The following is a 243,793-nucleotide window of genomic DNA, read 5'->3' on the forward strand; positions in this document are numbered from 1 at the left end:
TCAGTAATTGATAAAACAAATAGACAAAATCAGTAAGGATACAGAAGATTCAAAAACTGCCATCAGTCCCATAACTAATTGACATTTTAGAACAATATTCACTAACTGTAATACCCAATTAGCACATTCTTTTCAAATGTACATGGAGCATTCATCAAGATAGATGTACAAAGTATGTTCTCTGGCCACAATAATATTAAGTTAGTAATTGAGTATAATAAAAAAAATCAGGAAATCTTTAAATATTTGTAAAGTAAGCTCCACACATCTAAATAACCCATGGGTCAAAAAAGAAATCATAAAGGAAATTAGAAATTATTTTGAACCAAACGGTAATGCAAATACAACATATAAAAATTTGTGAGATACAGCTAAAGCAATCTTACCCAAAACTGACCCCGGTGAGTCAATTCCAACTTGTAGCAGCCCTATAGGACAGAGTACAACTGCCCCATTGGGTTTTCAAGGCTGTAGTCTTTATGGAAGCAGACTGCCATATCTTCCTTGTGTGGAGCAGATAGTGGGTTCAAACTTTCAACCTTTTGGTTAGCAGCCAAGCACTTAACCACTGTGCTACTGGGGCTTCTTAAGGCAATTAATTACTTTAAATGCCTGTATTAATCCTAACCTAACTCTGCCATCCAGTCGATTCTGACTCATAGCGACCCTATAGGACAGAGTAGAACTGCCCCACAGGGTTTCCAAGGTGTGCCTGGTGGATTCAGACTGTTGATCCCTTGGCCAACAGCCATAGCTCTTAACCACTATGCCACCAGCGTTGCCAATTAGAAAAGAAAAATGGTGTGAAAAATATCAATGAGCTACATTTCCTCTCAAAAAACTGGAAAAAGAAAAGTAAACTCAAAGTAAGCCCAAGAAAGGAAATAATATATATCAGAGATGACATTAAAAAAGAGAGACAAAAATAGAAAAAATCAATGAAATCAAAAGATGTCATTTAAAAAATTAATAAAATTGATAAATTCCTAGCAAGACCAATCGAAAGACAGAGAGGAAGAAGGAGAGGGGAAGAGAGAGGGAGAAGGAGAAGAAAAGGGAGGGAGAGAGGAGAGAGGGAAAACACAAATAAGAAGAACAGGAACAAAACAGGCAGTTTCCTGACATTCAAAAAAGATAATAAAGGATATTATAAACAACTTATGCCAATATTTGAGAATTGTGAGGGGTCTGAGATTTTTACACCCTTTATAAGCTAATGAGGTAGCCTGCCAGTGTCATGTACTCTGGCAGAAGACACAAGATTTCTGGGTCAGAGACAAAGGATTTTATTACTCATGTAACAGCAAGCAGTATGCCTTCAGGTTGAAGTCAGTTCCCCTTATTCCCCAAGTTCCACCAGGGTGATGTAAGCAGTTTAGTTGGATGCTGCATACACAATTGACTTGTGTCATAGCTGAGGATTCCCAAGGTTAGGAAACCCCAGATTTTGATAAGGAGCTGCAAGCAAACTTGTCTGACCTTTCCCTAGAGAGAGGCATTATCTTTATTATACAGTACTGGACAGCAAATAAATCTGCCCTCTGCTCCAGAGAGAGAAGTTATCTCTATCTTTCATCACACAAATAGTTTTGAAAAGATAATCTGGAGCAAAAGCTATCAATGCAGAAATTCACAAGATATGCAGAAATGCAAGAGACCCATGGAGAATTATCTCCCAACACCAATTAGATGAAACGGATAAATTCTTTGAAAAATACAGCTTATCAAAACTGATACAAAAAGACATTAAAAAATTAACTCCATTTGGCAGAGTTTCAGGTTACAAGAAAAACATACAAATATCACTTGCATTCCTCTACATCAACAAAAAGAACATCAAAGAGGAAATCACCAAATCAATACCATTCACAGTAGCCACCAAAAAGATAAAATACTTAGGAATAAATCTTACCGAAGATGTAAAAGACCTATACAAAGAAAACTACGAAGTACTAGTGCAAGAAACTAAAAGGGACCTACATAAGTGGAAAAACATACCTTGCTCGTGGATAGGAAGACTTAACATAATAAAAATGTCTATTCTACCAAAAGCCATCTATACGTACAATGCACTTCCGATCCAAAATCCAATGACATTTTTTAATGTGATGGAGAAACAAATCACCAACTTCATATGGAAGGGAAAGAAACCCCGGATAAGTAAAGCATTACTGAAAAAGAAGAAGAAAGTGGGAGGCCTCAATCTACCTGATTTTAGAACATATTATACAGCCACAGTAGTCAAAACAGCCTGGTATTGGTACAACAACAGGCACATAGACCAATGAAACAGAATTGAGAACCCAGATATAAATCCATCCACATATCAGCAGCTGATATTTGACAAAGGCCCAGTGTCAGTTAATTGGGGAAAAGATAGTCTTTTCAACAAATGGTGCTGGCATAACTGCATATCCATTTGCAAAAGAATGAAACAGGACCCATACCTCACACCATGCACAAAAACTAACTCCAAGTGGATCAAAGACCTAAACATAAAGACTAAAACGATAAAGATATGGAAGAAAAAATAGGGACAACCTTAGGAGCCCTAATACAAGGCATAAACAGAATACAAAACATTACTAAAAATGACAAAGAGAAACCAGTTAACTGGGAGCTCCTAAAAATCAAACACCTATGCTCATCTAAAGACTTCACCAAAAGAGTAAAAAGACCACCTACAGATTGGGGAAAAATTTTCAGCTATGACATACCCGACTAGCACCTGATCTCTAAAATTTATATGATTCTGTTAAAACTCAACCACAAAAAGACAAACAACCCAATTAAAAATTGGGCAAAGGATATGAACACACACTTCACTAAAGAAGATATTCAAGCGGCTAACAGATACATAAGAAAGTGCTCTTGATCATTAGCCATTGGAGAAGTGCAAATTAAAACTACGATGAGATTCCATCTCACTCCAACAAGGCTGGTATTAATCCAAAAAATACAAAATAATAAATGTTGGAGAGGCTGCGGAGAGATTGGAACTCTTATAACACTGCTGGTGGGAATGTAAAATGGTACAACCTCTTTGGAAATCTATCTGGCGTTTTCTTAAAAAGTTAGAAATAGAACTACCATACAACCCAGAAATCCCACTCTTCGGAATATATACTAGAGAAATAAGAGCCTGTACACGAAAAGATATATGCACACCCATGTTTATTGCAGCTCTGTTTACAATAGCAAAAAGCTGGAAGCAACCAAGGTGTCCATCAATGGATGAATAAGATAAATAAATTATGGTACATTCACACAGTGGAATACTACGCATCGATAAAGAACAGTGACGAATCTGTGAAACATTTCATAACGTGGAGGAACCTGGAAGGCATTACGCTGAGTGAAATTAGTCAGATGCAAAAGGACAAAAATTGTATAAGACCACTATTATAAGATCTTGAGAAATAGCATAAACTGAGAAGAACACATTCTTTAGCGGTTACGAGAGGGGGGAGGGAGGGAGGGTGGGAGAGGGTTATTTACTGATTAGTTAGTAGATAAGAACTACTTTAGGTGAAGGGAAGGACAATACTCAATACACGGAAGGTCGGCCCAACTGGACTGGACCAAAAGCAAAGAAATCTCCTGGATAAACTGAATGCTTCGAAGGTCAGTGGAGCAAGGGCGGGGTTTTGGGGACTATGGCTTAAGGGGACTTCTAAGTCAATTGGCAAAATAAATTCTATTAAGAAAACATTCTGCATCCCACTTTGAAATGTGGCTTCTGGGGTCTTAAATGCTAACAAGCAGCCATCTAAGATGCATCAATTGGTCTCAACCCACCTGGATCAAAGGAAAATGAAGAACACCAAGGTCACAAGGTAATTATAAACCCAAGAGTCAGAAAGGGCCATGTGAACTAGAGACTTACATCATCCTGAGACCAGAAGAACTAGATGGTGCCCGGCCACAACCAATGACTGTCCTGACAGGGAGCACAACAGAGAACCCCTGAGGGAGCTGAACAGTGGGACACAGATCCAAAACTCTCATAAAAAGACCAGACTTAATGGTCTGACTGAGACTAGAAGAATCCTGGTGGTCATGGTTCCCAAACCTTCTGTTGGCCGAGGATAGAAACCATTCCCGAAGACAACTCATTAGACATGGAAGGGACTGGACAGTGGGTAGAAGAGAGATGCTGATGAGGAGTGAGCTACTTGTACCAGGTGGACACTTGAGACTGTGTTGGCATCTCCTGTCTGGAGGGGAGATGGGAAGGTAGAGAGGGTTAGAAACTGGCAAAACAGTCACAAAAGGAGAGACTGGAAGGAGGGAGCGGGCTGACTCATTAGGGGGAGAGTAAATGGGAGTACGTAGTAAGGTGTATATAAGTTTATATGTGAGAGACTGACTGGATTTGTAAACTTTCACTTAAAGCACAATAAAAATTATTAAAACAAATTAACTCCATATCTAGTAAATAAATTGAATTTGCAATCAAAACATTCCCATAAAGAAATTCCAGGTTTTATCAGTTTATTCAATCAAAAATTTAAGAAGAAAACTCTTTTAGAAAACAGAAGAGGCGTGCACATTTTCCAGCTTTTTACGGTGCTAGCTTAACACCAATAACAATACTTGACAAAAATAGTTTTAAAAGTTATGGACCAATATGATGCGGGAACATAGATGCAAATAAGGCTAACAAAATATCAGCAAATTGAATTCAGCAATGCATAAATATCATGACCAAGTGGGTTTTATCCCAGGAATAAAAAGTTATTTATTTTTTAAAGCATCAATCAATAATTGACATTTATAGAATAAAGGATAAAAAAATATATGATTATCTTAACAAATGTAAAAAAAAATTTTTTTGACAAAATTTGATGTCTGCTCATGATAAAATTTCTCAGCAAACTTGGAATAGAATTTTTTCAATGTAATAAGGGTCATATATGAAAAACCTATAGGGAGTATATAACATTGAATACTTTTCCTCTGTGATCCAGAACAGGACAAGGATATACAGCACAGAGATTGAAGAGGAAAAGGTAAAACTGTCACTGTTTTCAGATAATATTACATACATGATTATGTATGTAAAGCACTTTATGGAATATATCCATAAAGAGCAATCTCTGAAATCCACAGTCAATATATACAAATTCATTGCATTTTTATATACAATCATAAATAAATTTCACTTCTGGCCAGTTCCCCAAAGTACTCACTCTTTCCCAATTTTAATTCTCACTTCCCCACATCTTTGCCTTTGCCCATGTTATTCCTTCTGCCTGGAATACTCTTCTCTTTTAAGTCTGTCTAGGTAACTCCCATTATCCTTATGAGGCTTCGGGCACGTTAGCTCCTGTTTGTAAATTTTTTTTTTCACCATCATCACCATTCTCAGAATTACTTAATTTCTTCTTTGGGTTGTATTGAAAATATTTATGGCCTATCTCTTCTGACAAAACTTGATCTTTATATCGCCAGCATCTAATAGTAATATGGTATGTGCTCAACAAATATTTCTTGAATTGCATGAAAATTTAATTGTTGTCCATGTTAACAACATTTATTTTTATCTACTTCCAATTCTACCTTGTATCTCTTTTTTTTTTTTTTTCTTGGCATCCTGTTATAGTGAATCATGATTTGGCACCAACATTACCGCCATACCTTCACTTTTTCTCTCCCAGTTCTCATGATATTACATCACAACATTTTATACGGTGAATAGTCATTGATGGTTTACTTTATAATAACTATGTAAGTGTATTACATATCTTTTCCTTTTCTACTTTTTACTATCAAATAAAAATTCTATTGAACAAGGCATGCCATGCTCATCAAAAATTGTGTTTCAACAAAGGCTGGTAAACCCTTCCTCACTATAAATTTTGACTTCCTCAAAATCTGCAATGATCATTTGTTGAAGGAAGAAATTCTCAATCACATATATGTGACAAAGAAGCTAAATTTATTGTTTATTAAGCAATGGTGAACTCTTCGTATAAAGCTCAGTCTCTCTGAACAAAGGAAAACCTGATCTCACATTGGGTTTTAGTAGCCATGGATTTCAGGGATTGGCAGACTTTCTGAAGCAGGCGTGTTTAGGGACTTTCAGCTGTGAGTTTAGGGGTAACTTGACTTTCAAAAGTGATCCTGTTGCTAATTGGCTGACCTTCAGAAGAATGAGGCTGTCACTAATTGATTAGAATGGGCTTCATATTTGTTCTGTGGTTGTTTACTACTTTGGACTAAGGCCAAAAAAGTCTTTTGATCCTCATTTTCAAACTAGGAGGCAAGATATTTTGAGTTAGGGCATACATCAGAATCACCTGAAGGGCCTGTTGAAACACAGATTTCTGGCACCACCCCAGGGTTTCTGATTCAGTAGGTCTAGGGTTCCACCCTAGAAAGTGCATTTCTAACAACTTCCTAGGTGATGCTGATGCTGTTTTTGCAGGTGCAAGAACCACATTTTGAGAACCACTCTGTTAAAGAATGGGGATGTTGCAAGGGAAAACAGCAGTTAGGAATGTCTGGGTTTAAAGAACTTTTCGCTGGTGCTGGAGTCCATGGGTGGTGTAAACAGCTCAGCTACTAAATGAAAGGTTGGAGGTTCGAGCCTACCCAGAGACACCTTGGAAGAAAGACCTAGCAACGTACTTCAGAAAAATCAGCCATTGGAAGCCCTATGGAGTAGAGTTCTACTTTGACACAAATGGGGTCGTCCTGAATTGGAGTTGACTGAACAGCAACCAGTTCTTTGAGTTTTTGTTTGTTCGTATTCTTTTGGTGGTGGTAACCAAAAGATAAACTGGACTGTGGTTGGATAGAGGAATATTAAGAGTCATGGGCAAGGTCAAGGACTAGCCATGAGAGCTTTCTCAGGGGCTCGTGGATGGCAGGATTTAAGAACTATTGGTGTGATATCTGACAGAGAGCCATAAAAAAAAGCAAGAGGGAATAAACAGGTTTTGCTCTCCTCCTACTACATAATACATGCATGCCTTTAATTTCTAAATTGTCATGTAGACAAGGAAGTCTACTTTAACTTTTTTTGTTCCTTCTTGTAAACATAAAATACCTAAATGAAATAAGATTTAATCTCCTCTTTCTTCTCAATGTAGTGTACATAAATTTTGCCACTGCTAATTAGCACATTCATTCAAGTTGGTAGATGCTCTATACATCTGAGCCAATAATTTAATGCCTTAAGAAAAGGAAGATCCCCAGGGAAAAAATGTGCATCATCAGTTTCTAACACATGAAAGATGTATGTTGAAAAATCAAGGTCCTTGCCCAAATGTGCAATATATTTTTTGTTTCAAATCCATTCCAGCACAAGAAATACGGTTCCAACTAGCTTGAAGATTTTTCTTCTCTTAAGAAATGTGATAGTTGCCAACTAGTGATGGAGTTTCCAGAATTCTTCTCCCAATGCTTAACAGATGAATTTATTGGATGGAAAAGTAGGAGCAAATCTGAGCTTCTCTGGAAATATGCCCAAACTCAGCCACAGCGATATCAATAAGTGTCACGTGGAGGCTTGTATAAAAGACGGGAATAGAGTGAAATAAACTCAAAACCACCAAAAAGGCAGAAAAGTAAAGCATATCTAACCTTGATGGAGTACTGGAGTCAGGGTACAAGCCTTACCCATCCATCAGCACTGGTTAGTGGCTCATCGGGGTAAGCATAAGGGATGAGAGTGTCCTAGCTGAAATAATGAACGCTCAAAACACAGCATGCTGGCCTTTCTGCTCTCTACAAGGATCATGACAGCTCTCACCCTCCACAATGTGAGTCCTCTCTACAGGGCTGTAGACCACCCATTTTTGGAAGCACCAATTGCTTCAAGAGGACTTCCAAAAAGTCAGAGCCTGTAAATCTTTTAATTTCAACATGACAGAATCTTTCTTAATGATGGGAAAATGCAAAAACTTGGGCCTGGAATTTCACACTTCTCCCTATTTTTTAATTCCAACCAGCTGACAATTGATGACTTCTCTAAAATGAATTCTCTAGGCTTACTCCTGCCTGTCTAATAAAGTGAATCATTTACCAAATGGGCAAATTTCCAGCCAGGGTAGCATTAATTTTAATAATATTTTAGTTTCAATTTTTTTCAGGATTAGTACAGCACTCTGTAGGTAGGAGGAAATACAGCCACAATGCTCTGCACAAGTGAAGATGGCAAGTTAGGGATTTGCCTCTATGCAACACGGCTGGGGCACCTAACATAGTTTAGGAAGAGCTGTCAGGGAAGACAAGTAAGAGTCAGCCAGGAGGAAGGGGTTTAAGGTTGAGAGTGGAGATATCACTTGAATCAGAGGCAATAACGCCGATGAAGATCTGGAGGTAAGAACGGGCCATACCTTAACCCATCCAGTATACAAGTACTTTGTACATGGCGCCATGTTTAGAACTTGATGATCGTAATTGGACCCACTTTGCAAAAATGTTACTTACCTTGTAATGCTGAGGTCTCAAAGAAGAAAATAAAAAAGCACTTTTTTTTTTTTTAAATATTAGAAGGGAAGCTGTTAACTCTTTCTCTCTAACCAGCAGGACTTTCCAGTATCTTTCTGGGCATCTGTCTTAGTCATCTAGTGCTGCCATAGCAGAAATACCACATGTGGATGGCTTTAACAAAGAGAAATTTATTTTCTCACAGTCTAGTAGGTTACAAGTTCAAATTCAGGGCATCAGCTCCGGGGAAGGCTCTCTCTCTGTCAGCCTTCTCATCAATATTCCTACGGATGAAGAGCTTCTTTATGCAGGGACCCCAGGTCTAAAGGACATGCTCTGCTCCTGGTGCTTCTTTCTTGGTGGTATGAGGTCCCCAACTCTCTGCTTGCTTCCCTTTCCTTTTATCTCATGAGAGATAAATTGTGGTGCAGGCCACAGCCCAGGGAAACCCCCTTTACCTTGGATCAGGGAGGTGACCTGAGTAAGGGTGGTGTTACAATCCCACCTTAATCCTCTCAACATAAAATTACAATCACAAAATGGAGGACAACCACATAATACTGGGAATCATGGCCTAACCACGTTGATACACACATTTTGGGGGGAGCATAATTCAATCCATGACAACATCCAAAAGATCCTCAGCTTTTCTAACTGGAATGTAATCTGTATGTATGAAGCACTATAATAAAAACCTAGCTGAGTTCTGCCAGCCTGGCTTCAACCATGGAATGTCCTCCCCTCCTAGTTTCACCTCCTTCCTGGCATTGTTTGCTTTCCCTAAAGATGAAAACCTGTGGCTGTCAAGTCGATCGCATGTCATAGCGACCTTACAGGTAAAAGTACAGTGTACTAAACAAAGTTTCTCCTGGTATCAGTCAGAGTCCAGTTAGGAGGCAGCAATCTCACCAGTTGTTTTAAAAGAGGGCGTTTATTATTAATTTATTATTAAGAATTATTAATTAAATATAAAGAATTGTTAAGTGAAAAGAGAACAAGAGAAGCCTAAGGTGACATGAAGTAACAACTACAAGAAGGCACTTCCACCCCTAAAATCAAAGAGAAGGAACAAAAGATTGGAATTATTAAAACTTAGGTGCTTAGAGGAAGGTCTCTTCTCAGGTGGGGGTACTACTCAGCTAGTGTTAGGATCTCTGAGCTCAGGTGGGACCCAGACCTCTGAGGAGGAGCTCTAGGCATCTGGTGTTGGTGTGCCTGAGGGGGAGCAGTGAGGCTGGTTCTGTGAGTGTTGGAAACTCTGCAAACTGGATTCAACTGCTGCTACTGAAATGAACTGCCAGTGCTGAGATGGCACTCACAGGAACAGGGAGCAGAAAAGAAGCCCACAAGAAAGAAATACCTATTTCCTGCTCATAGTGACCCTATAGGACAAAGTAGAACTGCCCCACAGGGCTTCCAAGGAGTGGCTGTTGAATTCAAACCGCTGACATTTTGGTTACCAGCCGAGCTCTTACCACTGAGCCACCAGGGCTCCAAGAAACAAATAACCAAACCAAATCCATTGCTGTCGAGTCAATTGCAACTCATAGCAACCCTGTAGGACAGAGTAGAACTGCCCCATAGTTTCCAAGGAGCACCTGGTAGATTTGAACTGCTGACCTTGTGATTAGCAGCCATAGCTCTTAACCAGTACACCACCAGGGTTTCCAGCAAGAAACAGGAAGTAGAAATTCCATTCTCACTACCCCAGCCTTGCAGTCCCCTCTAGCACCCTCTGTTGTCAAAGCCAAACATGGATTCAGCAGGCAAAGCAGAAATGTGATCTGCAGATTCCCAATCCCAGCATCAGAAAGGAACAGATAGAAGCGTAGGTTCAAAGTTAATAGATAATAGCTGACCTCCTTCTATTCCTCAAGCCTATTTTGAGAAAAGCAGGTCCTCAGTAAAAATGCACTGTAACTTCTGAATTTCAAGTCAACATCAATATCCAAAAACACAGAACAAATAAAACATCAACTGTAAGTTTTATTTGTTCTGTATTTTTATGAGTTAGCTACCACTTGTGCAAAAGGCAATAAATGATAATAATAGATCAATTTTCTCAAAGACAGTAAATCTTACCTGCCCCTAGGCTGGAGGGACAAAGGGAGAAAGAAGGTGGGCAACACCCAGTAGAAATTATAATCTTGGTAGGCCTACCTGGTGGGAACTGGAGCCACAAAAGATCTGGCCACTGCAAGAGACACCACTTGAGGCTCAGATGGAGGGGGGAAATATCCTGGTTTCTCCCTTGCTCTTACCCTCCAATCTCTTGCCAGCACCTGTCGTTGGCCAAACCAGTTACAGCCAGTTGATACAGAAGTCTGGGAAAGAGACTGCATGTCACATGGAGCTGAACAAGGGAAGGGCAAGCAATGGAGCTAAGGAATATTCTCTAACCAACATTAAAAATCCCACATAAATTGACCACCAAAATTGATTGGCCACAAAGCCAGTCTTAGAGAGTTCCCTTCATCAAGAAATGCCCTTGCCCCCAGAGTGCTTACTTGCATTCATTAATTAGGCCTAACCATTGTCACTGGTGTGGCTGTCCAACAGGAGCCAAAACCCATTGCCATCGAGTCAATTTCAACTCATAGCGACCCTATAGGACAGAGTAGAACTTCCCCATAGAGTTTCCAAGGAGTACCTGGTGGATTCAAACTGCTGACCTTTAAGTTAGCAGCTGTAGCACTTAACCACTACACCACCAGGGTTTCCCAACAGAAACCAGAAGCCAACAATTTCACAGTGATTCCACTTTAAGCTATAATTCTGTTTCCGAGGCCATCACTGCTGTGCCACCATGTTCCTGGAGATGGAGCTCTGCCATACCCAAATGCTGATAGAATAAGAACTCAGTGGAGCTCTAATACCAGCAGAGCTGGAATAGTACCACCTCTCTTTTAGGACTACATGACTTTTGTTTTTAACTTAGGAAAGAAAGAGGAGGTCCCACAGCTAGGCTGGGTGGGTCCCAAAGAATTATAGCACAGTGATAAAGATTCATCCATTCTCACATTATTGTTTTCTCTCAGGGCGTACACCTGATGCTAAGGGTGGCTGGGTCTAAAGGAACTCTACTATCAGCCACCAAACCAGTAAGGAGACTATGACTCTCCTTTAATGTTTAGGGCCTTTACACTTCCTCACATTTTCTTCACTTACGGTGAGCTCCCTTAGGGTCCCTGGTGACCTTTTCTATACATGGTCTAACTCAGAACTCCTCAACTTATTAGATGTGTTTTTATGTGAGTAAACCTCACAAATTAAAACCTTGGTAGGGTTTACGTATTTTCCCAAGAGGCTTCTTAATCCTTTTGTACATCAGTGGAAGCAATGGGCAATGCAGGAGGGACGACCACCTGTACTAGCCAAAGTACCTGGATCCCAGCTCCCGCCCAAATGAGTTGTACTGCTCAGCCCACATTTTGCAATAAAGGGAATCTCCGAGAGAAAATAATTTAATGGTTTCATTTTAAATTTGAAAAAACTATAGTAGAGAAAAGTAAAATGACTTGCCCAAGGCACAAGGTTGCCTAGATAGACACGAACTAAGGGACAGACAATGGCAGGTAGAAGGAGATGAATGGAATGTTGGAGAAAAGAAAAATAAGACCATGGAGAAAGTAGTTTAATTTAAGGATATAGAACAAAGAGAGTTAAAAAAAAATCTGTATGTCTCTATATATCTACCCACCTATGTATCTATATATCTATATCTGTCTTCCAACTATGATGAAAGAGCTCTATTCTCTCCAAGAGTCATTACATGTCTCCTTTTAATTCCTCTCTTCTTGGCTGTAGAATTATTCAGCTCACCTCTTCCCCAAACTAAATAAAATCCTCTCAACATATATTGAGACAATAATATTGACTTAGAGTTTACTGTGTTTAGTAGAGCAGAACACCAGGCCCAAGAGACAGGCAGGCCTTTTGCACCAGAAGTGAGACTAGGGTTATCACATTGGTTCCTCTACCATGTAGATATATGACTGGTTTTGGGCAAGTAGTCTTGCCTCCTTGTGTCTCTTTCCCATCTACGGAACATGGCTAACTCCATGAGCCCCCACTCCTTTCACAGAACTGTTGCTAGACTCACAGTGGGCATGAAGTGGCTAACGCTTCAGTTTCTTAGAGTGAAGGGAAAATACCTAAGGAAAAGAAGGTGTGAGTTGTGGGAATCTGGGTGATTATTGTTTTCTTTACTGTATGTATGCTTGATTTTAATAATCAGAACATAAAGAGAAATAGGCAGTCTGGTCTTATCAGAGTTTGAGGTGATAACTATTCTCCCTCACTGAGGCCAGCATCAGTTCATAGACCAAACCCAGGCCAAACCCATTCCCACTGAGTCGATTCCAACTCATAGTGACCCTATAAGTAGGACAGAGTAGAACTACCCCCATAGGTTTTTCAAAGCTGTAATCTTTATGGAAGCAGATTGACACATCATTCTTCCACGGAGCAACTGGTGGGTTCAAACGACCACTCATTCAGTTAGCAGCCGAGTGCTTCACCAGTGTGCCACCAGAGATCCTCAGTTAATTGACTTGGGGTAAAAAAAAAAAAAAATCTGGCAACTGCTAGTAAAGCTATATTGAAGAACACAGCTTGGACTTGAAGTCAACATGTGCTTCCTAATACAAGCCCTTCCCAGCCCCCAAACACCCAATGACCACTAGGTGTGCAAAGCGGACACTTACCTCACCAGCTAGCTTCATGGAAGTGACTGGCTTTGTTCCCTTTAAGTGGAAACCAAAAACCAAAGTTGTTGCAACAATTCAAACTCATAGCAACTCTATAGGACAGGGTAGAACTGTCCCATAGGGTTTCCAAGGAGCAGCTGGTGGATTCGAACTGTCGAACTTTTTGTTAGCAGCTGTAGCTCTTACCCACTGTGGCACCAGGGCTCACTTTGAGTGAATAGGGCTCTATTAACACAGACAAAGAGAATGGGGTCCCAAATACATGCGACTTTTCACACAGTAACTCCATTCAGCAGCAGACCACTGGATGCCTCTATGGGCTTTCTAGGGCTGCCATGACAAAGAACCACAAACTGGGTGGCTTATAAGTACAGAAACTTAATATCTTACAGTTCTAAAGTCTAGGATTCTGAATTAAGGGTAGCAGTAGCAAGGATTGGTTCTGGTGGCTCTGAGGGAGAAGAAATCTGTTCAATGCTTCTCTCCTAGCTTCTGGTGACAACCTGCAATTTTGGGTGTTCCTTGGCTTGTCTATTATTCCAATCTCTGCCTCCATCTTCACATGGCTGTCCTCCCTGTGTGTGTCTCTTCTTTCAGAGTGGATTAAGGCCCACCCTACTCCAGCATGACCTCGTGTTATTTAACTAATGACATCTGCAAAGACCCTATTTCCATACAAGTTCACGTTTACAAATACTGGGAGTTAGGACTTCAGCATATTTTTTTTTGTGTGGGTGGAGGAGGGCGACACAAAAACCTTGACCATCACCATGCAATAAACAGATAAATACTGCTCCTACCTTAGTGGGGAGGGACTGGGAAAAAAAGCAAAGCCCTTTCCTCATACCTCAGATAGGCTGGAAATTTCTATTTAATTGGCCAAGAAGAATAAACAGTAAGGGACAGAAAGTTTTCCCCACAGTTTCCCACCCTCCAAGCAGGTTCTCCTAGTGACCCTGGCAACATGAAGGACATGGCTGCTGGCCGGTGGTGGGCAGCTTCTAGCTGTCAGTCCCCGTAACAGCCTGTGCCCGCTGCAGCTGCCTGGGCGAGGCAACCAGTGGAGTGAAGGCCGTGGAAACTGAGGGCATCTGCCTGAGCCTAGGTTGACAAAGCTGAGGGAAGTTGGGGGTGTAAAAGTCAACAGACAAAACCCCCCAAGATGTCTAGGAATTAACTACATCGTTAACTGGAATTTGGAATGTTTAAACAAAATGGCTTTTTTATTTTTCTGATAGATAAGAAGGCTGAATCTTCACAATGTTGAGGAGGAAGCAGCTGCATATTTTGGCAACCATTTAGGGGAAAAGAATGAATATGTGGACTATTATTGCAAAAATTTAAACAAAGAATTTGATTAGACAGCCAAGGAAAGAACGAAGAGTGGAGAATAGTACATTTAGGAGGTCTCCATATGATATGGAGTCCCTGGGTGGTACAAACAGTTAACTGGCTCAGCTGTTAACCTAAGGGTTAGAAGTTCGAGTCTACTCTGAGATGCCTCAGAAGAAGGACCTGGTGATCTACTTCCAAAAATTAGCCACTGAGAACCCTATGGAGCAACAGTTCTATTTCGACAGACACGTGGTTGCCATGAGTCAGGGTTGGCTCAGTGACAGTCTCCCCCTCCCCCCCTTAGGATATAGATTCTCAAAGATGGTGAATAAAGAAATAAACAGTCTGCGAACAAGGAGAAAGTGTGGTAAAGGGTGAAGAGTAGCAAAGGGCTTGGAACAGCGAGTACCAAATTGAGGAAAAACTTTCCTGAGAGACACTGAAAACATAATCAGAGAAACAGGCTCAAGACCCAGAAAGGACAGTTTTTCTGAAGCTAAAGATGGAAAGAATCACCAGGAGACACCACCTACTATATCAAACTCTTAATGGACTAAGAAATCTGCTGTGCTAATAGCTCAGAACCAATTGTTTTACATGAGATTCTAGGCTAGTCCAAATGACTTTGTCAAACTTCAATCTCCCATTTTTAACACAGAACAAATAATAAATTCAAGGTGTGTAGAGCATTAACGCCATCAGGTTGACTGACTGGAAAGAAGCCAAGTAAGTTTATACACTCAAGAGTTTTCTCACATGATTCTGAGACAGGCCTGATTAGTGACTTCCGTAGCACACCTTTCCTTCTTTGCCCTTCTCACCTTCAGAGTATGCTTTGGCTGCCTCTCCTAGTTCATCCCTGGAGAATGCTGTGTCACCATTTCTCTGTTCTTCTCCCACATCTAGAGTACACACAAATAGATATGACATGGCCACAGAGAATTAATTGTTGATATAAATTTCAAAGTTTCTGTGACTTTAGATAGCTCTGTGTCCTAGTCTTAAACTGACCACTTATCTTACTTGGATAAAAGATATGTCATTCGTAGATAATCAAGTGGTAGATTGTGCTGAAAGCAACTGTAAAAGCTGTCACTGCAATCCAAAATTCAAATCAAATCAAATCCCAGCTGATAAAAGCAGCAACCATTAAAGGCACTGACATTGAACTATCACTGAGTGAGGAGCTGTCTAAGCCTTACGTATCTGAATTTCTAAATGACACCATTTGAAATAGACCCTCCTCAGTGAGTTTTCTGGGTGGAGGTGGGAGGAAGGTTGGTTTTTGTGGAAAGCCTGTTGGAAGGAACGGAAGGAAACTAAAATTCAACGGGAATCTCCTAAATGCCATAAACTTTGCTGACTCATTTTGTGTGCTTTATCTCATTGTGACATTGATTTTAAAGACACATAAACCAAAAATCAAAGAGTTTATCACTTGTTCAAGTTCATACAACTATAATTGCCAAATCCAGAATTCATGCTCCAATTTGTTTAATTCTAAATTCACTTCCTCTTCATTTTTTAGGAGTTAGTCTTTCAAAGTCACCCTGATGTATTTTTCCCTCTCTTTGGGCCACATCTCTTGGTCTCATTTCATTGGACCTCCAAGAAAGAAGTCATCACCAGTTGAAAGAAGAGACCCCTTCGTGAGCCTGGAAGAGCTCAACCGTGGTAGGTGCTGGGGGAGTGCAGAGAAATGGAAAAAAAAAAAAAGCAAATGTAAGTAAGACATGGCTCCCAACCTTGGTAATCATTTTTCTTCCTAGGAAGTCTTTTCCGTTCCATCCCTTTTTGGAACTGACTTCTACCTGTTTGAGGTCCTCAGTGTACCAGGGACATCTTGTGCCATAGCACCTATAACGTTTCATCATACTTTGAACCAACTTAACAAAGGGGAATTCAGCAGTTGGTTTGCCTTAGAAGGCTGGAGGAGAGGAAAAATTTACAAAGTAACTTTTTTTTGTCTACCTCGATTTGGCTGTTTAGAGCCCTAGTGGCACAGTGGTTAAGACAATGACTGCTAAGCTAACCAAAAGGTCGGCAGTTCAAATCCACCAGTAGCTCCTTAGAAACACTATGGGGCAGTTCTACTCTGTCCTGTAGGGTCACTATGAGTTGGAATTGACTCGACAATGGGTTTGTTTATTGTTTTTGTATTTGGCTGTTGGAGTTCCTGGGTGGTACAAACTGTTAGCACACTGAGTTGCTAACCTAAAGCTTGGAAGTTCAAGTCCACCCAAAAGCCTCTAGAAAGAAAAGCCTGGTGCGCTACTTCCAAATATCAGTCACTGAAAACCCTACGAAGGAAGTACGGTTCTTCTCAGACACACGTGAGGCTGCCATGAGTTGGAGTCAACTTGATGGCAACTGCTTGTTTGGCTGTCAGCCCCTCGAGGGCAGAAAATGCGTTTGTACCCAGTATCTAGCAGAGTGCCTGGAGCGTGGTAAGGGTTCAACGATGCTTGTAGAATAAATTATTAAATAAATGAGTAAATTAATTAAGTCAAATCTAGTAGTGGAGAGAATTAAAAAAAAAAAAAAAACTGGTTGAACTAAGGGTCTGATAAAATTTTTCCAAATGGTGGTTTGCAGCTGAAAGAAAAGAATGTTAAAACAAACAAAAAAGCTAAAACATCAAAGAGAAAAAGCCATAAAACATGCAGTATAACATTATGTTTTTACCTTTCACAGATTGTTTTCTAATGGCATCCTGTGGACTCCCCCATTTGTCCTGCCCAGTGTTCCGCAATAGCAAATCACGGGTAAAGTATATAACATTCACTCTAACAACTTTTTTTTCTCCAATCTGTTCCCCACAACTAATCTTCTATTATCCTGCTTCACATTCTTTGGTAGTATATACGGGAAATGCCTCATAAAGGGGATTAAATACCTTGTTTTATTCATAGTAATGCTAACCAAAAAAAAAAACCCATTGCCATTGAATTGATTCCAACTCATAGATGGCAGCCATATAAGACACAGTAGAACTGCCCCATAGTGTTTCTGTCTTAGTCATCTAGTGCTGCTGTAACAGAAATACCACAAGTGGATGGCTTTAACAAAGAGAAATTTATTCTCTTACAGGCTAGAAAGCTAGAAGTCTGAATTCAGGGTGCCAGCCCCAAGGGAAGGCTTTCTCTGTCCTTTGGTTTTAGAGTTCCCTAAATGGGAACCTAAACTCAGGTGTCTTAAGAGTTGTTTTTCAAAAGGAACAGGAATATAAAACACAACTCAAGTTCTTCTTTCCCAAAGAAAGAACCCTTCCTAATAGTGGCTCCTGCAGCTCTAAGCTCCTATCATGGAGCAAAGCTGCAACTCTGATATGCAATCCCAACCCAGCTCATTGCCTTCAGGTAGGACTACTGTCCACAGAAAGCTGGAAAGAAAAATGGAGCTGAAATGAAGCCACACTGTATTTTGGGGGCCATTTTCTATGTCAGAGAAATGGGGCTTAACACATTTTCCACCAGCAACATAATAGGAGATGTTGAATTCACAATAATCTCAGGAGAAAGCTTTCCCCTTCTCACAGTTGCAAATCCTTTACCAAAATGCAGTCATGTAAATAACTAGAATAACTAGAATCAAACTCAGAGCCTCCAGGGAAGGAATTCATAAACACTGTGCAAAGTGGTTTATAAATGTCATGTTATTATTTCTCAAAAATGGGTTAGACAGGTGTTTATCCATGCTTTTTTATAGACCAAAATGATTTTGCATTCTTGAATCCTTCTCCTGTAGGTGGGAAATGGTTACAGGCTGTCTCCAAAGAAGAAAATGAATGCACAGGAGTGCACATCGTGTTAGAGCTGGAAGGAGCCTCCCCGTCAGCTCACCCAGCCGCCTCATCGTGCTGAGGCCAGGAAAGCCAAAGCAACTTGCCTCGAGTCACATCCTGGATACATTAATAGATGAACTCTGCCTGAAACCCAGGTCTGTCTGCTCTCAAGCGAGGGTGATTTTTATAACACCCCAGGGGAAGAAATGTTAATTCAGGGAAGCAAGAGTCAGAGTATAAGGTAATGCTTTGGACCACTAATACAAAGTCAATAATACCACAATATTTTTTTAAATTAAATATAAAGGCCATTACATAAACAATGCGATTGATTTTAGAAAACTAAAAAATACAGTTAAGAAAAACATGAATAAACGAAAAAACAAACACAAAAGCAATCATCTTACCACCCGGAGATAGTCACTGATTGAACCTTGTTGTCTGTGCCTCTGGATGTTTCTATGATCACGTATGCTTCCAAATTGATTCTCGTACCCATGTGGGATCACACTTCAAATACTGTTTCCTAAGCAGCTTCTACCACTTAGCAGTATCTTTCAAACATTTTTCCAAGTGGATATATCTTCATCTATGTTATTTTGGGGATGCAGTAGTAGTTCAGTGGTTGAATTCTTACCTTACATGCAAGAGACCCAAATTCAGTTCCCAGTCAATGAACCCTCTGCAGCCACCACCCATCTGCCTGTGGAGGCTTGTATGTTGCCATGATGCTGAGCAAGTTTCAGTGGAACTTCCAGACTAAGAGGAACTAGGAAGAAAGGCCTGGCCATTTACTTCTGAAAATCAGCCAGTGAAAACCCTAAGGGTCACAATGGTCCAATCTGCAATCCATCATAGAGATGGCACAAGAATGGCAGTATTTTGTTCCATTGTGCATGGGGTCACCATGAGTCGGAGGTCAACTGGACAGCAGCTAATAACAACAACCTGTTGTTTTAATGGCTGACTAGCAGGGGCGGATTAACCAGTAAGCATGACATGAGCCAGTTTACAGTGAGCAAGGTAGCACCTTGTGAAACCCAGGTGAAATTGTGCACTACAGATTAGTAAGTAAGCACAACTAAGCCCATGCATACCTTGTTTATTGGGTAATCTGAGCCTGCGAGACTAGCATTCCATGGCATGAATGTTCCATAATTTTTAAAGCAAGTGTCCTAATGAGGGAATTCTACATTGTTTTCAATTTTTCACTACTACAGGCAACAGAAACATGATGCACTAGCTAAAAGCATGAGCTCGCTCTCCATTACAGTTGTGTTTCCTCAGAACTGTGTCAGCTAAGCAAGTCACTTTAGCTCTTCCTCAACCAGCGGTTGTGCCTCTCTCAAAAGGGTCGTTTTGTGTCTTTGGGGAGGGACACGGGCAAAGCACGGCTTGGCATGTAGAAAGAGCTGAGCAGCCATTAGTTGCTTTTGTTGCTATTGTTTTAATCGTTATAAATAACATCTCTTCCATAAAATCCTGACAGCTAAATTTTGGTGCACGTTCATAATTATTCCCTTAGGATAAAATCTTATAAATTGTATTACTATATCAAAAATTGTTCATAGATTTTCATAGTCATTGGCAAGCTCGCCCTCTTAAAAGACTGCCAAGTTACTTTTCCATCAAAAGAAAGAAAAGTGCTCATTGCCTCACATATTCTCCACAATGGACATTATGACTCTCTTTTCTTATTTTGCCAATCTGAGTCGTTAAAAGATATGTCATTACTGTTTTAATTTTATTTCTCTGAGTGCTGGAGAAGGTAAATAGTTTTCATTTATGTTTTGATCATTTATTTTATTTTTTGTGAGTTGTCTCTGCAACAAATTGATGTCCCTGAAATTAGGCATCAAGTCCATTTAGTAGCTGTTTCATCTTTTTCGGTCAAGAAACAATAGTTCACTAGACTACAAGCACCATGAGTGTAGACATGCTGACTATTTTCCTCATCGTTATCACTCTCCATAATGCCTGGTTGTGATACATACTCAGTAAATGTTGGTTGAGTGCATAAATGAATGAAGAGTGGGTGGGATGCGAGGAACCATAAGAATGCTTTCCTAGAGCAGCCTTGCAGCCACTGCCATGGCCCAAGCCCCCGGGTTTGCCCACAGTCCTCACTTCACTGATCTAAAGAAAGTTGCCTGGGCTCTGGCCACACCTCTAGGGGAACTGTTGCTATCAGCAACGCCTTCCCAACAAGAGCGAAGCATGTCACCAAGCATGCAGGCAACTCAGCTTCTCAGAAAAACTGTTAGAGGAGGAGAGCCTTGGTAGGCAGTAAGCGTTCATCAAAGAGACATTATTACCTTGGATTTTCATCAATAAACCTACCAGGCAAAGAGGTCCCTAGGTGACCCGAACAGTTTGTGCTTGACTGCTAACCTAAAGGTTGGTGATTTGAGTGTACCCAGTGGTACCTTGGAAGAAAAGGCCTAGCCATCTGCTTCCACTAAGATTACAGCCAAGAAAACCCTCTGCAGCACTTTTACTCTGTAACACACGGGGTTGCCATGAGTTGGAATCAACTTGACGATAACTAGCAACAACAACAACAAGCAAAGGAAATAAGCTGTGATGGAAACAAATATGTAAGGAATACAGAGGGAGGAACACTATTTGATGTTTTCCCTATCCTCAAGGACAGAAGTCCTTTCAGTCCTCTCAAGTGTTACAGGAGCCAGAGGGGTACGTAATTGCGGTAATGCAGCCAGGTGAGGGAACATGACCTTGATCTAAAGGGGCTGGTTACTCCACAGCTCTGGCCAGTTGCTGCTATGCAGGAATGTGGGCCTAGAGTTTCCAGAATTCCAAATGGTATGTGACATCTTCCAATTGATTGTTGGTCCAGTTATTTAAACACTGTGTAGGTTAAATGAAAGATTAGATCTGGTCCACATGGGTTGTTTATGACCTCTGCCCAAGAAGCTGACAGCTCATAGAAAATAAAATAGCCATGGTGCTACATGAGGGCTGCAGGTGGAGAAGTGCAGGGGACCCTGGGGAGAAGCTGTGATTGTGGGGTGAAGCACTTGCAGAAGTAAGACATGAACCTCTTTGTCTAAGGTTCAGATAGGCTGAAAAAGGACCACGGAAAACCTGAACGAATGCCTCAGTCTTTTAAAACCTGTGACCAACAAAGATTTGGTGTTCAGGGCGTGGAAAAAGAGTCAAGGCAGAGAGTGTTAAGCCAAGTGGATATATTGTTGTTGTTGTTATTAGTTGCCATGGAGGGATTCTGACTCATGGCTACCCCGTGTGTTCAGAGTAGAACTGTGCTCCATAGGATTTTCAAGTGTGTGACCTTTGGAAGCAGATGGCTAGGTCTGTCTTCCAAGGACCTTCTGGGTGGATTTGAACCATCAACTTTTTCCACTTAACCATTTGTGCATCCAGGAACCCCAAAGTGGATATAGAGTCCGTTGAAAATATTAGGACCTGGTGAACCCAGGAAGACACTGGAAAACTAAGATTTGGGAAAAATAGCAAGCCAAACTCAGCATAACAGAGTCCCCTCCAACCCCCACAGTGTTACAGATGCAGCTCTTGCCCATATTTCCCCTAAAAGTTACTCAGGATATCAGCAAATTTGGACACCCATAAGTAGGTATGGCATGGCAGCCCCAAAAGACTCACGAACCTGACATGGCAGAATTTGTGCTGGCAGACTCTAACGCTACCATTTTCCAAGCTGCTGCCCATCCCCTTTCTCTTTAAGCAGCGAACTCATGTATGATGTTCTATTTTTCCGTTTGAAAACCTTGCAGCCGAACACTAGCATAGTTACCATGGCAACTATCAGGTAGCATCATCTTGTGTCTGAAGCTGAGACTGCCAGCAAGAACGCCAATACAGTAGTATATTGTTTCTTCCTGAGCTAATCTTTTAAACTGTATCCTATAGTGTTCCCATAATATACTCAATCAGAAGCTCTAGTGTTTTATTGAATTTAATGTGCTATGGCTCTCTTTGACTAAGCAATCCATCCAGTGGTAGGCCTTTATTTTGGATTTTCTCATTTGCAGTGAAAATTTTGGGGCCTTCTAAGGTGCACGTTCTGTGATTTCTAAGAGTCTAAAAAGAAAATGGGTTTGCACACACAAACAGACTCTGTCTGTTGAGGAATTATTCACCTTATTTTGACTGGACCCAGGTGGGCTGTTTGCCAGACATCTGATTTCTAGGTCCTGTATATATCACCAGAGGAGAGCTAAGACGTTACTGTGATTGGTGAACACTACAAGGAGAGTAGAAGTGAAAGCCAGCTGGGTCAGTCAAACAGTGGCTATCAATTCCAAGGCACCCCCTCCACCTACCTCCTAATAGACTTTTGGTGCCTACCTAGCCCTGTGAGTGGGGCATAAGGTAAGCGGAAAATGGGGGCGCATTTACTGCAGAAGGGGGCAACACAGAGGGACACCATGTATGAGAGTGCTCTTTAGGGTCAATAAAATGACAGGCTCAATTGTTTCAGAAAGTTTCAGAGTAGATAAGAGATTAGAGAGAGCAGGTAATTTTAATAAGAATTGTGTACTTGTCTTTGGACCTTTAAATGTTTGAGAAAAAAATTAGGGATAAATATTGAAATCTCTCTAAGGGCTAGGCTTCTTAAACGGTAGAGCCACTCAGGACAGAACTGAACTCCATGAGTCATAGCTTGAGAGGCATTACAATTTTTTTTTTTAATAGAAAGTTTAACTTTTTCTCATAACTTAGTTGATTGTCTTATCAAAATAATGACTAACTTTAGAATATTTAATATTAGGCTTTTCATTCAATGGATGATAGCTAGGTACCTCCTCTGTTTTGATTTTTTTAAAGAATCATACCTTAGATGCACATTCTGTGTAAACTTTCATTTATAAACTATTCAGGACATACTCTCAGCATTGGTCCAAGTGTGGACCTCTTTGATAATTTATCTGTGTATTTATTTACCTATTAATTATTAATTTCTCAATGAATACCCATGAACCCATCACTCTTTATTCAAAGTTCTAGATATTGTGGGAGGCGCAAAGAAAAAGGAAATGTAATCACTGCTTTCAAGACGCTTACAATTTGGCATGATAGTAAGGTATGCCTTTGAGCAGCTGGAATGGCAGGAACTATGTAATACATAGTACTTACTGGACGCCTTCTCTATACTAAGCTTCATTAAGAGAAAAGTACATTATCTCTTTTAATTCTCATAATACTACTATTAAATAAGTACTATTTTATTATCACTTCCATTTTATAAATAAAGTAATAAAGTCTCGGTATGTGTTTTTTTTTTTTTTATGTGAGAAAGCTTTCCTAAAGTCCTATATTAATTAGTGACATTCAAGAGATTCAAGTTTAACTTTTTCTTGGACCAAGTTAAGACCTTTAAGAGCCCTAAGTACTGAAAACATCATGGTTCACCCTATTCTTCACTTATCTACACATCCCATATATAATCACACACACACATGCACACAAACCAAACTCTAAAGTACAAAACATTTGTGTGTGTTGAAATTAAAATAGCTTCTTTCTAGATTTTCTAATAGAAAAGTTCTGGACAATTCAACTGAAGCTTCACTTTTCTCTATCCTTGGGGCCTCTACTGAAACTCTAAACCATACTTCGTCTGCCTAATAAGTTAACTGCTCCATCTGCCTGACACAGAATGCGTAAAACACCTTCAGGAAAGAGGAGTAGGCCAGCTTTGCTGAAGCATAGCTGTTTGATCAGACAGTCAGGGAGAAGGAAAACAGGCCTTTGATTTTCTGTGGAGAGCAGGAAAACCCCAATCTAAGGGGGTCTGCAGTTGATCTTGTAACTGGATGTTGGTGCAGATAATTAAGTAAAGATAATTAGACTAGTAACTCAGAGATCACTGGTGACCTTTGAACTTACAGCGTTTGGGTTGGGGATAATGTCAGATTGCAGGGGCGAACTGGGCAGGGTGAGAATGGAAACAGATGGAATCAGCTCCTCTTTGGAGGTGTCTGGCAGTAGAAAAAAGGAAACAAGCGGGGTGATAGTTGGGGGTGGGCAGGTGGGTGGGTGAGCTGGCAGCAGCTCAAGCGAAGCACTTCCCCTGTGGGAGAGACTCGTGTGTGAGTCTGAAGCAGGAGGAGACTGGAAAGGAAAGGAGTGATTTCTTACAGCTCCAGAGTGAAAGCAGAGGCTTTTCCTAGATTGGGAATCAAATGGATTAAACTCAGGTCAGTAATTTTCAGAGTGTTCCAGGAGGCTCTGGAGTATGCGAGAGGCCTTTGGGGAAGTCTAAAGCCTAATTCAGAGGCACTAATGCTTTGACATTGTCTTAAAAAAAAAAAAAAAAAAAAAATCTACTCTTTAATATTTGTTTAAGTCGATACCTTCATTCAAAATATATTTTACTAATATTTAAAGTATCTGAGAATAGGAATTAGGTGTTTCCTTCTCACCCTGGCCAACTCTGGCTCCTATGATGCCCAGTACAGAGGTTGTGTTTAATAAATGTGAGCTAAAGAAATGAATGGTGTCTAATAGCAGGAGCCACCACCTATGGGTTCCATGAGCTTGGGAGAGTTACCCAGGGCTGTTTCCTGATTTGTGAAATGCAGATAAGAATACTCAACTCATAGGATTGTCATGAGGATTAACTGAGATAAAGGATGTTAAGCACAGTAGCTAACACACAGTACATTAAGGGACGATCAAGAGACTATATTTTGAGAAGCCGTGTAGCAGAGTGGTCAGGGCAGAAACTGGGAGTCAGACACACTTGGCTTTCAATACAGTTCAGCTGCTTACTATCTGCATGGTCTTGGGCAATTTATTTCAGCTCCCTAAATTTAGTACTGTGAGAGCTGGAACTCTTCGGGACTGCCTTGTTTCTCCAGGTCTCATATGTTTCCACCTTTAATAGGGTGCAGTCTTACCACTTTTCTATTGCTCTCTATTAGTGGAAAATATTTGAGTTTTTCTTCTCTGACGGGTTTCCACCTTACACAGGTTCTGGCTTTCACATGTTTTACTGTATGTTCATCTATAAATGTGGATAAAACGATTTACTTCTCTTCCTCCTTTTATAGTAGTATGCAAATTTTAAAATGATAATGCACTTTCAATGGGAAAATAAAATTAAAATCTCCAGTGAAAACTGCTTGAATGTGTTCTCTCCCTCTTTCTAATTAAGATTGCTCTGATTTCTCCTCTGCTTTCTGTAGTTAAAAAAAATAAATAGCTCTGCATTGATAAATTTAATACTACCCTTTCTCTAGATTAAAAAGACTCCCTTCCTCTCTACAGACTAAAGAGTTCCATTCTTAAATCTGTCTTTACATTGAATTTGTAAGTAAGTCTGAACGGGTGCTACAGTTCATATCTAACGTCAGTTAGTCAAATGCTTGTCTCAGTATATAGTATATGGTGTACCTTTCTATGCATGAAAAACATTAAGGAAACACTTCCAGGTACACTAAAACATATTTAACACCATAATACAGCGATAATAAAGTTTGGATGTGCGTCACAAAGCAACACCTGTTCGTTGTTACAGACTGTTACAGATTGAATTGTATCCCCCGCCAAAATCCGTCAGCTTAGCTGGGCCATGATTCTCAATATTGTGTGATCGTCCACCATTTTATATGATTTTCCTATATGTGTAAATCCTATCACTATGATGTAATAAAATGGATTAGCAGCAGTTATATTGACGAGATCTACAAGATTAGGTAGTGTCTTGAGCCAGTCTCTTTTGAGATATAAAAGAGAGAAGCGAGCAGAGAGGCATGGGGACCTCATACAGAAAGCAGCGCCAGGAGCAGAGAGCATCCTTTGGGCCTGAGGTTTCTGCACTGAGAAGCTCCCAGACCAAGGGAAAACTGATGACAGGGACCTTCCTTCAGAGCCGACAGAGACAGCCTTCTCCTGGAGCCAGCACCCTGAATCTGAACTTCTAGCCTACTGGACTGTGAGAGAATAAACTTCCCTTTGTTAAAGCCATCCACATGTGGTATTTCTGTTATAGCAGCACTAGATGACTAAGACACAGACCATTGTGTGTACCTCGAATTTTTAATATAATAGGCTTTATGGGGTACGTAAATTAGATGTTCATAACCAGAGGATGGCCTGTATTCTGAGTAGGGTAGAACTTTACATATTTGTGTGTAAATATAAAACCCCCATAACGTTCCTTACTCAAGCCTCTCTCTGGTTGGTTTCAATTCTTCTAGGTATACAAAACTAAAAAGTTTCACACTTGTTATACCCTAGATGATGTGAGACAAATGGGAGGAGTAGCAAATAAGATTTGAGAACGTCGATTCTCACAACTCAAGCTGCCTCTGAGTGCCAGTCCATAATATCACTTCTAGATGATTACTGAAGACATGAACATGAGGATATAACAATTAGATATGGCACCTCTGGGTCTAAGATCCCATAAGATTCTGCTTGATGAAAAATGGTCCATGTGGAAACTTTCAAAGCCTGAAATTGGTTTGAATATATTAGAAACTCTTCTCACACATACTAACAGCAGACAAATGAACTTGCTACAGACTGTAGAAATAGTCAAAGGGAGTATTTTGGTTGGATGCACTAAGTAATAAATTGAGAATAGCCATGTGTTCTAATCTCCAGTCCATACACGTATAGAGTGCACAGTGATTGAGTGCTCGTGAGATTCAGAGATGACTAAACAAGGTGGTCTCTGACTTGCAGGACCTCAAGTTCCAATAGGGGAGACAGATATGTAAGCAAATAATTAACTAGTTGCCATTGAGTTGATTCCAACTCATGGTGACTTACTCCATATGTGTCAAAGTAGAACTCTCTGTCCTTAGGGTTTTCAATGGCTGATTTTTTGGAGGTAGATTGTCAGGACTTTCTTCCCAGGAACCTCTAAGTGAACACGAACTTCCAACCTTTCAGTTAGTAGAACAGTGCATTAACCATTTGCATTATCCAGGGACAGCAAGCAAATAATTACTAGTCAATATAATAGAGAGATGGACAAGGGTTACAGGAGTACACAGTCTATGAAGACTGAAGTTCTTAAGCTGACTGACAGATTTATCCAAACGTTTGATTTTTTGGCTCTTAATTCACTAGCTACAGATTGGGAAAGATAGCCCATGGGGCCCATTTGAGGACAATTACCAAAATTATATAAAAAGAAAAATGTGATCGTTTAGCTAAATATTCAGCTCTAATTTCACCTTCTTCCTTTTTCAGATCTCCATCTCTTCCGCCTCTGATCAGAAGTTGAGGTCTTGACTATAATGCAACAATCTATTGAAAACATTAAAAATCGTATAACCTGGTGGTTATTTGATCTGCATTGTACCTAAATACTAATTTGAGTAATGGCTCACTGGTATGTTTGTTTCTCATTAACTACAAAATGTGTGAAGAAGTGACAACAAAGGGCTGCAAGGAAAAGAAATAGATCATGAATTATACGAGTATTTGCTGTTACTGGAATGGAGGCAAGAGTCAGCAAAATGGAAATTTCAAAGATGACAGGATCTTTACTTTAAAAAGGTGAAGGTTTACATGTATCCCCGAAAGTCTTTGAACTGGAAAGCCCAGTAGCTGGTTCTAGTCTTGCTTCTAACTCTAGGTTTAGATAAGTCATCACCATTCACCTCAGTTTCCTAAGCCTATAAAATGAGGGGCTTGTATTAATTAGAACTCTTTTGGATGCAACTGAAAGGAATTCAGCTCAATCTGGTTGAATCATCAGTTTCATTATTGATTTATGTAACTTAAAGGCCCAAATGTATCCAACTTCCAGTATAACTGGCTCTAGGAGTTTAAATGATGTCACCAGGACACCATCTCTCTCTATTTATTAGCTCTGCTTCTTATTTTATTGACTTCATCCTTACTCATGTTCTCCTCCTGTGATGACAAAGTTTCCCCTTGCATCTCTAGGCTTACACCCCAAAATCTTCAAGTCCAGCTGGAAAAAATGGATATCCTTCACTATAATTCCAAAAAAGTCCCAGAATTAAGTCTCATTGGATTTGACTGGCTTCAGTTACATTCCTAAGAATCCCTGAGTGGTACAGAGAGTTAAGGGCTCATCTACTAACCAAAAGGTTGGCAGTTCAAACCCACCCAGAAGCACCTCAGAAAAAAAGTCCTAGTGATCTGCTTCTGAAAGGTCACAGCCTTGAAAACCCTATGGAGCAGTTCTACCCTGCACACATGAGGTCACTATGAATCAGAATCGGCTTGATGACAACTGGTTTGATTTTTTTTTTTTTAAATTACATCCCTAAACCACTCACTTTGTGAGTGGGGAAGAATGATATTTCAAGTGGTCACAACTAAATCAGTATCATCCTCCGAAGTTAGATGTGGAGTCAGAACATAGACTGAGAGTGATGGAAGATTGATTTTCGAAGGAAAACCAAGAGCCAGTTAAAGAATAGAGAGTAAATGGATTTCGGAAGTCCAAAACAACTGATTCCCACAATAGGGCTGCCTTGGTTATCTAGTGCTGCTATAACAGAAATACCACAAGTGGATGGCTTTAACAAAGAGAAATTTATTCTCTCACAGCCTAGTAGGCTACAAGTCCAAATTCAGATAAAAAGGATTTCTCTCTCTACCGTCTCTGGAGGAAGGTCCTTGGTCTAGGAGCTTCTCCACGTAGGAATGTCAGGTCCAAAGGATGCGCTCTGCTCCCAGCACTGTTTCTCGGTGGTTTGAAGTCCCTCTGTCTCTCTGTTTGTTTCTCTCTTTTTATATCTCAGAAAGAGACTGGCTTAAGACACAATCTAATCTTGTAGATCTCACCAACACAAGGGCCACCAATCCATCTTATTAACATCACAGTGATAGGATTTACAACACATAGAAAAATCACATCAGATGACAAAATGGTAGACAATCATACAATACTGGGAATCATGACCTAGCCAAGTTGACAAATATTTTGAGGGGACACAATTCAATCCAGGACTAGGGCTAAATACGTCTAAGACCCCTTCCAACAATTATATGCCTAAAATTATCTCTAGAAATCTTTCCTTTATTAGATAAGGAAATTGTCTTCAAGAAAGGTCCAGTCACTTGCCCAGGTCTCAAGGCTAGTTAATAACAGAAACAGAAACCTGGTCTTGTAACTTGCAATCCAGTGTTCCACATCTTTTCAAGGCTTCTAATCCCAGGGATCACAATGGATGCAACAGAAAATGGTTTACAAAGAGTGAACTCTACCACTTCAGGTAAGTACCATAATGAAGGTCATTTCCTATATTTCCTCTGAAGATGCTATTAAAAAAATTCCCCTGAAAACCTAAAGTTCGTCTAGCAGAAAGCTTCTGCATTGCCTAATTTGTTTCACTGACCCTACTTTGAATATGCTACACATGGTACCTGTTTCTAGTCCAACTGAAGATGCTTTGAGTTCTCATTTTTAATGTCTGAGAAGATCAGTCTCATGGTTACCATAGCAACTGCCTAGGGGTGACTCCATATGTGTGGAGATGAGGATGCCAACAACAATGTTGTTTCTTTTTCTTGATCTAGACTAGCCCTGAGGGTGGGACCCAGGCCAGAGTGATTTTCTCTTTCAAGTTTTTCAGATGATAATACGCAGCTCCTGGTAGAGTCCTTTATATTTTTTTTTTAAATAGCTCTGACTGGGAGTTCAAATAGTTCATTCAATGCCATCTCTCTTGTTACACTTCAGGCCTTCCCATAGCGCATACCTGGTGACTTATTTAAATTGCTTTTTTTTCCTCTCTCTCTTCTCAAAGGAAAAGATCTTGTCCACTCTGGCACATTATGTGATTTCTGACTTTACAAGGTGCAAACTCATGAATATTCTTAATTAGAACTGTGCTTCCTCGAGCTCTTTCAAATTGGGCTGGGTTGGAACTTAATTGCAGCAAGGGACTGGGAACATCTGGCAGGTCTAACAGCCATGATCTGTGGTTCTGAATGTGCCGTGTGAATTACTGGCAGAATGATGCGTCACTGTGATTGCTGCTACACTGTGGACCTGTGGAGGCAGGAGGAAGCAAAGCAAACAACGACCTCTCAGTTAAGTTTTCCAAAAGGCTCAGATGATTAACTGGCTACAGGCAAAGTTTACCCCTCTTTCTAAAACATAAGACAGGCACACCTGCCATCCCAATAATTTGGGGATAATGAAAAGAAACATCACGTTTTTTTACATTAGCAGGCTGTCCAGTGTTTGGCAGCTCTTTTGCAAATGACTTTATTTTCCTTCCTTCATTAGTGTGAAGCACAAAATAAGTTCTATTCAATTTCATGTTATTGACTTGATTTATGTCAAAACATTGTGCTGGTTATGACCTAGGCAGTGATAGACATCTTCAAGGGAAAGTTGCTTGATATTTAAAATGTGGTCCTTGAAAATGGAGTGAGAAATATTTAGTAGGGAAATTCAGCCTCATTTTTGTCACTTTATTGGAACAGTTTCAAGTTTAAATGTTTATAACTGAAAATCATGTGTTTTGGTAAACAATAATGGAAAATTCATTCAGTCAGTATATACAGACCACACACTATTTGCAAACTCTTTTGCTAGATGCTATAGAGGATATAAAGATGAGTGTTCTTGGGATATTTATAATCTACTAAAGGAGATGAGAGAGCCATTAATAACTAGAACGTTAGGCAATATGTGATAGAGTGTGATAGAAGTTCAGAGGAGGCTTTGGACTTTGAAGACCTTGAACTTGTCGTGGAAAAGCGATGCAAGTATAAGGAAGAATGGAAGCAAAATTTCTTAAGCAACAGGAAAGTAGGGTGGGAGATGAGACTCATGGAGGATCTACCACGTTAGAGGCAGGGTACAGATTTTTTTTTACAGTTGTTATTACTTTTAACTCTTGAAGCAGCTTTATGAGATGATTTTCAATTTACAGATGAAAAATTGAAATTCAGAGATGCTAAGTCATTTCCCCAAGATCACTCAGGCAATAACTGGTGGCACTGGAATTTAATATTCATGTTCAGAGAGAAGTGACCAGCACAGTCTGGCTACATTGTAAGAAGTTATGGGAAAGGATGTAGTCAATCAAGGCAAGACCACATAGGGCTGGAACGTCAGGCTGATGAGTTCAAAGTCAACTCCATAGGTAATGGGGTTCATTCATGGTCTAGCCCAAAAGTCAGCCAGGCCATATACAGCCCTGAGAGTTTTGACTGAATCCTAATGGCACAGCCTGTGACTGTTATAAGCCCTCTCCACACTTTCCCTGCATTCTTGTATTTATTTCCTCTAATCTCCTAACATCTCCATGCTCAAGTGCTATACATATCTATGTAGCTATAACACACAGTTCCATCCTGGTTTCCAGAAAAATCCATTAACTCCAAATATTTTGAGTTTGACAAGTTTTCTGAAGATGAATGAGAGTAATGCAGAAAGATTACATTAGTGAGTAAGATGTCTTCTACCATCACCTGGGCCCATTCCCTCTTTCCCCTCTTTTTTTTTCTACGCCTTCTCTTCTGACATGGAGTCCTTGAGTGGCGCAAATAGTTAATGTGCTCAGCTGCTAACTGAAAGATTGGAGGTTTGAGTCCACCCAGAAGAAGAAAGGTCTGGTGATCTATTTCTGAAAAATTGACCATTGAAAACCCTGTGGAGCACAGTTCTACTCTGACACACATGGGGTCGCCATGAATCAGAATAGACTCATTACCGTTCCACTCATGTCCTTAGGTGATCCTTTGGGCTTTGTTTTTTTCTCTGTCAAACAGCTTCTTGAGGTATTTCTTCTACATAAACACAGGAGTTGTAGTGGGATAGGTGAATTGGATTGGTGAGAGTCTGGAAACCGGGAGATGGATGTGGGAGGCCATTGCCCTAGTGTAACCCTGTAGCCAACAGGGACTTTACTCAGCATGTCGGCAGTAAGAATGGAAAAGTAAAGGGTGAAATGAGACATCAGGAAGGATAAGCTCTTTTGTGAAGGTTAGGAAAGAGACCTTTTCTACTTTGCAAATTCCTTTGCACCATGAAAACTACCTAAGCTGTCAATGAGGTTTACGGTTTTTTTGGTTTTGTTTTTGTTTTTCCTTCCTGGTCAAACAGCTTTAGTTCTGTATAAGCTTTGGGCATAAGGCAAGTATTCTCCCAGGTTACAAAATAGAATATCAGCAGGTGGCCGGAGAAAAGAATTTGCCTAACATGCTCTACGCTTTTATCAGGGAGATATTTTCATGTAATTAGATTTTTTTTTTTTAAAGTAATGATTTAGTTTCCAGGTACTTAAACCTTTGTTTCCATTTAGTTGGCTTTGAAAAGCAGCAGATTAGCTAGAGCACAAGATTGTCTATGATCAGCTGAGCAGCAGAGAGAGATCATTGACACAGTGAGAGAGCAGGGAATGTGAGTCATTTGTCTTTTCAGCAGGCACACACAACTGATCCTTTACTGCCGTATGTTCCAGAGAGTTCTTTTATTTCCCTTCAGGTATTTGACCCCTTATTGAATAGAGGCATTGATCAAAGTTGAAGCTATAGAGTGACTGATAAAATAGCTTCAGTTTTCGGTAAATCAAACATTAAAAAAGGATCAAAAGTGAAATTCTTGATATTTAATTCCTATTCCTGATTCTCCGGTTTAAGGGAACAAGAGGAAGTTGCTTAACTATCTCATACTTCTGGTTTCTTTCTTTCTTTCTTTCTTTTTAAATATACACAGCCAAGAAATTCTACAATGAGAAAAAGAAATTTTTTTTTTTTTGACTTGTACTAACCCTAGAGATGGAACTGTTTAAATAAAGGATGGTAATTTGAAATAAAGCTCCTTGGGTCTCTTTCCAAAAAATTATGACTTGAAGGTTCATGTGAGGTGAAGGAGAACAAGAAGAAATAGACATCAAGTTGAGATGCCGTGCCAAACATCTGGAGGAGAGAATGAGAGCATTATGGGAAAACAGATGGAGAGAAGCTTGGCCAGATAAAAATAAAGGCAACTCCACTCAGCATCTCATTAGCTAAGAGAATTCTATTTAAAAGGAAAGTATCTATAAAACCTGTACTTTAAATAATCTCTTGACATGAGAACACTTTAAAAAATTAGAGTGTGTATCAAGCCTTGAGGTTTACTTTGAAGGTTTTAATTTATTAATCACTGGGTGTATCATTGCTTCTTTTTTTTCTTTTTATTAGAAACAAGACTGTAATTGATAACCAAAGATAAACACCTACACTAAAAATTATTTCTATGCTATTACATTCCATTTGAAAAATAAATGTCTATTCACTTAAATCACAATTTAAAAAAAAAGAAAGCTTCCAGCCATTTTGTGGCCTTAAGAATAAAAGCCATATGCTAACATAATAGAACAAAAAGAAAGATAAACATGAAGTGTCATACCAGTTCTGGACTGAATTATGTCCCACAAAAATATGTGTTGTAAATCCTAGCCTCCATGCCTGTGGTTATAATCTCATTTGCAATGGATTGTCTTTGTCATGTTAATGAACTAGGATTAATGAAGTTTGTGTTTTTAGTTAATCTCTTTTGACTATGTTGTTGGTGTTGTTGTTAGGTACCATCTAGTGGTTTCAACTCATAGTGATCCTGTGTAGAACAGAACGAAACACTGCCCTGTCCTGCGCCATCCTCACAATTGTTGTTATGCCTGAGCCCATTGTTGTAGCTACTGTGTCAATCCATCTCATTGAGGGACTTCCTTTCTTTCGCTGACCCTCTACTTTACCAAGCATGATGTCCTTCTCCAGGGACTGATCCCTCCTGACAACATGTCCAAAGTATGTGAGACGTATCCTCGCCATTCTTGCATCTAAGGAGCATTCTGGTTGTACTTCTTCCAAGACAGATTTGTTCATTCTTTCAGCAGTCCATGGTATATTCAATATTCTTCTCTAACACCACAATTCAAAAGCATCAATTCTTCTTCGGTCTTCCTTGTTCATCTTCCAGCTTTCGCATGCATGAGGCAATTGAAAACACCATGGCTTGGATTCGGCACACCTTTAGTCTTCAAGGTGAAGTCTTTGCTTTTTACCACTTTAAAGAGGTCTTTTGCATCAGATCTTTTGACATATAAGAGAGATTAAAAAAGCAAGTGAACAAGCAGAGATGGGGGAAGATAGATGTCAAGCCACGTGGAGATCTCCAAGGAACTAAGAAACTGAAGCTTAAGAGACCAGGACCTTTTCCCAGAGCCGACAGAGAGAGCAAGAAAGCCGTCACCTAAAGCTGACACCCTGAATTCAGACATCTAGCCTCCTAAACTGTGACAGAATAAATTTCTGTTTGTTAAAGCCATGCACTTGTGATATTTCTGTTATAGCAGCATTAGATAACTAAAGCACCACCACTTCTGAAATTTTTTGCATGATAAATAAATTTTAAGTAGTTTAAAAAGAAAAAGAAGTGTCTAAGTCAAGCATTTGTAAGTTGAGTTAAATATCTGTGTTTATCGAGGGGAGGTTATAAGCCCTCTTTGGAAGTTGAGTTTACCATTGCAAGAAAGAGCTTGCTTTTTCGTACATAAACATTTTATCCATTAGGTATACTGAACACAGTGCATAAAGCTCACAAGCTTTGCAAGCATACATGAAAATGTTTGAGATCTGATTTTTTTTAATGTATTGGGTCCAAAATAAAGCACTAAACTCTCAAATGAAAATTAATAACAATGCTAAGAATATGTAATATCAAAAGCAACATTACAAAGGTGTTTTCACATTGTTACAGAAAAATATCATGCCATATTTAGTGTGACATGAGCCCTCCAAAGTTAATATGCCCAGATCCTACCAAAAAAAAAAAAAAAAAACAACTCCTTTGTAGTCAAGCCAATTCCAACTCACAATGACCCTACAGGACAGAGTAGAACTGCCCCATAGTTTCCAGGGAGCACCTGGTAGATTCCAACTGCTGACCTTTCAGTTAGCAGCTGTAGCTCCTATATTAGCCCTGCTGGTGTGAGGAGAAGCGTCCTTCTGAAAGTGTGCACACGTTCTTCTGCTGTACGTTCCTTTTGTAGCTCACATGGGCCAAGGCTCCAGACTTCTGGGATCACCCTTTCCTGTAATATCCATATAAAATGGTTTGAGTCTCCAATTCATGCACTGAGAGATACATAGCACGCTCCTCCTCTTTCCTTGCTTTGTCAGCCACCATTTATCCCCATTTCTCTAGGAATTCGCCAGCAACAAAAAGCCATTGTGCATGACAGACTGTTGGAAGCACTGGGAATAATGAAGGACTAATGTCTCATGAAATAATAAACAACTGAAAATTGAATACAAAAGAACACTGTGCTTATAGTTCCTTAACCATCCCTGCCCTACCCTCCACCCCAAGGAAATTTCTTACTAGTGCTTTCTTGCCTTGGGTCCTGGCCTGCCACCATATTCCAAGGGCACACTGTCCCTGTCAAGATTCCTATTTTTCAATTTTCCTTTTCTCCCAGCTTCCAGAACCCCCTGCCTGTAGGAGAAAAAGTAAGCATTCCTGCTACAGATCACCTAGGTTACCATACCTACTGTTCTTCTATTGATACCTATTATTGGATTCTCCTAACAGAGACCTCTTTATACTTAATTAATTCTGCCACATCCTTAAATATAGAAGTAGCTATGTAATTGTCCTTTTTTGGAATAGTGATCTTTCTCTTCCTATAACATTTCCAGTTCAGAATAACAAATGGCCTATGTTTCAGCAAGTTTTCCCCTATCCCCAAGTAGATTTTTGCTAGATTTGAAAAAAAGCCCTTAGGGATTCAAGACCTTTGTTTCTTAAGTGAGGAGGCAGAGTACAAAGCTACTGGGACCCAGCTATTGCTTCCATGGATCAACATATTTCAACTCAAATACTCATGGAGTCCAGGGTAGGGAATTCAGAAATTGTAAGGCTGAATCTCTGTTCTTGAAAAGCTTCCTCTGGCACAGACAGCAAGATAGACACTCTGGAAATAAAGGACAGTGAATAGCTGGATTATACAGTAAAGGCAATCATTGCAATTAGAGTTAAAGAAAGAGAGACAAATGTGGGGCTGAGACGCCAACAAAAGCTCCAGGGAAAAAGTAATATGTGTGTGAGCTGGGCCTTGAAGGATGAGTAGGACCATCTCCCAGACATGCTAAGAAGCTTCATTTCTTCAGTTTCATCTGCCTCTGGACTTCTTGACTGAAAACATACCTGAGAAAGTCCATGTTGTGTCCATGATGTAGTTTAAAGGACAAAATCACAGTGTTTGTTTACTTCACAGGGAATGAAAGAAAAAAAAAGAAAAATTGACTTATTTTCACCAAATTTGCTAAACTATGAATGATCTCAAGATGTTCTATGATTCTGACTTGGGCTCAGCATACTATTCCCCCCCCCATTTAATGAATACAACCCTGGTGGCGCAGAGGTTAAGAGCTCAGTTGCGAACCAAAAAGATCAGCAGTTTGAATCCACTGGCTGCTCCCTGGAAACCCTGGGGAGACAGCTCTACTCTGTCCTATAGGGCCTCTATGAATGGGAATCAACTTGGCGGCAACAGGTTTGGTTGGCTTTTACCTACTATGTGACAAGCACTGTGCTAGGGGATAGAGGTGGATGTGAGGGAACACAAACACAGTGCGATGTGGTTTCTCAGTCCACAAGGCTCTGGTAGCTGGTGAGGGATGATACGGATGCACATAAAGAAATGCAAATGAATGGAGTAAATGGTATAGTAGAGATGGGCGATGCCAGCCACGCACACAGAGGATGACCTATTCTGCCTAGATATGTTAGGATGGCTTCTTAGAGGAGGGGACTTCTGAGCTTCTTCTCAAAGGGTGAGTAGGAGATCACTGAGTGGAGAAGAGGAGAAGAGCATTCCAGGGAGGATAGGATGTGCAAAGACAGGGAGGACAATAAGACATGTAGAGTTTAAGCAGTGCTGAAGGTGACTCTGGAGAAATGAGACCACTGCTTTATGATCCTTATTCTCAAAACATGTTCTAAGGGGTCCTATGGATGCCTCAGACAGGTGAGGGGCTGATCAAGGTCAAGGAGGCAGGGGTAGAAGCTGTGGGGAGACAGGGGCTCTGTTTCCAACCCCCACTTCTAAAAAGTAGGGCTGCTGTGATAGCTTTTACGTACTGGCATTTCATATTAAATTTCACTTGGGGAAAAAAAGGAAACTGAGGCTTAAAACAAAAAAACAGGGTGCTATGAAAAGCAGGAAGGTGACGACTGAAGATCTGGAATTAGAAAGACAACTGCCAAAGCAGTTAGAAAGTGGATTAGAAGGTATGGAGACCAATACCGAGTTTATGGCAATGGCTCAGGCAAGAGATGGAGAGAACTTCAACGAAGACATGACATGGGCCATTAGAAACAAAATGCAGCCATTATAAAACGTTCGAATGCTGTTATTTTTTGTCACACTAGATATACTTTGGGGAGTTTTGTAAGGTAGGAAAAGATTCCAGAGATATATGATTGGGCTGGGAGAAGAGGGCAAAGTAAAAAGATACTTCATTTTACTTAGACCCCATGCCCCTTATCATGGCAGGAGGTAAGGCATGGTTAGTAACAAAATGATCTTACTTCAGCAGATTAAATGGATCCATTTAGGATTATCTTCATGTCCCATTTTCCTTACTGATGGAATTCAGTTGACTGCTGGTAATGGAGTCCCTGGGTGGCGCAAACTGTTAAGTGCCCAGCTACTACAGTTTGCACCTCTGGTTGGCAGTTGGAGCCCACCCAGAGGTGCTTTGAAAGACAGGCCTGACAATCTGCTTCCAAATGGTCACAGCCTTGAAAATCTATAGAGCACAGTTCTACTCCGCACACGTGGAGTTGCCATGAGTCAGAATCGACTTGACAGCAACTAAGTAACAAATGGGGTTAACTGAAGATGTCAAACACAATTTACCTATCACCATTGAATTCATTCCAATTCATTGTCCCTCTTTTTCCTTAACTTTGAGAAGATCCTGGTTCCCCCTGGAAGAGTAAGGGTGCCATCTATCCTGTGGCATTAACAAATACTGTTTTTAACTTAAATAAAATATTTACATAGTTAAGGGCTAAAATATTAGAGTTTCTTTCTTAAAGTCACTTACGCATTAGTAAGTAAAACCTGAGGAGAGGAAAAACACAGAATCCAGAGTCCTGCAATAGGGGATTTATGGAGGAGCAGGGAGCATTTTTTGACCTCCAGCATCCTCAGTGATGGCTATAACAACTGTCACGTCTTTTCATTTCTTCATAATCAGAAGATGAGTCTGGCTAGCAGAAAAAATAAATAAATAAATCCCGAGGTCTTAGTTGGGTAAAGGACGGCATTACGGTAACTCTAGGGACTCTTTCTACATGGATGCATAGAGTCCTCATTTCTTTTTCAATAAATTCTACTCCAGCCTTCAAATCCTCTCACATTCTCTGAAAATCATCCCCCTTTTTACACTAATCCATAACAATTTACTACTCTCTAAACTACCATTGGAAACCCTGGTGGCATGGTGGTTAAGTGCTACGGCTGCTAACCAAAAGGCTGGCAGTTCGAATCCACCAGGCGCTCCTTGGAAACTGTATGGGGCTGTTCTACTCTGTCCTATAGGGTCGCTCTGAGTTGGAATTGACTTGACAGCAATGGATTTGGTTTGGTTATTTGTTTTTTGGGGCCCTGGTGGCTCAGTGGCGAAGAACTCAGCTGCTAACCAAAAGGTCAGCAGTTCGAATCAACTCAGAGGCAAGGGTTTGGCTCCCCTCCCCCGCCCCCTTTGGTTAAACTACCATTATGGTGAAGTGGTTCAGATCTTAGTGCTTTGGGATCAGTCAGCTTTGGGTTTGAATTCTTCTTCTAGTATAAATTTATTGAGTGAAAGCTAGCATGTTATTTAACCTCTCAGAGCCTCAGGGTCAAAAAACCTAATATTTGTAGACCATTGACTCTATGTCAGGCACTGTTTCAAACACTATGCTTAGATTACCTCATTTAATATCAACTCTATAAGGTAAGTTCCGTTATTGCCTTTATTTTATGGATATGGAAGAAAATGGAAGCAAGGAGAAGTTCGTCAGCACTCAAAGGGCCACATGGCTGGTAGAGGAGGTGGAATACACCAAGTGAAGATCTGGGAAGGAGTGTTCTTTCTCTGCAGAAGAGAAAGGCCAGGCTGCAGCTGGGGCCAGGACCTTGTGGTCTGACTTCAGAGACACATCCCTAACAACTGCACTCCACTACCTCCTCCACACCTGTGTTCTGAGCTTGTGAGTTATAGGTAGAATTAAAAAGAGAGAAGTATGAAAAGTCCTTAGCATCATGCCTGGAAGATACCAAACGCTACACAATTGGGAACAATTATTATTAAGAGTGTCTATTTTTTTTTTATTTAGATTTTACTGTTACCCATTTAACACTTAGATGTTCCCTTGTTTTATTAGCTCTGCATCTGTCCTATCTTCTCACTGTAGTGAAGAGTCCCTGAGAGAAGGAATCAGGCCTCCTATCTAACTCCTCATAGCTCAAGAATGGGAACATATGTGCCAGTGTATATGAATTAAAGATAATTTGAATTGAGGCAGTGTTTTTCCCCAGTTTAATCCAAAAGAATCAGCATTATGAAAATATATGTATATATACACAGTTTTGTCTTGTGTCTTCATAATGCTCCCTGGCTTGAAAACACATATGAGTCACTGAGCCTGCCATAAGCCAGAAATATCAAGAAAGAGGGAGGGAGAATGAGAGCAAGAAAAAAGGAGGGAGAGAGAGGGAGGAGAAGAAGGGGAGAGGAAAAGGGGAGAGAGAAAGGAAAGAAATTCTGTCTCCTTTTCAAGCATCCTTGAGTATCTGGTCTTGGACTGAATTACGGTCCCCAAAAATATATGTTGGAGTACTAGAGAACTATACCTGTGGATGTGGGGTTTTCTTTGTTATGTTAATGAGTCATATTAGGGTGGAGGCATGTCCTAAACCTAATCAGTGCTGAGAGATATAAAGTGTAGCATAAACAAGAAAGCACAAGCCGCGGTAGACAGCAGCACATGTGAGGATCGCCAAGGAACCAAGGAATATCGGAGCCCCAGAAGCTGATTTTTTTTTTTTAAGAAGCTGAAGCAGGCAAAGGACCTCCCCCTAAAGCCACACTCTGAATTTTGACTTCTCACCTCTTGAACTGTGAGAAAATAAACTTCTGTTCTTCAAAGCCACCTCAACCAAAGAAACGAAACCTATTGTTGTCAAGTGGATTCCAACTCATAGTGACCCCAAAGCACGGAGTAGAACTGCCCCATAGGGTTTCCAAGGCTGTAAACTTTATGGAAGCAGACTACCACATCTTTCTCCCACAAAGTAGCTGATGGAACAGCCACCCTTTCAGTTAGCAGCCAAGTGCCTTAACCACTGCACCACCAGGGTTCCTTTCAAAGCCACCCACTTGTGTGGTATTTCTGTTACAGTTGTTGTTAGGTGCTGTCCAGTCAGTTCTGACTCATAGCAACCTTATGTATAACAGAAGGAAACATTGCTCTGTCCTGAGCTGTCCTCACAATCGTTGCTATGTTTGAGCCCATTGTTGCAGCCACCGAGTCAATCCAAGACACCTCTTTTAAGACAAGTGGGGCCATTCCTGCATTGGATGACCTTCCTCTACTTGTCCCAAACACCAGTTTCAAGGGGTGATTGCAGTTTGTCTCAATCACCATGTGGGAGAACTATTATCCCTTTTAAAAATCAGTCAAAGACGAGTAGGTGGCAGGTCATAAAACTCCTGTTCTGCTCTAGCAGAATCAGTGTTGCTACCTTAGGAATCAGCGAGTGAGTGCTCTGTGAAGTTGTCAAGGAGATTTCTGTTTTTGGCCCCCAGTCTGTTTCGGCAGCGATGAGAAGAAACTGGCCAGAAGGACACGAAGAAGAGCTGTGGGCATCTGTAATATCCATGAAAGGGACACTGACCAGCACTTGCATATGTCAGATGTAAGAGAAAATTGGAAACAAAAGGGAAATCCGAAGGCAGATTATTTAACATTCATTTATGCATTCATTCAACAAATATTTGCTGAGTGCCTGCTTGGTGCAAAGCACTGTGCAAGGCGATCTTACGGGGATATAAATATTAAACAGGCTCAGCGCCTGCCCTTATCTTACGGTAAAGTGGGGAAGAAAAGACAAGCGTGTATTTATTATTTAGCAGTGTCATGTAAACATTCGAGGTGGAAACTGTGGACTAAAAGCCTCTATTAGTCATTCTACTGAGAGTGAAGAAACAAAATCAACCTGACCCACAGTGTCATTAGCAAGCACCCAGCATCGGCCTTCTGGCCTTACCAGAAACCAGTGACTTGAGAGCTGTGGACCAGACTCTGAGGAAAGGCCCTCTCTCCTACAGGGGTAACAGTGGCTATATACACACATTGTACTGAAAACCTTTTACTCAACGGTAGAGAATTTTCAAAGCAGCCTTGGTGGCTCAACCCAGGGGCTCTGCAGGAGAAAGACCTGGTGAGCTGCTTCTATAGAGATTACAGTTTAGGAAACCCTGTGGGGCAGTTCTACTCTGTCACATGGAGCCACTATGAGTTGGAATCGACTCAATGGCACCCAGAAACAACAACAGCAAAGAGGATTTTCCACATCCTAGTCAAATTCAGAATTTCAGGGAGGTGGTGTGGCGAGGTTGGCTTAGCACAAAGGCTTTGGAGACAGTCACAGGTTTGCGTTGCACCTTGGCCTGTTGATTCCTTAACAAGATAACCTCTCTGGGCTTTGGTTTCCTCCTGTTAAATGTCAACTGAGTCTGTCGCAAAAGGACAAATACTGCGTGATTTCACTTATATGAAATAAGCAAATACATTGAAACCAAAGATTATTAATGGCTACCAGCACTGGAAGCCTTCACTAGTCTATGTGAAGAAATTTGGAAGACAGCTACTTGGCCAACCGACTGGAAGAGATCCAGATTTATGTCTATTCCCAGGAAAGGTAATCAAACCAGATGTGGAAATTATCGAACAATATCATTAATGTTACATGCAAGCAAACTTTTGCTGAAGATCATTCAAAAGCGGCTGCAGCAGTATATCAACAGAAAACTGTCAGGAATTCAAGGTGGATTCAGAAAAAGATGTGGAACCAGGGATATCAATGCTGATGTCGGATGCATCCTGGCTGAAAGCAGAGAATATCAGAAGGACGTTTTCCCTGTGTTTTATTGACTGTGCAAAGGCATTCGACTGTGTGGATCATAACAAATTAAGGATAACATTGTGAAGAATGGGAATTCTAGAATACTTAGTTGTGCTCATGAGGAACATGTACGTAGATCAAGAGACAGTCGTTCAGACAGAACAAGGGGATACTGTGTGGTTTAAAGTCAGGAAAGTGTGCGTCAGGGTTGTATTCTTTCACCATACCTATTCAATCTCTGTATGCTGAGCAAATAATCCAAGAAGCTGGACTCTATGAAGAAGAACAGGGCATCAGGACTGGAGGAAGACTCATTAACAACATGCATTATGCAGACGACACAATCGTGCTTGCTGAAGGTGAGGAGGACTTGAAGCACTTACTGATGAAGATCATAGATCATACCCTTCAGTATGGATTAAACCTCAATATAAAGAAAACAAAAATCCTCACAACTGGACCAATGAGCAACATCATGATAAATAGAGAAAAGATTGAAGTTGTCAAGAATTTCATTTTACTTGGATCCACAATCAACACCCATGGAAGCGGCACTCAAAAAATCAAAAAACACATTGCATTGAGCAAATCTGCTGCAAAGGGCCTCTTTAAAGTGTTGAAAAGCAAAGATAACACCTGGAAGACTAAGGTATGCCTTACCCAAACCATGGGTATTTTCAATCACATCATATGCTTGTGAAACTGGACAATGAATAAGGAAGACCAAAGAAGAATTAATGCCTTTAAATTGTGGTGTTGGTGAAGAACATTGGGTATATCATGGACTGCCAAAAGGACAAATCTGTCTTGGAAGGGGTACAACCAGAATGCTTCTTAGAAGCAAGGATGGTGAGACTGCATCTTACATACTTTGGACATGTTGTCGGGGGGAGCAGTTCCTGGAGAAGGACATCATGCTTGGTAAAGTAGAATGTCAGAGAAAAAGAGGAAGACCCTCAAGGAGATGGATTGACACAATGGCTGCAACAACGGGATCAAGCATAACAATGATTGTGGGCATGGCGCAGGACTGCACAGTGTTTTGTTCTGTGGTACATGGGGCCGCTGTGAGTTGGAACCGACTCAACGACGCCTAAAAACAACAACAAAGGGGTGGGATGGAGGAGGAGAGGAGGAGTTTTTGTATGGAGGCATTGAGTTTATGTTAAAGGTGGTGGGATATTTTGGATGGGGATAGTGATAATGGTGGCACGACATGAAAGATGTAATCAATGTCATTGAGTTGTAAATGTGGAAGTTGTTGTGTTTGTTGGCAGATGTTTTGGTGTGTATGTTTTCACCACGATTAAAAAAAAAAAGAGAGAGAGAGATGTCAACTGAGAGGATTCTATGAATTAATATTGTAAAGTGATTAGCACAGAGACTGGCACATAGTAAACCCATTGCTGTCGAGTCAATTGCTACTCAAAGCGATCCCATAGGAGAGAGTAGAACTGTCCCACAGGGTTTCCAAGCCTGTAATCTTTACAAAAGCAAACTGTCACATCTTTCTCCTACTGAGCAGCTGGTGGGTTCCAACTGTTAACCTTTTGGTTAGCAACCAAGTGCTTAACTACTGCACCACTAGGGCTCCTTTAGCACATAGTAGGTGCTCAAAACAGAGATGTTGAGGTTGCTGTGATTATTTTGTGTGCAAAGAGTTCTGTACTACCACACTAAGTCCTAGTCCTGCCACATAATAGCTCTTTAAAAATAGGAATGTTGTATTTTAAAAAGTATTCTCTTATCCCTCTGAGTGACAATGTAAGCATGGATGAAGTAATTTGCCTTTGAATTATTCTATGGTCATGGTGGGGGTATCACGAACATTATATTATTTTGGTCCTATACAGCGTTGTTTAACAAATGGCTATCATCATAAAACAAGCATCCTTATAACCAGCATAGTTTTATCAGTAGAAGTTGGCAATGTTTAAAAATAAATTAATAAATGTAAAAAAAAAATTTTGGAAATTATGCTATTGTTGAACTTAAAAATTTCTAGTTGGTAAAGAGGACATACAGAAACCTTACATTTTGAAGAAACCATAGAGATCAAGGATCAGCCCACAGGCCAAATCCAGACCGTGCCTGATATTGTAATGGCTTGCAAACTAAGAATGGGTTTTACACTTTTTTGAATGGTTGAAAAAAATTATAAGAAATATTTCATGACACCTGAAAACTATATGAAATTCAAGTTTCAGTGGTCATAAATAATGTTTTATTGGAATACCAAAAAAAAAAAAAAAAAAACATTGCCATCAAGTCGATTCTGATTCATAGCGACCCTATAGAACAGAGTAGAACTGCCCCACAGGGTTTACAAGGCTGTAATCTTTATGAAAGCATACTGCCATATCTTTCTCCTGCAGAATGGTTGGTGGGTTTGCAGCTGAGTGTTTAATCACTGTACCATCAGGCCTCCTTGACAGAGATCATATGGCCCTCAAATCCTATGTATTTGCCATCTGACCCTTTATAGGAAAAATTTGTCAACTGCTGGTATAAATCACTGATCTAGTCTCACTTCCTCATTTACAGATGGGAAAACTAAGGCTCAGGGAAGCCTCACATTAGACTAAACATGATGAGCTAACAGTGGCTAAAAGAAATCCAGCTGTCCCAACTCCCCATATGAGTTTTAAACCACGCCCTAATGCTTTCTTGAGTTACAGCATGGTGGCTTACCTTACAGCTGCAGATCATGGACTAAAACCATCATTACCTCACGTTAATAATGAAAGAATATCCGTCTCTGTTCTTAATTTCCTCTGCTGACTTCTGGGAATAAAGAGATGTATGCTTACTTATGAACTGCTTTGCAAGGGTCAAATTGGTTCACATCTTTATATGTTGAACTTTGTCTTTAATTTCTTATGCACTATTTCATATGATGAAATACTTCCCAATTGCTTTCAGGATAAAGGCTAAATGACTTAATATGGCATAAAACTTTTCTTGACCTGGCTTCAACTTACCTTCCCATTCTTATTTCCCCTTCCTTCCCAACCTCCTTTCTCCCTTTGTCCTCCATGCTCACAGTGATCCCACAAACTCTCTCACCTCGAGTCTGCTTCTAAGTCAAATGAAATCACTGACAAATTCAATCCTTTCTCTGTTTATCGTGATGTTGCTTATTGGTCCAGTTGTGAGGATTTTTCTTTTCTTTATATTGAGGTGTAATCCATACCAAAGGCTGTGATCTTTGATCTTCCTCAATAAGTGCTTCATGTCCTCTTCATTTCCAGCAAGGAGGTTGAGTAACCTGCATAATGCAGGTTGTTAATGAGCCTTCCTCCAATCCTGATGCCCTGTTCTTCTTCATATAGTCCAGCTTCTCAGATTATTTGCTTAGCATAGAGATTGAATAAGTATGGTGAAAGGATACAACCCTGATGCACACCTTTCCTGACTTTAAAACATGCAGTATCCCCTTGTTCTGTTGGAACAACTGCCTCTTAATCTATATACACGTTCCTCCTGAGCACAATTAAGTATTTTAGAATTCCCATTCTTCACAATGTTATCCATAATTTGTTATGATACACACAGTCAAATGCCTTTGCACAGTCAAGAAAACTCAGGTAAACACCTTTCTGGTATTCTCTGCTTTCAGGCAGTATTCTTCTGACATCAGCAATAATATTCCTCCTTCCATGTCCTTTTCTGAATCTGGCTTGAATTTATGGCAGTTCTCTGTTGATATGCAACCTGGAGTATATCCTACCTGAATTTAGAGACCATCTCAAGAATAGATTTGATGCATTGAACACTAATGACCAAAGACCAGATGAGTTGTGGAATGACATCAAGAACATTATACATGAAGAAAGGAAGAGGTCATTAAAAAGACAAGGAAGAAAGAAAAGACCAAAATGAATGTCAGAAGAGACTCTGAAGCTTGCTCTTGAACATTGAGTAGCTAAATCAACCAGAAGAAATGATGAAGTAAAAGAGCTGAAAAGAAGATTTCAAAGGATGGCTCAAGAAGACAAAATAAAGTATTATGATGACATGTGCAAAGAGCTGGAGTTAGAAAACCAAAAGGGTAGAACACAGTAGGTATTCCTCAAGCTGAAAGAACTGAAGAAAAAATTAAAGCCTCGAGTAGACATATTGAAGGATTCTACGGGGAAAATATTAAATGACGCAGGAAATACCAAAGGAAGATGGAAGGAATACATAGCGTCATTATATCAGAAAGAATTGGTTGATGTTCACCCATTCCAGGAGGCAGCATATAATCAGGAACTGATTGTACTAAAGGAAGAAGTCCAAGCTGCACTGAAGGCATTGGTGAAAAACAAGGCTGCAGGAGCTGACAGAATATCAGTTGAGATGTTTCAACAAATGAATGCAGCGCTGAAAGTGCTCACTTCTCTATGCCAAAAAATTTGGAAGACACTACCTGGCCAACCTACTGAAAGAGATCCATATTTATGCCTATTCCCAAGGAAGGTGATCCAACTGAATGTACAAATTATAGAACAATGTCATTAATATCACAGCCAAGTAAAATCTCGCTGAAGATCATTCAAAAGGGGCTGCAGCAGTATATCAACAGAGAACAGCCAGAAATTTAAGCCAGATTCAGAAGAGGACATGGAAGGAGGGATATCACTGCTGATGTCAGATGGGTCCTGGCTGAAAGCAGAGAATGCCAGAAAGATGTCTACCTGTGTCTTATTGACTATGCAAAGGCATTCGACTGTGTGGATCATAACAAACTATGGATAACACTGGGAAGAATGGGAATTCCGAAACAGTTTATTGTGCTCATGAGGAAGAGTACACAGATCAAGAGGCAGTTGTTGGAACAGAACAAGGGGATACTGCATGTTTTAAAGTCAGGAAAGGTGTGCATCAGGGTTGTATCCTTTCACCATATCTATTCAATCTGTATGCTGAGCAAATAATCTGGGAAGCTGGACTATATAAAGAAGAATGGGGCATCAGGATAGGAGGAAGGCCCATTAACAACCTGTAATATGCAGATGATACAACCTTGCTTGCTGAAAATGAAGAGGACTTGAAGCACTTACTGATGAAGATCAAAGACCATAGCCTTCAGTATGAATTACAGCTCAACATAAAGGAAAAAAAAGTCCTCACAACTGGACCAATAAGCAACATCGTGATAAACAGAGAAAGGATTGAAGTTGTCATGGGTTTCATTTTACTTGGATCCACAATCAATACCCATGGAAGCAGCAGTCAAGAAATCAGAAGATGCATTGCACTGGGTGAATCTGCTGCAAAAAACTTCTTTAAAGTGTTGAAAAGCAAAGATTTCACCTTGAGGACTAAGTTGTGCCTGACCCACACCATGGTGCTTTCAATCACCTCATATGAATGCAAAAGCTGAACAATGAGTAAAGAAAACCACAGAAGAATTGATGCCTTTGAATTGTGGTGTTGGTGAAGAGTATTGAATATACCATGGACTGCCAAAAGAATGAACAAATCTCCATTAGAAGAAGAACAGCTAGCAGCAGAGAATGCCAAGAAATGCCCAGGGCTAAAAAAACCTGAAAGAGATGATGCCACTAAGTTGTACACAAGAAAAAGAATGAATTGATAAATGCTATTTTTTTTTTATGTAATTTTGAAACAACAACAACAACAAAAATATATGTAAAAACAAATGGGGCTACAGATGCTGATACTTCTTAGATGTAACTAAGAACATCACGGAATTAGTTTTCTTGATTTGAATATTTAGGACCATGGTCTCACGGAATAATTCAGTCAATTGGCATGATAAGTTCTTAAAGTTTATGTTCTACCTCCTAGTTTGGTGAGTAGTGTCTGGGATCTTAAAAGGTTGCAAGCAGCCATCTATGATACAACTATTGTTCCCTATCCATCTGGAGTAAAAGAAAAAGAAGGAAACTCAAGAATCAGAGTAGAAGCTGGACTATGAACCACTGCTGCCACTACCTTGAGACCAGAAAAACTAGATGGTTTCTAGCAACAACTACTGAATGTTTTAATCAGGGGTACAATAGATGTATCATGATAAAAAGGGAGAAAAATGTGAAAGAGAACTTCAAATTAAAGAATCCAGCCTTATTGGACTCATTGAGACGGGAGGAATCTCCAAGACATTGCCTATAGATACTCTTTAAACCTTGAAGCGTAGCTATCCCTTCAAGACACCTTTTAACTAAACAGCAGTTTAGCTCAAAAAGTAAATAATGTCAACCAAAGACCCCACCAGCCTGAGACCAGAAGAACTAGATGGTGCCTGGCTACCACCAATGACAGCTCTGACAGGGATCACAACAGAGTCCTGGACAGAATGGGAGAAAAATGTAGAACAGAATTCAAATTCAATAAAAAAGACCAGACAGAGACTGAAGGAACACCCAAGGCTATGGCCCCCAGACTCTGTTAACCCGGAACTGAAACCATTCCTGCAGCCCACTTTTCAGACAAAGATTAAACAGGCCTATAAAATAAAAAATAATACACGCAAGGAATGTGTTTCTTGGTTCAATTAAATATAGGAGACTAAATGGGCAACTCCTGTCCAAAAGCAAGATGACAAAGCAGGAAGGGACAGGAGCTGGATGAATGGACACAGGGAATCTGGAGTGGAAAGGGGGAACGTACTGTCACATTGTGGGGATTGCAACCAATGTCACAAAACAATATGTGTATAAATTATTTAATAAGAAATTAACTTGAGCTGTAAACTTTCACCTAAAGCACAATAAAATTTCAAAAATGAACAGCCAAAATGGTCCTTAGAAGTAAAGATCGTGAGATTTTGGTCTCATATACTTTGGACATATTATCAGGAGGGATCAGTCCCTGGAGAAGGACATCAGGCTTGGTAAAGTAGAGGGTCAGTGAAAAAGAGAAAGACCTTAATGAGATGGATTGACACAGTGGCTGCAACATGAGCTCAAGCATAGCAATGATTGTGAGAATGGCACAGGACCCAGCAGTGTTTCGTTCTGTTGTACATAGGGTCACTATAAGTCGGAACTGACTTGATGGCACCTAACAACAACATCTTCACTGAGGAATGTGGTCAAATCATTTGAAAAACATTGTACTAAAACACATGAATTTAGTATAAGAACAGAGAAGAAATTATTGTTTACATGTTTTAAATCAAAGGAGGCTGTCCATAGATATTTTCTCAGTTCTTAATTCATAGAAACCTGGATCAATGCCATTTGCATAATTTTAAAAATATGGCCACAAATTCTTTGACATTGCTTCCATTGACAGGTGGAATTTATGTCCCCTGTCCTTAAATCTGGGTGGGCTCTGTGACTGCTTAGACCAATGGAGATTGATGGAAATAGCACAATGAGATTTCTGAGACTAGATCATAAAAGGCACAAAGGTCCCACCTTATTTAGAAGAACCCAGATGCCATGTAGGAATTTCAGCTGCCCTCAGGCTGTCATTCTGGAACAGTCACTGCAGGCTTTCTGAAGGACAGCCTCACCTGAGCCAAGCCTTCCAGCCATCCCACCACAGCCACAGACATGTGAGTGAAGCCATCTCGGACCCTTCATACCAGTCACCCGCCAGCCAAACCATCAAGTGGCCTTGAAATGCCACCATCTGAAACACAAGAATCACCTAGCTGAACCCTGCCCAAATTTCTGACCCATAAAATTATGAGCTATAATAAAAATGGTTGTTGTTTTAAGCCATAAAGTAGCAGTAGTGGGTTACAAAGCGATAAATATCCAGAACACTCACTGAAGAACATTTTTTTAATCTTAGAGGCACAACCCATTAAATAGGACATGAAACCAATTCAGTAATGACCACCTTTAAAAAAAAAAAAAAAACTAATGGAATAAAATAGCAAATATCAGAACACATGGTGCAGGGTAAAACTATTGTTTCCAGACATTTTCGGTTAGATGTATATGTTTGCGTATAGTGGATTCCAACGCATTTCTCACTGTGGATTGTGTTAAAATTATGTGAGGAACACTGTGGTAAAACATCTGAATTCAGTATGAGATCAGACAAGAAATTACTCAAATAGATTAGCCGAAAATATGACATCACAGGAGAAAGTCCATAGACATTTCCCAGGCTGTTAATTCACAGAGACATGAACAGTGCATTTGTTTATCATAACTCACAGAAGCGTGTAGTAGCTCCATGTGTTCTTACAGAGCTGTTGCCATAATGTTTAGATATTGCAGCTATGATTTCTGAGTCATGGTGCTTTACACTAATATATATGAAACATTGTGTTTTGAAAATGAAACATTTTCTAGTGTTTATTCTGATGAGGTAGTCTAGAAACTAAACTAATGAACTCAGAGTCTCGGTTTGATTGGTTCCCTCCCAATAATAAAGTCTTGACTAAACTGAGCTCTGCATTTGAGTTATTTTCACTCTTTTTGAACTGCTACTAATTCGGTGTCCACCCTTTATCAACTCAGATATAAAAACTTTTCTAAAGATGAGACAGCGCACCAGCAAGACTATGGGCAGTTTATTTTTTCATGTGAGTTATAGATTTATGTCTTAATGATTTACTAAATTAGGTTACTGAAGTGACTTGAAGGAAAACATAAGACAACTTGGATCATGTCTACAGGCTCATTGCCGTTCTGTTGAATCTCTTCCTCTTCCCTAGTCTGTACCGATCAAAGCAGAGACAATAGCATTTCAACTGGGGTGAACTTCTAAACAGCGATTCACATTTCAGGACTCCTGAAATTTTCTCTAAAGACAATTATAAAAAAAAGCCATTATACAGGGGGAAAAAATGTACTTCCTGTCAGAAAACCTAGGTTCAAAACTTTATTCCTATTACCAGTTATTTTCAAGTCAATCTCTCTTTGAGCTTACTATGTCCTTATTCGTAAAATGGTAATAGAAATTTCTTACCTCCTGGTTTGTTTTTTGAGAATTAAATTATATGCCTTTTATCAAAGCTGGGGTTCAAGTTAGTAGCATGACACTAATTCAGAGGGTAAGTCAACCCAAACACATCTCACCAAATGCTTATTGTTGTTGCTGTTATTAGATGCCATGGAGTCCTTTCTGACTCCTAGTGACCCTATGCACAAGAGAACGAAACACTACCCGGTTCTGCGCCATCCTTACCATCTTTGTTGTGCTTGAGCTCATTGTTACAGCCACTGTGTCAATCCACCTTGTTGAGGGTCTTCCTCTTTTCTGCTGATCCTGTACTTTGCCAAGCATGATATCCTTCTCCAGAGACTGATCTCTTCTGACAACATGTCCAAAGTATGTAAGATGCTGTCTCGCCATCCTTGCTTCTAAGGAGCATTCTAGTTGGACTTCTTCTAAACAGATTTGTTCATTCTTCTGACAGTCCATGGTATATTCAATATTCTTCTCCAACACCACAATTTAAAGGCATCAATTCTTCTTCGGTCTTCCTTATTCATTGTCCAGCTTTCACATGCATATGATGCAATTGAAAATACCATGGCTTGGGTCAGGCGCACCTTAGTCTTCAAGGTGACATCTTTGCTTTTCAACACTTTATAGAGGTCCTTTGCAGCAGATTTACCCAGTGCAATGCGTCTTTTGATTTCTTGACTGCTGTCTCCATGGGTGTTGATTGTGGATCCAAGTAAAATAAAATACTTGAAAACTTCAATCTTTTCTCCACTTATCATGATGTTGCTCATTGGTCCAGTTGTGAGGATTTTTGTTTTCTTTATGTTGAGGTGCAATCCGTACTGAAGGCTGTGGTCTTTGATCTTCGTTAGTAAGTGCTTCAAGTCCTCTTCACTTTCTGCAAGCAAGGCCATGTCATCTGCATTAAAAAAAAAAAAAAAAAAGCACAAAGCAGGTTGTTAATGAGTCTTCCTCCAATCCTGATGCCCCGTTCTTCTTCATATAGCCCAACTTCTCGGATTATTTGCTCAGCATACAAATTGAATAAAAATTGAATAGGTATGGTGAAAGAATACAACCCTGGCGCACACCTTTCCTGACTTTAAACCATGCAGCATCCCCTTGTTCTGCCTGAACAACTGCCTCTTGATCTATGTAAAGGTTCCTCATGAGCACAATTAAGTGTTCTGGAATTCCCATTCTTCCCAGTGTTATCCATAGTTTGTTATGATCCACAGAATCGAATGCCTTTGCATAGTCAATAAAACACAGGTAAACATCCTTCTGGTATTCTCTGCTTTCAGCCAGGATCCATCAGACATTAGCAATGGTATCCCTGATTCCACGTCCTCTTCTGAAACCAGCCTGAATTTCTGGCAGTTCCCTGTCGATATACTGCTGCAGTTGTTTTTGAATGATCTTCAGCAAAATTTTGCTTGTGTGTGATATTAATGATATTGTTCTATAATTTCCACATTCGGTTGGATCACCTTACTTGGGAACAGGCATAAATATGGATCTCTTCCAGTCAGTTGGCCATATATCTTGGCATAGATGAGTGAGCACTTCCAGCACTGCATCTGTTTGTTGAAACATCTCAATTGATATTCCATCAATTCCTGGAGTTTTGTTTTTCTCCAATGCCTTCAGAGCAGCTTGGACTTCCTCTTTCAGTACCGTCAGTTCCTGATCATATGCTACCTCTTGAAATGGTTGAACATCAACTAATTCTTTTTGGTTTAATGACTCTGTGTGTTCCTTCCATCTTCTTTTGATGCTTCCTGCATCATTTAATATTTTCCCCATAGAATTCTTCACTATTGCAACATGAGGCTTGAATTTTTTCTTCAGTTCTTTCAGCATGAGTAACACCAACTGTGTTCTTCCCTTTTGGTTTTCTATCTCCAGCTCTTTGCACATGTCATTATAATACTTTACTTTGTCTTCTTAAGAGGCCCTTTGAAATCTTCTGTTCAGTTCTTTTACTTCATCAATTCTTCCTTTTGCTTTAGCTGCTTGACTTTCAAGAGCAAGTTTTAGAGTCTCCTCTGACATCCATCTTGGTCTTTTCTTTCTTTCCTGTCTTTTCAGTGACCTCTTGCTTTCTTCATGTATGATGTCCTTGATGTCATTCCACAACTCGTCCTGTCTTTGGTCACCAGTGTTCAACGCGTCAAATCTATTCTTCAGATGGTCTGTAAATTCAGGTGGGATATACTCAAGGTCATATTTTGGCTCTCGTGGACTTGCTCTTATTTTCTTCAGTTTCATCTTGAACTTGCATATATGAGCAATTGTTGGTCTATTCCACAGTTGGCCCCTGGCCTTCTTCTATAGGGTCACTATAAGTAGGAATTGACTTCATGGCAATGAGTCAAAAATGCTCATTAGGTGCTTACAAAGTGCCACACTGCACTGGGTGCTAGGCATGCAGTAGTGGCTAGCATGGACAGTGGCTTTGCCCTTTGTGGTGCTCACTCACTATCCACCTGGAAAGGAAAGTACAAAAGAATAAGTAGGAATTGTGCTGAGTGCTACGAAGGCAAGGGACAAGCTACCCTGAGAGGGAGAAAACTTCTCCAAGGAGGTGACATTAAGGTTTAGGTCTCACAGGTTGCGCAGGCATCAGTCATGGGAAAAGGGTGGGCAGAGAGGGCCTGAGAATCTGCTCCAAGCAAATGATTAAAAAACAACCAAAGCTGGATTACAGTGATACCAGAAAGACACTGTGCTCCCTGGGACGAGAGGTATTTGGTCGCTTTATCTATTCCACATAGAGGAAGGACTTGCACAACTCACTTGTCCTTTCTAGGTGAAACCCCAGAGAGAAGAAGTTGTTTGAAATTCTAGGACTTCATGGAGCAGGGTACCCATGTACAACCTTTTTAGCAATAATGTGGGAAGAAGGGTCTTATGTATTTCATGCAATAAAAATATTAAGAGTACCAAAGCTGTCTTCTTGAGGCAATTCCAAGCTAGACCTCTGTATCAGACACCAACACAATATGTCATAGAATCATTCATTCATTCAGTAAACATTATTTTGGGCCTTGAAATATACAAGCCTTGTTCTGTTCTAGACACTGGGGAAATAAAAATACACAGTCCCTGCTTTCTGAAAACTTAGAACCTAGTCAAGAACAGAAAAGAAAGTTGAAGATTTCAATGGAACATAACACAACATGAAGGAGGAAATGAGTTCAGTGTGTCCTAGAGGCACAGAGGAGAAAATTCACTCAAACTAGATGGAAGGGAGGTCAGAGAAAGGCTTTGCAGAGCAGGGATGAGCCTGGAATATGTAATAATAGTACAAGGCATGAGACAACACACCCAGTTGGGATATTACAGGTGGTTTCACAAAGATGGAGCAGAACTTTTGTGTTTTAGGTGGCAAAGGTGAAGAAGGACAGTCAAGGAGAAGAGGCAGAAGACCTGAGCCTCATATGCCATTCTAAGGATTTGGGATTATTTCCTAAAGATTATAGTTTTAGAGAGAAGCCCTGGTGGTGCAGTGGTTAAGAGCTCCACTGCTAAGTGAAAAGTAGGTGGTTCAAATCCACCAGCTGCTCTGCACTAGAAAGACGTGCAGTCTGCTTCTGTAAAGATTTACAGCCTTGGAAAGGAGAGTGAAGAAAACCAAAAACTCAAGGAAATGATTACCCCAAAGGACTAACAGACCACTGGAACCACAGCCTCCACTAGCCTGAGACCAGGAGAACTAGAGAACTAGATGGTGCCCAGCTACCACCACCAACTGCTCTGACGAGGATCACAGTAGAAGATTACAGTTAGAATAGGAAAAAAGTGTAGGACATAATTAAAATTCATTAAAAAAGATCAGATTTACTGGTCAGAGGGAGCCTGGAGGAACCCCCGAGACTACGACCCTTAGATACCCTTCTAACTTGTAACAGAAGCCATTCTTGGAGGTGAACTTTCAGTCAAATAATAAACAATAACACCCATGAGGAAAGTGTGCTTTAGAAAAATCATCTGAGACTAAAAGGGCAACTTCTTCCCAAAAGCAAAATTAGAAGGCAGGAGGTAGCAGGAAAACCAGACAAATGGAAATTGGAAAGTCAGAGTGGTAATAGGGAGAGTGTTGACACATTGTAGGAATTGCAACCAATGTCACAGAACAGTTCGTATATAAACTATTGCATGGGAAACGAATTTGCTCTGTAAACTTCCACCTAAAGTACAGTTAAAAAAAAAAAAACAATTCTAAACTTTGATTTAAGCATTAACCTTTCTCATAAATATTCTGTCTTTTGCATCTTTAGATTTCTGGCCCCTCTTTCAGAGACAGTATCTGAACTGATAATTAGTTTACATATGCTCCTTTGGAAAATTTAGCTCTTAGAATTGTTTTCATTTTGTGCAAGTTGCAAAGGCTAAAGCAACAAAGTCACATATGTATAAACCAGTTTCCATTGAGTTGACCCCAACTCATGGTGACCCCATGTGTGTCAGAGTAGAACTGTGCTCATAGGATTTTCCATGACTGATTTTTTTGGAAGATTTTTCTTCCAGGGAAACTCTGGGTGGATTCAAATTCTGTAACCTTTTGGTGGGCAGGCAAGCATGTTAACCATTTGACCTCCCAGGGACTCCTATATATTATATATATATATATATAACTGTATATAATATTAAATTAAAGAAAAGAAAAATAAGCACAGTACACTTTACTACATAAGATACACTTTGCTATGCTACAATAGACTAACTACAGCTACATCTCTCCTTTCTCTGACCTTATTGTCTCTATCATTTGCTATTTGCTTACATGCAACCTCTAATTGTTAGCTACTGCTTATGCTTTATCTCTCAAACAAAGGGCAGGAACCACGTCTTACTGCATCTCTATATTCCCCACCAGCCCACTGTTGGGAAAATACTAGACTTTGGCTAGTGACAGGTGCAATGTCATAGAAAGAGCTCTGGGCTTTGAGTCAAAACACCTGCATTCATTTCCTGGAGCTCTGCCAATTACCTCTGTGACCTTGGTTACCTAGCCTCTTCAAACCCCTTTCCTGATCTATAGAATAGGATCGTAATACCACAGTTAGAGGTCATAGGGAGTACTAACAACAGGATTCATATAGAAAAGCAACACATTGTCAAGTTGTGAGATATATTGTCATTCCAATAAATACTAAATTGGATATGTTATTTACTTCTGTCATGAGAATCAAGAAAGATTTAAAAATTATATATTTCAGGGTTATTCATATTTGAAACTAACAGAATGTCCTCTATTCAAGACTTTACAGAACAAGTTGGCTTGGTCTGTGAGAGGTTATTACCTCAATGTTATAATGTTAACTCATTCAGTGTTAGCAAGGCTATTTCAAGTCTATCATATTTTATGGTACCGTATGATTATTCCTATTTTTATTAAAAATTCCAGCCTAAAAATACAGTTTGCATTATAATACTACATTAAGAATAAAATCGTTGATGCATTAGAGTTGTGTCAAAACAAGTTAACCACAGATTGTGCCAGATACATGCTTCTGAAGCTTTAATTAACATAAATAAACACTGTAACTCTCATTAAGTAAGTGCATCTCAGGAGGCAGTATCTTTGTGTATGTAATTGGGTTTTAATAACAGCAAACAAAAGAGCATGAACTTGAAAAATAAGAAAAGAAATTTTACGTTATGTAAAGAGTTCTGTAGGCATAAACGGGGTAACTTTGAGACACTGTTACTCTGGAATTAAATGTACAATAAAAATAAGAATGCGTTATATTAGCATAAGAATAAAAAGCTATTCTGAAAGGTCAAAAAGAAAAAAAAGAGATTTACAGCCTTGGAAACACTATGGGACATTTCTACTCTGTCCTATAGTCTTATGACTTGGAATTGACTCGAGAGCAATAGGTTTTATAGTTTTAGAATGAAAATTCATGCATCTTTTTTATATTCATGAGAAAATGCTAATATATTCTAGGTATGACTTAAATTTTTATATAGTAAAGTATATAAATTGTAAGTGTAAAGCTCAATGATTCAGAAATTATGTTTTCGGAGAGGATTTTGTTATTCTATAATTTACAGTCATTTGGCTACTATCTCATATTCTGGTACTAGAAGTATTTTCTTCTTTCTGCAAAGATAAATTGATACTAAAGTTTCAACTGAAAATGAAAATATTATTTTCCTGGCTTAAACAAATGTCGTTGTTAGCTGCCATTGAGTTCGTTCTCAACACACGGGGACCCCATGCACAACCAAATGAAAGGCTGCCCGGCCCTGCACTGTCCCCATGACCGTTATGGATAGGATCACTGTGATCCATATGGTTTTCATTGGCTGGTTTTCAGAAGTACATTTTCAGGCCTTTCTTCCTAGTCCATCTTAGTCTGGAAGCTCCCTCAGCATTATAGTAACATGCAATCCACCAACGAAAGACGTGTGGTGACTGCATATGAAGTGCATTGACCAGAAGGTGAGCCCAGGTCTCCCCATAAAGGTGAGAATTCTGTCACTGAGCCATCAATGCTCCATAAACTATGATAGAACAGTGTTAAATTATTCCGGGAGGTACATCTGAAGGATGTAAAGGAAGTCCAGTAAACAAGTACATTCCTAAGTGGGGTGCATTTATCATGTTTCTGTTTTGGCAAAGAACTTGGTTTCTCCTATGCAATGGGGTAGGTGGAAGAGGTATTTTCAGGACACACCACACAGAGGTGAGATCATCAAGGAGGAGACCCAGGGAAGAGGCCTGTAGCCAGGCCTGGCTCCCACAGCCTGTAAGAGATCACTCTGGAGAGCTCAACATTCCTCTAGAGACCATGGTTCCTTTTGCTTCCCCTCATTGCACTCCCAGCAGCAACTCTTTGCCTTGACTTCTACCTCCTCTGCCACAACCAACGTTCTCTCCTCTGCCGTTTATGCTTAGCAATACTTTCTGCTCGCTTTTAGCTCTTCTTCAAAACTCTGCCTGCGTGGCCGCTGCTGCCTCATGATGATTCCCTGTGTCTCTTTTAAGCTTCTAGACCTGCTACTGTTGTCTGCTGGTGCTGTTATAAAAGACAGAGTCTTTTTGAAGTGATTTGTTCACTCTTATTAACATTACTGAGCAGAGCCTGTGCTGGGTCTCTTTATAAGCTGCTGGCCAGCCTGGGTTCTGGATACCCTGGAGTCTCTCCTGGTCCAGTCAGCAGGGCCAGGGCAATAGGACAGGAGAGGCAGAATGTGGAATCCTCTAGATTACTCAGGCTGTTCACTAAGCTGAGACTATGAGCTTAAAAATTTCCTTCCAAATTTGGGATTGAGGCAGACAGTATATTGATCTTCCTGCTATGATGGCAACAAAGCACCTTAAAGTCATTCCACAGCAGCTTTGGAGTCAGAAAGTACAGCACAGGACAGGTGTAGAACAGACAATAGCATCAGAGGAAGGGGTAGGACGAATCTTATGACTGCCATTTTTGTCCTCTTACAAGGCTCCCTCCATACGGCAGCCTGGGTGATCATTTTTAAAAATGCGAACCAGATCAGGTTTCTCCCCTGCTTAAAGCCTCCCAATGTCTTCTCACTGCACTCAGAGGCAATCTACCCTCCTCACCACAGCTCACCAGGTACTACCTGATCTGACCCCTGCCTCCTCTTCATTGTCAACCTGGGATTCTTCCCCACTTCAAGCTCCAGTCGTACCAGCCTCCCTTCTATTACTCAAATATGGCAACTCGCTCCTCAACTCAGAGTCTTTGTACCTACTGTTCCCTCTGCCTGGAACTCTCTTCCTTCAGCTCCTGTGTCCCTGGTGTCCTACTCACCCTTTAGGTCCCAGCTTGAATGTCATGTCCCCAAAGAGATCTTCCCTGACCTACTGAATCAGAAACTGTGGGGGTAGACTGGCACATGTTGAAGCTTGAGAACCACTGGCTAGGAGACCATCAGAAAATGATGATAGTTTGCCATTAACCCTGAAGTTCACAGAAATGTATTCATTTATTCATTAAATGGGGCAGTGGCAATGGCCAAGTGTAACTTAGCCTAGTCAGGGAAGGCTCCTGTGGTCCTCAATCTACCTTCAGTTGAGATATGAGTGAGGAGGTGCCTGAAGGCTGGGAGAAGGGGATTCCAGGCAAAGGCCTTAAAGCAGAAAAGAGCTTGGTATGTTTGAGAAACAGAAGAGAACAGAGTATCTGGAGCACACGAGCCAGACGGAGTAGATGAGTGACTCCCTGGATGGAGAAAAGACCTAAGTGCTTGGCTACTAACTGAAAGTCTGGAGGCTGAAAGGTTGACAGTTCACGGTTAGCAGTTCAAATCCACCCAGAGTCACCTCTGAAGAAAGGCCTGCTGATCTACTTCCAAAAGATCAGAGCCATTGAAAACCCTACGGAGTGCAGTTCTCCCCTGGAACACATGGGGTTGTGATGAATTGGAACCGACTCAATGGCAACAGGTTAGACTACACATGACCATGGCAAACAGTTTGAATTTCATTTCCTTTGCAATTGGCAATCCCCAGAGCATTTTAAGCTGCTGGATGACATAAGCAGACTCTCAGTTTTAAAGGATCATTCTGGAAGCTCTGTGGAAAATTGTGGGAGCAGAAGCGCCATTGAGAATATTACCAGCTTACACTTACTGAGGCTTGCTGTGCACCCAGCACTGCCTTAAACTCTTTACAATCGACAACACCTCGTGAGTGATGGTAATCTACTATCACTTGCCCTACTTTATGAATGAGACAACTGAGGCACAGGTAAATTACTTGAGGTCACAAAGCTAGTAAGTGGCAGGGCCAGTATACTCAAAGCCAAGCTGCATGATTTCAGAGTCTGAGCTCTTAACTACTATGCTAAACTAGGCATACTATTTCTGCCTTCCCTCTGACAAAGGACTGCCTTTCAGCTTAAAATAGTATGCTGTAATAAAGAGCTTTGAATATTAAAGAGAGTACTATGTGAATTTAACAATGCTATTATAGTGGATAAATATAACTCATTAAACAAAATGTAATGAATTGGCTCCTAATCTTCTGTATATTGTGGTTAAAAGCAGCACTAATATTTGCAGCAAGAAAAACAATTAGCACACTCATTAAGTAGAGTCCTGCTTACATTTCACTCATTAACTTTAATCATCTATGAAATGCTTGAACTAAACTAACCTGTCAGCACGAGAGTCGTTAGTGCCTATCAGCAAATGATGATGGTTTAATTTTTACAGTATGTTTAAATCTTACAGATTCACCAAGAACCCAACTTAGTCACTATTTTCTCCTAATGGTACTTATAATCAAGATAGTGAACATTGTTTAAGCTAAGAAATTATGATCCTTCACAATACCACCATAAACTGAATCCTAATTAGCAGTTGCATTCTTTTTCCTTCACTTTCTCAACACAGTCAAACTCCTATTTGGCCATTAATCAGCAATATACATTTTAAGCAGAACATGCCAATATTTCCAATGTGATTATAGTTCTTCCATCTGAGTTAGCACAGAGAAGTCCGTATGTTGCACCGTATACCCAGGACAATTTAGAAGAATAGTTCTTAATCTTTTGGGTGTATTGTACACACCTTTGGGAATCTGAGTAGACTATAGACCTCCTCCACATATACACCATTTTGTGTACAATTTTAGGAGAGTCACAAAACTCCTGAAGAGTATCCTTGGATCACTAGGAATCCCAAATTCAGAATCTTTGATTTAATTTAACCTGACTGTCTAGGAATAACTAAAGGTTACAGAGAAAGCACAGCCAGAAAGCTCCTTACAAGCAAGGATGATGAGACTTCATCTCACATACTTTGGATATGTTATCAGGAGAGAGCAGTCCCTGGAGAAGGACATCATGCTTGGTAAAGGAGAGGGCCAGCGAAACAGAGAAGACCGTCAATGAGATGGATTGACACAGTGGCTGCAACAATGGGCTCAAGCATAACAATGATTGTGAAGATGGTGCAGGACCGGGCAGTGTTTCGTTCTGTTGTCCACAGGGTCGCTATGAGTTGGAATCAACGCGATGGCACCTAACAACAACAACAATTCCTAGTTGATGATAAAAGCTGTTCTTTAAATAAGAGTGCTGACTAATGAATGTAGAAGGAACGGTAGAATTTTTTTTTTTTTAAATACCCATTTTCCCACCTCAAATGAAATAGTTAATTGGGCATGGATCATCAGTTCAAGGTAAAATTATTATTAGGTGAAATGTTGTTAGGGGAACAGGATATTTCCACAGTATCAAAGAATCATCCCAAGATTACTTGTTAATGACAGAGTAGAAAATGAAGCTTTATACTGGAGATATCTGGAGATAATAGCTTAGATAATACCCAGTATCTTGATTGCTAGTGCCATATCTGAACATCGAGGGGTCAAACTTATCACCAATAATAGTGAGACAAGCTGACATTACATGCCTCCTGATGTGACGCAGTGTGAAATACACAACACCTGTGTATTTTGGCCAACCATGTTAACCTGAATCTAAACAAGTCTTATAAACCAACGTACAGTTTACTGGAAATTACATGAGGTAAAGGAACAAGTTAAATATCACCACAAGGCAACAAGCTGATAAAGTTAGAATTTGAATTATTCTACAAAACAACTCGTCTGGTTTCTTCAAAAAGTCAAGATCTTAAAAAAAAAAAAAAAAAAAAAGACTGGTTAGCTAGTCTAGATTAAAAGAGACTACGAAGACATTAAACCAGTAGCTACCTAGTCACCTCCAGTTTACAGCAACCTCGTGTGTGTCAGAGTAGAAGTGAGCTCAATAGGGTTTTCAGTGGCTGATTTTTCAAAAGTAGATAGCCAGGGTTTTCTCCTAAGGCACCTCTGGGTGGACTTGAACCCCCAGCCTTTTGCTTAGTAGCCGAATAGGTTAATCATTTCTACCACCCAGGGAGTCCAAAAACAGAGAATTAGTACCCAGAAAATTTAGAAGCTCCAAAAAAATGAAAAAGACAAACAACAGGCACAAGTCATGATCAAGCATTTTACTAAAAGACCCATTGCTGTCAAGTTGATTCCGACTCAAAGAGACCCTACAGGACCGAGTATAACTGTCCCATTGGGTTTCCAAGGAGCGGCTGGTGGATTCAGTCTTTTGGTTAGCAGCAAAACACTTAACCTCTGCACCACCAGGCCTCCATTTTACTGAAAGAGAACCACAAAGAGCCAATAGACAAATGAAAAGATGTCCCCTTATTAGAAATGGAGGAAAGGCAATTGAAGCCGAAATACAATACCACTTATATTCACCAGATCGACAGAAATTGTAAAGTCGTACAATCCCATGTTGGTGAGGATGCGGAACATCAGAAACACATACAGCTGGTGGACATGTACATTGGTTCAACCACTTTGACATTTTATAGCACAGTTAAAAAAAAAAATGCACGTACTCCGTAACTCGGCAAATTCATTCAAAACAGATACCATAGAGAAAAAATTTTACATGTGTACCAAAAGACATGTGCGAGAATGTACATAACAATGTTGTTCATAGTAGCAGAAAACTGCAAACAACCTAAATGATTGTTTGACAATGGAATGGGATGGCAATGGAAAATTATACAGCAGTGGAAAATGAATGAACTAAACGAACTTCATATTTCAACATGGATGGGGCATAGAAATGTAAAACGAAAAAGCAAAATACAGCAAGGTTCCATCTATATAAAGTTTTAAACTGCAAAACAATATAATTTTAGGGATGCATGAGTATGGGGGTAAAATTATAAAGAAAAGCAAAATTCAGCATAGTGGCGGCTTCTGTGGTAAACAGAAGTTTTTATTTCATTTCTTAAACCAGATGATGAGACGCAGTATTTATTTTGTTGTTATTCTTTATTACCTTGTATCAGGGTTCTCAACCTCAGGACTGTTGTTGTCAGGCACTGTCAAGTCGGTTCCGACTCATAGCGACCCTATGTACAACAGAACAAAACACTGCCCAGTCCTGAGCCATCCTTACAATTGTTGCTGTGCTTGAGCTCATTGCGGCAGCCACTGTGTCAATCCACCTCATTGAGGGCCTTCCTCTTTTCCGCTGACCCTGTACTCTGCCAAGCATGATGTCCTTCTCCAGGGACTTACCCCTCCTGACAACATGTCCAAAGTATGTAAGACGCAGTTTCGCCATCCTTGCTTCTAAGGAGCATTCTGGTTGTACTTCTTCTAAGACAGATTTGTTCATTCTTTTGGCAGTCCATGGTATATTTTAACTTCAGGACTACTGACATTTTAAACAAGATAATTCTTCTTGTGGGGGGCTGTCCTGGACATTATTGGATGTCTAGCAGCATCTCTGCCCTGTAACCACTAGATGTCAGAGGCATCCCTGTCCCAGTTATGACAGCCATAAATGTCTCCCTCCAGATACTGCCAAAGTCTCCTAGTGGACAAAAAATCACCCCCAATTGAGAGCCACTGTCCTACATATGGGGTCCGTGGGTAGCGCAAATGGTTAAGCACTGGACTAGAACAGAAAAGTTTGGTTGTTCAAACCCACCTGGAGGTGCCTCAAAAGACAAGCCTGGCATTCTATATCTGAAAGGTCACCTCTCTGAAAACCCTATAGAGCAGTCTACTCAGCACATACAGGGTCGCCATGAGTCAGAATTGACTTGATGGCATTTAACAACAATAACAGCCCTACATATATATTTTGTGTATATTCTTTTGCTGTGTATGAAATATTACATTTTCAAAATTATTAATAAAGATAAAATTATTTCATAGCTGTCTTAGCTATCTAGAGCTGCTATAACAGAAATAACACAAGTGTATGGCTTTAATAAACAGAAATTTACTCTCTTAGAGCTTAGGAGGTTAGAAGTCTGAATTCAGGGCTCCAGCTCTAAGGGAAGGCTTTCTCTCTCTGTTAGCTTTGGGAGAAGGTCCTTGTCATCACTCTTCCCCTGGTCTAGGAGCTTCTCAGCACAGGGACCCCAGATCCAAAGGACACACTCTGCTTGGCACTTCTTTCTTTGTAGTATTAGGTCCCTGTCCTTTCTGCTTGCTTTTTTTTATATCTTGAAAGAGTTTGACTCAAGATACAACCTAATCCTGTAGACTGAGTCCTGCCTCATAAACATCACTGCCTCTAATACTGCCTCATTAACATCATAGAGGTTAGGATTTACAACACATAGGATAATCACATCAAATTATAAAATAGTGGACAACTACACAGTACTGGGAATTAGGGCCTAGCCAAGCTGACACACATTTTGAGGGGACACAGTTCAATCCATAACAATGTACAAACTCATATAACTAGTTTATTGACTAGATTCAATAGGGCAAGCAGGGTATTTTATTCTTTCTCCACTGTTTCTTCAAATTCACTCTGTGAATTTTTTCTTTTCTTGTCCCTGGGTGATACCTCAGGCAAGTCCTATGGCTCTTCCAGTCACACTTCACAATAGACAAATAGTCATTTTGATTCTGTATAGTGTTTATGCATACGCCTGTATATAATCATACAGAAAACCATGGACAGGAAGGATACACATCAACTTCAAGGCAAGGATTGCCCCTGAGGAGGGAGGGGAATGGACTTGGAAAAGTTCTTCCCAACTCAATCTATACTGCTTTGTTCTTCCCACCACCTCCCCTAGTAGAGATCTGAAGCAAATATGGAAAACCATCAGCATTTGTTAAATCTTGGTAGTTTTACTAATGGTGTTACGTTATTGTTCTTTATACTATTCTATATGTTACAAATATTTGCTAATAATAACGAAAAATCAAAGAAAGCAGAAATCACAGGAAGACCTTATTTGTTAAAATGCATTATCTACTATTTGATGAAATCAGAGCTCCCTAATTAGTCGGGACTAATGCACAGACAAGGAGCCCTGGTGGTGCAATGGTTAAGCGTTTGGTTGGTAACTGAAAGGTCGACATTTGGAACCCACCAGCAACTCTGCAGGAGAAAAGATCTGATGGTCTGCTTCCATAAAGATTGCAGTCTAGGAAACCCTATGGAGCAGTAGATCATATCACCCACGAAGGTGGCACAAACAACAACAATACACAGATACCACTGTTGTTGTTTTTGCTGTTAGTTGCCAGTGAGTGAACTCCAGCTCATGGTGGCTCCACATGTGCAGAATAGAACTACTTCGTTGAGTTCTCAAGGCTGTGACCTTTCAGAAGCAGATTGCAGGCCTTTCTTCCCAGGCACCTCTGGATGGGTTCGAACCGCCAACCTTTCATTTAGCATCTGAGGGCTTAACCGTTTGTGCCACCTTCGTGCATAACGTGTTCTATCAGAGACCAAACTGAACTGGGTGTTCACAAGTCTAACCTTGTCCCTCTTTGGCCAGGTTTTAGTTTTCTCATGTCTTCCTTATTTTTCCCCACTTGAAATTTTATTTATTTTGTTGTTGTTGAGAATCTACACAGCAAAACATACACCAATTCAACAGTTTCTACATGTCCGATTTAGTGACATTAATTACATTCTTTGAGCTGTGTAACCATTCTCATCCTCCTTTTCTGAGTTGTTCCTCCTTCATTAAGCTCAACTCTCTGCCCGATAAGGTTCCCATCCAATTTTTCAAGTTGCTGTTGTCAATTTAATACTATATAGATAGTTCTTAACAAAGCATAACGTTCAAGGCAAATGTTGTTTTACTAGTTGAGCTAAACTATTATTTGGTTTTAAGAAGACTTCAGGGGATATTTTTGGTTCAGGGTTCAAAGATTATCTCAGGGAATAGTTTCATTCATCATCTGTGGCTCCAGAAAGTCTAGAGTCCATGAGAATTTGAAATTCTGTTCTAAGTTTTCCCCCTTTTGATCAGGGTTCTTCCATGGAATCTTTGATCAAAATGTTCAGTAATCATAGCAGGTTACCATCCAGTTCTTCTAGTCTCATGGCAAAGGAGACAGTTGTTCACACCCACTGACTTCCTTTTAAGGATACAGCAGAGGATGCAATGTTTGTAAGAACTTATCCTGCCTGGGCACTGGAAACCTTCAGGGTGCATTTACGTTTGCAGGTCATAAGGATACAATTCAGTTCACAAAAATAATAATTTAAACAGTGGAACCCCAATGACCTACATAGAGTAAGCAATCTCCCAAAAAACCCTATTTTATGGCTACTAAAAAAAAAAAGTTTTTTTTTTTTTAATATGCATAGGTCATGTTACTGAAGATGCTTTGAATTCCTGTGGGGGGAAATGATCATAAAATATTCTTTAACGTAGTTCTTTTTTTTCTACTTTTGGACATCAATGGCATTTTTAACAGCTGCCATAATTTTGGCTACGGTGTAAAGTCACTCACATATTATTTCTGTTTATGAGGCTCCCTGGACATCTGTTTCTTGCATTAGGTAATTAGACCAAGTTATGGTGAATCACGTATATTCAGTTGACCATCTGCCTCCACAACATAGCTTACTTTTAGGACATGGCTGTTGTTCTTTATCACACCATCAGTGTTCACTGTATAGGCATATCACCTGAAATTCCACTCTCATTCACTGATAATTTGTATCTTAATTCTTTCCAATAAGATTTGCAGAGCAGACCCACAACAAACAACAAAGGAGATTTAGTTTTAGAGAGATTTAGTAGACACAATCAAATCCCTTTAAAGAGAGACTTACCAAATGGTTATAAATGGATGTTTTTATATATAATATGGTTGTCCTAAATCAACAAATCTTAATTTTACATTATACATCACCATAGCAATGATACCTAAGAGAGCTGCTCTCAAACACCTCTGAAGAAGGGCTTTCAACAGGTTTGAACCCCTGCTGAGAATTTGCACTTCCACCCAAGATATACTTAATCAGAATACACATTTTAACAAGATTCCCAGGTGATTCTTATGTATAATGAATTTTGAGAACCACTCCTCTACTAGTAAGGAGCCCTGGTGGCACAGTGGTTAAAGTAATCGACTGCTAACCCAAAGGTCAGTGGTTCGAAACCACCAGCAGCTCTGTGGCCGAAAGATGTGGCTATCTGTTTCCACTGAGATTTACAGCCTTGGAAACCCTACAGGGTCACTATGGGTAAGAATCTATTCGATGGCAGTGGGTTAGGTTTGGGCTTTACTAGTGGTTCTCAGAATTGATCCCTAAGCAGCAGCATTAGCATTGCCTGGGAGCTTGTTAGAAATGCAACATCTCAACAGGGGTTCAAATCAGAACGAACCTGTTTGAAGCCCTGGTCTGAAGTTTCACAGCCAATGTCTGGCCTTTCTTCTTGAGAAGAGCAATAGTTCTCAGAAGACCACTGGATTTCCTGTCATGTTCAAAACTGCATCACACGTGCAAGAGCCGCAGCCTTTCTGACTCCTTCTTTTATAAGCCCTGTAAAGTAGATTTTCACGTTATTCACAAGGAGCTGGTTTATTAGAAAAGACCAAGACAGAAAGAAGGAAGGTGAAAGGGTGTGAGGGAGGGAAGGAGAAAGAGACGTGTGGAATGAGGGAGGGAGGAAAGAAGGCAGTCTTCCTATTATTTTTTAGAAGATTTGATCTATTGAATGCATTGGGTTTTTTTTTTTTTAAGATAGGATCTTTTATAGGTTTATTGGTCCATACTTTAAGTTAATTGAGGTAAGCTTTTTAAAATTTATAAGCTAACGGTTTATCAAGCAATACAAATTCATTTTTTCTTACCCCAAAGTGTAATCCCATAGTAAACAACAGTTTTTTTTTTTTTAACACACAGATATCTGAAAAAAGGTGGACAAAAACCTTGTGCCAGAGAATGCACTGAATTTTGTTTATTTATTTTTGTTTCTAATCTGAGACTTAGTTTTGCATCGGAATATTAAAAAGTCATTTCGTGGTGGGATTATTCTCATTTTCAGTTGCCATATTGATGTTCCTAACTTACCAAGAATTATGGATAAATAATTCATCCTAATTCTCATTTGTCAGTATTTTCTTTTTTTTTTCTTTTTTACAATGAGCACATATTAAAGAATTAAAGAAGAGGCACGTAAATTAAAAAATGTTTTAGGATTTGCCAAAATAATGTAATTTGCTCATATAATCTTATTTCCTGCTTATCTGGTCCTACTACTTCACAGATGTGAAATGGAAAAGTAAATAAAATGACTTTATTTTCATGGCTTTGCAGCAAATTTGAGGTAAATAGGGTCACTATGGGTCGGAATTAACTTGACAGCAACCAGTTTTTGTTTTGTTTTTTTATGTCACAATAGCTACAAGTTTATTTTTTTGTCCCTGTTGTTTCCAGCAGACTACAACATCAACTGGCAAATGTTAACAAGTAGCAAAGTAAATGTAAACACTGTTTGCTCTACTGATATTTTAATAGGCTTCCTTTGCTGTGAGGTCTCTTGGCACCATAAGATGATATATATGCAAATATTGTTTAAATGGTTAAATAACAATATAATGTAAGTAGATCAATAACTAGATCCCCACAAATTTAATGCACTATGAGACTCAGCTAAAACAAAGAATGTAACAGTAAAATGTGATTTTATCTACCAGATTATACCAGCCTGAATAAATAAGTATACACATTGTAAAGGTCAATAGCCATAGAACGTATGCATAGTTGAGTATTTTTTTTTCTTCAAGACCCTGTTCAAATTTCACTTCCCCCATGAGGCTTCTCCTCTTCTTTCTAGAATTATCTCTCCTTCCCTGGCTCTTTCCAGAATTTGTGGCTTTTTATTATAGCACGCTCACCACTGCTTCACTTACTGAGAAACGTAATTAGGCACATTTTAACATTTCTGAAAACAAGACGCATCCTACAATGTATATGTATGTTTAATAAGGTACTGTTTTTACTCCCTCTCCCTTCTCCGCACCCCCTAATCAGCTCTCATTAAATCAGAGGTGGGGTTTACAGCTGATCAAGCCTGGAAACAGCCTGGTAACCTACCTACCAGGAGAACATGTAGCACACCTGTTGATGCTTGTATTCTCTACGAATATAGACCATATGGTAGGTACAGGATAAAGATCTTGGTGAATTGAAATTAATAACCTCAGGTTCTCTTAGCATGAGTGAAGAAAAAATTTTAAAGAGGGGACCACAGCCAAGAGGAATTTTGGGATTTATGTAATTGGGGTATCATTGCATGATTTCTCCTTCGTCTCCCCAAATTTACATTAGTACCCTAAGCCTTAATCTCAGATGACTCTATGATATTGTGTTTGTCCACATACCAGCAAACAAATTAGACTTAAATATTTTAAGTAAGTGGCTTCCCTAATTGCTCTTCTCTCTATAGTAGATGCTGTATTATGCCATCCAGATGCCTCATCCCTTTCAGGACTGAAACACGTACTTCCCCAGCTGCTGAAAATGTTGGTGGCTGGCAGCTCACAACTCAGTCCTCCTTCAGAAAGTGTCCTCTGCTAAAAAGAACTGCCTCATCTGAGTTCATATCCTCTTCCTGGGAACAGTCTACATCCAATGGCTGGCCAGGGACATCAAGGCCTGGTCCTCTGCCCCAATTTGGAATGGCTATACAGAGCCATCCCAACTCCAGAGCAAACCATGGGATTGGCTAAAGTCTTTGTAGGGACTGCATCACAACCCAGTTTCTTCCTCTGTCCACTCCTGCTTCTTTTACTTTCCCACAGGGGTTAATCCAGAAATTATTCCTTAATAAACCTCCTGCAGGCAAATTTCTGCCTTACCATCTACCTCCCGTGGAACCTGAATTGAGACAACTGATGTGTTAGGAATGCCAAATAAATTATTTTAAAATGGAGTTTCGGAGCTGGATCACCCACCAGCCAGCTAACCATAATGACCCTCTATCACTGATGGTAAGTGAAGCATGAATAAACCCTAATCCATTGAAAAAAACCTGTTGCTGTTGAGTCAATTCCAACTCATAGAGACCCTAGCATGTGGCAAAACTTTCACTGATGGTAAATTAGATGAACTAGAACAGTGTTCCAGCGAAATGAAATGTTTAGCAGGTCTGATGTTTGAGGCATTTGAGAAATAAGGGAAAATAGAAACGAAAGGGTATTTCATCACCAATTAAAAGCTAAGTTTGAAAGCCAAAGCCTACTTTGCAGCATATCAAGAGACTCATCTCCTTCCACTGGAGGGCACACAAGGTTGAGAATCGAGTCCAAGAACTTATGATAATAAGAACCCACTGCCATCAAGTCAATTCTGACTCATACCAACCTTACAGGACACAGTAGAACTGCACCACAGGGTTTCCAGGGAGCAGCTGGTGGATTTGAAAAGGTCACATTTTGGTTAGCAGCCGAGCTTTTAACCACTGCACCACCAGAGTTCCATAATAATAAGAATAGCATCCAAAAACCAAAAATTAACCCCTTTGTCATTGAATCAACTCCAACTCATAAAAAAAAAAGACTCATAGCAACCCTAAAAGACAGAGTAGAACTGCCCCATAGGGTTTCCAAGGAACAGTTGGTGGATTCAAACTGCCAACATTTTGGTTAGCAGCCAAGTCCTTAACCAATAATTTTGAATTCTCATCCCTGCCATGTTTGTTAGATCAGGGTCAAGTGACCTATAGACATTTACTTAAGTAACCAAACACTGAAGAAAAGGGAAGACACAAACATTTGAGAACTGTTGAACACAGGGTCCAAGTTGACTGATATCCCTGGACTTGAAGAGTCACCACGGCCCGGGGTTAAAGTGAAGATATATAACATGAAGTAATACATGAAGTTTGGGCCAATCCAGCTAACAGTGGGTCCACTGGGTCCACTGACCCATTACATAATCGTCTCCCTGTACCACAAATGGGTAATTGGAATGGACATGCTTGGTAGTTGCTAAAACCCAACAATTTTTTTTTTTTTTTTTGTCTATGATGTAGAAGGTATTGTGATGGAGAAGATCAGTGGAAGCTTCTGAAAGTGTCTCTCTGCCCCGTGACAAAGACAATACATTAAAAATATGTCATCCTAGGGGGAATGGCAAAGATTAGTGCTATACTGGGGTAGTAGTTCCTGTATTTCCATTTACTTTACCATTTGCCCCTGCTTAAGCCAGACAGATACTGGAGGATGACGACAGACAACAACTGAGGATGACAGTAGTCAACCAGAAACTCAACTAAGTAGGAACCCCAGTTGCAGCTGTGATACCCCAGCCTCAGGTATCTGGTATGAAGCCATCAATCTGGTAAACGTATTCTTTTTCATCCCTATCAGAAATAAGAATCAGAAATAGTTTGCATTCATGGGGGACAGACAACAGTATACATTTATGGTCTTGCTCTGGGTCATATTAAAAACCCCACCCTCTGTCACAATATAGTAAGAAGTGACCTTGACCATATGGGAAGACCTCAGAACATCACATTATTGCTCATATTCTACACTTGTGAACAGTTCTCTGAGCCATATGCCAGCTTCCACAAAAGGCTTCCAACTTTTTTTTTTGTGGCAATATACACAACCAAGTATATATCCATACGCAACCAAATATATACCCATTCACAATTTCTACTGGTACAGTTCAATGACTTTGGTTACATACTTCATAATGTGTCACCATTCTCACTAACTCTGTCCATATTACTTCATTACCATTAATTTAGACTCTGTGCCCCTTAAAGTTCTCACTGTGTTTTAGATTAACTATTGTCAATTTGAAATCATATAGATACTTCTTTATAAGAGCACAATGCTCAAGAAAAACTTCTTTACTAATTGAGTTAAACTGTTGTTTATTTTAATGATGGTTTCATGGGATAGTTTTGGTTCAAGGCTTACAGATTATTTCCAGGCAATAGATTCAGAGGTTCCCTCCAGTTTTAATGGATTCAGTAAGTCTGATTTCCATATGAATTTTGAAATTCTGTTTGACGATTTTCTTCCTTTTTATCAGGATCCATCTATTGGGTCCTTGTTCAAAACATTCAGTAATGGTAGCCAGCTACCATCCATTTCTTCTGGTTTCATGGCAAGGAAGATAGCCACTCATGGAGGAAGTTGGACCTGCAGTCCATTTCCTTCTCGGATTCCTGGTTCTTCTTCTTCCTCTGTTGCTCCAGGCAAGCAGACACCAATTGTATCTTGGGTAGCTGCCCGTAAATTTTAAGACTTCAAACACTACTCACCAACTTGGGGGGTAGAAAACCAAACCCGTTGCTGTCAAACTGATTCCAACACATAGCAACCCTATAGGACAGAATAGAACTGCCCCATAGGGTTTCCAAGGAACAGCTGGTGGATTTGAACTGCTAACCTTCTGGTTAGTAGTCTCAGCTCTTAACCACTGTGCCACCAGGGCTCTTAGGTAGAAGAGACATTCTATAAATCATGTTAGGCCAATTGACTGACTCGACCCATGAAGAACGGCTTCCAGCTTTGAGTTGAGCTTATAGCAGGAAAGGGATCTGCAAAAGGACCAGGAAGCAGTGCAAGCAGCCTGGCCCAAAGGCCCAGCACATTCTGTTGTATCAAAGACATCTGTAGTGGGAAAACATGCCATGATTTTATGACAAGCCCCAATAAGAGAATCACAACATAGACTTTTTCGGTTCCAGACAAAGGTCATACAACCAGCCTCTGGAGCTTCATAAAGATGGAGAATTTGACTGTGCGATATCAAATGTTCATGTGGCCAGAAATACCCATCTTAAGCTGGGTTTTATTAGGTCCACTGACCCTCTAAGTCATGGAGTTCGGCAAACCCAACAGTACTCCATTATTACGTGGAAGTGGCATATCCAGAATCAAGAATGAACAGGGTTGGAGGGCATATTATGCTACTAGAGCCAGTGGACCACACCCCCATATTATTCATTGCTGTGTGTCAGCACCTCTCCCTCAGCTCATATGTATGAGTGCATGGAGGGTCCTTTTTGACCAGCTATCAGAGTAAAAAAGCCAGAGGAAGTCAGTCTGCCTCTGTCCTGGAACTAACCAATAAATTCATGAACAAAGTGGCCAGAGTTTTGAGCTCTGATTCACCAAGGCTAATCCAGCTACTGTTGCTATTGGATAGCCAAATTATCAGCAAGAGAGACCAACACTGAGTTCCCAATGTGGTACCATTCCTTGAGATCAACCAGTCACTTGGTAGGTGATTGACTACTTTGTAACATTTTTGCCCTGGGTAGATGCTAGGATGCATTTTGACTGGAATTAACACATACTCCAGGTATGGATTTGCCTTTTCTGCATTCAGAGCTTCAGCCAGTACCACAATTCAAGGAATCACAGTGTTTGATCCACCAACACAGGATCCCACATAACATCACATCAGACCAAAGGAGCCACTTTACAACAAAGGAGGTATGGCTGTGGACGTATGACTGTGGGATCCACTGGTCCTATCAAGTACTGCACCAGCATGATACAGCCTATCGAAAGTGCTGCTGAGGCACTATCCTGAAGATAATACACTACAAAAATGGTGTGCCATTATACGGTGATGTGGGAGTAGGTAAGATCATTCTCGGATCCAATGATAGAAACAGGAGTAGCTCCAGTTGGGGGAAAATCTGGGCACCATATGTTTAATGGCCTTTGTTCCCAAAGAGTGAATTCTTCTACCAGAGGGCCCAGCAAGCATATCATAAGTCTGAACTGTGTCTCCCCTAGTTATGCCAGGATCCTCATTCTGAGAGACCAGCAGGCAAGGAGGTAATCCTCATCCGGGCAGGTGTAACTGACCCTGATCATTAGGAAGAGATAGGGCTACTGTTACCTAATGGGGACATGGATGGATATGCCTGTCACCCAGGAGATCCATTTGAGCATCTTTGGTAAAATCTTGTTCACCTTTATTTATAAATGGACAGGCAGCAGCTACAGCCTGAGACTACAGGGGTGAGGGTTTGGGTTATGCAGTCAAATAAGCCACCTAAACCAGAAGTAGCTGAGGGTGAGGGGAATTTAAATGAATAGTGGGGGACAGAGACAGGATCAGTTGCAGTCTCAAAATAAGCTGAAGCAGTAGGGCTGTAGTTCACCCCACTAAATGTCCACTTAAAAGTTTCCCTTAGCAAAAGAAGGCCACCAGGATCTCAAATGAGCTTCTCCCAGGACATATATGAAGCAAGTAGAATTGAATGGCTTAATGGGTGGACTGTGGTAGATGCTATGTTGTGCCACCCAGATCACCCCTTTTCAGGACTGAAGCACTTCATTTCCCCAGGTGTTAAGAGTGTTAGCAACTGACAGGTCATAGCTGAGTCCCTCTATGGAGATTTTCCTCCACTAGAGACACACCTCACCTAAGACCATGCCTCCCTCCTGGGAGTAGCACATGTCCAATGACCAGTCAATGAGAACGGATAAAGGCCCATTTCCTTTACCCTAATTCAAACAAATATTCAACCATTCCAGATTCAAAGCTATCCCTGGAATCATCAGAGTCCTTTTTTGTAATTGCTGCTCTGCCCAACTTGTCCCTCTGCCATATTCTTCCTCCTTCACTTCTTAAGGTCTTTCTCCCAAGAACACTCCCCAGTAAACTTTCTGCATTCAAGTCTCTGTCTCAACATCTATGTCATGGGGAACCTGAGCGGCAACCCTCCCCTGTCATCACATCCTACACCAGCAGTTTCTAAGTATACACCTGTGGACATGCTGTAGCAGAAACATCTGGAGAAAAAAACATATATTTTTCATATGCCACCGCATATCTACAAATCATTATCTTCATGGATGGGTCCCAAAGATGGGTATGGTTGGAAGCTCCCCCAAATGATTCTGGTGAGAAGCTTGACATGGAATTACTGCTATATCAAGAACTCAGACTAGAATCAGCCTACAACTTTTTTGCCCCATATTCTTGCCCCAGCTTATTACAGAATGGAGAAGCAGTAAATTGGTCAGAAGCTTGGCACTAGGTAAACAAAATGTGGAGAACTACTATACAAATTTCTCCTGAGTAATGGTATATTTTTTGGCTTTTGAAAACTGTGACTATTGCAACTAATCCCATTTCCTTCTTTACTGAAGACACTCAGACAGGGTTTGTGGTCAACCTCTAGCTTTCAAATAGGACCTCATCATTTGTGCAGCTGAACATTTGTCTCACCCCTAGCTGTCTCTCATTTTTGCAAACTAATTTCCTTTTTGGCCCCAATTTCCTCATCTATTTCTTGGTATGTTTTATATTTACGTATTTCTATAAGCAATCTCAAACCCGTTTTTTGTTATGGTAGGGAGCAAGGTGAAAAGTCATTAAATGAAAAAGGAGGAAGAGGAAGGAAATGGAAAGATAAAAGAGGACCATACTAGTGCCAATAGAAGTGGAAGCAGTAGTGGGCATGCAGCTCTTGTATATTATCATGAATTGCTTCTATAATACCAATATTTAAGAATGAGAACTCACCAGTAAGCATTTTTCTTAATATTTGACAGTCCAGTTTACAATATGCACACTAAGGTAAAAGGGTGAGAAGGAGTAGGGGGTGACTAAATTTGGCCATGGGAGGTCTGGGACCTGTTGCCCTGACTAAAGGTTCAGGTCGCACTGTTGGGCCTTTGGTATTACCAGGTCTCTCTGTCTGGCATTGACCCTTAAGAGTTTAGACTCAGGATATTCACAACATCTGTACTAAAAGCATCCCCTGGGATTGGGGAGGTATGGGGGTGGAATTAAGGGGTATATTTAGAAATCATTCTCACCTTGTCCATGGAATAATATCTATTGTAATTATAGACGTGCAGATTCTCTGCTTATTTTGTCCCTTTTCTTCCCAGTAGCCCCTGTGTGTTTTATATTAAGATTCTGTGTCATGTGAGCAAAAGTAAAAAGCTTTCTCTGGAACAAATCTGGAATGGAAACCTAATAATACTTTTTTTTCAGGTTGGATAAATGTCCTAAATAAAAGTGCCAAAATGTCTGACGTTATGTCCCTGATTACAAGCTTTTTCTCTCCTTCTGTAGTAGGTAAACTTGGAAGAATAAAACTATAGTTTCCAAATCTATCAGAAATTTAGAAATACTGCTTGCACATGTTGAACTTTATTTTTTCCTCTCTGGAAGGTAAATGATCATGATTAATAGCAATTCCACTTGAGGGACTCCTGGGCCACTTAGCCCCCTAAGGAAAAATGAGAAAATAAAATCAAACTAAAATGCATTTGTCTTCATTTCAAGGGTGTGTGTTATTTGCCTCTATTTATTTAGTAGTGTATTCTGTCAGTATTTGGCTGGGGTTGCTTAACATTCTAGTGCCTCCTAGAGAATTTGTGATGGCCTTGCCACTTTCCAGGACTCGCCTCTGAACTATTGTCACTCAGCCTGGCTTTCTACCCTCAGGTTCCCTCTGGTCCTTTAAAAACATCTGCCCTACAGGCAGAAACAGGTATGGGCTTGCTGGTCCATATTAAAATGTTGGCTTGGGTGAACCCCAAGCGCTTTTGCTTAATACCAGGAAAGCTCTTGAGTTTGTGGAAGTGTTTCCTTAGTCTACTGCTGGAACTTCATAAATGTTTATAGAAATCTGAACTCAGAGGAGTGTTCGGACAGGGAATAAGCTCCTCCCTTCAGTTCAAGAAGATTTTTGAGAAAGTTGTCCAATACTTACCTGGCTTGTCTGGAAACAGAAATACAGCCTCACATTTGTAGGGGAATTTATTGTTTATCATAAACTTTTAGAAATATTACTCAAGGGAGTCTAATGATAAAACTGTGGTGTAGACAGAACTGGTGTTACCATATTCTTTACACAATCACCTTCTTTGCCTCATCCCCTTCTCCCCCTTATGTCTCCCGGTCCATGATATTTATGGATTTATATTTAGGGTATAGAAAATAATTAGTTCCATCGGTCAGCCTAGTTGTTGTTGTTAGGTGCCATCAAGTCAGTTCCGACTCCTAGTGACCCTGTGTACAACAGAATGAAACCCTGCCCAGTCCTGTGCCGTCCTCACAATCATTGCTGTGTTTGAGCCCATTGTTGCAGCCACTGTGTCAATCCATCTCATTGGAGGTCTTCCTCTTTTTCTCTGACACACTACTTTACCAAGGATGATGTCCTTCTCCAGGAACTGGTTCCTCCTGATAACATGCCCAAAGTACATGAGACAAAGTCTCATCGCCCTCGCTTCTAAGAAGTATTCTGGCTGTACTACTTCCAAGATAGATTTGTTCATTCTTCTGGCAGTCCATGGTATATGCAATATTCTTCACCAACACCATACCATAATTCAAATGCATCAATTCTTCTTCGATCTTCCTTACTCATTGTTCAACTTTCAAATGCATATGAGGCAATTGAAAATATGGTGGCTTGGGTCAGTCACACCTTAGTCCTCAAAGTGACATCTTTGCTTTTTAACACTTTAAAGAGGTCTTTTGCAGCAGCTTTTCTCAATGCAATTAATTCATTCCATTGGCCAGCCTAGGAAAGTTGCTAAGATAACATCACTACAATTTTTTGGGCCTCAGCCTCCTCATCTTAAAAATAAGGAGTTGAGACTGTAGGATTACTGAGCTTCCATCTAGCCCTAATACTCTATTGACCTATAAAAACACCAAACCAGAGCACAGGCCTGAAGCAGTCAGCTGTGGTAAGCACACGACCACAACAGGCAGAAGTTATGAGGAATTTCCCCATAAACACAGAAGAACAGTGTTAACTGGACAGGTTATAGCCTGTAAAGAAAATGAGCACCCTGGAGAAGTGAGACGGTGTGCGGCATAGATGGTTAGTGATTCCATACAGAACATCTCGTTTGGGTGATCAGTCCATAAAACTTGTAATAGTGATAGATTAAATTGTGTATATTAGGGTATGTGGGGAAGGCTCAAAAAAAAATAACAATAATTTTTTATTTTTAGGGAGGGCTCAAGTGAATCCAACTGTAGGATGACTAAACAGATTATGCATTTCAAGATTGAACAGACACTCATACAAGAGAAGATCTGTTACTGATAATAAGACCTGGCTTCTGTGACAAGGGTGGAAAAGTCAGTTTTTTCATTTACCTCTCTGGCCTCCCTTCTCAGTCTCTTTTACTGGCTCCTTTTCCCCTATTACTACTTCTGTCTTAGGCTGGGTTCTTTAGAGAAGCAAAACCAGTAAAGTGTATAAATATATAGAGAGATTTATATCAAGGAAATGGCTTACACTATTGTAAAGCCTGGAACATCCCAAGTCCGTCGGTCAGGACAGAGGCTTCTCCTAATGCACATAGCCGCAGGCTGGCAAACCTAAGATCAGACAGCAGGGCTCTTGCTCACAGGCTGAAAAGACAGGCAAACCCCAAGATAGGCAAGCAAGATGGCAGGTAAGCTGCTGACTCAGGTCCCAAGAACTGGAGGTCCAACAAACAGGAGCCAGCTGCAGGATCCAGAGCAAGCAAAAGTCTACAAGTCTTGCCAGGAAGTCCATTTACATATCTGATGCAAGCCACACGCCCAAGAAAACTCCCTTTCAACTAATTGGCTACTAACAGCAGATTCCATCATGGAGGTGATCGCATTATACCAAATCTTATCACGGAAGTGATCACATCATCATAGGACTGCCAAACTACATCATAACTGCCAAACCACTGAGAATCAAGACCCAGCCAAGTTGACACATAACCTTAACGGTCACAATCCCTAAGTACATTTGCACCCCAGGACTCAGTCCCAAGGCCTTTACCGTTCTATATCTTCAATCATTTGTAGGTTAATCTCTTCCAGACTTATAACTTTAAATAGGATGTATATGATGAAGACTATCATATTTATGTCTCCAAATCTGACTGCTCCATTGAGCTCAAGGTTCATATCCACAGGCTGATTAAGCATTTTAAACATAATATGGTCAAAATAGAGCTCATGATCTCCTGTCTGCCCTCAAACCCCACCAGCCTGAATCTCCCTCTCCCTCTTAGTCTTCCAATCTCAGCAAATAGTACTAACCTCCATTATAACTTTAGCCCAAAATCTAGGTGTCAGCCATGATTCATTTTTCCTGTTGCACTCCACCTTGACAACCACTTCCCTCCACAGGTCCTGTCAGTCTTCCTATATCCTAGCCCATCTTTTCCTCCTTTTATTCAGATTTACTGAAAGAGGCATTCCAACTCCCATTTAGGGATTTTGCCCCCACTTCCACTCTCCCTCATCCATTCACACATTCATTCACTCATCATTTCAAACAGCCCCTACTTTGCACCAGATGCCACTATGCTTTGGAAACAAAAAGTTGGAGAAGACATTGTCCTTCCCCTGAAGGAGTTAGAGTCTGTTGTGGAACAAAGACAGGTGGCACACTATAAAATGGATAATTGCAATAAAATATTGTTAGTGCTGTGATGAAATTATAAGAGAGTCCTGAATGATTCCAAAGAGCTGCTTTGTGCTCTCAGATAGGAAATCCTGGGTGTCTTCTGAACTTCCAAGAACAAAATCTCATTTAAGTCCATCAAGGAACACCATGGTAGTCCTAAGGGAAACCACCATTTTAACATTGCAGAACAGAACAAAAATTTGAACTCTCTGAGGCACATTTGACTTAACAGAAGCAAAACTTTCTATTCTGAAATACAAATGTACTCCTAATATATTTTCTTTCATTGTTATATAAACAAAACACCTTTAATTTTGAATGTTGTCATTATTTACTGCTTGGTAGTAAATCTTACTCGCCATGTTCAAGTGACAGGGTTGTGGAATAATAATACAGGAAAATCCTCAACATACTCTAGGCTTCCCTTAAATACAGTTTGGGGCAGGATGGTAAATGTGATGGGCAATGCAATTATCACCATATTGAGTTTGCTACATTGAAATGTATGAGATATTCAAATTGTATCAGTTTAAAAGTGACATTTGAAATATGTAGTTTCCAGTGGCTTCTCTCTCAGCAATGGGCAGTCACCATTTGGGAGTGATCAATAAGATATAGGGGCCCCTCTCAAAACATTTTATAAAATTAGATTCTCATTCTAGAAAAAAAGAGCAGTCACTGAAGCAGATTAAAGGCAGAGACTATTACATGTTCCCCTGGTATCATTTTTCCTATCTTTCTTTTAGTTCTAGAAAACTCTTGAGTTTCAGCTGGGCACTTGGCCATCCAATTAAAGACTACTTTCCAGCTTCCCTTGCAGGTAGGTGTGGCCACGTGACGATATTCCTGCCAATGGGATGAATAACTTCCAGGTTACATCCTTCAAGAGGAAGCTGGTTGCCTTCCAATCCCTTTTTCCCTCTTGCCTTGGGCTGGAAAGAAGACATGATGCTTGTGACCTAGATTTGACCATGCAACTGAGGATAATAACCTAAGGCAAAGGAAAGCCACAGGATAGAAGAAACCCGAAACTCTGGATGGGTGATGGAACAGAACCATCTATCTACCCTGGACATTTCCTCATACCTTGCCCCCACCTTTGAACTAATATATGAAAGAGAAGTAAACTTTTAGCTTATTTGAGCAATTGTATATTTGGGTTTTTTTGTTACAGCAGCTTAGTCTGACACTAGTGCACACTGGTTCTAGATAATTGTCTCTAGCAAGAGGAACACCTGCTAGTATCTACTCACAGCCATTTGAGGATAATCACATGTCCCATTTGAACCCAGTGACTACTGTGACCTATAGAAGAACATCAATCCCACAGAAATGGTCACCTCTCTCTTGCTTCCCTACTTACACTCCTTATCCAAGCCGAGCCTAAAGAAAGCATCTGAGGCAAGGACAGCAATAAAATGTGACATATTCATTTATACTCTGGTCTTGTGGGTTTCTGTTACCTCCATTGTCAGAGGAGCAGTTAATTATTTTTCATTGTTTACGAGAGAAATAGAACCAGATAGTTAAGATAAAGGCATACTTCCTGTGCTTCACCTCTTGCCGCCACATTGTAGCAGCTGACCAATAAGGACAGCAGTCTAGCAGTAAAGAATTCTGTAAGCAAAGATTACACAGACAATTATAAAAAACAGCCTTTTGTGTACAATGAGTGGTCAGCAATATGCTATTATTTGTTCCGAAAGCTATTAACACTGCACTACCACACATGGTAACTATTTAGTATTTTTCCCAGTGGCAGCTTCTACATTTTTTTCTATTATCCACTGAATGTTACACTAAATATATATTAATTTTTTTTTTTTCCTGAAGCAGAAACTTTTAAATTGTTAAACTGGTACACCAAAACATTTTCATTTTTCATAAGAGTTAGGGTTCATTGTTGATTATAAAACCCGTAAACAAACATCCTTTGATTGTCTCATTGACAATTGCATAATGTCTCTACCCTCTCACCTGCTGAGTTTTATGGGAACTATTTCAACAGAGTAGACATTTATCATTGCAGGAGAAACTCCCATTTAGACCTTAACTACCTTGGCTTTATTAGAAACTCATTTTCCACAGGTGTCCAGGCATGATTTGCTCCTTTTTATCAGGAAATAAATAATATCAGGTAATAGCTTCCTGTGGCAAAGGTTATATCTTTATTACACTCAGGGAAATAGATATCAACCAGTCAGGGAACAGCAGATGGCCTACCCTTCTTATCAATAAAATTTAATTTTCACTAAGCCAGTTGCTATGAAGCTGATTTTTAAATAAGACATACACATTTCAGGTTCTCAAAAGAGGCAGCAAGTATGCCATCTATGAGAGTTTAAAATTTGTACTACCCCAGTGCCAGTTATTCAGCCTGCTTCTCCTTCTGTCCAGTCACCCAAGCCAGAAACCTGGGCATCTTCCTTGTTTCTAAGCCAGTCAGTCACCAAGTCCAATTGGTTCTACTCCCAAATTCTCTTTTGAATCTGTCTGCTCTTTGTATTGTCAATACCACACCCTTAGTGTTCTCACCATCATCTTGCACCTGGCTTACTGCACCAACCAACTCATACCCACCCCATCATTTCTCCACCTTACCATCACAATGGTCTTAAAAATGGAATGGATTCCTTTTAGTATAGAATGAAAAGTCTAAATGTGGTTTCAAAAGCCTGCATAGTCCGTTTCCCTGCCTAGTTCTCTAACCTCATTTGTTACCACTCTCTACTCCCTGTTTCTTACCTCTGACGCTATGATCCGTTCATACATTAAACACTTAAAATTCCTTCAAATAGATCAAGTTGACTTTTATCTCTATGCCTTTGCCAACACTGTTCCTTTTGCCTGTAAAACACTTTTCTCTCCCCTCCCCTCTTTCTTCCACCTCTACCTTAGCCTGCTAACTGCTGCTTTCCTTTAGTTTACAGCATGTACTTCCCTTTCCTAATGAGGACTTCCCTGGATCTTCAAGACTAGGCTAGGTAGCCTTCCTATATTCTTCTCCCAGCATCTAAATGAAGGCTTGACAAACTTTACTGACAAGTAGCAGCATTGCCAACATTAATTGGCTAGCCTTGTGGGATCTCGCACAAATGATTAGTTTATGGGATGTGCTCAGGCATGATTATTTCTCTGATTTCCAATTCTGACACTCCCAGCCCACTGAACTGGACAGTGTCATGTATATAGTTGAGTGCATCAGTTAAGAACTGCAATAAGCCATTGGTATCAGAGAACAGGTATAACAGAGGTTTAATCAAAAAAGAAGTTTATGAATACTTCAAAGGTCAGCGGAGCAAGGGCGGGGGTTTGGGAACCATGGTTTAAGGGAATTTCTAAGTCAATTGGCAAAATAATTCTATTATGAAAACATTCTGCATCCCACTTTGAAATGTGGCGTCTGGGGTCTTAAATGCTAACAAGCAGCCATCTAAGATGCATCAATTGGTCTCAACCCACCTGGAGCAAAGGAGAATGAAGAACACCAAGGTCACATGACAACTAAGAGCCCAAGAGACAGAAAGGGCCACATGAACCAGAGACCTATATTATCCTGAGACCAGAAGAACTAGTTGGTGCCCGGCCACAATTGATGACTGCCCTCACAGGGAGCACAATAGAGAACCCCTGAGGGAGCAGGAGATCAGTGGGATGCAGACCCCAAATTCTCATAAAAAGACCATACTTAATGGTCTGGCTGTCACTAGAGGAATCCCGGCGGTCATGGTCCCCAAACCTTCTGTTGGCACAGGACGGGAACCATCCCCGAAGACAATTCATCAGACATGAAAGGGACTGGACAGTGGGTGGGAGAGAGATGCTGATGAAGAGTGAGCTAATTATATCAGGTGGACACTTGAGACTGTGTTGGCATCTCCTGTCTGGAGGGGGGGATGGGAGGATAGAGAGAGTTGGAGGCTGGCAAAGTTTTCACAAAAGGAGAGACTGGAAGGGCTGACTCATTAGGGGGAGAGCAAGTGGGAGTAAGGAGTAAGATGTATATTAACTTATATGTGACAGACTGACTGGATTTGTAAACGTTCACTTGACGCTCAATAAAAGTTAATAATAATAAAAAAAAAGAAGTTTATTGCTCTGTCACAGAAAGTCTAGAGATGGACAGTCCAGGGCTGGCACAGCAGCACCACAGAACCATCAGGGATTCTAGCTCCTTCTGTCTTACTGCTCCACCATCTTTAGTGTATGACATACATTCTCAAAGTCACAAATTGTCTCTGGGTCTTCAAACATCCATCCTTCATTCCAGACAAGAAAAGGTAGAGAAAATAAGGGTTAAAAGAAGAGTCTTCTTGATGCCTTTCCTATTGCCTTCTCTTCATATCACACTGACCACTCCTACTGAAAGAAACATCTTTCAGTTCACACACTGCTGATCCAAATAAATTCTGGGTAAGAAAGAAGGGGAGAGAGAACACGGGTAGAGAACAAGCAATTTATACCACACTCAGCCTTGTTTTATAATCTACCCTTTAAGATAAAAATTAACTTGTTTTATAAAATCAAATTCTGTGTAATCTAAGAAATATTGTTTAGCAAGAAGGGTCACAACAGAGATTAAAACAGCACACTTGACATATAAAGGAGGTATAAAAAATTCAAATCACATATGATCATTCAGGAACACAGCTTTTGTGTACAGAGAGGGATACCCTCACACCAAGATCTCACCTATTCACTCATACATCACCCACAATGAACTATTAATGGGTAACTTTGCTTGAGCACCTCACTTCCTGGCATAGTACAAATGAACCACTTTATTTGATCCTCGCCTTTTTTAGGAAGCAGGATTATTATTCCACTTTTCAGATAAGGCATAGAGAAGTTAAGTGACTCATGAAGAATCACATCGCTGGTGACAGTGTCAGCAGCTGAGCCCAGGTAAGTCTGATGTTCTCTCCACTTTCTAAAACAACCTTTCCACAAAGCTCTTCCCCAGAGAGTAATGACTCTGGGATTCCAGGAACAGAATTTCCACAGTGATACCCAGTTACCGAGCATCACCCAGTAACTGCTGGTCTGTCTTTAATGGGAATAAAAAAGTGTTGACCATGTCATTGCTCTTAAGCACATAACAAATAATTTAATTAGGTTACTCAAGATCTTAAATCTATATCAATCATCTAGAATCACTCTACTCATTACTGAGGTGAGAAAATTCACCAGCTAAATGAATTGGCCAGAGTCACAACCAATGAGTTGTACTGCAAGGAGAGAACCCAGGCCTCTGAGCTCTCATTATTTCTAGGTTCTCTTCCTCTGCAGCATTCAGCAGCCTCTTCTTTCCCAAATCGTAGAGCCAGCGGTCTAAACCTTCTGCTACACCCTGAACCCCTTGGTTTTGTAGAACTATTTTTATTTGGTAGATATAAATGAAGAGTTTTTCAAAGTCCAGCTTAAACTGTATTTCTTCCTTGAGCACTTCATGATTTTCCTAATGTGAATTAATTGTTCCTTGTTCTCAGCTTCAATTACATTTTGAACCTCTGTTTTAGTACTTAATTCCTTCTGCTTTATATTAATTTTGTATGCCATCAGCCTCTTATAGATTATGAATTCTTTAAGGGCTTATTTTTTATGGCTTCCAAGCATAGTTCACTACTTAGTATTTACCAAATGTTCAACATATATTTATTGAGTAAATGTATAATCTAATTAAGTATCTTAGTATTTTTTTAATCAAGTGTTTCCATTGGAAGGTGTTTCTCTCTAGACCTGAATATAAACACAAATATGTGCTCCTAACACAGAAAGTATAGTATTTCCCACATTGTGTTTTATTTGTTCATTTATTCATTTAGAGTATCCTCCACTATTATATGAACTCTACACAAATAGGCTTTCCATCCAACCATCCATTCATCCATCCAGACACTCATAAGATTGTTCACTTTCAATTTTTCAGAAGCATGAACACAAATACCGCAAAACAGCCATTGCGTTCTTCCAAAGAAATTGTTAGAACATCAGGTAAGCAGACACACAAAATGTTTTGGAAAAAATAGGGTGTGGCTCTCCAGGAGAAAAGACATGAGAAAAAGAGTCTTTGGAGGCTGTACCATTAACTGTTCTCAAAATAATGCTGATCAGCAACCAGTCACAACACTTCAATGCCATATAAAACCTGTTTCTGTCAAGTACATTCCAACTCACAGTGACCCTACAGGAAAGCGTAGAACTGTCCCATAGGGTTTCCAAGGACTGGCTGGTGGATTCAAACTGCCAACCTTTTAGTTAGCAGCAGAGCTTTTAACCACTGCGCCACCGGGGATCTTTAATGACATATAAACCCATAGCCATCAAGTCAGTTCCGACTCATTGCAACCTTATAAGAGAGAGTGGGACCACTGGTGGATTTGAACTATGACTTATGAGGGTTACTGGCTTTCAGCTGATTTTGGAAGTCTTAGCTGGGATGATTGGGCTAACTCATCTCTGTTCCACATATCTCTAATCATCCTATAGGACAGCACGAGCATTTTTATGATGACAGAGTAACAGTGAGAATGAGCCTGATTGCAAGGAGTGCTTTCAAGCCTTTACTTATGTCATGCTTGCCAACAGCTTATGGCCAAAGCAAGTCAAATGGCTGAGACCACGGTCAAAATGGAAGATAACCACAAAGTTATGTAGCATAGAGGAACAAGTGAAAAATTGGAGCCATTTTTACAAGTCTACCACAAGGGCAAAGGCTGAATATCACTTGCTTAAATCTTTTCACTCTAGCACATAACAACAGTGGGCTCAAAAAATATTTGTTGAAAAGATAGGTCAATGAATGGATAGAAGAATGCATAAATTAATGAAGCCACTTTATGGAGCCCTTACAAGAGACTAATCATCAATAATTCAACTACTAGTTCTATGATGCCATCAATAAAATAATTGTCCACAGATTTTCACAAGACCCAATGTGTTTTAGTCATCTAATGCTGCCATAACAGAAATACAACAAGTGTATGGCTTTAACAAAGAGAAATTTATTTTCTCACAGTCTAACAGGTTACAAGTCCAAATTCAGGACAACAGCTCCAGGGGAAGGCTTTCTTTCTCTGTTGGCCCTGGAGGAAGGTCCTTGTCCTCAAACTTCCCATGGTCAAGGAGCTTCTCAGATGCAGGTACCCCATGTCCAAAGGACATACTCTGCTCCTGGTGCTGCTTTCTTGGTGGTATGAGGTCCCCAACTCCCTGCTTGCTTCCCTTTCCTTTTGTCTCTTAAGAGGTAAAAGGTGGTGCAGGCCCACCCCAGGGAAACTCCCTTTACCTTGGATCAGGGAGGTGACCTGAGTGAGGGTGCTGTTACAATCCCACCCTAATTCTCTCAACATAAAATTACAATTACAAAATGGAGGACAACCATACAATACTGGGAATCATGGCCTAACCAAGTTGATACACACATTTTTGAGGGGACATAATTCAATCCATGACACAATGCAATATCGTACAAAACCAAAATTAAGCACAAATGGACTGATTCCACTAAGAAGCTCTGAGGGATGTTCTTCAGAATCCTCTGGTGAACACAAAGTGCTTCTAAGGCCTCCACTCTTCTTTAGTTATCACAAACCTTCCCATTCAACCAAGCTGAGATTTTATCCCAGTTGTAGTAAAAACATTCTAATATCTCCAACTTTTTTTTCCTTACTAAAACTAGGTTATGACACCAGAGAATTACCATTGATGTCTCAAATTAAAAACAAGTTCTTCTATTGCAAGAGCAACAATTTAAAAGCCCCTTGAGCCATAGCAAACCACTGACAAAGCCATGCAAAATTTTCTGGAGTTGTTAGGCAGATCTCAACTCAGGGACCTTTAGTGGAGGAGAAAATTCTCCACTGGCGATTAGATTGCAACAGAAAATTCTAAACTGAAACTTGGAACTTCTATAGCCTCCTCTACACAGCTTTTCTCTAATCCCAAGCACAGGAAGTAGCAGTCTAGTGAAATAGATTTAATAAAAAAATTAATTTTCCCAGGTCAAGGGGTGAGGGTGATGAGACTGCTATATTATGCTTAAACAGAGGAAGACAGCACACATTCTAAGGAATAAGCCCAAGATCCTTCATTACGTTCTGTATGACAAGCAAACAATAGGGTATTCATTATGAACGCTATTTAACATTCTAGACTGCCCTGAGAGATATGAAACTTTGCATGTATATCCATAATAATAGCTAACATTTATTGACTCCTAGTATGTGCCAGAATCTGTGTTAAGCACTCTTTATACATTATCTCATTTAATCCGTCCAAAACCCTATACAAGGGGTATTTTTCAAATTTTTAAATTTTTCCTAAAAAATTTTACAGAGTAGGAAATAGTTTATACTGGTAAGAGTAGGGCGACTATGTACCCTAGTTTGGCCCAGGCTGTCCTGACTGACACCCCTTGTCCTGGTATAATTACTGGTAGCATCTGCTTTCACTCTCCAAAGTGTAGTGGATTGGATGGTTGTTATGGTCACTCTGATTAAGAAACTTGCCTACACAGTTAGTAATGGGCAGAACCAGGACTAGAGGCTCAGTCAGTCTGATGAGAGCGATAGCAATTTCGCAACTCTAAAATCGGTGTTGTCTTTCAGCTTCAACCATAATGATGACTGATATGAGTCATTCTCCTAGTAGCTGCCAGGTTAAGTCCAGGAACTGAGAATGTAGAGATGTTGAAGTGTAACAAAACTAGGAAGTTCAACTTTAGTAAAGTCCATGAGTCGGAATTGACTTGATGGCAACAGGGTTTTTGTTTTGTTTTGTTTTCCTGTTTTTTTTTTTTTTTTTTAAGTCATATTTCAAAAAGACTAGAAAAAGTTAAATTCCCCAGACGGTTAGAAAAAGGGGAGGAATAGACACTATCCAAAACAAAGTCCCTGAAATTAATCTTTTGGGTAGAAAAGACAATATAATTGTTTTATTTACATAAATATCAACTTGTTTCTTAAGCTGTTACTGCGTTGATTGAATGTGCACATTGTGGAGAGCAAGACTCTGTCCCTGCTCTCAAGTAAAAGGGAGGGCACCTTTACAGTGGGTTGTTTTTCTTCTTTCCCGTTGTTCTTGCTGCCAGCTAAAGGCAACACTTACCTCCTTTTCTGCAACAGAAAAGTTAGCTTGTTTTTCCAAGAGGGTCAATTTGGGTAAAATGGAAATCTGCAAGATCATTGTCTGTCTCTCCCGGCCTCCCCCACAGATAGCTTCATACATTAGCTTCATAGATGTGTAAAGAACCTCCGGAAGGAAAATTTCAGGGAAAATGCAAATATATGGATTTCTTTTATTTACCCATTGTGAGTAGATTTCTTGAGAAAAGAGACAACTACTCCAATTCTTTAAAACATATTGACCGTTCTTTGCTAATGCATGAGACTAGGAGTGTAAGCACATTCTCCTTATGCAAATCAAATTAGAAAAAATAATTGCCCTTATAAAATAATCACCATTGAGTTCTTCAGAGAAAACATATTGCCTAAACGAAAGGAAGAGAAAATAACTAGCCCAGAAAAACGAAAACAGTAAAACGAAAATAGTAGAAGTCAGTCTAAACTCTCAGAGACCAAAAACAGCAGGAAAAAAAAAAAAAGGAATAAGCACGTATAGATGTAAAAGGAAAGGAGAAACAGATACAAAGCCTTCTTCTTATTTTTTTTTTTTTCTTATAGAACACTTAAAAAGAGTGGTAGTGACATTAAGAAATTGCTCCCCCGAACTACAATACACTGAGTTAAGCCAGAGCACCTCTAACTTACAGGAGATAAATCCATGTTAGATGGTGAAAATAGGTGTTTTCAGTTGCTCAGTCGCCCTGGAGAGAAGTGTGGAAGCAAAAATGCAAACGCTACCTAGGAGACAACTCTACTGAGTTCAAGGAGAGATTAAAGAGAGAGCGAGAGAGAGGAAATTCACTGACTCAAAAGGAAAGAAAGGAACTGGATGGCCATTCACCTATCTGCCTGCATTACCCACAAAAACTAAACCTGGTGCCGTTGAGTCGATTCCAACTCATAGCGACCCTATAGGACAGGGTAGAGCTGCCCCATAGAGTTTCCAAGGAGCGCCTGGTGGATTCGAACTGCCGACCCTTTGGTTAGCAGCCGTAGCACTTAGCTACTATGCCACCAGGGTTTCCGCATTACCCACAGCCATACCAAAACCACCGCAAGCAGATGAGACCTTCAGAGAAGTAGCCCCCACACTATCATTGGTCACAATGTTCCAAGGTGGAACAATGGTCAGAATATTTTCCCTCTTACGAATCAACACCTTGAAGCCCTGGTGGCGAAGTAGTTAAGAGCTCAGGCTGCTAACCAAAAGGTGGGCAATTTGAATCCACCAGCCATACCTTGGAAACCCTATGGGGCAGCTCTTCTCTGTCCTATAGGGTCATTATGAGTCAGAATCTGAACAAGACAGCGCAACAACGATCAACACCTCTATACATAAGATTATTCTCTTTCATTCTATTTTGCCTGGGAGCTAGAGAGTGGCCAAGCCCCCACCACGCTTTCTTATAAAACCCCTTGCTGTCAAGTCAATTCCAATTCATAGCAGCAACTGGTAGGGTTTTCCACGTCTGTAATCTTTATGGGAGCAGACTGCCACACCTTTCACCGGCAGAGCGGCTGGCAGGTTCCAGCTCCCCACCTTTTGTTTAGCAGCCAAGTGATTAACCACTGTACCACCAGGGCTCTTATGCTTTCTTATAGGGCTGACAAATACTGGTCTTACTCTGTAGTGTGGAGACACCAACTCCTTGAGGAGTATATAAAGAACTCCCTCAGTCATCTCCACACTCATTTACCTAGATCCTTTAAGCTTCTCCTCTTGAGAGGGGATTCTCTACGCCTTAGGAATTAGTGCATTTTGAGAAAACAATTTTAAAAAATAATGCTAATGAAATAAAACACTTCATAATTAAAACCATAATAAAGCAAGACATTTGGGAAATGAAACGGTGTCCCAATGGTGGCTCTACAGATATGGGTTCCAACAATAAGGACCCACCCAAATCCAATTCTCAGACAACAGAGAACTCTATTCAGGTAGACTAACATTTGATTAAGGCAGCTCTCTTTTTTCTATCAACTCCAGATGGGTTCCTCTTCAGGGCAGCTGGGTAAGTACTACTATTACTAATACTAAAAATAATAATGATAGAAAACTATATCATTACCATTTATCTGTGCTTTCTGTGTATGGTAGGCAGCATAACACCCCCCAAAGATGTGTTTATCCTAATCCTCAGAGTTTATGAATAGGTTATGTTACACAGCAAGAGGGGATTACGGTTGCAGACAGAGTTGAGGTTGCTAATCAGCTGATAGGGAGATTATCCTGGCTTATCCAGATGGACCAATGTAATTACAAGGATCCTAAAAAGTGGAAGAGGGAAGAAGGAGATTCAGCGTTAGAGTGACAAGATGTGAGAAAGACTCAACTGGTCATTGCTAGTTTGAAGATGGAGGAACAGGGCCATGAGTTAAGGAATTCTGGAGGCCTCTAGAAGCTGAAAAATGAAAACCAAACAAAACAAAACTGATTCTCTTCTAGAGCCTCCAGAAATGAACGCAGCCCTGCCAACGTCCTGATTTTAGCCCATAGAGATCCATTTTTTACTTTTAATCTCCAAAACTATACTGTCTCCAAAACTATACTGTCATAAATTTGTGGTGTTTTAAGCCACTAAGTTTATGGTGGCATCCGTGGTGGCAGAAACTGTTACGCGCTCAGCTGCTAACCCAAAGTTTGGCAGTTCAAACCCACCTGAGGTGCCTCGGAAGAAAGGCCTGGTGATCTGCTTCTAAAAGTTCACAGCCATGAAGACCCGATGGATCGTAATTCTTTGCTGCAACATAGGGAGTCACCAAGAGTTAAATCAACTTTTTTAAATTTGTGGTAACTCATTAGAGCAGCAATAAGAAACTAAAACACTGTGTGCAAGACTTTGGGCTAAGTGTTTCACTTCCAGTTAACTCTAACCTGGCACATACTGCAAGAGAGGCTGATCATCCATTTTCTACAAATGAAGAAACTGATGTTAAGTGATATTGGCCAAAACCAAAAAAAACAAACCTGTTGCCATCAAGTCAATTTCGAATCATAGCAAACCTACAGGAGAGCATAGAACTGCCCCACAGGGTTTTCAAGGCCGTAATCTTTTTTTTATTTTTTTGTGCCTTAGGTAAAACAGGATCGCTATGAGTCAGAATCGTTGGTAAAAGTTTACAGTGCAAATTAGTTTTTCCTTAAAAAATTTACACAGAAATTGTTCTGTGATATCAGTTGCAATCTCTGCATTATGTCAGCACTCTCCCTCTTTCCCTCTTCACTTGGGACCCCCAAGTCCATTTGTCCAGTTTTCCTGTCCCTTCCTGCCTTCTCATCTTTGATTTTGAACAGGTGTTTCCCATTCGGTGTCATATACTTGATTAAACTAAGAAGCATGTTCCTCACGTGTGTTATTATGCGCTTTATAGGCCTGTCTAATCTTTGGCTGAAAGGTGGACTTCGGGAGTGGCTTCAGTTCTGACTTAGCAGGGTGTCCAGGGCCATAGTCTCAGGAGTTTCTCCAGTCTCTGCCAAACCAATAAGTCCGGTCTTTTTTTGTGTGAATTTGAATTTTGTTTTACATTTTTCTCCCACTCTGTCCAGGACCCTCTACTGTGATCCTTGTCAGAGTGGTCAGTGGGTGTAGTCGGGCACCATGTGGTTCTTTTGGGCTCAGGCTGGTGGAGGCTGGGGTTGGACTAATATTTTCCTTGTGTCTTTGGTTTTCTTCATACGCCTTTGCTCTGGACAGGATGGGACCTACAGATGTATCTTAGATGGTGGTGTGCAAGCTTTTAAGACACCAGATGCTATTTACCAAAATGGGATGTAGAACATTTTCTTTATGAACTATGTTATGCCAATTGACCTAGGTTTCCCCTGAGACAATGGTGCCAGCCCTCAGCCCCAGTAAATTGGTCCCTCAAAGTGTCTGGATTTGTCTAGCAAGCTTCTATAACTTTGCCTTGATCTAGTTGTGCTGACTTCCTGTATATTGTGTGTTGTCTTTCCCTTCACCAAAGTTAACACTTGTCTACTATCTAGTGATTTTCCTTCTTCATTCCTCCCCTCCCTCGAAACCATCAAAGATTGCTTTCCTTCTGTGTATAAACATTTTCTTGGGTTTTTATAACATTGGTCTCATACAATATTTATCTGTTTGCAATTGACTTACTTCACTCAGCATAATGCTCTCCAGATTCATCCATATTGTGAGATGGTTCCCAGATTCATCATTGTTCTTTATCATTGCATAGTATTCCATTTTGTGTATGTACCATAATTTGTTTATACATTCATCTGCTGATGGGAACTTAAGTTGTTGCTATCTTTTTGCTATTATGAATAATGCTGCAATGAACATGGATATGCATATGTTTATTTGTGTGATGGCTCTTATTTCTCTGGGATTATATTCCCAGGAGTGGGATTCTTGGATCATATGGTATTTCTATTTCTAGCTTTTTAAGGAGTTTCCATATCGTTTTCCATAGCGGTTGTATCACTTTACACTTCCACCAGCAGTGCATAAGAGTTCCAATCTCCCCGTAACCTCTCCAGCATTTGTTATTTCCTGTTGTTTTGATTAGTGCCAGTAATATCGGGATGAGATGCTATCTCATTGTAGTTTTGATTTGTATTTCTCTAATGCCTAATGATTGCAAGCATTTCCTCATGTGTCTGTTAGCTTTCTGAATGTCTTCTTTGGTGAAGTGTCTGTTCATATCCCAAGGCTGTAATTGTACAGAAGTAGATTGCCACATCTTTCGCCCACGGAGCGGCGGGTGGGTTTAAACCACTGACCGTCCAGTTAGTAACCAAGTGCTTAACCGCTGCACCACCAGAACTCTCTCCTTCCAAGGCTGCAGCTAGGAAAATGCAGCACTGGAGTGCAAATGGAGTTCTGTCTGCCTCCCAAACCCAGATCTCTTCTCAAAACTAATCCATGTAGGATCAAACCCTAAATGACCTTAGCTCCATGTCGAGATAAGCATGGCTCAGCTTCAGCTGTTAGACTGGCTCCAGAGAAGCTTAATAAAGAAGAAAAAAAGAGTCGATTACCATTTAAAAATAGCTTCCCATCTAACTGGGCCAATGAAAGTATTATTTTGGTCTAATTGGTCCACATAACCTGCTCTGTTTGATACTTCATTTATTCACTATATAAGACTCTTCTGAGGAAAAGGACAGAGGGGGCAAGAGGTAACCTGTGAATGTCGCCTAAAAGCTTAGCTGAAAGTGCTTTGAATCAATAAGCAAGTCAGTGCTTTGGTCTCGTAAATTTACTGCAGTCAGGTTTGAAATGCTTTTTTGTTTTCACTTCTGTAATTAATTACTGTTGATAGTGCTTTTTGTTATTTTCATAATTAATTACCAAGTGTTGATAGTAGTCAGCAACTTTTCATACGTTGCTTTAACATACAAAGATAAGAAATCAGAATCATAACTAGCGTGCACATTCATGTATTACTAAAATGCTCACACTAATTCAACTACAATAAAAAAATGTTACACTTGAAGAGCTTATTATATACCATCCCTTCCCCTTCTGAGAAACGTTTCAGCAGAAGCCTAGCCTGGTTACCATGGCAACTATAATGCAAAATTGGCAGCAACTTTATGAATTCCAAATTCCTCTAAGGGTGTTAGAGATTTTTTTTTTTCTACTTTCGTTTTTAACCATCTCATATACGTTATTCCAGCAATATGTTAAACAAGATTTTTGGGAACTCATGCATAATTTCAAAACAAGCAATGTTTTAAACCCTCAAATTCCATTATTCTAACAAGAGCAGGCAATGCAAGGGAACACCCAATTTCCTGAATTTAAAATTGTCCGCTGGCTTTTAGCTGAACTCTAAACACGTTTACCATCCTCACCTTTTCTGAAGAGAACCTAGGTAGTCAAATAAATGGAATCGCTATATTTTTACCACTGTCTGCTCTTGCATCTCTCTGAGAATAGAGAAATAGAACAGTCTGGGTAAAAGAAATTACAATTCCAAAATCTGTTTCTGTCCCACGTAGATTTTATTTCATTCTGCACCAAATGTTTAATCAAATGAGTGGTCAATTGTCATTGTTTTCCTTTCTCAATCCCATATTCTCTCATAGATGCTAATGGACATGAAAACGACCCAGAGAAGTTCCCTGAATAACAGGGAAATATACAGTTTCCAAGATGGATTATTTGCTTTGGGAAGCTAGAAATTTTCAAAGATAGCCAAAAATAGTGTGCTACAATGTACGTGGAGTGGTGTGAACAGTTCATGTGCTCGACTCCAAAAGATTGGAGGTTTGAGACCAACCAGAGGCACCTCAGAAGAAAGGCCTGGCAATCTATTTTCAAAAAGTAATCCATTGAAAATCCTATGGTGCACAGTTCCACTCTGACGTACATGGGGCTGCCATGAGTCAGAGGCCACTTGATGGCAACTGGTTAGTTAATAACGTATGTGCCTCTTCATTTATAAATACTTGTAATTGAGAAGTGGAGGTAACCCTGAATAAATACTCTAATGATAACTGATTCAGGCCCTAGTGTTGCCATTTCCTAGCTATGTGACTTTGGGGAAGTCACTTACACTCTATGAGCTTCAGTTTACTCATCTGCAAAAGAAGAGTTTTAATTTTTGCCCAATCCATTTAATAAGCCTGTTACAAGGATCACATAAGATAATGTATTTGGAAACTACCATGCCCACTAAAATATTACTACCAATTCTTTTGGATTGTTCTTTCAGATCACCAAACCCGCCAAAACCAAACCCACTGCCGTTGAGTTGATTCCAACTTATAGAGACCCTATAGGACAGAGTAGAACTGCCCCATAGAGTTTCCAAGGAGCGCCTGGCAGTTTCGAACTGCCGACCTCTTGGTTAGCAGCCATAGCACTGTAACCACCACACCATCTTCAGATCACCAGTACTGTCTAAAACCAAAAACCAAACCAAACCCATTGCAGTCAAGTTGATTCTGACTCATACCAACCCTACAGAACAGAGTAGAACTGCCCCACAGGGTTTCCAAGGAGCAGCTGGTGGATTTGAACTGCCAACCTTTTGGTTAGCAGCCAAGCTCTTAAATACTGTGCCACCAGGGCTGTCTAAGAATCCACCGAATCTAAATATTCTTCATTTTCTAAATTTGATATCAAGGAGGTAAGTGTTGATACATGATTGTGTCTTTTAAGGTTTGGGAAATAAATTGAAATAGACGTAAGAACAAAAAGACCAGAATTAAGTCCTCATTCTACAAAGGAAGAGCTTAATTATTGCCTCTGTTCAGTTTACAATTTGCAAGACCCATTTGCTTGCAAAATGGCACACAGAAAATGACTGCATTCAAAGCACACCGCTAAGACAAGAGTCCATCCACGTGCTTAATGAGTTCAGGGAGCAACAGCATTTTATGAAGACAACAACGTCCACAAGTTTGTGCCTTTCTTTGCTGTTTCATAGCAACTTCCTGAGGTCAGCAGAATGTTTATTTATTTATTTATTTATTTTTCGTACCTTTGAACAGAAGTCTTCAGAAAGGATGTAAGCATAGCATAAAACCTTGATGGACATAAATTATGATATTTGAGATAATCAGAGGAATACGATGGAGAAACTCCAAAATACTCAGACCCTACTGGCTTTAGAGGACTTTCTATTCATTCATTCATTTGTTCACTCAACATACATTTGTTGAGAACAACTTCTCCAGTAAATAAAAGGATGAATCAGGTACATTTTCACTCATGAAGACCTCCCACCTCCTTTTAGCCCTGACTGCATCTAAGGGTTATAGGAACACAGAAATGGCAAAGACTAACTATAAACTGGGCAGGAACAAATCAGGAGAGACATCCCAGGAAAGGTAGTGTCCCATTTGCATTGATATGGGAGGTTTTCAGGTCAACAGGAGGTGGTAGGGACTCTGCAGAGTACAAAGCATGTGGAAAGTCTCTGATCGAAGAGTCTGGAATGCTGATTAAGGATTCCAAATGGCTAGAACACAGAATGCCAGGAACAGGGAATAATGGCCAATATGGGGACTAAATCTCAAGAGGCCATTCAGACCCAACTTTAGATATGCAGTATATACATGAGCAATGGGGAGTCCTGATTTTTTTAAATAAGGGAGTAGAATGGCATTGTCAGATCTGGGTTTTAGGCAGAACCCTTTAGGATGGCAGAGCAGATCAAAATACATACAAGTGGCCCACCAAGTCACCGGCATGTCCGTCAGGAGATCTTACTTTCAACAGAGGAGACCTAAACCTAATGAGCACATGGGTACGAGAAGGCTATGAGAGCAGCAGGAAGGAAGTCAGAATCTGCTGACTCCACAACCTCCCGATGAGTGACAGAAAGTTTGAAAAACTGTAAGCATTATCTCAGAAGGTGAGCACATAGATTACACAGTATTTCTACCTTCCCAGGCTTGGCAATAATACAAGAATGTGGTTGATTCCCTTCACTCCCAGTAACTCACACCAGATGCTAATGCCCTCAGACTCTTCCACAGCTCTACTTCCCAAAATCATTTCTTTGCAGAGGTCAGGCATATGGAGCTCATTAAATCTCATAAGCCAACATTTTAACCGTTTAAAGCTTTTTTTTTTTTTTTTGCAGTACATTTTAATGGTGAGTTTGATTTAGGAAGCACCGTGTATTCTTAATCCTGGTAACACAGCCAGCTCTTCTCTGAGCTTAAACCATGGTTTGGGGCTATGGGTAGGACCTTTGACCAAAAGTTGGAAAGGAAAATCTAGGTTTATGTTAAGTATCAGTAAAGAAGGGAGAGCTGAAAAGGTATTAGTGAAGGTCTAACCCAACTGCCTGGTTATATAGCCAAGGAAGCCAAGGCCCAGAGAATTTTTTTTCTTTTTTAATTTGTTGTGCTTTAAGTGAAAGTTTACAAATCAAGTCAGTCTCTCAGACAAAAACTTATACACACCTTGCTATGTAACCCTCGCTGCTCTCCCCCTGATGTGACAGCACACTCCTCTCCACCCTGTATTCTCCTTGTCCATTCAACCGGCTCCTGTCCCCTTCTGCCTTCTCATCTCACCTCCAGACAGGAGCTGCCCACGTAGTCTCATGTGTCTACTTGAACCAAGAAGCTCACTCCTCACCAGTATCATTTTCTGTCTTATACTCCAGTCCAATCCCTGTCTGAAGAGTTGGCTTCGGGAATGGTTCCAGTCTTGAGCTAACAGCGGGTCCTGGGGCCATGACCTCTAGGCCCAGAGAATTTAAATAACGGAGTTAGTGGCTGAAATCTGAATCACCTGGTCCTCAGCCCAATGGCCTTTGTTTTCTCTCCGTTGCCTCCCTGCAGTTCAAAAATATAAAAAAAGAATAAAGGGGCCTTTTTTCCATAATGAAATTCATTCAAAACTTAAAAAAAAAAAATGCCCATGTGTAATATATTGGTATCATCATATCCTAGTACAAAAATGAGTGAGAATTGATAAGACAGTTGCTTAAAAACGACTTGTCTTCTGTTTGATTGGTACAAAGTTATGTAATACATGACATATGACTCTGGAATCTAATCTAAAAGATTAACTCGCTCAAAGGCCTGTGGCTGGTGAATCTAAGTCAGAGTTTCTTCGTCTGTAAAATTGGCATAATAATAAATACCTCATATAAAGTTGAGTTATTTTATTTAATTAACCTTTGAGAAAAATGTTTTTAAAACAGCAACTATTATTATATTTATATATGTGGAATTGGGCTTCAGACAGTTTCCTTAGGAGACTCACTGTATACTTTTTCTCATGACTTGATGCTGTTTTCTTTTAGAATTGCTTTCAGAGCTTGTTTATGCATCTTAAGAGAAAATTATCACTTTAAGCTTACATTTTGACCAAAAATAGTCTAATTCAGTTATAGCAACTTCATTCCCCAAAGCTAGCTGTGAGATACTTTTAACCATTTATGAAAGCCAAAGCCAAAACAAAAGATGAAGATTTGCCAAGACTATGGATACTCCAAAAAAGTCTCTCCATCAAGCAAGGAGGATGTATTTTCTATTTGCTGGACCAGGCCCAGAAACCTTGGAAAGTCATAAGCCAAGTACCAAACCCTGTTCTGGACTGAGAAGGTGGGAACAGGGGTGTTCACCCCTCAAGATCAGCACTTGGGGAGCTAGAATTTTCTGGAACTCTGAGAGGGAAATACTCCCTCTCAGAAACAAGTATATGTGGATTTTCGCAAGCAGGGAAGATTATTGTTGCTCTGGTAATGATTCTCATTGTGTGGAGAGATAAAAGGAAGAAGGCTTGTCAAAGCCCTAGATACTCCTCTGACCTTGAATGCAAAGCCAGTTGTGGAAGGAAGAGGAGAAGCACCTGGGCCACTCTAGTTGTTGTTGTTAGTTGCCACGGAGTTGGTTCGAACTCTTGGCAGCGATGTTATATAACATCATACATACTGTTGCCTGGTCCTGGGCCATCTTCTGGATCATTGGTATGTTTGAGTCCACTGTTGTGCTATTGCGTCAATCCTTCTCATTTAGCTTTTCCCTCATTTTCCCTGGCCCTCTCGGCTTTACCAAACATGATGTCCTTTTCTAGTGATTGGTCTTTCCTAGTGATGTACCCAAAGTAAGCAAGTGAAAGTCTCACTATCCTTGCTTCTGGTCGTATTTCTTCTAAGACTGGTTTGTTCATTCTTCTGGCAGTCCGTGGCATGTTCAGTATTCTTCACCAATACCACAGAATTTGAATGCATTAATTCTTCTTTTGTCTTCCTTTTCCATTATCCAGCTTTCACATGCATATGAGGTGATAGAAGAGACCATGGCTCTATCGGTCCTTACTTGGCATAAATTTATCTCCCATCCCTCCCCCCGCACCACCACCACACACACATACACATACACGATTAAAGAACAGACTTCTTCCCTGCCTCTCTGCTCTACCAGAAACTTCAGTCTAGGGTTAGCGTCAGAGCTTTATGCAAATTGCCTGCAACTTGCACCTCAAACATTTTAATTCTTCATGTTATCATTATAACCCTATAATTAGACTGCTGCCTAATCATAAATAAAGCAATAAACAAAAGAAAAAAAAAATCCCTTCTCTGGTGAGCATAAATAATTGCAGATGAATACATCTTGTTTGGGCCCCGGCAGCACATAACGTTACAGGCTATTATAGACAGTATTACAGGATGTTTTATCGCAAGAAATAATTTTTTCTAATTGTAATGCTTGCTCCCTTAAGCTTCCAGCTTCATCCTGAAGGCCCATTAAAGTCACCTAGAGGGAGCTAGTGGCTGTTGCTAGCAATTCATGGAGAAAGTATCCTCTGTCGTTGGTAATAGCCTTACAGTAAAAATGCAAAGCCAAACAAAAGGGACAGGGGCTGTTTCTTCAGCCAGACGTTCAAAGAAAAACACTCATAGAAGTGGATTCTAGAGTTAGCCTAGCCATCTGGGTACAAAAGAGCAAAGAGAGAAAATTAAGTGGTCCCTTTGCACTTGGAAGACTCTTCTACAAGGTGAAACCAATCGTATGATTGATTGTATGGACTGGATCAGTAGTTAGGCTGGAAATAGCTCAATTTTTCTCTACCCCCTGCCCATGGCTTGACTCTGTCAGCTCTCCTTCCCACTCCAGCAAGGATACCTCATGCATATACCAGAGCAATTTCCATCACACTTGGGTATAAGAGTGGCCTTATCTTCAGATATTAAAAAGTCCCTCTACTAATCTACTCTCAGAATATTCCTCTTTCACCCAATTTAAGGTTTCTTTCTTTTTTTTTTTTTCCTTTACCTTCCCCTGGCTCAGTAATGAGCAGTAGGGTGGGTATGGGGACGTGGTCTCTTGCTGCTTGTCCACCTTGTTCTTTCTTTCACTCCTCGTGCCCCATGTACTGTGTTTCCTCTGGCTTCTCCAGGGCCAGGATGGGGAAGAAGGATAAGCGATAAAGGGGCAAGGTCTATTAACCTGTGACCTTGTATTCTTCCTTACATGGGGAATTTTTTTGGGTTCTCTCTACCCACCATCACCATCCAACCCCCTTTCCACTGGCTGTGGCTCTCTGACCCCGTTAGTGTTTCTTGACCTGCCCCACATTGCACTCTCAGGCTGACTGTGGGGATCCCATGCAGTCTTTTTTGCTGGGGCTGCTGGTTCTGGCAGGAAGTCCTCTAAGACAGGTACCTTTCAAGATGACTCAAGCCTACTAGCTTCCTTTCATCGTTTAATTCACAGGAAACATTATGAATCCATGTCATCACCCCTCCCCAGCAAAATCTGGAGGCTTAAAGTCCTCTCACGGCTGCTGCTTGCTTTTGCTCTGTCATCAGAAACAGCTCCAGGCATCCTGCTGCCATTGGACTTTTCCAGGCTTCTCTTTGTAGGCCCCTCAATGTTCAAAGGGCCCGTATCACACTCTCAGAGGAATTCTGAGCCCAGGCTTCTGAGTGTCACTTCAGGAGTCCTGACTCTAACCCACTGAGTAAACCATCAGACAGCCCACCCAGGATGGGGTCCTGTCTTCTCCATGTGGTCTTTCACTAGGCCCCCTGTCTCAGCAGTCGGCTCTGCTTTAGGATTACAGATCATTTTTCTCTTGAGGCTATTTCTTCCCTCCATTTTATTAAAAGTCTTAAGCTAACACCGTTCTCTGTCATCGTCTTAGGGAATTTACAAAGATAAACTTATGATTTCATATCTATAGTATATAAATATGGATTTTTTTAGATTCATTAACATACACATACATAATTCTCACATATAAGAGTTTATACTCATAAACAGTGTTTCCACAACACACAAATCAAAGGTGGTCCTGTCGTTTAGATAGTAAAATATGATTGGTAAAATTCATCTCTGATGAATTAAAGTTGATCCTGAAGACCTTGTCAAGCACACATAATATATTGTACCTAATGGTTTGTGCTCCATGGCTAACCTAAAGTGTGGTGAATCGAACCCACCCAGAGGTACCTCAGAAGACAGGCCTGACGATCTGCTTTTATTAATATTACAGCCAAGAAAACCCTATGAGGCCACTCCACTCTGTAACACGTGGGGTCAACTTGATGACAATTAAAAACAACAACAACAACAATATATTCATAAATGCTTATGAAATGAATGAATAGGTAGCTGGATGGATGGACTGATAGACGGATGGACGGATGGACGGGTGGACGGGTGGATGGGTGGAAGGGTGGGTGGATGGACTGTTGGACGGACGGGTGGGCGGGTGGGTGGACGGGTGGACGGATGGGTGGATGGACGGATAGATGGATGGACAGGTGGGTGGGTGGAATATTTTAAAGCACTACATTTAGGAAAGGAGCCCTGATGGTGCAGTGGTTAAGTGCTTGGCTACTAACCAAAAGGTCAACAGTTCAAACCCACCAAGCAGCTCCCTGAGAGAAAGATGTGACAGTCTGCTTCCATAAAAATTTGCAGCCTTGGAAACCCTTTAGGGCCACTATGAGTCAGAGTCAACTCAATGGTGATGAGGTTTGGGGACATTTAAGAAAGCAGCATAGAATTAGAGACCTGGATTTGATGTCTTATCCCTCAATATAATAGTTAGTGGCCTTGACAAAGACACTTAACCTTCCAACAGTGTCTCAATATCTTCATCAGTATTTGATATAATAATCACAAAGACCCACTGTGAGCATCAAATTAGACGATCCTGGGAGTTTTAAAGCTACATACAACAGAAAGGGATTAGTGGGATGGGCAGAGGTTCTATAGCTTTGCTACTGCCTTGAACAATTTCTATATTTCTGCAACTCACTTTTGCTACTACTAAATGGACATCAGAGCCCTGGTGCCATAGTGGTTAGGAGTTCAGCTGCTAACCAAAAGGTCAGCAGTTTGAATCCACCAGCTGCTCCCTGGAAACCCTATGGAGCAGTTCTATTCTGTCCCATGGGGTCTTATGAGTTGGAATTGGCTCGACAACAATGGTTTTGGTTTTTTTTGGGGGGGCAGGGGGTGGTTTAAATGGAGATTGCAAGATTTCTCTTCAATTTTTCTTAGAAGACAGTGCATAAAGGAGAAAGAACTTTGACTTGAGGGCTCACCAGATCTAACTAGCTATGCAACCATGGACCAGTCATCAAAATCTCTGTGCAACTCTTTTCTCAGCTGTTAAAGGGGATAATAAGGACTATTTTTATACGGTTGTCATGAGAATCAAATGTCTAGCACAAAGATAAGAGTACCTAGCCTGTACTATTATTAGACACAATGCTGTCCTGTGGGGTTCAAACGAAAATTACCACGGGTTACCTCCCCCTTTACTGCCTAGATTCAGTTGTTTCTGAATAAGCTTAGTCGCTATGGTTACCTTCCAAAGACGCCACGTTTAAAATGTGAGGGGAAATGGCGATGGACGGCAGAAGGCTTTAGTGGACGACACATAGCAACCTCAGCAACTAAGACATTTTAATACATGTGAAGTCTTTTCCTTGGAAACCAAAGTCACATCTTGCCAAAATGGAAATGAACTCAGGAAGTGGAGTTTCAGAAGTTCCGCATTTGGCAGGCCTCCTTCACTCATCAACAGGAGGGACCTCAAGGACAGGTATATCTGGCCCTGAACCAACTCCTGAGCATCTCAGTTTCCTTCCCCAGGATCTGGCAGTCTGAAGGACGTTGGTTGCCAGACAGAATTCATCAGATTTACTTCCCAGATGCTATCACTTGTGATGCCGAAAGAAAAATAGGTTGCCCAGCAATTGAAGTTGGGAAGGACGGATATAGCTGAGGAAATGCACAGTGTTACACACAAAACAATAATGAGCTGTGCTTGTTAAAATTCATTAGCACCCATATTTAAATAGTCCAGGGGCCCTGCCATCCCTCAAACCCTGTACTTAGTCCCTGGAGTGGCTAGAGCTAACATCCCAGGCTAACCTCTTCCCCACAGCAGTGTTATAAATGGTTTTTGATATGTCAAAATCAGTCAGGGCTCTAACAGCTCTCAGCAAATGAATAAAAGCTGGCCTTGTCCTGCTTCCTGCTTCCAGCTAAAGCAAACCCAAGACCTGACGGGGCCTCATGGGCAAGAGCGTTGTGCACTCAGTCTTACTAAAAGGAATCTTTCTGCCCGGTTATTTTTTCCCAGACATCCCAGGAAGCCATCCTTCCCTTATTTGAAATTCAAACCAGAAGGAAGTCAACCTCTAGAAATACCAAGTTTCTCACTTGCATTTTCATGATGATTCAGCACCACCTAGGGGACATTTTAATTCATTTTTTGCTATTTCCACTCTTAAAATTCCATTTACAGTATTGCAGTCCCCCTATATCCACATGAGAAAAGTATAGAAGCTTCTCTGCACACTTTTCAAGATTCAGCTCTAGACTTAGCTGGAAACCCTCCTCAACTAGTTTATTATACAGTGATCCCTGCTGGTTGTTGTGCTTTACATTTACCATTCACCGTGGGAAATGTGCTTTGCTATTGTAAGAATTACCAACTATTAAGCATCTACTCTATGCCAAGGTATACATATGTATTCTAATATATACGGTAGTCCTTCAAATGGGGTAGTAGCATCTCGTTTTACAGATGAAGAATGAAGGCCCTGAGAAGTTGAGACTTGCCGGAGATCCTAAATCAGAGTTATCTTCCTCTTTCCACTATAAGACGCTGTTTCTCTTTATTCTCTTGTGAATTGTGTGTTCATAGTAATGATGCTGCTCATTTTAATGACTACAAAACAGAATATTCAAATGCTACTGTCCTTCAACGAAGTCACCGAAACCTATGCTCTCATTCCAATGAATAATCTGCATACAGTTCTGAGTCTGTTTTGAGAACTGCCTTCAGACTATCTGTGAACTGCACACGTCATCTCGTGACCTTAGATACATGTTTTACTGTTAACCAAAACATGGTGGAGATGCCAGTGTGTCCTGCAGTGTAATCTTTCAGGAACACTCCTCTGTAGATTTTGATATTTAAGGAGTCCTGATGGCGCAGTGATTAAAGCGCTTGGCTGCTGACGGAAAGGTCAGCGTTGGAACTCGCCAGTTGCTCTGCAGGACAAAGATGTGGCAGTCTGTTTCCGTACAGATTTACAGCCTTGGAAACCCTGTGCGGCAGTCCTACTCTGTCCTATGGGGTTAGAATGAGTCAGAATTGACTCAACGGTGGTGGGTTTGGTTTTTTGGTATATCTGGGATGAGACCCACGAATATGTATTTTTATCAAGTATGCAAATGATTTTAATCAACAGGGAAGTTTGAAAAATACTGGTGTAATGATACAAGCTTGAGCTTTGGAGTCAAAAGGACTTTGCTCCCAACCCTGGCTCTGCCTTTTTCTAATTGTGTATTGCAGGGAAGTAGGAAAAGCACTTGAATCCCCTGTGTATCAGTTTCTTCATCTACAAAAGAAAGATTAATCTATATCAATAACAACTAAAGAGAGTTGTGGGAAGGACTGAATGAGACAATGGGTGTGAAATGGTTAGGACAGTGCCTGGCACATAGTTGTTGTTAATTGCCATTAAGTCGGCTCTGACTCACGGTGCCTTTACATATAACAGATCGAAACATTGCTCAGTCCAATGCCACCTTCATGATCTTTGGCATGTTTGAGTCCATTTTTGTGACTATTGTGTTAACCCATCTCATCGAGGGTTTCCCTTGTTTTCACTGACCCTCTACTTTACCAAACATAATGTCCTTTTCTAGCAATTGACCTTTTCTGATGATGTGTCCAAAGTAAAAGAGTTGAAGTCCCAGCATCCTTGCTTTTAAGGAACAATCAGTAAATGGTATTACCATTGTTACTTAGCTTCATCAACTACTTAGTTCATCAGATTTGCCCTATGTGACTTTTTGTTATTTCCAAAACTTAAATCCAGCATGAAAGTATATGAGGATACATAGAATATACTATAGTAACATATATTGAACTTCACTAAAGTTTTATATATATATAAAACGTATCCTACATATAAAACTTTAGGATAAGAAATTTTTCTAGAAATAAGAAGCCAAACAATTGAAACAGTTTGACCCTGAGGAGAATAACAAGTTTCTTATTATTATTCTCTTTGATAACAATATCAAAACATGTTGATAGCAAAGCCACAGTTAAATGTGATTTCAGGATATATCTTGCTTGGTTTGTATCTCTAGGACAAAACACCATGTGAGATGCTGTGGCTTAGAAGTACCTATGGTACATCATTTTTTAAAACGAGCAGATAAATATATAATTTTACATCCACATTCTCAGAAATGTGGCCGGCACAGCCTTAGTTCCTCCTGTTTTTCCTTCAGTCTACATGTTTACCCAAGATCACCCAAAAAATACGAGGTGCAGATGGGGGAAAAGAGAAATTCTCAAAGACAGAGAAAAATGATTTATTTGAAAACTCATCTCTGAAAATTTTGTTTTGTTTTGATGAGAAAAATAATCAGAACTCCGTAAACAACTAATAGAAAGGAAAATTTAAAGAGGGTACGTATAATAAATATATGTGGGAAGCTGAACAAGCAACATACTCTTGAGTCTGTCAGTTCAGCAAGCATTTGGTCTCTGGACACCAATCCCATGAAATATCCATCTCTCTGAGCAACATGGACACTCATACGTGTGGTGCCCACATCATATACTCACGTCACACATGCTGGGTGGGGCTCACAACCCCTGTCTGCAGCACCCAATGCAGGAAAGAACATTCGCTCTAAGGCAGCTCCTGGGAGAAGCTGACTGGTGACCAAGTAACAAATCTCCATCTACAACATCTATTTAACAATTAAATCTATATCTGTTGCTCTTTTAGCTGCTGTTGGGTTCCCTCTTACTCATAGTGACCCCATACACAACAGAAAGAAACACTGCTCAGTCCCACACCATTGGTATGATGGGGTGGGAATCAGACTGCAGCGATCCATAGGGTTTTCACTGGTTGATTTTTGGAAGTAGATTGCAACACCTTTACTCCTAGTCTGTCTTAGTCTGGAACCTCCACTGAAACCTGTTCAGCATCCTAGCAACATGCAAGCCTTTACTGATAGATGGGTGGTGACTGCACATGAGGTACTTTGGTCAGGAGTCGAACCCAGATCTCCCACACAGAAGGTGAGAATTCTACCACTGAACCACCACTGCCCCAAAATCTATACCTATACCATCCAAGTTTCACTATCAACTTCTCTGGACTCATTCCATTTGGGGTTTTGCCTGATATAATATGATCTTAGTTAACTTGGTATGCTTCCTGTGCCATAAATGCTTTACATTCAACATATGTAAGGCTTATTTTTTTTTTAATCTATAGAAATTCCAAATCAAGGGAATACAGTGTGCTCAACTTACAAATGAGTATTTCAAGATATTACTTGGATATCAGTTGTTTTGAAATCCAAAGAATTTGGGGGGAGATGGAGAAGGGGATGGAAAATGTTGCAAAGATAGTGAACAACTTTTCAGACCATGTAGGAAAAGATATCTAATTCATGATTTAATTGGGATGTTGTATATTTGCAAGAAATAAAAATTTTTTTTTAAAACACACGTTTTGCTTTAGTTTCCATAGTGTTACAATGCTGGAAATATTGTTAACCAGGAATGCTTGATTATGCAGGACTTTAATGACTGATTCTCTCACTAAATTCAAAGATATTTAAACTAGGCAAGTTGTCTCAGAGCACATCAATTTTGTCTGGCAAGTCTCTCTGAGTGACCTTAAATTAGGTACCTACTGACCACCGAGACAAAGCTCATCGAAGGCAACCACTCCCAGAATCCCTTGGTGTGCACAGTCCTGGGGTCACTGGGGAGGAGGTGGGCAAATTTAAATGGGGACTGAGGAGACCCCTTGGGGAAAAGAGTTGAAGAAGCTTTCCATTTTGTTGTTCAAAGATTAGAGCCTGAGGTTCAGGAACAGAAAAACACAAAAGGGCCAGACCCTAGAGTGAAGAAGAGGGAGAATGGGCTGGGGAGGTGGGATCAAAGTCATGGCTACGCTGCCAAAGGGTAAAGGCTGGTTTGGGCACAGGGGCCAAACTTGGAAAATTTACCCAACTTAACCACCTTGGTCGTAAGGGTGCTTTGAGGAGAATGGCTGAGGGAGTGGTAGCTTCCTCACAAAGTGCTGTGCAGAGTTCTGCACTGAGGCAGCTAGATACAGAGTGGGTACATGCCTGGCCTGTGGGTGGGATGGTGTGGGTCCACTGGTTCAACAGACAGCCTGTAACTGAAGCAGGAGCAATAGTGGTGGGTGTAAGCTTATTTGGACCTCTGTTTTATTGATCTTTAATTCAACTGGCTTTTTTCAAGGCCAGCATTTAATAAGATGTTATTATTAAAAAAAAAAATGTTCTGACTCAGAGCAACCCTATGCACAACAAAATGATACACTGCCTGGTCCTGTGCCATCCTCACAATTGTTATGCTTGAGTCCACTGTTGCAGCCATTGGGTCAATCCATTTCATTGAGGGCTCCCTCTTTTTCTCTATCGACTTTACCAAGCATGATGTCCTTCTCCATGGACTAATCTCTCCTGATAACATGTCCAAAGTATGTGAGACGTAGTCTCACCATCCTTGCTTCTAAGGAGCATTCTGGTTATACTCCTTCCAAGACAGATTTGTTTGTCCTTGGGGCAGTCCAACACCACAATTCAAATGTGTCAGTTCTTCAGTCTTCCTTATTCACCATCCAGCTTTCACATCCGTATGAGGCAATTGAAAACACCATGGCTTGAGTCAGGCACACATTAGTTTTCAAGATGACATCTTTTCTTTTCAACACTTTAAAGAGGTCTTTTGCAGCAGATTTGCCCAATGCAACACGTTGTCTGATTTCTTGACTTCCATGGGTGTTGATTGTGGATCCAAGTAAAATGAAATCCTTGACAACCTCAGTCTTTTTTCCATTTATCATGATGTTGCTTATTGGTCCAGTTGTGAGGATTTTTGTTTTCTTTATGTTGAGGCGTAATCCGTACTGAAGGCTGTGGTCTTTGATCTTCATCAGTAAGTGCTTCAAGTCCTCTTCACTTTCAGCAAGCAAGGTTGTGTCATCTGCATAACACAGGTTGTTAATGAGTCTTCCTCCAGTCCTGGCACTCCGTTCTTCATATAGTACAGCTTCTTGGATTAGTTGCTCCACATATACATTGAATAAGTGTGGTGAAAGGATACAACCCTGATGCACACTTTTCCTGATTTTAAACCACACAGTATCCCCTTGTTCTGTTAGAACAACTACCTCTTGATCTACATACAGGTTCCTCATGAGCATAATTAAGTGTTCTGGAACTCCCGTTCTTTGCAATGTTATATTTATTGCTTTGTAACACACTACTACTACTTTATGGCTTAAAATAACCTTTTTTTTTTTTATATATAGCTCATAATTTTATGGGTCAGGAATTTGAGGCAGAGTTCAGCTGGGCGATTCTCATGTTCCAGGTGGTAGCATCACAAGGCCATTTGATGGTTTGGCTGGAGGATGACTGGTATGAAAGGTTCAAGATGGATTCACTCACATGTCTGTGGCCCTGGTGGGATGGCTGGAAGGCTTGGCTCAGGTGAGACTGTCCTTCAGAGAGCCTGCAGTGACTGTTCCAGAATGACAGCCTGAGGGCAGCTGAACTTCCTACATGGCACCTGGGCTCTGCTAAATAAGGGGGAACCTCTGTGGCCTTTTATGATCTAGTCCCAGAAATCTCATTATAGCATTTCCATCATTCTCCATTGGTCTAAGCAGTCACAGAGCCCACCCAGGCTTAAGGACAGGGGACATAGATTCCACCTATCAATGGAAGCAATGTCAAAGAATTCGTGGCCATATTTTTAAAACTATACAAATGGCATTGATTCAGGGGTCTATGAATTAAGAACTGAGGGAACATCTATGGATAGTCTCCTTTGATTTAAAACATGTAAACAATAATTTCTTCTCTGTTTGTATACTAAGTTCATGTGTTTTAGTACAACTTTTCTTCAAATGATTTGACCACACTCCTCAGTGAGGAATGTTGTTACTGTTGTTAGTTGCTGTCAGGTTGGTTCCAACTCATACTGACCCTGTGTACAAGAGATGGAAACACTGCCCGGTCCTGCACCATTGTCATAATCATTGCTATGCTTTAGCCCATTGTTGCAGCCACTGTGTCAGTCCATCTCATTGAGGGTCTTCCTTTTTTTCTCTGACCCTCTACTTTACCAAGAATGATGTCCTTCTCCAGGGACTGATACCTCTTGATATCATGTCCAAAGTATGCGAGATGTAGTCTCAACATCCTTGCTTCTAAGGAGCATCCTGGTTGTACTTCTTCCAAGACAGATTTATCTTTTTGGCAGTCCATGGCATATTCAATATTTTTTGCCAACACCACAGTTCAAAGGTGTCAATTCTTCTTCCGTCTCCCTTATTCATTGTTTAGCTTTCACATGCCTATGAGGTGATTGAAAACACCATGGCTTGGGTCAGGAGCACCCTAGTCTTGGAGGTGACATCTTTGATTTTCAACACTTTAAAGAGGTCTTTTGCAGCAGATTTGCCCAATGCAAGGCATTATCTGATTTCCTGACTGCTGCTTCCATGGGTGTTGATTGTGGATCTATTTAAAATGAAATCCTTGATAACTTCAATCTTTTCTCAGTTTATCATGATGTTGCTTACTGGTCCAGTAGTGAGGATTTTTGTTTTCTTTATGTTGAGGTTTAATACCTAATGAAGGCTGTGATCTTTGTTATCAGTAAGTGCTTCAAGTCCTCTTCACTTTCAGAAAGCAAAGTTGTGTCATTTGCACATCACAGGTTGCTAATGGGCCTTTCTCCAAACCTGATGCCCTATTCTTATTCATATAGTCCAGCATCTTGGATTATTTGCTCAGCATACAGATTGAATAGGTATGGTGAAAGGATACAACCCTGATGTACACCTTCCCTGACTTTAAACCACTCGGTATCCCCTTGTTCTGTTCAAACAACTGCCTCCTGATCTGTGTACAGGTTCCTCATGAGCACAATTACGTGTTCTGGAATTCCCATTCTTCACAATGTTATCCATAATTTGTTATGATCCACACAGTGAAATGCCTTTGCATAGTCCATAAAACACAGGTAAACATTTTTCTGGTATTTTCTGCTTTCAGCCATGATCTGATATCAGCAATGATACCCCTCATTCCAGCATCACAGCAACATGCAAGCCCCCGCAGTACGACAAACCGACACATGCATGGGGTTAATAAGATGGGCGGGGTATTTTCTGAGGCACCTAAGCAACCTCCAGTTCCTCCAAGGTTTCAAAATATGGGTGTTGGTTCTTTGTCTAATTTAATTTAAAAATGATGACAAGATGAAAATATTATGTATGTAATAAATTCCACATATTTCTGTCTTCATTGCTTTTTTTTTTTTTTTGGCATAAATAAGGAATGGATTTCCTGAGAGAAATGAGCAAAAGTTTGATGGTATCTTCCTTTCTCTCTTCCAGGATAATGTGGGTCCTAGTGTAAAAAATTGCCAGAGGTGGAATTGTAGAGTATGACAAGTGCAGAAGTACGGAGAAAGTTGGGTGCAAGGAGAACAAGCAGAAAACAAAGGCAGGTAGGTTGGCTTTTCCCTTCACCTGCCAGGGACGCCTCATCACTGTCTGGAGAACCCCTGTCTGGAGGGTAAGGTCACATGTAAAACCAGCTGGTATTGTACATGAGTGTTCCCCTCCCCCCCCAAAAAAACCATTGCCATCGTGTTGCTTCCAACTCATGGAGACCTTATAAGAGAGAGTAGAACTGCACCATAGGGTTTCCAAGGAGCAACTGGTGGTTTCTAACTGCCAGCCTTTTGGTTGGTTAACAACTAAATTCTTAACCACTGCACCACTAGGTCTCCATGGGATGTTCCTAGTGGGTCTTAAAAACCAAAGCCAGTTGCCATTGAGTCAATACCAACCCATGTGTGCATTAACCATTTGCACCTGCCAGGAACGCCTATTGGGTCTAAGTAACATGATATGTGTCTCTAACCTTGAGTGAAAGTCTTTAAAACAAAACTCAAAAACTTTTAAAGAAAGGTATTATGTGTTTTGGCTCTACAACATACATATATGCCTATATTATAATGTCTGTATCAATCAGGATTAGACACTGATAACAGAAACCACTTTAGTTTAAACAGAAAATGCTTGGATGTTAACTTCAGGACGTTCAGGTAAGACTCCCCATGCTTACAAGATGATTGGAATATCCAAAGGCTTTAGTATGGCTTTCTGGAATGACTTCCAGAATACCACCAGAGAACAGGCTGTCCAGAAGAGCTGCTATTCTTGCTGAAAACCCAGAAGCTGGAGAATCAGGAAGATGCTGCCTAACTGCTGGTTCTAGAGATATATTACCTTAGCCACAATTCCTATCAACAAAATGGATGTTCCATATTCTGGCACACCACACCCTGGGACCTCTGCTACTGCTATTGCAGAAAAAATCAAATGCTCCATGACTGTTTGCTGGCAGAGAGAGCAGAAGCATGGCCTCCATCTCACTCAGTCTTACTAATTTCAAGCAGGCACATCTGTTTGGAGGAAGCAAGTTACATATGAAATTCCATCTGTAAGGGAGTCTGGGAAATGTAGACTGGTTTCCCAGGCTCACTCATAGCACATCCAAATAACACACACAAATGAGTTGCATGCATGCCAAGAAACACCTATATCCTCTGCCTTCTAGGTAGCCACAAAGGGGCTGGGGAAGCCAGGGCTCATTAGCTGGTCACTTGCGGCTGCAAGCAGCCACATCTAGGGAACCTCTGAAGGCAGCCCAGGAAGTGAGGTCTGACAGTGCACACCCTAAGGACAAAGAGTACCAGAGGTATCTGGTCCTCACTGCTTTGCTGTGATGTGTTGTTGCCATGTGTCTGAGCTGAGAATGCCCTTGACAGCTGGAACATCTACGTAAGCAGCCTGATGCAGAGTGTGCCACTGACCATCGTGGATAAGGAACCGTCTAAAACCAAAACCGAACCCAGTGCCATCAAGTCGATTCTGACTCATAGCGACCTTACAGGACAGAGTAGAATTGCCCCATAGAGTTTCCAAGGAGCGCCTGGCAGATCTGAACTGCCGACCCATTGGTTAGTAGCTGTAGCACTTAACCACTATGCCACCAGGGTTTCCAAGGAACCCTCTAGTTGCTGGATAATTTCATGTTCCAGGGGGTAAGGAGCAGCCAGCTGGGAACGGGGGTTGCTGAAGCCCAGGTGCCCATAGGTACAGCTCCAGATGGATGCAAATAATTCTGTTTTACAGATGCTTATGTCTATTTGGGAGCTCTGGCAGCGTAGTGGTTAAGGGCTACGGCTGCTAACCAAAAGGTCGGCAGTTTGAATCCACCAGGCGCAACCTGGAAACTCTATGGGGGCAGTTTTATTCTGTCCTATAGGGTCACTATGAGTCAGAATCGACTCGACCACAACAGGGTTCGCTTGGTTTTTTTTTGGTGTCTATTTGCATAGAGACATCCAAGCTAGTTGCAAGGTTCACACATGTGCTCTAACACGTGCACATTCTATACATCAGAACTTCATCATTACTTTAAAATACTTCACTATGAAAAATTCAATTGCTTTTGCGATCCATTTGTACTATTGCAAAAAATATCAACATTACATGAGTCAATGACAGAAAACGAGGTGCTGTTAGGCTCTAGATATAAATTTTCAATTTTTCAAGTTTTTCAAATGGTTTTAAATTGCATCATAAGCTACTTTTATAAATAAAGTTTCTTGTCAATATTGACTATCAAGAATTTGAAGAGCTTGTCATTAAAATGCCTTGATCAAGTATTGCATGTAGTCATTTCAAGCATACAGCTTGGCATTTAATAGTTATTTCTAGACAGCAAGATCTACCTTCTTATTAAAAAATCTAACAAAATACATGAAAATTTTATGCAAAATCAATATTTAATCTCTTCCTTAATATTAATATTTGGATTTTTCTGATTTTATTTTTTCTAATATAAAGACAATTTTTTCTACCAATCCCCAAATAGACACCCCAAACGCTCTCTAGCTTAATGTTATGGAAATACTATCATTTTCTATGTGCACCATGATGTGAAAAAGGTAGAGGAGTTGAAGTGGAGTAGATGAGCCAATTTGCTATCTATGTCACAGTACCACATATACAATGTTACATAGTCAATCTAAGAAAATTATTTACTTTCTGTAATACTAACATTCTAGGCAGAGGATAATACTCTTGGCTCCTTTACTTTTTAAAATCTAGTTATCAGAATTTACCACTTGAACCTCTACCACTGTTCCATCCCATAAACACCTGGAAAGAAATAATTCTTAGACCACAGTCTCCTTTTGTACATTGCCAAATCTGAAAACCCAACTCAGTGACCTCTTTCCTCTCTAACTGCCTCTTATCTTCGGGTTTGAGCCTTGCCATATGCCAGGCTATCTTTTAGCATGCAATCAATGCCATCTTCTCTCTCCAACAAGACTGTAAGTTCCTTGAGAAGGCCTCTGTCTTCACTTCTTTACGTTTTGCCAGAGTTCTTGGTACATATTAAGCTCATAGTGGTTATCATTGATTGCTAAAATGCTATTTGGGGAATCAAACATTAGAAATTGATTGGGATAAACTAATAATTTGTTTTTTTATTGTAAAAGTAATACATATTCATTTCTGAAATATGAAAAAAGTATAAAGAAAATTGAAATCACTCTCAATTCAGAAATACCAGAATTTACTCAAATACCACTTTCCACCTTTTTATGACTTTACTTCCTATCTTTTCATGCCTTTCTGTGCATCATTTAAATGGTACTGTTTTTAAAAAACTAAACTTGAATCCCAGTATATATAGCTGATATTGATTTTCTCATTTAATATGAGATCTTCCTGTTGCTAGGTGTATTATGGCTCATTCACATATTTTAAAAATATTAAAATGTCTTAGAACAGTGCTCTCAAACTTTAATAAGCATAGAAAACACCTGGGAATACTGTTAAAATACAAGTTCTGGTTCAGCAAGTCTGAAATGGGTCTCAAGACTGTGTATTTCTGACAAGCTTCTGAGTAGCAAGGTCTTAGAAAATAACGATGTAATTAGCTATTCTATTAACGACAAACGCTTTAGTTTCCGTTTGGCTTTTATGACATGAAAATATCATATTAACAAGGTGATGAGCATCCTTGCACATATGTAGGAATAATGGAAATACTTATCAAATGTATACTATGTAACAGGCACACACATTATTAAAAATCTAACTCCTGGGTCAATGTCGACAGGTAGCATTTTCTAGACTCTGGATATATACAGCCAAAGGGCATTCCATAGCGACAGAAAGCAAACCAGTGGTTTCTCGGGGATGGAGGAAGAAAGGGCTTCTTATTAACAAGATTAAAAAAAAAATGTATCTGTAAATTTTATACAAAATCAATATTTAATATCTTCCTTAATACTTTGGGTTTTACTGATTTAATTTTTTGTTATAATAAACTTTTATAGGGCAGAAACTTTTAAGGGTGATGAATATGTTGATTGTAGTGGTGGCTTTATGGCTATATAAACACATCAGGGAAACCCTGGTGGGGTAGTGGTTAAGAGCTACTACTACTAACCGAAATGTCGGCAGTTCAAATCTACCAGGCACTCCTTGGAAACTCTGTGGGGCAGTTCTACTCTGTTCTATAGGGTTGCCATGAGTCGGAATCGACGTGACGGCAGTGGGTTTGGTTATACATGTCAAAACTTATCAAATTATACACTTTAAATATATGCATTTATTGTACGTCAATTATACCTCAGTAAAACCAAACTCATTGCCGTCGATTTTGACTCACAGCAACCCTATACCCTATTTTTAAAAATACAGGGGAAGGGGAAGAGCCACAAAGTACATTCCAAAAAGGTTGTGTTAATTTACATTCTACCAGCAGCAAACGCAAATGCCTGTTTCACTGCACCTTTGTCAGTACTGTAGGTCTTAAAGGAAAAAAAGAAAAGCTCTGTAAGTTTGAAAGGCAAAAATAACTCCTTTTGAATGCACATGTCTTTACTAGTTGAATTTCTTTCATGTTGATAAGCTCATGTTCTTTGTCCACTTATTTTTTTTTTGTAATGTTCATATGTTTCTTATCAAATTGTAGGAGCTTTATAGGTACATATTTGTCATAAATGGGCTACTTTTTCCCCTTGGGTTTGATCTTTACCTTTATATATTGATATATATCCAAGTATATTTTTTGATGTACTTATAACTTGAATACCGCATTTTTACGCAAATAACATGCACATTACATGTTTTTTGCCAACTGTGCAACCTCCTAGCTATTTTTCTAAGTGAGTTATGCTACACATTATATGTGTGGGCACATTATTTGCAAAATATACAGTAGACATTTTGAAGAAGTTCAAGAATCCGAAATAAACTATATCTTAGCATTGCTCCAAACATGTACAAACAAAAAAAGCCCAAAGTCAGAACACAGAACTAGACATAAAAATCACTGAAGTCTTTCACAATCACCTAATTTCTTTCACGAGTTGGCTGACTTACTACCATTAAGACTATATCACAAGCAAGCTATAGACATAAACATGTCAACTTATACTTTTCATATTCACTCTTTTAGTTACTTATGCAGTAAAATAAGTTAATTTCATCCTTTTTAAAATAGAGATAGTGGTACTAAGACATAAAATATTTTGGGATTTGCAGATTTGTGATTTATAAACTCCCAATTTTTGCTTATTTATCATTCCTTTCTCATTGTGTGAGATGGGGACATGAGTTTTTGTTGTTGAGCATTGAATACAAGAATATGTTTACATACTTTCCTGGAGTGGGAAGTAAAGGTTTATATTCATAATCCTGAGAAGACTTATATATTATCACTTAAAACAAACTGCTTCCCACCACACTACACCCTGAATCTCAAAGCAATGAAGAAAGCTAACACTAGTGATATGGTCAAACAGGAAGGTCTTTATCTGCCATGTCAACTGGTACAAACTCAAGAAAATTATTACCCCAAAAGTTGGTTTTAAGTATTCATAAATGTGACTAAACCATCCAGTCCTTTGAATACGGATCCTAATTAGCCACTAGAAGAAGCTGATACACACTTAACATTTAAAGCATGTACCTTACTTTTTATAATGGAATATTTTCATCTCATGTTCTAAAATTCGTAAAGGTTAAATCACTTGGCCAAGTACACCAAACGAGATGATGCCCAATCTGGAACCAGAATCCAGATGTCCTGGAACACAAGCTGAAGAGCTGCAGAAGATGAAACAATGTGGAAATCAGTGATGTAGCTGACACTTCAGAAAAATCAGATTCTTCAAGCCTTAACTTCCTTGTCCATAAAATGAGGTAGATGTATACTGAAGGATCACTAAATGTCCTTCCAGCTCTTTTTCTAAATGTAGGTGGGATAAAACCTAAAACCTCTAACGGCTGCGATTATATTGCTGGAGCTCTTTTTTGCCAATGTGGAGGTCCTCAACTTTCTCTTAAGCTCAGCTTCAAACTCAGCCCTATCATCTTACTATCTGTGTAGCCTTGGGCAAATAACTTAATCCTATCAGAGATGAAGTTAGGTAAGGTGTGCGTCAGGGTTGTATTCTTTCACCATACTTATTTAATCTGTATGCTGAACAAATAATACGAGAAGCTGGGCTATATGAAAAAGAATGGGGCATCAAGATTGGAGGAAGACTCATTAACAACCTGCATTAGGCAGATGACACAACCTTGCTTGCTGAAATTGAGGAGGACTTGAAGCACTTACTAATGAAGATCAAAGACCACAGCCTTCAGTATGGATTACACCTCAACATAAAGAAAACAAAAATTCTCACAACTGGACCAATAAGCAACATCATGATAAACGGAGAAAAGACTGAAGTTGTCAAGGATTTCATTTTTCTTGGATCCACAATCAACAGCCATGGAAGCAGCAGTCAAGAAATCAAGAGGCATTGCATTGGGCAAATCTGCTGCAAAGGACCTCATCAAAGTGTTGAAGAGCAAAGACGTCACCCTGAAGATTAAGGTGTGCCTGACCCAAGCCATGGCATTTTCAATTGCATCATATGCATGTGAAAGCTGGACAATGAATAGGGAAGACCGAAGAAGAGCTGACACCTTTGAATTGTGGTGTTGGCGAAGAATATCGAATACGCTGTGGACTGCCTAAAGAATGAGCAAACCTGTCTTAGAAGTACAACCAGAATGCTCCTTAGAAGCAAGGATGGCGAGACTGCATCTTACATACTTTGGACACGTTGTCGGGAGGGATCAGTCCCTGGAGAAGGGCATCAGGCTTGGCAGAGTACAGGGTCAGCGGAAAAGAGGAAGACCTTCAATGAGGTGGAATGATACAGTGGCTGCAACAATGAGCTCAAGCATAACGATTGCGAGGATGGCGCACGACCGGGCAGTGTTTCGTTCTGTTGTGCATAGGGTCACTATGAGTCGGAACCGACCTGAGGGCACCTAACGACAACAACACTAGAGATGAGGAAATGAAGGCCCAGAGAGAATCCTATTAGTAGCTACACCTCAAAGAGTTGTTAAGATCATGAGAAGAGATAACCCATGTGAATACTTAGCAGCGCCTGGCACACAGTAAGGTGCTGGATAACTGCAGACCTGGTACTTGGGGGTAGATGAGTTATCAGTTTACATGGCACCCATACTGAAGGTTTTATAAGGGACCATGCCTATTTGTTAGTGTATCCTCAGAGGCTGAACTAATAGGTAGGTAGGTATATAGCAAACAATTATTTGAACAAAACAATAAACAACATAATTGAAAAACTGTTTTGAGGCCTGACTCACAACACAGTTGAGCTATGTATTTAATTGAAAAGACTTCATGAAATAGTGGGAAGGGTAAAGGGGAAGAAAGTTAAGAAAAAGGAATGACCTCAACAACTGCAAGAGTTACAACAGTAGCAACCAACAGCCTATCAGTTGTAATAAACTTAGATTCCTTGCCATCTATGTGTTGTCTCATCTGTGTTTCTGAAATGATGGCCCAGGAACAACCTTCAACAGCATCACTTACAGGTACTTGCTACAAACGCAGTGCCAGATCCTCACCCTAAACCCAGGATTCTACATTTTCGACCTGCTACCCAGCAACTCGACGGCACTGGGTGGTTCTGGGTACCCAGCTAATGGAAACCCTGGTGGCATAGTGGTTAAGTGCTACCGCTGCTAACCAAAAGGTCAGTGGTTCGAATCCACCAGGCGCTCCTCGGAAACTATGGGACAGTTCTACTCTGGCCTACAGGGTTGCCATGAGTCAGAATCGACTCGACGGCAATGGGTTTGGTTTGGTTTGGTTTTTTACCCAGCTAATTCTTACACACTCCACAATTTGAGAATCTGGGACAACTGCTATCTGGCTAAGGCTTGAAAGCGATTTGGAGGTATGGCCCTTAAGTTATCTTAAACTAGCTCATAAAGGAGTGTAAAAATGCAGATACCAAACACGAGGACTTCCCTGGTGACCCATGGCAACTAAGAAACCATTTTCAGTGTATCAAAGCTAACGAGAAAAAGTAAAACGAACAGCTCACTGATTCATCAAATATGCAGGCACCAGATGGAATATATGTGGTTCTGAAAATTTTTTTTTGCATATTCTAAAATGCCAGCAGCAACATTTCTTCATTCTTAAAGCGACGTTAACAGTGAACTGAAGGAACACTTTATTATGGTGAGCAGTCAGGTGGATTCCATGGAAAACTAGTCTTCACTTTAATGTGCGCTTTGCGAAATTACATCAGCAGTAGGAAGGGCTTCAGTTGAATAGATTTTAGTCTTCAAAAATGTGACTGCATCCTTCATCTCCAGTTTTGCAATCTCCCAAGTATTGACCTTGCCAAAGAAAGAGGAAAACAATCAGTTTGCAAGAACATAATGACACATAAAATAAAACCTAGTTTAGAGATCCAAGCATAGTAAAGTGACACAAGTCGACTGCTTTTTAAAAGCAAACATTACCTTATAATTACTCATATTTTAATGGCCTAATTATACCACATGCCAGGGTTCCAGAAAGCTCTAAGACTGTAACGTTATAAAGACCTTAAAAGTCCTCTAAATGGCGCAAAAATTTCTTCTTTCTTGGGAGAAGCTAGCCAATGTCTTAAACAGTAGTCCATTAAGAGAAAGGGGCCATCTTAACCTCAGTAATCCATGTGTAATCCACTTTCAGACACTGAAGTACCACGATGGGAGACTGGAATGTTTATATTTCACATTAAGTGCAGGAGCAAATGAGTGGCATCCCTCCAGATTCCAATACTAGCATAAAGATAAATTTATTTGTAAGGTTCTTGCTACATACATAGACATCTGGAGAGGCTATTCAAGGAAAGCTGTAGTGGTCAGAGTGAAAATAAAGCACAAGGAATAGGAAGAATCACCCTCTTAGAGTATCAAGCTTTTCTGGGTAACAAACATCCTAGAACAGCCTCACACTGGCCCATGAAAGCAAAGCTTTAATTAAACATCTTTTCTTTCCTTTCTCAAGGTAACCTGGAAATAGATATGGTTTCGTGAGTCTTAAGTTAAGCAAAAAAAAAAAAAAAGTATGATTTACTTTCTTCCTCTAAGCAAAAAAGACTAAAAAATGACAAAATATAAATTCCTTACCTAGTAAATGACAGCAATCATTTTAGTGGAAAGCAAACTATGTACCATGAATGTTCTTTTTCAGAAAAAAATCTGCTAAAACACGTATTCCAAAACTGCTGACAATTCCTCACAACTCCTAGTAACCGATTCAGCTGCAACATTTCTGGGAACTAAATGCCAAGGAGCCCTGGAGGAGCAGTGGGTAAGAAGTCACCTACTGACCTAAAGGTCGGCTGTTCAAACCTACCAGCCATTCTGAGGGAGAAAGATGTGGCAATCTGCTTCCATAAAGATTACGGCCTTGGAAACCCTACGGGACAGTTCAGCTCTGTCCTATAAGGTTGCTATGAATCAGGATCAACTCGATGGCATAGGGGTTTGCTTTTTTTCTTTATTATTAATATATTAGTAACTAAACGATATTTCACTTGCATTTGTTTCTTACCAAGATCACATGAAAGCCCATTGTATTTAAATGCCGCATTTTCATGGCAAGTAATCCTCTTGGGTGGGTTGAATTCAAACAATAACTAGATCTACGAACGCACAGTATAGCTACTCTGAAAATGAAATTGAACAATACAAGAAAAGTCACTAATGAGATTACCATTTACAATCAAGCAGCATTCCTATTCTTCCGTTTCAAAATTGACCTCTCCACTGACTGCATTCCTTACCATTCCTCACAACCGTATTCTTTCACTTCCATATAAAGCCTACTTCATAAACCAAAAGCCTATCACAATGCTTTACACACAATAGTTATCCCTCACCCATCTTTAAGGATGGCCACGGTTTTGATGACAAAAATTTTCAGATATGAATGCACACATCTTTAGGCTTTCTTTTGCAGCGCTGATCAATGATCTGAATATGGTTACTTAAACTATTGGTACAAGTACTGGTGTAGATAATACCCAATAGTAAATGCTTGTCTTGTACATATTGTCTCATGTACAGGGAACAGCATTTAAACACCAGAAAACTTGGAAATACCAGAATAGAGAGACCAAATACAAGAAGAAAGCCCTTACAGAAACAGCAAGACTGCTAAAAAGATAAAATCCATATCTGTAACAAAGATGTGGATGGCATCATTTGTTTTTACATTGTTCCTGTCCTTCTGGAAATTTTAAGTTCATTGAGAGGAAAAAAACCCAAAACAAACATTAGTATCTTTACTGTCTTCCTCTATACTCTGTTATCTTAGATAACATAAGAGAAATTTTATATTTTTAAAGGAATGCTCCGATTCATCACTTTTTCTCAGTCCTTTATGTTGAGAACTACTATGTTATTTTATTATGCCAGAAAAGTGGAGTATCTGCAAAAGAAAAGCGATCTTCAAAAGGAGTCAGAGAGAAAGCCTTTACTGACGGGAAAAGAGTAACATGGGTAGAGAAGACAGTAGTTGAAAAAGATGGTTAAGGAACAAGCTAGGTAGATTCAGAAAGGGGTAAAAATTACAGAACTCTATGTGAACAGGAAGGAACAGGCAGATAAGAATCTGAACTCCTACAGAACTTTTTCAATACTTCTTGCTATCCTATTTATGTGCATGTCTTTTGTGCAATGGAGATATAAATCCCTTCAGGTCAGGTCCCATGACTGATTCACCTTTGTATGCCCCACAGAGCTGAGCAGTCTTTCCACAAAGGCTGACTGAACAGGAAGTATGGGCAATAATTACATGATCTTATGCATCTACTTAAAGAACAGGCCATTCACGCATGTTATAACATCACATTTTTCCAGAGATACTCTATGTGTAGTGTGTGAGTCAATGATACAGTTTAAGATCCACACACGGTAGAGGTTAACTAAAAAGCTAAATTTGCTCTATCTTTGGAAAGGTCCTGGTGGTAAAACAAAAGATTTATTGGGTATCCAGTTATTGTAAAAGCCTCAAGTCTGCATGATCACTATTATATTATCTTGTCAAACTTTACCCTGCACGGATAGTTTCCATTATGTTAACACTGCTTTATTGAACTGTTTAGCTTCAAAACCTAATAGAAAAAACAATGCCCATTTCATTTAATGACCCAATTCCTGTCTAATGCTTTCAGCCACAGAGCCCACATTTACTCCTAAGAAATAAAAAAAGTGGAAGAGAAATCTCATGGTGTATTATAAGCTCCATACAAACATAAGGTCTTACTATTATTACTGCTATTTAATACAGAGTCTTTTAGAATTAAGGTTTAACTTCAGAAAGCCCACAAATGAGTATATTTAGGCAACCTTTGCATATTTGCAGCAGATACCCCATCCACGTCAGAAGATGGAAGCACTTGACTCCTATTAGCATCCATTTTAATTTCAAAATCTGAAAGAAGAGAGTTAATATTAATTTTCCAAGCATTGCTCAAAGTGATTTCTTTTTCAAAACATACAATGGTATAATACTACCACCAATAATAATAATGGCAGCAGTTAAAATACACTGATGGCTTGCTATGTGCCAGACAATAGTCTATGGGTTTTACCTGTAGGCTTTCATTAATTCATCACAAAAACCCTATGAGGTGGGTACTATTATTATTGCCATTTGACAGATAAGGAAGCTGAGGCTGGTTAAGTGTCTAAGGTCTCAGTACTGGTAAGTAGTAGAGTGAGAATCCAAACCCAGGCAGTCCAGCTCTAGGATGGATGCTCTTAACCACTACTCTAAACTCTTCTAATATTTTGTCCGGAAATAAATAAATAAAATAAAATCATATAAAGTCGCATACCGATATGATAATTATGTGGCAACTGTACATCTTTTGAGAAGCATCCTTCCCCTCCCAGGAGGCTACTTAGCACCTCCTCAACCTTTGCATCTGGACGCACTGGTGCTGCCAGCCCTTGTGGCAGTGATAGGTCCATGGGCTTGTGGTAAGGAGTATCATCAAGTTCCAGGCAAGTATCCAAAAGATGAAGCTTGGAAACATTTCCCTCCACATCACCTAAAAAGGAAAAAACAAAGTATATTTATATTACCTTTCCTTAATTACTTAAGGAACCTATCGTCACATTTTACAAATTGTATTAATACACCTATACTTCTAGTTACATGTTTCTTATCAGGAGGAATCTCTATATAACTCCCTAGTCCCCAGTATTTAGATCAATGCCTTGCACTTGGTAACTGTTTAAAGGTTTAAGATATCTTTAGAGATGATTCAGTCTAAACCCCTCATTGTAGAGATGAGGAAATGTCCAGAAATGTTAAAAGGTCTCTTGATTAGTTAATGGCAAAGTTGGGACTAGAAACCAGGTCTCCTGACTCATGGTTCAAGGCTGCTGCCCCACACTGCACTGCTTGAAAAATCAGCACATGGTATTGATTCTGTACATAAGTAAAAAAAAAAAGTTAACTACTTTATTCTCAGAACATCAAATTTTGTATATCTACCCTGAAATTGTTTTTTCCTTATTAAAGACCCAAGCTCAACAATTAATTTGGTTCAACAAGTAAATAAATTCATTAATTTGAATTAAGAAACTATTTGGTTTCTTTGATCTAACAGGCTGTGAGCCCTCATTCCAGGCCATGAGTGACCAAGTATTTACAGCTGCAAAAGTTGGCTGAAAGTGGCTTCCAAATGTGACATGAAAGGATTAGGAAATGCAAACACCTCTGATACAGGCATAAAGAACAACTTCTAACACTGAGCTTCTGTCACTAAATAAAAGAAATGATGTTCATATGTTCCTTATTCTTTCCTTCTGTGTGTATAATGTCATTAAGGGAGGCTCCATAGATTAGGTAGCTCCAGGCACTGAACAATAACTTCACCATGATTGGTCCCTTCATTGTAACATCTACTCTGCACTTTGTAGCTAACACTGCTCTGGCAAAAACCTCATTCAGATGCACAAGGTAGCTACTGGTAGTGGTTTGTTTTGGTCATGGAAATTGACATCTTACCTGTCATCAGCAGCTCATTGATGACGTCCTTTTGGAGAAGCTGATCAACAGCTGCCAGGGGAAAATGGTTCATCAAGCAAAACGAGCGCACACCATACAACAGATCTTCAGAAGAGATCTGGGGAAGATAACCAGTCAGAGCACCAGCCATAACATCTAGGAACCTTCAGGGGAACAAACGAAAGCCAGTTTTCAAACATAAATAGAAGATAAGGTCATGGTAGAGCTGGTAAGGTGCCATAGACCTAATGACTATAAGGAGTTCAAAGAAAAGAGATTTAAAAAAATCAGGCTTGCAAATAAGTATCCGCATATTGTTCCAGACAGGTGGGTTAAGTGTATGTGCTCAATAAATGCTGGCTATTGGTATGTGTGTTGGAGCCCTGGTGGCACGGTTGTTAAGGACTTGCCTGCTAACCAAAAGGCTGGCAGTTCGAATCCACCAGTCACTCCACAGGAGAAAGATGTGGCAGTGTTTTCATAAAGACAACAAGCTTGGAAACCCTATGGGGCAATTCTACTGTCCTATAGGGTCACTAGGAGTCAGAATCGACTTTATGGCAACAGTTTTGGTTTTGGGTTTACTGCCGTATGTCTTGATCAGAGCAAATGCTTTAAAAGCTTTAACTCTTTAGTTCCCATTACAATTCTACGGAGTAGGCATTATTATCCTCAGAATAAAGATACGTAAACAGGTTCAGAGAGGACACAGAGCCAGGAAGTAGCAGAGACAACACTGGAACCCAAGTCATCAAGCTCCAGAGACCACCCTTTGAACCATTATTTTAGATTTGTATCACGATATGTCTATACGGCCTGGAACACCACTGCTGTTGTATAACCAATTAAAATTCTTTAGCCATCAATACTCTGGGTTAAAAGAACTGCAAGACTGGTCTTACCACACAGAGCTGGTACTATGAGGATAAAAAGTAGTGAAACATAGATGAAGAGGGGGAAGCTCAAAATTAAGTGAGGTCACCTGCCCTGATTGGTACCACCAATTAATGGCACAGATATCCTTTCAATCCAAGTTGGTCTGACTGCCAGGGTATATGTTATATATCATTACATGAAGAAAAAATGAAGTATACGCAAAGTGGTCACTGGGTGCTAAAAATAGTAATGCACTTCACTACCAGCCGAAAGATCAGCGGTGCAAACCCAACCAGAGGTGCTGCAGAAGACAGGCCTGGCGATCTGATGCCGCAAGGTCACAGCCTTGAAAATCATATGGAGCAGCTCTCTCTGCACACATGGGGGTTGCCATGAGTCAGGAGTGACTCAACGGCAACTAATAACAACAACAAATGTGCAAAGTACTGTGATAGCAACGAGGATGGAAAGTGGACAAAGTAGCTTTTAGAATGAGTAGAATTTCAGTAGGTGGGAAATATGAGAGAGAGGAACATCACCTGAAACTGAGCAAAGAAATGGAGGCTGAAAGTACATGGTATTCGCACGACGGTGAGTAACTATTAAGGCTGAGGAACAGGGCAGTGATTTTCAGGCAAGCGGCAGATATGCTCTGAGGGTAAGTCCTTATTGCTGATGAGACTGTAAAAGGGAATGTTTAACTGGCAGCTGCCATGGGCAGGGGCAAGTGGCTGTGTGGGGGCGAGGAGGGGTGGTAAGCCAAATACAACAGGTGGAGTTACATGGGAATGGAAAAAATATAACAGAGCCTAGAGATAATAGTAAGGCAGCCCTTATTAAGCTGATAACTGACTACCTCTGGGGTCAGCAGCCAGAAAGGGCATGGCTGCAGGTGACTAAGTCTGGAGCCTGGGTGGGGATCGCCTCTCCTGTGTTCCCCTGCCCCACGCCTTCTGCTGTCCCTTGTGCTTCAGCAACTCCAAACTGCTTGTAGTTCCCTGCACACGCTCTGCTGTTAATTTTCTCCACGCCTCGCATATAGAATCCATTTTGCTCAGAATGTTCTTCCCTGCTCATCTTCTCCTGGTTAACTCCTATCTGTCCATCTTTTAAGGTCAGCTCAGGCACCATCTCTTCCAGGCAGCACTCCCTGACTCTCCACTTCATCAGGTTAAGTCCTTCCCGTTTCCGTATCCTGTACAAAATTCTATCGCTCCAGTTTTCATGCTATATTTAATCACCAATTTATGTGTCTACCTTTCCCATTACACAGAATCTTCTCGCATGAAGCACTGTGTCTTATTCATTTTCGTCCTAAGCGCCCAGGTAGTTTGGTAGATGTTTGCTAAGTGTTAGATGAGGAAGACAGGAGGAGGAGACTGTTAGTGAAAAAGGATGAGTCAAGAACAAGGAGCTGACAACATGATGGACATAATTAATGTCACTGAACTGCACATGTAAATAAAGGTTTTTGAAAGTGGCAAATATTTTGTTACCTATATTTTACCACAATTAAGAAAAAAAAAAAAAGGACAATGAGCTGAGTTCTAGAATTATTGAACTTGAGACACTTGTGGGATGTCCAGGGACTATACGTAATCCACGGTGAGGTCTGGGTTCAGGAGCACACTGATGACCAGGGATGCAAATCTGGGAGTTATCCATAGGATGGGAAGTACAGGTCAGGACAAGAAGACCCAAGGACTGAAATGACACAGGTTAAATGTTAAATGTTTTCTTCCTTGGATTTCAAACCCAGGAAGATACTCTGGATTTAGCACTCCTCCCACCCCCCTGCAACAGGCCATCACATGAAGTGGAATCTAATTAATGTACAGTATGTGGATATACAATGTGCTAAGCCAAATTTTCTACCACTTTGCTACCTAATTCACCTTTTCTAGTCAATTTTCTTTCCAAACCAAAACAAACAAACAAACCAACCCATTGCCGTCGAGTTGATTCTGACTCAAAGCAACCCTACAGGACAGAGTAGAGCTGCCCCATAGGGTTTCCAAGGACCAGGTGGTATATTTGAACTGCCGACCTTTTGGTTAGCAGTAGAGCTCTAGAGTCACTAGAGTCCAGATGCTTTGAATTAACCTGCTTCCAAAACCTTTGCCATTCCAGCCCAAGAGGCCATCTTCCTTCTCTATAAAGCACTGATTTGGTACTTGCCACTTACTGCCTTCCTCTGGACATACACTACTTGCCTCCTTACCTGGTCTAGAAAAGATAAGGGAACACAAACTCCTTTTTTTATAGTTCTTGGAGTAACAAATTCAGGCCACCACACATCTGTCAGCATTCAGGAGAGTCTCACTGATTAGTCGTGATCTACAATCACACTCTCATTGCTCTGTTTCTCCAAAGGAGAAATGCTGAGGTGAAGGGTTAAGGGTTATATCAAAGTTTCTCAACTTCACCACTATTAGCATTTTGGCCTGGATTGTTCTTTGTTGCAGGGGGCTGTCCTGTGCATTGCAGGGTGTTTAGCAGCATCCCTGGTTCTACCCACTAAATGCCAATATCAGCTATAATCCCTACCCCTAGTCATGCCCCTGGGAGGCAAAAACACCCCCGTTGAGAACCACTGGGTTAAATGAAAGCAGAGAAGAGAGACAAAAAGACAGGGTTCATGATTCTCCTCCTGCGCTGGTTCTGCTGCTGATGTGTCTGACTGAATCTTCCAACCTTATGTGGCTACGTTAAAATATAACAAGGTTAAAATTGTTAAATTGTTCAAATATAACAATTTTATCAGACCAAGTTATCTCTCAGACTGCCTGGTGTTAGGTTAAAAACTCCCTAACCAACCAGTGTTTGTTCTCCTACTCGTATGAAATCTGTCTGGCTGTTTTCCAGAGCTGTAGTAACCACTCGGGTTGACAGTATTGGTCTAGTAAGTACAGGAGATACATAGAAGCCAGCTCCGTAGGAAAACCAAGCCAAAGGAGTAGGGAAGGCTTTATGTTGGGGACATTTTTCAATCTTTGTTAAATACCTACTCTGTGCCAGGCCCTGTGCTAAGTTCTAGTGATAATGAGAATCTGGGTCTGATTCTGGAGAACTTTCCCACTGCCTGGCAGAGACACTTGTTGGCAAATAATTACAGTTATGCAGTTGAGGCTACGTCAGAGGTTTGTATGCATCATGACAAGCACAGGGGCTCTGATGGAGACAATTTGGGAAGGTACAGAAAACATGGTATGAGCTGAGTTTTACAGATGGCGTATTGGTTCAAAGGAGAGGAAAGTGAGCTGCTGCTTTTTAAAGTCTGCCCACCACCACTTCTTTGATTAATTGCCTCAAAGGTTGGGCATGTGACCCAAAACTCAGCCAGAGTGTCTCTTTTGGAAGTCGGAATCTTGAGTGACTACCACAGGGACAGAAGGCAGTTGGAGTCGAGTCATTTGAAGGCTTGTGAATTCTTACCACTGAAACCCTCAGAGCTGCCCTAGTCTGTCCCTCCAAGACCTTTGTGACCCACACTTTAGTTTTTTCTACTCTAGTCTATACTGCAAACAGTTCTATAGTGTTTTCTGTGTGCCAGACATTGTTTCAAGAACTTAGCACAGGCTAACTCATTTAATCCACACAACAACCCAATGTGACTCACCTGCTACACACCCATTGCCATCAAGTCGATTCCGACTCATAGCAACCCTATAGGACAGAGTAGAACTACCTGAGTTTTCAATGAGCACCTAGTGAATTCGAACTGCTGATCTTTTGATTAGCGGATGTAGGTACTACACCACCAGGGTTTCCCCAGTGTGACTAGAAATAATTGATATCCCTGTTTAATAGATGAAGAAACTGAGGCACAGGGATGATAAGTAACTTGCCAAAAGTCAAGCAGCTAATGAATGGCAGAGCTGGGATTCAAACCTAAGCAAGCTGTCCCAGATTCTGTGCTTTTAATTATTCTTCTAACAAGTGACATTTTGTATGTGTTTCTGTTTTTCAATGAACCCTAACTGTTAGAGAAAGAGAGGAAAGATGTTCTAGGTGGAAGGCAGGGGTGTGAAAGCACATGGCATGCATGACAAATAAAACCCAAAACCGAACCCACTGCCGTCGAGTTGATTCCGACTCACAGCGACCCTACAGAACAGGGTAGAACTGCCCCATAGAGTTTCCAAGGAAAGCTAGTAAAAATGCATGGTTGTGGTTAAAACAAAAAGATTAGAAAGCAGGAGCCTGGACCCAAATGAATAGTTAGGGCCCAAACTGAGCTGTCAACTCTGGAGCTACAGGAGTTAAGTTTAGACTGTTTGAAATGAAAACTCTTACAGTGAATTAACAAATATCTCATAAACCCATAGCAAGACCAGGAAAAGCCAAAGGAAAATAAAATAAAATTCTGTTTACCTTCAGGAGTGAGTAGGAATACTATGTTTTATTTCTTGACATGGAGGATGGCTACGGATGTATTCACTGGTGATAGCTCATTGTGCTTATGATTTGTAATCTTTTCTATACACTATGTGATGCAGCCAGAAAAAGTACAAAAGAACAAGTACATACTCTTTGTTCGGGCATTTGTCAAAGTGATTGAGTGAAGAATACACATGGAGAATAGCGAGAGTGCTTTTCATGTTTAAGAATTCGGGTTCGTTTACTACTTTCTTCATAAACAAGTCCATCAAATCAACAGGTCGAAAGCCAAAAGTTTCAAATAAAATGAGGAGTAAGAGAACCTTGAAAAAAGAGAGAATTGAGGGGAAAAACTCTTTAAAAATTATAGCATGCTAATAGTAATTTTTTTTAAATCTCAAAAAATTCAAATACCAATGGAACTATCCTGATCAACAAAATATTCCTTAAAAAGGAACAATTTTTTCTCACAAAATCTGTTCCATTAATTCTTGAACCATTATCAAGTTAATAAGCAACCTCTTTTTATAAGCTAGGAACCAAAATATATAAAGGTTTCCATACTCTATTTCATTTAAAAATAAATCCTTTCCTACCCGCTTTTCCTACACCAGATCAGAAATTTGCCTTTAAACAGACCTTTTCCAAAGTTTTTCACAATGACTGACTCAATCTTGAACTGCTGCCTCCCCAAACCTAGATACTTTCTAGATTCAAATATATAAGAGATAACTCAAAAATTCTATATTAATTTCTACAAATGAGAAGGAGTTAAAATATTGTAAGAAAAAGAAACTTTCCAGTTCACCTTCTATTTCCCTCTTGGTCCCTCTCACTAACATGATTATTTCTTCTTCCAAAATCAATTGCCATGGTAAACTAAATAGTCAGCTTCCTCGCCATAGTACATTGAACCTAGAAATCTACAATTTTTGCCACTTACTTCATAGCAAACCATTTTTACCAGATGTTTCCTTTGGATGTTCGTGCTGCTAACACAGACCTGAATATAAAGACTTTTAGTCTAGAGGAAACAGGCCAACGTTCCATGAAATGAAACTAGAAATGATCATTAAGTAGTAGCATTTTATTTTTCAAAAAGAAAAAGTCTGTCACATCGCCCGTTTTTATTGTTCTAAATCTAACTGGAAAAAAGTGGAAATACAAAAATAATGCTAAATACATAACCAAATGCCATACAACCTTCTGAAAAAGAAATAGAAGAACCAACTTTTCACGATGAAATTCTTTTTTTTCAGATAGAAAGATGGTCAGAAGATTAAACAGTATAGTAACAAGTATCCCCAGACAGAAATAAGGAGCTAGTTTTAAAGTCAATTTAGCAGTAGAATATTTTTGGTATCTTAGCTTCTATAAAGCAAAAGGGGAAATAAGTAGAATGCTAAGTGAATCAGTATGCTTCATGAAAGTTTCTGAGGCTCACTCTAAACTGTTAACACACTCACTTGTTTCAGCTTCCAGATGTCAAAAGTTGAAGCCACATAATCTGCTATTCCCTTTAAGAGATCTAAATTACGGTATTGGAGGTCTTTGCAGGACCGCAGTATGCTGAACAGTATCTTAAAAGGGCATCCATGGATATTATCTTTAAAAATGAGTTAAATAAACAAAAATTACTAGGCGGTTTTGAATGTAAGACTCAAGGTGCTCAATATTTTTTGTTTCTTTAGAAAAAATAGCATTACATTTTATTTAAAAAAAAGCCACAGGCAAAAATAAAATTTAGATGTAACCATATCATCAGATATTTTCATACCAAAACTTTTAAAATAAATACAGTCCAAACCCATAGGTCACATGTTATAAATCATAAAAGAAAAATCCCCTTACCTATGACCATCTTACTGCATTCATTCAAGAGTATAATAGAGCGGTGATTCATGGCAGCTAGTACCTCAAACATGTGCTGGCTATTCAAAATAGAAAATCTGTCTAATTCTCTCAAGGCTTTCATCTAAAGAAAAACAAACAAATTTATCATTTGTGGCAAAATAAACTTTGATTTTTAAATAAAAAAGGATAAAGGTTGAGCAAAATGAGTCTGACGAATAGATACACACACAGATAAATATATTTATATACACAGATAAACACAAATCTATTATTTCACTTTAGCAAAACTAAACCTAAAAGCACAGCAATGTCCTCATAAAAATCGACTTTAGGAAGTGATAGCAGGTCACAAGAAATATCTTCTCAAATCTCACCCACTGGAGAAAATTCAGGAGGCATTTACCTCCAGTTTCTTCTTAAGAGCAGTTGGTGCATCTTTTCCAATACATCTCATCACAGTTTGTAACGTGAAGACATGTTCTATTTTCCAAACTTGCTGATCAACTAGCAGCCTGTCATCAAACACAATAAACATTCCAATTCTAGAATCTTAGAACCAGAAATCTTAAAAGTTCAGCTCCTACTTCTTATAGGCAAGTAACATGAAGCCCATAGAAATGAAGCAATCTGCCTGCCCAAGGGGGTATTAAGCAGTTAAAGATCCAGAACCAGTCTAGCACTGCTTCCTCCTGTATTATTCTGTTGTCTTTATCAATGAACAAATGATACAAAAAAAAAAAAAAAAAACCAGTGCTGTCAAGTCAATTCTGACTCATAACAAATGATATCAGGTGATTATAGTAAGATACCCTAATGCGGAGGCAATAAAAAAAGAATTATTATTCTCACTGACCTATATTAGATCAGTTGCATCAATTTTATAAATTATAAAATTCAAATTACTTTTCAAGCCCACCCAGTGTCATGTGCCCAGATAACCTTTATGAATGGAATGTACATGCCAATTCTCCTTCCACCCCACACCAGTAATATGTTTTAAGATAAATTTAGATCTCAATTTTACCCAAACCTTTTTAATTTTTTTTTTTAAATGGTGGACCCTGAAAGAAGTATTGTTTTCAGCTTTACATAATTTTGAGTCAAGTTTTTAAGTTTAATAAGGTATTAGGTTAAAGAGTATAACTACTAACAAAGCCCCCTACCCGTCCCCCCGCAAAAAAGCAGTTCAGTTTTCATCTCAGTTCTTTACTCTGGATATGAGGGGAACAGAGAAAAACAGATGAAGTCTAAGAGAGTTCTTACCGCAATCCTGCTCGAAGAATGTCCACATTCTTACACGGCTCCATTACCTCTAAAACAGCTGACAAAGCTGAAAAGCACTTCTCATCACACTCATTGATACGTTCCTAATAAAATATAATTACGAGCATCACAGGTGATGAGCCCACAGTAGACTATCTCAGCCAAGGCAAAACTACTGAACTGATGCTTTCAATTAAAGCATTAAGTATCAAGCCAATAATTCATATAGAGTCAGTCCACAATAAACAGCATCTTTGGGAAATGGGATGTAACACCTAAGTGAATTTTCCAAATAACAGATGCCTATCCTTACATGGAAACGCTTACATGCATCAACACTTTCTTACACTCCTCATTATCACTGAAGATCCATTTGATATTGATCATATTACTCTGCTTCTGAAATAACTTTCATCAAACATTATTTTTACTTCTTAGAACTTGAAAACAAGCATAAATGCAGTAATATCGAGTATAATGAGACAGAGTTATTTGCCCTTTCCTAAAGACTCTTAGATGGCTATGCCCTTACAATCTCCCTATATCCTTTCCTGAGTACAAGGTTCTAACCTCCGTTGTGATTCTTCTGAGTCACATCTGCTTCCATGTTTTACCACCACTATCTGTATCTCAAGGAGCGCTGGTGGCACAGTGATTAACTATATGGCTACTAACCAAAAGGTCAGCAATTTGAACCCATCAGTCACTCCATGGGAGAAAGATGTAGCAGTCTGCTTCCATAAAGATTATAGCGTCGGAAACCCTGTGGGGCAGTTCCATTCTGTCCTATGGAGTCGCTATGAGTCAAAATGACGATGACAAGTTTGGTTTTAGTTTTTTGGGTCTGGATCTCAAGAGCTCCAAGCACCACAGTGCCTTGGATCAAGATCTAATTTACCCACCGCCATTGAGTCAATTTCGACTCATAGCAACCCTACAGGACAAAGTAGAACTGCCCCATAGAGTTTCCAAGGAGCGTCTGGTGGATTCAAATTGCCAACCTCTTGGTTAGCAGCCATAGCACTTAACCACTACGCCACCAGGGTTTCCAAGATCTAATTTAGACTCCAGAAATGGCAATAGGCATAATTTAGAAAGTAAATGCACCCACTCCTCACTTATCCACATGGTTAGGTTCCAAAGACCAGGCAGTTACATGAAAATTGGCATTATGTAAAAATGGAGGATAACCCATCAGATCACAAAATGGAAGATGACTACATCATTGCATAACTGCCAGATTACATAATTACAAAACTGCCAAACCACTGAGAAGCACGACTCAGCCAAACTGACACATAACCTTAACCATCACAGCCAGCATTACTCTCGCCTTTCACCTTGCTTTTGTTACTGCCAGTAGTACATCATTAAAGTGCAAATTAGTTGGATAGTGGATTTTTATTACTGCCATAAATGCAAAATGTTGGATAACAAGATAATCAATAAGGAAGTAGTAGGTTAGTAGCGAAACAGCTTACCTAGTACTCTACAATTTAACTATAGTTACTCTATATACGTCACCAGAGTAGTTGTGATTATATCCGAAGAAACTTAGGCTGAAAGAGGTATGCTATTTTGCTAAAATTACATGACTAACAAGTCATAAAACTCTGAGTCAGAAATAGGTAATAAAAAATGGATAAGGTTAGAAGAGGGAAAAAAAAGTCTCATTCCCATGGGAGTGTTTCCATAACAATTTATAGCGTTCCATCAATATCTGCTGTGAAAGAAGACTACTTGGCTATGCGAAGAACATATTCATTGACAGTACACTGTCCTTTCATCTCTAGCTAAATTGTCTTCATGATACTCCAACAGCTTACTGAGACACAAGTGTAAATACAGATATTCTTACTCTACTGTCCACTACTCATACTTCACTAATGCAGATGCTATGCTGACATCTGTCCAAAATCTAGTAAGAGCATCATTGACCAGGTAAAGTAACTTACCATAATTACTTTTAAATAACTACATATGGAACTAATACTCAGTCTACCAAATAAATACTAATTCTTGGTTGAGGAGGGTAATGTTATAAAGCTGAGAATACTCATACAGCTATAAATTCAATCCATGAATTCTCTGCCTGGATACAATATATGTCAGATCATGCTCAGGAAATTCCTGTTTTAAAAAATTATTTAATTATGATCATTGAGCTGAGGTGTCTGAGCTGTCCACTCTTAAATCATAAGTGATTATTTTAATAAAATAATGCTTTCTTCATCACATCTGGGGCCATTTCAAGGATATCAAATGGGCCTTATCTGAAACCAAAAGTACCTCCCCTCCATTCAATTTCACCCTTCCTCCAATTCATTTTTCTTTCGTTCAGTGATCAAAAATACAAATTTAGCATGCCGATCCTTTGATTAAAAATCTTTCAATGGGTCTCCACTGCCTACAGGATAAATCCAAACTCCTTAGTCAGGCATAAGAGGCTCCTTTAATTCAGTCCCTATTTTTCCAGCCTCATGTCTTGCCAATAGTCCCTCATGCCTGTCTCCTGAGCACCACACAAACATCCTCCCTTCCCTCACCTCTCAATATACACAACCCCATCATTCTGTACTTCAGCCACACTGAGCTACTTTCACCTCCCCAAACTTGCCAAACTTTTTCATCGCCTTGAAACACCATCCTCTTCACTATCAATCCTTTCACAAACTGCTGGTCACCGTTGGACTCCACTTAGACATCATCTCTCACTGGGCTTGAATCCCAGTTCTATCCTGTACTATATGGTTGTTCACTCACTCAACAAATATTTATCAAGCATCTACAAATAATGACACTAACAGGTATGTGACCTTGTGAAAGTCACTAACTTTCTAAGCCTCAGTTTCTTAGTAAGATAAGAGTGATAATGCCTACTTTAAAAGGCTATACCAGTAAAAGACCAAAATACAAAAATCAGCTGTGTTTCTATACACCAGCAATGAACAACTTGAAGCACTGGTAGAAGCACTTCGCCAATTCCCTATATACCTAACAGTACATGAAAAGTAGGATAAAGACATTGGCAGACAATCTGAATCTCAGCTCTGCCACTTACTGTGCGACCTCAGCCAAGTTGCTTAACATCACTAAGTCTCAGTTTCCTTGTCTGCAAAATAAAGTAACATCAACCTTGAAAGACTGTGGAGAGGATCAAGTAAGATTATATGAGTAGAGGGCCTAGATACTCAGCAAATATTAGTTCCCTTCCCTTCTCTCTTTTCTTCAACTACCTAACCTTTCCTTACATAATTTGCATCTTTCCTGATTTCAGCCTCTTCACTACCACACAATCTTCGAAAAGGAAAATAAATGTAAATAAAAAATATATTTCCACAGTAAAAAGGAAGGAAAAATCTAGCTAACTTAAGGTTCCTGAATCATACAACACACATGCAGAAATAAATATAAAAGGAACTACAATTCCATTGACAGTCTCTTTCAAGGAGGCGAAATCTCTTTCCACTCCCGCCCCCCCCATTCTTTGAAGATACACCAAACAGAGTAATCAAAAAAACCAACCCCGTTTCCATCTGAGTTGACTCTGACTCATAGCGACCCTAGAGGACAAACTACAGGTAGAACTGCCCCACAGGGTTTCCAAAGCTGTAATCTTTACAGGGTCAGCAAAAAAGAGGAAGACCCTCAACGAGATGGATTGACGTAATGGCTGCAACGATGGGCTCAAGCACAATAATGACAGGACCTGGCAGTGTTTCGTTCTGTTGTACACAGGGTGGCTATGAGTCAGAACCACCTTGACTGGACCTAAAAACAACGACAACAATCTTTACGGAAGCAGACTACCACATCTTTCTCCCTGGAGTGACTGGTGGGTTCAAACCACTGACCTTTCAGTTAGCACCGGGCACTTAACCACTGCACTACCAGGGTTCCTTAAACAGAGTAAAAGGAAGTTGAATTCTCCTTTTGATTTTACCTGGACCACCCTCAGTGAAGTCTGTACCAGCAGAGTATTCTGAGGGATTCCAAGTTTCACCATAGCTCGAAGACTGAACAGGAGGCTGTCATAGTGCATGATCTTGGCTTCTCTCAACATGTGTTCACACAGCTGGTTAAATGCAGGGTGGTTAAACATCAGTTGTTTTTCAAAGCGTCTCTGGTCTTCCGATATCCTTTTGGCAATTGTCCACATTGCTGTGAAATACTTACTACTAGGAAAGGTAGGCGCTTTTGAAAATGCATCTAATACATCACTCAGGGAATTACACTCCTGAGACAGTTTCCTAAAGGTTATAGGGGTTGGTTTTGCTTCCTTGATGAGAACATCTTCATTGGAGACCTCATGATGAAAGTTTATTTTCTTCAATCCATCATCAGATGTACCAACAGAGGCAAAAAAGTGTTTTGAGTCAAAGGACAGTCTTCTAGGACAAAGTAATCTGTCAACTGTAGGGACTGTTACAGTGCATATGCCGTTTGTTTGAAAGCCATCATCTCCTGATTTAAAAATCAGTACATTCTGAAAGAGACATCTAACAGATGAATGCATTCTATTATCAAAGTCATTTAAAAAAAGGCTTCTTCGGTTCCAGTTTGCATGAACAATTTTTGGTCTGCAAAATCCCAAAAGATCTACTAGCCTCACAGTTCTTCTGCTTGCTGGAACTAAAGTGCTGAATTGCCTGAACTTCCATAAAAAGCAACCTGTTTTGTTATTCATTTTGCTATCCAATGAAATACTTTCAAAGCACTTCTCCCAGTGAGAGAGAACACAAGCAGTCGTTTTCCTGTAGAGAAAGGAGTAAAAAATTAAAGCAAAACTTTTGCTTAAAGAAATGAGATGCATTTAACAGAGACTAATACGGGAACCTATCGAGCCATTAAAGATTTAGATTAAAATGGTAAAACCATTTTACCACTACGGGCTTCCTCCCCTTCTACCACAATGTGCACACCGTTTTAAAGCAGACAGGTTACTATGGAAGTAGCCGATCTTTAAAAAAAAAGTTTATTTCCGGTGGAAAAGTTTTCCAAAAAGCTTCCTCTGCAAGAGGGATATTATTTTAGCACTACCTTGGAGATGTCTTCAATGAAAATAAAGGGCTTAACATTGATGGATACTTTTTAACATGAGGATTTAGCAACGGCCGAACCCTCACTATTAAATACAGAGATTTGGTCAAGCAGGATGGCTCAGAAGAGAAAACAGAAAACGAATGCGATGTTGGCAGGTGGTCTGCGTTTGAGCGGGAGGTTAAGACCAGCCAGCCTCACCAGCGCCCAAAGACAGTTCAAGAGCCCCGTCCTACGGAAACTGTGCCGCCAGCACTAACCCACCTAAACTTAGTGTCAGACGACTTCTGAGACCTTTCTCTGCAGGGCAAGATATTTAGAGTGGGGGGTACTGACAACTGCCCCGCCTATGCTCGTCCTTCACTCACTCACGTTAGGTCAGAGCCCCAGTCTCTCTGCAGGCGCAGTCATGACGGCGCCCCAGCAAACTGCGCGTATCGCGAGATTTTACGGATCCCTTCATAGGTCAAAACTGTGTACTCGCAACTGTTGAAGAACTTACCCAAAGGAGTGAAAGTCTAACCGAAAAAATAACGGTAGTTTTCTTGAATGCAGAAATAGGGAAAGGGTAAACCATCAAGCTCATGAAGGGAATGTATGTCTGTGCATGTACCCCAACGTAACCCCATCAAGTCATAACTCTCCACACCTAACTCCTGCTAGGCTTCAGATCCCGCGGTCAGTTTCAGAGTGCGACTGCGCCCTGCCGTGGTGGTATGGTTGCCTGGAAACCCTGACGCCTCAGTCCCTGCGTCTGAGTCTTGGCGATGGCTAAATTCGTGCTTGCTGGTGAGTGATCCCGGCTTCCGCCCACAGATAGCTCCAAACGCCGACAGCAGCTCACCTCTCATGACCACTTCGCAATGATTTTAACTGGCTTCTACTCTACCACTCCAGTCTCTCTACTAACGGCCGTATGCATTCTTATGCATTTATTTATCCGGCGGTGACTGTGTGCCAAGCGCTGTTAGGCACTGGGGATAAGATGGGGGAGAGGACATAGGCCCTGCCTTCGAGGAGTTTTCAGTCTCATGGGATTCAGAATCATGTAAACAAGTAATTTTGATACAATGTGATTAATGCTGATGGGGATGTGCACCGTCCTCTGGGAGCGTAGATGAAAAAACCCGTTGCCAATGAAGTTGATTCCGACTCCCAGTGACCCTACAGGACAGATTAGAACTGTTCGCATTGGGTTTCCAAGGCTGTATTCTTTTTTTTTTTATTATTCTTTAGGGAAGCAGACTGCCACATCTTTCTCCCACGGAGCGGCTAGTGGGTTCCAATCGTCTATCTTTAGGTTAGCAGCCCAACACTTAGCCACTGGGTCACCAGAGCTCCTCGGAGCATAGGTGAGAGATCGCTAATCTGCGTGTGAGTGTAAGGAGTGGACACAGGAATGCTCGCTGGAAAAGGTGTTTCAGGAGCTTAGTTGTGAAGGTCTGGGATTGGGGAGGCCATTCCAGACAATGACACAGGCTGGAACGCCATAGCCTAATGGATGATCTGGATACGGGGAGAGTAACAGGGCCTGGGCTATAAGAGTAGCAGGAGGCAGATCATTACACCTCACGGTGCACTAAGCAGTGAAGTGTGAGCTGTATTTTGAAAGCAATGAGGAGTCATTGAATTTTTTAAGCAGAAAAGTAGCCTTAATGGGTTTGCATTTTAGGAAGCCCAATTTGGCAGCAATGGGGAGGATGGATTGGAAGTGCCAACTGGCAGCCAGGGAACTAGTGAGGAGACTGTTTCTACAACAGGCTATTGTACCTACTTCCTTCTCTTCTCAGGAGGTTTCTTAAGAGTATACTGTTCTCCTATCTCCACTTCAGGCTGGCTTCCACTTCTGCCTCCTTACAAAAATTTACCTCAACAAAGCTATCAATAACTTCTACAGACGCTGGTTAGTCCTTATCGTATTTGATGCATTGAGCACAACTGAGATCTCCCACCTGCCTGAAATTCTATTTCTTTTACTTTTTTTTTTTTTTTTATGGATTCAGGAGAGCACTGTCATGGATTGAATTGTGTCCACCAAATATGCGTGTCAACTAGGCTAGTCCATGATTCCCAGTATTGTGATTGTCCACCATTTTGTCATCTGATGTGATTTTCCTATGTATTTTAAATCCTGCCTCTATGATATTAATGAGGTGGAATTAGCAGCAGTTATGTTAGTGATGCAGGACTCAATCTATAAGATTAGGTTTTGTCTAAAGCTAATCTTTTTTGAGATATAAAGAAGAGAAGTGAGCAGAGAGACAGGGGGACCTCATAGCACCAAGAAACCAGAGCCAGGAGAATAGCATGTCCTTTGGACCCAGAATTCCTGCACTGAGAAGCTCCTAGACCTGGGGAAGATTAATGACTAGGACCTTCCTCCAGAGCCAACAGAGAAAGAAAGTCTTCCCTTGGAGCTGGCACCCTGAATTTTGACTTCTAGCCTCCTAAACTGTGAGAGAATAAGTTTCTCTTTGGTAAACCATTCACTTGTGGTATTTCTGTTATAGCAGCACTAGATAACTAAGACTAACACTGACTGTGTGCTGGGAATTCAGTGGTAAACAAACTTAGAAACAATGCTGTGTGCATGACAGTACAAGGACAGGGCTCTATGGGCACAGCCATAGAGGACCTTATTTTGTCAGTTAAGGGCTTCAGAGAGGGCGTAATTCTTAAGCAGAGACCTGAAATATGAGAAAGAGAAGTTGGGGAGGATGAGAACAACTTAGGCATGGTGGCAGACAGTAGGGTTGTAGTGAGTGAGGAGAGTTGGTTTAGGGACTATTGAGAGCACACAGTAAGTGGGAAATTGTTATAAATATAGGACTGGAGCAAAGAATACAAGGAAGAAAGTATCACAGCTGAGACCATAGTTAAATAATGTAAATTCTTGTAAGTGATGTTCAATAGTGTAGACTTTATCCAAAGTACATGGGAGACTTTTGAAAGGGGAGAACATAATCAAATTTGCATTGTATCAGAATGTTATAGCTACAGCATGGGAGAAAAATGCTGGATGCAAAGAGACCAGTAAGGAGACTGTTGGCATAGTCCAGGAAGGAGCTAATAGTGGCCTGGCCTAAGGTGTCAGGCAGTAGAAAGGGAGATAAGTGGGTGGATTAAAAAAACATTAGGGAGGCAGAATAGGACTAGATGTCCAACTGGGTGGAGAATAGCATGCAAAGAAAAATAAGTAGTTAAAAATTACTCCCAAATGGTGGTTTGGATAACTGGGTAGGTAGTGGTGTCATCCATGGACATAAAGAATGGAGGAGAAGGAGCAGATTTCGTGGGGGAGTGCTGATAAAATCCATCATAGACGTGCTGAGTGCCTATGAGACATTTAGAATTCCCACCATCGAGTTGAATCCAGCTCATGGCAACCCCATGTATGTCAGAGCAGAACTATGTTCCATAGGATTTTCAATGGCTGATTTTTTGAAAGTAGATTGCAGGCCTTTCTTCTGAAGCACCTTTGGGTCGACTCATACCTCCAACCTTTTGGTTAGCAGCTGAGCATGTTAACTGTTTGTACTACCTAGGGACTCCTGCAACATTTAGAAGGAGATGGAAAATATAGGAGAGTGTAAGCATCTACATGAGGAGATAGGTTTGAGTTGAAAATATAGATTGATACTTGAAACCAAGGGAGTAGAGGAGATTGGCCAAAAAGAATGTGTAAGGTATGAAGATAAGATGCCTTGTGGAATCTAGTCTTTTAATGCATGGGTAAAAGAATAGGAAAACTACAAAATATAATGAGGAGTGGCCAGAGAGGTAGGAGGAGAACCTGGAGAATGCTCCACCATAGAGTGTGTTTCAAGAGGTTAGAGGGGGCAACTGTGACAAATACTGCACTGCCAAGGGTTAACAAGAAAAAGATTGCAAAATGTGTCTATTGGGTTTAGTGACAAGGAGGTCCTTGGTGGCTTTCTAGAGAATTTTGGAAGAAGCCAGATTGCAGTGGGAAAAGAAATAAGGAGAAGTAAAAAACTGAGGATAACAAGTATACAGAACTTTTCCATGAAGTTTGACTAGAAAAGGGAGGATGAAAGATAGTAGCTAGAAGAGAACATTTTTTAATTAATTTGTTTGTTTGTTCTTTTAGGACAGGAGAAACTTAAGTATAACTTGAATATGTTTAAATATAATGGAAAGGAGCCATTGGAGAGAGAGATTAGATTCAAGACAAGGGGATAATCAATTGGGCAAGTTTCCTGGAAAAATGTGAGAGGGTGGGATTCAGGTAGGACCCCTCTTCTATTGAAGGTGAAAAAAGAAGGAAAGGACACAGAGGCAGAGTTGAGGGTCCAGTTGAGGCTGGTGACCATGAGTTTATAGTGGTGCCTCTCTCCTTGGTTCTACCATGTCTCCCCAGTGGTACCTAGCAACTGGGACCCAGGCAGAGAAAAGCCCAATTATTGGATTCAGGGTGAGAGGGTTTTATCAGGCTGATTATATTGGGGAAAGATGATTTAAGAAACAAGCAGGAGAGTGGTTTGAAGTGATTAACCATGGAGTTGAACTAGACAGGGAGGGGACTGAGGGACAGGCGGAGGTTGAGAGGGTTTGATGGTTTGGAAGTCTAAATGAGGTTGAAGAACGGGTAATTGGGAGTAACTGAGGAAATAGGCTGCAGAGAGGGTTCTGCTCTTGGCCCCTGCCTCTCCTGCCCTACAGACACTCAGTTCTACCCACTGTGGTGGTTTGAACTTCCTGTATGTAGATAGCTGCAGAATCTGTGTCCTATGCCCTTACATGGCCCTGCACTTCAGTCTTATATACCCAGCTACCTGCTGGTCATGTCTGCTTAAATATGCTGCAGATACTTCCAACTGCAGTTATCTAAAATTAAACTTCTCACCCATGATTTCTTTCTGGTAAGAGCAAGACCATCTACCCAAGTCAGAAAATAGGAGTTACCCTGGATTTCTTCCTCTCCCCCGAAGCTTTCCACCACACATGTGAAATCCAAAGGGGAGTTTACCACCACTCTTTACTTGTTGAAGGAGCCCTCGTGGTGCAGTGGTTAAAGTGCTTGACTGCTAACCAAAAGGTCAGCAATTCAAACCCACCAGCCACTCCATGGGAAAAAGATGTGGCAGTCTGCTTGCGTAAAGATTTACAGCCTTGGAAAACTACCTGTGAAGCAGTTCTACTCTGTCCTGTAGAATCTACTAGGCAGCAGTGGGTTTGGTTTTTGGTTTGGTCTTGTCACTTTATCTTTGAGTGACCCCTAATAAGTAGTTCATAGTTAATTGTTGATGTTTAATTAGTAGTAGTTGGCAGCCTCTTAGAAGAAGTGAGGTCTAGCATAGTACTGGAAAAGAGTAAATATTCTTTTTTCCTGTCTACATTTTATTACCTAAGATTCTGGGGTACCTATGAAATTTATTTTATCAGTGTAATAAAAATGAGACATTTATAACATGATTATACTATTACTTTATGTTAGAAAATTATATCCTAACTGCATGTTGTTTCTATAATTGTATGGCAACTTCATGATAATTTCTGTGTGATGGGAGAAAGCATTGCTAATTTGAACTCTTTTAGGTAGAGCAGATTGTCCATATTATGCTAAAGCAGAACTTCTGGCAGACTATTTACAGAAGAATCTTCCTGATTTTAGGATACATAAAATTACACAACATCCTGATATTTGGGAGGTAAGAAGTCTATTGAGTTTGTTACACACACATACACACACACACACAGAGGTGTTCTAATTTAATGAAATTTTTTTTTTATATGTTTTAGAGGAGCTGTTGTGGCACAGTGGCTAAGATCTTGGCTGCTAACCAAAACGTTGGCAGTTCGAGTCCACCAGCCACTCCTTGGAAACCCTGTGGGGCAGTTCTACTCTGTCCTATAGGGTCACTATGAGTCAGAATACACTCAACAACAGCAAGTTTGGTGTTTGTTTTTTTATGTTGTAGATTGGCTTCCAGTAATGAATGTTCATGTAGTATGTAGTATTGATATTTGAATACTAAAAAAGTAAGTTCTTTTCTTACTACTTTCAAAATATTATTTATATGGTTATTTTTTCCCCCCAAGAATCCAAATCACTTACATTGTACTTATTATCCATTCTCCTTAATATTGATCTCTGATGACATTAGGGACTTGTTTATTTGCAGCTCCCTTCTTTGGGACTGGTGTTTCTCCAGAAACAGAATCTGAGATAGAGATTTGGGTGAAGGGGCCTTAATGGGGAGTGCCCTTGGGGACATATCCGGAGAGGGAATGAGGGAAGCAGGATTGGCCAGAGGGAGAAGTTGACCAGAGGCCTCAGTGGATCCCACAGGAAGCTCTGGAGCTGGGATGGCCCTTCAGAGATGCCCCATATTGAGGCAGGGGGTCTGGTCCATATCAACCAGTCATGGATACAGGCTACTTCTAGGGATGGGACTTAACGTTGGGTAAGAGAAGTCCCTCTGACTGAAATCAGTTTCTGGGAGGGACTCAGCACGGAGCCATGAGCAGCCAGTATACCCTGTAGCTAAAGGAATGAGTGCCTCAGTTATGCAGGGGGGTTCTGGACACGTGACAGCACCTATAGTCCACCCGTTGGACCTTTTGGATCCACAGGCTCCATAGAATAAGTTCACATGATCTGAGAACAGCTCCTCCATGATTCTGGTTGGCATTTTTTCTTGGGGAAATTTTACAAGAGGAAAGTTAATCGAATGAACTACAGTCCCACTGCAGATAGTTTCAGAGCTATGCTGACACTCATCACCTTCTAGATTCCCCTCATTCTCTGCTGGTCTGGGTGACTTATTAGACCTCCATCTATAAGGGGGCTGAGCCCTACTCTCCATTCCCTTTTCACAATGTGACTGATGCACTTGTCCATTTACTGTCTAAATTGGGCAAGAGACACTCAATGCATCACCTAGATGTCAAATATTGTTCCCTGCCTGCGTTAGGTAATGGCACCTGATCATAAAGGCCAATTATCCCTGCCAGGATGGTAACTCCTTTCCTTGAACAGACGCTCAAAGTGACTGAGTGACAGACAGCCAGAGCTTACAGCTTAATGGGGCTCATCCTGTGTTCCCTGGTAGAGACATTCCCCCTCTAGGAATTAGGATCTCCAGACCCACAGAGTCTAGAGTTCTGGGTTTGGAGTTCAAATTCCCCCAAGTTAGTTGCTGGGAGTGATGGTAAGCAGAGTCACTCTTAATTCCATCCCTTGATTCCTGGATCCATGTATTCTACCTATTGGCACAAAGCACCATATTGATTTATGGTGTCAATTGCATCCTGAAAGATGGTGCCCAACTTGTCAGTCTTTGAGCTGGTGCCTCAGGTGCACCTTGAGTAAATTGTCCATTCCTCAATCAGGCTGACAGCCCATGAGTGGTACGATATATGTTAAGGCCAGTGTATCCCATGGTTATGTGCCCGCTGTTGCGCCTCTATTTCTGTGGGTCCCTTGGTACCAAGTGGGTCCCTTGGTACAAAGTGACATTATATGGGAACTCATGTTGGTGGTCTATACAAACTAGATAATGATAATTTACACTTTTTCTAGTAAATATTATCATAAAGCCCCAGATAACTTTTAGCTCATTAATTCAGTCTGAACTTTATAAACCTAACCCAAGGATGTGAAAAGCAATATCAAAATTTTTATGGCTTTAAGACTGAAAATATCTCATACATAAGAACAAAGGGAAAATTACTTTTTGAAATCAGTCAGATTGAAACACTTAGCCTCTCTTTAAGCAAACACTTGCACTCTAGCTTTCCTCAGCAAAGAGAGCAACTTGCAGTTGATTCGGCCAATGAATATCAAGAATATTCTTTCTTATTTGATTAATTCATCATTTTTATTTTTAGATTTTACTTTTTAAAGATAACTAAATTTTATTATGTAAACACAGTGGAAGTAAAAAAAAAACAAGCTTGTATTTTACTGTCTGAATTCTAAAGTTGAGGCAGATTTCCTATATATCTTCCCTGGAATACCCTTCAATAGGAGTGGCTGGAAGATGTGTGTGAAAAGAATAAGTGGAGCCACAAGAAGTCTCCCATCATCTGGAGAGAGCTGTTGGATCGTGGTGGAAAGGCTATGCTTTTGGGAGGCTATAATGAGTTCCTGGAACATGCCCAGGTAATATAAATTATTTTATCTGTTCAAAATATTTCACTCTCCCACATTATTTTATTTTCCAAATGTCTCCCTTTTCCAAGTATTCTCTCAGTTCTCTTTTTACTCTATTTTGATTTTTAAATAAAAAACTTTCTAGTATAGCCATTGTGAGTAACTCATTATCTCTCATATTGGCTTTTTCCTTCCCAACATTTAGCTTTATTATGGGGTCACCTCTAGCATGACAAGTGAGCTGATGATGGTAGTTGCTAAAGAAAACCTGGGGACACATATAGAAAAAGAACTTGAGGAAGAATCCCTCAAAGGACTCATCAACCCCTTGCAGGTCTGGATCACCAGGTGGGATGGTCAAGCCCCTGGATTCGTGAGACTGGCTTTTTGTATTTAAAAATCACACTGGAGTGGAATGAATTCTATGATGGAAGAATACCTGAATGTCAAGTTTTTGCCTTGCCCCAGTGCTCTGTCCTTCCCTTTCCCAGCCCCTCACTGCCTGATGCTTTCTCCCCCTTTCCCACTTACTGGAGCTTTCCTTGGCTCTTGTGCACTCCCCTTCTGTAACTCCCCCTTGTTCTGGCTCCTTCTTAAGTTTTCTCCTTTCTCACTTTGCGCCCCATGCCATCAGTCTTGGACACATTCGGTTGTCATTTTTTCTCTCCTTTCTCTGCACTCGCTTGCTGTCTTGTTCTGTCCCCCACCAGTCTTTCCCCTACCCTCGACCTGCCTCTCGTACGGCCCTTCTCATTCAAAAACCAAACCAAACCCACTGCCGTCGAGTCGATTCCAACTCATTACCTGTGTGTATATTGTCAGATACACACTCATTTGAAAAAATTATGAAACTCTCCAAATTGAGAATGATGTAATAAGCATCCATGAAGCGATCACTCAGATTTAATAAATATTACATCAGCTTTAGATATTTTTTAAAGAATTAAAATAGCAGAGATACTATTGAAGCCCCCATTGGACCATGCCCCAACCCCATTGTGAAAACCAAAATGCCCTGATGCCTTTCCAAACTCCCCACAGTGGGTCATACAGTTCTTAGTTTATAGCCACAGCTACAGAATATCCAGATACATGCTGAGTTGTGGTTACGGATGAACCACACACAGCCTGCATCAATCCATAGGCATCTTGATCGGTAGGCATCTTTGTAAGGGTTGTTATTATTTGGGAGGTAATGATTTGGAAAAGATAACTTCCCCCCTCCCCAAAAAGTCTTTATTCTGTAGACAAGGGTATAAAAATAAAAGAGAACTATAGTTAACTGAAGCTCCTTATTTATATTTTTAAGAGGACATGTAAATATGTAATAACAGTAAAATGACACAGCTCTTAGAATTTTGCTTTCTGCCTATGGGAAATTCTATTTTATTTGAAACGCTGAACAAACAGATGCATTTCTTATTTGGGGATCATTTTCAGATGACCAGAGAGAGGGGCTAGTGAGAATTTTTTTTCATTCTACTTTTTAATTCCAGCCTTAACACTGTCTCTGCAGCTGTGTATGCCTATTTAAAAGGTTCACCTAATCAGTGCACACGCAAACTGTCTATTAAGAATAAAGGTTTAAAGGGGTAAAGGACTTGATCATATTCATAAGCCAGGTTTGCATTTTTATCAGTGCATCGGCTCCTGCCAGCTGCGGCCTGATTCCTTTATTGACAAGTGGTGAGGTGTTTGGGATGCAGACGGAAATTAGCATAACGTTATTTGACAACAAGCGCGGAAACCACCTCACATCCGTTCTGTTGGAGAGCCAGGACCTGGGAGCGCCTGTCCTCCGGAGTATCAGGATCTGCACTCGAGTGGAGGAGGCCTTCCACCAGGCCCACGTGGTCATCATCCTGGACGACAGCACCGAGAGTGAGGTGCTCAGCCTCGAAGACTGCATCCGCAGCAGGGTTCCTCTGTGCAGGCTCTACGGATACCTGATTGAGAAAAACGCCCATGAATCCGTCAGAGTTGTTGTGGGAGGAAAAACCTTTGTGAATCTTAAGACGGCCTTGCTTATGAGATACGCCCCGAGTGTCGCACACAACATTGTCGCTGTGGCGTTGGGGGTGGAAGGGCAAGCTAAAGCTGCGCTGGCCAGAAAACTGAAAACCACTGCGGCAGGTGAGTGAACTCCCGGAGGTTTGGTTTTAAACAACATGGTTTCAGAGCAGCTAGGAAGAACACTGTACCCTCTGGGGTCATTCTGGATATCTGGAAGGATAAACCAGATACAAAAAAAAAAAAAAAAAAGGGAGAAAACTTTAAATAGGGTGATTTTTAACTGTTGTGCAAACATTTTTTTCCCTGGATTTTATGAGTTACCGACTGTGTCCGTGATTGTCAAAATTAATAAATTATTTACTATAATAAGGTCAATATTATTCAAGTAATTATTTTGAAACCTCATATTCCACTTTTTCCATAATAGTCAACTAAGGTAACAGTGTTGTTTACAAAGAAAAAAATCAAGGCTGTGTTAAAGTGGCTTCACTCCGCTTCCTGCCTGTGTGACCTTGAACAATTACATAACTTTGCTACAACTAAGTTTCCTCAGCCCTAAAATGAGGATACTAATTGCAACTACCTCCTAGAGCTGACCTGAGAATTCAAGAAGATAGTATTTCTAAAGGGCATAGAAGCACATGGTGAGCACTGGAAGGTTATTAAACACCAGCTGGATTATGATATCTGATCAGTTCCTGCTCTGATTAATCTTTGAACTGGGGGACAGCAGAATCATGACGATGAGGCGAGATCAGGAAATGGATTATTGTACTGAAAAAGGGAGATCACAGCTGACAGATTTTAGCGATCTGTGCACTTAGATGGAGTGCCTACGACAGCGTCCATTGAGAATGCAAGGAGGTGCAAGGCATTTCCTCAGGCAAGATTAGGAAGGCACTGAAACGTGAGCCTGTAATGCTCTAAATCAGGGCAGTAATGGAACTCATTGAGCCCCTGACGGAGTATAGCAAGAGCTGTATTATCCATTTCTTTACAATGAAGGCCTAGAAACCATCATTTCTTGAGTTCTTCCACGTGAATTGTTACTGCCTTACTGCTGGGATCAGTGCAAAACTGAGCCATGTGGATGCTAAGGTTATTCAGTAGGAAACGAAAACATTTTCTAATCATCGTATCTCTTTTGTCAACCCTGTATTTATATGTGTAGACATTGATTTGCCACAAAAGGTCCAGGGCACACTGATGAAAAGTGTCAAGAAGAGACAGTGATAGAAAATTTAAAACAAGGCATGATGAGGGGCAGGGGGCTTTCAACCAGAAAGCTGCTCCCTTGAGGGTCGGCTGGTGCCATAAAATCTAAGCCCTGCTCTACTCAAAACCAATAAGCATTTAAGAAGCAAAGACAAGAAGAAAGAAAAGTGGGTGATAGTTGAGTAAAGAAAATGAGATATGAGAGGAACAGAATTGTCAGTGGAGCAGCAAGGAGAAACCCAGTGACAACAAAGGCAGAGTCGAATGTAATGGCGTGTGTCTTAGTTTCCTAGTGTTGCTGTAACACAAATACCACCAAGTGGGTGGCTTTAAAAACAAAGTTTGTTTTCTCACAACGGTATCTAGGGGAAGACTCTTTCTTGTGTCTTTCAGTTTCTGGTAGCCCCAGGCATTTCTTGGCATTCCTTGGCTTGTTGACAGACCCTCACATGCTGTCTTCACCCTGTGTGTGTGCCCTGTTTCTGTGTCTGTCCTTCTCTTCTATAAGATGCCATGCAGAAGAGATTAGGACTAGGACCCATCCTACTACGGTACGACCTCATAAGTTCACTGATAACATCTGTGAAGAAAAACCTGATTTCCTCAAACAAGGTCATTCACAGGTGCAGGGATTAGGACTTCAGCATATATTTTTGGGGCACACAATTAAGTCCATAACAGTATCAAACCTTTTCCAAAGAGCAAGGTCCAGGGTATCCCCTGAGTTTAGTTCACACATAACCCTGTGTCTCAGACCATGTATATTGGATTAGTCGGGACTCTTTCTGTTGCAAGAGACAGAAAGTCAACTTAAGTGGACTGAAGTCATAGAAAGAAAAAGAGGGATTTTTTTTGTTTGTTTTTTACATAACTGAAAAATATTGTGTTTAGTTCTTGTTTCAGTCATAGCTGGAAGCAGAGGCTCAAACGATGACGTCAGAACTCCTTACATTCTCTCTTGGTCCATTGCTCAGCTCTGCTTTCCTTTGTGTCAGTTTTGTTCCCAGGCAGGCTTTCTCCAACAAATGGTAAAATGGCTACTGGTAGCCACAGACCCATATACTCATAGCTTAGCTACCCCAGAAGAAATAGGGCTTTCTTTCCCAATGTTTCATGCAAAAGTAGCACAAGCACAAAGGATAATATCTCATTGGTCTGGTCTGGACCACATGCCCAGCCCCAGATCAATCATTGTAGGCAGGAGAAGGGAATCTATTGACTGGCCAGACCTGGGCCACATCCCTACTGATGTACCTAAGGGGTGGTGACAGCCCCACCCAAATCATATAGACTAAAAGTGGGGAAAGGGTAGTTATTTAAAAGCAAAAGCAAGCAAAAAAAAAAAAAAAAAAAAAAAAGACCCAGGATGCTGTTAAAGAAAAGGAAAGGGAGAAGAAATGCTGGGAGGAAAAAAAAAGCAGCAGATGTCCACTATATTTTTATAGCATACTTTAGGTAATTTAGAGCTATGAAGGGCCTCGAAACTGGTAAGAAAATAAGACTCAGTAGGATGAAAAGGCAAGGCAGCCTACTGTATGCTTACTTGGGGCTTGAGAATAATTGGAAACCCTATGGGGCAGTTCAACTCCGTCCTAGAGGGTTGCTATGAGTCAGAATTGACTCAACAGCAATGGCTAAGGGTGAGGATATGTAGGATCCTATGAGTACCAAACCAGACTACCACCCCTCTGCATTTCCTCCTGCAACTTGCTTAGGGTGGAGGGGCCCAAGTGCACATCACTAGCTCTCATGGGAGTTGGGTAGTAAAGGAAATACTACGTATTCCTACTTCATTAGTCATTTTGTTGAGGGAGAGAATCTCAGAGGAAAATGCCGATGTTGACTACCCAAAATCGACTACCCACTTTCTTATCCCCATAGCTGTCTCCTACCACAGAGGCTCAAAACCCACTCGTTTTTTCAGCTTCTCTTGCAGCTAAGGGTGGCTGAGTAATGTAGTATGCCTTGAATCTCCTAAGAAAAAGATTTCACTCCCTGAAAAGAGAAAAGGCAAAGGAGGGAGCCTCTGCCCCATTCTTCTACCTACTGCCTGCCTCTGAACACAACTGTATGAGTGTGTGATAACTGGAGCTGCTGCAGCCATTCTAGGAGCATGAGAACAATGCCAAGATATTTACATCTTTGAGCTGCTTAGTCAGCACCAGTGTAACTATCTACCTCCGTACATCATAGATGAGAAAGTACACACTTTGTTGTTAAGCAAAATTAGTATAAATAATTTAATTAGGTTAAAGAATTTAATCTCCACAACAGGGAGTGGTGTGGCCTTAAAAGACAATTAAGTTTTTAAGCAAATATGTGAATAAGTGAATGAATAAATGGCTAGATAGATAAACTTACTTATTTGCACTTTGGACTCAACATTTATAGAAACTTATTAGAGAGGTATGTTAAATAGAAACCTCTATTTCTCTCTACGGTCTTATTTTTCTTCATAGCATGTATCACTTTGTGTAGTAATTATTTCCTCACACACTCCCCTCCATCCCCAGCATGTTATAAGATTTAGGCTGATTTGTTTTAGTCTAAGCCTAACGCATAGAAGCACCTCACACCCAGAAGATATACAATAACTATTTGTTTACAAGGGTGTTCCTTAGGGTCCTCTTATTATAATGCCTTCGTTTTTCAGGAGATAAAAGCTGCCCAGGGAGTTAAGTTGCCCAAATTTCTATCCCTGTTGAGAATCAAGGACTCCTTGTCAGACCAAAGCAGATAAAAACCACATCTCTCTCTCTCTCTTTCGTTCTCTCTCTCTCTCTTTCATTCTCTCTCTCTCTCTCTCTGGCAGAGTAATAAGGTTAGGACCAACACCAGTGATAAAATTTTCAGTAGCATTTATTTCAGGGAATATTCCAGAACTCTTTGAATACAATCATGTACTCATAGCCATTCACAAAACATTATTAGAGATTGCCAAACCCTGATGTTTAGGGAGCTGATCCATATCACTTGCACGTTTTTAGGGAACATAAACTTAGATTCATTTCACAGCAGAAGAATCAATCCTAAAACAAACCAGAAAAGGTGTCAGACAATTTTTTAGTATTAATGTACACATTATGTTCAATTTTTATTTTTCTTTACAGGCATCAAAGATGTTATAATTTGGGGTAATATTAGTGGAAATAACTATGTTGATCTGAGGAAAGCCAAGGTCTACAGATATGAGAGTGCTATTTGGGGACCTCCTCACTATTCACGTCCTGTTTTAAGCTTGGTTTTTGATAGGTACAGTATACTTTTAAGTCAAGTACACTAACAATGTTCAATACATGTGTAATTGTTGTTATAACCTTTGAAATAACTTTATGAATCTTTGCACAAAAATAACTTGCATTATTCATACTCATTTTTGCTCATGCTATTTATTGAAGGAATAGAAAATTCCATAGAATTTAATTAGTCAATCTCCATCCCCAATTTTTTTGGTCTTTTTGTGTACTTTTATATTTCATATTATTCTTAAAGTAACTCACATATTACATTAAAATTATCTCTAAAGTGGCTATATGTAAAGTGAATCTTATTTAACATAAAGACAAAAACATGTATCTAAGTTGAAATTAGCTGAAGAGTGTTCAAGAACAAGGAGCAAAGCTGGTGAGCAGGCCCAGGCCATACTGAATGTTATATCCTAGGGTAGTTAGAATGGAGAGGTAGCAAGGAGCACAACTCTAGGACCAAACCACCTGAGTTTGATTTTTCATTTAGGTACTTCTTAGCTGTGTGACTTTAGAAAAGTTACTTAACTTCTCTGTGCCTTAGTTTTTTCATCTGCATAGTGAAAATGGTATCACAGTATGGGCCTCATAGGGTCGTTGAGAAAGTTAAATGGAGTAATGCACATAAAGCACTGAGAGCTGTGTGTGCCGAGCAGACTCCAGCATTATGATGCCACAGAGGAAGAGAAGAGGGAAAGAGTGCCTTCGAGTATATTTCTAAACTTTGCAGTCCTTTCCCAGTGTAGCATTTCCATTCCATTGCCTGTGGATAGTTAGATCATAGGAATTTCATCCATGCCTAGAAATTCCATACCCAAGATCTCATTCCTGGAGCTTGTTCCCCTGCCTCTGCTGCCTGGGTAGGGGAGTGTTGGATGGAGCTTTCTCACGTTCAGTCAACAGAGGTACCCTTTACTGCTTGCTCTAATTCAGCTGCACTGTTCCCTTAGTTTAGACTTCAGATTATAAGAACACAATTATTTCCCTAATTCTCAATGTGAATAATTCAACATTTTATGAAATTAAAACAAAACCAAAACCAAACTTGTTGCCGTTGAGTCGATTGTGACTCATAGTGACCCTATAGGACAGAGTAGAACTGTCCCATAGGGTTTCCAGGGAGCAGCTGGTAGATTCTAACTGCCAGCCTTTTTTCTGGTTAGCAGCCGAGCTCTTACCACTATGCCACCAGGACTTTTATGAAATTAATGTATTAAAACTGAAGGATACTTCTGGTTCCAAGATAACATGTTGTTGTTGTTAGTTGCCATTGAATGGATTCTGACTCACGGCGACCCCACATGTACAGAGTCGAACTGCTCCATGGGATTTTCAGGGCTGTGACCTTTCGGAAGCAGATCTCCAGGCCTGTCTTCCAAGGTGTCTCTGGGTGGATTCAAACTGCCAACCTTTTGGGTGGTAGTCAAGTGCTTAACCATTCGTGCCAGCTGGGGACTTTCCCTGCCCCCAAGATAAGAGACATGGACTAAATTCCTTATAATGAACGTAATTGTTCCTGCAGCCTTTGACCACTTTCCTGTGTTCCACAGTTAGGTTACCATGTTTTTAGTTTGAAATTTTGGAACTACTTCTGCTATATTTCATTATTTATCGATCAGCTTTTTATGGGATTAAAGAAGCTGGAAGAAAAGGCACAGAGTCATGTTTCTATTCTGATTGTGAATGTGATTCCTTGTACTCAGCTTCATTGACCTGAGAAACATCCTTTTCCATTTTCACTCTTCTCTGCATCATAAAATTGGTTCCTTCTCTCCCACAGTGAGTGGTTAAACAAAGAATTTGTGACAACTCTTCAAAACTTATCAGCCACAGGAAAACAATTTGGAGGCATTTTGTCTGCACACAGTATAGCCACTATATTGAAATACTGGTACCACGGCTCACCGCCTGGGGAGATTGTGTCTTTAGGAGTGTTGAGTGAAGGTAAATTGGTGTTTTTCATGTCTTGTTTATTATTTAAAAACCTCCACGTATGCCTTATATTCCAATTTCTATGTCTCTGCCTGTCTAGCTCTTAACATCTGTATGTTGTCTGGACTTTGACAACTCCATAATCATTCATTCATTCATTTGTTCCGAAAGTCATCAGATATGTTACGAGAATGCACTGGGAACACACATAGGAATTAGACCTGGTCTCTGCCTTCAGGAAACAAGCAGTGAAGTCAGCAGAGCCAGATACATAAACAAAATAGTCCTGTTTAGTTCCCCCGCACCCCCCGGTATCCAGCCAAGAAAGGGAAAGCAAGGTCAGTTCTAGGCCAGGAACAGGAAAAGTCAGGACAGGCTTCAGAAAGGAGATGACAGTCTAGGGAGCCTTGAAATGAGTAGTGCTTACCTGGCACACAAGTTTGGGAAGAATATCTGGGCACAGGGAGCCACAGGAGCAAAGACACAAGGACAGGCTATGAAGGGGCTTAGGACCCGAATCTTAGGGTACCCAGCAGCAGCAGGAATGTAGGAAGCTTGCTCTCTGTCGATAAATACTGTATATGAATTTGTACAGTGTCATGTATTGAATTGTGTCCCCCCAAAATGTATGTCAACTTGGCTAGGCCATGATTCCCAGTATTGTATGGTTGTCCACCATTTTGTCATCCGATGTGATTTTCCTATGTGTTGTAAATCTTATCTCTATGATGTTAATGAGGCAGGATTAGAGACAGTTATGTTAATGAGGCAAGACTCAATCTACAAGATTAGGTTATATCTTAAGTCAATCTCTTTTGAGATATAATGAGAGAAGTGAGCAGAGAGACAGGGGGACCTCATACCACCAAAAAATGATCCAGGAACAGAGCATGCCTTTTGAACTGGGGGTCACTGCACTGAGAAGCCCCTCAACTGGGAAAGATTGATGACAAGGACCTTTCTCCAGAGCCAACAGAGAGAGAGAAAGCCTTCACCTAGAGCTGGCACCCTGAATTCGGACTTCTAGCCTAGTAGACCGTGAAAGAATAAATTTCTCTTTGTTAAAGCCATCCACTTGTGGCATTTCTGTTACAGCAGCACTAGATGACAAAGACAAACAGCCAAAATGTTTTAGGCTGCAGAAAACTATTCAGGGGACTCGTATCATTTTTTAAAAAACAGAAAGGAGAAAATAGCTGTTCTGTCCTCGGTAGGCTCTGTCTAAAGCATCTCTTCCCTTTGGGCCTATGCTTGCCCCCTGAGTAAGCTTGTTCACTCCCAAAGCTACAGGCCCAGGCCCCTCTGCTGAGCTTTAGCCTTCATAGGCTTCGTAGGCTAAAGCATTGCTGTCTGGATATCATGCTGTCGCTTCATGATCAACATACACCAAATCGAGTGTATTATCTTCCTTCTTGTCTGATTCAATGTCTTATTCCTTATGTTTTTAATAGAACAACCATCCTGCCAGTTGTTGCACAGTGAAGCTCAAGGAAATCCTCCCAAATCCACCAAGTCAGAATTAATCTCTGTCTCATTTCTCTACTCACACAGCACGTTGTTCCTGTATCAGAGCGCATATTATAGTCTCCCATTCATTCATGGGGTGGTTAGTTGCATAAGTCCCCTCCACTAGAAGGTGTACACTCTGAGGACAGGGACCTCATCTGGGTCGTTTTTCTGATCCTTCACATGAACATCTCCATAGTGTGAATTCAAATCAGTATGTTACCATTTTGGAGAAAAAGGAATTTCAAACTTTCTATTTGTAGAAAGAAGAATTAATTCATCTCTGTAGGACTATCACTCATCAATAAACAATGCAATATGGGAAGGTGGGGCAGGTGATCATTTTCTTCCTCCCTGAAACCATACCCTGTAAGTAAACACTCTGATATCATCTGCCGGCAAGGCTAGCTCTTCAGAGAGAAAACTAATAGAGATTAAATAGCCGGCCTGGAAAACCTCTAAAAGTCATTTAGATCTTGGTTTCATGAATATCACAATTTTTTTGTGTTTGGCCATAGTGACAATATTTGCAATGGCTAGAAAGGCAAGAATAATTTTCTTATTTGATTGATGTACAAAAAGGGGAAATTTTATCTGAAAGTTAATCAGTTAGTAGCAAATATTATTAGTCTTTTTATTTAGAGCACATCCAAGTCAGAGACTAAGAGTTGCAAGGAAATTACCAGCTTTCCTGCTCTATTCCTTTCCCTTCCCAGTCCTTCACACTTGCCCTATGTGACTTCCATCGTAGGCTAGAAGAGTAGAAGGCCAGAGTGGGCAAATGACTTGAGCTCACAGGTCTACACAAAGGGTCAAAGAAAAGTCATGAGAAATAGACAAAAGGAGCCCAGACAAGGTGGGAAAGAGAAAGACTGCAGTAGTCCCCAGGGCAGATGTTGAGGATCTGAATCAGGTGGGGGCCAGAGGATGAAGAAGAGGAAACAGTTTTGTGAGAACTATACGAGCGAGAATTGTCAGACCTGGGTGAGTAATTAGATATGGGAGACAGAGAAGGAGGTAACCCAACTCCAAATGTCTAGTGAAGGGTGATAGCTTTGATACAGACAGCTAGTGAAGAAGAGACTCTCAGAGCTTTATTCTCAATAGATGCTCTATCAGTCCTTCTAGAGTGAATGTTTTGGTTCTCTTTGGCAAGGAATTTTGAGAAATTTACCTTGATTATTATTATCAATAATAATAATAAACATGTAGTATGTCTGACTGTTTCTACCTTCCTTAGTAGAATGGGTTTATTTTTCTCAGTTGTTTTGTTTTGCTTTACTTTGTGTGTGTTTGCCCACTGCAGGCCAGTTTGGTATTCCTGAAGGGCTTGTCTTTTCTATGCCTGTGAAATTTGAGAATGGAAGTTGGGTGGTTCTTACAGATCTTGAAGATATTGAAATAAATGAACAAATAATGACCAGAATGACAAGTGATATAATTCAGGTAATGTCGGAATAGATAGTGGGATAATGACTTTGATAATGGCATTAAACTGATTCCCCTAGGCCAATGCATACATTAGGAGGGGTCAGTCCCTGCAGAAGAACATCATACTTGGTAAAGTGGAGGGTCACCGAAAGAGAAGACGACCCTCAATGAGATGCATTGACACAGTGGCTGCAGCAATGAGCTCAAGCATAGCAACGATTTTGAGGGTGGCACAGGACTGGGCAAGGTTTCCTTCTGTTGTACATAGAGCCTCTGTGGGTCAGAACCGACTCAACAGCACCTAACAACAACAACAATGCATACATTGGCTTTCTGTGGGTTCAATCTTGGATCTTATTGCTAAACACAATAAGGAATCAATAAAAATTAGAAGAAATCAATAGAAGAATACTACTTATTTGGTTATGTAATTTCTGGTATGTTAAAAATATGTTGGCTTTTTAAAAATTGAGAATCAAAGTGTTTTTCTATTAAAAATGATTAAGTTAGTAATTGTCATCATTTAATTCTCTAATTATGAAATTTTTCAACAGGAAAAACTTGTTGCGCTTGGAGACGTGATATATTTTGAACCATACCAACCAGGTAATCTCTTAGATGTGATTTTTTTTTTTAATTGGGTGTCTATTAAAAGAGTATTAAAATATTTGTTGTAACCGAATTACTATTTAATTTAATATAGATAACTCTAATCCGTATCTTACCGTGTTTAAACTAAACTGTTGACAAAATAAACTGCGAAGTCCTATTTATCCTTTGAGACAAAATATCTCAGAAGAATGCTAAAGAAATCACGTCTTAAAAACATCATGATCTTAACAAATTTTGCATATGTTGTATTTACTTTTTTAGATAGCTTTTTAAAAAAGCAATAAGTTACAACAATCTTATTTTTATTATTGGCGTTTTCTCTAATCATAAAATCATAAGGAAGTGCTGTCACCTGTCTTCATTTGTTTGCCTTAAAGAAAATCTTATCTTATGTATGGAAATAGAAATGTGGAGATAAATTCATTTATGCAAAAAGCATTGATGAACTGCCTTTTGAGAGCCCAGGATTCCTTCCATCATTAATATTTATTGAGTACCTACTGTAAGCCAGTGCTAGGAGTTGGAAATACAGGCGTGAATAAGGTAGTCCTAATCTTGTCTTCTTGAAACCTATAGTCCATCAAGGGATCATATATTATACAAATGACTGTAGTTGTGAGGAGTGCTAGGAATAAGAAGTACAGGGTGCTATGCTGTGAGAGCTTAAGCCTGAGGATATAAAGGAATGACTTGAGGCAAGAAAACTATAGCAAATTGTTTGAAAAACTGCAAAAAAAAAAAAAAAAACTCAGGTGGTTGTAGCTTAAAGAGATGAAGCTAGGAAATTGAGCCACAAGGAGTAAATGTGAAAGCTACTTTGGGGCGAAGAGGAACCTGATCAAGTTTGTTGTTAGTTTGGAGAACAGACTGGAAAATGGCAAGACTATCTGCAGAAAAACTGGTGTTAGGAGATTAGTGCAGGGACTAAAGGAAGAGATGATTGCAAGAGGCTAGAGGTGATGGAAATTTGAGGGCTAGTTGTTGTTAGGTTCCATCAAGTCAGTTCTGACTCATAGCGACCCTGTATACAATAGAACAAAACACTACCTGGTCCTGGTTGAGCATCTGGGTGGGAAAAATGTCAAAAGAGCATTATTTGAGAGAGAAATGAGAATGTAGTGTGAATGTGTGTGCATGTGTGTGTATATGCTGGGTGGGAGAAGAAAAGACATGGTGCCAGCAAGAAGGATTTATGAGTTTAGTTTTTTGGATTTTAATTCTGAGATATGTGTGGGATAGCTAAAATAGAAATGTCAGATAGAGCACAGCATACTTTGTGGAGCTCAGAAAGATATGGACTGCAGTTGTCAGACTGAGATTGTTGCCTCATAAATAGAAATGAAGCCATGAGCATGATGGAGATTATCTAGAGAGAGAGCAAGAGGAGAGAGCCTGAAAGAACTTAGCATTAAAGGGTTTGGTAGAGCAGGAATTGCTGACAGAGAACTGTAAGAAGGGGTAATCAGAAAGAGAGAGAGGTGAACACCCAAAATCTGATGTCACAGAAGACCTGAAGGCAGAGATTGTTCCAAGAACAATCATTGGTTTACTGGTTCACATGCTGCTAGGAGATTAAGTAAATTGAAGCTTGTAAAGTTCAAATAATGACCAGAATGACCAGAGGCTATTTGTGACTTTAGTGAGTTCAGTTGTGGAATGGTGAAGGCAGAATGAGGCTGGAGTGGGAAGGGAGGACATGAATACAGGAGGGTGGGCCTGGCCTTAGGAGCTAGAGTCTGGTGTGGAGCCAGTGTGCTTAGTGCTGTGGGCCAGTGGGAGGTGCCAGGGGCCTGAGAACAAAGGGAAGGGCCCTATCAGGACTTTACAAGATAGAAAGACTTCTTGGAGGAGATGCCTTCCAAAGTGAGTCATGAAAGCAAAGAAGGCCTTAGCCAAGGTGGAAGTGAATGGAAGGGCTGTTCCATTCAGAGGAAGCAACGTATACAACTGCACCTTTTGTCCTTGCCCAAAACATTATTCCAGGGATTCCCAAATCAGAGCATTGAAAATAACCAGAGCTTTGCACATGCTCACAGATTGGAAATTTCTGCTTACTAACATAATCAGTGAGATGATCCATATATGAGGTTTGTTTAATTTTTTCAACTAATTTAATTCACTGATTTTCAGGAACTGACTTAGCCAAAAAATATGGAAACATCCTACCCATCAAAGATGACAACTACGAAGATCAACACCCCACAGCTGGTTGGTACACTCAGTAGAAAAAAAATGCCTTTTTTATCCAGGTATTAACACCAAATGCCAGAGATTTGATCACCTATTAGCCATAAAGTAGGAGTTAAATCTCTCATCACCCTGATCCTATATTCAAAAATAAGACCATATTTAATATCTGTTTAAATCTTTGGAGGAAACTACCAGAGACTCATGGAGTACCTTCTAAGTGCTGGCCACTGAGAGAGACTCAAGGGAGTTATGGCCACACAAATGTGTCCAGGTAAAGGAACCATGAGGATATGAAAAGGTAAATGACAAGACAAATGATGAATTAAAAAGCTCAATAAACAGGGCCTGTCACCCATTGCTGTTGAGTCGATTCTGACTCATTGCTACCCTACAGGACAGAGTAGAACTGCCCCGTAGGGTTCCCAAAGCTGTAATCTTTATGGGAATGATCTGCCACATCTTTCTCCCATGGAGTGGCTGGTGGGTTCCAATCACCAACCTTTCGGTTAGCAGCTGAGCCCTTGACTACTGCACCACCAGGGCTCCTTCAATAAACAGGGAAAGAGGTGTCAAAAGGAAGGATAGCGTACAGTAAGAAATCTAGAAACCCACAAAAAGCAAAGATCCTTGTGATTACGAAGGAGAAAATTGAATCACAGCTTAAAATCTAGTTGGGACTTAAAATGGCTAAAGATAAGCAAATGGGCATTTATATATTCAGAGACTATGCTAGATGCTAGGGACATAAGATAAATAAAGCATGGTTCCTGTCCTCAAAGCACTCACGACCAAGTGTGGGAAATAACAAAGCAAAGAGGAAATTACCCTAATAGGAGGTAAGTGCTATGATAGAGAGATATCCAGGGTACAATGGGACCACATAGGAGGTCTCCTAACATAGAATGGGACGCCAGGAAAGGCTTTCCAGAAGAGAGGACATGTGGGAGCTGAGTCTAGTAGTTTAGCAAATAGGAGGTGTGCAGGTAGAGGGGTAGGTAAGAAGTTGGGAGTGAAATACATTCCATCAGAGGGAACAACATGGGCAAAGAAGGCATTTCACATCATTGAGGCTTGACCAGAAGTGCAAACCTGGGTAAAGTTTGCAGAATAGCTGGGCTAGAGCAGAGTATCAAAAAAGAATGAATGAAACTGGAAAGGTAGGTGGGGGCCAGATGTTGGTTGGCTGAATGGCTGTTTAGGACCTCAGCAATATGGCTGTTGGGCGGTGGGGCAAAGCATGAACTAGGTGGGACTGGTCTTAGATTACTAATCTTTCCATATCATTGGCCCTGTAGCAGCCCAAATCACTGCCCAGAAGATCGTGGAGAACGTGGTGCCATCCAGAACTGGTATCCTAAGAAGTCCAGTCAGATAGAGAGTGTCTCTAGGCACCTGAGTGGTGGCACTATTATTCCAGCTGATCCTCCTCCGCCTCGCTGCCATTGAGTCAATCCTAACTCATAGCAACTCTGTAGGACAGAGTAGAACTACCCCACAGGGTTCCCAAGGAGTGGCTGGTGGATTTGAACTGTCAGCCTTTTGGTTAGCAGCCTGAGCCCTTAACCACTGCACCATCAGGGCTCCACTGATCAAGCTAGTGTTAAGCAATACTCAAGGCAAGGATTGAGGCCGCTAAAGCCCTTATAAGAGAACTGAGAAGAAACTATAAGGTGTGCATGAAGAAGATGACTGGCAATTTCCTAGAATGGAGGAATAGAAGCTAAATTGTAGTGTTTCTCATGTATTCCCAAGACTGCTTGCATCAGAACAATTTAAGTTGCTAATTAAAACTTTAGACTCCTAGTCTGGGGACGTAAACGCTAGCAAGCGGCCATCTAAGATGCATCAATTAGTCTCAGTCTACCTGGAGCAAAGGAGAACGAGAACACCAAAGACACAAGGTAATTATGAGCCCAAGAGACAGAAAGGGCCACATAAACCAGAGACTACATCAGCCTGAGACCAGAAGAACTAGATGGTGCCTGGCTACAACCGATGACTGCCCTGACAGGGAACACAACAGAGAGTCCCTGAGGGAGCAGGAGAGCAGTAGAATCCAGACCCCAAATTCACATAAAAAGACCAGACTTAATGGTCTGACTGAGACTAGAAGGACCCTGGTGGTCATGGTCCCCAGACCTTCTGTTAGCCCAAGACAGGAACCATTCCCAGGGCCAACTCTTCAGACAGGGATTGGACTGGACAATGGGATAGAAAATGATACTGGTGAAGACTGAGCTTCTTGGATCAAGTAGACACGTGAGCCTATGTTGGCATCTCCTGTCTGGAGGGGAGATGAGAGGGCAGAGGGGGTCAGAAGCTGGCTGAATATACACGAAAAGAGAGAGCAAAGGGAAGGAGTGTGCTGTCTCATTGGGGGGAGAGCAATTAGGAGTATATAGCAAGGTATATATAAATTTTTGTCTGAGAGACAGACTGATTTGTGAACTTTCACTTAAAGCACAGTAAAAAAAAAAAAAAAAAAAAAAACTTTAGACTCCTAGACCTCCTGCTAAATCATAATCCTATACAGATTATGTATAAAGTAGAGAAATGGGGTTGACTTCAGTTTGTTTTCAGGTCATTTTTCAAATGAACATTAGAATCAAATATAATGTTTTCCATATCGTGGGTAATAACCTTTATATAGGTTGTAAAAAAAAAAAAAATTAGTGGATCAGAAAACCAATTTCATAGGTTGTAACCAGCATTTTCTCCCTATGAACTAGAATGAAATTGATGTGAAAAGGGTAAGTAGAAAAGATAAGAAAAGGGTGAGAAGACCAACATTTTCCCCCAATGAACTAGAATAGAAGAGACAAGAAAAAGGTGAGTAGAAAAGATAAGAAAAGGGAAAGTAAGAATAGATTAGAAAAGCATCAGTATTGTTTCGTGTAACCTTTTTTGTTTAATTTATACATACACATATATGGACTGGGCCACAATGGAAAATGCATTTTTTGCTGTGGGTCATGGTCAACAAAGTTTGAAAAGCACTGCTTAGAACATCTCATAGGTTGTTAGTTTTATTCTATACCCAACATGTTTTATTTTTGGTTTCAGAACATAAATATAGCATATACTCTGATCTAGTCCCAGAAGAAGAAAAAGGTCTAGCTTTATCAGATAGTAAGTTGATTGATTTATAAACAATCTCTGTAGTGCTAATGGTTGTAACTTACATTGTCCAGACTTGTGATGTTGTAGTCAGAAGAACACAGTTCAGTAACCAATGGAATTTTAAAATAATTCAAAACCTTTCCTTATAGTTTGTAAATGGTTGGAAGAGGGGATAAATAATGTCAACAATTTTTTTTTTTAAATACTGAAGTTGCTTCCTTATCGTACTCACTTCAGAGTCTCTCAAATACTCTTCAACTCGAGCCGCTTATGCCTCATCCTTCTCACCCTTCCCTTCTCTTTTCAGTTCTTCATTACAAAGCCCCAAATGGCCAGTATGGCAATTCGGGGTTCTCCTGAGAAGGGAGGTGAGGGGGAGAGACTGAGAGAGCCAAGCCAATATTCTCTTTAGGAGGGAAGGGCTGGGAAACAGCTTGTTACCTTGTTATCACATATAATGTGAATACTTAGAAATAGTTATGTAGAGGCCTATATATTTTGTGAGTCTGCTTTTACAAATTGTATATCCAAAAAAAAAAAAAAAAAACCCCAATATAGTCTTCCCATTTTTACCACTTCTTTACCTGAAATTGTCTATAAAGAAAGGAGCTGGCAAGCATTGGGGAGTTTCCCAGTGATTTTTATTGCTGGAATCAAGGCTTCAGAGGGGGATTGGTAGAAAGATGCTACACTGAACTGGACAGTTGCTTGCTCCATTTGCCCTCAGAGCCTTGGACAAGACAAAGCTTTTCCCTCTTGGTTGTGGGCTCCTGGAAGACTAAGACTGCATATAAGTCTGGTTTAGCATCTTGCAACTCCTAGGAGAGCGAGGCACTCAGAGAAACGTGGAATGGAAGGAAAAAGAAAGGAGAAAATGGGAATAACTGCAAAGATCAAGGTGCTTTAAATACTAAATGCTTTAATCTTTTAATTCTCTCCTTGCTTCAGTAAATTTTTTAGACCTGGTTCCTCAAAGTATTCCAGAAAAGGCATACAGTCCAGTACCCACAGATGGTATGTGGTAGATAAAATGTTAACTAATCTTTTTTGTTCTACAAATGAAACTGGATAGAACAGGATCAAGTTTCCTTGGGATACAGTTCTTTTCACACTCTCCCCCCCCACCCCCACATACCCATATCCCTAAGGACTCAGCCTTGCTTGCCCACTCTTCTGGAATCTAGCTTCCCACTTTTATGGCCAAGATTATGGCGGTGAGAACCTAATCCTTCCTTCGGGATAGATAGGTAAGGAAGCAGACATAAATATATCTGCAAGTCCAGATTTTCAAAGTGTATTACTGAGTTGATCTTATAGTTTATGAAAGCAAGGCTGATGTAGATTTCTTTGTGGCTGGCCAATCCAGGTATTCACCCCAGCCTCCACACTTTTACTGAAGTGTCCAATAAAGTGAACATAATCCATTGCTTCTTCTGTACTGTCTCAAAATATACAGTTGTGATGGGCTTTGGAATGGAGTTAACCATGGGGAATTAGAATCGGGGCACAGAGGAGACACCAGGCCACGAGAAGAGAGGGCGCTGACAATATAGCTGAATAGAACATTCAGAGTGAGAAGCAAACGGTCCAAGAGAGACTATCTACGTCGAAATGGATTCAGGTCCAGGAATGAGGCCAGAATTTAGTTTTGCTATTTGGAAATATCTACTGATGGTCTTGTGGTCTCATTTCCCCCCAGCACATGCATTCTCTCCGCATTGAATCAGATTGAATACAGAAATCCAGGAAACAGAAGGAAGAGGGAAGCAAAGAAAAGCTAATAAAAACATAAGTTACTGATGTATTTTTTTTTAACACAGTTATATCTTTCCATTTTTCTTTTACAGAATTTGAAGACAAAACCGTGGAACAGTGAAAGATCAAATTGTACCCAATACAAAATTATTTGGTAGTGTAATAAATATAGAAAGACCCATGAATATCTGTATTTAGGGTAGAATAACTTGAGTCCTAGATAATATTATATTGGCAATTAAATAACAGTGGGAACACAATAGTCAGACTTCGATTATTTTGTCTTACCTGTACTCACCCATATGTTAGCTTATTATTGCATTTTCTCAGAAAGAGTTTGGTATAAATTGCCGTTTTTTTTTTAATTACATTAAAATAGAGTTGTCAGTCTATTGCATTCTTGCTCGTCCATCGTTCTAAGAGAACCTGTTTGCACCTACTGCCTATACTTAAGACTTGGAACTAGGTGGCCATGTTTTTTCAGATGACCTTGGCACCTTGGCCTCAACTGATTGAGCCAGGCTAGACACACTTTACCCGAGGAGAACCAATCAGATTCTCTCTCTTACAATTTGAACTTAGACAAATGGTGTCTGAGTCTTGTTAATGGTGGTGACCAGGAGAAGCCTAGAAGTTCTGTGTGTGAGGTCTTCAGAGATGGCAAGGGTCTCCACCTTTATGAGACCTGGCATGTCCTGTTTTTCTTAGATTTCCTTGGTAAAAGTATCATTCAGCTAGATTGGAAAATGCAACTCTGGCCAAGAAGCCCAAGCAAAGCTTCCTGCCCTATTACCACATTGAATCATGTATGCTGATCCCTTACCACTCAGAAAAAGGTGGAAAGGCTGGAACAGAGAATATGACCATGAACATGCATCACTTTTCAATACAGTGGCCCTGCCCTCTAGTGGTATTCTTCCCAGTGGGTGTCAAGCTCTGATCAATCTGATGAACAGTTTCTTCTCCATTTGGTGAACTTCTAGGAAGGGACTAGAGAGAAAGACCAGAGTGTAGGCAGAAGTTTTCTCCCCTTTAGGAACTGCAGGAAACACTCAGCCCTGTCCCCAGCAGTCTGTACCTTTCAGCATGAATATGACCTATCATATGTTTGAACCACTCTAGGATGACATAATTCTCCAGGATAGGCTCCCATAGAAGAATTGAACAAACTGATTTTAATCACTGTTACCTACTGCCATACATTTGTCCCAAACTAATATAAGATATGGAATCACACTGGGAAGAAAGTCTTGATGTTTATTGTTGTTTAAGATTAATGATGGTGCCATTTCAAAAATATCTTTCAGAGAGTTTTTTTTTTTTTTTTTTTCCCAACTGGTGCACTATCTCTCACAGTAGCCTGGTGTGTATAATGGACCAATTTGGGAAATATCAATTCTGATCTTCCCATCAGAAGTAACTTTAATGTGAGATGATTAAAAACAATTTGTCTATGTTGTTAAAACTGTCATGGTAAAGGCATGAAGGGTGACAGATATTCAGCATAAAATATAGACTATGACTCAGAGAAAGTCATTATGTGAATAAAGTAATTATTGATCATTAAAATAGGGGTTAAGTTTTTATAAATAATGTAACTGTGGTAGTCACTATTAGTTGGCCCTACAGCTGTGTCCCCATTCCCTTGACTAATAAAATTCTGATTTTTGCTGGGATGATCAATGTGCCCAACCCTAGAGCAATGAATCGTGATAGATCTAATCTAGTTGCCTTTGCTAGACATTGGTCTAGGGGCAGGCAGGCAACCCAGTTTTGACAATGACACATAAGGAGAAGTCTTCTGGAGGCTTATGGAAAAGATTACTTTTCCCTAAACAGAGAGATAGAAAGGAAAAATGTTATGTGAAGAGAAAGCTCTCTGACTCCCACCTACTTCCTTACTGTTTAAAATGCAGTCCTACCAGCATGTAATGCTTGCAGCTTTGGCAGCCATCCTGTACCCTTGAAAAGAGACATCACCAGCATAAGACAGTGGCAATGCAGAAAGATAGAAAAAATCTCTGACCTGAACCAAGAGCAGTGTTTTAGAAAGGGAGGGTTCAAAAGGTAAGCTTATGATTGAGCAAATGGGTATATACATCAATGTTTTTAGAAGCCAGGGTAATCATTGTTGGAGAAGGGAGAAATAGTTATAAAATTGGGGAAGGCAAAGAAGAGCCCTGTGGTTTTGGATTGTTGGATTGGAATTGAAAGTATTGTGATAAACTTATGACAGTACCTAAAAACAATTTTTCCATTAATAATGAGCACATTTAGTACCCAGATTTTGGTTTATAAAACCATATTCACCGAAACAAACTAGGGCTTCCTAGAGAAATGACTGATTATAGGGCTGGGGCAGGGAAACCATAAAATAAACCTGGAACATCTGGTTGAACCAGAAAATAAAAAAATTATTTTTTTAATGATGGAAAATTATTTTTTAAAATATTTTAAAAACCAGGTGCCAGATTTTGGGGATTCCATTGGCCAAAATGAAACAATTTGAGCATCAAATAAATAATATCAGTAATGGAATATAACTTAGTCAATAAAATAAGAATCCATGAGTCTGCATTGATCCTAAATAAGTAGAAGTGAGAGAAGGAATAAAGGAGCCATGGTGGCACAGTGGTTTAGCGCTTGGCTGCTAATGAAAAGGTTGGCAGTCTGAGCATACCAGCAGGAGAAAGATGTGGTATAAAGATTTTTATTGTTATTTTTAGGTGTCCTTGAGTCAGTTCCGACTCATAATGACCCTGTGTACAACAGAACAAAACACTGCCCAGGCCTGAGCCATCTTCACAATCGTTGCCATGCTTGAGCCCATTGTTGTAGCCACTGCGTCAATCCATCTCACTGAGGGTCTCCTTTTTTACTGACCCTCCACCCTGCCGAGCATGATGTCCCTTGTCAGGGACTGTTCCCTTCTGATATCATGTCCAAAGTACGTGAGAGGAAGTCTCACCATCCTTGCATCCGTGGAGCACTCTGGCTGTACTTTTTCCAAGGCAGACTTACTCGTCTATCTGGAAGTCCATGGTATCTTCAATATTCTTCACCAACATCATTATTCAAAGGCATCAATTCATTGTCCCGCTTTCACATGCATGTGAGGCAATTGAAAGTGCCCTGGCTTGGGTCAGGTGCACCTAGGTCCTCTAAGTGACATCTTTGCTTTTTAAGGCTTTAAAGAGGTCTTTTGCAGCAGATTTGCCCAACGCAGTATGTCGCTTGATTTCTTGACTGCCGCTTCCACGGACATTGATTGTGGACCCAAGTACAATGAAATCATTGACAACTTCAGTGTTTTGTCCATTTATCATGATGTTGCTTATTGGTGCAGTTGTGAAGATTTTTGTTTTATGTTGAGGTGCAACCCATGCTGAAGGCTGTGGTATTTGATCTTCATCATTAAATGCTTCAAGTCCTCTTCGCTTTCAGCAAGCAAAGTTGTGTCATCTGCATATTGCTGCAGGTTGTTAATGAGTCTTCCACCAATTTTGATGCCACATTCTTCTTCATATATTCCAGCTTCTGAGATTATTTGCTCAGCATACAGATCGAATAAGTATGGTGAAAGGATTCAATCCTGATGTACACGTTTGCTGATTTTAAACCAAGCAGTATTCCCTTGTTCTGTTTCAGCAACTGACTCTTGGTCTAAGTACATGTTCTGCAGGGCACAAATAAGTGTTCTGGAATTCCCATTGTTCGCAAAGTTATCCATAATTTGTTGTGATCCACACAGTCGAATGCCTTTTCATAGCCAATTAAAGTCAGGTAAACATCTTTCTGGTATTCTCTGCTTTCAGCCAAGATCCATCTGACATCAGCAATGATACCCTCCTTCTATGTCCTTTCCTGAGTCCAGCTTAAATTTCTGGAAGTTCAATAGGCACAAGTATGGATCTCTTCCAGTTCTTTGGCCAGGTAGCTGTCTTCCAAATTTCTTGGCATAGACTAGTGAACACCTCTAGCGCTGCCCCCATTTGTTGAAACATCTCAACTGGTATTCCCTCAATTCCTGGAGGCTTGTTTTTCACCAGTGGCATCAGTGAAGCTTGGACATTTTTCTTCAGTATCATCAGTTCTCGATCATATGCCACTTGCTAAAATGGTTGATCATCAATTAATTCTTTTTGGTACAGTGACTCTGTGTATTCCTTCCATCTTCTTTTGATGCTTCCTATGTCATTCAGTATTTTACCCATAGAATCCTTCAAAAATGTAACTTGAGGCTTGAATTTTTTTCTTCAGCTCTCAGCTTGAGAAATACTAAGCACGTTCTTTCCTTTTGGTTTTCTAATTCCAGGTCTTCGCACATTTCATTATAATACTTTACTTTTTCTTGTCCACCCACCCTTTGAAATCTGTTCAGCACTTTTACTTCATCATTTCTTCCATTTGCTTTAGCTGTTCGACATTCAAGAGCAAGTTTCAGAGTCTCTTGTGACATCCATTTTGGTCTTTTCTTTCTTTTCTGTCTTTTTAATGAACTTTTGCTTTCTTCATGCATGTTGTCCTTGATGTCCTCCCACAACTCGTCTGGTTTGCGGTCATTAGTGTTCAATGTGTCAAGTCTATTCTTGAGATATCTTCAAATTCAGGTAGGATATACGTAAGGTCATACTTTGGTTCTTGTGGTCTTGTTTTAATTTTCTTCAGCTTCAACTTGAACTTGCATATGAGCAGTTGTGCCACAGTCAGCTCTTGGCCTTGTTCTGACTGAAGATATTGAGCTTTTCCATTGTCTCTACAATTATTGTCAATTTTATTCTTGTGTTTTCCATCCAGTGAGGTCCGCATATGTAGTTGCATTTATGTTGTTAAGAAAAGGTAGTTGCAATGAATAATTTGTTGGTCTTACAAAATTCTATCATGGAATTTCCAGGGTCATTCTGTCACCAGGTCATATTTTGCAACTATAGATTCTTCTTCATTTCCAAATTTTGCATTCCAATCACCACTAATTACTAATGCATCTTGATTGCATGTGTGATCAATTTCAGACTCCAAAAGTTGGTAAAAATATTCAGTATCTTCATCTTTGGCATTAGGGGTTGGTGTATAAATTAAAATAGTAGTCATATTGACTGGTCTTTCTTCTAGCTGTATGGATATTATCCTATCACTGACAGTGTTGTCCTTCAGGACATACTTTGAAATGTTTTTTTTTGACAATAAATGTGATGCCATTCCTCTTCTATTTGTCATTCCCGGCATAGTAGACCATATGATTATCTGATACAAAATGGCTAATATGAGTCCATTTCAGATCACTAATGCCTAGGATATTCACCTTTATGTATTATATTTCATTTTTGACAATTTCCAATTTTCCTAGATTTATGGTTTGTACAGTCCACGTTCTGATTATTAATGGATGTTTGCAGCTGTTTCTTCTCATTTTAAGTCTTGCCACATCAGCAAATGAGGGTCCTGAAAGCTTGACTTCATCCACGTTCATTAAGGTTGACTCTACTTTGAGGAGGCAGCTCTTTCTCAAATTTTGAGTGCCTTTTTTTTTCTAACCTGAGGGGCCCATCATCTAGCACTATATCAGACAATGTTCTGCACAGCAATGGGAAGAGAAGGAAAAGGTCTTCCCTGCAGTGTAAGCCAGCCAATAAATGATGAAGTTATAAAATCAACACTTTGCAATCATGATAATTATAATTGGCTCAATAAGAATTATCAGGAGATGACAAAACTATTGGGTGAAAGTTTGATATGGAACGGGACATTTACATCTCTCTCCACAAATCATTTATTAAATATAAAGAGTAAAATGTATAAGAAGACTGAACTCTCTTCTTACCTGCTTCCTCAGAAGGGAGCTGCTCTGTTTCAGAGGGTAAAGACAGTGTTAATTACCAATTACAATTTCTAGAACCTGCTGCCATGCTAGCAAAAACTTTCCCCTCGTCATTTACCTCTGATGTGGTAAATTTGCAATAATGGGTTTTGATTTGTAATCCAAAACATTCTATGGAAAAAAAAAAAGTCTTAATGTGACTAAGCCTATCTGAGCTTGACTCAAGAGGTGCAACAGAAAATACAAAGTTCCAATTAACAGAAGTAAGTGAAACCAAAATGGCCCCCGCTCTCTTATCTTAAAAAAAAAAAAAATAGCTTCTCCAAAATCCAGCCAGACCAAGTGCTCAGGACTATCAATTTCTTAGTTTGCTTAAATTACTTTCCAAGTTACTCTAGTTCATTCCTATGTACATAAACATTTGTCTATTTAATTATGTCATGTTGACTAGAACGTCAAACAATTTTTTCTTTTGTATCAAGATTCTTGATCCACACAATTACTTAATATTAGAGATCTGTTTATATTTTAATATGGCAGCATTCAGAAAAACATTCGAACCTGTTTCTTTTGCCAATACCTCAGATATTACGATATGTCTTGGAAAAACAAAATGGAATATGATTTCAACATTGACTCTGTAGCACTCAAATGGATACAGAAATCACTTGAGATAGGCTTGCTCTCTTCCTAGGTTTTTGTCTTATCAGAAAATTGATAGCAGAAGGGTAAATGACAGGTTGTTTTCTCCCTCCACTTGGTGCCATTCTCGCCCCATCACTAATCAATTTTTGTGTTTAAGAATGTCCCAAGTTTCAGTTTTTAAGAAGTCAATAGTGTGATATTAACACTTCTTGAAGAGAAAGGAATAAACTGACTACTCACTTTTCAAAACTGACTTTTGTAATGGGAAATTCTAGACTGGGTTAGTGCCCACTTATCATTATTGTTTTAAGTATATCACTTGGGACCATGGACACTTAGACATACTGGCTCCCCACGAAGTGTTCACAGAGTATTATGCCTGTGCTTTGGGTTCTAACCTTGAAAGACATGTTAAAATTGACTCCCTACCTCTTCAGCAGCCTGAAGATGTTAATGGTAAAGTTCTAATCAATAAACCCATGTGATGTATTATGGTTCATGTGATAAACTTTTTTTTTTAAGCCCAGTTGAGGTTATAACAGGTTTATTTTTAATCTGAATATCTAAAACATAAGACATTTTCAGATTATATTTAAAATTTAAGAGGAAATACATATTCACAACAAATTAATATTATCCTTTTGGTGCCTTTTAAAAATGTGTAGCTATATCCGTATTTATAAAAGAATTAGCACAATGAATTAGGTTCTATTCTTAGGTCATCTAACCTGGGCTGGTTGGTAAAGTGGACGTCACCTCATGCCTGCAATGTGGGACCCTTCTTGTTTCCTAATCTCTATGGTAAGCCTTGTTCTCACCAGCACCTAGAAGATAAGCATAATTACTTGCCTCTCCAATACACAAAATAAGGAAATAACCCTTTGAAACAGACACGTAGGGGTGGCCTTAAATTATTCAAGATAGTTATTACTAATGAATGCACTTCAGTGAGTCGGAGCAGCCTCAACTGCCAGTGTTTTACCTATAGTTGTTGGGGAGTCAGAACCAGACATCAAGTCTACATAGGAATGCTACATCTGGAAATCTGCTATTACTCAGCTTCTCTTGCCTCAGTAACTGCTGAGTTATTTCTGCAGAATACTGGACTGAAAGAATTGATTCTCCAGGCAAACTTAGAAAGGTAAGGACCTGGAGTGTGGAGGCAGATAGATGACATCTCCAGCAGCACTGGGGACTTCGGGTGAAGCTTGGAGGAGCATTTCTACACCAACAAAAGCCATATTTCTCTTGCTTTTTCTTTTCAAAACAGACCTTACCGTCTAGATTTTGGCAAGTCTGATATCATCACTATTGCCATCACATTTTTGAAGAACTAGCATAATAGGTTTTTGTATTAGTTTCTCTCTCTGTAAAATGTTATCTGACCAAGTAATGTGTGCTTTAATTCATTCACTCATTTGGAAAGGAGGATAAGCACTATTTAAAATGTAATGATTATGTAACTTTTTCAAACAATTTTAAACTTCTTATGTTAAGGAATGCTGTGTCTTTTTTATAGTGTAACCTATTCTTTTTGTTGAAAGTGAATATATATAGAGAGAGAGAGAGTGAGTTTGAACAATAGTTGCAATATGAAACTATTAGCAGGTAGCTAATTTGCTCCTTTTTTAAAAAAAAAAGGAGAACAACTGATTTCTGTGTGTGTACATATATATGTGTATAGTGTGTACATATATGTATATATCATATTATGTATGTATACATATTATGTATTATATATCTATACACATAATTCTAGGAATTTACAACCATATTTTCAGAAACCAATACTGTGACTACTCAGAGCTTTTGAGGCATTGTGATTTTAAGAGTGGACTACATTCTCATTTCAAAAAAAAGTAAATTTACTTGAATTTCAAAGGGCAAAATTTGAAGCCCTCAAATGTTTGAATTTATAATAAACACTATGCTAAATAATTCTACGTATTACATTTTTAACCAAATAGTATCAATTCAAACACCTTATCACATGATCCTCTTGTGAGCTTTCTTTAAAAATGTATCTATTCATATGTGTGTGTGTAGATATATGTGTATGTATGTTTGAATATCAATATACAGATATATCTGTATATCTATGTTGTTGTTGTTGTTGTTGTTAGGTGTCATCTAGTTGGTTCCTACTTATAGCCACTCCACGTACAACAAAAGGAAACACTGCCCAGTCCTGCGCCATCCTCACAAGCATTGTTATGCTTGAATGCATTGCTGCAGCCATTGTGTCAATCCATCTTATTGAGGATTTTCTTCTCTTTCACTGACCTTTTACCTTACCAAGCTCAAAGTCCTTTTCCAGGAACTGGTCCTTCCTGATAACATGCCCAAAGTATGTGAGGTCTCTCTATCCATGCTTCTAAGCAGCATTCTGGCTGTGCTTCTTCCAAGACAAATTTGTTTGTTCTTCTGGCAGTCAATGGTATATATTCAATATTCTTTGCCAACACCATAATTCAACAGTGTCGATTCTTCTTAGGTCTTCCTTATTCATTGTCTAGCTTTCGCCCGCATATGAGTCGATTGAAAATAACCGTGGCTTGGGTCAGGTGCACCTTAATCCTGAAAGTGACATCCTTGCTTTTCAACACTTTAAAGAGGTCTTTTGTAGCAGATTTGCCCAAGACGATATGTCATCTGATTTCTATACATATATTTAAGTACATCTCCAGGGAATCCTTGGGATGTACTCCTAGAAGTGTGTCCAGCATAAGAAGTCTGTATTCCTCTTTATTCTCCCAAGAGGTTTTACAGTCTTCCCCAACAGTGTGTATTCATTGTTCTCCAGGTAAAATTACTTTGTTTGCCTTTTTGTTTCTTTCCTCTCCCTCTCCACAGCAAGATCTTCTGTTTAAAATATTGATTCATTTCTAGTTACAAGAGCCCACTTGCCATCTGTCATTCTGGGAAATTCCTGAGATGGACCCAGATAAACAAGGTGAGTATTACTGTCGAGTTTCTGAGCACGGTTTGTAAATGAAAAAATTAGACACAGATGTTGTGTTTTTTTTAGACTTCTGAGTTACAGAAGAGAAAACATTTGGCAAATTTCTGGCTGGAAAAGAAAATATTAGGTGATTAAAGAGACTTTTCTCTCTCTTCTAAACAGAAATCCATAATTAATTGAAAACTATTTGGTCTATTATCTCCAAAGCACAAAAAAAAAATTTAACAAAAGACTTAATATAGTTACATTTTAAGTTGCTATTCAAATACACAAAAGTGGCTTCTTATTTTTATTTATCTTCGTGGTTTACTATTAAAGTGACATCACTGTAGTTTTTTCAATGTCAAGGGTGAGATCCCAGTACTATGTGATCCCAAAGCGAGGAGAAAGGTCCCATAGCTGTCACTATATGAATATTTGATAAATCGATATGGGGAAACAAATTCCCCTTTCCTCCAACATCTTTAAATACCAAGTTAGGTCCAAGGCCAGTCTGTGACATCTTTATTGCTGGATCTATTTGCAGCCTTATTCCCTTGGCTGAAATCTAGATTGTTAACCTTACTTTTTTATATAAAATTCTGTAACATCTCAAGTTATTTATCTTAAATGACATTGTGAATGGTTCAAATTATCTTTAAGTTTCCCAAATTTTAGCCCTCATATTGGTAATCTAAACACCAAGCAGCAGGTTAATCCATTCAATGGTCAATTTTCTCACCACAAAGCAGTGGTTTGCAAATATAAGGCAAATCACAATAACCTGGAGAGATTGTTAAACTTCTGGGCTCCACCTACAGAGTTTGGGAGTAGTAGGTCTGGAGTGGGGTCCAAGAATGTGCATTTCTGACAAGTTCCCAGGTGATGGTAATGCTGCTCACCTGTGACTGCGCTTTGACGACCACTAACCTAAAGCATCAATTTCTAGACCATCTACCTAGATGATAGACAGTTGTTGCCGGTTGCTGAGGAATCGAGTCCAACTCATGGCAATCCCATACGTGCAGAGTAGAACTGCTCTGTAAGGTTTTCAAGGCTCTGGCCTTTCAGAAGCAGATCATCAGGCACGTCTTCCAAGGATCCTTTAGGTGGGTTCAAAGTAGAGCGTTAACCATTCGCACCACCCAGGGACTCTTAATGGACAGCCGAAAGAGGTTTTATTACATTGAGCTTAGAACCTATGAAAAATGATGCATTTATTTGGCTAAGCAAAAAATAAAAAATTATTTAAATCAAATGATGTTCCTCAAATTGCTTCCACAAATATGAACATATGTAGCTTGTATTTTTACTTCTTTTAAGTATCTAAAGCTACTTTGTTCATAGCTTTGGACCTGATAAAACCCATTGCCGTTGAGTTGATTTAGACGCATAGCGACCTTATGATGGATCCAGCATTTTTTTTCCTTTTTTGAGTTCTCTCCCACCAGCAGGACAAGCCAAATGAAGCCTTGAGGAAGCAGGGCTGGGAGACTCACCTGGGAGACTCGTTCATTGTCCATGTTGCATTGTATCACAGCTTGCCATGATTTGCTGCATAACTTCATCAAATGACACTGCAAAACATAATTTGACAAGAGTGGGGAGCGCCAGATGGCAGAGCAGCTCCCAAGTCACTCCTCCACCAAGAGCAGCATCTGGCAAGCTGCGGAGCCCCCATTTTGCTGATTCTCTGTGTCTGTTTGGTGCATCTGAGAGGAACTAGGGCACAAAACCTGGCTAATTTCGGGGGGGAGGGGGAGGGGAATGTAAATTACTTCCGTATTATTATGTTTATTTTCCATTTGTTTTCCTTCTCCAGAAGGAGTGCAAGGGTGTTTCTTAACTTTTCCCATACTCAAACATTGGACTCTTATCTGAATCTAAGCATTTTTTAAAATACAAGGAAATGCTGAATCATAAACATTTTAGAGCAGACTGTAGAGTCTTTAGTATGTTTGTGCCTCTTCAAAAAAAAAAAAATGTGGAAGGTTCTCAGACAAGTTGGCTTCTTTTGCTGACATTTTTTAGGCACAGCCCTCATTAACCTGAGAAAGGTCCCCAGCTCGTGATCATATATTGGTCACTGAAGCAAACTTCAGAGAGAGGCCTGTGGTGTGCTCTAACTCCTCAAGAATGGGTCTGCCCTGGTCAGCTCTGTAATCCCTCAGTTTCCTACCCAGTGCCTGGTGCTCAGTATCCATATGTGTAGTGGCTAGGAAAATGTTCCGACGTGGTGCAAATGGTTTCCGCTGAACTACTACCCTAAAGGTCGGTGGTGCAAACCCACTCAGCAGCATCACAAAGGACAGACCTGGTAATCTGCTTCCATAAAGATGACAGCCAAGAGAACCCACGGGGCAGGACTACCCTGTAACACATGGGGCTAGCATGAGCTGGAATTGACTTGATGGTGATTTTTGTTTGTTTGTTTATGGCTAGGACTTTGCTCCAATTTCCAAATGTGGCTTGGTATGAAATTCAGACTGAGTCATGTTTGGGAAAGACCTATCCCTTGGAGACAGATGGAAACCTCTAGGGTTTTTATTCTGAACATCTGGTGAAAGACCCTGATTTTAAGTGGCATCTTGGCCACCACTTGCTATGCTCATTGCCTTTGGCTTTGGGGTCCACTTGAAGGCATAAAACTCCACGTCAAGATTGGACACAGAAATCCTCACCAAGCCTAGTGCCTCGTCTCCCTGTTTATGCTACACAGCCATCCCCTCCCCTCAGGGAATTGCCACCAGCTACTGTTTTGAACTTGACAAAACGTAAGTAATAAATGTGAGAATAAATGCAGCATGGTATTATTGCGGGAAGAGATAGAGAAATGGAATAGAACAGAATCCAGAAACTGACCCATGTAAATGTGGAATGTTAGCATATAATAAAGAAGGCATTAAACTCAACAAGGAAATTATAGATTATTTAATAAATAATGCTGAAGCCATTGAATAACCATTGGGAAAAATATATAGATTCTCTGATCGATATCATATACAAAAATAACATCAGGATACATTACAAGGTTAAACATAAATTATTAAAACTCTTAAGACTATTAGGAGAAAATATAGGAATTTTAAAATGAGAATTGCAATACATTTATAGAATTATTTGGGATAGAATTCATATCTTCATCATGCTAAATTTCCATCCAGGAATAAGTTAGAACTCTCTACTTATTCATATCATCTTCAATGTCTTTATAAGCTTTCTAAGCTTTTATATATTGTTTAGCGTACTGTGTAGTTTAAAAACTATCTGTCCTGGCTGATTACTGCTGCTATAAAGCGATGATCCTCAGTGTATGTTTCCTGGGTCAACAGCAGCAGCATCACCTAGGAACATGCTCAGACCAGATCTGAAACTGAATCAGAAACTCTGGGGTTAAGGCCCCTCAGCTTGTATCTGAACAGGTAAACGTGATACAAGCTAAAGTTTGGAAATCACTAGTGTAAAGGGAATTTATTGATTTCTGATCCAGCCAACTTGCAGATGATTTTTATTGATTATCTAGATAGATAATCAGATCATTTATAAATCCTGATACCACCTGCAAATCTATTCCTTGCCAATATTTATACCTCTTTTTTTCTCTCATCTTATTTATTTTTTGTATAGATTAGATTCCAAAATAGGAGCCACAAATATGTTTCAAATAGAAATCATGTGCCAAGTCCATTTGGCTGATACTGACTGCCTAGAAGGCCCCCTTGGCAAGGTGGTGGATACCACTAGAATTGAAACTCCACGAGGGTGGGATTTTTGTCTGTTTTGTTAACTCCTATATTTAAGGGGAAATGGTGGTGCTGTAGTGGTTAAGTGCTACGGCTGCTAACCAAAACGTCAGCAATTTGAATCCGCCAGGCGCTCCTTGGAAACTCTATGGAGCAGTTCTACTCTGTCCTATAGGGTTGCTATGAGTCAGGTTTTGGGTTTATAATTCGTGGACCTAGAATTATGTCAGATCCACATATTACAAGTGCAATACATAAATGAATGAATGGATGATTAGCTTTTGAGTCCTTGTTGCCAGATGCTTCCATGTCAGTTCTGACTCATTGCAACCCTGTGTACAACAGAACGAAATACTGCCTGGTTCTGTGCCTGAATCATTGTTACGCTTGAGCCCATTGATGCAGCCACGGTGTCAGTCCATCTCATTGAGGGTCTTCCTCTTTTTTGCTGACCCTCTACTTTACCAAGCATGATGCCCTTCTCCAGGAACTGGTCCTTCCTGGTAATATGCCCAAAGTATGTGATATGAAGTCTTTATACATGTATAAATACGTGTGCACGTATGACTAGAATATAACCTGTTTAACAATATTGAGCTTATATTCTACGTATAATTTTTTTTTTTTTATCTTATTTGTTTCACAAGGTCTTCTCCTTTTGTTAAAAAGTGGGTAGATTCCTGAAGGAGTAGTCCCCACCTTTTGGTGGATGCCCTAGTTAGAGAGACTGAGAGGGGTGTTCCCTAGGGTCACCTGCAGCTCCAGGGTCCTGTGAGTCCACTATTACTTGTTCGCAGGTGGAACTGCAAGCTGTAGGCCTTGGTTTTCTCATCTGTAAAATAATAAAAAAAAAAGGGAATCCTATATGCTCCTTAGAAGCAAGGATGGCGAGACTGCGTCTTACATACTTTGGACATGTTGTCAGGAGGGATCAGTCCCTGGAGAAGGACATCATGCTTGGCAGAGTACAGGATCAGCAGAAAAGAAGAAGACCCTCAACAAGGTGGATTGACACAGTGACTGCGACAATGAGCTCAAGCATAACAATGATTGTAAGGATGGCTCAGGACCGGGTAGTGTTTCGTTCTGTTGTGCACAGAGTCCCTATGAGTCGGAACCAACTCGACAGCACCTAACAACAGCAACAATATATGATCGCTAAGGAATCCTGGTGGCACAGTGATTAAGTGCTCAGCTATTAACTGAAAGGTCAATGGTTCAAACACACCGGCTGCTCCGAGGAAAAAGATACGGCAATGTTTCCATAAAGATTACAGCCTTGGAAACCCTACGAGGCAGTTCTACTCTGTCCTTCAGAGCTGTTATAAGACGGAATCAACTCCACAGCCATGGGTTTGTTTTTTTTGTTTATATGATCTCTAGAATTTCTGGGATATGGGATTTATATACCAAAACCATCCTTTATCCATATTTCGTGTTTTCTTTGCAGATGCTCTTAGTAGTATTGAGAATTCCATTTATAGAACAGCCTTCATATTACGATCTGTGCAAACTCTGTGCCAATGTAAGTACAGGCTCTCTTGAAGTACTTGGAAAAATCTGCTCCTGATGTGTGATGTAAAACTTATAGAGAAAACAAAAACTCCCCCAATTGAGTGACCCTGTGACTCAGGAAGACTGGGCCATACATTTACCCTGCACAACCAGGGCTCCTGTGTATGTATATAGCTATAATTACAATAGATTTTTATGTATAAAACCAAACCAAAAGGGAAACCCTGGTGGTATAGCGGTTAAATGCTATGGCTGCTAACTGAACAGTCAACAGTTCGAATCTACCAGGCACTCCTTGGAAACTATGGGGCAGTTCTACTCTGTCCTATAGGGTCACTATGAGTAAGAATCAACTCAATGGCAGTGGGATTTTTTTTTTTTTTTTTGTAACAAAGAAGGTGGTGAGGAGTATACCATATGCATTCAACACTCGTGTGGCTCCACTAACTACAGAAAGTGGTTTGTGAATGAGCATGTCAATTTTTTTTTTTCATTCTTCCTACTTGGTTTCTGGAAATTTTTTGTTTGTTTCCTTTTTAGGATACCAATATTGACATAAAGTTACAAAATAGGCTAGTTTAGAATCTGTACTTATAGATTTAAGTACGAAAATTTAAGATTTCTTCTTCTACGTAAGAGTTGCATCTTCCAGATGTACCACTTACCTACATCTGAACATCCAAAAGTAGGTTCAAATGAATAATCCATGGGTCGTAAATTTCAAAACTACCTTGAGGATTCCTTGAGAACTGCCATTTTGCATTCACTTTTTATCTGATTGAATGCTGCAGTTTTCTTTTTCTATAGTGTTGTTTGGACCCCTGGTGGCGCTGTGATTAAGAGTTCGGCTGCTAACCAAAAGGTTGGCAGTTCAAATCCACCAGCCACTCCTTGGAAGCCCTATGTGTTACTTAGGCAAATAAGGTAAAATGTAATGAAAACATTTATCCTGTAAAAATTCTCCAAAATGAAATAATTGGGTTCTAAGTATATTAAAAAAAAAAAAAAGCATTCCACATATCTAAAGTTATTGATTTGCTGTAAGTTCTTTGTAGCATAAAAAAAGTATCAGGTAAAATGGCTTCTGACATTTATCATATCAGACTAAAAGTTGTTATGGGTATGACATTTCTACCAAAGGTTAGATTTATTTTATGCTTTTCCAACCGCCAGATAAGTTATATAGACCAGTGGTTTTCCAACTGTGCTTTACAAAGTGTACATGGATGAACGAGGGCATTAAAGGTTAGCAAGGTGAGAAAGGGAGGGACAGGCAAATTAGGAAGGCTCAAGAACCGTCTCTTCAACCAGAACAACTGCGTATTTCTCTATTTCACATACTACGTTTCCCTATGAGCCTTCCTTTGGAAAAAGAATTCTTGGCTTTTAAAAAAGGTTTCTAAAATCACTGATCTAGACAGATAAACTCACATATGATTATTATTTCCTTTCCCAAGGATCAAGAAAATGAAGAATTTGGTCACTAACAGTTTACCTTCAATTATGTTATTTTCTGGGATAATTTCTCCCACTAAAGAAAATGTTTATGAAAGTCTCCTTCATTAGTACTACAGTACACAACACTGGGGAAGCCAGGAAAACTTGTACCAGGCAAGGTCATGGAAGCTCTATAGAAACATCCAAACTCCCTGAGGGACCGAATTGCTGGGCTAAGGGCTGTGAGGACCATGGTCTCAGGGAACATCTAGCTCAATTGGCATAACATGGTTTGTAAAGAAAATGTTCTACATTCTACTTTGGTGAGTAGCGTCTGGGGTCTCAAAAGCCTGTGAGCAGCCATCTAAGATGCTCTACTGGTTTCACCCCTTCAAGAGCAAGGGAGAATGAAGAAAATTAAAGAAACAATGGGAAGATTAGTCCAAAGGACTAATGGACCACAACTACCACAGCCTCCACCAGACTGAGCCCAGTACAACCAGATGGTGCCCAGCTACCACCACTGACTGCTCTGACAGGGATCATAACAGAGGGTCACGGACAGAGTTGGAGAAAAATGTAGAACAAAATTCTAACTTACAAAAAAAGACCAGACTTGCTGGCCTGACAGAGACTGGAGAAACCCCAAGAGTATGGTCCCCAGACACGCTTTTAGCTCAGTAATGAAGTCACTCCTGAGGCTGACCCTTCATTCAAAAATTAATCAAAAAAACCAAACCAAATTAGACAGGCACGTAAAGCAAAATGAGACTAAAAGGGCACGCCAACTAAGAGGCAAGGACTAGAAGGCAGGAAGGGCCAGGAAAGCTGGTAATAGGGAACCCAAGGTCAGGAAGGGAGAGTGTTGACATGTTGTGGGGTTGTTAACCAATGTCAGAAAACAATATGTGTACTGTTTAATGAGAAGCTAGTTTGTTCTGTAAACCTTCATCTAAAGTTCAATTAAAAAAAAGTCTCCCTCATTAATGCCTAGGAGACCATGGGTGGTGCAAATGGGTAAGCACTTAGCTACTAACTGAAAGGTTGGCGGTTCAAATCCATTCAGAGGCACCTCGAAAAAAGGCCTGGCAATCTGCTTCCAAAAGATCACAGCCATGATAATCCTATGGAGCACATTTTTATTCTGCCACACATGGGGTCGCCATGAGTCAGAACTGAATCAACAGCAACTGGTTTTTTTAAATCTATATGTATAATAGCATAATTTAAGAATGTACATTTTTGAACTTTTTATTATCCCTGGCATCAGAAGCAGTGAATATAAATAACACTCATGGGAAATAAGAATAAAATCAGTAGTTGAAAAGTTCTACCTAGAAAGATAGCCAAACAAAAATTTGAAAGCAACAATGACAAAACAACCCAAACACTGAGAGAAGAGCTCCGAGGAGAAAGCTCTGGAGACCATCTTGCCTAAGCGTTGTGGAGAGATGAGTGGATACCACTGTTACCTGGCTTGCTGTAATAGAGAAGTCTCAGCATAAGACAAAAATGTCCTGTTTATAGAGGCGATGGCTTTGTGATTAGATAATGACCAAGGACTTTGCAGCCTCTACCACCTGCTGCCATGTTTTTATTCAAGTCGTATTCCCCAAATCTGCTCCTCACTTGCTGAGCCTCTCTCCTTCAAAGCAGTATCAAACAACAAATAAAAATTATTATGATACCTGCTAAACTTTTTTATCTGAGAGATTGACATACGAAGTAGAGAGAAACACGGGTTTTACCATTTCACAGACTGAAGCATTTCAAATGTCAGCCGCTCTTGGTGCCACCAACATCCCCACCTCTCAGAATGTAAGAGTTCAGTGTTTATTAATTTTGTCTGTCATCCTCTCTTCTTGAGAAACCATAGAGTTGGTTCCATTTCATTCTTCCCGCTATTCATTGCCTTGTAAAATTTTCAGTAGAAGGAGGTAATAAATATAAGAAATAAACCATCATTTTTTGTAAGCAACTCTGGTTTTATTGAGTGCCTTCCCTAGAGAGTAATACTGTTGGAAACAAGATCACAAAAGATATTACCGAGGCAAGGATGGGGCCTAAAGAGTCTGATACTTCAGCAATTGCCCTTTCTAAAGATCACTGGGGTTTCAAACTGCATTAGGTTGTTGCTAGGTGCCCTTGAGTTGACTGAACTCGTAGCAACCCCATGTGACAGAGTAGAACTGTAGCCTTTTTTCTTGGTTTTCTTGGCTATAATCTTTATGGAAACAGATGATCAGGTCTTTCTCCAGTGGAGCTGCTGGATGGGTTTGAACCACCAACCTTTTGGTTAGCAGCTGAGTGCTTAACTGCTGTGCCACCAAGGCTCTTTCAAATTACAGTATAAAACACAATATTCCTTCTGAAGCTAGGCTAATAGCTTCTGTCAACATATATTTACATGAATATAAGTAAACCTATATTTGAACAAGAAAGGTAAATGTTCTCAATACACTCAGTGAGTATAAGGCTGTTCCTCCTCACTCTTCCTTGCAGCGTACTAACTTGCTTGGGAGGCCATTTTTCAAGTCTCATTTAACTTCATTCTATAAAGCAGTCATCCTGGCAGTTATATTGGAAATAACGTGACAACTATGCTTAACTAACAGACACGCTTTTCCAAAATTCAAATTGTCAGAATAGTAATGCCTGAATTATACACAAGAGACAGGTGTCTAAACAATGGTCATATTTAATTCTCTTTAAAACTGCTGCCATAAAAAGACCATCTTAATTAAATAGTAGGTGACATTTGCTTTATATGACACTTTTTCATTTCCAATCAGAAAATAAGGTTCAATTTCCACTTGCTTCCTGCAGTGGACTTGATTGATATCTCCCTGACCCAGCACCTCCTACTACACCAATACTTTTGGGACGCAAGGGAAAGCTCCCTCTCAGTGCAGCAGCTTTTTCAGGCCCTCCAGGAGTTGTTTCAGAGGGTCAGGGTGGAAAAACCGGGACAGGTGCATCCCAGAGCTCCGGAACTCACTCTGAGTCTTCTCACAGCGATGTATGACAGGTGAGGGTCTGGGTGCTGGTGCTGTAACCTCACAGGCAGTATTTATCTGCCACTGGTCATTGAGAGTTTAATATTGTCTGATGTTTGGAGAAAAAACCTGGCTATCTGCTCACATAAAGATTAAGCCTAGAACACCCCAAAGGGCAGTTCTACTCTGCCGCATAGGGCCGCTTCAAGTTGGAATCGACTCAACGGCACCCAACAACAACGTTTGCTTGGTGTCCCTGGGTGGTGCAAATGGTTAACACGTTTGGCTATTAACCATAAAGGTTAGAGGTTTGAGTCCATTCAGAGAAGCCTCGGGAGAAAGTCCTGGCGATCTACTTCTGAAAAGTCAGCTGTTGAAAACTCTATGGAGCACAGGTCTAGAACTGGAATGTTTGTTTGGAGTTTGGTATACAAGAAGGTGTCATTGTTTTTTTTGTTTGCTTGTTTTCCACAAATGTACTACGCATTGAGGAGGAGAATGAAGACGCTCATGCCTATCAGCTTCACTAAATTATATGACCCACGGACAGCAAATTGGGAAAAGAAATTCCACGTTACTTTTTCTCTCGTACAAACTATTCTGCACTCTAGAGAAGCATGTACACCTTTTGCTAGGGTGATTATACATCTGCACGTATGAAAAACTACACTTTGCTTGTGAGTCCCCAGTAGCCTTATTTCACTATCAATTTTTGTTTTGTGTTTTGACTGGAGTAAGGATGAATGTCCTGTACATGGATGGCTAACCTCTAAACCAATTTAGGCCATGTCAAAGGGTTGATCCTATGTGCTCTGGAGCCAATGGTTGTATCCATGAGTGTATGTGTGTGTGTGTGCACGTGCATAAAGAAAAAGAAATATTATCCATACACCTACCTCCCAGAAGGAGGCACAGTTTCACTATTTGGCAAATTCCTTAGAGTTGTTTTGTTTTCTAGTTTATTATTTATTTTTTTATTGCTCAAGTAAAATATAAACACATTCACAAGTTATTTAATGATCTCCAGTCTCCTTAAACATTAGACTTTTAAGTGCCATTTCTACTATCATCGCCTGCCTGTAATAGTCCTCATGCCTTGGATAAATGGTTTTATACGTTTGGAAATTATATAATCAGTGTGAAAAGGACAATTAGGCTCTGAGTTACGGCCTATGAAGTGGTAGGGTTTTTTGTTTGTTTTTACACATATGTTTGTGCCTCTGCCTGCCTTTTGGTCTTTGTCTCTGTTGTTTGGTTTCCAGGCAGCTGAGTTCTAAGGAAGTAAGATTACTTTGTCCAAGAACACAGTGTTTACTGTTTATTGTTCAACAAATGAGTGAATTAATAAACAAATGGTGAAATATTTGAATTCAATGTGTGTGTGTGTGTGTGTGTGTGTGTGTGTGTTAGCTGCCGTCAAGTAAACTGCGATGCATGGTGACCCCATATGTACCACAGAAACTCTGCCTGGTCCTGCCTCATCCTCACAATTGCCAGCATGTTCAAGTCCATCACTGTGGCCACTGTGCCAATCCATATCACTGAGGGCCTCCATTGCCCTCACTGGCCTTCTACTTCACCAAACATGATGTCCTCCACCTGCAATGGATCCCTCCTGATGACGTATCCAAAGCAAGCGAGTCTGTTGTGACCCATAGCGTTTTTACTGGCTAATCCTTAGAAGCAGATCTCCAGACCTTTCTTCCTAGTCTGTCATAGACTAGAAGCTCCACCGAAACCTGTCCACCGTGGTGGGTGATTCTGCTGGTACTTGAATTACCAGTGGCATGTCATAACAACATGCAGGGTACCATTGTATAACAAATTTCAGACACTTGGTGGAATTCAATGCTTAAGTCTGTCAAATTCTAGGTTTAGGAAAAAAGGCCATGAAAAGCTAAAACTTATACCAACGTGTAAGAAATGTCCATTAATAGTTACAGTTTTTGTACGCCATGTCACAAACAGTCACCCTGCCCTTCCCATTCTTGTCTCTGTTTCATTGCTGTGCAGCAAAGGAACGGGTGTCCTCAAGCTTGTGCCTGCAGCCGCTGCCCTGATTGCCCTCTCAGGGGACAGCCCTCTTACAAAATACAGAGGTAACACGCACACGTGGGAGTTCTGAGTGCCTAAGTGCAGGAACCTCCAGACCCCCAGCATGTTATCGTCTTTGCTCACCCTGTGTCCCCACCACAATAGTTGTTCTTCAGCACGACTTACGTGTTTAGTGAGGAAAAATGTTTAAGGTTTAGAGAACTTGGAATTTTTCAAGATGTCTATCCACGCTTTCTAATTATTCATTACTTGAAAGTTCTTGCTATTTATTTGTTTAAGGATTATTCAGACACCAGTAATTACTATTCCTTTGAAGAGCAGAACTAGCCTCACATTGCTGTTTGCCAACCTCCTGGCCTTCTTCTTAGATGTGCTAAATTATCAAGAAGTTGAAATGTGAATGGGTTTTCATTAGTTATCAAATTATCTAGTTTTGGAGGCCTTCAAAATAATAACAATCAGGAATATAACTTCCCCTCTCCTTTTCCTTTATATTCAGAAATAAACTATTTAGACTTCAAAGCATGTAAACTTTTGAAGATGTATTGCAAATATTAACTTAAAGATTTCTTTTCCCCTCAATGTGTCTAGCTCTTTTCCAGCTCTATGCAGAAAACAACAAGGGGCAATATGAATCTGGGGCATGCATGACTCGAAGGACTTTGAGGAACCTACTAACTGATCTACAACAGGTAAATCCCTAATACTTAAGAATTCTAAATTTGTTTCGGTTATAATAGCCACGTTTGTAATTAAAGAATCTGATTTTTACTGTGTTAAATTTACTGTTATATAGTTTTCCACACAACCCCTCCCCTCTGTAGCCACTGCTATAATCTAAGTGTATATTTAAAAAAAAAAAAAAATTGGCTGTTGATCTGATTTCGATTCATGGCAATTCCACGAGTGTCAGAGTAGGACTGTGCTCCATAGGGTTTTTTTTTTTTTTTAATGATTTTTATTGTGCTTTAAGTGAAAGTTTACAAATCCAGTCAGTCTCTCATACAAAAATTTATGTACACCTTGCTATGTACTCCTAATTGCTCTCCCCCTAATGAGACAGCCCACTCTCTCCCTCCATTCTCTCTTTTCATGTCCATTTCGCCAGCTTCCATAGGGTTTTTAATGGTTGCGTATTCAGGAGTAGATTACACTCAGGCCTTTATTCCAAGGTTCCTCTGGGTAGGCTCAAACCTCCTGTCTCCCACCTTTCAGTTAGTGGCTGAGCATCTCATCCATTTACTACCACCCGGGGACTCTGCTTAATCTCTACAAAGGTGGAAAATAGCCTAGTTAAAACGTATCTCTATAGGTCCAGATAATCTCCATTTTGAAATATCCAGTAGCCTTTTTTGCTTATTCCAGAGTATTTTATTTTTCCTTATACTCGTTGTAGCCTTTTCACTCCTGAATGTCAAAATCCTAACTGTGCCTGACCTGCACAAGTTCTCCATGCTTGATTTCTAATATTCCTTCTACTGGCAATACCATTATTTCCCCTTCCACTTGACAAATTCTGCTCTTCTTTCAAAATCTTTGAATTATCAGTCACCTCCTCACAAAAGGCTTCTTTACTCCCTGGGTAAATCACTGTGTGTAACTTTGCTAGAAAACCAAAAACCAAACCCGTTGCCATCGAGTTGATTCCGACTCATAGTGACCCTGTAGGACAGAGTAGAACTGCCCCATAGAGTTTCCAAGAAGCACCTGTTGAATTTGAACTACTGATCTTTTGGTTAGCAGCTGTAGCTCTTAACCACTGTGCCACCTGGGTTTCCAACTTTGCTAGAGCACTTGTCAAATTATATTGCAATTCTTACCTTGGTGTAAGATTCCCTCACTGGACTGTTTCTCAAGGACAAGGATCTCATTCATGTTTCTATCCCCAGTGCCTTGGGCAGTGCCTGGTCCTAGAAGGCCTTTAACAAACGCTTAATGAATGCATAGATGAAATGCAAAGCTAAATACTCAAATGGTTAAAAGTTCCATCATTTCCTGTGTGTTAAGAATATGCAAATATGACATCATTTCTATCCTTACCAGGCAAGGGAATTTAGCCTCCTTACAGTACATATGGAAACCCTGGTGACATAGTGGTTAAAGTGCTACGGCTGCGAACCAAAGGGTCGGCAGTTCAAATCTGCCAGGCGCTCCTTGGAAATGCTATGGGGGCAGTTCTTCTCTGTCCTGTAGGGTCGCTATGAGTTGGAATCGACTCGATGGGCACTGGGTGGGTTTTTTACAGTACATATGTTCCTTAAATGTTAAAATGATGTAAACTGGTGTAACCAAACAGCAACTTCTGCAGTGGATGGAGCAGGTCCCAGCCTGTCTTGTGTCTAATTGGTTCCTGTTCCTATGTACCTTTTACCCCTGTTTCAAGGATCTCTTGTCTTCTTCTAGCCCTGTAAAATCCCCAAACTAGGCTTCCTGCACTGTGAAGCAGTAGGGTTTTCATCAGTAATTTTCTGTCATTTTGCTCCTGAGTCTGGGCCAAGGATTCTAAACTAGAGATAGTCATGCTGAGGGTAGCAGGAAAGGGTAAGGAGGGAGATTATCAGAATCTCTAGGACATGGAATGTGGTTTAGAAAAACTTATCTGAAGTTAACTTTGATTTGATCTTAGTATTATTTTAAATCAATTTTTATTTTAATCTCTATCTGGAAATTCCAAGCAACATTTAAAATGTTGATATTTCTTAAATGGAATAATAATTTTTTTTTTTTTTTAATTTCTAGGGTTAAAATATCAGACCTAGATACTCCAGAGCTGTTCTGGCAGTTACAGCAACATGTAGATCCAACTGCTGGTTTTCTCCTGACTCTCAGGCATCTCTCAGGGAGCCATGTAGCAGAGGTTTTTCCTCATAAATCCCCATATCTCAGGACTCAAGCTGGTAGGGAGCCAGGGAGTACGGGAAAATCTGTCTACCCATTTATACCATCAGACTTGAAAGACTAGAGTGTTTAGAAAGTAGTTTTTGTTAGGTGCAGTTGAGTCAATTTCCACTCATAGTGACCCCAAGTGACAGAGTAGAACTGTCCCATAGGGTTTTTTAGGCTGTAATCTTTGTAGGAGCTGATGGCCAGGCCTTTCTCCCACAGAGCCACTGCGTGGGTTCAAACGGCCAACCTTTCAGTTAGTATCCAAGTGCTTAACTGCTGTGCCACCAGGACTCCTTATTTAGAAAGTAGATGTGCTTTTCTTGTGATCCCTGCTGTTGGCCCCAGGTCAGCAGTCTGTCCAACAGGCCCTAAATGTCTGCCCTTCTTCCAGGCTTAGCTGAGGTCAGTGAGCTGCTGAATTGGCAATTCCCAAAGTGCCCTGTCTGCCTCATACATGACTATGCTCCTAAGAAAGCTGTTAGGAAGCCGAAGATTCGTATAGCAAATTATCTTCCCCTTGACTTCCATTATGAATTCAGAGATAGATTCCCATAGAAAATTCCAGACCCCATTATGTGATTCAAATCCCCTCTAAGAACCTTAATTATCATTTCAAGTGGCATTCTCCCTGTGCCAGCATGCCATCTAGCCATGTTTAATTCTCTCATAGAACACCTGCAAGAAATTAGTCAAATGGGCAATTAATCCATAAAATCTTTGTGCACATGCTTAAAACCAAAACTCTAGGTTAAAACACAACACGGAAGGGAATTTTCTTTTCACTGGTGTCAGAATCATGGAGCTGACGAGTTGGTCCCATCAGATCTACCTCTTTCATTTTATAAATGAGGTTCAATCCCTTGCCCAGGGCTCAAGGACACCCGAAGAATGTGAAGGTTGAATTAGCCAAACTGTCTATGCCAGTGTCCAGTATTTCATCAGCACTCACAGACTGGAAGATGGACAATGAGTTATTTTTCAGACAAAGACCGGATAACATATGGAGTAGTTACTTATGATCTGATGGCAATAGGGTTATTATCAATTTAAAGTACAAGCCATCTTGCCCTCTATTACGCAAATGTTTGTTGACTTCTGCCTGGCTAATTGTCAGCAAAGAGGTTCGAAGTGCCACTTTCCTGATTAGAAGAGTGTTTATTGGAGTTGATGGACTCAGCAGGGGGATCTTTGAAATTACTTCTGAGGCTGCAGGCAATGCCTGCCAACAGCCTGTGCTATGGAAGACATCAGACTTGCCAATAGGTCCCATGACCGAAAGGGAATAAATGGAGGTAACAGGCACACATATCTGAGCATATAGATAATGTCTAAGCCAAGGCCCTGGCCATCTTGGCAGTCACAGGGGTTCTTCATGTCTTAGCTAGGCTCCTTATGGTGACTGTGGTTGAAAGAGGGAAACCACAGTCATGTAGTACAGATTGAGCCATTGAAATAGAGCTAAGATCAGGGTGTGACAAAGCTTTGTGAAAACCCTCAATGGAGAGTAAGGAGTCCTGGAGTTAGACTTCAATTCTGCTATAAAATCTCAATCATCCCTTGCTTTAAACAAGGGTAATGATCACTGCCCTACCCTCCAGAGATAGGCTTTTGTTACAATGAGATGACGTGAAAGCATTTGAAAAGGTTTTCTTTAAAACCACTATAAACTCGAATACAGTATCAATGTTATCTGCATTTCACAGGTAAACAAGAACAAAGAGAGGTTAAAATAATTTGACTGGAATCATAAGAAGTACGACAACCAAAGCCATCCCTCCACAACCCAATTGACAGACTTGCTTCTGTCCCCTTCCTCCTTCCTCCCACCAGCCCCACTTCCTTCTCCTTGCCCGTTCACGGTCTCAACTCAAACGCTGCACAAAGCCACACATTACTTTTGTTAGCTTGGGTTGGGACAGCTCCTCCTGTCTCAGAAACCAAGTAAGTGTGACTCCTTGGATGTGAGCACTATCACTCAGGCATGCTGAACCTGATGGCCATATATTTCTCCATTTCCTAAGAGGTATCTCCCTTCTTGCAGATCCCAGCTGTGGTGGGGGAGAGTCATGCTCTGTGTTCTGTGGAAAGTGCTACACGCAGCTGTTTCCAAGGGGTGAGTACAACATTCCGGGGAGTTGGGGGCAGACGCACCTGAATTGTTTGCTGACTGACTTAAATTAAAAAAAAAAAAAAAAATGACTTAAATTACAGACCTATTATTCGATGCAGCCTCCCAGACAATGTAATTTAGCAGGTAGAGTTACCTCCGACTTTTCACATGGTAAACTTCTTCGGCAAAGCTGATATCTGTAGAACGAAAGAAGAAGATGAAAATAAATTTTCATGTATACTACAAACCAAAGTCATGCTTCAGAATGCAGGTAAGCACACTTTTGTTTTTCAGGTGTTGAGCCCAGCAATCAAAGAAGAGAAATTTCTAAGCTGGTTGCGATCTGAGCCACCCCTCCTTCTGTGGCTCCCCACCTGCTACCGATTATCTGTCACTGAGATGGTCACTCACCCGGCTCGGTGTAGTATCTGCAGGAACTTCCCAATCACAGGACTGAGGTACATCAGTCTTTGACAGACAGTCGTTCTCCAAAAGGGGTCTGACACTGGAGCCACATCCCTCCAGATTCCTTCTGAGGTCCTTCTTTCACATTTGCAATTCAGTTACTTCTTTTGGCTTGGTAATTTTCTACATGAGGCATCCTGGTTGATAAAAAATTGTATTTTATTTTCTATAATTGATGGAATGTTAAATTACTTCACTGACACGTCCTCCTAAACTCAGGCCAGTTGAAATTTTTATGCCCCTAAGAGGAAAAAAATTTTGTCTTTTGTTTCAAATAACTTTAAAAATACTTTGGAGCCATCAATAATAATAAAATTAGTAGTGGTAATAATATAAATAAATAAATAAATAAATAAATAAAATAACAATAGCTTATATTAATTAGGAGCCCTGGTGGCACAAGGTTAAGAGCTATGGTTGCTAATCAAAAGGCTGGCTGTTGGAATCCACCAGCCGTTCCTTGGACGCCCTCTGGGGCAGTTCTACTCTGTCCTAGAGGGTTGCTATGAGTTGGAATCAACTCGAGGGCAATGTGTTTGGTTTTGGGTTTTGTTTTATATTTATTAAGTGTTAACCAAGTGCTAGGCTGAGTGGTTTATATGGACCATTTCATGTAAAACACGTGATAACCCTATAAGAAAAAGGTGGCATTATTCTTCCCAATTACAGATAAGATATATTGAGACTAGAGTTATTTAAAAATTGGCTCAAGTTTATAGGGACTCAGGGCTTGGCTCCTACTCACTTTGTTTCCTTCCCTTCCTGCACTTCCAGACCTTAACTAGCCCAGATCTTAGACATGCTCCTCACAGTTAAAAAAATAGGTCTGCTGGGTTCCCTAAAACACTGGAGATCAGGTTTTGATGTTGCAGAAAAAATGAATTGGGTTTGCAGAGAATTCTGAGAGCACAGTGACCCTCACTCAGGAGAAACCCTTTGCAAACATCTAAACGTTCAACAATAAAACATATCAATGGAAAGGACTGTTGGAAATCAAGCGAGACAAACCAAGATATCTCTACGCTAGAATAAACAATAAACTTTTTTATATTGGACAATGGAGGAACATGCCACATTGTATGCAGATTACAATCATTTAACCGATAAACAAGTATTAAGCAGTCAGTATGTGTCATGCATTGTACAGAAATTGACATTTTTTTTTCAAAATCACTATGTAGAAAATAAAGCAGATATTATCATTCTTATCTAATAGACAGCAAAATGGAGTCTCAAAAGATTTTAGTGACTTGCTCAGGTCTCTCAAAAAAAAAAAAAAAAAGTAAAGGCAAAGGGCTATAAATGCCATACTTACAAATTTTAGAATTTGTCCGTATCTATTTAGATCAAAATTAAGCTACCCTTAGAAATGCCTCCATGCCAACCACGTTTCCTCTGGAACGTCCATTGCCATATATACAGATAGCTGGGTGATCCTGGGCAAGGCGTTTAACCTCTCTGGGCCTGAGTTTCCTAGTAAGTAAAATAAGGAAGAAGGGATCAAATGATGCCTGAGGTTTCTTTAGCTCTGGCCTTCTGAGTCTACTAAAAATTGACTGTATGTGTTACAACGCAAACTTTAAATGTATATTTTTGGCTGTCAGAAAACTCCAGGTTGTGTGACCATGTGCAATTTGTAGTTTCCTCATCTGTAAAATGAGGATGATACTAAGAATACTTGACCTCAAAGAGTTGTCATGAGGGTTAATTGTCAACACATGTACACTGTATGTCACATGGTAAGTGCTCAAAAATATTAGGTACTATTTTAGCCATTCAGTACTGTTTATTAATGTCCCACCATGTGACTCAAGGTTGTGGGTACAGTAGTGAACAAAGGTTCTATTTTCATGGAGCTTACATTCTCCTGCTCTGCCTTCAAATGAAGTCGGCAGACTTTTAAGATCTTCTGCAACCAGCCTCTGGAGGCATTCAAGTTTTAATTCCTCTGTTCTTAAGAGTAATCAGTAGGTCTGAGAAATGCGACGTTCTTGAACCTATTCTTGTTCACCCCAACCTCCATTACCTTACTCCTCCTCTTTCTTCTGCCTGGAATTTCCCCCCACTTTAATCTCCAGCTCAGCATTCCATGCTCAGCATGAGTCTTACTTCTTCCATTAAATTTTTTTCTGACCATACCACCAGCCCATGGGGATCTCACTAGTAGTCCAGCAGAAGCCGTTTGCATCACCCAAGAATCTCAAATACCCTTAAATGCTCCTAATTCGCAGCTACTAGGTTTTGCCAGCCCTCCCCTGATAACACAGTAGGTTTTCTTCCTCCAAATGTTGTGGAACATGTTACCTGAGTATCTCAAGATTTTCCCTCTCCTTCTGACCAATTTTTTTTTTTTTTCTGACCAAAGAGATTTAAGGTTGGAGCTGTTCTTAAAAGGAAGTCTGAAATTCTGAAGTGTTAAGAAACTCAGGTGCAATTGTCGCTGAGGTTTTAGCTGGTGAAGAACCCTCCCTCCTCCACTTTATGTCTTTACTACATTCCGACTTCCAGAAAACGATAAAACTTTATTGCAAATTCTATATTTAAAATAAGAGTTTGTCATTTTACCCAAGATCATGCAGGAAGACAGGTCCAAATTTGTATCTTGCAAGTATTCAAGAGAAGTCGAATTTCAAATTTTATTGAAATCTCCCAGTTTTTTTTTTAAGTTGGCAACTAAATTCTTAATATGTAAATGCACTGCGAAGCTAAACAAAATGTGGCTGCAGACTTAAGGGTCTATCCTATCCCACGGAATACAGCACACGACACCCTGCATGGAGAAGGCACTTTCTACATATTTTGGATGAATCAGGCTTTTCTACGGTAGTTTATTGGGCATAACCATATTTATATAATTCCGTATTATTAAAAAAAACTACAAAAAGATTTTTTTTTTTTTAATCAACACATCGAAGTCATTTAATATCCCTAGAAAGTCTGGGAAAAACTCTCACTTGATAGCTCTGCTATCCCTTGTATGTTCTTGGGTGTGCACTCGCCACCTGAATATTGTTGTTTTGCTCACCTACTAGTAGTAAGGTGCACTTCCATTTTAATTGGCAGATATCGCTGTCTGAAGTGTTTCAACTTTGACATCTGCCAGGTGTGTTTCTTATCTGGTCTTCACAGCAAGTCCCACCAGAAGTCTCATCCTGTGATTGAGCACTGCGTCCAGGTAACATCTAGCGCAACGTACTAAGCTATTCATGAATTAAATCAATATAAGCTAAAGCTACTGCAGTTAAAAAAACAAAAAAACCACCTTACCAGTAAAACCACAGGTTCCACCCCTACCATGCCTTATAACATTTAAACGAAGGAAATGGCAAACTCAACCTCAAATATCTCTCAGTATATGTATACTTTCTTTATATTGTAGATGTTAATAAAAGCTTTTAGGGACAAGAGAATATCTGGGAGGAATTAAAGGGGGTAGAAGCATTGGAAACGGGCAAATATGGAAAACAGAAGAGCTCTAGTTCGTTAAAAAGTATGCAACAGGGCCTCTAGTTGCTACTACATTTTTTGAGAATTTTTTTTTTTTTAACGTGCATTTTCCTGAGCTTTAAATTTCTAGCATTTTTTACTGGGGCAGGGGGAGGCAGGAGAGAAATATTACTATTTTAGTTTTGTCTATGAGAGTATCAAAGCTGCCCTTCAAGTGTTTTTAAAGAAAATTATAAGTGTTTAGCAAGAAAATTCAGCCCTTTTTTAAGAATAATGAGAAATAAGATAGTAACTTATAATCAAAGAGCATTATAGTTTCTCCCAGAAATAATTTTCTTTTCATGGATAAGATCCTATAGGTCAGTCTCTCTGTGCAGAAGGCATCACTTTTAAATACTACGGTAGTGGGCTGTCGGTTATCACCTTTGCCGAGGACAGTTTCTCCTGTTTATCTTTTCAGCATAAACGATCCACAGAAGTCAAGTGCAAAGATGTTGCCAAATAATTTCCAAAGGACATTTCTTTAAAAAAGACAGAACAAACTGGATTAGCCTAGACCTTCAGGTTCATTGGCCTGGGGAGAAATAGGGGAAGGAGCCCTGGTGGCACAGTGGTTAAGAAGAGCTCAGGTGCTAACCAACAGGTCAGCAGTTTGAATTCACCAACCTCCTTGGAAACCCCATGGGGCAGTTCTACTCTGTCCTATAGGGTCGCTATGAGTCAAAATCAACTCGACAGTGACATGTTTGGTTTTTTGTTTATTTCTTTCTTTTATGGTAAAGGAGACTGGTGGCGCAGTGGTTAAGTCCTCGGCTGCTAATCGAAATGTCGGCAGTTTGAACTTACCAGCTGCTGCTCTGCGGGAGAAATATGTGAAAGTCTACTTCCATAAAGATTTACAGCCTTGGAGACCCTGTGGACAGTTTTCTGTCATATAGGGTCACTAGGTTTTTTTTTTTTTTTTTTTTTAGGAGTCAGAATCCATGCAATAGCAATGATTTTTTTACGTTAGACTGACACCGTGTGGTCATTTTGTTATTACACTTTAAATTTCAAGCACGGAAAGAACTAAGCATCTTATGCCCTCTGTTTCCTTTTAGCAGAGATTCTTAACCTGGGCTCTGTGGCTGGATTCCAGGTGACCTGTGAATCCATTGAAATTATATACAGAACCAAATGCTGGTGCGTTTTTCTGGAGATAAGCCCATGAGTTATCACCCCATTTTCCAAGGAACCTACAACACCAAATGTTAGCAACCTTTTTAAGCTTAGTTCTCTTTCATGCCCCTTTCCAGCTTTAGAATTTCAAGTTACTTGGTTACTCTAAGGAAGAGGAGCTATTTAGGAAGTTGGGGTATTTAATTTGGAGAGTTATGCTGTGTGTGTGTGTTGTGTGTGCGTGTGTGAGTTATGTTTACATAGAGAGGATAAGAAGAAATTCAGGAAGTAAGATGTTTTTCTGAGGCCATGAGAGTGAGTAGAAATAAGACGGAAAACTTTCGTGATGACCAGCCTACCGAAGTAAGGAAAGATGATCATATTTAGACTTATCTGCCACCCTTTTTTATGCTGGCCATTCCAGCAGATGTCAGCAAAGGAGAATACGAAACTCCTGCCCAGGACCCTCAGAAACAACCTGCTCCAAGGGCGCTGTAGGAGGAAAGAAGCTGAGAGAAGGCAGTGGCTGCTGGACCAGGTGAATCCGAAAGTCTTGGCTAACCCTGCACACACCAGGTGAGTGTCTTCAAGAGGGACAGTCCCTGTGTGTGAAAGCCCAGGGGACTTGGGTATTAGGTCACACAGCCAGCGCAGGGAATATACGGCAGCCTTCACGTTACTGACAATCCTAAAGAAGGCAGGAGGTAGGGGTGAGGGAGATTAAGACGCTTTTTCCCTCTAGAAGTGGCCTTTAATTTTAAAGCAGAACTAAGAGACAGTGGAGTCCCTGAGTGGTGCAGTTAACAAACTGGGCTGCTAACTGAAAGACCTACCTCAAAGGAAAGGCCTGGCAATCTACCATTAACAAAAAAAAAAAATTTTTTTTTTAATACCATTACTTCCCAAAAAATCAACAGCAATGGCTTTAAGTGACTCACCCAATAATTTAGAGTTATTCTTACGAATGCAGGCATCAGAAAGGTACAGAAGATTTTTAATAATATTAGAATATTTGAATAACTTTGTTCTGTATCCCTAGTTTTTGCTGGTTTGCTTTTGAAGCCTAATTCAGAACTAATATTTTATTTAAAAAAAAAAGAAAGGAAAGAAAAGATACCCATTATCCCACCACTTAACCTGAGTACAATAGGGTTGTTCACCAAAGTAACATGCTCATGTAATAATTTTGAGGTCAGCCTACGTACTGATGAGTTCAGAAATTCTGATTAGAGGCTGATTCAGGGGTAAGGAATGTGTGGGACATTACCATTACACAGTGTGAGAAGAGGGGAAAAAAAACACATCCTTCATATCTCTTAACTTGGCACGAATGCTGACAGTTTTCCTAGAGATTAACGGTTATTGCCAAATGATCGTATTGAATTCATTCTTTGATCCAGCAAGCATTCTGCATGGTATTAAGCCTCCTTCCTTTTGATGTGGATTCGCTTATTTTACACATAATAGTTCACACTGAGAATACTTTCATTTATAAAATCATAATTGAAAGTTGTTGTTAGGTGCTGTTGAGTTGCTTCTGACCCATAGCGACCCAATGTACAGCAGAACAAAACACTGACCAGTCCTGCGCCATCCTCATAATCCTTGTTATGCTTGAGCCCATTGTTGCAGCAACTGTGTTAATCCATCTCATTGAGGGTCTTCCTTTTTTTAGCTGACCCTCTACTTTACCAAGCATGATGTCCTTCTCCAGGGACTGGATATATCAAAAGTGTGTGATAACATATCCAAAGTGTGTGAGACAAAGTCTCACCATCCTTGCTTCTAAGGAGCATTCTGCTGTGCTTCCTCCAAGACAGGCTTGTTCCCTAGGTGCAAAATATCATCACTTTTATTAAATATTTTGGAATTTCCTACACATAATATCAAAAATAAAATTAAAACACCAAAAAAGAAGAGAAGAAAAATACTTTTGTTTGCAACTAATCGAATCATGCATCTAGAAAAGCCAAGCAAAAAGCACTAAGATTAACAGATTTTGAAAGGTGGTAGAAAACAAAATAAATTATGCATAAATCAACAGCTCTTCACTAACCTAGAATAATCAATGAGAAATATTATAAAAATTCCACAGACAATACCTACAAAAATTGTTTTTTAAAAACTTAGGAAAAAGTTTAATAAAAAGGTACAGACCCCATAAAAATCGTAATATCTCATGAAACTGAAGAAAACTGGACCAATGAGCAACATCATGATAAATGGAGAAAATACTGAAGTTGTAAAGAATTTCAGTTTATTTAGATCCACAATCAATCCCCATGGAAGCAGCAGTCAAGAAATCAAACAACATGTTACATTAGGCAAATCTGCTGCCTACAAAAGACCTCTCTAAAGTATTAGAAAGGAAAGATGTCAGTCACTTTAAGCCTAAGGTGTGCCTGACCCAAGCCATGTGTTTTCAATCACCTTGTATACATGGAAAGGCTGGACAATGAATAAGGAAGACTGAAGAAGAATTTACACCTTTGAATTATGGTGTTGGCAAAGAATATTGAATATACCATGGACTTCTGGAAGAACAAACAAGCCTGTCTTGGAAGAAGTACAGCCAGAATGCTCCTTAGAAGCAAGGATGGTAAGACTTCGTCTCACATATTTTGGACATGTTATCAGGAGGGACCACTCTCTGGAGAAGGACGACGTGGTTGGTAGAGTGTCAGCGAAAAAGAGGAAGACCCTTAACAAGATGGATTGACACAATGGGTGCAGCAGTGGGCTTAAGAATAACAACAATTGTGAGGATGTCACAGGACGAGGCAGTGTTTCGTTCTGTTGTACATAGGGTCATTATTAGTAGGAACCAAATCGACGGCACCTAACGACAACAACAGAAAACAAGACATACCAAATCCTAAAATGTCCATTCTCCACATTTTAATACTTAAATGCACTTCCACTTTTTTTTAAATAAGATAATACAGTTTTGAAGATATCTTGGAAGAATAAATGTACAAGAATAGTTGAAGTTATAAAATTGTTGAATAGAGGGAAAAGATGTTCTTTTACTCCAAGTGAAATAGGGAAACTTTGGAGTGTTTTGAGTAGAGGATGGGACTTAAGTTTTAAAACTATCAGTGTGGATGCTACGTTGAGAATAACTAAAGGAAGCAAGAGTAGAAATAAGGTATAAATATTTTCCTGCATTTTCTTCTAATGTATTTATTCTGAATTTTTATTTAAAATGTTAATCCATTTGGAATTTATTTTAGTGAGGGAATAGCTTAACTACCACCAAGTGTCTGTCAGTTTGTCCCACTGAGAAGACTTGCATATTGCTGTGATGCTGGAATCTATGCCATTGGCATTTTAAATGCCTTCAAGGTTACCCATGGTGGACAGGATTCAGCTGAGCTTCCAGGCTAAGACAAACTAGGGAGAAGGACCTGGTGGCCTACTTCTGAAAATATTGGCCAGTAAAAACTGTACGAATAGCAGCTGAACATAGTCTGATATAGTGCCAGAAGATGAGCCCCTCAGATTGGAAAGCACTCAAAATACGACTGGGGAAGAGAAGTCTCCTCAAAGTGGAGTTGACCTTAATGATATAGATGGAGTAAAGCTTTGGGGATCATCCTCTGCTGATGTGGCATGACTCAAAATGAGAAGAAACAGCTCCAAATAAACATTAATAAATGGAATGTGGAAGGTACAAACTATAAATCTAGGAAAACTGGAAGTTGTCAAAAATGAAATGGAATGCATAAGATTGTTATCCTAGGCGTTATGAGCTGTGATGGACTGGTATTGACCATTTTGAATTGGAAAATCAAAAGGTCTACTATGCTGGGGATGACAAATTGAAGAGGAATGGCATTGCATTCATGGTTGAAAAGATCATTTCAAGATCTGTCCTAAAGTAAAACTCTATCAGTGGTAGGATAATATCCATACATCTACAAGGAGGACCAGTTAATACAACTGTTATTCAAATTTATGCACCAACCACTAAGGCTAAAGATGAAGAAATTGAAGATTTTCCCCAAATTCTGCAGTCTGAAATTGATCAGACATGCAATCAAGATGCATTGATAATTACTGATGATTGGAATGCAAAAGATGGAAACAAAGAAGGATCAGCAGTTGGAAGCGGGAAAACATGACATCGGCGATAGAAACCCTATATCAACCGCTTCTTCAAATAACTCCTGTTATTCCTGATCACCATACTGATCTTGGTAAGTGCTAACAATTTACTCCAACTATTTATAGGCTGAGAAGGAGTTGGCATTATATCCTTCCTATTAATCATATGCCTGAGATCATATGATAGAATTTTGCTCTACCAATGACTTGTTCATGGAAAATACCTTTCTTCAACAACATAAACAGTGACTCTACACATGGACCTCTCCGGGTAGGAAACAGGGATCAAATTGGCTACACCTGTGAAAATAGATGATGGAAAAGTTCAATATCGTCAGTCAAAACAAGACCAGGGCAGACTATGGAACAGACAGACCATCGATTGCTCTTGTGTAAGTTTGAGTTGAAGCTGAAGAAAATTAAAACAAGTCCATGAGAACCATAATATGACCTTGAGTATATCCTACCTGAATTTAGAGACCATCTCAAGAATAGATTTGACTCATTGAACACTAATGACTGAAGACCAGATGAATTATAGGATGACATCAAGGACATCATATGTGAAGAAAGCAAAAGATCATTAAAAAGAAAGGAAAGAAAGAAAAGACCAAAATGAATGTCAGAAGAGACTCTTAAACTTGCTCTTGAACATAGAGCAGCAAAAGAAAATGGAAGAAATAATGAAGTAAAAGAGCCAAACAGAAGATTTCAAAGGGCGACTAGAGAAGACAAAATAAAGTATTATAATGACATGTGCAAAGACCTGGAGTTAGAAAACCAAAAGGGAAGAACATGCTCAGCATTTCTCAAGCTGAAAGAACTGAGGAGAAAATTCAAGCCTTGAGTTGCAATACTAAAGGGTTCTAAAGGTAAAATGCTGAATGATACAGGAAGCGTCAAAACAAGATGGAAGGAATACACAGAGTCACTGTACCAAAAAGAATAGATTCACATTCAGTCATTTCAGAAGGTACTCTATGATCAATAACCAATAGTATTAAAGGAAGAAGTCCAAGCTGCACTGAAAACACAGGCGAAAAAACAAGGCTCAAGGAATTGACAGTACAACAATTGATATGTTTCAACAAATGGATGCAGCACTAAAGGTGCTCACTCATCCATGCCAAGAAATTTGGAAGATGGCTACCTGGCCAACCAACTGGAAGAGATTCATATTTGTGCCCATTCCAAAGAAAGGTGATCCAAAAGAATGCAGAAATTATCCAGCAATATCATTAATATCACACATAAGTAAAATTTTGCTGAAGATAATTCAAAAGTGGTTCCAGACTCAGAGCTGCCAGAAATTCAACCCAGATTCAGAAGGAGATCTAGAACAAGGGATATCATTTACTGATGGCAGATGAGTCTTGACTGAAAGCAGAGAATACCAGAAAGATGTTTGCTTGTGTTTTATTGACTATACAAAGGCATTTGACTATGTGGATCATAACAAATTATGGATAACTTTTCGAAGACTAGGAATTTCAGAATATTCAATTGTGCTCATGTGGAACCTGTACATAGACGAAGACTCAGTCGTTTGAACAGAACGAGGGGATACTGCATGGTCTAAAATCAGGAAGGGCGTACATCAGGATTGTGTCCTTTCACGATACTTATTCTATCTGTATGCTGAGCAAATAATCTGAGAAGCTGAACTATATGAAGGAACAGGGCATCAGGAGTGGTGGTGGTTTTGTTGTTAGGTGCAGATGAGTCAGTTCCAACTCATAGCGACCCTGTGTACAACAGAATGAAACATGGTCCTGCACCATCCTCAAAACTGTTGTTATGCTTGAGCCCATTGTTGCAGCCACTGTGTCAATCCATCCCATTGAGGGTCTTCTATTTTGCTGACCTTCTACTTTACCAAGAATAATGTCCTTCTCCAGGAACTGTTTGCTGCTAATAACATGGTCAAAGTACGTGAAATAAAGTCTTGCCATCCTTGCCTCTAAGGAGTATTCTGGCTGTTCTTCAAGATAGATTTGTTCATTCTTCTGGCAGTCTGTGGTACATTCAATATTCTTTGCCAAAACCGTAACTGAAAGGTGTCAATTGTTCTTCAGTCTTTCTTATTCATTGTCCAGCTTTCCCATGCTTATGAGGCGATTGAAAACACCATGGCTTGGGTCAGGTGCACCTTAGTCCTTAAAGTGACTGACATCTTTTTTTTTTTTTTTTTTTTTAACACTTTAAAGAGGTTTTTTGCAGCAGATTTGTCCAATGCAATATGTTGTTTGGTCTCTTGACTGCTGCTTCCATGGATGTTGATTATGGATCCAAATAAAATGAAATCCTTGACAACTTCAGTCTTTTCTCCATTAATTATAATGTTGCTTATTGGTCCAGTTGTGAGAATTTTTGTTTTCTTTGTGTTGACTTGTAATTCACAGTGAGGACTGTAGTCCTTAATCTTCATCAGTAAGTGCTTCAAGTCGTCTTCACTTTCAGCAAGCAAGATCGTATCATCTGCGTAACACAGGTTGTTAAAGAGTCTTCTTCCAATCCGGATGCCCTGTTCTTATTCATATACTCCAGTTTTTATTCATTTGCTCAGCATACAGATTGAATGAATATGGTGAACAGACACAACCCTGATGCATGCCTTTCCTGACTTTAAACCACGCGGTATCCCTTCATTCTGTCTGAACAACTGCCTCTTGGTCTATGTACAGGTTCTGCATGAGCACAATTAAGCATTCTGAAATTCCCATTGTTTGCAATGTTATCCATAATTTGTTATGACCCACACAGTCAAATGCCTTTGGATAGTCAATAAAGCTCAGGTAAATATCTTTCTGGTATTCTCTACTTTCAGCCAGGATCCATCTGACATCAGCAATGATATCCCTTGTGCCACGTCCTCTTCTGATTCTGGCCTGAATTTCTGGCAGTTCCCTGTTGATATACTGTGCAACCACATTTGAAAGAGCTTCAGCAAAATTTTACTTGTGTGTGATATTAATGATATTTTTCAATAATTTCTGCATTTGATTGGATCACCTTTCTTTGGAATAGGCATAAATATGGATCTCTTCCAGTTGGTTGGCCAGGGAGCTGTCTTCCAATTTCCTTGGCATAGAGGAGTGACCACTTCCAGGCTGCATCCATTTGTCAAAACATCTTAATAGGTATTCCATCAATTCCTGGAGCCTAGTTTTTCACCAGTGTCTTCAGTACAACACAGACTTCTTCCTTCAGTACCTTTGATTGGTTCTTGAGCATATACTACTTCCTGAAATGATGGAATGTCAACCAATTCTTTTTGGTACAATGACTCTGTGTATTTCTTCCATGTCCTTTTCATGCTTCCTCTTTCATTCAGCATTTTGCTCATAGAATCTTTCGGTATTGCAACTCAGGTCTTGAATTTTTTCTTCAGTTCTTTCAGCTTGAGAAATGCCAAATGTTTTCTTCCCTTTTGGTTTTCTAACTCCAGGTCTTTGCACATGTCATTATAATACTTTATTTTGTCTTCTCTAGTCACCCTTTGAAATCTTCTGTTCAGCTTTTTTATTTCATCATTTCTTCTGCTTGCTTTAGCTACTCAATGTTCAAGAGCAAGTTGCAGAGTCTCTTCTGACATCCATTTTGGTCTTTTCTTTCTTTCCTTTCTTTTTAATGATCTTTTTGCTTTGTTCACGTATGATGTCATTCCATAACTCATTTGGTCTTTAGTCATTAGGAATCAGTGGGTCAAATCTATTCTCGAGATGATCTCCAAATTCAGGTAGGATATACTCAGGGTTGTATTTTGGCTCTCATAGATTTGTTCTAATTTTCTTCAGCCTCAACTTGAACTTACATATGAGCAATTGACAATCTGTTCCACGGTCGGCCCCTATTCTTGTTCTGACTGATGATATTGAGTTTCTCCATCATTTCTTCCCACAGATGTAGTGAATTTGATTCCTGTGTATTGCATCTGGCAAGATCCATGTGTATGTTGTTGTTGTTAGGTGCTGTCGAGTTGGTTCCTACTCATAACAACCCTATGTACGATAGAACAAAACATTGCCTGGTCCTGTGCCATGCTCACAATTGTTGTTATTCTTCAGCTCCTTGCTACAACCATTGTGCCAATCCATCTCGTTGAGGGTCTTCCTCTTTTTCGCTGGCCCTCTACTTTACCAGTCCTGATGTCTTTCTCCAGAGAGTGGTCCCTCCTGATAACACGTCCGAAGTATGTGAGATGAAGTCTCACCATCCTTGCTTCTGAGGAGCATTCTGGCTGTACTGCTTCCAAGACAGACTTGTTTGTTCTTCTGGCAGTCCATGGTATAGTCAGTATTCTTTGCCAACACCATAATTCAAAGGTGTCGATTCTTCTTCAGTCTTCCTTATTCATTGTCCAGCTTTCCCTTGCATATGAGGTGATTGAAAACACCATGGCTTGGGTTAAGCGTACCTTAATCCTTAAGGTGACATCTTTGCTTTTTAATACTTTAAAGAGATCTCTTGCAGCCAATTTGCCCAATGCAACATGTCACTTGATTTCTTGACTGCTGCTTCCATGGCTGTTGATTGTGGATCCAAGTAAAATGAAATCCTTGACAATCTCAATCTTTTCTCCATTTATCATGATGTTGCTTATTGGTCCAGTTGTGATGATTTTTGCTTTCTTTATGTTGAGGTGTAATCCGTACTGAAGGCTGTGGTCTTTGATCTTGATCAGCAAGTGCTTCAAATCCTCTTCACTTTCAGCAAGCAAGGTTGTGTTATCTTCCATATGTACAGACTGTGTTTATTTTGTTGAAAAAAACATTTGCGATGAAGAATTCATTGGTCTTGCAAAATTCTATCATGCAATCTCAGGTGGTTTATCTCACCGAGGCCATATTTTCCAACTCCTCAGCCTTCTTTGTTTCCAGCTTTTGCCTTCCAATCACCAGTAATTATCAATGCATCCTGATTGCATGTTTGATCAATTTCAGACTGTAGAAGTTGGTTAAAATCTTCAGTTTCTTCATCTTTGGCCTTAGTGGTTGGTGTGTAAATATGAATAATAGTTGTACTAACTGGTCTTCCTTGTAGGCATGTGGATATTATTCTGTCAGTGACAGTGGTGTACTTCAGGATAGATCTTGAAATGCTCTTTTTGGCGATGAATGCAATGCCATTCCTCTTCAATTTGTCATTCCCAGCATAGTAGACCATACGATTTTCCAATTCAAAAATGGCCGGTACCAGTCCATTTCAGCTTAGTAATGCCTAGGATATCGATGTTTATGTGTTCCATTTCATTTCTGACAATTCCAGTTTTCCTAGAGTCGTACTTTGTACATTCTGTGTTCAGACTATTAATGTTTGTTTGCAGCTGTTTCTTCTCATTTTGAGTCATGCCAGAACAGCAAATGAAGGTCCTGAAAGCTTGACTCCATCCACGTCATTAAGGTCGACTCTACTTTGTGGAGGCAGCTCTTCCCTAGTCATCTTTTGAGTTCCTTCCAGTCTCAGGGGCTCATCTTCTGACACTATATCAGACTATGTTCCCCTGCTATTCATAAGGTTTTTGCTGGCTAATTTTTTTCAAAAATAGATTGCAATCTTTTCCTCACTTATTTAAAATACTGAAGTTATCACATATTAGGTTATTTTATATACTTGAATCAATTAATAGAATTTATATTCTCATCCTCAGATTTATTTTTCTATTCCTGTGTTTATACTGAACTCGATGGTGTTGGTGGTTCTGTGGTTAGTAGAAGAATAGAGTTGTTATCAACTGAGATGGAGCAGATTTGTGGGGGGAAATCAATAGTTTAGTTTGGAGCATGTTAAAATTAAGATGTCTGCTAGATATCCACATGGAGATACTGAGTAGTCAATTGGTTGTTTATGTTTGGAGTTTGGGAGACAGCTCTGTGCTGGAGATATAAATTTTGGAGTCATACATGATTTTTCCCCTGGTGCCATCACTTTCTCCTTCTTGTCTTTTTGTTAATTTTTTTTTTAAGTGAAGTGTATATGACAAAACATTTGCCACTTCAACCTCCTGTATAATTCAGTAACATTAATTACATTCATCATGTTATAGATCCATCACCACTATCCATTCGCAGATTATTTCATCACTTGTAACAGAAACTCAGTGTCCCTTAAGCAATAACTTCCCTTTCCCACTGCCACCCACACTAATAAACTTTGGTCTTTATGCATTTGCCTATTCTAGGTATTTCATATACGTGAGATCATATAATATTTTTCATTTTGTGATTGACTTATTTCACTCTGCATGTTTTTATGATTCATCCGTGTAGTAGCTTGTACCAGAAATTCATTTCTCTTTATGGCTAAACAGTATTCCATTGTAGGCATACACAACATTTTATTTATCTATTCATCTGTTAATGGACACTTGAGTTGTTTCCACCTTTCAGCTATTATAATAATGCTGCAATGAACCTTGGAAACCCTGGCGGCATAGTGGCTAAGTGCTACGGCTGCTAACCAAAGGGTCGGCAGTTCAAATCTGCCAGGAGCTCCTTGGAAACTCTATGGGGCAGTTCTACTCTGTCCTGTAGGGTCACTAGGAGTCGGAATCGACTCGATGGCACTGGGTTTCTGGGCAATGAACCTTGGTAAGTATCTATTTGAGTCCCTGCTTTCAAGTCTTGTGTATATACCTAGGAATGAAAATTCTGGATCATATAATTCTATGTTTAACTTTTTAAGGAACAGCCAAACTGTTTCCCAAGGTGGCCGCACCATTTTACAATCCCACCAGCAATGGATGAGGGTTCCAGTTTCTCCACATCCTAGTCAACACTTAAAGTTTTTCATTTTTCTGATAACAGCCATCCTACTGGGGGTGAAGGGGTATTTTATTGTGGTTTTGATTTGCATTTCCTAATGATTAATGAAGTTGAGCATCTTTTCTTGTGTTTAATGGTCATTTGTATATCTTCTTTGGTGAAATGTCTATTCCAGTTCTTTGCCCATTTTTTGATTGGGTTGTTTATTTTAAAGTCATGAGATTGAGATCACGAAGGAGCGAGTCTGGACTGTGAAGAGAGAGTCAAGAACTGAGCCCTGCAATACTCCACATTAAGAAGTAAGAAGTTGGGGAGAAGAAGAAAACCAGCAAAACAGACTGAGAAGTGGTGGTCAGTGAGACGGGAGGAACACCAGGAAAGTGAGGAATCTTGGAAGACAGATGAAGACTGGGTCCGAAGGAGGAAAGTCTGATCTACTGTGTCAAATGCTGCTGTGAGATCAAGAAATGACCTTTAGATGTAGCAATGAGGAAATCATTGATGCCCTCAAAAAGCCCAGTCACAGGGCAGTGGGAGAGGCAAGAGTCAGACTCTTAGCAATTTAAGAGAGAATGGGGGCTGAGGATTTGAAGATACCAAGTAATAAAATTCTTTCCAGGATTTTTTTTACTAACAAGGGAGCAAACAAATAGTAAAAGTGGTAGGATGACCGAGATTAAGAGAACATTTTTTACGATGGGAAAAATAATAGCATGTTTGTATGCCGAAGGGAATGAGTTAGTAGAAAGACTGATGGTTTGGTGTGAGAGGAGAGTTGATGGAGCAGTGTTATTCAGCAGACAAGAAAGGATGGGATCTAGATGTGGAGGAATTACTCTAGAAGAGTGGTACCTACTAAACATAAAAATGTACACAGTATTTAGCCTGTGATCTATTTTTGGAAATCTATCCTATAAGAATGAAAGCATCACTGCAGAGTAAATGAGGATGTTTATTGCTGCATTTGAGGGCAGGACAATAAACTGGAAACAACCTAAATATCCATTGATAGGAAAATGGTGGAACACAGATGATACAGCTGTTTAATGGAACACAATGAATCTATACAAAAGAACAAGTTTTAGCTCTATTATACTAGAGACTATCCATCATCATGTGTTAAAAGAAAAAAAGCAAGTGGCAAAATAATGTGTATGGGCTCATTCCCTTTTTGTTTCAAATACAAATTCAACATGTATTTTGATGTTTGTAAATGTTTATATGAGTACAGAAAATGGAGCAACCTTAAGGTATGAAAATTATCTCAGATGGGATAAGCATCGGAGAAGGTGTGGGACAAAAAAGCTATGGGTTAGCCTGTTTTTCTACCCCAAAATGCCCACACTTTGGTCTCATAATTAAGTGCATCACAGAATAATTTTCCCTATACTGTCTTTGCAGTTTGTAGAAATTATCACATTATATCCTAGATGATTGTTTATACATCTATCTACTCACTAGATATAAATTCTTTGTAAGCAGGCAAAAGATATATTTATGTTTTTTATTCTAATAACTTGCAAAGGTAAAGTGCTTTAAAAATGTATTTTTTTGAAAAACAATGAAACTAAATGGAATTGCATGAAATGGCATGTCTGACCTTAAATCCGTCTAGTCTATGTTATGTTCTTTCAGATATGACATAATAAACACACGCCTGCTCTTAGAACCCCTAGTATCTGACCTGGACAAGATGACCTGGGGAATTTTCTGCAGTCATCCCTGAATTGCATTGCATTGTCATTTCTAGATTGTCAAAGGCGGGGGAGGGGAATGGTGTTTCCATCCCTATTGTTGGTTAATTGGATCTCTATCCAACTAAATTGTCTGGAGAAGAGCACAGAGAAAAAAGATGGGCTAGTTTATTGCTTTTTTTTTTTTTTAACATTGACTTTATTTGATTTAACATTTTCTAAAAAGACTTTTCTCAATGTCATAATTAAGAATTAAAAATTTCTACAACCTTTTGTAAAACTCTGTAACAGACTCTCCATTCAATACAATAGTTCTAAAGTACCATCTGGACCAGCGGAAGCAGCAGCCAAGGAGGCCTACAAACAGATACCTCAAAGGGACTCTCAGGCTCAACAAACTAGTGACCCCAGCCCACACCGTAAGGTGAGTCTGAAAGGGAAAGGAACCCATGTGAATGGACAATTAATCTGGACCAGCTAGTAATACTGTAAGAGGTTTGGTGAACCATTTCCTAGTTTGGTGAATACAGTCAAGACAGTATGTGATCAAAAAAAAAAAAAAACTAGGAACATTTAAAAATATTTATCTCCAATCCTAACAGTGCTACATATTTAGGATAAAAAAATTTTGGAAAAGTCAGAAAAGAGGAAAGAACAAAATTAAAATTACAAGAATCCAAGGTATAACCACTCATAATACTTTTGGTGCATTTTCTTCCCTATAAACATTTTTAATACAGTTTAGGTCATATTGCAAAAGTTATTAATTCTATAGTTCTATATCCGTGTAAATTTTTTTTTTTTTTTATATCCGTGTAAATTATATGGTGAGTCTTTCCTATTGTCATTAAAATTCTTCAAAAGCATTTTAATGGCTGAAACATTTTCATTTAAAGGGCTGTAAAAAAAAATTTTTTTTATCATTATTTAACCCCTTCTCTGTTGGATATCTGGGTCATTTTCAATGTTTATTGTAATTTAAAAATTTGCAATTAAAACCCTTGTACATAATTCTTTGCATACCGTTCTCCAATTATTTCCTTATCAAATATTTCTTGAAGCAGAATCACTGGAATGAAAAGTGGGAACATGTAAGGTTCTTCATACTGATGGCAAAATTTCTTTTTAGAAAGGATTTATCAAGTTACATTCTAGAGAGTGCAAGTACCTGTATCACTTGATCTTTCCTGTTTCCCTACTACTGTGTTTCATATTTTGCGAATTTTATGAACAGAATATATTTTATTTGCCTTAATTTATATTTCTCTGATTAGGAGTGAAACGAAACTTTTCCTCCATGGTTTAGAAGGCTGTCCTCATGTGGTTTGGTTTACATTTTCTCTTCTACAAATCATGTGTAGGTATCCTTTCCCCATTTTTATTGGTGCATCAGTGTTTGATTTATTAATGTATTTGAACTTTTTATATTTTGAGTTTAACTAATGGAAATCTTTTTTCCTGGTTTATTTCAGTTTTGTTTATTTATTTATTTTTGTTTTGAAAATGCAATCAATCTTTTCCTTTGTGATTTCTTAGCGCTGTTTTGTGCTTGGAAAAAAACCTTCCCCGTTGAGAACTCTGATTACCCTTGAAACCAGTCCTACTCACAGCCGCCCCATGTGTGTCAGAGCAGAGCTGTGCTCCATAGGGCAGCTGGCAGGACTTTCTTCTGGGGCACCTTCCAGTGGACTTGAACTTTTGGTTAGCAGCTGAGTGCACTAACCTTTTGCACCAGCCAGAGACTCTGTATTTTTACGTGGTTCAATTATTTTTTGCATTTAACTTTTAAACTGACCTGACTTTTCTTTTGATACATGATAGGAGGTAAAGATAGTCCCCATTCCTGCTTTTTACTTAAAAAGCCAATTTTGTCTACCCTTAAAAAAAAATCTTTTCCTTTTGATTTTTGTGTAATGGCTTTATCCATTGCCATCTAGTCAATTTTGATTCATGGCAACTCTGTAGGACAGAGTAGAACTGCCCCCTAGGGTTTCCAAGGAGTGACTGGTGGATTTGAACTGTCAACCTTTTGGTTAGCAGATGAACTCTTAACCAGTATGCCTCCAGAGCTCCGTAATAGCTTTAGTATATACTAGAATTTTCACCATTTTAGAATGTGTTTGTGGCTATCTGTTCAGCTAAATTGCTTTTAATTTTATTCTTACATAAGAACAATATTGTTTGAATTATTCTAGCTTTATGATACCAGTAATATAATACAGAGCAAATTTCCCTTTTTATTTTTTAAGTGTTAGCTATTATGAAACAATTATTCTTCTAAAAGAGCTTTAACATCTTTTAGTAAAGTGAGGAAATTATCTACTTCAAATTTTCAAATTAATTAGTTAAGAAAGGTATTTTAAAATAATCACTTTATTTATTTTCAAATCTTCAAATTTCTACTTTAATTCAACTCAGATATGCTCAGCCTTTACCCCGAAAGAGTAAAGTCACATTTGTATCAAAAGGATCGAATCAGAAAAGCTATAATATTCTCAAAATAGATTAACTGCTAGCCAGCCTTCATCTATTTAATATAATCAGTTTCAAAGTTTTCCTGAAGAATAGTGTAGACCAGGCTAACCTGATGTTTGCAAGAATAAAGTTTTCTATCCAGGTAAGAATTATGAATTAATAGCACGAATGGTGTACTGGTACACACAATTAACTGTAGTATAACATATTGCTCCTTTGTGGCATGTATTGGAAGACTGTTGCAAAGTCCCTTCAGGAAATAAAAACTTATCCTCATTTACATGTAGCTGTAGCTGAGCAACATGAATTTTCTCTTATCTGTTGCCACCAAAGAGTAGGCAATTCTAACCCCAACAATGCCTGCCACCTCTGATACGCAAACAATGAATGTATTGTTCACTGCCATAGTGGACAAAGTTCAGCTTTGAGAGGATGGTTCCTAAATTTATATCCTAAAGGTAAGCTGAATTTGACTCTGCTACCTTTGAATTATTCCATTGTCCATAGATATGAGGTCTCCCTCCACCCAAGACTTCTGAATATAACTCACTTTCTTGCAAACAAGCTTTCTTCTGCCCACAGGGCCTTAACTTGTCAACTTATTATCATTGATGTTATTCAAAAAGTGGGAGAAAAGAGAATGCATCTATATATAAGGAAAATGTTTAAGAATTTTAAAAGAGGAAGAATGAGAGAGGGAGGTAAAGAAAATGAGATGAGGGAAGGAACTTTTAAAAAATCTCAATGAAATTGCTTCATCAAAGGGATTAAAAATGCTATCCTGTTTTGTTTTTGTTTTTGTTTTGATGTGTGCATTCTGCAAATACTTGATCTTTTTTTTTTTTTGGCTCAGCTGTTTATTTGCTCTCCACTTGTAGTTTTCCCCTCAATTATTGTAATCAGCACAGTCTGTTCTCAAGGAAAGTCTTCAGAATATGATCATCTGTAATACTATTCAATCATCAAAGAGAAATTAGAGTTCCCATATTGCAATGTTCCGGGTAGAAGTGTGAGTGGTGAGTAAATCTCTCAAGCACCCTGTACCAAGTGCCTTTGTGCACTGGGGCCTGCGGGTACTTTAATCGCCAGCTGTCCTGCGTCGCCCACTCCAATCGCTCCTTGGTTCTCAGGGAGCCATGCGCTGCCCAAAGAGCTGGAGTTACCGGTGTTAGGACAAATAAAGAGCTGCTCAGTTCCCAGTTTCAAACAATAAAGGAAGAAAGGGCATTACAGACATTTTTCTTTTGGCCTAAAACTCTTTTTTTCTGGGGGAAGATATTTGAAAGAGACTTTGCTGTTTGGTCGCCCTCCTTTATTTCACTTTCCTTTTTCCTCCCTCTCGCTGCCATTTTTATTTTTTTCTTGTGCTTTAGGTGAAAGTTTACGGAGCAAATTAGTTTTTTATTAAACAATTAATACACAATTTGTTTTGTGACGTTGGTTGTCAACACCACGACGTGTCAACACTCTCCCTTTCTCGACCTCTGGTTCCCCATTTCCATTCATCCAGTTTTCCTGTCCCTTCCTGCCTTCTCGTCTTTGCTTTTGTGCTGATTTGTCCAATTAATCTCTTGTACACGGTTGAACTATGTGTGTTATTGTTTGTTTTAAAGGCCTGTCATATCTTTGGCTGAAGGGTGGACCTCAGGAGTGACTTCAGTACTAAGTTAAAAGGGTGTCTAGGGGCCATACTCTCAGGCTTTCTCCAGTCTCTGTCAGACGAGTAAGTCTGGTCTTTTTTTGTGAGTTTAAATAATGTTCAACATTTTTCTCCCATTCTGTCTGGGACCCTCTACTGTGATTCCTGTCAGAGCAGTCAGTGGTGGTAGCCATGCACCATCTAGTTGTGCTGGACTCAGTCTGGTGGATGCTGTGATAGTTATGGTCCGTTAGTCCTTTGAACTAATCTTTCCCTCCAGTCTTTGGTTTTCCTCATTCTCCCTTGCTCCAGAAAGTGTGCGACCAGTGGCCGCTCAGAAACTTTTAAGACCCCAGACACTAATCACCAAAGTAGAATGTAGAACATTTTCTTTATAAACTATGTTATGCCAATTGAGCTAGATGTTCCCCAAGACCATGGTCTCCAGAGCCCTTAGGCCAGTAATTCAGTCCCTCAGGGAGTTTGGTTGTGTCTATGAAGCTTCTGTGACCTTATCTGGATCGAGATGTGCTGGCTGCCCCAGTATTGTGTACTGTCTTACCCTTCATCAAAGTTACCACTTATCTATTGTCTATTTAGTGTTTTTCCCTCCCCATTCCTCCCTCCCCTCCCCTCCCCTCCCCTCCCTTGTAACCTTCAAAATCGTTTCTTTCTGTGTGTAAACCTTTCCATGAGTTTTTATAATAGTGGTCTCATACAGTATTTGTCCTTTTGTGATTGACTTATTTCACTCAGCATAATGCTTTCCAGATTCATCCATGTTGTGATATGTTTTGAAGATTAATCATTGTTCTTTATTGCTGCGTAGTGTTCCATAGTTTATCTATTCATCTGTTGATGGGCACTTAGGTTGTTTCCATGTTTTTGCTGTTGTAAATAATGCTGCAATGAACATGGGTGTACATATGTCTATTCATATGATTCTTATTTCTCTAGGATGTATTCCTAGAAGTGGAATTGCTAATCATATGCGACGTGAAGAGCTAGGTGGATGGAGATAGAAAAGAAAGAAGAGAGAGAAAAGCAAAAAAAAAAAAAAAAAAAAATGACAGTGCCATCGCAGCCAGTGGGTGGGCGCAGGGCAGATCCAGGGAGGCCGAGTGCCTATGAAGCTGTAGCCAAGTGGTGTGGCATGGCCTGTTGAGAAGGGACAGAGGTGGTGCATGGGCCAGAGAAAGGAAAGGAAGGAAAAGAGAGAGAAGAAACAAACAAAAATGTGGCACTGAAGAAGTTGACTGTTGAGTATGGGGCAGAACCAGGGTGGTACCAAGCTGGTGTCTCTCTTCTTAGGTGTCTCAGCACAGCCTGTCAGGAAGGGGTGAGGCAGTGCAGGGGGCCAGGTGGGAGGGGCAAGGAAAAGGGAGAAAGGGAAAAAGAAAAAATATATATGGCGCTGAGGGAGCCAGCTAGCGGGAGCGGGGTGGACCCAGGGTGGCAGTAAGCCAGTGTCTCTCTGGCCTAGTGACTGGCCCGTTGAAAAGCGGTGGAGACAGCATACAGGTCAGAAGGGCGAGGGGTGGGAAAGTGTGTATCTCTGGTTACCACGTGCTCTATCTCCTGTTGAGATCTCCGTGAAGTTGCCTTCCCATACTCCCTGTCCGGGGTAATCCATTTGGGCTATATCTGTGCAGACATCTTCTTATGCTCTTTCAAATATGTGTGTGCACATGCATGAGAACTCAGAGCAAATCAAAAGTATCTTATTAAATCTAAAAACCGAGAAACTTGCACACATACTCAAGAAGGCATGTAAAATTTTTTCACTGCAGCATTGTTTATAATTTTGAAATATTGGAAACAACGTAATGTCCTTCAGTTGAAAATGACTAAATGAACCATGGTATCTATTCTATGAGGGCATTAGTGACTCTGTGGTAGAATTCTCACTTCCATACAGGATACCCAGGTTAGATTCCCAGCCAGCGAACCTCACACACAGCTACCGCCCATCTCTTGGTGGAGATTTGACTGTTGCTATGATGCTGAATATATGTCAGTGGAGCTTCCAGGCTAAGACAGACTAAGAGAAAAGGTCTGGCAATCTACTTCCAAAAATCAGCCAGCAAAAACCCTATGGATCACAACAGTCTGATCCACAACCTGGCACAGGACTTCCATTGGCTGTGAGTCTGGGCCAACTCAATGGCAGCTAACAACAACATTTATTCTACAGAAATACCAGGCAGCAGTTAGTTAGAACACCGGAGGTCCATATGTTCGAACCTAAAATGCTTATCAAATTACAGATCAATATTACCAGATTTCAGAGTCAGATCTTGGTTCCAGACTATGGAGCTACCTTTCACAAGTGCCAGGAGGATGGGGCTAGATCCACTGCCCAAAACTGAGACAGCAGGGCTGCCATGCCCAAGGAACAAAAGAACGGGCCTGCCAGGGCCAAGAGGGTACAGTTGCCCCACAGATGGATCAGGAAAATGAGGCCACCCAAATGCAAGGGAGTAGAGTCTTAGCTCCAGTGGGCCTGGAAGACTGAGCGCAGGACCGAGGGATCTCCAGTGGCCAACACCCAGAGTGTGGAGAGCAGGGACATTAAGTAAATGGTCTCAGAGAACAGGGATTATTTTCAAGCCTTGAGAGCTAATGTAATGTGTTCTTCTGACTTGCTTGGTGCCTGTTATCCCTTCTTTCCTTCCAATTTCTCTCATATGTAATGGAAATGTTTAGCTTGTGCCTGTTCCACCATTTTACTTTGGAAACAGATAACTTGTAGTCTAGATTTCGCATATGAAGAGAAATTTTTGTATTTTGGACTTGGAGTTGATTTAAGACTTTTGCTTTGATATGATGAGGTGAATATGTTTTACATGTGGCAAGGACATTAATTTGGGGGAGCCAAAGGGTGGAATGTTATGGATTAAATTGTGTCACCCAAAAATATGTGTCAACTTGGCTAGGCCATGATTCCGAGTAGTGTGTGATTGTCCACCATTTTGTCATCTAATATGATTTTCCTATGTGTTATAAATCCTACCTCTATGAAGTTAATGAGGCAGGACTCAATCTGTAAGATTAGGTTGTACCTTGAGTCAGTCTCTTTTGACATATAAAAAAGAGAAGCAAGCAGAGAGACAGGAACCTCATGCTACCAAGAATGAAGAAAGAGGAAGGGGATGCATCCTTTGGACCTGAGGTTTGTACACTGAGAAACTCCTAGACCAGGGGTAGATTGATGAGGAGGGCCTTCCCCCAGAGCCAACAGAGACAGAAAGCCTTCCTCTGGAGCTGGTACCCTGAATTCGAACTTCTAGCCTCCTAGATTGTGAGAGAATAAATTTTTCTTTGTTAAACCCATCGACTTGTGGTATTTCTGTTATTGCAACAACTAGATAACTAAGACAATTAATACATGATAACACTGATGCAAAAAAAACTTTTTAAAGATAAGCTTTCATATTAATTATATAATGTTCACTGATTTAAAAGCTGTGCTAGACATGTAGAAGCTGTTTGAGGATTTGAATGAAGAGACATGGCACTCGGAGGGGCCACAGAGGCTGCACACCTACCAGAGAATATGACTTTAAGTCTGTAGCTCAGTTTCTTTCCTTGCCCTCTCTCTTTTTCTTTCAGGCTGTTCCTCCCATTGGTCAGTCCCTCTACAGATCATTTGCAGGGAGGAGAGAAAGTTGCAGAGTCTGGCTGTAGCTGCTTATAAAATTTGAGTAATGAAATCTAATCTCCCATCCTGACCTCTGGGACAAGAGCTGGGACATGGTGCCCCAGAAGCCTGGGCCAGCTGCCCAGTTCAGCCATGTATAAGAGACCAAATGGGCAACAGTTGTCCAGAAGCAAAGATGAGAAGGCAGGAAAGGACAGAAAAACTGGACAAATAGACATGGGACTCTGGGGTGGAAAGGGAGAGAGTGCTGACACATTCTGGGGATTGCAACCAAATGTTGCAAAACAATTCGTGTATAAATTTTTGAATAAGAAACTGATTTGTGCTGTAAGCTTTCATCTAAAGCATAATTAAAAAAAAAAATCAGGAGACACATGGAGTCACCATGAGTTGGAATTGACTCAACGGCAATTGATTTATTTTATCGATATACAATTCACATACCATACAATTCACCCATTTAAAGTGTACAATTCAATGATTTTTAATATATTTACAGATATGTGCAACTATCACCAGAGTTAATTTTGGAACATTTTTATCACCTCTAAAAGAAACTCTGTACCCTTTAGCTATCACCCCCCACATCCCACATCTCCTCACTGTCAGCCCCTTGTAACCACTAACCTCCTTTCTGTCTCTCTAGATTTCCCTGTTCTTGACTTCCATATGAATGAAATGATACATCATGTGGTCATTTGTGGCTGGTTTCTTTCACTTAGCATAATGTTTTCAAGGTTCATCCATGTTTAGCAATTATCAGTTCCTTATTCCTTTTTATGACTGAATAATATTCCATTGTATGGATATACCACATTTTCTTCATCCATTCATGTTTTTGGACATTGGAGCTGTTTTCACCTTTTGGCTGTTGTGAATAATGCTGCAATTTCTTCTTATAGATGCCTTTGGGGAAAGACATGTTTGGGGCAGCAATGTAGCTCAGGCAAAACATTATTGTAACTTATTTTTTAAACCTAAGCATTTCTTTTATGCCTTAAATCTTTTTGAGGAGATTTATTGCGTCCAAGTCAGAGCATGTGACTGGACTTTGATCATATGAATATCTGCATCGTTGAACATCGACGTAACCCCAAACACCAGTCACTTTTGAAAATAGGCTTTTGTGTCTTTGAAAAAAATCATTGTTTAAAATGTGTTCCTATGACAAATTTCTAGAAATGTAGATTTAGCTCAAACCACAAACTTACTTTCTCTATTTCTTGCTTCTCTAGACTATGGTCAGCATTAGGAATGAACTATGGAAGACTCATGAATCCGTGAACTTTCTCCATAAGGAAAGAAGGTAAGGACCACATGTGTATTCCCAAATACTGACAACAAAGACAAATCAATAGCATTTCCCTTTACTTTTATAGGAATATTTTCTACGAAGATTTTTACCATGATTTTCTTTTTAACATTGGAAAGATATCGCTTACACAAGAATAAACACATAAGAGATAATAAAGAGATAAAAGGCTAGCAAGGCAGACTCCAGGTCATCTGAAAATTATTTTTAAAATAACCCAAACTGTTTGTTGACAGTGGAGATTTGCCTGAATACTACTGAGCTCCCTGTTGCTAGAAATATTGGCACCAGGTGAATTGTGTTTTTCAGAAATACTCCGTGAGAATTTCTCCTTTAAACAAAAGAAGAAAAAAATGGCAGGGTAATGGGGATGGTGGACAACATGGGAGAAGGAGAGTGTATCGTTAGGGCCATAGCAAGCTCAGAACTTTGGGTACAGAGAACACTGTCTTAGAGAGGCTTTCTGAGAATGTTTCTGTGTTATCTGCTGTGTAAAACCCTGGGATGACTCCTTTCTGAAAAACCTATCATAAAGATCTACTGGAAAATCCAATCACGATCAAGATTGTTAGAGTCAGATTTCTGTATTCCCTGACTGTAATTGTCTGGAAGTTTGAAGGGTATCTTTCAAGGGAATCTTGCTTTGGATGGGTTCCCAACTAAATTCCAAGGCCTCTTTAAGCTCTATAGCAATTAAGAACATTTAGAAATGTTGCATTTCACATCAGAGGACTGATTTGCACAAATTGCACAAATATACCAACAATGCTGATCAAAGAATAAAACTCTAATTTAGTCAATTTTGCTTGTAAATGTACTATGTGCCATGGATTTTTTCTAGGCCTGGGTCTGATACTACAGCAATAAACAAAATGAAAGAAAAAAAAAAATACTTGCCTTTTGGAACTTATATTCTAATGGGAATAAAGAGATTAAAAGCGAGTATTGCCATTGTTAGATGCCATTAAGTCAGTTCTGACTCATAGCGACACTATGTACAACAGAAAAAAACACTGACTGGTCCCGCACCATCCTCACAATCGTTGTTATATTTGAGCCCATTGTTGCAGCCACTGTGCCAGTCCGTCTGTTTGAAGGTCCTCTTCTTTTTTGATGACCCTCTACTTTACCAAGCATGATATCCTTCTCTAGGGACAAAATCTTTCCATCCTTGCTTCTAAGGAACACTCTGGCTATACTTCTTCCAAGACAGGTTTGTTCATTTTTCTGGCAGTCCATGATATATTCAGTATTCCTCACCAACACCATAATTCAAAGGCAACAGTTCTTCTTCAGTCTTCCCTATGCACTGTCTAGCTTTCACACGCGTATAGGCAATTGAAAATACCATGGCTTGGGTCAGGTGCACCTTAGTTCTCAAAGTGACATCTCTGTTTTTAACACTTTAAAAAGACCTGAAGGTAAATAAGCCTAAGTAATAGAAAAAATAAAATAATAAGTAAGATACAGTAGGCCAGACAGCGTGACTGTCTAGAAGTTTGAGGGCTTGTGACCGAGCCAAAATCTAAGATCTCTTCAAACTCTGCAGCAATTAGGAATTTTAAAGGCCATGGACACAAATCAAGCAAGGAAGAGGAAAGTAGGTGCCAGGGCGAGCTTGGGGGTTATTGATTTCAAGTAGGGTAGTCAGGAAGGACCTCACTATACATTTGACATGTGAGTGAAGACTTGAAGGAAGTAAGAGAGTTTGCTCAGCAAACCTGGGGGAAAAGGAGGGAACCAAAAGTACAAAGACTCTGAGGGGGTACATTCCTGGTGTGTTCAAAGAATAACAAAGAGATCTGTGTGACTGAAGGGCAGTGAATGAGGAGAAAGAAGTAGGAGATGAGATCAGAAAGGCAAAGGGGAGACTTAGCCATCTTGTAGGGTCATCATGTAGGGCCTTGTTGGCTTCTGTAAGAACCTCAGCTAACGCTGCGTGAGGAGGGGAGCCACTGAGGGCTTTGAGCAGAGGAGTAACATGATCTGCCTTTTCAAACAATTATCCAGACTGCTTGGTTCTTTCTTAAACCAGTGAACAGCTAGACTTGGAAAGAAAAGTCAAAAACCCACAATTCCTGAACTGAATCACTGTTCCTTCCCTGCGGTCTTTGACAAACGTTAAGTGGTTAGCCACGATATGTATATGATATGTACATGAGTGTGTCTAGACAAAAGGATAATGCCTAAGGCCAGTATTCAAATTTAAATAGCCATCAAAGGTATGCTGTCAACAGTAATCCTTGGCATGCAAGATGAGCTTTCTGAAACACCTCTACAGCCAATGAATTTCTTAGTGGAATTGTGTAATAATGGATAGAAAGGGCAGGGGTGCATAGTGAACAGTCAAACAGTTTCACATGGTATTGATCAATGTCAGATAATAATTGAGGTGCAGGCTTCCATAGGGAAGACGTGGAGCACATCTTGCTAGGGTGCTAGTTAGTGTGCTGGCCTCTTGCCCTTCTAAAGCACTCAAATCCCTTCTTTTTGCAGGCTCCTTGAAAAACAGTTAAACCGATGCAAAGACAGATTGCAAGCACTGTGCGCCTCCCAAGAAGAAAAAAATAGTAGATTCGAAACAAAGATTCGCCAGCTCACAACCAACCAGGACAGCCTGTGGACCAAGCTACAGCAGATGGGAGAGGATCTCCAGGTATCAAATGTGTGAGACACTGGCCAGCTGGATTACCTAGAAGTCAAACCTCTGTCTCCCACCTGAGGGAGGGCTGCATCCTGAAAAAGTTCTTTACAGCCTTGGTTCCTAAACATTGGGTCTCAGATCTTTTACATTCTTAAAAATCCTTGATAACCCCAAGGAGTTTTGCTTCTGTAGGTTCTATCACTATTTACCAAAATCAAAATTAAAAGTGAGAAATTATTAAATATTTCACAAATTAATTTTAAAATAAAAATAATAAACCCATTATATATGCATATATATTACACATATGTGCACATATATACTGAGTTTATATATGTATGTATGTGTGTGTGTATCTATATATAACATTTTTAAACTAACTAGATTTTTTAAAAAAACAATGAGAAGAATGGCATTATTTTACATTTTTATAAAGCTCTTTAACATCTGGCTTAATAAAAGATGACCAGATTCTCTTATTTGTTTCTGCGTTCAACCTGTTGCAAGATGTTGTTTGGGTTGAAATATATGAAGAAAACCTGGCCTCACACAAATTAGCAGTTGGAAAAGAAAAAGGAATATTTTAGTAGCACAATGGTTAAGAGCTTGGCTGCTAATCAAAAAGTCGGCAGTAAGAATCTACCAGCCGTTCCTTGGAAACTTGATGGGGTGGTTTTACTCTGTCCTATAGGGTTTACTGTGAGATGAAATCGACTTGCCAGCGATGGGCTTGGGTTTACTTTAGTAGCCTTTTCAGGTAATTGGCGACATTCTTCCCTGGTACTACACTAAAACATAATAAATGATAGTTTCTTAAAGGATGGTTACAAAATGGAAGCCGAACCATATCCATTTCACACTCTGTTTTAATAAAACCCAGTATTCTATTGTGCTCTTTGAATGCATCTTCTACCCAGCCATGACTTTGTAGCAACATGCACTGGTCATTTAGAAAATCTTAGTTCACTGACCCACACCAAACATCCTAATACTTACCCATTTAATTATACAATATATTTTAACAAATCACCTTCAATTAATATCATCACTAATCTTTTCAGAAACATCTTTAAGAATCTGAAAGCTCTCAAGCTTAGGATGGCAGATACAAGTTTTCTAAAATTCTAATTTTTGTTTGAAAGGTCAACTGTCATAATTTACAAAACATACCATTGTTTCCCTTGCAGTGATAGTCTCACTTCATTCATTTTTGTGACAGTGTCTGCCAGATACCCAAGTCTGAGTACCCACAGTCCGTCAGTCATTCTTCTACACAAATGCTTTTTCTCATGGTGAGTTTTGTATTCGACTATGTTTTATGCACATTTCCCATTTCATCACCCATAATGTGAGAAAGATATGTGCTATTATTAATAAAATTAATAACTTCTACTACTCCGTCAAGTGTGGAACTGGCACCTTTTTTAAACGGAAATTGCATGGTGGTGAAGAATAGCGTGGCTATCGGCACCGTTTGCTGACGCTGCCTTGACTGTGCTAAGGCACCAGCAGTTTTACTGACTCTTGCATTTGCGACATCAGCACAAATGTCAACACAACAAAAAGGCAAATAACGAACGTCTAAGTGTCATTATGAAAATAATTTTGGTGTCTCAGACCTCTAAAAGTGTTTGGGGACCCACTCAGGGGTCTATGGACCAAACTTTGAGAACTGAGTTTTACAGGTAACACCTCCACTTAGATTTTATACCTATAACATATCACGATGGAGCCCTGGTGGCGAAGTGGTTAAGAGCTCAGCTGCTAACCAAAAGGTCAGCAGTTCAAATCCACCAGCCACTCCTTGGAAACCCTGTGAGGCAGTTCTACTCTGTCTTATAGGGTCACTCTGAGTCAGCATCGACTCGGCAGCAACGGTTTTGGTTTTTGGGTTTAATGTATCATGAAACCCCTCACAACATACCTACTTAAATAGATCATTATGACTGTGTTTTGTTGTAACAATTTTCATCTGTTGATTCAACATATGTTGATATTTCCCAAATTCCTTATGATAGTTCTAGAACCTGGACTTCTTACAACATAGAATTTTCCCCAAGTTCCTAGTGATATTCCTTGTGATTTTAGAATCTGAGCTGTGCCAACTTTTCATAGACAGTTTTAAGTCGATGTTGATTTAACAGCATAAAATAAGATTTATAATACAATGTTTAGAGAGTAGAAAGAAAAGTCTTGCATTAAAGTTTTCTATTGGAATATTGGAATTTAATGCATTCATGAAAAAAGTAAGATAAATATTAATTTCTTCCTAAACAACGTCTTGTTTATCTAGGCAACGTTGCAGCCACTTCATCCTTTATCTTCTTCCTGTCCAAATATGGTGTCGAAGAGTGACCTCTCTTTGACTAAAAGGTTTTGGAGGAAAGGAGACTCTTCATGGATCAAGAATATCACTGAGGAAGGCTCAGAGTGGGAACCTCTTCCTAACTCCACCGCTGTTGGCAGAAGTCACCCAAGTCAAACAAATACAGAGCATGCTCTACCAAATCCAGAGCCACCAGAGGCCATTTTGCAGCCAAGGTCAGTGCGAAGCAGCAGGGCACAAAACCAAGCCCAAAAGATGATGAAGCAAAGCCTACCCAGTGCTCAGGACGGGTTGCTGCTGGACATCCCCCAATTTATCCCTGCTGAAATCAGCAGTCCTGCTCTGGCACCTGCTGAAAGGAAAGAGACCACTAACATCGAGGAGAGGAAGGATGAGTCGGAGGAAGAGGAACTGCAAGAACTGCTATCAAAATGTATGGATGCCTTCACTCTCGAAATGCCATCAGGTAAGGTTTTCACAGTCAGCAGAGGCAGTAATGGCCAGGAAATAAGGCTGTCTTTTCAAACATGGTTTCACAGCATGCCAGATCAGCCCAACAGCTACAACTCATTTGGTGAGTAGCAGAGTTCTGAATCTTTTCAATGTCAGTAGCATCTCTGAACTTGTTTGTCTACATTCTAGAATTTCCCAATTCATCAAATTATTGTGAGCATTAAAAGTGATAAACCATATAAGACAGTTTTTGTGAGCATTAAAAATGATAAACCATGTAAGACGTTAGTATAGCACCTGGTACATAGTTGTCGTTGGTTGCTGTCAAGTCGATTCCAATTCATGGAGGCCCCATGTGTGCAGAGTAGAACTATGCCATAGGACTTTGAAGGCTGTGACCTTTCAGAAGTAGATCACCAGGCCTGTGTTCCAAGGTACACCTGGGTGGGTTCGAACTGCCAATCTTTCAGCTAGCAGTCAGGAGCATAGCTATTTGTGCCAGCTGGGAACACAATCCCCAAACCCACTGCTGTCGAGTCGATTAAGCATCCAATAAATGCTTATTATTTTGTTAATTGCAACTATTATTATCAGTAGACCCAACTCATATATAACTGGGCAGCCTGATGTTACCATTTAAAAATGAAAGTAAGAGCGGTAATCTCTTTCTAGAAGAGAATTGATTAATTTAGTTTTCTCTGGTGGTGCAGTGGTTAAGCTCTTGGCTGCTAACCACCCAAAGGGCAGTGGTTTGAACCCACCAGCCTCTGTACATGAAAAAAGACTTGGTGATCTGCTCCTGTAAAGACTAGAACCTAGGAAACCCTATGGGGCAATTACTCTGTCCTATTTTTTCTTTTTTTTTATAGGGTCACAGTGAGTCAAAATTGACTCAGTGGCATACAGCACACACAACATATAGGTAGTAACATCATTGTTTTCATAAGCTGTGACTCATTGCTAAGTTCTGAAATCTTTTTTTTTCAATCCTTACTTTACTATAGCTATTTCTTCTGATTTGAAGTGACTTTGTCTTATTTCCAGCTAGAGAGTTTTATTACTTTATATCTGTATCCATTTCTTTAAGAAAGCCTAAGGTCTTTCCTGTCACACAGATCTTCTGTTGACTTGTGATAAAACAAAGGGTAACATTCTCCTGTGTTTCTGTGTTAGAGGAGGTGAACTGTAAAACGGGCACATAATAATGTCAATTTTATACAGACCATAATAGAGCCAAGTCAATGAAGTAATTATTTGGTGACCCTAAAGAACGCTATGGTGAATGGGGCTGGAGCTGTAATTTTTGGATTGAAGGAAACAAGGTCCTAAAGGTGTCAGAAGAACCCTCAAACTGCCTGAGACAAAGACAGGATGAAACTTCTTATGCCTCATTCTTAGGCTGACCCGATATACCACCCACTCTATTTCCATTCAAATGTCTTTGGAGTCACAATGAGTATTAAAAGCAAAGTCAGTATCCACTTGACATTTTTAGGAAAAATTCACATAAAAATTGGGCTTTAACTATGTTGGCATGTCCTGCCTGGAGGGGAGGTGAGAGGGTAAGGGGGTTAGAAGCTGAAGAAATGGACACAAAAAGAGAGAGTGGAGGGAGGGAGCGGGCTGTCTCACTAGGAGAACAATTGGGAGTATGTAGCAAGGTGTATATAAGTTTTTGTGTGAGAGACTGACCTGATTTGTAAACTTTCACTTAAAGCACAATAAAATTTTTTTTTAAAAATGTGCTTTAGAGGAAAGATTTTTACTCTTTGGCATCATCATCTTGTTTTTAATTTTTGTTTTTGTCTCTCCAAATGAGCTTATGAAAGGTGCTGATTTCTAAAATGTTGTTCAGCCTTAAATTGTTAGTAGGCTATGTTGCACATTTTAGATTCCTATGAGAGTAGGTCGACTATACATTTTTGGAAGACAGTATCCCAACACTTGAGCAGTTTGATACCTTAAGTAAAAAGATTTGTACATATTTTAAGTGACTTTATCAAGTGCTATACATAAAAATCTAGTCGATTCCGACTCATAGGACCCTATAGGACAGAATAGAACAGCCCTGTAGAGTTTCCAAGGAGTGCCTGGTAGATTTGAACTGCCAACCTTTTGATTAGCAACCATAGCACTTAACTACTATGCCACCAGGGTTTCCCTTTTGGTTTGTTTTTACATATAAAAATCTATTGTAATTATAGCTATGTACGTACACAGAAGCCCTGGTGGTGCAGTGGTTAAAGTACTTGGCTACTAACCAAAAGGTCAGCAGTTCAAACCCACCAGCTGCTTCCTAGAAGAAAGGCGTGGCAGTCTGCTTCCATTTACAGCCTTGGAAACCCTATGGAGCGGTTTTACTCTGTCCTGTAGGGTCATATGAGTCAGAAGCGACTGGATGGCAGTGAATTTTGTCTGTGTGTGTCTGTGTGTGTGTGTGTTTCCTATACATACACATTGTTCTGTCATTAAAAGGAAAATCATGAAAAGGTAAAGTTTACTTCTAAATTCAGATGGTATAGTAATTTATAAAGATGAAATTAATGTTATTCTATCTTGTAGAAAATATAAACAAAATATAAGCCTCAAAAAATTCATCTTTTATAATCTCAATAGACCACTGTGATGCTTCTGCATGAAGTATGTGTTATCATATAAATGTGCCAATGATATTAGATTCAAGGTGCATATTTTCATTTTGTTATTATAGTATTCTATATTCCTTGATGATTCAACAAATTCTAATTGATGAGATTTGAATTTATTGTCTTATTTCTTTTAAGTAAGTCTTTTTTTTAATATTTTTAACATTTTATTGTGCTTTAGGTGAAAGTTAACATAGAGAATTAGTTTTTCAATCAATAAATCATACATAAATTGTTCCCTGGCATTGCTTGTAATCCCTGCAATGTGTCAGCACTCTCCCCATTCCCCCCACTTCCCCCACCACCCTTCCGTGTTCCCTGTTTCTATTCATCAGGTTTCTCTGTCCCTCCTTTTCGGTTTTATTTAACTGAAAGGTGGCCTCTGGGAGTGTCTTCAGTTTCAAGTTAGAAGATTGTCTTAGGGCAATAGTCTTGGGGGTTCCTCCACACTCTTTCAGGCTAGTAAGTCTGATCATTTTTTTTTTTTTAATTTGAATTTTGTTCCATATTTTTTTGCACATTCTTTTTATAGTGCTTTAAATGAACGTTTACAGAGCAAACTAGTTTCTCATTAAACAATTAATACATATATTGTTTTGTGACATTTGTTGCCAACCCCATGACACATCAACAGTCTCCCCTTCTCGACCTTGGGTTCCCCATTACCAGCTTCCCTGTCCCCTCCTGCCTTCTTGTTCCTTGCCCCTGGGCTGGTGTGCCCCTTTAGTCTCATTTTGTTTTATGGGACTGTCTAATCTTTGGCTAAAGGCTGAATGTCAGGAATGACTTCAGTACTGTGCTATAAGTGTGTCCAGGGGCCGTACTCTTGGGATTTCTCCAGTCTCTGTCAGACCAGTAAGTCTGGTCTTTTTTGTGTGAGTTTAAATGTTGTTCTACATTTTTATTCAGCTCTTTCCTGTACTCTCTAATGTGATCCCTGTCAAAGCAGTCGATGGTAGTAGCTGGGCACCATCTAGTTGTTCTGGACTCAGTCTGGTAGAGGCTGTGGTACTTGTGGTCCATTAGTCCTTTGGACTAATCTTGCCCTTATGTCTTTGGTTTTCTTCATTTTCCCTTGCTCCAGATCGGGCGAGACCAGTAGAGTATCTTAGATGGTCGCTCATAAGCTTTTAAGACCCCATAAGCTTTTAAGACACTGCTCACCAAAGTAAAATGTAGAACATTTACTTTATAAACTATGTTATGCCAGTTAAGCTAGATGTTCCCTGAGGCCATGGTCCCCACAGCCCTCAGCCCAGTAATTTGGTCCCTCAGGGAGTTTGGATGTGTCTGTGGAGCTTCCATGACCTTGCTTTGGACAAGTTGTGCTGGCTTCCCCAGTATTGTGTACCGTCTTACCCTTCACCAAAGTTATGTAAGTCTTATTTCTCTTAGGCCTTTAAGCATAAGAATCTATGCTAATTTTCATGGCTACCGTTTACATTTGTAAACAGTCTCACTTCTGACTCAGCCAGATATTTCTCTAATTAAGCTTGTATCCTTACTCAATGTGGTATTGATAGTGATCAGGTTTACACACTCGACATGGCCATTGTCAATATGGATTATAAGAGTACATTCTATAACCCATTTATGTTTACCAGAACTGCACTAAATCAGAGCCTAAAGTATGATAAACTTGCTGATGAAGAATTAGAAAGGGAAACAAGCTAAATGAAGATATTTGTTACTTTCATTTTATCTCTGTCATGGATTCATCAGATAACAGCAGGAAGCCTTTGATCATGTTACCGTTGTTGTTGTTGTTGTTGTGTATGTCTCTGAGTTGATTCCAACTCATAGCAACTCTATAGGACAGAGTAGAACTGCCCCCATAGAGTTTCCTACACTGCAAATCTTTACAGGAGCAAATAACCAGGTCTTTTCTCCCATGAGTGGCTAATGGGTTTGAACTGCTGACCTTTCAGTTAGCAGCTGAGTGCTTACACATTGCACCACTAGAGCTCCTCATTTTACTGTTAAAGGTTGTTGTTTTTTTGTTGTTGTTGTTTTTAATTTGAAGGATGTTGAGAAAATTAGAAAGATTTACAGCTTGTAACAGGCTAAGATTTACTCAGAGTGCTGGTGTATTCACCCAGTGTCATGACTATCGTCAAAGCTGACTACCGTTTTGGATTTCAGATTTGCTAAGGAACCAACTCACGTTGGAAATTAAGATGAACTTTACGTTACTTAAAGGCTTAACACGACTAAACCAGCAAATCTGACGGTTAGGTTTGGGTAGTTGTTGGCATGACCTGATTAGAGTGATTCAGTATCAAGATATAAGATAATAGGATTTCAAGAGACCCTGAGAGCTTAGTGAAAAAGAGAAAGTCATGTAGAAGGGGTTCTCCAAACCTCTTTAAATTTCAAATGTTGGATTGAAAATTAGTAGCAAACGATTTGATCAAAACTTCCAGCAAAGGTTTACATTTGAAAGAATATTTAATGCTACTTGCTTCTGTGGTGAAAATGAAGGACATAATCTCTGGTTTTACTTTTTCGTTAAGTTATTTTCTCTCCATTTGTGAGTAAAATTTCCCCTGAATATATCTCCTAAATTCTTTCCCCTGATTCTTTCCCATCTCTCTTTGCCACTCATCTGTCACTGCAAGTTTCAACAGTGAGAAGGGAACTAGGGGTGGGAGAGTAGGGTGATGAGATTAGGCATAGCTAAGGTGGTAAATGAGGGATCCATTCCTGTTGCTTTCTTCCCCACCTAGATCTGTCACTTTAAACTATTATTTTAACCTCAGCGTCTAGCATTCTAGTGGCCTCCTCTCCCATCCTTGAGTCATTCAGAGACCACATACATTTTTAATGACATTCAAGCAAATTATTTTCCCATTTTGATGTCCTTTGGATTGTCCATGTCACAGGTATTTTTATCTAACAACTCATTCAAACCAAAAAACTAAACCAGTTGCTGTCGAGTCAATTCTGACTCATAGTGACTCCACAGGACAGAACAGAACTACTACATAGGACTTCCAAGGAGTGGCATTAGGCCTTCCCCTTTGTGCAATATTAATTCAGTTTATATATTTAGTGAATTCCAACTGTACCCTATGTGCTATATTAATTCAGTCTATATATTTATTGAATTCCAACTGTATGCCAGACAACATGCTAGGTGCTAGGTGTGTATCTTTGGCTATTTCTAACATTTCAAGAGACTGGAACTTATGAAGAAAAACAAACAGAAACAAGAAAAATTCCCATATGTAAAATGGATTATTGCTTCCCAATTTCTCTATTGCTGTATTTTAGGTTTTCATCTCTGTGGGCTGAGAAACAGATTATCCTAAAATAAATTTGCCACTGGACAAGTTGTTTTAGTCAGGCAGTAAAATATTATTTATTCAAGGTCCTTGTAGTCCTGGAGCGATGTTAGAGGACAGATGGAATAAAAAGACATGGATCCTCCCTCTTATGTTCAACAGAAAACCGTCAGATGGGGGCACAATATATATCATATGATGAAAAATATATAACTAACAAAAAAAGCCTTTCCATTTTTTCATTTCCTATTTTTTTTTATGTGGGTGGATGAGCCATTTCTGTTTTTAATTACACAAATAATATAATACTGTATGCTCATTATAAAATTAAAATGCAGAAGTACATAAATTTTTAAAAATGAATTCATCATCGTGCCCTTAACCCCTCTCACCTGTTTCTCAGTTGTAACCACTGTTAACAGTTCGGTAAGTTTTTTTTTCAAAATGTGTTCTATGCATATATATGTCTTCACTTTTTCAACATAAGTTAGACCATAACAATACTTGGTTATTTAGTGCTGCTATAACAGAAATACCACAAGTGGACAGCTTTAACAAAGAAAAAATTGTTTCTTCACAGTAAAGTAAGCTAAAAGTCCAAATTCAGGGCATCAGCTCCAGGGGAAGGCTTTCTATCTCTGTCAGCCTTCTTGTCAATCTTCCCCCAATCTAGGAACTTCTCCGTGCAGGGAACCTGGATCCAAAGGACATGCTTTTCTCCCAGTACTGCTTTCTTGGTGGTATGAGATCCCTCTGTCTCTCTACTCCCTTCCCTCTTTTATATCTCAAAAGAAATTGCCTCAAAACACAATCCAATCTTGTAGATTGAGTCCTGCCTCACTAACACAACTGCCACCCATCCTCCCTCATTAACTTCATAGAGGCAGGATTTACAACATGTGAGAAAATCACACAATACCAGGAATCATGGCCCAGCCAAATTGATACACATATTTTGGGGGGGGTGGGGACATAATTCAATTCATGACATTCCACCCTTTGCCCCCCAAATCACATCCTTGCAACAAGCAGAGCATATTTACACCATCATATAGCAAAAGTCTTAGCTCTAAGTCCAAAATCCAAAAGTTCTTTTTCACCTGTGAAATCTAAAATACAAGTTATCTGCTTCCAAAATGCAGTGGCAGAACAAGCACAAGCTAGACATTTCCATTACAAATGGCAGAAACTGGAGGAAAAGAAGGGATAACAGGTACCAAGCAAGTAAGCAGAACACATTACATTAGCCATCAAGGCTTTGAAAATCATCCTCTGTTCTCTGAGACCATTTACAGAATGGCCTTGCCTCCCAGACACTAGGTATTGGCCACACTCTCCAGATTCTGAGTGAAGGCCCCTTTGCCCTGGGCTTCAGCTCTACCTTGCAGGCCCACTGGGACAGCAACTCTGCTCCCTTGGCTTTAGAAATATCATTCTCCTAGTCCATCTGAGTGGCAACTCCACCCTTAGAAACACCAGAGGCCATGGCTCCACTCTTTGAAACCCCAGAGGTTATAGCCATACCTTTTGAGACTGAGGCATCTTGGCTTCTTGTGTTCCTTGTCTCTTCAGCTTCTGTTTCCTGATCTCTTAGCCTCTCAGCTCCTTGGGCCTCACACCCACAGCTACCCTGCTAGGGCAAGTGTTCCAAAGCTCTGTAGCTCCACCGACAAGTGCCTGGAGGCACCCCACTCCAAATGTCTTAGGCTGGGTTCTCTAGAAAAGGAAAATCAGTAAAGTGTATAAATATATTGAGAGAAATTTATATCATGGTGACAGCTCACGTGATTACAGAGGCTGGAACATCCCAAGTCTGTGGATTAGGATAGAGGCCTCTCCCAATTCACACAGCTGCAGAAGCTGGTGAACCCAAGATCACTAGGTCAGGGTGCAGGGCTCCTGCTCACAGGCCGTGAAGGTTGACAAATCCCAAGATTGGCAGGCAAAACCACAAGGTTTCTCCTGATTCAGGTAGCTGCAGGGGCTGGCAAACCCAAGGATGGCAGGTCCGGGAGTAGGACTCCCTCGCAGGCTGTGAAGCTGAAAGAATCCCAAGATCAACAGGTAAGCTGTTGCCTCAAGTCCGAAGAACCAGAGATCAGATGACAAAAGCCAGCTGCTGAATCCAGAACAAGCTAAAAACCTTGGCAAGTTGAGCAGAAAGGAAATACAGGGCAGAGGGCAGTACCACTCAGCAGATTCTATCATGGGGGTGATCACGTATCAAATTTCAACAAGGAAGTGATCACAGCATTATAAAAATGATCACAACATTATACAACTGCTGAAACACTGAATATCATGGCCGAGCCAAGTTGACATGCAATTTTAACCACCACACTATGCTTTTGTTTTTTTTCACTTGGCAATATATTTTAGACACTGAGCAATGTCATGTTTCAAATGCTGCATGATATCCCAGGGTATAATTGTACCATAATGTGTTTATTATTGTATAATTAAGTTGCATCCAATTTTTTTATTATCACAGAAAAGCTTTGGTGAGTATCCTTGTAAAGTATTTCTTTGTACTGATACGTAAATATGTTTTCTAGGATCAGTTCTTAGAAAATAACTATTAGGTTAAAGATTATGCATATCAGGCTTTTGGTTGATAACTGCCAAATTGTAGATCTTTCTACGGTACAGTCCCTATTATAATAGGTCATAGGAGACCACTCAAACCATTCATCAAGGAGCTATTGAGCAGTGGTTCTCAAAGTGTAGTCCCTGTACCACTAGCATCAGTATCACCTGGAAATTTGTTAGAAACACAAATTTGGGGGCCCCACCGAAGACTTAATACATCAGGGAACTAGCAATCTGTTTTAACCAGATGTCTAGGTGATTCTGAAATACACTCGAGCTTGAACCACTGTTTTAGAATGGGCTTCTGGCAACTGAAATCTGTGCTAAGAGCTATGAGAAAATGCCCTTTAAGAACTCACAAGCTAGTTGAATTGATAGTATTGCTCGTGGTAAATAACAGTCATCTTATTTGCTAGCTAGCTTAGGGAAAGGGCATTGTCATTAGGAACTGAGATGAGATGGGCTCTCTTTCTCTTCTGTGCTAGAGTTTTATAAAAATCAGCTTGAGAACCTATGGGTGCATTTCTCTGAAGGGCTCTCTTGTTTGTTGATTTTAGGTCCTCAGTCTTCAGTAAACACGGATCTGTACCATGGAGCTGAGCAGGTGAGCAGGGCCTTCTCTGCCCTGATTGATCAAATCACCTTGCCCAACTTGAAGTGAAAAGAGTCCAGGCCCAAAGGCCCCTTGGTTTGGTGACAAAACATGCATTCAAAATCTGTGTTAAAAATACTCAGGCCTTGAGGCAATTCAAAGAGGTGGACCCAAGATGGCGGAATAGACAGACACTTCCATGCAGCCCTCTTTACAACAAAGACCTGAAAAAACAAGCGAAAGGAGTATATTTGTGACAAGCTGGGAGCCGTGAGCGTCAAAGGCAAGAATAGACAATGAACTGAGGGGCAGGGGGAGGAAGAGGCCGTTCAGAAGTGGAGAGGAGTTACCGGACCAGAATCACCGGGAGCTGTCAGGCACCTTTCCCGGAGAGGCGGTTGCAGCGGCGCCAGTGGCAGTGGTGGGCTGGTCCTAGCATTCCGCAGCAGTTTCCTCAGGGAGAAGGAGCCAGACACACAGCCCACTCACACCTCCGGAACCTGAGCAGAAGGGCGCTCTCGGCAAAAGCTAAGTACTTGCGTATATCTTACCACGGCCCCCCCTCCACCCCCAACCCAGCTTCAATGGCTAAATCCCTAGGCCTGAGATAGACCCTGGTGAGCACCTGGAGCCGCCCTCCCAGCCTTGGGGAAGGAAAAAATTTCCAACTGGGGGGAAAAGATAATTTGCTAGCTCCATTAACTGGGGGAGCACAGGACAGAAGCGGCTCCTGTCCAGGCATAAACCGTCCATGGATCTTGAACACCTTTCCCTTCTGCATGGACCTGTGTGGGCCTATTTGGGGAGAATGGGCACTTGTTGGCAAACTCCAACCATTTCAGCGGTCCGGTGGAGAGGTGGGTGTTTGACATTTGACATTGCTTTGCCTATTAAACAAGGCCCTCACCTACCCACAACAGGGACCTAAGGACTGGTGGCTCCACTTGGGTCGCCCAGCCACCTGCAAGAGGGGTCCAGGGATAACTGGTACCTCCCAGTCCTTACAACAAAATCTTTGGGTGCCCATGGTGCCTCTGCAGAGCCCACCCACCAGCACACTCTAGGGAACAGAGACCCATTTTCCTCAGAGACGCTTGGGGGTCGGTTCTCAGCCCCCTGCCTTGTTCAGAGCGTGACCTCGTGCTGCAATCAGATACCAGTATATACGCTAATCACCCCTGCCCCTCTAAGACTGTAGGACAGACCCTGTACCACACACTTGATATCAGCTACCTGGAAACCTGAGCTGAATTCATACAAGAAAACTGAATGGACTCCTAGACTGATATACCTGATAACAGCTCTAACCAGCTGTGGATAGGACACCAGAGCTCCAAAGGTGAAAATAATCAAGCTAGCTCACTCAAGCAACCCATAGGGGTATACCAAAACAAAACACAGCAAGCAGCTACGACACAGTAAGCAAGCATAAACTAATACAATAACTTCTAAATGGCTCGGAGACAACAGTCAATATCAAGTCACATAAAGAAACAGGCCATGATCACCTCACCAGGCTCTCAAATCAAAGAATCCAGGGATCTTTTAGATGAAAGTGCATTCCTGGAATTACCAGATGCAGAATACAAAAGTTTAATATACAGAACCCTTCAAGACATCAGGAAGGACATGAGGCAATACACAGAACAAGCCAAGGAACACACAGATAAAGCAACTGAAGAACTCAGAAAGATTATTCAGGAACATAATGAAAAGTTTAATAAGCTGGAAAAATCCATAGACAGACAGCAATCAGAAATTCAGAAGATTAACAATAAAATTTCAGAATTAGATAACTCAATAGAAAGTCAGAGGAGCAGAACTGAGCAAGTAGAAGCTAGAATTTCTGAACTTGAAGATAAATCACTTGGCACTAATATATTTCAAGAAAAATCAGATAAAAGAATTAAAAAAAATGAAGAAACCTTAAGAATCATGTGGGACTCTATCAAGAGAAATAACCTGCGAGTGATTGGAGTACCAGAACAGGGAGGGATAACAGAAAATACAGAGAAAATTGTTGAGGATTTGTGGGCAGAAAACTTCCCTGATATTGTGAAAGATGAGAAGATATCTATCCAAGATGCTCATCGAACTCCACATAAAAAAAAACCACATAAGGTTGATCTTAAAAGAAAGTCACCAAGACATATTATAATCAAGCTTGCCAAAGCCAAAGGTAAGGAGACAATTATAAGAGCAGTGAGGGATAAAAGAAAAGTCACCTACAAGGGAGAGCCAATAAGAATAAGCTCAGACTACTTGGCAGAAACCATGCAGGCAAGAAGGCAATGGGATGACATATTTAAAAAATTGAAGGAAAAAAATTGCCTGCCAAGAATCATATATCCATCAAAACAGTCTCTTAAATATGAAGGTGAAATTAAGACATTTCCAGATAAACACAAGTTGAGGGAATTCGTAAAAACCAAACCAAAACAACAAGAAATACTAAGGGGAGTTCTTTGGTTAGAAAATCAATAATATCAGGTATCAACCCAAGACTAGAACTCTGGGCAGAGCAACCAGAAGTCAACCCAGACAGGGAAAAAAAAAAAAACTACAAAGCCAGATTAAAAAAAAAGGCCAACACAGGGTAACGGCAATGTTATTATATAAAAGAAGACAACATTAAAATAATAAAGAGGGACTAAGAAATGTAATCATACACCTTCTGTATGGAGAGGACGATATGGCAATACAAAGAAATAAAAGTTAGTTTTAAATTTAGAAAAATAAGGGTAAATAATAAGGTAACCACGAAGGAGACAAACTATCCTACTCATTAAAATAAAATAAAAGGGAAAAATACAGACTCAGCAGAAACAAAATCAACAACAACAATTATGAGGAAAGGACAATACACAAAGAAAATCTACTCAGCGCATAAAATCAAGTGGGAAAAAGAAGCTGTCAACACACACAAAAAGACATCAAAATGATAGCACTAAATTCATACCTATCAATAATTACCCTGAATGTCAATGGACTAAATGCACCAATAAAGAGACAGAGAGTGGCAGAATGGATTAAAAAACAAGATCCGTCTATATGCTGCCTACAAGAGACACACCTTAGATTTACAGACATAAACTAAAACTCAAAGGATGAAAAAAATATATCAGCAAACAACAATAAAAAAAAGCAGGAGTGGCAATATTAATTTCTGACAAAATAGACTTTAAAGTTAAATCCATCTGAAAGGATAAGGAAGGACACTATATAATGATTAAAGGGACAATACACCAAGAAGATATAACCATATTAAATATTTATGTACCCAAGGACAGGGCTGCAAGATACATAAAACAAACTCTATCAGCATTGAAAAGTGAGATAGACGGCTCCACAATAATAGTAGGAGACTTCAACACACCACTTTCGGTGAAGGACAGGACATCCAGAAAGAAGCTCAGTAAAGACACGGAAGATCTAAATGCCACAATCAACCAACTTGACCTCGTAGACATATATAGAACACCCCACCCAACAGCAACCAACTATACTTTCTTTTCTAGTGCACATGGAACATTCTCTAGAATAGACCACATATTAGGTCATAAAGCAAGCCTTAGCAGAATCCAAAACATTGAAATATTACAAAGTATATTCTCTGACCATAAGGCCATAAAAGTGGAAATCAATAACAGGAAAAGCAGGGAAAGAAATCAAACACTTGGAAACTGAACAATACCCTGCTCAAAAAAGACTGGATTATAGAAGACATTAAGGATGGAATAAAGAAATTCATAGAATCCAATGGGAATGAAAACACTTCCTATCAGAACCTTTGGGACACAGCAAAAGCAGTGCTCAGAGGCCAATTTATATCAATAAATGCACACATCCAAAAAGAAGAAAGGGCCAAAATCAAAGAACTATCCCTAAAGAACTTGAACAAATAGAAAGAGAGCAACAAAAGAAACCCTCAAGCACCAGAAGAAAATAAATAATAAAAATTAGAGCTGAATTAAATGAAATAGAAAACAGAAAAACAATTGAAAGAATTAACAAGACCAAAAGCTGGTTTTTTGAAAAACTCAACAAAATTGATAAACCATTGGCCAAGCTGACAAAAGAAAAACAGGAAAGGAAGCAAATAATCCAAATAAGAAATGAGATGGGTGATATTACAACAGACCCAACTGAAATTAAGAGAATCATATCAGATTACTATGAAAAACTATACTCAAACAAATTTGAAAACCTAGAAGAAATGGGTGGATTCCTAGAAACACACTACCTACCTAAACTAACACAAACAGAGGTAGAACAACTAAATAGACCCATAACAAAAGAAGAGATTGAAAATGTAATCAAAAAACTCCCAACAAAAAAAAAGCCGTGGTCTGGACGGCTTCACTGCAGAGTTCTACCAAACTTTCAGAGAAGAGTTAACACCACTACTACTAAAGGTATTTCAGAGCATAGAAAAGGATGGAATACTACCAAATTCATTCTGTGAAGCCACCATATCCCTGATACCAAAACCAGGTAAAGACACCACAAGAAAAGAAAATTATAGACCTATATCCCTCAAGAATGTAGATGCAAAAATCCTCAACAAAATTCTAGCCAATAGAATTCAACAACATATCAAAAAAATAACTCACCATGACCAAGTGGGATTCAAGCCAGGCATGCAGGGATGGTTCAACATTAGAAAATCAATTAATGTAATCCACCACATAAATAAAACAAAAGACAAGAATCACATGATTTTATCAGTTGGTTCAGAAAAGGCATTTGATGAAGTTCAACACTCATTCATGATAAAAACTCTCAGCAAAATAGGAATAGAAGGAAAATTTCTCAGCATAATAAAGGGCATTTATACAAAGCCAACAGCCAACATCACCCTAAATGGAGAGAGCCTGAAAACATTCCCACTGAGATCGGGAACCAGACAAGGATGACCTTCATCACCACTCTTATTCAACATTGTGCTGGAAGTCCTAGCCAGAGAAATTAGGCTAGATAAAGAAATACAGGACATCCAGATTGGCAAGGAAGAAGTAAAAGCATCTCTATTTGCAGATGACATGATCTTATACACAGAAAACCCTAAGGAATCCTCCAGAAAACTACTGAAACTAATAGAAGAGTTCAGCAGAGTATCGGGATACAAGATAAACATACAGAAATCAGCTGGATTCCTCTACACCAACAAAAAGAACATTGAAGAGGAAATCACCAAATCAATGCCATTTACAGTAGCCCCCAAGAAGATAAAATACTTAGGAATAAATCTTATCAGAGATGTAAAAGACTTATACAAAGAAAACTACAGTACACTTCTACAAGAAACCAAGAGAGACTTACATAAGTGGAAGAACATACCTTGCTTATGGGTAGGAAGACTTAACATTATAAAAATGTCTATTCTACCAAAAGCGATCTATACATTTAATGCACTTCCGATCCAAATTCCAGCAACATTCTTCAATGAGATGGAGAAACAAATCGCCAATTTCATATGGAAGGGGAAGAGGCCCCAGATAAATAAGGCATTACTGAAAAAGAAGAACAAAGTCGGAGGCCTTACTTTACCTGATTTTAGAACCTATTTTACTACCAGAGTAGTCAAAACAGCCTGGTACTGGTACAACAACAGATACGTGGACGAATGGAACAGAATTGAGAATCCAGACATAAATCCCTCCACATATGAGCAGCTGATATTTGACAAAGGCCCCAAAACGGTTAAATGGGGAAAAGACAGTCGTTTTGACAAATGGTGCTGGCATAACTGGATATCCATTTGCAAAAAAATGAAACAAGATCCATACCTCACTGCATGCACAAAAACTAATTCAAAATGAATCAAAGACCTAAATATAAAATCTAAAATGATAAAGATCATGGAAGAAAAAATAAGGACAGAGTTAGGAGCCCTAATACATGGCATAAACAGTATAGAAAACATTATAAAGAACGTAGAAGAAAAACTAGATAACTGGGAGCTCCTAAAAATCAAACACTTATGCTCATCCAAAGACTTCACCAAAAGAGTAAAAGGACTACCTACAGGCTGGGAAAAAGTTTTTAGCTATGACATTTCTGATCAGCACCTGATCTCTAAAATGTACATAATACTGCAAAAACTCAACTGCAAAAAGACAAATAACCCAATTAAAAAATGGGCAAAAGATATGAATAGACACTTCACTAAAGAAGACATTCAGGTAGCTAACAGATACATGAGGAAATGTTCACGATCATTAGCCATTAGAGAAATGCAGATCAAAACTACAATGAGATTTCATCTCACTCCAAGGCTGGCATTAATTCAAAAAACACAAAATAATAAATGTTGGAGAGGCTGTGGAGAGATTGGAACACTTAGACACTGCTAGTGGGAATGTAAAATGGTACAACCAGTTTGGAAATCGATTTGGCGCTTCCTTAAAAAGCTAGAAATAGAACTACCATATGATCCAGCAATCCCACTCCTTGGAATATATCCTAGAGAAATAAGAGCCTTTACACGAACAGATGTATGCACACCCATGTTTATTGCAGCACTGTTTACAACAGCTAAAACATGGAAGCAACCAAGGTGCCCATCAACGGATGAATGGATAGATAAATTATGGTATATTCACAGAATGGAATACTACGCATCAATAAAGAACAGTGAGGAATCTGTGAAACATTTCATAACATGGAGGAACCTGGAAGGCATTATGCTGAGTGAAATTAGTCAATTGCAAAAGGACAAATATTGTATAAGACCACTGTTATAAGAACTTGAGAAATAGTTTAAACTGAGAAGAAAACATTCTTTTGTGGTTACTAGAGGGGGGAGGGAGGGGGGTGGGAGAGGGACATTCACTAATTAGATAGTAGATAAGAACTACTTTAGGTGAAGGGAAAGACAGCACACAGTACAGGGGAGGTCAGCACAATTGGACTAAACCAAAAGCAAAGAAGTTTCCTGAATAAACTGAATGCTTCGAAGGTCAGCGTAGCAGGGGCAGGGACCTGGGGACCATGGTTTCAGGAGACATCTAAGTCCATTGGCATAATAAAATCTATTAAGAAAACATTTTGCACCCCACTTTGAAGAGTAGCGTCTGGGGTTTTAAACACTAGCAAGCAGCCATCTAAAATGCATCAATTGGTCTCAGCCCACCTGGATCAAAAGAGAATGAAGAATACCAAGGACACAAGATGATTACGAGCCCAAGAGACAGAAAGGGCCACATGAACCAGCAACTACATCATCCTGAGACCAGAAGAACTAGATGGTGCCTGGCTACAACCGATGACTGCCCTGACAGGGAACAAAACAGAGAACCCCTGAGGGAGCAGGAGAGCAGTGGGATGCAGACCCCAAATTCTCATAAGACCAGACTTAATGGTCTAACTGAGACTGGAAGGACCCCTTTGGTCATGGCCCCCAGACCTTCTGTTGGCCCAGGACAGGAACCATTCCCGAAGCCAACTCTTCAGACATGGATTGGACTGGACAATGGGTTGGAGAGGGATGCTGGTGAGGAGTGAGCTCCTTGGATCAGGTGGACACTTGAGACTATGTTGGCATCTCCTGCCGGGAGGGGAGATGAGAGGGTGGAGGGGGTTAGAAGCTGGCGAAAAGGACACGAAAAGAGAGAGTGGAGGGAGAGAGCAGGCTGTCTCATTAGGGGGAGAGTAATTGGGAGTGTGTAGCAAGGTGTATATGGGTTTTTGTGTGAGAGAGTGACTTGGTTTGTAAACTTTCATTTAAAGCACAATAAAAATTATTGAAAAAAAATACTCAAGCCTCTCTCTCAATGTGAAGTATGAAGAAGTTTTATTTTTAATCTCCCTATTCATTTATTTTATTTTAGTTCTCCGGGTCTGAGTAAAGCCTTGGGGGTGGAGGCTGGTGGAGGGAAAAGGAAAGAAGGGGTGGAGGAGTCAAATTCAAGAGTGCTGTGTCTTCATCGAAGACTATTTTTTCTTTGAATACCTTGGGAATAATTTCCAAGTGTGTGATTTACAGGAATGCATGCAGAGATCTTCAAGTAACATTTAAATTACTGAATTGATGATCTCATTTTCTATCTGAATGCTCCTCCTGGAGAACAGACTTGGCAAATCACAGAAGAACCCCCTCCTCAGAAAAAAAAAAAAAAAATGCATCCGAACCCAATGCCCTCAAGTCGATTTCAAATCATGACGAAGACCCAGGGCTATTTAATTGGCCAGGTCCCCTTTATGAAGAACTGTGGCCTCAGGCTTTTCTTAATCTCAGTTCCGTGGTGCAAGTTTTTTCAGTTTTCTTGTTGTTGTATTGATGGGTGGATTAGTTGACTGATTACTTACCCACCTACTTTGAGATGACTTAAAATAAAGCACAGTATACTAGTTTCCTAGGGCTGGCATGACAAAATACCAGAAGTAGTGGCTTTAAAAAAACAGAAATTAATGGTACCACAGTCTTGGAGACTAGAAGCACAAATCAGGGGATAGACCATGCTGATTACTTCTGAAGGCTCTCAGAGAGAAATTGTTCCATGCCTCCCTCCTAGCTTCTTCTGACTCCTGGAAATCCTTGAAGTTCCTTGGCTTGCGGCTGCCTCGGTCATCACCTGGCTGTCCTTCCTCTGCCTCTGTCTGTGTCCATGTCTATTTTCTTTTGTCAGACACAATTCAGATGGGATTAGGACCCACCCTGCTCTGATATGACTTCATGTTAACTAATAACATCTTCGTAGACCCTATTTCCCAAAAAGGTCGTGTTCACAGGTACCAGGGCTAGGATTTCAATATATCTTTTTGAGGGACACAATTCAGTCCGTAACACACAAGCACCGTATGATCAGAACCAGTTAAAAGCATTATCATTTCCATTAGTGGAAGCCACAATAGAGAAAGAGGCGTGGGCCAATAATCAGTGTCTCTAAAATTTCAGTCATTCCTTCATAAAGGTACCACGTGACTTATTTTTTTTTTTAACTTAGTGTTGTCTTTAACTTGATTTACTCTTTTGCTTAAGTAAAATTCTTTAAAGGAAACTTTATAGAATTCTTACAAGTTATAAACCAATATCACTTGCCTTAAATAAAAGATAACCATTAAAATAAAAATATTAACTCTTAAAATAAAAATTATTCATCCTCATCTGACCAGTGTAATCTCTTGAGCCATCAGTGGACACACATGGTATAAGGTGTACTCCAGTGCAAGGCAGTCACACTGGAGGAGGCCGTGATGCCATCTCTTGCTGTCATCAGGGAATAGCTTTCCTTGCAGGGCAAGGGCCTGTGTAAAGCTCTTCTGGCCATTCAGGACCCTAGAAATATTCCACGCATCATTACTTCCCTCCTGCCAGTCAGTGCTTGTTAATGAGTGGATAACCCCAGATATTTCTAATGTTTTTCTAAAACAATTATATAAATTGATGGCAAACTGATTTATTTGAAGTGATGCTGATTGAAGTGTTTGAAAACGGTAGCAAATCACAACCAGTCTCACCTTTGTAAGATCATTTTGTTGTTGAGTTACATGCACATTAAACTCAACGTAATTGTCTTTAAATAGTGCTGTCCTATAATAAAATAGTTTAGTTTGTGTTAACAGTCAAAAGAAATACCTGGTTTCTAAAGAATTCAATTTTATTAATAATTAATAAACATGGATTTCAACAAATATATAATTTGGTGGCATTCATGTTATGTGTTTTGTGAGCCTTAGGAGTTTTCAGCAAAGAAAAATAATTACTCTTGTTTCTAAGAATCTTTCACCTGATTCACCATTACAAAGTAACGCTACAGTTTTAAAATCATCTTTCAAATTTGCATATAAAATGAAATTGGCCATCAGTAAAGAACGTTTCAGATTAGGTGTTTTGCTCTGTTTGAAACTATAGATAAAACACAGACTTTAAAAACAATTACCTATAAACTGTAAGAATTATTGTTTACTCAGACTTTCAATATGTTTTTTAGATTCTTTCTGTTACATCAATAGCCTAAGTTATTAACGTTTTAGAACTATAAAAAGGCGCTAAAAACTCTGCAACCTAAATGTGAAAACTAAAACCATAGAATTCTTAGAAGAAAATGTAGGGGCAGCACTGTCAGGCCTAGCTTTTAACAATGGATTATCTAATGCAGTAACAAAAGAACTAACAGATAAATACAAAATAGACAAATGGGATCTCATAAAAATGGGACCTCATAAAAATGAAAAACTTCTGTTCATTAGAAGACTTTACCAAAAAAGCGAAAAGACAAGCCACTGACCAGGAGAATATCTTTAGAAACCATATATCCAATAAGAATCTAATAACTGAAACATATATAAAACTTCAACAGCTTAACAACAAAAAGAATAGTTCTTTTTCTTTGCTGAAAACTCCTAATGCTCACAAAACACATAACATGAACGCACCAAATTATAACCTGATCATAAAACAGGCAAAGGACTTGAATAGACATTTCACCAAAGAGGACATCCAAATGGCCACCAAACACATGAAAAGATGTTCAACATCATTAGCCATCAGAGAGATACAAATCAAAACCACAATGAGATACCATTTCACTCCCACTAAGATGGCCAGCTCTTTGCAAAGAGCTGGAGATGGAAAATCAAAAAGGGAAGAACATGCTCAGCGTTTATCAAGCTGAAAGAACTGAAGAAAAAATTCAAGCCTCGAGTTGCAATAGTGAAGAATTCTATAGGGAAAATATTAAACGACGCAGGCAGCATCAAAAGAAGATGGAAGGAATATACAGAGTCATTATACCAAAAAGAATTAGTTGGTGTTCAACCATTTCAAGAGGTGGCATATGATCAGGAACCCATAGTACTGAAGGAAGAAGTACAAGCTGCTCTGAAGGCATTGGAGAAAAACAAGGCTCCAGAAATTGATGGAGTATCAATTGAGATGTTTCAACAAACACATGCAGCGCTGGAGGTGCTTACTCGTCTGTGCCAAGAAATATGGAAGACAGCTTCCTGGCCAACTGACTGGAAGAGATCCATATTTACGCCTGTTCCCAAGAAAAGTGAGCCAACCCAATGTGGAAATTATAGAACAATATCATTAATATCACACGCAAGCAAAATTTTGCTGAAGATCATTCAAAAACGGCTGCAGCAGTATATCGACAGGGAACTGCCAGAAATTCAGGCTGGATTCAGAAGAGGATGTGGAACCAGGGATATCAGTGCTGATGTGAGATGGATCCTGGCTGAAAGCAGAGAATACCAGAAGGATGTTTACCTGTGTTTTATTGACTATGCAAAGGCATTCAACTGTGTGGATCATAACAAATTATGGATAATATTGGGAAGAATGGGAATTCCAGAATACTTAATTGTCTTCGTGAGGAAGCATTACATAGATCAAGAGGCAGTTGTTCACACAGAACAAGGGGATACTGATTGGTTTAAAGTCAGGAAAGGTGTGCATCAGGGTTGTATCCTTGCACCTTACCTATTCAGTCTGTATGCTGAGCACATAATACGAGAAGCTGGACTATGTGAAGAAGAATGGGACATCAGGATTGGAGGAAGGTTCATTAACAACCTGTGTTATGCAGATGACACAACCTTGCTTCCTGAAAGTGAAGAGGACTTGAAGCACTTACTAATGAAGATCAAAGACCACAGCCTTCAGTATGGATTACACCTCAACATAAAGAAAACAAAAGTCCTCACAACTGGACCAATGAGCAACATCATGATAAATGGAGAAAAGATTGAAGTTGTCAAGGATTTCATTTTACTTGGATCCACAATCAACAGCCGTGGAAGCAGCAGTCGAGAAATCAAAAGAC

The 243,793-nt window shown here is 39.9% G+C and overlaps 3 protein-coding genes across 5 annotated transcripts; 2 read left to right on the top strand and 1 right to left on the bottom strand.

Moving 5' to 3' along the window:
• Positions 1 to 111,198: 111,198 nt before the first annotated feature.
• Positions 111,199 to 138,248, bottom strand: FASTKD2 (FAST kinase domains 2). Of its 3 annotated transcripts, none has more exons than XM_010602306.3 (12): positions 137,745 to 138,248; positions 136,384 to 137,194; positions 132,441 to 132,544; positions 131,581 to 131,689; positions 131,175 to 131,298; positions 130,790 to 130,929; positions 129,474 to 129,646; positions 124,068 to 124,231; positions 122,887 to 123,102; positions 122,396 to 122,480; positions 120,597 to 120,711; positions 111,199 to 119,389 (listed from the first exon to the last, which is right to left on the bottom strand). In XM_010602306.3, exons 2-12 carry the CDS (start codon positions 137,125 to 137,127, stop codon positions 119,270 to 119,272), a joined length of 2,094 nt encoding a protein of 697 aa, XP_010600608.2. In that variant the 5' UTR covers positions 137,128 to 137,194; positions 137,745 to 138,248; the 3' UTR covers positions 111,199 to 119,269. The 3 variants fall into 3 exon arrangements, with proteins under 3 accessions (XP_010600608.2, XP_010600605.2, XP_023397829.2); XM_010602303.3 differs by having other exon boundaries at positions 137,853 to 137,925; XM_023542061.2 differs by lacking the exon at positions 120,597 to 120,711 and having other exon boundaries at positions 137,745 to 138,245.
• A 4,797-nt stretch (positions 138,249 to 143,045) lies between these two features.
• MDH1B (malate dehydrogenase 1B) lies at positions 143,046 to 163,977 on the top strand. Its single transcript, XM_064286764.1, has 9 exons — positions 143,046 to 143,152; positions 145,474 to 145,608; positions 145,805 to 145,947; positions 147,239 to 147,732; positions 151,938 to 152,079; positions 153,853 to 154,016; positions 156,817 to 156,956; positions 157,496 to 157,547; positions 162,807 to 163,977. Exons 2-9 carry the CDS (start codon positions 145,567 to 145,569, stop codon positions 162,890 to 162,892), a joined length of 1,263 nt encoding a protein of 420 aa, XP_064142834.1. The 5' UTR covers positions 143,046 to 143,152; positions 145,474 to 145,566; the 3' UTR covers positions 162,893 to 163,977.
• Positions 163,978 to 174,015: 10,038 nt separating this feature from the next.
• DYTN (dystrotelin) lies at positions 174,016 to 232,088 on the top strand. The gene is made up of 12 exons (XM_003406107.3): positions 174,016 to 174,034; positions 179,216 to 179,290; positions 183,544 to 183,745; positions 185,727 to 185,812; positions 186,360 to 186,460; positions 190,696 to 190,767; positions 191,059 to 191,222; positions 194,293 to 194,404; positions 196,262 to 196,410; positions 219,983 to 220,142; positions 222,424 to 222,922; positions 231,985 to 232,088. The coding sequence occupies exons 1-12, from the start codon at positions 174,016 to 174,018 to the stop codon at positions 232,086 to 232,088; spliced, it is 1,743 nt and encodes a 580-aa protein (XP_003406155.2).
• Positions 232,089 to 243,793: the final 11,705 nt, after the last annotated feature.

This window comes from Loxodonta africana, chromosome 6, assembly GCF_030014295.1.
Source record: "Loxodonta africana isolate mLoxAfr1 chromosome 6, mLoxAfr1.hap2, whole genome shotgun sequence".
NCBI classification, from domain to species: domain Eukaryota; kingdom Metazoa; phylum Chordata; class Mammalia; order Proboscidea; family Elephantidae; genus Loxodonta; species Loxodonta africana.

Bases quoted from the DNA above. Each gene is read 5' to 3' on its own strand.
- FASTKD2 (XM_010602306.3), bottom strand. From the start codon at position 137,127: ATGAATAACAAAACAGGTTGCTTTTTATGGAAGTTCAGGCAATTCAGC. The intron at 129,647-130,789 runs GTGAGTGTGTTA...TCTTTTTTCAAG, and splicing joins ACATCTGGAAGCTGAAACAA to GTTCTCTTACTCCTCATTTT. The intron at 119,390-120,596 runs GTAAGAAACAAA...TTCTTTGGCAAG, and splicing joins TGGGCTTTCATGTGATCTTG to GTCAATACTTGGGAGATTGC.
- DYTN (XM_003406107.3), top strand. The intron at 191,223-194,292 runs GTACATCAGTCT...TTTAATTGGCAG, and splicing joins TTCCCAATCACAGGACTGAG to ATATCGCTGTCTGAAGTGTT. The intron at 196,411-219,982 runs GTGAGTGTCTTC...TTCTTTTTGCAG, and splicing joins GCTAACCCTGCACACACCAG to GCTCCTTGAAAAACAGTTAA.
- MDH1B (XM_064286764.1), top strand. From the start codon at position 145,567: ATGCTTTTGGGAGGCTATAATGAGTTCCTGGAACATGCCCAG. The intron at 154,017-156,816 runs GTAAATTGGTGT...TGCCCACTGCAG, and splicing joins TTTAGGAGTGTTGAGTGAAG to GCCAGTTTGGTATTCCTGAA. The intron at 157,548-162,806 runs GTAATCTCTTAG...TTTTGGTTTCAG, and splicing joins TTTTGAACCATACCAACCAG to AACATAAATATAGCATATAC.